Below are 288358 nucleotides of genomic sequence, written 5' to 3' on the forward strand. Positions count from 1 at the left end.
AAAACTATTGAGCTGTCAATTCTTTACAAGTCAAAATAAATATAACAAAATTATAAAGGTATTATGAAAATTTTGTGCCATTTTGTTGTGTTTTTAGAAACTTTTTGTGGGTTTAGTCAGATTTGTTGAGCCAAAATTCACAATTTCACATACAATTTTCTTGGGTTGACTTTTTATATAGTTTTTTTCTTTGCACACCATTTTAAGTAAAACTACATAGTTTTACACACAAAAACAAAAACAAAAACAAAAACTTAGGAAAAAAACACTTTTTATCCTTTATGTTTGGGGTAGTTTACAATTCCTCCTTCTTAAACTTTAAAATCAAGCAATTTTTCCATTACTATTTTGGAAAAGAGCAAATATGTCATGTTATTATTCTCTCAGTTAAACTCTAATGAAAGCTTATGATTCTTAAAATATTTTATTGTGTAATGTCTAAAATACTCCCACTAAATTTTAACATCCCAAAAATTTTCTTCCAGTATTTTGAGTTTTAGATGGTAATAATTCTTGGAAAGTGAGAATGATGATATAAGGTTTTTTATTTGTTATCTAAAGAACATTGATTTTCTAGGTTTAAATTTTTAAAACTTAAAATTTATCTAATGGAAAATTCGATAACACATGCCTTTTGTTATTTTATTATTTTTTATTTTTTAACTTCTTAGCAAAACTCAGTTGTTTATTGTTGGAAGATGATGATATTCGTTATAATTCTTTGAATTTTTTAGTGAGTGGATATATTGACTATAGCAAATAAGTACTAAAAAACTATTATAGTGAAATAGATATTTATATGTTAAATAGCTCTCCTAACTTTGTGGTTGATCAAAATTCTTATACGAATGAGATTAACTTTTTATGACATAATTATCAAAATTCTTATAATTAATGTCTCTTTTGATTAATGTAAATCTCTATATATTTTAAAAATCAAATTATTTACATCTTTATTTTGTGATACAAATAAAATCTAGAATTGATCTAAATCACTAGTTTTTTTTTTTTTTTGTTTTCCATGGATAGCACATGCCTTGCACGTGCTGTCCTAAATAGTAATCATTAAAAAAACAAAAAACAAAAAGATACCGTTCTTGGATGAATGGGCCAATGGTATATTGTAGGATTTGACTCATCTTTCATGAGTTATTACTCATTATCCATTGTGAAGAATAAAAGAGAAATTTTGATCTTCCATGGTAGGCTAGAGGAGGTATCTATATATCTATCTATATAATATTAAAAGCTGAAGCGTAACATTTAATGTTGTTACACTCATGTTAAGCCACATTAGCAGGCATGTCATTTCCATCATATTTTTTTGTATTTGTCTAACAATTTAAAAATAATTTCTATCAATTTAAAAATAATAAAAAATATAAAATAAATCCCACCCCTATCTCCACCATAAAACCCACTTCTTATCTATATCTCTCTCTCAACTCATCATCTTCCTCTTCTAAAAAAAAAAAATATATATATATATATATATATCATCTTCCCACCAAACAAATTGCTAATGTTTCTCCTATTAATGATTTCACCATTAAATCTCAATTGCCTTAAATTCAACAGTCAATTCTCTCTCTCTCTCTCTCTCTCTCTCTCTCTCTCTCTCTCTCTCTCTAACTTATCATCTCCTTATTTTATGGTTTGTGATAGATTTTTTTTTTTTTTTTTTTACAATTTTTAGTCTTTTTCCTTATATTCATGTTTACAATTTTTCTATACATAATTGCATTTTAACCATTAAAATTTTTTGTGTCTAAAAAATTGGAATGCATTTTATTGATTTAGTACATGTGAAACAATTAAGCTCTTTTTTTTTTTTTGGTTTGGTAATGTTTTGTTTTGTATTGTCTATTACTATGTTTGGATTCCATAGATAGAAAATAAAGAGTATAGTGAATGTTCAAAATGTGTGTAAAACACCATTGAATGTTTAGACCCCCAAATTACAAATTACCAATTCAAGCTTACCAACAAACAATGTACGTGCGGAAAATGTAAATAAGCTAAAATAGAATTGATAACATAATCTAAACCAAATAAATCACATCCACAGCAGAAATTAAATGGCAAAGATTAAGGGAAGAGAGATGCAAACAAAAGGACAACACAACGATGTGTTATCAAAGAGGAAACCGAAGTCTTCGGCATAAAACCTCTCCGCCGCCCTCCAAGCGGTAAATAATCCACTAGAGAGTCAAGTTGGGATACATGAACAGCAGAAGACCCTCTAAGCTTAATCTACCCAGTATACCTAAGCCCTCCAAGCTCCTACTCCAACGAGGTTGTGCCGAACTTTTGTCTTCTCTAACTTACCGGATTCCGCTATAACCCATAGCATCAACCAATATCAATTGGTCCCTTCCTAACTGCTTCCCAAGCACCAAAAAGCCTTCTCACAGATATGGGTATGGTGAGAAAATGATTTGGCTAATGAACCTCTCAAAGATGTAACAATGGAGAGGGTGAGAGTTGAGGAATTTGAAGAGTCACTATGTAAAGATTATGGATGAGTCAATCTTGTTTTTCTCTAGCGTTTCTCTCTCATAATTCTCTCTGGAAGTTCTCTACATTTCATGGGTATAAGGGGTATTTATACTTGTATGAGAATGGAATGCGAAGAGTCAGTTTTTCAAAACAGAGCTGGCTGGCGACTTGACTGAGTTGTGAGTTCAAGTTGCGAGCTAACTGAATGGCCAGTTTGGACTTTTTGTCCTGTAGTGCTACAGTTGGCATGACAGTTCAGCTTCTCTACATGCTTCACTCGTGTGCATCATTTGGCAGCTTGCCAGTCGCGAGCCAGCCGCAAAATCCAATCGCGAGTCCTTGCTTCAGTGCACATTCTTAATCATTTCTTCACACTCTCTCACACACTACCCTTACATGATTTCCACTTAAATACAGGGTTTCTAAGTGCTGAATTACAAGCAAATTGGCATGGAATAAAGCCAACAAAATGGTTGATTAAATTCAACCTTACATATAGTTTTAATGGTTCCGTTTTTTTTTTAAAATCTATGGCAAACTAACCTTTCTCCTAGCCTCCTCTACAATAAAAATCATTTAATGCATTGATGTTAATGTTATGGTATTTGTACATCAATATTAGCCCAATTGAAGGAGCTTTCTTAACGGACCAGCTATTAAAGATTTTTTTTTTTTTTTTAGAAGAATCAAATAAAGAAGTTAATAATTGATTAAGGTAAAGGAGTCATTAATTAACACATGGCAGCCATTTTAAAACAACTTTTCTCCTCATCAAAACATTCATTTGCCTCTTTTTGTATTTAAAACCCACTGATTTAAGAAAAATGTTATATAAATTTTGAATTGCTCTCTTTCCACCCCATATTTCACCAAATTACAAATAGAATTAGAAACTCCCTTTGAGTTCAGTTTTTTCTTTTCTTCCCCCTCAACTTCTTTGCTTTTCAGCTACAAATTTTATGGTTTGTGCTATAAAAAAAAAATATATATATATATATATATATATTTTTTTTTTTATGACATCGTAATACATTATTTCTTTTTTCTTTTTTCCAATTGTGAATTGTTAGTCTATTTCTTTATATTCATGTTTAAAATTTTCCTATACATAATTGCATTTTAACTATTAAAATAGTCTAAAAAATTGGAATGCATTTTATTAATTTAGTACACGATCATTTCCTCCCATTTATTTATTTTATTTTCTGAATGGCTTTGTTATTTGTTCTATTTATGTTTTCTATATAAATTCTTGCTAATTTTCTTTATTCTCATCTAAATCTATGCTAACTTCTAACTTCTTAGGATACTTTGGAAGAAGAAACAAAATCTTCTACATATTATGATCGATAGGTATGGAGCATATGGTGTTCCTCTTTTTTTTTTTTTTTTTTTTTTTTTTTTTGTATTTGTATTTGTATTTGAGATTAAAACTTAGCTTTGTATGGTTTTCTCATTAATTTTACGATGTAAATAACTTTACGGCATGTCATACATACTAGTGTATTTTTTTTTTAAGATCTAATCTCTAATTCTTACTATTTATCATCTCAAAAAAATAAATTCTTACCAATTATAATTTTTAAGGAAACAACTCTGGAACGCTTACAATGTTTAACTATTGCTTTATATTTTCCATGATAATACTAATATCCATTACTCTTACTTGAAGCATATACCTCGATGTGATCTTATTCTCACATAAAAATTTTGGGAAAAAAAATAATGAATATGGAAAGTCTCTAATTTTCCATAAACCAATATGGTAGTTCAAAAGTTCTCTATTCAGACTTGCTATTATATTACCACATTTAATTCGATGAGTTTATACACACACACACACACACACACACACAAACACCCATATATGCAACTTAGTAGTTACAAATACAATTTTTAATTACAAATACATATATCTTTTCCCCTCCCCCTACATATTTTAAATATATATATATTCTCTTTTTATCTCTTTTAAAACCAATAGCTTAGTATTTGTGATGGAAAAATTTCAATTATCAATACATGTTTGTTTTTTATATCTACTACATATCAAAGGTGCCTCTCTCTCTCTCTCTCTCTCTCTCTCTCTCTCTCTCTCTCTCTCTCTCTCTCTCTCTCATTTAGATTTATCTATAATCTTGACATTCTTTTTGTTTTAATGCTTTATGATAGGCATTTTACAAGTTCTAGAAGTTCTTGGATTAATTAGAATGGAGAAAGTTAATATATGAAGATTGATAAGTATTGACAAGATAATAACAATAGTTTTTTATGTCAGTAAAGCAATTTGAATAACATAACTTAAATGATAAATGGTTGTTAGGTTGTCTATATGCTAGTATTACTAATCAAATTCTCTTACATTATTTCACTTTTTGTATTACTAATTTTTTTTTTTTACTTTCACATAGGTCACACTTTTTAGCAAGTTTTCTTGACCATATATATATAGTTATCTACTTGGATGATTTCCTTAGCAATTCTACAATCATCACTGCATTACTCTTGCAGTATAATTATAGATTATTGCATTTTTTGTTGACACATGATAATTTATAATTCAAGATCTTTTCTTATTTTCTTGGCTAATTTGTTAAAATTTAGAAATTGTGTTTGGCTTCATCTTGCTAGGTTATTTTTTCATGATCATTGGTTTATATGCTGAGAGTTGGGCTAAAGTTAAAGACCTGGGAGAGATCAAACAAAATATAGTTGTACAACTACTACATGAATCTTTTAGAGAACATGAGTATAAAATGTATAAATTTCTCAGTAGCTTAACATAATGAGGTGATTCCATGGTATAAAAAAACAAATATGGACATGTATAAACAATTATATCATGAATACGTTTGCTTTTATCTATGCCTTTTATGTTTTTTATTGATTGACTAAAATCAACTACACATTTAGCTTCTTCTCAAAAGAAAAAAAAAAAAAATACTACACATTTAGCTTCCTTAATTTTTCAAATTTTTTAAATTGTGTGTAAAGGAAAAATATAAATCAATATATGTTTTGGGGAGAAATTTTTTTGTAATAGTTGATTCTCATATATGAGTTTAGTGATTATCGAAATATAAATTGTTATAACTTTGTTTAATAGTTCTTATGCGAAAAAATGAAAACAAAGTTTGGATAAATTGCTCATTAACATCTCCAAAAATGAAAAATAATGTTAGCTTTCATATGAAATCATCAAGATTCATTTTCATGTTCTAATAAAAATTATACATTCTCTTTTTTTTTTTTAATTTTTTTATTGTGTTGTATTTTGGTGCATATCTCACTATATTATAATGTATTACAAAATATTTTTTCATATATAATAATTAAAAATAAAACACAACATGTTTCCTTGGCAAAAAAAAAAAAAAAAAATATATATATATATATATATATATATATATATATACAAAAAATCAAGATATAGACTTCTTTAGTTATAGAATATATATTATATATTATAGTGTAATCACATTATTGTGAGTTGGGTTTGGGACTATTATTTATAAGTCTTAACCACTATTTTCATTTTTTACTTAACATAAAAGAATATGATGTCAAACTTTTCCGCGTATTGCGCGGGTCTGCAACTAGTTACTCTAAAAGCTGAAGCGTAGCATTTAATGCTACTGCTTTCACGTTGTGTCATATCAGTTGCCACGTCATTCTTTTGAAAAAAATATAATTTGTCCTACAATTTTAAAATGGTTTTTACAATTTTCAGCCCTATAAATGCAGCCAACTACTTATTTATTTACTTCCACTATCACCCTATAATAAATCCAGCCCATTACTTATTTATTTACTTTCACTATGACCCTATAATAAATCTATATAATTAATCCAAACCATCTCTTATTTATTTAGTTCCACTATCAAGCCCAACCCAAAGCCTTTTCAGTTCAGCTTAAAGGAAAAAAAAAAAAAAAAATTTAAAATGTTGAAGCCTTCAGGGTTTTGTGCGAGCCTTTTCAACTTAAAGGAAGAAAAAAGAAAAGAAAAAAACATTAAAGCCTTTAGGGTTTTGCATGACCAAATAGAAACGTGAGGAGACAGAGAGTTTGAAGATTGTAACGTGGAGGGAAGCTTAAAGGAAAAGAAAAAAAAACGTTGAAGCCTTTAGTTATTACGTGAGAAAACAGAGAGTTTGAAAGCTACCCACCTTCCTGCTCTATGGTTTCGTAGTAATGACTGCCTATCTGATTTCCTTTCTTCTTGTCTTCCTTTCCACATGGTATATAAATACTGGCAGAACTTGCTTACTTCGGTTGAGGTATCTCTACATCTCAGTTCTTTTTTGCCCCATTAATTTGCTTTATGGTTTCTGTTTCCCTTATTAAATTTTTTATAATTCTATGTGATTCCAACTACTTAGTGTGACTCTGATTTCTTAGCATATTGCTGTGGTGTTTGCTTCCACTGTCTACTTCAATATCATGATTGTATTACATGGATTGGGTTTTAGAATCAAAGCAAATTGTTTTCCTGGTGTTTCAATTTTTGTGGTAATTTTTTTGCATAATTGTGTTTATCATGGTCTTTGGTTTAGACATGATTTGATATTCATGGTTTCAATTTTAAGTCACTGCGCAAGTGTTTTATTTTGTGCTAAGATTGTGTTTTTTAGTCAAGATTTATAAGGCCTAAATCTCTCTCCCCACCTAAGATGTATCAATTTCAACTTCCCATTAAATATGTAATTAACTTGAAATACGTCTAGAAAGTTGATGCATCCCATTAAAATATGTCTTTCAAGAAGAGCAAAACATTTTAGTAAACATTTTATGCATCCTATTAATTTGGGTGGTTCTTACATGTAAGTTTCAACTGACCATTAAATATGTAATTAACTTGAAAGACATATTGTAAAATGTTTTGCTCTTATTTAGTTAATTACATACTTCAAAAAATTAGTTCTTTAGTTCAAATTAGTTAAAAAAAAAATTAGTTCTTTAGTTCAAATTAGTTAATAAAAAAAATAGAAAGTAGAGCAAATGAGTTCTTTAGTTCAAACATTATATAAATTACGTCTTTAGTTCTTTTTTGAGCAATACGTCTTCCACATATTTTCAATACGTCTTTCCCATTTAATATATGAAATTGAAAGTATGTAATTAATTTATGAAAAAATATTTTTAATTAATTTTATAGATCTATTTCATGTGAGAATGATATATTTTTAATGGCAATTTTTTAATGAAATTGAAAGGAAGACCTAAATTGCAGGCAATTTTTTATTTGTAGTATCTCAATAGGGGATATGTAACTTTTAAATTTGACAATTTTTAGACTACTATTGCATACTGTTCAATAAGAGGCATTTGTAAAAATGTACATGCCCAAGCTAGTAATAATTGAATGATTACTCTTTATGTTACTCTGGTCAAATAAGTTGCATTTACTCAAGAACTTCTCCACTATTAGATTTGGTCACATGTATTTATGGTTTTTGTTTCCCTCATTGGGTTTCCATAGTACTTTTTATATACAATTGAAAAGTTGTTTGACAACATTTCAAATGATCAAACGACAATGAAACTTGATCATAGCACAATAGTAAGCTGTCAACAATTACAAACTTACCATTATTTGCAAAATCAAACATTGTATTTTAATCCACAAACTGTGTTTTAGGAACCACCGCAAAAGGATGAAATCAAGAAAAGTCCAGAACAGACTTCTGACAACAAAACATTTGAAGTTATTGATACAAAACCATCCCCACACACAAATAATGATCCAAGTGATCCACCTACAAATAATGCTGATACCACAACAGTAAGCTTTCTACTGCTATATTTATTTGCAAATTCATTCAAAAAAAGTATCTACAATATAATTTAATAAACATACTTTGGTGTAGGAAACATGGGAGAATTATGAAATCAAGAAAAAAGTAGATCAAACTTTAGACAAAAACACATTTCAAGTTCTTGATACAAAACCATTAATGTAACGCCCCAAAATCATAAGCAAAAAAAGTCTATTTAATCTGAATAATCCATAAAAATATTAAATAAAAGAAACCAACAACCTTAAATCTCATCACAAATGTCAGAGCTCTAATTCACCAAATACAAAACATCCTCAAAATAATTCTCCAATACAATGTTTAATGCAATAAAATAATAATAAAATCCTCAGTTCCACAAAATAGTTCGTAACTGATGTTTCCCAAAAATCTCTACTCCAATAATTCCTCTAATGTATCTGTAATGTGAAATAAAGGGGGTGAAATAACTCAATAAGTGGAATTCACTAACATTGGGGTGTGGGAACAAACCTTTCAAATAAATAATACTTACAACAATTTCATAACTTGTAACTCATCAGTATTTCACATAAAAAAAAAAAAATATCTTCATATTGTGAGCCATCATAATATATATATCAATACCATCATATAAACAATTACCTAGGGTTTTCTCGTGGTTAACGTTTACGCCCTGTTGACAGGGTTGTGCTGTCCCCTTTTTGGGACTGGAACCTCATTTTCTTCCATTTTCTTAAGGATGGCTCATTTGGAACTTAAAGGTGCACTCCATTACTAAGGAGCTTCCTTTTTGGATCCTCAACAGTATACTCCCTTGCTAAGGAGCTATCAAACGTGCACTGTCCCCTTTTCTAGGACCGTCCCTTGCTAAGGACTAGCTGCAGTATGATTGTCCCTTGCTAAGGACTAGCTGCAGTATGATTGTCCCTTGCTAAGGACTAAATACAATACTGAGCTTTTAATCACGACTTGCCATAGGTTTTTAAAACATATTCAAGATGCTCACTAAAATAATCCATTCATAATTCTAAAAAATATAAGGATATATTCGCACATATAAGTTTAAGTAAATTTAGGTTGTCCCACAAGTTTTTCATAGAACTAATAGTCAATGTGCACATCAAACATTTATAAAATATCAACTTATATATAGAATATCAACATATTTCTTTGATATAAAATAGTTTAATAATCAACATTGTTTTGAGAAAACCCCAAAAATTAGTAAACACCACTTACCTCTTAGTTGCAAAAATAAAGGAAATCAACCTCCCTTGAATCACAAGAATTCAGTAGAATTAGAACCTAGCAACACCCAAAAATAGGTTCATCAATACACAATTTCCCACTTAAAAATCTATTTTCACACTTAAATGGTTTCATCCTAAACAAAACTAATATATTCGAAATTCTTCATTTATTCACTTAACTATCCAATTCACTTTCAGCTTTGATAAGATTTTTGGACTTAAAAATATTGCTGCCTAATCAACTTTTTTCATTAACGTAATTATAGGTATTCATGAAACTTCAGTATGGCTGAATGATAGATATTTGATTAATCTAATATAAATATATATATATATATATATATATATATATATATATAGTTGAAGCCAATATTATTCTCAATATATTAATCCCATGGCCAGCCCATTATTCCCTTAATACCGCCAAACTTAATGATAGAGCTGGACAAGTTTTAAACATTGGCAGACCCACGACAATACATGAGATGGAATTGGCTTGAGCATGGTCAGCCAATCCGTAAGAGACAAAACCAGCATGGTCATATGCTGAATTAGAATTACAAGCTTGTCACTATATCTTTTTGTTGGCAGAGTAATCATATTTCTATAGGTACTATATTTTATCCATCTAAATTAAAAGCTACAAAGTACCCTTCCTGACATATAGCTATTTACATCAATCCCAATCTAATATAATAACAATATAGGACATATTTTCCTTTAATGTAGGGATAGGTGGAGATTCATGAGACCAACGTCTCTTATTTCCTTTCCATGACACATGCCTATATGTACTTGCCTAGTCTAAGTATGATAACAATCATAGGAGTCCTATTTCCATGAATAGTCATAGAAACCATACTTGCAGTCTCTTCTCACAGTCACAGTGACGGAAGGCAAAGTTCAGTACTCGGCTGATGTAAAAAGGAAGCCTCCACAGTAAAATATATGTGTGACTAAAGAGGAAGAAGGCTAGGGTTTTTAAGGCCCATATATTTATTTATACCGCTTCACTTGGGCTTCATATTCCATAATATTTATATTATTTTTAATATCTTAGGCCCAAATTAATTTAATCCATTTAATTGTAGGTCTCTTTTATAATTTACGTATGATAATTAAATTGGTATCAAAATTATGGGGTGTTGCAATTAACAAACGCAAATAATGATGCAAGTGGATCAAAACAAGAAGACAATGATGATGCCATCCCATCAATGACCTTATTTCAGAGTTGTATTATTTCTTCATATTGTGTACAAAAAAAAATCAAATCAAATACTTTCCTTCGTTAATAATAAAAGCTTTTTTTGAAAATCAAATTGTTATCCAATTAAGCATTAGCACTAATAAAATCAATACCAGCCAGCAACTATAGCTACTTCTATTTCACGAAATATACTCATTTAAGTTTAATTACAAACTTCATTATTTGACAATCAAAACATCATCTTTTAATTTAACATCTAAATTAAACCACATCCTCCAAATCTATTAAAAAAAAAAATATATATATATATATATATCTTTTTTTCTCTCATCTTTTAATTTTTTATTTATTTATAAAAAACGTGTTAAAATACAAACAATGTTGTATTTTTGAAAAAAAAAATTAAATCTAATTCATTTAGGTGGATTTCATTTGATTGAGGAACCTAAATATACTACCACCAACTACCGTGCCAAAATCTTACCCATTACCACACATATACTGCTTTCAATAATTGATTCATTGGTAATATTTAATATCAAATTTTATAATTGAATGTCGTTAGAAAAATAAAAGAACCTCTTTATGTTGCTCAATAGTGCTGTAACTTAACAGCCAAAAACAATATTTTATTTTACCTTTAAACATAATTTACAAATTTTTATTGCAAAGACTCTTCAACATCCTCTGTTTTCGATTATCTAATAAATCAGTTCATGAAAGTATATTACCTTTCCATTTATTTCAAAACTTACACCATCCCAGTCCGAATCAAACATGAAGCTTTCAAATCATTTTCCTCTTACAACCAAATACTTCAATTTTTTATGACAATTTCCCATTTTTAAAAATATAATGAACCTATCATCTCTTCTCCACAATATTCTAATATTCTTACCATTAAAATCATACAAATATTTTATTGTTACCAAATAAAATTATTAAAAAAAATCTATACCACTATATAAACCATAAACCTTATCCTTCTTGAGGTACGTGAATCCTCCTTAGTTTTTGCACTCTTGAATTCTTGGAGAGTCTTCTATTACTGACTTAACCATCGGAGGGTCTTTGGTCGATACTCCATCAGTGCCCTTTGATTGGTTCTTCTCTTTTGTTCTTTAAGTGTGTCTATTGACACATGTGTAGACGATCAACTCACTGACAATTTTTGTGCATAATCAATAAAAAATTATCATATCTCTCATTAACTAAATAAAATGTAATAATTGATTGGTTTACCCAATACTTGATTTGATTAGATGGATACTTTATCTTTCGACACAATAATGAATTAGCTGTATCTCACTATGAAAGGCTTAAAAGATGAATAATTGAGGCTAGCATCAATCATCATTCACCTTTTCCACTTTTTTTTGGAAGTTTTTGCTAACACGTCACAAAAATCCAAAGCAATTTTTCTTTGGCACTCGAATTGATTTGACACAAAATTGTCAGATTATAAGATGAAGAAAACAATAATTTTTTTTTGGTTAGGTAAAGGGGAAAAATTTTCATTAAGGTAAAGAAAAGGAGAGACTTGAAGGGACAGGCTTGATATGGCATGAGTTGGGTCGGGTCAATTGAGTTATGGGATAAATGGGTTACGGGTCAAAAATGGGTTATTTTAAGCAGGTTAAAAACAAGTTCGAGTCAATCGGGTTGTAGGTCGGATCGAGTTAGGTAGACCCATATTTTTCACATGATTTTTTTTAAAAAAAATTTTTATAAAGAAAACAACATGTATCTGCCATTTGGAAAGTCATGCAATAGATTACTCGATATAAAATGCAATACTTTGAATTCACCACTTATATCAAGAATGAACTCAGTTAAACTTATTAATACTTATTTAAAAATTTTAAAATTATACAAATCCTAACATTGCTATTTAAAACAAAATAACACAAAGATAAGTAAAATAAATACACAAGTTTTATTTCTACACAATATCAACATCCTAAAATATAAAACAAAATTACAAATGACTTATTAGATAATTCAATTGACAAAGAATAAAAAACATATAAGAAATTTTGCAATCTTGAAAATTAAGTATATAATCTATTGTCAATTGTGGTTGACACTCTATTTCAATTTGAGATATACATTAAAGTTTGATTGTTTACTTATTTATACATGGTTTCTTTTATAAATAACATATCATTGTTAAGCAACACACAATCTAGGAAATATTATAATTTATTTTGAAAAACCATTTATTTTGGACATAAATTGTTAAAAAATAAGTCTAAGCATTCATAATTTATGTTAATTTGATACTTTGTCTTCACTATTTTCACACTAGTGAATGTTTCTCACACATATCTACAATTTGAAATCTATGTTTTTAATTCTACTGTAACCAAAGTATCTTGGCATGTACTTTACTATTTGATATCTAAAAATCTTTACTCATTACAGAATACTCAACCATTCATCTTTCAATTAATTTGCATGTAGTTATGTAAATGTCTTAATTGTTTCCTTAAAGGTCACAACAAACAATTAAACCAATATTGTCTTAATTTTACTCTTTTTTTTTTTACAAAAAAAAAAAAAAAAGTTTTCAAAAATGGTTCGGGTCGGGTTGACTCGGAAAAAACACGGGTCATGTCATGGGTCAACCCGTTTTTGTTTCGGGTAAAAAAAATTGGGTTTGGGTCAAGTATTTTTCGGATCAGGTCAAAAAATTCTGACCTATTTTGCCATGTCTAAACAGACCCAACTTTTATTCTCGTAGACTTATTACAATCAGTGTTAGTGTGGAAAAATGGGACACTGAACGGATGATGAATAAAAAAAAAATGAATTTAAGAGAGTGCAAATTCTTTCAGAATGTGAGAAAATTAACATTCAAAGCTCCCATTCCATTCATCTTCTTTTCAGTGAATAGAAATGACCGAGGTTGTTGTATCTGGTGTGGTGGAAAGGATTGGTGACTTGCTTGTACAAGAAGCAAAATTCTTGTTCGGGGTGAGTATCCAAGTTGAGCAGCGACCTCCCATTTAGGAAGTTAGTTAGCACTATCGCCACATGTGGCACATTAATCACATAGATTAATTAGTGAGAGCACGTGGTAAATTAATTACTAAGCCAACAAGATTGAGCTATATATGGCCAATAGGAAGAGAGATTGAGTTGTATAAATAATGTTTGTAACCATCATTTGATATACCTTGAATAATAAACAAATTCCTTGCGTAGTGCATTTTCTCTTTTTCCCTTAATATTTCTCTATGAAAGGTGATTGGCTCAAATGAATTCAATTCTCATCAATTTCCATATACTTCCGACCCATCCGCTTTAGGATCATGGACAGAGCCATTCATGGACTAGGGGGGGCAATGGTCCCCCCTAAATTTTTTTTTTTTTTTTTTTTTTTTTTTTTTTTTTTTTTTTATAAAAAATATAATTATATAACTATGTATTTAGGTATTAATTTTAGCAATTTTGTTTAATAAAATTACATTTTGTCCCCCTTAATGATCATTATAAAAGAAATGTTGTAGCTACTAACTTTTTTACAACATTTTTACAAATTATTGAGGTAGCAAATTCTTACTGGTTTGCATCTAGGTCCACCATTTACATCACTTTTTCACTTACTAATAACCACTAATCACAACAACAATTTGTAAAAAAAATTGTAGATCTTGTATTTTCTTCCTTTTAAATTCCATAATAAAATTTATAGATCTAAAATCTTAAAAAAATAAATAAATAAACAAGCCCAAAATATTAGCCCAACAACAAAAATTACTGATAGGCGATCGCAAAGCTAAAATTTTTTTTTGAGACTAATCAACTAATTTTACCAAAAACAAACAACTTAGTCCTTTAAAAAACTTTAGGCAAAATAATTTTGTCCTTACCAACAAAAGACATGCTCTACACACACATAAAAAGTAATAATAAAAGAAAACCTTTGTCGGTTAAGCAATGGAGCCAAAACCGAAGCCATCGCACGCAGCTAACAATAAAACCGCTCCCTTAACTCCAAGTCTTGGCTCCATCCCTGTTTAGGATACATCAAGTTCCTAACAAGTGGTATCAAAGTTGTCAATTTTGAGATTATCAAACCAATTGCACCACATCGAAGTTCCATGCAATTACCTTGAACAAGTTCAGGGTGGAGATCAATATATATATATATATATATATATATTACTAAAATGCAAACTAAGCCCTTAAAGTTTGGAAGCCTTTGGATTTTATACCTCAAAATTTCAAATGTTAGATTTTACTCCTTAAAGTTATATTTTATTTGCATCAAATAGCCTCTTTCTGCATATTTTCCATTAAATGCCACATAAACAAGTCACGCATTTTTATTTGATCTTAATTACTCACCGCCCCCCCCCCCCCCCCCCAAGATATTTTTCTGGCTCTGCCATAATCATGTTATGTAATTGTTGTCACTGATCCAATGGAAACAGAAGTACCTAAAGCATAGGGTTGAGTGAATTCATACAACGAGTGTAAAGTCTTGCAAAGTTTGAAGTAACATCCATAGTCCTATAAAATTCTAGGATTCCCCTCTTTGATATGATATCTATTTTCCCTATCCAAAAATATAATATCTATCTATACTATCTATAACAGAATTCCTCTCTTTGATTTGGGCTTTTTTGAAGGTCAAAAATACCTTATCTAGTAACCAAGAACTTCTCCTACAAATGTTTTAGGAATATGGTCAATAGCGTCAAAAAATTCCCCAAAAAATTCTCTATCTTGAACTAGATTTTTATGTGTTTTGAAAATACCTCTACACTCTAAGTTTAAACATGACAAAACTTGAGGACAACATAGTAAAAATAAATCTTTAACTCCATCTAAAACTTCACCTACAAAATATGACCACTTTATCAATAAGACTTACCAGTTCCTTTTATTTATTTATTTTTTTGTTTTGAATTTTTAGTTTCCTTAATCCCTAATCTCAAGTGTTTTTTTTTTTTTGCCTTAATCCCTACTCTCATGTTTTTGTCTTGTTTTTTCCCCCTTCTTAAATCTCCTTTCATTATTTTGAATTTGAAAAAAAAAAAAAAAATACCCTTCTATAAAACAATTACTACAACTTCTCATTTATATTCCTTAAATTTATGCATTGCTACATTATTTTTTTTTTCTCTAAACGGCAAGTCAGTTCCCAAGTATCCCAATCACAACTTCTAAGAGATGACTATTCGAATTAGTAGCATTTGTTCAAACATTCAAAAAAAAAAAAAAAAAAATTCATGAATCCATAATCAATTACTAGTTGCCATACTTCAGTTTTTTTTCTCACTTTTTCCACATCATTGAACCAAAAAAAAAAATCATTTCATGCCCAAATTCCACTAGAAGAACATCGATATTTTTATAGTTGGTGAATACCATTTTGTTGTTGGTGGAGGGGCCTAAAACTTATCCGTTCATGGCTTTTCATATCAATCTATTCTCCCACAAGTGTGTTAAGAATATGTATGTTTATAAATTGTATTTTTTTTATTCATTAAATTCCTTTTTTTCTTTAATGAAGAATTATGACACTAAATCCAAATTAAAAAAGAAAAAGAAAGAAAAAAAAAGTGAGGCTCATTGCACGCGTGAAACCCGTGTGATGAGGCTAGTATGTGTGTGTGTATATAATTTTTGAGGGAAAATAGTCCCTAGTAATTTTCTCTATTCCAAAAAAGAGAAGAAAAAAAAAATGTGATAGAATTATATAATTTTTACTTTTTTTTTTACAACTTGTTTGAACTGTTTTTTCACATTTGTTTTTGTTTGCCTAAATTGCAAATTACACGCTTAAAGTTTGGGGTGATTTTAATTTTTTCCCTTAAAGTTTTAAAATTTTGATCTACTCTTATAACATTAGATAGTGTTTGGTAAAAAGCTCTCCCGTTTAAATTCGTTAATTTAATATTTGTTAAATGACATTTCATGCTTAAAACATTGTTACACGTCGAAAAATAAAATATTCAATATCTTCTTTTATTTTAAATTTATTTTTCCATTTTTTAATCTATTTTTCATCTCATTTTGTGTTTTACTCCCACACATTCAATTTTTTTGTAAAACATTTGGGAAAAATATAACTCAACAACCATCTCAAACATTTAAAGCTTTGAATTAGTCTCATTGATCATTAAGTGCATTATTTTCTCATACACCAAGAGTCATGTTAACTAGTGTTTTTAAGGATATTGTTAATAAACAATTTTAGGAAAGTATTGATACCAATTTCATGAAAAATATAAAAGAAAAATATTAATTGGATGGACCCAATAGAAAAAGCCATAAAAAATTTAATTGTTTTTTTTTTTTTTTTTTGTTCCCTTAAAAATTTTCTTAAAATCTTTTCTAAACTATTGGGCCAAAATGGGGTTTTACCCCTGTAGGGACAAAGTTTGGAGCTCAAGCCCGAACTGTATGGAATCCTGGTCCAAAAAGCCCAATACAATGAATTTTGTAGAGTATGAGTCAAAGAACTAGGTTTAGATGAGTTGAGCAACGGCTTGCATGGGGTTAAGAAGCAATCAAACACGAATAGAAGCTATTATGATCAAAGGACCTTTTGTCCGAGAAGACTAGAATTTAACTTGCAAGTACAGATCATCACATTAGGGTTCTTTGACATACTACATTATTCTATCCTTCTTTTTTCTGCCCCCTCTTCATGGGGGCTTTTCCACATTATATAAGCTCTTCCTGATTATCTGGACCTTACATTTGTTGATCACCTGGATCCCCACTTGAGTACCCATCCCATCAGACACCCCTTTCAGTCCTCTGTGAGTTGCAGCAGCTAAGGCAGCACTGTTCAGGGGTTTTCTCCACATTAATGTGGCCAGAAAAGTAGCTGCAGTGCATTTAAGTTTTCTTAGATATTTTGAGTTTTCTTCCCTCTCACGTGTTCAGGGGGCGTACTTCAACTACTTGAGTATACACTTGGTCTGGGTTTGCCGTGTCCGAGAAGGAGTTCTTCCTCGGACCTTCTTCCCTTTGTCTCCCACTGATGAGGCTTGTAACGTAGATCATCTAAGTCGTGTTTCTCTCCTTGGACTTGTTAGTGTCCTCGGACAAAGCCCAAGGCCCAATACATTATTTTGGGCCCTAGCCCCCACAACCCCTTTTAGCCAAACTTTCTAGCATTTTGCCTCTTTCTTAAACTATTTAGGGATATGCCTCTGTTTTGAAACTAGATAATGTGAGGGTCGATTTTTCATTTAAAACTCGATTATCCTATAGTCAAGTTAGTATGAGCGTTGTGCCACGCTGGCAAAGCAAACATGGCTTTTTCCAATAAAAAAAATGCTCATGTATACATGCATAACTTGGTAACTAGAAAATCGAGTTTGCCTTAACAATTTGAATACCTAATGTCTCACAACGCCTATTCACTCTCTCCTTGTACACTCTCCCTCACTCTCTGCCATCACTTTCCCTTTATACTCTCCCTCGCTCTCTGTGATCACTCTTCCTCACTCTCCCCCACTTTCCATTAGTCTCATTCTCCCTATCCAGTCTACCTCACCCTCTTCAATCAGCCGCTGTTACTGGAACCCTAGTGCTTCAGTCGAACCCTCACCGTACCCGCTGCCGTTGATTACAGGTACATTACTCTGCTGTTGATTACTGTTTTGTGCTGCATTTGTTTTATGCAACCTTTGAAATGATATGGTTTTGCTTGGAATATTTAGATTCATTTTTTTAGGGTACTCCATGCATATGGTAAGAACATACAAGAGAATCAACAACTATTTGATTCTAAATGCAACTTCAGAAAGAAGAAATTTCTAATAAAATTCAAAGATAGATATTTTTTGTCGGAATTTCTCATGCATTTGTTGATTTCTCTTGATATTGTCTCACATGGTTCTAAAATCATACCATTTACTCATCATCGTTAATCTAATATATATATATATATATGTGTGTGTGTGTGTGGGGGGGGGGGGGGTTTAGCAATATAAATATTGTTGAACTGAGTTAGTTTAAACTAGAACTCACCGTCTTTTTTTATATCACTATATAAAATTATGTTTGATCTAATTAAATTAAATAGGATTTATCCCATAAATTCTCTAATTTAATTTTATTTGTCAATTGAAATATGTATCACATATAAGTATTTTTTTTCTTGAACTTTATGTTTACAGTGCATCGCATTGATTAACGACTTTGTTGGGAAATTTAGACCTTGGTTGATAGAATTAACAAGTTTTAAACCTAAGTTGTTAATTAGATTTTTTATGAATAAACCTTGTTAAACAAACAACATCAATATCATGCACAGTGGAAAATTAAATAAGACAAGATATGATGACTTTGGAAAACCAATGAAACAAACTAATTTCACAGTAAAAAACCTGAGGGGAAACTTTCCCGAAAAGTAATTCACTATAGTAAAGAGAAGTTTCAGATCTAGTACAAAACCTTTGTCCCTAGACTCCACAATCCTCATAGATGAACTTACAGTAGAAACCTTCTACCGCTTCAAAACCTCTGAACTCTTCAATATATGAATGCCACCCTTTTGTACGGATCCTAGTACGTGACTAACAAATGATGCACAGCTCCCAGTACGTGACTAACTTACCAACTTGAAGAAGATGTTGGTTGCAAAGTTCTTCACTTCATCAACAATGAAGATCAAGAAGCACTTGGTTACAAAACTCTAAGGCGCAAAGACGCAGTAGCTTCCTTTTTGAAAGAATAAGATATTGGTCATTTTTTGCATGTGTTTTCCTTATATTCTCATATGTGACGGCCTTTAAAATAAGCCTTATATATGTCTAGGGTTGTGAGAAAAGAAACCCTACACATACATGTTAGCATGGGCCAAAAATCAGATCTAAAGATTCTGATTTTGTAATTCTCGATATAGTATCTGTCAAGTAGCTGTCAAGACCTCGATAGATAGTATCTGTCGAGCAGTTGTCGAGACCTCGATAGATAGCTATCTGTCAAGAATTTGTCCAGCTTTAATGAACAACCCTTCTTCATTTGTTTCTTGGACAGATTTGTATGGCTTCAATACTAGACTTGAACACTTGTTCTTTGAAGTATTAAACACATCCTAGATCTACGTAATTACAAGTAAAGTGAGTTTTGTCAAAGGATTAGCCAATTCTATATTTGACATATGTTCCTAACATAATTTACATATGCCCTAACAAACTTGTTATTAATATATTGTGATTGTTTAGCAGTTACTTAATACTAGAAGCTTTGCCATAAGAACTTGTAAATGTTGTTTTGAAGTCAGCATTAGAGCTTTTGCAAATGTTGTTTTTGGAAACAATGTTGTAACTTGTAATATCATTACAAAGTGTGTTAGTCATTACATTGGAAAAGTGATAGTCTTAAAATCATATGTAAGGCTGATTTAGAATCTAGACTCAAGAAAATTAAACATAGTCACCCTAACATAATCTTGGGACCCCTTAACTTAAACCAAAAATAGTCTAAATAATAACAATAAAGATTACCCAAAACAACAATAATCTACCAATCGAAAAACAAATTAAAAATTTTAGCACAATTGATAATCTACCCATTAGTGAGGCAAGGATGCCTGTGTGTACCATGTAAGTAGGCATGCCACATTGTCATGTCGAAAATCGAAATGCCATGATCTCTGAAATTTTGCACCAAGCCATTTTTACTCAATTTGCTTCCAGTTCCATCTCTGAAATTTTGCATCTTTGAAACTTAAGTGATAGTTCAAGAAAGTATTAACCCCTTGTGATGAATTAACCAATTAATTAGCCAAGTTAATTAATTAATTCAATTAGCATGTAATAAGCGTGGTAGCATAAACAAATCACCAACTAAGTTAAAATGCAGCGGAAAATAAATTGACACACTGATTTGTTTACGAATGAGGAAAACCTACACGGTAAAAACCCCACCGGGTGATTTTAAGGTCACCACTCCCAGGAATTCACTATTATCACAACAAGCGGTTACAAGTAAAGAAATCCCAATACCTTATACCAACCTACAGTTGAACCCTTACTCCAATACCCAATTGGACTTGTTCTGTAGTGACAATCTCTCATTTTCAATGCACAGCTCCCAGTGCGTGACTAACCAATTCGATGCACGGATCCAGTACACCGCTTACTCACCAACTTGAGAAAGATGTTGGCTACAAAGTTCTTCACTTCATCACACGATGAAGATCACGAAGCTCCTTGGTTAAAAAACCTTGCGGTCTACAAATAGAGCAGCTTCTTGAATAGAAAGATGAACTAGGGCATATGTCTCCGGTTCACAATGTGCTTGTGAAAAACTTTTGCATTGAGTTGCATCAGCTGTGACAGCCCTTAAAACAATCCTTATATATGTTTAGGGTTGTGAGAAAAGAAAGCTCAAACATCTATTCACGGATTGAAGTGCAATTAGATCTGAAAAACTTATTTTCATAAACCTCGATAGATACCCTATTTGTTGAGCATCGGGCTGAAACAACTTTTTAAACCTCAATAGATACTAGCTGTCGAGATTTAAAATCCAGCACTTATTCACTTGATTCTTGAACAGACTTGCATGGCTTTAACACTTGAACTTGAAACCTTGTTCCTTGAAGCATTAAACACATCCTAGATCTACCCAATTACAAGTAAAGTGTGTTTTGTCAAAGGATTAACCAATTCTATATTGACATATGTTCCTAACATGATTCACATATGTCCTAACAATCTCCCCCTTTGGCAATCCGTGACAAAACCACAACAAACAAATGAACATATGAGAGAAGTCATAAATCACTCAACTCATACTTACTTGTTGAATACAATAAAATCTATCATAACACAAACTCTTGAAAAAATTTGCAAGAAGAGAGTTTATGGCAAAAAGACTTTGACAACCTGTATTTCTGAAATACTTTAAACAAAACTCATCAAGGCATCTTCGTGTGAAACGGAAATAAAAGATTGCATACAATATATAAGAAGCATGTGCATAAAGAGAGAAAAGAAACAACATATGTAAAGATAGGTGAAAGAACTGTAATAACAACCTCATCATATATATAACATCATAAGTACAAGGCTTACTATCACAAAGTAAAAACAATGTATCTCTAAAAGAAGAAAAGAAAAAAAAAATACATAAGTCCTTACTACATCCCTAAAAAAAAATACAGACACTCCCCCTAACAAAAATCTCCTATGCTAACTCTTCTCCTATGTATATGACTACTCTCATATCAAAACTACTCCTCCTTTTTGTCACGAGTGACAAAGGGTAAATAAATCAAGTAGATATCTCATCATCACTAGGTGAGCTAGCACTATCGTCCTCATCAGCATCATCACCTTCATCCTCTGAAGCTGGTGGAGATGGAGAAGTATAAGCGGTGAAACCACCCATGGCAACCTATCGTCGTGCAATACGACCAACACGGGTGTTCACCTGACACAACTCATCATTGTGTGTGTCAAGGCAAGCATCCATGTGCACAAGTTGTGCCATGATGGCCTCGAGAGTCACTCCACCCGCAAAAGACGAAGCAGCGGAAGAAGCTGGAGGAGTTGCTGTCTCTATCTGTGGCCGCTTCAGTCAAAGCTGGGCCTCACTTCGTCTGACAGTCGCCGCATCTATAACACACATGACCAAGAAATGAGGAGACGCGGGAAAAGAGACAGAAAAATGGTGAAGGATCCACTTGATAGCCAAAGGAAAAATGAGCTTATCACGGGTCGCCGTATCCCTATAGACATCTATAAGGGATAAAATGAAGTGAGAAGGGAAGTCAATAAAAATGTCCTCTAAGAGGGATAACAAAAATAGAGCACGAGGCTTTGTGATAGAGTTATAGTGAGACAATGGATGAAGAATGAATGTCATTACCATGTTAAGGAATCTCAGACCTTTTGCAAAACCCGAGCAAGGGATGTTTTGACGGTCACCCCAAGATGAAGGTGTCTCACAAAATAGAGACGAGAGTTCGTCTTTAGACACAGTCCTCAGACGATCACAGCCAAGGTAGTCAGGATGCGCTACCCTAGGAACATGTACTACCTCGGATATAAGATCCGGAGTAACTACAATGCACGTACCTCGAACGTGAGTGACAAAATGAGGTACTGAAGTATTGAATCCGTGCATGTTGGAGTAAAACTTCTGTATGATAATGACTTTTATATATGGATGACTTTTATATATATATATATATATATATATATATATATATATATATATATATATATATATAATGACAAAGCAAAGCATGATCAAGATTTGGCTTTTTGTTGATTGAAATGACACAGCATATTCTCATTCTTGAGACCAGGTAAACTTGGTTTGGCATTGTTGGTTTCTAGAATTTGTAGTAGAGTCAGCTAATTTATGCTATGGATTGCCTTGCATGTGCTGATTTCTAGGTATTTTTAGTAGTCAACTTATTGATGCTAGTATGGATTGCCGTTTTTGGTTTTCGTTGCTTGGCATTAAAATTACATTAGCACTAGTCGCGGACTTTTTTATGATTGTGTTATTATTTGAAATATTTTTTAATGTATTACTACTTAAGTTGTATTATATATGTATAAACAATATATTGTAGGATTCATGATGATAGAAGGTATTGTCTTGGAATTAAATGTGGAAAGGATACAACTATAGTTGGCCTTGTAGTCAGTGAAGAGCTGACCATCCATCTTTTCAAGTTAGTAAAATTTAATTAATTTAAAATTAGATAGAAAGAATTTTATAAATTTGAAGTTAGTGTCATGTTAGGTGAAAACTTTAGAGGACTGTAATTAAGTTGTTTCAAGTGTTTTTAAATAAATGTTAATAATAAAAAAAGATTTATTCCTTTAAAGATAGAGATTAGTATTATAAATAGGATGAGGAAATTTTATTGTATTATGCTTTTTGGAAACATAATTTCTACCAAACTCGGTTGGCTAATTTGTACATTTCCAAGTCAATTGAGCACATTTTGCATTTTACATGTAATCATCCTTCTTCTCAATCGTGCATAATAAGAAGACTCCATAGTACCTACAAACCATCAGTTACTAACTATCAATATAGTAAAAAATAATTTCAAATAAATGGTGGATAATATGAACAACCTACACTACCAAAAATAATATGACGACAATTTTAGAAAAACTCATTTTAGTTACAATTGACATTTGGACATACCTGAAAAAAAAAACTTCCAGCTTTTGAACTTGCAATTTGATAGATAATCCACAATAATTTGGTAGACAATATGAACAGCCTACACAATCAAAAAATAATATAAAAATGATTTAAGCATACCAAAACAGAATATAAAAATATTTTACCATAGCCTTTTCATTTTATTTATAATTGAGAATTGGACATACTTGACGAAACAATCCAGCTTTTGAACATTTAATAGAAAATCCATAATCAACTGCTACAAAATATGAACAACCTACACAACCAAAAGATAATATAAAAAATATTTTAGCCTTCTTTTTTGGGGTGCATTCATTTTGCTATCATCTATTTATAGTGTCTTCCTGGTTGGTAAGTAAGTTCACACATGTAACATGAAGGACATTTTTCTAAGACTATTTGGAGATTCTTGCCTTTATGCAATTGCATTCAAAATGTAAATATAAATAAAACATTAAGCATTGTGGCTGCAAAACATTAAAAAAAATTATGAGATATTTTTGCACCAGTCATGTTTTTCAATAGAAAATATCTAATCTCTGAACATATTACAATCTCATCTGACGGTTATCTCAAAATCTGAACATCATATAGTTCTAAAAAATTAGGAATTTTTACTGAATTATTTTACAATCTCATCTGACAGTTATCTCAAAATTTGAATATCATGTGGTTCTAAAGTATTTGGAACATATTTTATTTATAAAATTTCCCCATTTTCCCAAATTTTCTGGGTTTTATATTCTTTTGTATTATGGGAATGTAATTCAGTAAAATTTCATATTGAAAGATAGACACCATAGCTGCTGACCTGACTCCATAGTACCTACCAACCATCATTTACTAACCATCATTATAGTAAAAGATCATTTGAAATAACTGGTGGATAACATGAACACCTTACCAATAATATGAGGACTATTTTAGCTAAGCATTTCATTTTAGAGAAACCTGAAGAAATATTCCAGCTTGTGTGAACTTGTAATTTAATAGGTAATCCATTATGATTTGGTAGAAACTAAAAGATAATATAAAAATTATTTTAGCACACGAAAAGATAATATAATCTCAATTTTATAATAGCCTTTTCATTAATTGAGAGTTGGACATACTTTACGAAACATTCCAGCTGTTGAACTTGCGATTTAATAGATAATCCGTAATCAACTGGTACAAAATATGAACCACCTACACAACTGAAAAAAAAAAAAAAAAAAAAAATTAGCATAGCCTTTTCATTTTATAACTGTTCAACTTGCAACTTAATAGATATTCCGTAATCAATTGCTAGGAAAAATGTACAACTTACACAACCAAATAAAAAGTTAAAAAATATTTTAGCATAGCCTTTTCATTTTATTTATAATTAAAAGTTACAAATACTTGAATAAACAATCCAGCTTAAAAACGTGTAAATTAACAGGTAACTTGTGAGCAATTGGTGATTAAAATAGTAATAAGAACGATGACAGGTGTCCACATCATTCAACACCAAGACCTTTTATGTGATATTTTTGCACCATTCATGTTTTTCAATAGAAAATATCTAATCTCTAAACATATTACAATCTCGTTTGACAGTTATTTCAAAATCTGAACATCATGTGATTCTAAAGAATTTGGAATTTTTACTGAATTATTTTACAATCTCAACTGACGGTTATCTCAAAATTTGAATATCATGCGGTTCTAAAGTATTTGGAAAATTTGTTATTTATAAAATTCCCCCAACATAATCCATTATAATTTGGTACAAACCAAAAGATAATATAAAAATTAGTTTAGCACACCAAAAGATAATACAATCTCAATTCTATAATAGCCTTTTCATTAATTGAGATTTGGACATACTGTACGAAACAATCCAGTTGTTGAACTTGTAGTTTAATAGATAATTCGTAATCAACTGGTATAAAATATGAACAACCTACAGGACCAAAAGAAAATATAAAAAATATTTTAGCATAGCCTTTTCATTTTATTTATAATTAAAAATTACAAATGCTTGAAGAAACAATCCAATTTTTGAACTAAACACCCTACACAACCAAAAGATAATATAAAATTATTCAAGCATACCAAAAGATAATATAAAAATATTTTAGCATAGCCTTTTCATTTTATTTATAATTGAGTGTTAGACATACTTGAAAAAACATTCCAACTTTATTTACAATGGAATTTCCCAGCAAAGCAACTCATTCAACAATGTCCTATTTTTTTGGGTTATTTTCTTCGGTTACACAAACTATTTGGGCAACAGTGGAATTTCCCAACAAAGCAACTCATTAAACAATACATTGTAGAAAAGTAGAAGTAATATGTTCTAACTATGTGCAACTGTATCAAGCTCTGACCGCTCGCATATTTGTTTTCCAAATAGATTGCTACCTCTGCTTCCATAGTGGTAATAGCTCTAGATCTATCAATGACACTTGTGGACCAAAGGGGCACATGGCTGATGTACTTTGGTTATTTATTGTGCGTTACAAAAGAGAATCTACAAAATCATATCCCAAAAGGCATATGGGATACTATGGAAGGTGATGATGTGGCTTTTGTATCACAATTTGTGGCAAGAGGCAATGGCTTGATTGAAAGTTTACAGGTATAAATGCTGTAGTGGGAAATTTTCTCAAGCTACTACAATATTGCTTGATTTTGCACTACATGATTGTCACACTATTATAGCACTATGATACAGCACTTTGTAATATACTTGAAACAATAATATTATCCAACTGAGATCCAAGCTACCTAAATATCAAAGAAAATTCATCTCAACATGAATGCCCCCCTCCCCAACCTTTCCAAATGAAAAAAAAAAAAAAAAAAATGAAAAAAAAAAAAAGGAATTTCAACTTTAGTAGCAAAATTTGGATCTACCAAACCTAGGTGCCTAAATTTCATTTTTTTTTTCCCTGAAAAAATCAAGTCCAAAACTTGATTTAAATTAAAGTCACAAGTGTTAACTTTCATTCACTTCACTATATTGGGCTTCCATGCTCAATTTTATCTGTTTAATAAAATTTCTCCCTAATTCACCATATACTTGTATTTAGTCTAAAATACAATAGAAACTCACATACTTGACATCCAATGACTCCCTAAAATCCAGCCATACCCACTCCTAACAACCACTCAAACTCCAGTATACCACTATTGAGAAAATTCATCTCAACATGAATGCCCCCCTCCCCAACCTTTCCAAATGAAAAAAGAAAAAAGAAAAAGGAATTTCAACTTTAGTAGCAAAATTTGGATCTACCAAACCTAGGTGCCTAAAATTTCTAAAAGTCTGACCTCAAATGAAAGCAACTCACAATCTTAATTCAAAATTTATTAATATTTATGTAAGGTGATAGATTTCATTTTTTTTTCCCCTGAAAAAATCAGGTCCAAAACTTGATTTAGTAAAATTCATCTCCAAAAAAAAAAAAAAAAAGGAAGAAAATCAAGTAATCAAACTCCAAAAACTAATGAATTATAGAATTAAACTAATTTGTGGTTTTATATAACAAATGCAACTATAGAATTATAAGAGATTGCGTCACCAAACTCCAGGTAAATCAAGGCTCATTTTTTATTATTTGTGCATTGTACTTCTTAGATATTTTATAGTCCTATTACTATAGCCATTATTGGCAGAAAATTATTTTTCTTGTTTAAATGCTAATTTGTATTTTATAAAGAAAATTAAAAATTCTAAAAAAATTTTGAAAGTTCAAATAGTGTAAAAACGCCCTTGAACGTTTAGACCCCCAAATTACAAATTAACCAATTCAAGCTTTATGTCAAATAACTAGTGTGCGGAAAATGAACAAAAACAATAATATAGAATTGGAAAAACTATCTAAGCCAAATTAAAATCACAACCCACAGCAGATAATAAAAGGCAAAGATAAAAGGGAAGGAAAATGCAAACACAAAGACAACACGCGAAGTGTTATCGAAGAGGAAACTGAAGCCCTCGGCGTAAAACCTCTCCACCGCCCTCCAAGCGGTAAACAATCTACTAGAAAATGTAGTTGGGATACATGGACAGCAATAGACCCTCCAAGCCTAATCTACCCAGTGCACCTAAGCCCTCCAAGTTTCTTGCTCCAACGAGGTTGCGCCGAACCTTTTTCTTTTCTAGCTTCCCGGATTCCGCTACTTGACCATAGCATCAACCAATGTAGATTGGTTCCTTCCTAACTGCTTCCTAGAACACCAAACAGCCCTTTCACAGTAATGAATATGGTGAGAACCAGGTTTTGGTAAAATGTCTCTCAAGGGTTTGACAATGGAGAGGAAGAGAGTTAAGGAATTTGAAGAGACTCTAATGTATAGATTGTAGGTGAATCAATCTTGTTTTACTCTAGGGTTTCTCTCTCAAAATTCTCTCTGGAAGCTCTCATTCATATGTGGGTATAAGGGGTATTTATACTGGGGTGAGAAGAGAATGTGAAACGTCAGGTTTTTCAAAACAGGGGTGGCTCGCGGCTTGGCCTCGCGACTTGATTGAGTCGCGAGATCCAGTCGCGAGATAACAGTATGGCCAATTGTCCTGTTTTGTCCTGTAGTGCTCCAACTAGCATGACTGTTCACCTTCTAGCATGTTTGGCACGTGTGCTGCATCTGGCGGCTTGCAGCCGCGAGTCACCCGCGAGATCAAGCCGCGAGTCTCTGTTTTCTTGCACACTCTTGAGCAATCAACACTCTATCTCACTCACTACCCTTACAACAAAACCCACCTAAATACAGGGTTACTAAATGCTGAAATACAAGCAAATTTGACACGGAATAAAGCCAATAAGATGGTTGATTAAATTCAACCTTACAATCTTTTATTTCTTAATCTTTAATTTTAATTTTATAGCTTAAGGGCTTCCTTTTTTTTTTTTTTTTCTATTTGTTACTATTCCCTTACTTTATCTCAAGAGTACCTGAAGCACAATGTGAGTCGAGTCTTGAGCACATATCTAGTGAGTTTCTAAATTTTTGTGTTAAAACATCAATAAACTTGAAATTCATCATTACAAACAAATCTTATGAAATTGTTCAACACTAAAAATCTAACAAACTCCCCCTTGGCCACTTTGTGACAAAACATCCGAATACAGACTCATCTGGAGTAAAAAACTCTGAGAAGACTTGCTACTACTAATTAAAGGGACTCAATTAAAAAAATAATAATAATATAAAAAATATTTTTTTTTAAAAAAACTTGTAACAAATAACTTGTTGAAAGCTTGAACAAACATATTAAAAACGCCTAGACAATTTAATGGGAATAAAGACACGAGTTGTAAAATCCAGCAGCTTTACATAAAGCTTTGATAGGAAACATACTTTTCATATGAATTTAGGAATATTCAAGAGAAACACAATCTTGCTATCAAATCAAATTCGTAGAGAGCATTAATAATTATTAGATAGCATATAGCCATGTGCTCTACTCCCTATAAAGCTGAGCAAGCTTAGATCTAAGTATGCATGCATGGTCAGAAAATATACCAATATTAATGCTCTAATTAGTTGCTTCTCAGTTTGGTACCAAACAGAGTCAGCTTGGTTCTTTGTGTCTATGGCATCCCTCTTTTCTTTGTCGTTTGTTCTTTAGATTAGTTGTTGCGAAATTCTGTAAGGGGGTTAAATCAAATATAGTGAAGTGAATAAATATCTAGTGAGTTTATACTTGAAAGCAAGGCGCTAAACTTATTTCATATACACTGTTGATGCAAATTCATCACGGAAAAATAAGATAAATAAACCTCGGTGCCTCTAGTTATAAAAATCAACCACCTACTTGACCAAATGTAGCATTGAAAAAAAACGTACAATCTCCAATTTTGTTATTAACTCTTTCAAGAGGATGCCCCATAGACAACCCATTCTCTAAATCACATTGAAAATATGCACATCATACTTTGCAAAATCACAGCCAACATAGAAAACACAAATTTTCAAGGAGAAGTTCTATCAGTGAAATCTGCATCAATTTAATCATCTTTATCAGTTGTTTTTCCCAGTTGATCCATATGACATGTGTAGTACCAGAAGCAACCCAGCATCAAGTTAACTGGATTGGCTATAGATTGACAATGAGACCTAAGATATTTCCAAATAAACCAAGGTAAAATAAAATAGTTTTTTTAGCATTAAAATTATAGCACTATTGAAACGACATTCAGGCAATCTCACAAATACATCAATGGCATGCCAAGGATGCTCGTCTAATATAAACACAAACACAAACAAACGAAAAAAAAAAAAAAAGGGTCTCATAGTAATATAAACAGAGCATAAAAGTTTTGCACTCAAAAAAAAGAATTGAGATGTAGAGATACCTCAACCAAAGCAGGGAGGTTCTATCAGTATTTATAAACCGTGTGGAAAGGAATAAAGGGAGGAAGGAAATTAGATAGGCAACCGTTACTGAGAAATGGTAGAGCAAGAAGGTGGGTAGCTTTCAAACTCTCTGTTTTCTCACGCAATACCTGAAGGACTTCAACGTTTTTTTTTTTCCTCCCTTTAAGCTTCCCTCTACATTACATATTTCAAACTCTCTCTCTCTCTCTGCTCACGTTTCTATTTGGTGAAGGCTTCAACGTTTTTTTTTTTTTTTTTTTCCTCCCTTTAAGCTTCCCTCTACGTTACATATTTCAAACTCTCTCTGCTCACGTTTCTATCTGGTCACACAAAACCCTAAACGTTTCCCTTTTTTTTTTTCTTTTTTTTTTTAAACCTGCTTGAATAAGTAGTAGGCTGCATTTATGGGGCTGGGATTTATAAGGCTGAAAATTGTAAAAACCATTTAAAAATTGAAGGAAAATTTTTTTTTTTTAAAGAAAATGACGTGGCAGCTGATGTGGCGCAACGTGAGAGCAACAACATCAAATGCTACGCTTCAGCTTTTAATAATAATATAGATTAGTCAGAAATTGATAAAAAGCAGGAGCAATTTGGTTAGGATAAAGATAAATTAATTCCCAGTATTTCTCTACAAAACAAGAGGAAGTTCACAAGAAGTTACAATGAACACCCTTTCTCTATTCTAAATTCAAAATCAGGGTAATTTGTTTCTGGGTCAGTGGTGTTAAGGAGTTCTATCATCCAGCCAAGTCCTTTTCACAGCTTTCTCCTCCAGCTCACGTGCAATTGAAACTACTCAGGTTCTGAGACCATTCATCATTAGATGATCATTCCAAGTTCCATATTGGGCCTGACTATTGAGGCTCTGGAATGAAGGATGCTTCACATATGAGATTGGAACCAAAATTTCTTGCTAAACAACCAAGCAGGCTCTTGTACATATTTAGGCATTGTAGTGAAAACTGTGTTTACTGAACGTTAGTCTCCACTCTCATTTACTTAGTCGAGAAGTGAGATCAATGAAGATATCTTCCCTGCAGGGGATTGTGAGACCACCCATGGGATGATTATATCCATATTCTTCTTCAGCTTGACTTAGCAAATCTTGGAATAAAGGCTGGCTCAAGTATGATATTGGAACCACAAATCTCTTCTTTTGGGTCTCCCCAATATAGACTGCAAAATAGCCCTTTGGAACATCTATAGCCTTCAAAGCTGCTTGGCTTGCAGTAGTTGAAAACCGTTGAAGAGTTTGCATAGCATGAATTATGCCAGGCAAGCGGAAACCCATGATTTTATCTTTCTAGAGGAAGGGAACAATATCTCAAAGGAGTTGCAAGACTCGTTTTGATCGTGATTACAGAGACTTGTGTTTCTTGTCAACCAAAGGTATGTGTGTATATATAGATGAAATGGTATGCAGAAATTCCTCTCACAGGAATTGAGTGGTGAAAATTGGAGAGGCAAATACATGCACTAATGAAAGACATTAACATGAGCAATCACATGGATTTGACTTCCAACTCATCTTGATAAAGCATGTGTGATTGGCCAAAGCTGTTTACTTTTAGAGAAACATCAAGTCCTACCTCTTCTTAGTTGGCTGCCAACAGAAAACCCACTAGAAGTCTTCATTTATTTGGATAGATGAAATCTCTTCTAAAATTAAGCCTTTAAATTTAGATTAGAGACATTAAATTTAAATTTAGATCAGCATGATGATATGGACAGAATCATTAAATAGAAGATACATCTGAGTTTCAAATATATACCCCTTTTAACTTGTAAAATAAGAAGTTGTGGATGACTTGAATAAAATCTCATTTGGTAGGTATCCAAGCTCAGAATAGATATTTGAAGGGTTTGTACTCATTGTAGTTAGAATTTATTAAGCATATAAACCTAAAATGAGCATATCATATCTCTAGACTCTATGCAATGAACAAAAAGATTCTTCCCCCCCACCCTCCTTTCCAAAGTGAATGAAAGCTTTGTTGGTAGACATTTGAGATTTAAAAACCCTTTAATAAACTCAGTTCAAATGACATATACCCTACTGCCAAACTAACTTTGAAATGCCAAAATGCTGGTTTACATGATGTTGTTATAGCAAAGAAATCAACCACTTGTAGTCTTTAATATCAGTAAGTTTAACCATATCCCGGGGAAGGCACGTTACAACATAGTAAATATGCTGCAAACAATGTCAAGTGATGTTAACCAAAATGGACTCTATTAGTTTCATGGCACATTTTTATAAACCAAGTGAGAATATATAAATTAGGTACGAGGTTATTAGAACCATATATGGATGGTTTTTCGAAACTTATTTTGTAGAATGGGGTGACATAACAACTTACGTTTCAATTATCTTATAGAAATGAGTGCTGTGTACTATTATTGTTTGTTATGGATACTGTTATTGTTTGTAATGGATACTACTACATCAACTTTTCTAAAGATCATTGTTTAAATGCAAATAAGTGTGGAACCCGTCAATGATTACTCAAGAATATATGGCAATCTTAGAGAACAAAATCCGTGAGGAAGAAGAAAATTTTTTAAAGTCAGATGATCAATTTGTTGCATATTCTCAATGTTGATACCATGTAAACTTGATTTGGCATTGTTAGTTTCTAGAATTTGTAGTGGAGTGAACTCATTGATGTTATTTTGGATTGCCCTGCATTTGCTGATTTCTAGGTATTTGTAGTAGAGTCAACTTATTGATGCTAGTATGGATTTCCTTTTCTTGGTTTTGCTTGCTTGGCATTAACATTACATTGGCATCATTCAGAAATCAATGAAAATTGAAAAGCAGGAAAGTAAGAAATTTGATTAATATAATGATATATTTATTACCAGTATTTCTCTACAAAACAAAGAGGAAGTTCACAATAAGTCACTACAAACTCTATTGCACTATTCTAAAGTCAAAACTGAGTGACTTGTTTTGGATCAATGGTGTTAAGAAGATCCGTCATTCAAAAAATGCATTTTCACAACTTACTTCTCCAGCTCAAATGCAGTTGAGACCCTCATTAGATTATCAATCCATGACTATTGAGGCTCTAGAATGAAGGATGCTACATATGAGCTTCAAACCAAAAATCACTTGCTAAGAAGCTAAGCAGCTAAGCAGCCTCATGTACATATTTAGGCATTGTAGTCAAAACTGTGTTTGCTGAATGCTAGCCTCCACTCTCATTCATTTAGTTGAGAAGTGAGATCAAGGAAGATATCTTCCCTGCAGGGGATTGTGAGACCACCCATGGGATGATTATATCCATATTCTTCTTCAGCTTGACTTAGCAAGTGTTGGAATAAAGGCTTGCTCAAGTATGATATTGGAATTACAAACCTCTTCTTTTGGCTCTCCCCAACATAGACTGCCAAATAGCCCTTTGGAACATCTATAGCCTTTGAAGCTGCTTGGCTTGCAGTAGTTGAAGACCGTTTAAGAGTTTGCATAGCATGAATAATGCCAGGCAAGTGGAAACCCATGATTCTATCCCTTAGGAGGAAGAAGAGAAAAAAAGATCTCAAAGGATTTGTAGAACTTGTTTTGCTTGTGTATACAAAGACTTGTGTTGCTTGTAAACCCAATGATATGTGTATATATAGGTGAAATGGCACAGAAATTTCTCTTTCACATGATATGAGTGGTGAAAACTTAAAGAGGCGTATACATGCACCAATGAAAGACATTAACATTAGAAATCACACGGATTTGTCTTCCATCTCATGATGAGGAATGCGGCAAAATTTTCTAATTTCAGAGAAACATCATGCCCTACCACTTCTTAGATGGCACCCAATAGAGAACCCACTGGAAGTCTTAAGTTATTATCTGGATAGAAGAAATCTCTTCTAAAATTAAGCCTTTAAATTTAGATAAGGGACATGCTATAGACATTCCTTCCTTCTTATTGGGATGATGATATGGACAGGATCATTAGATAGATACATCCAAGTTTCAAATATATGCCTCTTTTAATTTGTAAAATAAACAGTTGTGGTTGTAACTTCAATGAAATCTCAATTGGTAGGTTTCCAAGCTCAAAACAAATATTTGAAGGGATTGCACTCATTGGAGTGAGAATTTATTAAGCATATAAACCTAACATGAGCATATCAAATCTCTATGCAATGAACAAGAAGGTTCCTTCCCCCCTCCCCACTATTCAAGTTGAATGAAAGCTCTGTTGGTAGGCATTTGAGCTTTAAACTCTAATTGACAAACTCAGTTCACCTGACCTATACCCTACTTCTTGTTCCCATCTCTATCAAACCAGATTTGAAATTCCAAAATGCTGGGTTACATGAGGTTATAGCAAAGAAATCAATCACTTTTTTTTTTTTTTTTTGGAGAATAAGAAATCAATCACTTGTAGTCTTCAACATCATAGAAGTTTAACTATAGGGTAATAGTTGTTGCACCTAGTGTGTTACACACTCATGTTTTTAAAACTGAAAACGGTTAAAGTCACGTTTTCAATTTATAAAAACACGTGTAACACTGTTATAAACAATGCCCTTAACAATATATACAGGGGGGGCCATGTTCCAACATTCTAGAGATGGTGTAAACGATGAACAATACCAAGTCATGTCAACCAAATGGACCTATATTTTCAAGGCACATTTTCATAAACCAATCAAGTGACGAGAACAATTAGGTAACGAGATTAAATGAACCATATATGGATGGTTTTCTGGACCTTATTTCTTAGAATGGACATAGAAACTAACATTTCAATTACCATACAGAAATATGGGGTGCTGTGAACTATAATTGTTTGTAATGGATAATTTAATACATCAAATTTTACAAAGATTATTCTTTAATGGAGAAAGTTAACGAATGCTCTAAGGACATTTCTTTAATTGCTTTGCAAATAAAGATGCAACCCATCAACAATTACTTATACATGGCTACCTTGTAGAACAAAATCCATGAAAAAGGACTCTTAACTCATGAACATTATTGAATTAAATTGACTTCACAGTTTACATGAGCCTTAAAATATAAGAACTACTACATCTAATTTTTTTTTCCCATCCAAAATTTGTATCTTGGTATATTGTGTCAGAGGGTTAGTGTTCTCAACTACGAATTATGATGTCTTGTTGACCATAGTTCATGGGAATTCAAACTACATGTGAGATCAACAAAAAAATCTTCTGTACATGGGATTGTGAAACCACCCCCATACAATGAATACCAAACTCCTTTCGGCCTAACTAATAGGTTTTGGCATGAAGGCTGCCTCAAGTCTGAAATTAGAATCACAGATGTATTCCTTTTCAATATCTCCTATGTATACAGAAAAGTGGCCTTAGGACACATTAATGGTCTCTGGAGACAAATGAATGCACTGTCGAAAGGAGTTTTAGTAGGTAGTGGATGAAAGTAAATGAATTTTTAATGAAAGAAGTAATGTAGTGTGTGGCTATCCTTGGAATGGCATTATGTATAGACAGAACAAGCGCTGTTAGGCAGTAAACTCATTGATATATTGGTGAAGAGAAAAGGGCAACTGGGTTTGTTTGAGGACATATGTCATGAGGAATCACATGGTTTTGGCTTCCAACTAATTATTAGATTTGATAGGAATCGTTCTGTTTATTTTTTCTGTTGCAATTCCTCATGTCCTACCGATCAATACAACACAAATAATTGTGGCCCATTTGAAACTATGTGGATCAAATTTCAGATATGTTATTTCAGCAAACCATTTGTCACCACACTATATGCTTGTTAAGGGATTTCATAGCATTTAGACAATGACACGCTCATTGCAACACAAACATGCAAGAAAAATTAACGGTTCACGTGGTGATGTTTTGAGAAACATACAAGTGAGGAGAGAGTTGGTGGTCATATGAACTAGGGCCTAATTTTGAAGGGTTGCTTGGTTGAATGGAAGCACCAAACCAGCAAGCAAGCAATCCGTGGTTTAAAGAAACATTTTCATGTCTGTTGGCTAATTCTCTTTTACACAACTTAAATCTTCCTTGCATTTCACAAGACTCTCCTATGCTTCTTTTTTCTTTTTCTTTTTTTGGTTGATTACATGAAAATTCTGATACAGAAATGAGACTGATATCGAACTTAAATATATGGCTCTGTTCTATAATAATAATTATAATCATACTAAAGGCTTTGTAAAACAGGAAGTTTAATTTTTGCATCAGTAAATGATTAAATGTTCTTGTGTTATAGCTTACAAGTGCCTTTATTAAGTGTAGTGTGTCTAGTAGACTGTTTTTCTCTCTCTCCTGCTGAGGGAGAGAGAAAGTTTCTTCTCTCTCCCTCAGTAGGAGTTTTTTTTGTTTTTTCTCTTGCCGTGGTACAAGACTTTCCCTCTCCCTCAATAGGAGCTTTTTTTGTTTTTTGTTTTTCCTCTTGCCGTGGTACAAACCCTCTTCCCTTATTTGGGTATTCTCTTAGTCTTTGTTGCCTTCAAGGTTCCCTCAGCAGCATGGATCATGCTACCGCTGGAGAACTCCTGCATTTTCATCTCACCACAAATGAGGATGATGAAAGCTCCACTTCAGTCATGAGATCGGACATCCTAGAGGAGCGTGTGCGAGCTTTCAAGTCCACTCCAAGATCTGTCTGGAAAATGGGTTTGGATCTAAGGTATGTAGATAAGCAAATAAAGAGCTTCCAGTTTTATTTCAGATCTTGTCTTCAAATGGAGTGGCTGCCTTCCTCTTGCTTTATTTGTGGTGTTTTGGGTTCCGGTTGGTTCCTTCGGTCTGGGTCTTATGATCTATCCGTTTGGAGAAGGGGGATTTTTGAGAAGCTCTGTGCTGCTTGGCGAGGTGGGTCGGAGGACGAAAGAAGAGAGGAAGATTCCGGCTTCCAGATTCCGGTGGCTGTCAGTCCGGTGAGCATGGGTACGGAGAAAGGCAGCTGTTCTTCTGTGCCGGCAGTTTGCTCACCCTCCTCTATTGCGCACTCACGGGTTTCCCAATGGTCCTCTGAGGCCAAAAATCGGTTTTGGGCTTTCCAATGTTTCCTGCTCTGGCCCAAGAACTTCCCAGCCCGAAAACCACAAGTAATATCTCTACTTTTAATGAGCCCATCACTAGAGCCCAAGAACAGAGACCCCAAAAATGTTAATATGCAAACTCAGAAATATTGTTGGGCTGTCGGGTTCATTGAGGGGAGTGGTGTGTAATTGTTTGTGTTTTTCTCTTTGCGTTTGTATGCTCTCTCTGCTGTAACTCTTTTCTAGTTGAATGAATATTTCATGCTTCTTATCAAAAAAAAAAAAAAAAGTGCCTTTATTACATTATAACAAAGGCAATTAAGTAAACATACATATAATTGTTTAGGAGCTCAAATGGATTGTCCCCCTTCCCCTTCTCAAAAAAAGAAAAACAAAAAAGGATTGTCCCCAAAATTTATCAATACGGCCTGTGAGGTTTGAACATCGACATATAGAGATCAAAACTAATGATATAAGAACAAAAAGCATGTATGCTATTGTATACATACATGCTATTGATGATCACAGATTCACAATATCATGTGATTAAATAAAATAATAAAAAATAAATAATAAAAAGAGAGAGAGAACAATAACATTTTTTTTTTTTTTTTTTTAATGGAAGTGCAAAACATTCTTGCTATAAACAAAAACCAAACCCAAACCAACATATCACACTGTGGCCAATAATCAAACACAGAAACATTATGCAAACTTATCGAGAGCAATAATCATAATCAGTTAAGAGAAGGGCAGAAAAAAGACAGGCGCTTAGCCAAAACCCAATTCCCAACAAAAATGAAGTCAAATGAAGAAAATATTGATGGAACAGAGGCCAACTGCGTACAAAAACTTTTTGAGAGAAATCATCACTAATATAAAACATGCCCAACTCAAATCAATTTCGAAAAAGCAATAAATATTTTCGAATAGTATGTTTTGGAACCATGAAAACTGTTAAGAGTGAAAATTCACTTTCAGTTTGGGTAGTTCGTCTAGAGATGTTGATGGAAGATGTTTTCAAAGGGGTGGCGTTAGATGATCCAACAAGCCTGCAAAAGAGAGAAGGACAATCGGAGGGGATACCAGTGTGGCACCAGCCTAGAGGTCCCCAATGCTTAAATCAAGACTCTAGAGTATATATATATATATATATCATATATATATATATATATATATATCATATATTGAGAGTTCCAAAAGCGTATGGAAAGAGTACCACTATTTGTGGAGACAGGTTGCCTTCTGTAGGTGTATCTTCCAGCTATTAGCTATCTATCTACTAATGTTGTGCATTTATTTGATTGATGTAACATTTGACCCATTTAATGTGACAAAGTTATTCATCTATTGGTCATTATTCTTCTATAAATGTTGGTCATTAAATAAATAAAAATTCAACTTTTATATATATATATATATATATATTCCTCTAATATAAATAAATCATAAAAAACATAATCATATATCTAACACTATATATAAAATTAGAGGAAGAGAGAGTCTGAATGATTTTATATTTATGAGCATTTTTTTTTTTTGTATAACTAAAAACAATTCAAATTTATAAGTCATATATATATATATATATATATATATATATATATATATTAATAGGTAAAGTTAGAGGAAATCCAATTAGATTCTACAATTGAAGTCTAATTTTGTGCCATGTATTATAAATTATTTATTTTTAGAGAGAGTTTTATTTTTTAATTTTGAAATCAAATATGGAACCATATCATAAATATCCATTTAAGTGAGTTATTCCATACAAAAATCAAAGAGTCTAAAATTAATGAATATAAAAATATTTTAAAAAATGGACAATTTCCATTTTTTACCTAATAACATTCTTACAAGACTTTTTAAAGAGTTAAAAAAAATATATAAGAATGACTATCAATAATATTTAAATTATATATGTAAGAATTATATTATGCATCTTAATGTGTATCTTTTAAGTATATCCATATATATGCATGGAATTACAAACTAGTGTTAATAAATGGGTAGCGTACTGAGTGGCAACGAAAAACAGAAATGACAATTAAACTATTCAATAACTAGAAAATTAGAGAGAGGAGTTAGCAATTAAGTTTCTTCAGAATAAAGTGAAAAAAGAAATGTAAATAGAATTCTTTCAAAAGAGCCGGTAAAAATAGAGGAGGGAATGTCAATAAGTGGAGAGAGAGAGAGAGGAAACATCAATTTAGCTTTTCAATAAGTGGGGAAAAGAGAGATGATAAGTACAGAGAATGCATTCAAAAGCTTTTAGGACCCAAACGCAAAGCCCCACGAAACCATGGTATATTCAAAAGTTTATAAATAAATAAATAAAATCTCATAAAAATACAAAATTTCTCTCCTTAATATCCAAAACACAAAATCATATCTCAAATTTTATAATGGAAGGAAAAAATAATGAAAGAAATAATTATCGACAAATATAGCGAATTTCAGCCTTGTCAATCACTTCTACCTCGGATAGGCCATTTCTAATTGGAAACACAAAAAAATAGAAATAAGGCATAGGTTTAGGTTTGGTACCAAATAAACTAAAGTATTACAAATCCTAAAATGCAAGGTTGCTCTTACTTCTATTCCATGAGAAACCAATTTCTTATGCAGTTCCTCTAGTGTAACAATTCCTTAAGTGTCAATGTTTATCGTGTTTTTCTTAAAAGGAATTCAATCTGATCAATAGTGATAAAATTAGAACCAAAAAAAAAAAGTCAACGTTGGTATTGGATGTCCAAGTGTATAACACTTACTAGACATGTCATGGATTAATATTTGAATCATTTTGCTTTCTCTTAAATTTATTTTCTTCTTCTACTTTTAGAGAAAAAATCATGCCCTACCACTTCTTAGATGGCACCCAACAGAGAACCCACTGGAAGTCTTAAGTTATTATCTGGATAGAAGAAATCTCTTCTAAAATTAAACCTTTAAATTTAGATAAAGAACATGCTATAGACATTTAATTCCTTCCTTCTTGGGATGATTATATGGACAGGATCATTAGATAGACACATCCAAGTTCCAAATATATGCCTCTTCTAACTTGTAAAATAAACAGTTGTGGATGTAACTTCAATGAAATCTCAATTGGTAGGTTTCCAAGCTCAAAACAAATATTTGAAGGGATTGCACTCATTGGAGTGAGAATTTATTAAGCATATAAACCTAGGATGTGCATATCGGATCTCTATGCAATGAACAGCAACGTTACTTCCCCCTCCCCACTATTCAAGTTGAATGAAAGCTCTGTAGGTAGACATTTGAGCTTTAAACTCCAGTCGACAAACTCAGTTCACTTAACCTATACCCTACTTCTTGTTCCCATCTCTACCAAACCAGATTTGAAATTCCAAAATGCTGGGTTACATGATGTTATAGCAAATAAATCAATCACTTGCAGTCTTCAATATCAGAGAGTTTTAGTTATAGGATAATAGTAGTTGCACATAGTGTGTTACACACGTTTTTAAAACTGAAAACGGTTAAAGTCACGTTATCAATTTATAAAAACACCTACAACAGTGCGTAATAAACAATGCCCTTAACAATATATCCAAGGGTGCAAATGGACTTATATATTCAAGGAGCATTTTCATAAACCAATCAAGTGATGAGAAAAATTGGTAACTAGGTAACGAGATTAAATAAAACATATATGGATGGTTTTCTGAACCTTATTTCTTAGAATGGTAAGACATAGCAACTTACATTTCAATTACCATACAGAAATAAGGGGTGTTGTGAACTATAATTGTTTGTAATGGATAATCTAATACATCAACTTCTACAAAGATTATTCTTTAATGGGAAAAGTTAATGAATGCCCATCAACAATTACTTATACATGGCTACCTTAGAGAACAAAATCCATAAAAAAAGAAGAAAAACTCTTAACTCATATGAACATTTTGGAATATCAATTAGCTTTATAGAATTAAATTGACTTCACAGTTTACATGAGCCTTAAAATACATATATTTTTTTCCCATCCAAAATTTGTATCTTGGTATATTGTGTTAGAGAGTTAGTGTTCTCAACTCCCAGTTATGATGTCTTGTTGACCATAGTTCATGGCCATTCAAACTACATGTGAGATCAACAAAAAAATCTTCTGTACATGGGATTATGAAACCACCCCCATACAATGAATACCAAACTCCTTTCGGCCTAACTAATAGGTTTTGGCATGAAGGCTGCTTCAAGTCTGAAATTAGAATCACAAATTTATTCTTTTCAATATCTCCTATGTATACAGCAAAGTGGCCTTAGGACACATTAATGGTCTCTGGAGACAAATGAATGCACTGTAGAATCTGCTTACAGCTCCCAAAAAAAAAAAAAAAAAAAAAAAAAAAAAAAAAAAGGAATAATGGTCAAGTGGATACAATGACTTTTAAGTTTTAGTAGGTAATGGATGAAAAGAAATGAAGTTTTAGCACTTGGGAAATGAGAGAAGTAATGGTAGTGTGTGGCTATCCTTGGAATAGCATTATGTATAGACAGAACAAGAGCTGTTAGGCAGTAAACTCGTTGATATATTGGTGAAGATAAAAGGGCAATTGGGTTTCTTTGAGGACATATGTCATGAGGAATCACATGGTTTTGCCTTCCAACTAATTATTAGATTTGATAGGAATCGTTGTCTGTATTTTCTCTGTTGCAATTCTTCATGCCCTGCCAATCAACACTACACAAGTAACACAAATAATTGTGGCCCATTTGAAACAATGTGTATCAAATTTCAGATATGTTATTTCAGCAAACCATTTGTCACTACACTATATGTTTGATAAGGGATTTCATAGCATTTAGACAATGACACGCTCATTGCAACACAAACATGCGTGAAAAATTAATGGTTCACGTGGTGATGTCTTGAGAAACATACAAGTGAGGAGAGAGTTGGTAGTCATTTGAACTAGGGCCTGATTTTGAAGGGTTGCTTGGTTGAATGGAAGCACCAAACCAACTGAGGGGATAATGTCTTATATGATGCTATAGACCCTAATTGACCCAAGCCACCAAACCAGCAAGCAATCCATGGTTTAAAGAAACATTTTCATGTCTGTTTGCTAATTCTCTTGTATTTCAATTGATAGGCCATATTTGGAAAGTCATGCTAACAAACTGCAGGAACTTTGGAGTCTAGGTACTAGGCATTAATAAAGCAACTGCACTGTGCCTTAATTGGTGATGCCAAGTGACCTCCTAAAACCATTGGTCTTCCTTACTATTTCAAAAAAACAAAAATTGCTTCTCTTTCAACACAACACCATGAACCAAGAGAATTTCTAGTCTACAATGTTTCAAAAATGTACAGGAATAGAATCTTTCACTTCTCCATCTGTGTAATTTGCAATCAAAAGGGCTCTGTTGATAACGAATTTGTCATTACCCTTCAAGAATTACCAAACATATAAAAGAATGACAATATCTTGAATTTCATAAGTATCCTCAAGCAGTACTAGGGCATTTATCTTGCAACATACAAATTGACTTCTCAATTTAATTGAATTTTAGTGATGCATACTCTTCAAAACCCGATTCCTCAATTCCTTTATATATAGGCACAAATTATGCTAAATAACTCAATCACTTAAGTCCTCATTTCCTCTAATATCACATCAATCCTCGTTGTTCAGCCATTAAGGATACCATTCTATTGTTTACTTGCTTTCTTAAGTATAATACTCAATAGGTCGAGATGGCGGCTAAGGCTAAGGTCAAGCTATGGCTGAACCCATTTGAGGGAGCACCCTTGATCACCCTATCATCACCTACGTTTAGGCATTGGCACCTTAGCAAATAGATACTTTTACAGTCACGCCCAAGTGGGGTTTTACAGGGACTGGTCGTCCTCTACCCTTTTTTTACTTAAGGAAAAAATCAAACACTCCAGGTATTTGAATTTGATTGCCATCAAGTATTGGATAATGTTTCTTGCTTGCTAGGCAGTCAAATCAATAAATAAAAAAATGCCCACATTGCTGTTAATTTATGTTGGAGAGGAACAGAAAATGAGATTCATAGTATTGATCTCGTACTTGAACCAACATTTAATGGTTCCAAGAGCTACTAAGTTGTTTTGAGGGAGAATTTGGGATCATTATGTAATGTACAGAGGTTAGGGAGTCATCATTTGTAGTAGTGAAAAAAAAAAAAAAAAAAAAAAAAAAAAAAAAAAAAAAAAAAAAAACCTAAAATATTTTTTTTTGGAGAATCAACTAAATTATATTTTTCATCCTTAAAGTTTGCAAGTTTTTGCCCCTAGGCTTAAATTTTTATTTTTGTCCTTAAATGATTGATACGTTACACTTTTGAAAGAACTTTTTCTATAGTTTTGAGATTTAAAATATATATATATATATATATATATATATATATATATATATATATATATATCTTGACAAAAATGTAATGTTTTAAATATTTCAAAATGTAGGCAAACTTTAGGAAAAAAACAATATTTTAGTTAAAAAAATACAAAACATAAATCTTCCTTATAAGATTCTCCTATGTCTCTAATTTTCCTAGTTTAGTTTCAAGATATTTCTTGTGGTTGAAATAATTTCTCTATTCACTTTTATCTTGTTAACTGCTAGAATTTTTGGTTACATGAAAATTCTGATATAGATAGAAGACTAATATCGAACTTAAATATAAGCTTTGTAAAACAGGAAGTTTAAAGTCTATATCAAAACATGATCAGACAGTTTTGTGCTATAACTTACAAGTACCTTTATTAAATTATGAGAAAGACAATTAAGTAAACATACATATAGAATTCTTGAGGAGCTCAAACAAATTGTCCCCAAAATTTATGAAAACTGCTACTTGTGTTTGGGAGATTTCAACTTCGACATCTCCTAAATAGAGATCAAAGCTAAAGGTTTTTTTTTTTTTTGATCGGTAAAGATCAAAACTAAAGGAATAAGAGAACAATAGTATGTTCTCTTCAATGAAAATGCAAAACATTCTTACTATAAAACAAAGACCAACATAGCATATCACATTGTGGTCAATAATCAAACACAATAACATTATGGAAAATATATTGACAGCAATAATCCTAATTAGTTGAGATAAGGTCAACAAAAAAGCGAAGGCTTAGCCAAACCGCAATTCTTTATAAACATGAACATCAAATGAAGCAATTCCCTACAAACATGGAGATCAAATGAAGAAAATATTGATGGCACACAAAGAAACCAATCACTACTAATACAAAACATGCACAACCCAAATAACTTTTCGAAAAAGCAAACCATGAAACTCAAACCTATTCACCATGAAAGTCCAAAATCGAATCACATTGTTTTTTCTAATAATGAGAGTTAAGCGGAGAACAAATTTAACAATGACCCATACAGAAAAGGCCAAACAGATTTTAAATTCATACTTATATAAAAATAAATAAATAAATCATACTGTGCCCAGCTATGTCAACTCTTGTGCTTTTGCTAGCTTTAGGGTCACTGACGGGTTTAAGCTAGAGGAGATGGACATGACCGAAAGATCACTCAGCAAAAGCTATGCTATTAAAAAATAAGAGAAGAATAAAATGGAAAGAGAGTGGAAACTTCTACGTTAAAAAAAAAAAAAGAAAAATTTACAAATGCCTTCCTTATTATATATTGCGTAGATTATATGGTTGTTAATATTGGAAACTTCTATATTAAAAAAAAAAAAAAAAAAAATCACCGTGATTGTGTCTCAATTTTTATCGTTGTATTTATGTTGAAAAAATATTGTTGTGTTTATGTTGACAAAAACATGGTTTGAGCAATTTTTTTAAGGAGTTTATTTTTAGAAACAAAATTTGAGAAGACATTTTTTTTTTTTTTTTTTTAATTTACTTCATAGATATAATGGAGAGATTTGACATTTGATGCCTTGTTAGAAATACTAGGAGAAATCATTTGAATTACAAGACTCTAGACATTTTTAAATTTTAGTTTTAGATAATATTTGAAAGGGTGGAGGCGGGTATAGGGAGGAGCATTATTTGAAACCTAGAATTTGTTTCTTCGATTTTACTTCATCCTCTAAAATAGAACCCACTATGTTAGAAGGAGTGAAGTTAAAGAAACGAAAATTAAATAAAATTTACCCAAAATATATAATTATTATTGTTTCTATGTTTATAAATATGTTCGATCAACTATTTCTTATATAAATATTTGGGAAAATCCTGTTCAAATTATCATTTTCCTGGAATTATGTTTAGTCAACTTTTTTTGGGAATTAGGTAGAGGTATTTTAGAAGTTTGTTTTTCCAAATGGAGTGTTCTAAGTAGATTTTTTTTTTTAATTATCGAAGATTTAGTTTGTTTTTATTTCTAATGGGTTTGGCTTAACTGTTTTATTAAAAAATTTTCCATTAGTTGTAGGGTCTATTTCTCTTTCCACACCCTTTTTTTCGACTATAGTTTTGCAATTTTTTTATTTATTAAATCTAGTTCTCTAAGTGATCAGTAATATGTATTATTTGACAATGACTCCCGTTGTAGATTGTGTAATTAAAATATTTACATTGACTTACCATAAGTTAGGCTGGTTAAGATCATTTTTACCTTAGGTACTTTCAATTCTTTAACGAATTTCTTCTACTTCAGTGTCCGTATGATCTTAAACAACGGTATACAAATTTCTTTCTATTCTATATTTTTGCAAGGACTACCTTTGATGTTGTGCGACCAATTATGACTTTGATCGTGGGAAAAACAACAATATACTTGTCCATGGGTAGATCTAGCATCATTATATTGATGTTAATCTTAGAGTATAAGTTTAATGATTTTATTAAAAATTAAAATTAAAAAAAAAATTAGTTTCAAAGCTTGCATTCGTTATAGTTACATATGTGTCTATAATTTTGTTTTAGATAGAGATTGAAAAGGAAAAAGAAAAAAAGAGTTCTATTTCAAACCTAAAATTCGTTTGTTCAACTTTACTTCATCCTTTAAAGTGGAACCCACCATGTTAAAAGGACTGAAGTTGAAGAAACAAAAATTTGAAATAACATTTACCCAAAATAATTATCTTTTATTTTATATGCTTAATTGTTATGTGATAAATATCTCTAAGATTTATATATTTAGGGTTTTTGGGCAAGATATTAGTACTATCTCAGTGATTACCTTCTCTTACTGACATAGTAAAGATTAGAATGGGCAAATTTAAAGTAAAGTCTTAATAAAATTATTATTATTGCTAATATGTTTAAGATTTGTTTGTTTATAAGTATATTTAAGATTAATATGGCTATATGTGCAATGGTTTTTTAAGAGTTATCGATAAGGTAGCTCATTTTGCTACATGGAGAACTAGAATAACCCTAATTCTTTTGAGGGGAAAATATTAAGATTCATGACATAAGGAAAGTGCAAGATCCATTTGTGCTATATCCCAAAAAGAGAAATAAAATTTAAAATAACATTTACCCAAAATAATTAATTTTTTTTATAAGTTTAATTTTTAAGTGATAAATATCTTTAAGATTTATATATTTAGGGTTTTTTGGGCAAAATCTTAGTATTATCTCACTGATTAACCTTCTCTTACTAACATAGTAAAGATTATAATGGGCAAAAGTTGAAGGAAAGTCTTAATAAAATTATTATTATTGCTAATATGTTTATAAATATGTTTAAGATTCATTTGATTTTAAGTATGTTTAAGATTAATATGGTTATATGTGTAATGGTTTTTTAAGAGTCATCGATAAGGTAGCCCATTTTGCTACTTGGAGGACTAGAATAACCCTCAGCCTTTTGAAGGAAAAACGATTAAGATCCATTTGTGCTATATCCCAAAAAGATTATTCAAGTTACAAATAGAGCTCCTCATAATAATTTATATAGACTAGTTCAATTAAATTTGTCTAATGTAGGACTCAACACATGTTCTAACAATCAAGAAGGGGAGTTTGCAGAATTTATGACATCTACATACCTAATGAAAAGATTTGACATAACATCATTGCATCATGGGTTGAAAATTGAAAATTATATAGAGTCAATCAAAAAGGCAATGAGACTTAAAGAGGATTTTAAGAATAATTCCATAAATGGGAATCCAAAAAGAAATACAAGATTGTCTGGATCTCAGTAAGGAAAGGCTAAGAAACTTGCTTTACTCCATAATGCTTGAGGCAGGACTTAAGAAGCTTTCTTTGAGTGTGGGAAGTTCCAAGGGAATAAATTGTGCTTATTGGAGATGAGGGCATGCTTTAACTGTGGGAAGATTTGTCATCTTGTCCTGAGCTGCACCTCTTCTCAGAGAAATTTAGTAGCACAACTTAATGGAAATGACCAAAGGAAGAAAGCACAATGGAGTGTTTTTCCCCCAAGGATGCTCAAGCTTCAAATTTAGTAATACAAGTATTCTTCTCTTGTTCTCTAATTTGGCTAAAGTTCTCTTTGATTCTGGGTTTATGCAGTCCTTCATCTCAAATTGGTAAGTCTAAGCTTTGTTATAAGGAACTTAAGCTCTTATACTATTATTTATTTATCACTACACTTGTTGGTGACCTTGAAGACTAACATTGTGCTTTAAGTCTTGCATTATTCAAGTCAAGGATAGGAATATGCTCCAAGATTTGATCTTGTCAGACATGCGTTCCATATTTTCTTAGGAATGGACCAACTGACACACCATGCAAATGTGGATTGTTTTGCAAAAGAGGTGGTGTTTGGACTTCCAAGGGAACCTGAATTTCGATTCATTTGCTTGAGAGTGCATTCTTTATCTTGAGTGATATAGACTATTTGAGCTAATTAGTTGTGATAGGCCACAAACTGAATGACCCCTTGTGATAGAAATTAATTAATTAATTAGTCAAGTTATTAATTAATCAATTTATCATGCAAACGTGTGGTAGCACAAACAAATCACTAATAAACTAATTATACAGCGGAAAATAAATAACACTGTGATTTGTTTACGAATGGGGAAAATCTAACGGCAAAAATCCCATTGGATGATTTTTAGGTCACCACTCCCGAAACTCCACTATTATCACAACAAGTGGTTACAAGTAAAGGAATTCCAAATACCTTACTAACTTATAGTTGAACCCTTACCCCAATACCCAATTGGACTTGTTTTATAATGACAGTTCTCTTTTCTGATACACGACTCCCAAGTACGTGACTAACCAATTGCGCAGATCCCAATACGCGACTTCAATCACCAACTAAGAAGGTTGATGGTTGCAAAATTCTTCATTTCATCCATACGATGAAGATCAAGAAGATGCTTGGTCACAAAATCCTACGGTGCACATACACAGCAATTTCTTCAAGAGAAAGAGATGAACTAGGGCAAGAACTTCTTCTCCGGTCACAATTTGCTTGAACAGAGTTTGCTCAATGCTTGTGCAACTTGTGAACTGTTTGACAGCCCTTAAAACAATCTTTTTATATGTCTAGGGTTAGGAGAAAAGAAAGCCTAAAGACATATTCATGGATCCCAAGAAAATCATATTAGAATTCTGAAATTCTTAGATCTTGATAGATAGAAGATGTCGAGCAACTATCGAGTAGGTGTTGAGCACACCAGGCTTTGAACAGCTTTCTTAAGCTCGATAGATGTAGCTGTCAAGCCAGCTGTCGAGCTTTAATGAATCTGCACTATTAGCTTGTTTTCTTGGACAGACTTGAAGGCTTCAACATTTGATTTTGAAACATGGTTTCTTGAAGTATTTAAAAACATCTTAAATCTATCCAAATACAAGTAAAGTGCGTTTTGTCAAAGAATAAGCCAATTACATAAAGTAGTGACATATGTTCCTAATAAGTGAAACACATATGTCCTAACAAGTTGTTACAAATAGGATGCCAAGTATGTCTTATAAATGTGTTGGATACAATAAAGGAATATTTTAAATTGAAAGGCATCCCCATTGTGAAGGAATTCCCTAATGCTTTCATGAAACCTACCAATGTTACTATATACGGTTAATTAGAGAGATCTAGTAATATACTAAACCTCAAGCAAGCCATTGGACAATTGCACAACATGCATAATACCTTAACTAAAGTGAATATATATAATATGAATTAATGAGTTTGGAATCTCTGAAAACTGTTTATTTCCCCCACAAATTTAAAGCTATTCAATTTATTACTTTATACTTCAATAGTTATAGAACCTTATAGCAACTACAAGAATCATGATCAGAAATTTTTACTGTCACTGTCATGTCTTAAAATGAAGAAAAAAAAATCTTAATAGTTCCTATTTTGTTCTTCTGTTTTTGAATTTGCTTTTTTTCAAAAGGACATATAAGCTTCTTGAAGCTTATGAAACAAATTGGTTAGTCCAACTCTATCAAGTTAGTCATGATTATTATAAATCAGACATCTTACACCATGAGATCTTGTTTTGGATAATTGTTGGGGATCTCAAGTCATCAGACTGACCCACCAAGGTTGGTTGGCTGGATCGCACCATGGCACCAAAAAAAGTCACTGAAAAACACAAGACTAAATTCAATGCTTATTTGAACAACCAAAATGTATCTTAAGATCCTCTCTGATCAAGAAGGATACTTGATGCCAAAAAAATGTCTAGCATCAATAAGCCAGTGCTTTATCAATTCAAAACTAAGTGGATAAACCCATATCAAATTTCACTAGTTGCACCTTTTTCTTTACTTTTCCTCTTAAAATGGTAGGGTATGATGTCTTGCAAGAGACAAGGCAAACCATGTGCACATTCAACAATAACTTCACCTGACATGTCTCTCAACATTCTCCATTCTAAAGCTCACTTTTTGTACTGTTTAAGGTTTGACCTATGCCTATATAACTTCAGGACCTAAAGATGCCATTTCAACTCATAGTCCTTAACCAAAGCTCTTCTATCATCCAAACCAACCTTGCAAGTTGCACCTTTTACCCCTTTTTTCAATTCTAAAGATGGGTATCAGATTGATGGGAATAGCTCATGCTAAACAAAAGCTTCAGAGAACTCTTTCAGCAAGAATGGGAATGGTTTCTGCTACTAGTATTGATGTACCAAAAGGCCACTTTGCAGTTTATGTCGGAGAAACACACAAGAAAAGGTTTGTGATTCCAATATCTTACTTGAACCACCCTTTATTCCAAGACTTGCTAAACAGAGCTGAGGAAGAATTTGGATTTGATCATCCTATGGGCGGTCTCACAATTCCATGCAGTGAAGAATACTTCATTACTTTAACTTCAGCTCTAAATTGTTCATAAATAAACAATGGCTATATAGCCTGATAAAAATTCTCTCTGACCCCATTGGTCTATTTTGTCAAAACAACAAAAATTGAGACAAGCCTTGCAGTCTCTGTGGTTTTGTATTGTGGGCTATTGTCAATGCCATTCTTATGGTTTCTTGTAATTGTAAATATATTGTTCATTATTAAATTTCTATCTGTTGAACAGAACTTCTAAGGTAACTTTGAGAGTATGTTTGTGTTTTAAACTAGAACTCCGATGTTTATTCAAGTAGCAATATATTCGATGAATCATTGAAATGATTCATTAAAATACATAAGCAATGCATTAAAATAACTTCAATCCCAATGTCAAATTAGTATTTATTAATAACAAGTTTAAAAGATTCACATTCTCAAAAAAAAAAAAAAAAAAAAAAAATGTTTAAAAGATTCTCAAAAAAAAGAAAGAAAAAAGTTTAAAATGTAGGTTATAGTTAAAAACTCAATCGTTAGCATCCTTACAAGATACATTGAAAAATAATATATAATAACCACCTTGCTTTAGTCAAAATCATTAGCTTCAAAATTAAAGTACTATCACAATCATTATCTAAAATCTATTTTTTCTTTTTTTCTTTTTGTTGATGAATTTATCTAAAATCATAGGTCTATACGGGATGGAATATATGTAAGACGGAAGCCATAAGTGTTTCATACGATACAAGATTTTTTTTTTTTTTTTTTTTTTTAATCTCAAAAAAAAAAAAAAAAAAAAAAAAAAAAAAAAAAAACAGAAAAAGGGTAAATAGATGTACTTACAAGTATATTAACAATTTGTTTCTCAATATATATATATATATATATATATATTAACAATTTGAACGGAAAAATGGGAACTAAAAGAACGGTTATATATGTTAAGTTATTTTATTTATTATAATTTAATTTGAATTGGGTTCAAGTTATATTTGGTGTGTAAATTTAAGCGATATTACACCACTTAATAACTTATTATTAGATGCGAATTTTGACAAATCTATTGTTGGATTACATTATATTCATATACTCTCTATGCTTGCAAAATTTCACAGTGATCAAAGATTAATAGCCATGTTATCAATTAATTGTCTAAATTCAAGTTTTTATAGTTTAAAATAATTCATAAAAGATGAGTTTATGAATTATAAGGTAAATAACATCCGATTAGCATGAAAATTGGCACGCATGAAAATTGGCACCCATGTTAAGCACATATAAAACATGTAATTCAACGGTGAGATTCTTAAAATATAAATTTGATAATAAATTATTGGGTGGTGTAACATTGCTTAGAGTTACATTAGGTGTAACCTGAACCTAACTCATTTAATTTAGTAACATATATTATCTTAATATAATCTTATAAGATGATATAAAAATCAAGTAACTCATTTAATTTAGTAACATATATTATCTTAATATAATCTTATAAGATGATATAAAAATCAAGTAAATAAGCATTTAATATATTTAGTATATTCCCTCAAAAAAAATATATTTAGTATATATTTTTTCTTCAATTTTTAGTTGTGCTCTGCTTTCAAGTAAAATAGAGATTATGTTTAATATATTCCTTTATTCATTTACTTAGCCCAAAAAAGTATTTATTGTTTCATATTATTTAAAATTCAATATATATATATATATATATATTGGCAATAAGATTTAATTATTCAAATTATAAAAAATATTAATAAATAAAAAAATATTCAAATATATATATGAAATATTTGAGGCCTATGTATAGCATGATATTTACAAGGGGTAAAAAGAGCTTTTATTCTTTGATGGAACATACATTTGTAGGGCCTGTACCATTCATTTGTTGTTGGTTTTGGTTTTTATGATGTCATTCTAAAGCAAATAATATTTTGGAATGTTGGGGCAAGCCCATTTGTCTCGCCAGTCCACAACGCAAAAGGGGAGATTAGACTGGGCCCAAAAAAAATGACAACAACCAGCTCGTTGAGCAAAGTTAGTGGGCTAATTGAGAATGTTTACCACATTGACTCACAACCCAGTTATTAAAACAGCTAGAAAGCAATACTCATGTCCTCCAAAGTCCAAACAAAAATGCTGCTAACAGAGGAACCAAACAATCCAGTTTGAGAACTTTAGGGCATTCACACCAGTACCTGAATAATAATAAAAAATGTGTCAAATTTACAGATTTATTAAGCTCAGAAGTTACCCACATCAATTAATTTAAAATTATATAAATAGTCATTGTTACTACAATAATCATGTATATTTACATAGTTATCATTCTTTTGTATTTTATATTTTATTATTTTTTCTCTCACCTTAGATATGCTCTCTCTTCCCCTAACTCTCTCTTCTTTCTCTACCTCATCTCTCCAAACACATAAATAATATTTTAATAAAATGTAGCATAAAATAGATAATTTGATATATGATGTTTTAAAAAAGTGGTGGTGTAAAATAGAAAAAGTAGTATAAAATAGATCATTTGATGTGGGCTGTTTTATAAAGTAGTTGTATAAAATAGAAAAAGTAGCTAATGTTAAATAGATAATTTGATGTAGCCCAGTTGTTTTGAAAATTAGTTGCATAAAATAAAATAAAAAAGTAAATTCTTATACTAAAATATATAGAAAATTTTGAACAAATACGAATTCTCTAAATATATCATAAATAAGTAGTGTATCTCCTTCTAAATTCTAATGCAACAATACCAAGGATTTCACTTGGTGACCATTAACCTTAAAAGTACAATTAATTCTAATATAGATAGTTAAAATTGTCCATAGATTAGGAAAATAATGTCTTTATTTTGATTTGCTGGTTTGTTTCTCATGCCAAGGATTCAAGGTGTTGATACTAGATACTGGTTTTGAGCTCTTTTTTTTCACACAAATGGTGGAAACAATATATAATAAAATTTTAATAATAAGTGAATGAACGAGATTTTTAATTTTTTATAATTTGAAGTTAGAGGAGATGAATTTAAACTGTGGACATCTCAATCTTAATTATGTTACAAGACTTTTGTAGTGAATGAATGGATTTTATTTTACACAAGGGAGAGGAAAAGTGGTTCTAACACAAATGCACACCACAACTCCACTCAAAAGCCATGGTAACATTTAAGGGAGAGTGGGGCAAGTTATACTACACACAACACACTCTCTTAAGCAATGTGGGACAATTCCCCCCCCCCCCTTTTTTTTTGAGAAACAAACACAAACACAAGGGAGAGGGAAAGGGGTGAATGGAATTTAAATCATAGTTTTCTTCTTAATAAAGGTTAGTTACAACTTACCAGACTCTTGGCATCATAAAATAAATAAATAAAGAAAAAGAAAAAAGAAACCTATAAATTTTGTTTGGCCATGACTAGATAATTCTTTAAAGCAAAGGATAGTGTGTTGTTAAGGTCAGTTACAACTTACCAGACTCTTGGCATCATAAAAAGAAACCTATAAATATTTGTTTGGCCAGGACTAGATAATTCTTTAAAGCAAAGGATAGTGTGTTGTTAAGTAACTATTGATTTTTAGAGACTGGTTTGCGTCACACTACAATTTTCAGAAGAATTTTGTAGTTACATAATTTGCCGTATATCTGGGCAATAATGTCATAGGCACATTTAGTAACAGTTGGATAGACTAACTCAATCTCTGCCCTTTTTGATTTATAGGAGTACTAAATCTAATTTCACACACACTGACACTCACATGCCTTGACAGTTGAGCAAAGCAACCCAATTTTCTCATAGTAGGGAATAAGAAAATAAAAATGTGCACGTTAGTTAGTTACAAAACATAGATTGAAACATAATATATGTTGGGTAGGAAAAAAAAAGATTGAAATACACTTTCCATTCATAAAATTCAATTCAAGTTTGAGTTTTGCTTACATATTAAAAAATATCATACTTTTTGTTTCTAAAAAAGTTTGATAGATATATATTCTCCAATTCTATCTGTCATTAGATTATTCCTTAAGCTATCTTATAAGCATTCTTTAACTATAAATAAACAAAGGGACAAAATTGATTCATTTTGAACTTTCCAAAGAAGGAAATTGTAACCTTTTAAATGTGTGGGGAAAAAAAATTCAAACTTCAACAAAATTTTATTAAAAAAAAAAATTACCTTCATAGTGTTATAGGGTCTATATACCTATAGCGTCGATATAGAAACACCAGTATAGTTTATTTATATATTTAGTGATTACTAATTACTGATTACATATTAAAAAAAATGTTCACAATTCAAAAAATTTATAACTTAACCGATATTTTTTTTTATGTTTTTATCGGTAACGTTTGTTATTCAATTCACGTTTCCAAACAAGTGAATTATCAAGGAAAAAAAAATGTGCATATTGAATTAGAGAGAAGAGTAACATGGAAGAATTCTTGGATCTAGAACAACTATCATGAGCCACTGACGTCAAGTACATGTTCCATTAGAGAAGAGAGGCCGTTTTCTATGTGGAAAACGGTGGGCAAATTAGCTATATTTTGTATCATATCATGGGGGGGACCTTAAGTACCAAGTTGGGTCTATGATTTTGATAGCATCCCAATCCTAAATTCTATCATGCAAGGACAACGTACATGTTGATAAAACCCTCACATGCTTGCAATCAAGTATCTGTATCTACCATATCTCTCTCCTATAAATGCCACAATAACAATTAGTCTTTCAACAAAAATCTAAGTAGAGTATCATATTCAAGGAAAAGAAAAAAAAGCTTTGCAATCTTGAATTTGTCTTTGTTATAGTGTGAGAGAAAATGGGTATTCATCTACCACAGATAGTTCTTCATGCCAAGCAAATTATTCATAGGAGGTCTTTTAATGTTCCGAAAGGCCATTTCGCGATATATGTAGGAGAGGAAGAGAAGAATAAGAAACGTTTTGTGGTTCCAATCTCTTATTTGAAGCATCCTTTGTTCCAAGAGATGTTGAGTGAGGCAGCAGAAGAGTTTGGTTTCGATCATCAAATGGGAGGTCTTACAATTCCATGTGCTGAAGAGGATTTTATTAATCTCACTTCTCGTTTAAATAGCTCGAGGAGCTAATGTGATTTAATTTCTTCAATTGTACTAATTTTTTCATTTTCTTTTAAAGATTTGTTAGATATATAGGTATGTAATTAATGAGTGAAGGATCTACAAGTAGCAAATGCGAAAGTCCTTGTTCCAAAGTTCTGTAAATATGATAATAAGAGCAAGAATGGTCTGTCTTCACAATTATTGGTGGATACAAGCATGAGAACATTACATGCATATAATAATCATCACACCCTTATCACCTAAAATATGATTTTTCCCATTTCCCATATGCATACTCTCTGTACTACTGCTCAGCACAACATGATTTTGTTTTTCTTATCTTTTGTTTTCAAAGTGATTTGACACCTTTTGTTGAAGTCTTGGCAGTCGTTGTTTTGGGCTTGTACCACATTTAATTTCTTTGAAAGAAACCGTTTAGTGAGCCACTGCAACTGGTCCTGCTATGTCTGCTCGGGCCAAAAGTCATGCTTCTCTGCCTGCATGGAAATCTTAGATCACACTAGTTTAATAGTCACCGTCTGACTCCAAAATCATACACTGACCGTCTTTAAAACTAAGTTACAAAACTCCGTCTTTCATAAAAAGGGATATTGTGCTTAAATTCAATAATAATGAGAAAAATGATGATGTGTTATGACAAGATATGTCGGCATGGTGATGTAGCAATTCAATTGAGGCGTCTACTAGTTTCAATCAATTAAGTCAATCCTTTCTCTATATGGAAGTGCATTCACATCCACTTATTTTTGCCAAGATATATGATACCAACCCCAATATTAGTGAATAAATACCGAAATAGGGGAGGCAAATCAAGTGGGATAGAGGGGGGCTATGATAAAGAGGTATGAGCAATTAACCCTGAAAGCTCATGTATTGACTTAAGTATCACAGGGTCCCTTATTGGCCAATCTTGGATGGATCTCTAATGTTTTTATCCCCATTTTGCATTTTTTATTGGCAAAATTGGACCATTGATTGATTAAAACCGCATCATCAAGTAAAGCTTATCTAACACCATATTATTTCAATTAATATAATATTGTATATTAGGTTTGAACTTTACATCAATAAAGCTAAGTGTTTTACAAAAATTGCAATGAATACAATTCTCTCAAGTGTTATCACTTGATTCTCAATTTCTCATTTTGGTGAGAACTTGGTTTCGAATCCTTCCATCCTCATTTGCTGTAAGACAAAAAAAAAAAAAAAATAAAAAATAAAAAATAAAAAAAAAAACCTAAAGTGTTTTGAATTGATTGTAAATTGTTAAAGCTAAGTACACGATTGAAACACAAATTGCCTATTGGACAAGCAAGGGCTTTTGTTCCAAAGGGGGCACATATGGCATCAACTTTCCATGGAATTAACTTCCCCCGCACAACATTCTATGTTCATCAACCCCCGAATGTCCAAAAATCCATTTCTCTAAATATATTTATCGACTTTTATTAATTTATTTATCGTTGAATCTATATGTTGGATATATGTACCAAACTTTGATATGCTTCTAAATTTTTTAAAATGTAATTATTTTCATAAAAAGAATTTTTTTTTTCTCACCCTACATCACTAAATTTATTTTCTATATATTCATCATCTTATATCTCAACCTTATATTTTCACCTAAAAATGTATTTACTATTTATTGGTTTTTTTTTGGATAAACACTATTTATTGCTTATTGGTCCAACCACTACAAGAGTCTGCCGCGGGGGATAATAATATTCAAGATGTCATAGATAATAATATAATATACATTAGTCTGGCGCTACAGGACTGGCTCGCATCCTCCACTGACAAAGTGACAAATACTCTCCAAAGAAGATCATATTTCTCTTTCTTGTCTAAATAAGAACACAACGTGTAGCCAAATGCATGACCTATTACGAAGATAGTCGGTACCATACCAGCCAGTACAACCAATATTTACCGTTTTGGTACGTGCACTTGTACCAAAACATAGTTATTTTGTACTGGTTTAAATACCGATTGTATTGGCCGTATACTGGCCATACTAGTCGATTTTGGGCATATCGGCCTGTACAAAAGAAAGATTTTTTTTTTTTTTTTTTTTAGTTTTGTAATTTTCAAATTTTTGTAAGAGTAGAATGGTAACTTACTTATATTATTAAGCTTTTTGTTTTTTATATATATTTTTTCTTTTAGTTGACGCTAAAAACTAAAATCATGAATAATTTGTTCTGAACTGAGGTAATGTTTTATGGTAAATTTTTATTTTTATTATATATACATATATATATATATATATATATAAAATAACAATAAACTCAAAACGGTACACCAGAATTTACCGATACTGAAATATATCGTTTCATTGGCCAAACCAGTACAGCCTCAAGTACGAGATTGACTCCTTTATCTATTACAGTACACACTTTTTTATGAATGCGAATTATATCAACCACTAATAATCAACCACTTCAATAATAATAAAATTTGTTATATAGAAAAGAAAAATTGACCTCAACATTTCTGGATCTACTAATATGAATTCTGAACTCAAAACTATCCCCAAAATCTCGAGTTGATTGCTATGGTACTATCAAGTTGGAAAAACTTGGAATATGTGTTCCCATAACAAAAATATACCAACAATTATTTATAAATAATAATAAAAATTATTTATTCATTGATGGGATAAGAAGATAGCATCGATTTGATAAAAGAAGACAAGGCCGTCATTGTTGATCGTATGACTGAAGCTCACACATTCTGCAGGTATATTCATTATTCAAATCTATCTTTGTCAGCACTGGTGATATAGGTCCTAAAAATCGGAAGGCAGTAAGATTATCTGTAACTAGACCATATCCTTGTTAGTTGCTGAAGGTTGAAAGTCCAATATATGTGCACAAAGCATATGCTCATCCATTTTGGTAGTCCACACATTACACAACGATTAGGCCACACATCATTGGCGGTACTCGTCTCCTAAGTCATAGTCCTACCAACGAGTATTGCTTAACACTTATCCTGTGAATGGTTTGGTTTATAACTAAATGGTTCAAATCCATACTACACCAAACAAACGTACAGAAGTTGTTCCAGGCGGTACCCCTTTTTTATTTATTTTAGAAAACAGTGTGTGGTAGTGGACTAATTTGGAGCTAAAACAAGATATGTGTGAGATGCATTTACTGATCTATCTTAAGTTGTAATGAGCAATGGTTACATTAGTTATTCATTTTCTCTCTAACCAAACAACAAGCACCTATTATCTTTCCTATTTTCTTTCCAAAATTTTCTATCTACCTTATTTTACCTCCAAACAAACACACTCTTAATAATGATGCAAATTTTTTTTTCATTTATATATTTTTACAATAGTTGACATAATGTAATATTATTTTTTATTTGAGTTCACTATTTTATTATGAAGAGCCATAAAAAAGTATTACTAAGTTCTTAGACTTATTGTTGCACATTTGGCCGTACTATACCTTCTTTCTTCCAATATGCCGCATGAATAGCATGTGATCACGATGTGATGCTGGACAAAAAAAGTAATCACATGGGTGTGTTGCTCTTTGCTTTCCAATGTACGGCCATCGGTTTTGAAGCATTTAAAAGCTAGGAAAAATGGTGACACCAGACTGGGTTTATGATTGGCCCATGAACTCCAGCTTCCAAGTGGGTCTGCTACACCATAATTTGATGGATAAACTGATAAATAATATGATATGAGAGAGAGAGTTGGCGCTAACTGAGCAGAGCCATGTGAGCCTTATCAAAGGTAGGCCCTCTGGGCATACCCAACAGCCAATCTCCTGACATCACTCCCACTTGACCACGCTGGAAAGTGATATCACTTTTGCTCTTGATAACTCTATAAATACCAACACCAAGAAAGCCCTCAAACTCCAAAGTTCTCAGTCACAAACTTACACAAGTGCTACAGCTTCTAATACTAGCTAGTTCTCTCTATATCAATCAAATCTCATCTAGATACATACACTCACTATTTCTCTCACACCAATTGTGTATTAGTCATGGGGGTCCGTATGCTATCCATGATTGCCAATGCCAAGCAACTTCTCAAACTTCACTCCATCCACACAAGAAATCAGTCTGATGTTCCGAAAGGCCACATTGCAGTTTATGTGGGAGAAATCCAAAGAAAGCGGTTTGTGGTTCCCATATCATACTTGAACCATCCTTCATTCCAAGACCTGCTTAAACGAGCTGAGGAAGAGTTTGGATTCAATCATCCAATGGGTGGTCTAACAATTCCATGCAAAGAGGACGCCTTCATCAATCTCACTTCTCAATTGCATGCCTCATGAAAAGAAGAACATGGAGCAATCCTCCAAAATTTTGATAATCTTTTGTAGTAGACTAGAGTAGTGGTAAACCCAATATATGATACTTTTCAACATGTAAATGAGTGGGCAAGAGAGAATTGCTCTTCCACAAAATCATTTAGAAATAAAAATTCTCTCATTTCAAATCTTATATACCTCCTCTCACCATCAGTTTCTCAAGCTTTATTGAGATGGACTTGCATTGAATTGCAGTCCCAACTTCAAGGAAATGAGAAGCCAAGAGAAGCGGTTCTTAAACTAACCATGCATATCATTAAAATTTAGGGATAAACAGTTACAATTATCACCATTTTTTGTCCCTTTTGGTATGATTTGTGATTTATTTTTTCCCTTTTAGCTCCCTGATTAGTACGGCCCATGACTGGATCATGAAGGTAGGTGGATATTATCTATTTGAGAAATTTTGCAGCCAAGTTCCTCGGAAATGTCAACAGTACCTAACGAAAATTTGCATATTCCAAATTGTATCCCAAAACAAAGTTGAGAGAGAGAGAGAGAGAGAGAGAGCAGTGCCAAACAGCCAATAAGAGTTGTAGACATATTACATTTGCTTTATAAAACTATTAACATTATAATGTAACAGCTCTTAACATTTATTAACCCTCATAATGCCTATTAAAGAGGCCAGCCATGAAGCTGCAGTCAAGTGTAATGAGGTAGTATGTAACCTTGTAATTATACATCACAAAATGGAAAAACATGCTGACAGTGCTCCATACCTGCCCCTCTTTACATGAATTGGTCTTGAAATTCAAGACCGTGACCTTATTATAACTCTTAACACATTTCAAAAATGGACAAACAAGCTCGTACAATGCTCCATCACCCTTCGCTTTGCATGAATTGACGTTGAAGTCAAAGCCTACATTCACTTTATTTTCCTCAGCTCATATCATTCCTCCTCAAAATATATAGAAGGTGCTTACAACATCTATTAACAAGTGTCAAGCTTCAAAGAATGGAGTGGCAAGTTATGCTTAGGACAGTTAAGTGGAAAAACTGTTGATAACATCAGCTTCTGCTAGGAAAATTTCCTAAGATACTGTGAAGCTCTCCTGGCAGGAATCAATATATATTGACACCTTAATCCGAAGAGAAATTTCCAGTTCGAATATCGCGCTGCTGATGGATAATTTCTTTCCCCAGTCGTGATTGGGATGAACTCCAATCTCCTGGTTTCCCACTGAAAGGAGAATCCAGCTTTGGCTGAAACCATCTTCTCAAGGTTAGCCCATTGATTCTAATTTTTCCATACGATTCATTCCCTTGGTACTGTATCCCAAGTCTTCTCAGTAATGCTGTGATTGCCTGGCTAACCCTGTAATGGTAATAATACAAAGATAATTCAATCTAGGCACATAATGGATCTAATAGCAGGTACCACAAATACAATATTTTTTTGGGGGCGGGGTGGAGAGGAGGGGGCTGCTCCCGTTTCGCTTGCCTTTAGGTGGTTGTTTAAAGTAATACAGTATATTCAAAAAGTACCAATTTGAATGCAACCCATACCCAGTATGCAGAAAGTATACAAAAAGACAGCATTAAAAGCATTAGCAAGCACATAGGCCTATAGAGAGAAGAAACTATTATTTTCACCACATGTCCAAGCAAATTAAGGTTTCAATCAAAGAAGAATGGAGGGTTGGGGCTTAGGGACATATGCTAACCAAGCAATGTTGTCTAAAAAGGGATGGAGGTTATCTACCAATACTGATTTACTTGTTGCAAGAATTTTGGAAGGCAAAATACTATCCATTAACAACCTTTATGGAAGTGGCGCAAACGGGTGGACGCTCATACATTTGGCAGAGCTTACTTGCTTCCAGAATGGTGCTTGAGAGTGGCTCCATATGGCAGGTAGGTTCAGAAGAAGAAATATGTATATATTCACACTTTTGCTTATATTCACACATTAGTGTTTTGAATGAAGATGCAGGAGTATTTAATAGATTCTTTCTAGAGGTGGCGTATTTAATCCTATCCGTACCATTACCTTGTTCACATGGAATAGATAAAAGAATGAGGGCTTTTGGAAACAATGGCCGCTTCACAGTGCATAGTGCTTATCCTTTAGCTTTCGCATTGCACCATGAAGAAATAATGTGTGAGAGCTCAAGGGGAAGAAACAGGAAAGAAGTTTCGGTGGCAGTGTGGGGTGCAAATATACCGAGAAAAGTCAAGCACTTGCCCAGATTCCTAGCCTACTAGACAGAATTCAAATGAATATTGAGATTGGAAGAGGATAGGTGTGATATGTGCAATGCAGAAACCATATCAATCATTCATGTATTGGGGAATTGGCCTGTAGCCCGGAATGTATGGTCTCTTAGTTGTCCAAGATTATGAAAGGCACCAGCCATTCAACCTGGATTTAGAGACTTACTAGCTTACTGGGATGAAAAGTTGGACATTGAGAATAGGAATAAGTTCTTCATTGTTGCGTGGAGCCTTACCATAAGCCAGCCAGATCATTTCGCGGTCCTGATATCATGCCATTGGTCACCTCCATCTGCTGGTATGTATAAGATTAATTTTGATGGTACCTTTTTTAGCTCCCTCAAAGCAAGGGGTATAGGGGTTTTTATGCACAACCACAATGGTTGTATCACGGCGGCAATAACCAAGAAAGAAACAGGAGGCGTTGGTGCAGAAATGAACAAGATATGAGCTGCAAAGAGAGTTCTTGAATTAGCCGCAGAGATGGAGGGATTGAACGAATTATATTGCAAGGTGATGCTTTAGAGGTAATCTGAGCTCTAAAAAGTAAGGAGGAGAACCTGTCACGCATAGGCCATATGATAGAAGAACTATAAGCCCAGCTTCAAGAATTTGAGTATTGGGAAACTAGGCTTGTTCATAGGGATGGAACTAGGATAGCATACAGGTTAGCAAAAGAGAGCCGTAGGTCTGCACGGGAAATGTTTGGATAGACACAGTCCCTCCCATAGTGGAGCAACTGTATTATGATGATTTATGTAAGGCTCAAATATTACAATGATTGAAACAATATTTTTTACTCTGAGGGGTTTATCAAAAAGAAATAATAAATAATTCATTCATATTTAGTCTGTAATAAAGGAAGTATGACATGGACAGGCTCCCAAAAGAGCTACTAGCTTCTTTGCAGAAAAAGGACAGCTACAATTTGTGTTCCAAGGTGATGGTAAGTGTCTACTTTATGATTTAGATTCTCTGAAATGAAACTTTCCTAATATAAATGTTGTTGACAACTCACAGTCCACAACAGCAAGTGAAAGACCCTTCCGCAAAAGTGAGTATAAGAAGCAGATGTGCATGACAGTTGGGACCATCATCGTCACAACATGTGTCATGCACAATATCATGTGATTATATCCCCGATGGGGATGGAAATTTTAAGCTAGCTTAAAACTCTGTGATCTTTAATACAAACAAGTTTGACATATATCATAAACTTTTTGTTGGGTAACATGCTCTGTTTTATTTTTAACTAAAAATATTATATAAATGTCGTTTATGCAATATCCCACCAATAATAATTTGCTCCAAAAAATAAGAATAATTATCATGCATACTTCTAGTGCTCTGAGATTTTGTCTTTTCAAACATATGTAATATATACACTTTCTCTATGAAATTTCTACAAAATGTGGACAATCTTTCATGAGTGAACAAAAAAATCAAATGAGGAACTGAAACACATCGGATCTGCATATATTTGTCCACATGTTAATAATTAAACCTAATTATTTAAATATTCAAAACATAATAGTTAATTGGTGTAGAATGCTATGATAGACATTTGTTTGGTCTTTAAAAAACAATGGCTATATCACCGTATGCAACTTTTTGGTTAAGTTATCCATAGAGCAAGTTTGTTTATATTGCCTATAAGCTCATACTTTTCTGCATGTATCAAATTTAAACAATCACACATCTAAATTTCTTAACATACACACAATATACTTGAGTTAAAATAAAATTCTTGTAATTGCACATTGTAATTACTAACAAGTTCTTCTCACCTTCCTGCTAGATTGATTGTCTTCTCCCCTTTGGGAGTCAGAAATTGTGTCTTCTCCACAGGCAGTAAAATATTTATGTTAGGTAACTTAGAACCTGCAAAGATTTTGAGAAGGCAAAAAATTTTATGGCTTAGCATGATAAGATATTATTTCTCTGTCCAAAATTATACTTGTTCATAGGATTAAAAATATTAAATATTTCAGCATTTTCCTCAATCAGAGAAATACCAAATTAACTAAAGAGAAACCTCCAAGATATCATCAGACTAAAGGGTCACTGTGGTGTAATAGTAAAACTCAATGGTTAGCTCATTTTAGCTGATTTGTCAACTTAACACACAAAGTTCCAACTCAAGTTTCAAGCATATTTGACAGTAATATTGGTGTGATTTAATGGTAGAGAAACAAATTGGAGACACCAGGTTTAACACCAATATTTCAGAATTTGATATAAAATTTAATAAAATTTTATTTATTTTTGGTCTATCATAGTTATGTTCCAGAGGGTCTGCCTTAAGGAAATGGGGAAAAAGAAAAAGGAAAGGCTAAGGGGAAAAAATTAAGAAAGAGAAGGGTGTAATCCAGATAAATGGAAGTACTTAAATTCTTTTCGTTACCTCTAATGTATATATGCAAGTTTAATTGTTCTTTACTACCTCAAAGTTCAAAATATTTATATGTAGAAACAAATGTGTTCCAATAGTATTTGAGACAATGAATAAGGTAAACTGCTTTTAGGGTAATTCACACTAGAGACATAAAGCAAAGCTGACTTTTTTTTTTCTGATAAGTAAGAGAATAGCTTATTAGAAAGAAGGTTCACTCAAATGTGAGTGCCCTTAAAGAATTATATACGGACACTCATTAGGTCCAAAAAATAAACAATGGAACTAGATACACCCCGATCGGAAGTACAATATTCAAACAAAGCTCTCAAAAAGCTATTCTTAATTAAGCTCTCAAACAATTATTATTATTATTTCTGAAGATCTTCACAAATTTATTCTATTAAATTACCTTCAGGACTTGAACTAACTCATAGGTCATATGAAAAAGGAAAATAAATAAATGAAGATAATTTTACCAGCAGCAAGGCGATGCTTGAGAGCTTTCAAAACAGTTAAGAGATAGACCTGGCAAGTTTTTAATAGGATTTCAGTAATTTCAATTCACAACTGTCAAAGTACATGTTTCTTGCTTAAAATTTATACATGAGAGAGAGAGAGAGAGAGAGAGAAAGATGCAGCAGCATAAATTGTTAAGACATTGTAGTCACCGATTCAAGCTGATTATCACATGTCATGTAATGCAAAAGGATGCCATATATAAATAAAACAAACAAAACAGACGCACATGCATATTGATGGTAATCATGAATAAAAAGAAAAACCAGAAATCATCTAAAAGGGTCTGATTGCTCAAAGTGCAAGCTACCACTGCCAAATTATAACAAATCTAAGAGCTTCAATGGTTCAGCATTGAAGTACAAACAAAGTTTCCAAAGTACTCTAGGAAAGCATATTGTTTTAATGGATACATAATTCTCTAGAAAGAATCCAGAAATTGTGTAGAAGAAATTATCACTATATGTATATTTTCTACAATGCTAGAGAGAGAAGCTCACCTGAGCAGTATGAGTCTGCAAGTTTCTTGCATCAACAACAATTGGACTTTCTTTGAATGATACACAGGGAACAATTCCAAGTGAAGCAGCTTCCTATAATTTGATAACAATATCAGATGGTCCCCTATGAGGTTTCCATAATAAGTAAAAGGCTGGTTAATTTTAGCCCCAACTGACCTCAATTAACGAAAAAGCGCGAGGGTCATATTCTCCAAACCCATCTATTAATGAACACAGGTTTGAGCATCCCGATATGTTAACATTCACTCCCAGATTCTCTATGAGTCTATTTTTCAAAGATACATCGTAGGGTAGTTGCAAGCATCCCAAAACTTGTGACAAAACTTCAATGGTAGGCATTACACCAGCTACAATTATGTCACGGTAAGCCATTAAGGCCTCTGAGGTCCTGAAGAAGGATTAGGTGAAGGATAATAGAAACTATTTAGAAACTCCGTAAGTGTTAGAAAAGCAAAAGTTTCATGAAAAATGCAAGGGTTATAGATGACTACTGCAATTACTTCTTTTTTCTTTTTTTGATAATGACTAGTGAGTAACTACTGCAATTATATGTTAGATAGAATAAAATGGAATAAACCGTAAGACATTAAAGAGGATTTTTTATTTGTTCATCCCGAGATATTCACCACAGGTGCAACCACAATATGTCGCTTTGTGATTGCCCTGCCTTGATTCAAGCACTTTCTAACATAATATTGTTGTTGTCAAAGTAAGTACCATTTATTGTCAAGCGGTGGCCATCTCGAGTCAAATGACAAAACAGGTTCACCACGTGCACAAGCCTCCTCAAATCTTCGTAAGCACATACCTTCAAAGAGCTCAAATTTAAAGGACTGTCAAATTCATTATCGACAAGACAGATTACAATTCAAAAATATAATCTTTTAAGTCTTGAAGACATCAATGGGATTGAGCCATCTGTGACCACTTTCCTTAGAGATCAAAGACAGAATCAAAGCCATGGAAAAGATGTTAGAGATTGCTATGACTTGTAGGTCATAAATATTAATAGAACTTTGACATGTTTGATCTCCCACATTCTCACAGAAATAGGGTCTTTAAACAGAGCACAAGGAAACTTATGCCTTTATTTCAGCACACATATATTTCTATAGTCATCAAGGAATCATTCTTCTCATTATCTTGGAGATCAATCAGGAAAATTATTTTAAGTTGTAATTTATGCTCCCTTTAGATCTAAACAAATATCCTGTGTAATACATATTACTTGGTGAAGCCAAATCACATTTTACATTATTCTATGCTACCCTAAGAAAAGATTAAATTGCTCTTCTAAAGGGCATCAACAGTTACCAGGAGTGAGCTATTGAGTGGATGTGATTTTATCACCACAGCACAAAATGTCACAACAGAACAGGATATCTAAACTTCACCACACAAAATTATCTTTTCAAGTTACGTTGAACACCATTTTAATTATTTGGGGAGTTTTTCACATCTGATAGGGATAACTATCATTTTTATTTTTGCATTGAACATAAAATATGTAACCACTTTAAGAAACAAATCACTAAGATTTTAAAAGGAGTCAACACAAACAATTGAAATTGACAGCAAAGCTTTTGTCTTGTTCCTAAAATACATCGCAGCAGGTATCACTTTAAATTTCATTTAAAAAAAAATATTTATATATATATATATATAAAATAAAAAAAAAAGAATCTACTATATCAAATGAGATGTAAAACACAATGGGTTTAATTGAGAGGAAATAATATAGGACCAAGAAATTAGAAAACCCTGTGAGCTTACCAATTATGCATCTACACATAACTATGTTAGGGCAAATCCCATCCTTTTTGGCTTGAGAAAGGAGCATGAGGCCTGCTTCTAGATCATCCTTTCTAAAAGAAAACAATTTCAGAGTGTCTTAGGTTTATAATGAAAAGGAAAACATAGGATTCATGATTATCATAGACATTTAAAAGAACTCTAGAACATTTACTTGTCACTTGCCACCAGAAGTATGGAATACGTGATGCTGTTGGGAGACAATCCTAGTCCCTTCATATCAGATAGAACTTCCACAGCCTTTTGCAATTGATCCCCATCACCTGCAATGAAGTTTAACTATTTGATTTCTAGAAAATCCTCACCATACTTGCAATTTGAATATCTTGAAAAACAAAACCATAGATAAAGGCTTACACAGGGCAGTGATCAGAGCATTCAATGTTGAAACAGTTTGCTTTATTTTCATAGATTTGAGATCCTCATATAGATCCAATGCTTTTTGCCAGTTTTTGGACTGAAACAAGGATCGGGCAAATTGGTCATTATCGCTTCATAAATTCTGTTGTAGAACTTACTATATGAGACATACATTGCTACAGGCTCCCATTAGAGAGCTATATGATACAATTCCAACATGTATTCCTTCGACCCTGGCCTTTTGTAAGATTTCAAATGCAGCCTCCAGCTTTCCAGCGTGGCCCGCAGCATCTATTAATGCACTGAGAAACATCTGCATGAAGGGACATAATTGAATTACCAATCTCCACATTCTGTGTGCAAAGCAGTTCTCAGAACAACAAAGAAATGTAAACTCCAAACTTAAATGACTACAGTCTCAACACAAAACCGAATTGCATAATTTACCATGTTAGATGAAAAAACTAATGCTAATAAAAGTACCTCATCAGGGACCACACCCTTGCTAGTCATGTCATCATACACACTGATGGTAAATTCCCAATCACCAGTCTGGCTGCAACAACTAACAGCAATTGTGTAAACCTCTGGAGTGCCCTTAATGTTATATTGATGAATCATCTTATATACTTCTCGTGCCCGATCAACCTATTTTCAAAAGAATTATTAAATTATAACTAGAAATGGAATGGATGATGAAAGAAACAAGTTAGAAGACACATACACTTAATTACTGCAATGAAAATGACCTAACAATTTCTGTAATAAAAAGACAAACATACCTGACCAGCATTTGCACATGCCTTCATCAGAGCACCAACAGTGATATGATCAGGGTCTATAGGCTGTGTCTCAGCTCCCATTTCTGCTAATACATCAAAAGCACGATCCACTGCTCCTGATTGACCGCATGCAGTAATAAGCGCATTGAATACAACTCGATCTGGCTTCACTTTCTACTGCATATAACATCCTTTTAGAATGAGGAATTAATTGATCTTGCAAGGCAGAGCTAAACAAGAACATTCCACCACATCCTTGCTTAAAAAATTATTAAGAAGTAGACATTTTAGGAGACTAACATAAGTAATAAAGAAATACTTTCTACAATCTTACCTTAGACCTCATTATCCCATAAGCACCAAATGCCTTAGCCACTTGCCCAGCTCTGGCACAACCATCAATAAGGGCTCCATATGTATGAACATTTGGTTCCACTCCAGCATTAACCATCTTATGAAACACCTATGTAGAGAACTTCATTGAATTTAGTGAATGTGGCAAGCAAAAATTAAGACTTTATGATAATATTAATGCTGGACATCATATGGTAATTTATTTTTGTCGCTTGTTTATATATATATATATATATATATATATATATATATATATATATATATATAATTGTTTTATTTTTTAGGATTTCAGGTTTTATTTCCTTGATTTCAAGCGTTTTTTAAGGCATTCCTAGTCAAATTAGAGGTTTAAGGACCCTTTAAAATGGGTTGCAATATATAAAATACAACTTGAAATTTATTATCAATAAAGTTTTAGTCAATCGATTTTCTCCCATCTGGTGGATTCCACATTTCTTCCTTGTGAATTCAAGTAGCAGACACCCTCTTGACAATGATCGTAGGGTGCAGGCTCTCATAGTGACGCTAACGATGAGATTAAATATAATGCTCATTGATTTTGATTTGAACAACAATTGGAATTGTGTTAACAATAGGGATGACTGTCATGGAGATAAAGCTCACACGAAACCTATTGATAAGCACATTTCGTCTCATAATATTCTTAAAGATGATGTATTTTATGGTAAATAATAATTTACTCCCCTGTGGTTTGGCAATATGAAATTTTAATACACAAACTTTCAAATGCTAAATCTGACTTCTAAAGGTTTAGACCTTAGACTGAAAAATGAATCATTTGGCCTCCTACCAAAATAAAGATTAGGGTTCATTTTAATCCAAACTTTAGTAGTGAAGGCATAATTATTGAAAAGTTTGCAGGGCTAAATTGTGATACTGCTGAACCAAAAACTGAAAAATCTGTTATTTAAACAGAAAACTAACAACTTCATTTTAGTTCAAACCTTAGGGAATTAAATGTAATACTTGAAATTTTGTGAACTAAATTGTGATAGGATCCAAACCAAAGGTTAGTGAATTAAAATTTTCCCTAGATTTTATGAGAGAATTGCAAAATTCAATTGTTGTTTTTACAAAGAAGACTTTCTTGACTGGTTACTTGATCTAGAGAATTTCTTTGAATAAATTGATATTTCTGAAGAGAAAAAGGTTAAATTTTCTTTGTGCAAGCTTAATTGGTATGCATTAGATTGGTGGGAACAAATACAATTTCATATAATTTGATTGGATAAAGGCAGATTCATTAATGGTTAAGGATGAAAAAGATGCTCGCAATTAATTTTTTTTTTGTTTGATAATAATATAATATTATCATACACAAAGTAAGATTATTGGCTTACATGTTCATACACAAGGAATTATTTTGATGCATTCGATGTTCAACCATCAAGAAAAGATAAATTTGGGATCAACAATATAGTGCCAAGTTTTGAAGAATATTTTGAAGTGTTGAAGAAGATCAAGTTTTTAAAAATAAAAAATAAAAAATGATGAACTGAAGGTTGACAAGTAAACTTTTCAAAAAACGGATGAAGAGGTCAAAGAGGAGAAGATATAAAGCAAACAAGACAGGTAGGATTGTGAGCCTAGCAGGTGATTTGCAGAATATCATGTGATAGAGATCAAGAAGACAGTTTATTGTACCAACAGACACTTTCTAAAAATGACAGCAGGTGAGGTAGGAAATCCCAGTTAAAGACCCTAAGTATTGATGGAAATCTAAAGAAAAAGAAACCAAGGAGGAAGATACCATACTTCAAACATTGCGTCAACTTTTCCACTTTTAGCACAAGTTGATACCAGGGTTGTATAAAGTTTGCAATCAACTTTCAGTCCAGCATCCTGGACAAGTTGCAGAACTTGGAAAGCTCCTAAATGAAACAAACATACATCATGAACTTGAAGCATATTGATAAAAACAACAAAAGAAAATGAGAATAAATAAACAGACAATGATACAAGAACTTACCCTCAGAATCTTGAGAACTTGCACACACTGACATAAGCATATTGAAAGTACTCAATGTTGGATTTGGAATCAGCTTGGTGTAACGAAAAGCTTCCTTAATAGCCTTTTTCCTTTTGCACGCTTCAAAAAATCTTACATGATAAACCTGAAACCAGAGAATTGGATGAATCTTAAACCTTACATTAAGTAACAATTAAAGTACTAAAAGGATACAGCTTACCTTATTCATATCCAACAAACCCCTACTTTCCATATCTTCAAGCAATTTTACACACTCAGTTAACCTAATACCCCATGTCACAAAGGATAAGCTCTTAAAGTAAACTACTTTAACAAAGAAATGCTGGTAGAGATTGAAAGTTTAATAGCAGATGTGGTAAAGATTGAAAGCTACCTCCCAACTTTTAGCAATCGATTGTAAGCACTAAGTTGTTCAGAAGGATGACTATTGTCAGTAACATGCATCCCATTTGGCTGGGGGAACACAGGCACAATTTTGTAATTTTTTTTAGGCAAATGTTTCATCTCCCTGTCTCTTGGAAACCCTTTGCCTTTTCCAGAGTCCCCTCTACTGTGGGGAAGGCCTTCTTTATAACTTGCAACCGGTACTTTTCCTTCAACATATTCTGAATCAACACACATCCTTTACATAAAGTCAGTATAATGAGGGAAGTAATATGGAAGGAAGTGAGAAGTGAGAAGTGAGACAGACGAAAAACTTAATGCTCAAAGCACAACATGAATAGAAATGAGATCAAACTTTCATATATATTATCTGATGGCATTACCTGCAGAATGAAGAGAAACCTGTGTTGATGATTCTGCTCCTTTTAGTGCAGTGTTCCTCATCAATGAAGAATATTTATTGTTAAGAGAGGCATGAGGAGAAAAAGATTTCAAAATGCTGGAATTTGCTGTAGACTTTGCCACAGAATTGTTTGTCTCATAAAACATGTAAAGCTTTTCTCTACCCGATACTCCAAGAAAGGCATTATAGCTAATGGATTTGTGCTCTTCACCAAGCTCATCATTTGGCTTATTAAATTCATTCACTTCTGCAGGTGGATCATATATGTTAACAGAAGCAGCACTATGCTTAATTTTAGACAATAGTGTAGGCAACTCTGAATCAGAAGCAATTTCCTCTTTAGATCCTTCCACTTGCAACACAGTTGTTTCTTTACCCAATGTAAGAGGATGTAGCACACCCGATTCAAAGTCGCTGGGTGAAAAAGTTTGACCACTAACTTCAGGTTCATCTGAATGCAAAGACATATTAGCACTAGATGTGAGAACATCAGAACCAGGTGGCTGTATCGGTTTAGTGACAAGAGCCTCTTCATGAATCAAAGCAGAGGTCTGAACAATCAATGGGGCCTCTTCATCCCCTGAAGCATGGCCATTCTCTCTTATTTTATCCTTTAACCCTTTGCTTTCTTCCTCCTTGTGTTGCTCTCGAAATCCCACATTCAGACCTCCAAAGACCCATTTCATAACATCTTGTCCTAGTTCAGATAACACAAAATCTGGAGGTCTTGACACCTATAATCAGCATATAGCAAGCACCAAAGTACATTAACTTTTTTATTTTTGAAGATACAAATATATTCAAACGCTCAATCAACTAAAGAGAAGTACTTAATTTATATTTAACTAAAACACAAAAAAAAAAAAAAAAAAACCCTTTTTTTTTCTTTTTTCTTTTTTAATAATTCACTTTTTTTTATAGGTAATATTAGAATTATTATTGATGAAAATTTAAAAAGAAACATACAATGTGTTCATGAGAATGAATGCAGCAAAGCACAAAACAGAAAACAATCAAGAGACTAAACTAAGAGAAGAAAAAAAATTAAACAATAGAAGAACATTCTGTAAAAACCCAGCACCGAGACCAATAAAAAAGACTTCTCTAGCACAAGCCTATTAACTCAACCAAAAACTTCTCAGAATCTTCAAAGGACTGACGATTACACTCCATCCATACAATCCACATCAAACATCTTGGAATTAAATTCCAAATATCTGAATCATGCTTCCCAAACCAATGATTCCAACAAAATAATTATTCCGCCACAGAGCTAGGCAAGACCCACTAAATACCTAAAGCCTGAAGCATAAAAACCCATAAAGAATTTGCCACATGACAGTGAATAAGGAGATGATCCACAAATTCTCCACTGCACCGGCACATACAACACCGATTTACCAAAGGGCGACCTCTAAGCATGGGGTTTTTTTTTTTTTTTTTGGGGGGGGGGGGGGGTGGGGGAATGGATTTGAATCATAATTATTCTAATAAAGGAAACCAAGCAATGCCATTGAGCTTAGATAACACTAAATTTAGAGGCTCTAGCTCCAATAATCAACATAGAAAAGAAAGATGGTTATTGCATAAAGCAAGCACAGAAGACACCCATAAATGGAAATCACAACTATATTCCCATGCTCAATCAACTAAAGAGGTGCTTATTTTATATTTAACCCAAAACACAAAGAAACCAAGTGGATAAAGGAACCTAATGAAAAAGCAGCCAAATTTTTAAACACTACAAGTGTGATCATAAATAGCTTAATCTTTTGGGACAAATAGTAATTTAAAATTTTGTCAAGTGATCTAAATTTTTACTTGAAATGGGGAGATTTTATTTTCTGAATTTGACAATGTACAAAGTGTCATATTATTTAAAATTTTAAATGTTGTGGCAATAGATACACATTTAGATTCACAATATTTAATCTAGACCTTGAAATGGATCCATTGCAAATGGAGTGGATCCTAATTTTTTCTTACTCTACTTAGTCCTTTCCAAAAGCAAAAATTCCTATGTTAAGTCCCACTTATTACGGGGAAATTTGGACCCACCAAAGGGGTAGTGTTAGAATAAAGGTAAATTGACTAAATTCAACTTTAAAAAAAAAAAATGGATAAATATGATAAGATTAAACCTATGGTGTTCACTTCGTGATGATAATTATCGACAACCCAAGATACCAATTTTAAGCTTTTTATTGTAGGCAGAATTTGAATCCATATTTCTTATTCAATAAGAAGAAACTTTACCGATTGAGTTAACTAAAGTACACTAAATTCACCATTTTTGAATTGCATAAACTTTGTCATAGAAGGTAACTTATCAACTAGCACATAATACTGTTAATAGAAATAACGCAATTAAGGTAATTTTTTTTAAAAAAAATTCAATCTTTTTACTTTTAACAACCACTGACTTACATCTTTATTAATTATTATACAAAGAGTGTTGCAAACACAAACATTTGGGAGATTCTTCAATAATTACATACATCAATTTTGTATATGATAAACTATTTAAGGCAAAGAATTCAAAGCTATATATAATTCATAGTTGACGGACCTCGCTATCGTTGTTCTTTCTTCTATAGCGATTGAGGAAGAAGACGGAGACGGCGGAGAAAGTGACTACGGCGACGACGATGAGGACGGAGCGAGAATCGAGAGAAGCTCGGATGAGAAATTTCGGGGACTGGAATTGAAGAAGGCCTAGCTTTCTTCTTCGGTAGTTAGTTCGGGAGCGAAGTGGCCTGAGAGTTTGTGTGGAACCGAGGAATTCTCTGCGGATAGAACGGAGCTTGGAGGAAGAAGAAGAGGAGAAAGGAGTACATGAGATTAGGGTTAGGGTTTGGGGATTCGAAGAGAGAGTCACGTCCATTGGAATTTCAGAGAGAGAGAGAGAGAGAGAAGTGAGGATAGAGGAAGAAGAAGAAGAAGAGGTTGTGGGAGTGAGTGAAAGACTGAGGCAGAGAAATGGACATGGTTTTTGCTCATCCAGTTGCTGCTGACGTGTCATGGCGGTTGCTTTCTAACGGTCTTTGTCAATTGTTTTTCTTTTTTTATTTATATATATATATATATATGAGAAATGATATATTTATAATATTTTCACAACATTTTTATAACAAATTCTAAGTGGTAGATTGTTATTGTTGTTACTGGTTGTTATTATTGGGGTAAAAAGGTAATATTAGTGTCAAGTTCAAATTTAAATTAATAACAACTAATTATTTATAATTTATTATAAAAATATTATAAAAATATTGTGGACGTTTAAAAAAAAAAAGAAATTTTACTAGTTTTTTTTCACGTGAATATATATCATTCGCTCCAAAATCTATTAGTTTAGCTCCACGCTACTTTTTCTCACCATTTTATTTCAAATAATATAAGTTTAAGATTTTTTAAAAATAAGTTTTTTTTTAATAGAAGAAATTCAGTTCTTTTTTGTTTTTTTTTTAGAATATTAAATATTTTTAACATACACGGGAAGAGGAGAAAAGATTTTAAAGAAATTTTACAATGATATTTATCCAAAAAGGCCTAACTCTGGGATATACAATATAGGCTTTAAACCTCTTTGACTCATACTCTTTGATACATTGCACAGGCTTTTAACCTCTTTAAACATGTTTTAATTTTTGAATTGAAATAGTGACTTTAGGTGGTCATGATTTTAGTTCAAATACTGAAATGTGTGTATGTTGTGTGTAATAGCAAGTGTATAATAGACAAAGTCCATCCTAATAAGTCATATAACTAAGTGACTTTGTGGAATTATGACGGTTTCATTATGTAATAACCGATTTAGTATGTTTGTAGTTTTTTTAAAGCGGTGTGACTTTGTTGAATTTTGACACATTTACAAAAAATTACAAATGAACTTTTAAAATTATGGAAGGACTAAGTTAATACATACTTTAGAATTAAAAAGCAACTTTTAAAATTTTAGTGACTAAAATAAAAGTGGATTCAATTTCCAAAAAAACAAAAGTTTTTTTGTTTTTTCCTTTTTAATTTTCATTCTTACACATCAATGTATTGTTTGGTAAAGTATTTTTGCTGTTTATTTATATGCTTAGTATGGGACTCAAAGTGAGTTAAGGCTTTGTTATGTTATGCAAACTAAATTGGTAGACAATGGTGAAAAGCTAAATTTAGAGTACTTAATAACTTAAAAGAAATATTTGTTTCATTGAAGGTCAGTCCATGGTCCATATTGATCTTTTATTTATATTTTGCATCAAGATTTACCTTATGATAAAATATGACATGATTAATTGAAGTCCTTCTACTCTGTATGTACAACTTTACAAGGCAAATTTTAAAGCATTTTTGGCCAGTGTATTTCACAAAGTCCTTTTGCCTTTCATCTCAAGTATTGCCACTGCAAACTGCACTGTGCAATTCTTTAAATGGCTGGATGGTCACTAAAGTTAACTGCATTTAGAATGTCTTTCAATTTAGTAACCTTTGTCAAGGAATACTCTGTTAACCATGCACACAATATCAGATTGTGAGTCTTAGAGAGTTTCACCATAAATGAATAAACCTTAAGAATTAATCTGTTGACTGTTGTGGGAGGCAGTCTTAAGTCTTTCCTCCCTTGATCTCTCCTTGTACACCAAATTAGGGAGACATCTGGGCAGAAAAAATTCTAACAAATAAATTTTGACTTATAATACAGAGGCAAAACCAAGTTTCGCATTTTGAAAGAGAGACAAAAGCAAAAACATGCGCAAACTGTCTGAGTTATACATAAAGGCCCTAAAGGGTACCATGAGAAGTATAGCAGCAAGGAGTCCTTACAGCATTTTGGTCCCTCAATAAGATAGATACAAATGAATATGGCAGACGCCATTAAGTTCACAGGACAATGACAGTAAACAAGACCTGTTTTGCAATGTCAATAATTTGACAACGTAAACTTATAATTCAGATATATTACTGGATAATATTGTTAATCTGAGATTAGAGAAAATGTATACCTGGATTACGCAAAAATATGAGATACTAATGGAAGCAGAAAAGAGATTTAAATTCTATACAACAACTGTCATGAGAATTAAAATGTAGCACTCCTATTAACATAAGGGGCATCCGAAGTTCTACATCCTTTAAATGAAGAAGCAATGCTCGTTGAAGTACAACAACTGCAGAGCTCTCCAAGTATCAAACAATGTTAAACAGTGTCTGTATGTTAAATTTTTGGAAAGAAAATTAAACTCCCCCACGGTTATTAACTTGATGCATGTTAAATTTAAGAGATAAGAGGCAGTGTGATATCTTTAGCTTTAGTAACACTCATTAATCACTGCCACTAATAATAATAAAAAAAAAAAAAAAAAAAGATGAATTATCATTTGATACCACTCACTAAATAATTTTATGTTTATGTCATTCATATGTAATGGCTAACAAGCCCCTAATAATTACAATAGTATCAGGGCCTCATCTTTGTCACATGGAATTATCTTACTTCATAACCCAATTGTATTTTCAAACTGGTCCAGTTCATCTTTGTCACAGCAACCACAAGAGCAGTATAAACAAATAATGGTTTCCAGTCAATGTGAAGCTGAAGCTAGTAATCAATCAATAGCATGTGAAGTTGAAACAATTCCAATAGAACATGATATTTTTCAGTAAATGGAAATGCAATTGTCTCAGCAGAAAACCATTCATAGGGAACCTATCTGGCGGACGCATGGCAAAGGGAAGATGTTCCATGCTACAGAAAATAATTAAAAGCACATGTCCTGCATTTATCTCAACTGTAGACACAAAATTGAAGTATAGGATTCCAGGCATAAATATGACAGCTTAAACATAGATGTGAATTGGAGTCGTATATTTTAGAATATGTTCATAGATTAATCTTTATTATCAAGGAATCCTAGATGAACAAGCTCATCTAGTTGAATTAGTTTTCTTTTGTGAATGCTTTAATTTTTAAAATATATAACTTATAATTCAGTATTATGATAAGAATATGAACACTTGGGTGCACTAGGTGTCTTCTTGTTGATAAAAGCCCCCTGTTCGGTACATTATAAGCATTGATGTAGGTATTTGGTCCAAAGTGTAAAAGAATGTTAAAATAGTCACAGTAATCTCTTTTTTTAGTTGAATAAATTCTTTAAATGTTGAATTTCAACCATTTCTCCATCTCATGTCTTCTTAAAATAGTCAAGTCTTTGGATGGATTTGGAATTTCTAACTAGCTTGGCAATCCTACTAGTCAGAGCCACCTGCCTGCCGATTTCATTATTTGGTAGTTTTAATTTAATGGAGAGCACATTCCCTAATACATACAACACTGAAGCAAACCAAATGATTCTGGCACCAAGACATAGCATAGACTTGCATTATTTGTAGGTAAAGGTTACCCACAAAGAGACCAGGCAAGAGTTTTCATCTAGACAATTTTTTTTTTGGTTTCATTTCTTTAATTTGAACTAGTCCATGATTTCCAGATTTAGTACTGTCAAGGTCATGAGTTTCAACCAATAAAGGCAAACAAGGGATAACAAGGATAAACCACCAGAGTCTCCACCATTCCACCTTATCTACCTTAGCTTTATGTTCATTTGCAGATGGCTGCACAAGAGCAGCCAGCCTGATCTAGCAGACCACCTAGCTGGCATTGAATGGTGATTAATTAGTTGGACCTTGTAGAATTGTAGGTTTCCAAACCCTTATTTTGTTCTTCAAAACAGAATCCATCTTTGCCTCAGATTTAGTTGTTGCACCATGTTTTAGTTACCAAATTGACATGGAAAAATTAGCAGTCTCCATCCATGCTAATTGATATTCCCAACCCAAAAAGATATAGTTCTACAACTTAACGCAAGGACAAACTGGACTAGCTTCACTATAAACAATATACATCTAAAATGCAATGAGATAAACATAACTTGAAGAAATATGAGGAATCCCACATCAAATGAAGAATCATTTTTCTCATCCAATGATACATTGGGTTCTTTTATTCATCAAAATACATGAACAAAGAGTGCAATCATAGCAAAGCAGCACAGCTGAACAAGAAAGCAACACTAAAACAAACACACTAATGCAAACAAACCACCCAACAAAATATCACAACGCAAAGTACCATCACCAAACAAACAATTCTTTACATCACTACACTTAGACATCAGAGAATATGTTTAATGAGTCCGTGCAATCATATCCTTCAAATTGTATAACTGACACCAACTTGTACTAATTGCAGACCATGGATGATTTCACCTGGGAAAAAACCAAAGGAGAATGATTAAGCCCAAACATCAAACATGAATAAAATGAAATATACCATAGACATGAACTCATTAAATTAAGATTTAGAACTATATTTACACCATCAACCAATATAAATATATGTTGTAGGAATGAAAAGAAAGTAGGACCCAAAAAAAAAAAAAAAAAAAAAAAGACCCCAAAATAGTGGAGAAAAAGAGAGAAGAAACTGTTAATAAAAGTAGCAAAAATTGAGACACCACTGCAAGATGAAACAGAAAAGAATTTGCTTGTAATATAGTGGAGAGGTAAGTTGTGGGTTCAGAACCTAATAAATAAGTGTATAAATTGAAATTCAATTTTTACTCCTTCTGAATGATAGAAATGAAGTTTTTTCTTCTTCTCTATTTTCTTAAAAAAAATAAAAAATTGAAATTCAATCCACTTTGAATCTTATGCCTAGTGGATTACGAAAATATGAAAAAGAAAAATGAACAAAACACAAACACACACTAGGGCCATAGAGGCAACCAATAGAAGTCTGGAAGCACGGAGTGCTGATGGGTCTTTTTGTTGCTCAATAAGACTGATGGAGAAGAGGCAATAGCTCACAAGACATTAATAGCAAACATGACTGCTCTTACAATTTCAAGATTTTGAGAATGTATATTTATAAATAAAAAATGTTATATTAAGGATGACTACATAATGCAATTAATCTTAGTTCAATATTTTTTTTGGATGAATTAGTAAAGGATATTATTAATAGAGAACATAACAAAGCTAGGCAAACGACAGAAACTAGGGACAGTAAAACCTAGGCTAAAGAATACAACAAAGGCTATTAAATCCCAAAACTCATATCTAGAGACCAGATTCTTACAAATTCACACAACTAGAAACTCAGGTAAGAACAGATAACAGAAATTTTCACACCAAAACAGAACACCTCCTAAACATCAGTAATACACACAGATATTTGGAATAACAGAAGAATTTATCACCCAATTATAGCAGAGAATATTGGTCAGAAATGATATTTGGAATTTGGTTCAGGACTCTAATCTACCTCTAACATCTTTCCAAGTTCTTCTCAACATCTTCTCTTCAAGCCACACTGACCCATCATGTATAATGGCATTTCTCCAAGACCAAACCTAATACACATTGGCCCAATGGGCAAGCTTACAAATAGATGATCTCAGGCTTCTCCCTTGGTAATACCCTAGCACATTAGATCATGCCAATTGCACTTAGCCTCTGAAACTAAGCAGTACCGAATGATAGTGAACCAGATTCTCTTGGCAAAAGAACATTCTAAAAACAAATGATCCCTGGACTAAGCCTCAGAAAATCTCCCATTAAAAAAATGTAACAATATTATTTCGGGTCGGGTCATAATCCGGATCAAACACAACTAGGCTCCACAAAGCCCAACAGTCTCCACCATCCCACCTCATTTGCCTTAGCTTTTTGTTCATTGCAGATGGCTGCACAAGAGCAGCCAGCCTGATCTAGTTGCAGACCACCTAGCTTTATCATTATTAATCTCAACCAAACACAACTAGCATTGTATGGTGATTAATTCTTTGGACCTTGCAGGTTTCCAAACCCTTATTTTGTTCTTCAAAACAGAATCCACCTTTGCCTCAGATTTAGTTGCTGCATCATGGATAATCCTAAAGTTATACTTCATGAACCATCCCCTACATCAAACTTTATGAACCTCCTAACCTCACTTCTAAGTTTTAGGACAACTCTATAGCCCCATTACAATCTTGTGGGACCTTTATAGTCCAAAATATGTGGCACAAGATTAAATCTAGCATTCCTCTCATGCCAATGGAGGCATAGAAAGTTCTACAAACCATGAGGTTAAAGTGAAACTAAGCCGAGCTTTCCAAGTTAAAAACACTAAAATGTTTGCATAGAAATAAAACTCCAATATGGTTATCAACTCAAGGCTTGTCTAAAACATTAATTATATGTATACTGAGAATTGGAAAACATAAATAATCATTTGATATTACTCTCAACAGAAACTTTTCAAAAAAAAAAAATATCCTACATATACAATGGCTATGATTCCCCACTAATCACAATAGTATAAGTGTATAACTATATAATAACCTCATCTTCTAGTTTACAATAAGCCTTTTACAGCTCATATTCACCCAACACTCTATTCAACTAGAACTATTTAAATTACTGTTAAGACTTAAGAACAACCAAATTGCTTAATAATTATTACTCTGATTATGTATGATGTTGAATTTATAGAGTTCCAATTATGGCATAAAATCTAAAAGGAATAGAATTTCCATCTAACATAATTTTTCTGCATAATTTTTTATATCTCAATTGCACATAACTAATGTCTTAGTACCTGTAAAGATTTGGAAAAAGCAGTGATTCCATCCATGCTATTTGTTTTTCCCAGCTCAATAAGATACACCACTACTATTTAACTAAAGGACAGACTGAACTATCTTCGCTATAAACAATATGTATCTAAACTGCCGCAAGATAAACATAGCTTAATGAAATATGAGAATTGCAAATTAATTGAAGAATTATTTTTCTCCTTCAATGAGGCATTGGGTTCTTTTAATCAACAGGATACATGAACAAAGAGTGCAATAATAGCAAAGCAATAATAAAACAAACAAACAATTCTTTGCAGCACTATACATAGGTATCAGAAAAGATGTTTAATGAGTCTATGCAATCAAATCCCTCAAATTGTATAACTAACACCAACCCGTACAAGTTGCAAAGTAGTGAGAATCTTTTGTTGATTTTTCATGAATTGAACCTGAGGAGAAACTTTTGCACCATGGATGATTTCACCTTTCAAAAAAAAAAAAAAAAAAAAACACAAACTAAAATGATTAAGCTCAGAAAATGAATTAAAATGAAATATGCTATAGCCTATAGACATGAACTCAATAAGTATGATTTAGAAACCAAAATAGTCATGCTGTTGAAATGAAAAGAAAAAGTAGGACCCATAAAACGAAAGTAGTTAAGACCCCAAACTGTCACAAACTCATACAGAGTTGCAAAGCAGTGAAAATATTTTGTTGATTTTTCATTAGTTGAAGCAGAGTAGAAACTTTTGCTCCATGATTAAAGCCCAAAAGATCAAAAATGAATTAAAATATGCTGTATACAAAACTCATTAAGGCAACATTTAGAACTATGTTTGTGGCGTCAACCAATATATTTAAGCTGTAGAAATTAAAAGAAAAACTGTCAAATAAAACTCATTGCTTAATTTATTGATAACAGAGGCAAAAATTAAGAGTCCACCACAAGATGAAGCAGAAAAGAATTTGCTTCTAATATAATGATTAGATAGGTTGTGGGTTCAAAACCTAATAAATAAGTGAAAAAAAATAGATAAGAGCTTCATTCTTATCAAAAGAAGAAATACCCTTGCATTACGGAAATATTTTGCTTAATATTATTGGGGAAATTTTGAATTAATCGGAGAGAGATGTAGAAGAAAAGAAGGCCCTAAAATTTATCAAATATGCAGGAATTCATTACTGTACCTGATAACCGTTACCAGTCACAGTTTTGAAATACAAGGGAAGGCACATGTTTGACTTTGTCAAAATCCAGTCCTCCTTCGTCAAGCATATCTTTGAATGACTCTCTCATGTTTGTGATCTCCAATTCCCGGAGGGTTGTGACGAACCTCAATCCATCTGGAATAGTCTTCAAACTATTGCAATAATTAATTTTCAATTGGCAAAGATTGGGCATGGCTCCTTTCTCCACCCTCCACTCCTCTAAGGAGTACAAATGATCAAGGAAAAGATACTGAAGCAAAGGAAATCCTCCTTCAGAACAATCCATATCCTTCCCTTCGAAAGAGTTCTGTAAGAGGTGGAGGATTTTTAAATTTGGCAACTTCTCTAAGGTTGGCATTGGGTCTTCTTCAAGACCAGTATATTTTAATTTCAACTCGGCAAGATTTAGGAGGAACTGGCGAGTTTCTGGAAGTTTCTTAAGGTCCTGTACATATATAACTAGCTTATATATATGTGGACAGCTTGATAGTATTTGTATTACATGGGGCGCTTCACCAGTAAACTTGTGGGCATTTTGATCTTTGATGCTAAGAATCCGAAGATAGTTGAATCGGAAACTTGTGGGCATTTTGATGGTTTTGGGCCTAACATTCAGCAATGTTTGCAAATAATAAAGATTACCCAATTCTAACTTCTCACTTACCCAATAAATGAAGGGTAGGTAAAGATGCCTCAACTGTTCCATCTTCTTTAAAATATTTGGCACTCTACATCTGCAAGCTTTAAGTCGTAAATCAAGTGTCTGCAAGCATCTCAAATTGCCAAGGGATGAAGGCACCTTATTTATATTGCTATTTTCCAAAGATAAAAATCTCAAATGGATGAAACGTCCAATATCTTTAGGTAAGTTTTTTCCATTGTAATTTTTCATATTTAAGACTCTAAGCAACTTGGATTTCTTGAAATAAAATTCTTTAGGACGTACAAAGTAGAGAAGAGACCTGAGGTAAGGATATTCACTAAATTTAATTCCTTTGAGGTAGTTATCATTTGATTCCAAAGTGATAGCAAGTCTTCTAATTTTATCAATATGCCATTGGCTTCCTTCCATGGAGTGAATATTTTTCTTGGTGATTTGGAGAAAATTTTCTTGTTGGGCTTTTGAAATGCAAAAATCTCGCATAAGATCATGGATTCGGCAAGTTTTGATCCTTCCAAGTTTGCTAATTTCCCCCACCTGAACCATGCACCTCTGGATTAGCTCTCGCAAATATTGTTCTCCCTCATACTCCATTGTATCCTCACTATCTTCTTCATGCAAAATTTGTGGTATAAAACCTTCGCCCATCCACATTTGAATCAATTCCTCTGTCGGTATCTCAAAATCCTCTGGAAAATGGCCTAAATATAGAAAGCATGGTTTCAAGTGGCAAGGTAAATCATTATAACTTAAACTTAAGACCTTATTGACTCGTAAGTCATCCTCTTTAAAAATATATGATTTAATATGTTTAAGCACATCCTCCCACTCATTTGGTGTTTGCTTTGCCACTAAAAAGCCTCCAAGTACCGTGATAGCCAACGGTAAACCTCCACAATACTCAATCATTTCCTTCCCTAATTTTTCGATATTATGCTTGTTAGCGTTGGTCACACAGTCTGCAAAGCCAACAATAAACAAAATAATATCATTTCTTCTTGAACAATGACAACCACAACAAAATCAACTACAATAATAACATCAAGCACCTATATTTAAAGACTTGAAAATCTACAAGTAACATAATATTTATTAACCCATTGATGTACATCCATTTGGAGAAATTTGTTCCATGCTTATGGAAGATACTAATACGTGACTTTTACCCAATATACAGGCTCTCAACTGGTATCAAATTAATTTTACTAAATGATTTAAAATGCAATTACAATTAATTCAAACTCTTTACTTTTAATTTTGTGCTAATATTTTTCTCAATTATTTTGGAAGAATTCACCAATTTGCTAATATATTAATAATATAAAAGTATTAGTCAAACCATTTTCTTTCGGAATTACTAACTAATACGAGTGTTAGTTTCTAGAATTATCATTGGTTGGTGTAGGGCTAGCTTAAATGTGAGATTCAAGTTTGACCATCTAGCAATTTTAACTTTGAAGTGTCAAAATTTGTTTAAAATCAAACCTCTTTTCTTTTTTACAGTAATATAGAGCTACCTTTTCCCAGGAAACTTTCCCCTTTTTTTATATCTATAATAATATTGATATATAGAATCCCCCTTCCCTCTCATTTTAAAATAGATAATAGTCTTCCAATCCAAATAAATTCCTTCTATCAATCACTTTTTTTTTTAATAAGCTTCTATCAATCACTTAATTCTTCACAGTTTAAATTGTGATGATGTCATAGATAATATAATAATTAATTGAAATAAAACAAACGACTAAACTTATAAATATTAACAAAATTGAGTGAAAATAAAATCTAAATGAATTTAAACAACTTTCAAATATATTTTCACAACTTTTGTAAGGTAAATAAAAAAATAATGAAGTATAAACAAACATAAATTAGTAATATGTTTATTAATCAAAACATTTTACTATGAAAAAAGGTATTTTCAAAATAAATATGTATTTATTGTTCATTATCTAATATATTATTTTGTATACTTTTTTATGTATATGGCCAATTAGGGATGGCAATTTTTCACTACCCGCTTTGATCTACCCTTCAAAATTGTATAACCAACATTTTAGTACACTTGGTCCAAAGTTTTGGAGAAATCTCTCTCTCTCTCTCTCTCTATATATATATATATATATTTTTTATTATTCATATTGAATTTTTTTATATTTTTGTGTCATCAAATACTAGTTAAACATACCAAAAGAAATTACTTTTTTTTTCCCGTTAAGATTACATTTGATTTAAATTTGAGGATTAAGAATCTACTATCGACGTTCACATGCAGCAAATAAAAATAAATATTACATACATAGGTGTCCAAGTACACATAGACATACACATCCATATATTTATATATTAAAATTAATTAAACCTCAATATCTTACTATTAAAAATTTATATCTAGATAAATTTATTATTTGCAAGTTATTATTTATTTTTATTTTTAAATTATTTTTATTAATAGATCGTGTTTCATTCAAATTAATTAAGAGATAAAATAAAAAGAAAATATTCTTCAAATTAATTAGCACGGGAGAAAATTAGTTGTGATACCTTTTCTCCGAAATATTGCTATCTTCTGAAGCAATTCCCAACTCCTTTCCTTATTTAGGCATTGCAATTCATAAAGAAAACCTTCGGCATCTACTTGTAAAGACACTTCTTTATTACGAGAGGTAAGCAGAATTTTACTACTAGTATTCTTTAATGGGAAGGCAGCGCGTAGACTGTTCCAAGTCTCAATATCCCAAATATCATCTATAATCACCAAACACTTTTTCTGGAGTTGAACTTCACGAAGTTTCTCAATGATCTCTGCATCTGTCAACTTTTGAATTTCATCCCTTTCCTCTTTAGTTGGAGACTGAACCTTAATCAGAATTTCTTCCCAAACACGTCTTCTTTGACATTGTTGTGAGATATATGACCAAGTGCGGCGAACAAAATGTTGCTTGATTTTCTTGTGGTTATAAACCATCTTGGCAAGAGTGGTTTTTCCCAGACCACCCATACCACATATGGAAGCAACTCTATTGCCTTCCCCTTCTTTCAGCAAAAACTCCACCAATTTATTTAGATCATCGTCAAACCCAACGACATCATGGTCAAGATGAGGAAATGTTTGCCTTTCCTCTCGCTTCCTCTCATTAAAAGAACTGGATCCGCCTCCTTTTATCATAGATTCTCTTATCCCATAGTCTCGAAAAATCGTTCTCAAACTAGAAACTTTCGCCTTGATATCTTCAATCTGTGACCCAACCTTGTGGAATGTAATTACTTCATCCAAGATGCAACTGCACCTCTTGATGAACTTTTGTATGCCTCCTCCCTTTCTGGTTCCAACTGTGAGGGCATATGTTGCAATGATATCATCTGCATCATAAGCAAGATCTCTTATTTCAGCCTCTGATTCATCCTGCCTCGCATCTGCATCTTTTAATAAGCCTTGCATCAGATTGAGCTCAGTTTTTAGCAGCTCAACTTGGTTACTCACCCCGGACAAGTATTTTCCTTCTTGTACGAGCAAGTCACCAATCCTTGTCACGACACTCGAAACAACCGCCTCAGCCATTTGGCTTCACTGAAAAGAGAAGAACGGATCGAATGGGAGCCTTGAATGTTAGTTTGCTCACATTTTGAAGGAATTTGCACTCTCTTTGTATGATTTCACTCAAACCTTCCCTTTTTGCACATACTCCACTTAAATTCGGTTTTCTTTTTTTTCGTCAACCGACACTGATTGTAGTTTTGCTTTACTTTACTTTGGGCCCCTCCTTTTCTTTACCCTAATGAAAATTTCTCACTTTAACCAAACCAACCCCACCCCCCCCCCCCCCCCCCCAAAAAAAAAAAAAAATTTGCTCTACCTTTTGGAATTTGTGTTTTCTTCATCTTGCTATCTGACAATTTTTTGTCAAATCAAATGCCACTGCCAAAGAAAAAGTGCTCTGGGTTTTTGTGACGTGTTAGCAAAAGTTTCAACAAAGTAGAAAACGTGAACGATGCTAGCCTCAATTATTCATCTTTTCAAAGTGAGATACAGCTAACTTCATTATTGTTTTTCTTTTTTTTTGGGCTAGATGCTAACTTAAATATTGTGTCGAAAGAAAAAGGTCTCCATCTAAATAATGTGCAAAGCTTCGGTTTGGTGTGCTCATTTTTTGATGACAATCATTTTATACTTCTGTTGGTTGAAATGGAAAATTCTCATATCTTTGTTTTTTCCTTCAGTTTGAAAAGGAAAAAAAAAATCAATATTTTTATTTTTATTAATGTTTAAATTTTTTGAAAATGCCATCACAAAATGCAGTTATAAACCTGTTTTTTTTTTTAATGAATATAAACCTTTTTTTTTTTTAGTAATGACTGCAGGGTCAATACTCATATCCATTTAAGGCTCATTGGGTAATGTTATTCTAAAAATGTTGTTTGTATTTTTTAGAAATATGTGTGAGTGAAAAAGTGTAAAAATATATGTAATATCATTTAAACACTGAAAACTATTATTCAAAACACTCTACCAAACAGCTGCTCAAGTGTTGTTTGATGGACTTTCTTAGGTCCAATTCATATGGCGGGAAGGGAAATTGGTGGCACATCTGTCAAGTAAGTTAATCAAGATGATAGGCCCAATACTTCTAGTACCTAATGGATATTTGGATTGCTGTACCACTATCCCATTAGCCATTACAATTTGAATGAAAGTTCTCTTTTGACTTCCCCAAAAAAAAAAAAAAAAAAAAATTGTAAAATACTTTATCATTTCATCCAAATTTCAAAATTTCTTGTTCAGATATACTTAGGCTGTGTTTGTTTCTACTGTAATTGAATTTTTGAAATTGATTTACACCATTGCTGGTGTTTGGCAACATAGGAAATTACGGTCAAACTGAAAATAGATTTCAGTTGACCGTAAAATACCCACCCCACACCCATAAATCATTTTACACATTCAATTTACCTTCAAACCATTTCCATTCTCCATAGAAAATTCCTATCCTCACTCACTAAGCTCACTCATGCCAAGCCAAAGCATAAGGAGGGGAGAGGGCTAACACACCCGAGAAGAGAGAGAGAGAGAGAGAGAGATTGAACCAAGTTTGATCGTTGCCGCCGCCTGAAGCCTGTCGCCGCCACCCTCTAGATCGCCTTGTCCTCCTCTCGATGTCGTCACCGCTGCACTCTGGGTCTAATCATCTCCTCTCGATCTCATCAACGCCGCCCTCTGGGTCAGATCGTCTCCTCTCGATCTCGTCTCCACCACTCGCCAATCTGCTTTCTCTCTCTTTCCCTCTAACCAACCAAGGCCGGATCGGACACTACATGTCACCGATCTAGTGCCTTTGTTCAAGAACCACACCCTCTCTTCCACTCTCACTCATGATACTCTCTCTTATCTCACTTTTTCTCTTTGACTCGAACCAAGCCTCCTACTTATTTTTGTGTCTAATTTTCGTTTTCTTTGATCTCTGATTTTTTTGGTGTCGTTGTGGTGGTGTGGGTGGTGGTGTTTTGGTGGTTTTTGTATTGTGTGGTGGTGGGTTTTGTGTGGGTGGTGGTGGATTTTCTGTGGGTGGTGATGGCAATAGAGTAATGGTGGCAGTTTTTTTCCTCTTCCCGATTTGGATTTTGGGTGGGTGGTGATGGGTTGTGCTTGTCCTTGGTGGTGGCGGCTGGTTTGGGCTTACATTTTCCATAGAATAGAGATTTTTTACATCCAAGAACAAACACAAGAAATAATTATCCGGTGTAATTTTCACAATACAGTCAAACAACAGAAAATGTTTTTCTTTAAGTAAAATATTTTACATATTTTCAAACAGTCTTAATGTTTTTAACCCCTCAAATGAATATTTTTAATAAGAAAAAACTGTTTGCATCTACAATCAACTTAATACATGATTATCATAACTTTTGAGTAAAATTTATAGTATGTCTTTATATTAGAACTTCTTTTCATCTTCCTTGTGTGCACAGGTGGAGCCAGAGACGGATCTACAATAGGGCAAGGGGGGCCACATATAAGTTGAAAATTTAAATTTTGGCCCTAATTGGCCCCCCCCCCCCCCCCCCAAAAAAAACTGGTATATATTCATAATTTGAAAAATTATGATTTGCCCTTTTATATATATGTGTGTGTGCGCGCGCACGCGCGTGGCTCTCCTCTTCTAAAATATTTAGATATTAATCTACAAGAAAAATAAATAAATAAAATTCATGCCCCTTTAACTACAAAATAAAAAATAAATATGGACTAAACAAAAATCATTCACAAAACAATAAATTCCTGGAAACCTAAATTACAAGTCCCAAATTTCTACCTCATTCTTCCTCCACTCAACCTCAATGCCTCCAATTCTCAAAAAAAAAAAAAAAAAAAAAAAAAAAAAAAAAAAACAAACAAACAAACAAACAAACAAACAAACCTCAACGCCTCCATCACCAGGGGCGGAGCTATAGCAAGGCTTGGCCCCCCCAAAATTTTAAAAAACTATTCTATATTATGTGTAAGTATTAAAAACTTTAAATATTTAGCTACAAAAATGAAAGTTGGCCCCCCCAAATGTTTGAGTTTGTCCAATGATGCTCTTAAAAACCAATAGAATTTGTCAATTGGTCTACTAGTTATAGAGACAAGTTAGTTTTTGTTTTCTTTAATTCGTTTTTTGTACATGTTTAATATCAAACTATACAACTTTTGTATACTCGTTGGAGTTTAAAAGATGATAAATTCCCCTAAAAAATTATCTTGCAAATATACATATGTGAAAGTTAATTTTATATACAATATATTTATAAATTATGACCTACTCTAGTATCAAAATATTAGTGTCTATATTTGTGTATGTGCATTTACACATGTGTGTGATGGTTTATTTTGACTCAAGACTAATATATTAATACCAAAATTTGGCCCCTCCAAACAAAAAATCCTAACTCCACCCCTGCTACCATGAACCGTCTCGGTCCATTGTCCACATTTAATCCCTTATAAATTTCTTCACCAATCACTTTTTACAATGAATGTGCATGGTACGTATGAGTAGGCTCAGAAAATACAACTCTCTCTAACCATCAGAGCCTCAAGCTTTATCTTTCAGAGATGATAGCAACGAGGTTGTATCACTAAAGCGCAAAGTATACCGTTTCATTTAAAATAAATGGTGTCGTATTAGGGACAATGTAAAAACGTGTTTAGCACGTGCTTAATTACCCGTGTGTTTACCACCTGGTTTTCTGTAAAAACGTGTACAACTTTGATTAGTTGTAGAGTTAATTAGTTAGATTGTTTTAGGAATTCATTAGTGTCAATATTTTCTCTTAATCCTCTTTTAAGGTCTCGGTGATTTTGTTCTTAGAATTTGTAATTATTATTTTATTTTTTTGAAATGAATTAGCATTTGTAATATAATATTGATCTTTTATCTATACTAGTTGCTAATCTGTGTAATGCACGAGATAGTTAAATAAAAGGATAATTAACCAACCTTATGTTAAAAGAAAAAACTAAAAGAAATCAATGAGAGACTGATTTGCCCACCAAGAAAAACAAAAAGGAAGAGAAGAGATTGAGAAAGAAAAAAATTTTGTTATGTTATGTTAATAGTTAAAAGAAAAAGCTAAAATAACAAGTGAGAGATTGATTAGCCCACCCAAAAAAAGAAAAACAAAAGTGTAATGTTTGAAACTAAAGCAACGTTAAAGACAATGGGGAAACTATTTGCAAAGAGGATTGCAACCTTTGTATGTGATACGATTTTGGCATCATTAGTATGTTACTTGGCTCAAAGCCAAAATTCAGATTCAATTTTGCAAAAAACAAATATATATATATATATACAATAGCCTCTCTACACAAATCCACTTTTTGCTCTAATTTATTTTGCTAATCAGACACTATCAAGAATTTCAATAAAAGAGATGCTATGTTCACAACATTTTTATAACATTTTCATAACAAATCACAGGTAGTTAGTTGTTATTAGTTCAAATTTAAATCTAACACGAAGATTATTTTTTTGCCCCAACAATAACAACTGGTAACAACCTACCACTTAAGATTTGTTGTAAAAATGTTGTAGACATATCATTTCTCTTTTAATAAACACTGTTGCCACATCTATCTCTATTTTAGGCATTTAATTTACACATAAGCCAATAGCAATAACTATCACAGTTGCTCAATGCTATGACAATCTTGATCCAAGCATTCTCCTTCTAGAATCTTATATCTTTTCTTTAAACCTGCACGTCAACAACTCTAAGTAAGAAAGTTGTCAAAAGTGATTTCAAGTAAAAATCACATTTACACATAATCTAAGCAACCTAACTCACTTAGGTCTTATAATTAAGCTGATAACATCTTATAATTTCATCTTAAGCTATAGCATCTTGCTCATTAAAAGGTCGTATTCAACGCACAAAGCTCCTCATAATACGTGTAGGTTTTGTCTTTCATATTTATGTGCTCTTACTATGTAGAAACCCAAAATAAAAAAGATCTTAGACTTTCTTGGATTTTGATATCTTATAATTTGCACATCATCAGACAACATCAACATAAAATGATGTTAATTCAATAAAGTGAACAAATCTGAAACAAAATCAATGCGTAAAACTCTAAGCATGCAAAAGAAATAAAAGCTTCAAAAGTGGAACTGAAAGCTTTTTGTCATATAAGGAAAATAAAAAATTCTCTTTTTAAATAGCCTACATTCCATACAATTTATAATAATTGAAAGAATAAAAAGAAAAGGGCTATATTAGCCTGATTCAGCAGCATGTTAGGAGGATATTCTTTGTAGTAATATAAGGCTTTATAATTCTGTCAATAGAATTCTCACACACACACACACACACACACACACACATATATATATATATATATATATATATATATATATATATATCACTTACCAATCAAAATCTTTTGAGAGTGACTTTCTTCGAGAAAAGGATGTGATATACAAGGAGAAAACTTTAGAACCCAAATGGCACTGGTTTGAAATAGAAAAAAAAAAAGAAAATGTTCCCAAAGTCAAAGCTAATCTACAAAATTTGTAAAACCCAATCAAACACATTTGATTCAAGCATCTCTTCTAAAACTTTGAAAGGAATTAAGAAACAAAGGGGAAAAAACCAAAGTTCATAGTATTGATAAACTAAAGAAAATAATAATTTGCCATTAAAAAAAGGGGGTTTAGGGGAAACAAAGTTCATAGTTAAAGAAAATAATAATCTGCCATTGAAAAAAAAAAACAAAAACAAAACAAAACAATTTCATAAGAAAACTTAAATAGCCACAATTTTCATGAATCAAATATTGTCGAAATCATAAATGGATAACAAACCAAATCCAGTTTATCAAATTGTTTGAAGCTATAGGCAATAAGATTGCAGCCTTGTAATCAATAAATTTTGGTGAGAATCAATTGATGGATAGCAAATTTTTGTCATTTGATGGTAGACCTCAACAAATCCAAACATCCAATAAGTGCTATATTGTTGTTTGGTATTCACGTCTATTGGACCAACATGTTTGTTCTAGAACAAAGATAATCAAGCAGATTGAGAGCAAGTTCAACCGGTTTCTGTGAAAAGGCACTGATTTCTCGGCTTCTGGTGCTAAGTTTTTTGGGAAGTGTCTAATTAGTTTAATTAATAATTTGACCAAGGTACATAAAAACAGATTATGTATTGACAACATATATTGAAAGAGACAAATATATTGTGGAATGGATCATCGATCTAAATGTAGAAAGAGGCATTATCAATAGTAGTACCTTCATCCGGCAATTCCTCCCACTTGAATCACCTTCGACAAACTTGAAAGCCCATCCTTCAAGACTTGAAGTTTCCCATCTTCTGAACCTTGGTTGCTTCAAGAGGATTTTTTTTTTAAACAAAGCAGTGTGAATGTTATTGACAACTATAATCAAACACATTGTAGGCAGTCCATTAATGAACAATCAAAATTGACAACTATAATCAAACACATTGTAGGCAATCCATTAATAAACAATTGAAACAATGATGTTAGAAGACTACCAGAGGCTTTCTGTGGGTATTTATACTGGGATTTTGGGGCTGTTGAACGCTGTTGGACGACTACCAGAGATAGTCAGTGGTATTTACATTGGGATTTTGGGGCTGTCAAGTCTCTGATATTTCCTACATATTTTTTTCCTGGAGCCTAAGCCACTGCGTTGGAATATTCACAATAGACAGATAACAATATTGAAATAATTTCACCCAAAAAAAAAAAAAAAAATCTTTTCAAATCAATTTTCAATAACCATGGAGACCCATCAACGCATCCTCAACTGTAAATTATTTTACAATATCCATTTAATTTTATTTACAATTGAGATTCAGAGATACCCGAAGAAGAGATGAAGGAGGGACGAGAAAGAGGTTGGCGTTAGATAGCTGAAAGTCTGAATTTTTGAAATTGTATTTGGAAGAGAAAGAAGTTGGCGGTAGAAAGCTGAAAGTCAGAAGTTTTGAAACTGTCTTTGGAGGAGATAGAGGTTGGCGTTAGAAAGCTAAAGGGCTGAAGTTTTGAAACTGTGAAAGACAAGTAGAGCAAAAGGAGGGGAGACAGAAAGCTGTTGGTGTTAAAGAGTAAATACAATTCGGCTTGGGTTGAACGTAAGATACATGTAAGTTTGGGCCTTATGGAGGACAACACTAACATAAGTTACATATAATTAAAGCTATAGAGATTGGGGTTTATGATGGAGATAGTGTTAGAAATTATTTTCTTTTTAATAGTATTTTAAAATTAAGAGAAAATTTTAGGAAAAAATATTTTGAAATTATTGGAGAAATTTAGGAAATAGAAGGGTAATGACATGACGGCTGATGTGGCTCAACAGGAGAAAAGCAACATTAAATGCTACGCATCAACTTTTAGTATTATATAGATATAGATTATGAGTCTGTTTGGCATCAGCTTCAACTTCTAACTTTTAGTTTTTATATATTCAGCAATAAAATATCAGCAAAAAATTAAATAAACTTTTCTCAAACGACGCTTTATATCAAGTTTTACGTTATGATAAAACTAAATACTAAAAAATTTAAAAGAATTTTTGGCCAGTGTAGTTCACAAAGTCCTCTTGGCTTTCATCTGTAAGTGTTGCTTCTAAACTGCACCTTTGTCCTGCCACTGGTTATGCATTGTGCAATTTATTTAAATGGCTGGATGGTCACTAAAGCTAAATTGCATTTAAAATGGCTTTCATTTTAGTATAAAGTGAATAGATTTGTCAGGAATGCATAAATTAACTTTATGTTGACCATGCACACAATGTCAGAATTCTTCTGCAGATAACATTGGACACATGGCTTCCAAATGTGTGGGTGAGACAGCATTGGACACAATCGGCTTCCAACAATTAAGGTGAGGCAAAGCCTTGTATGCAAATACTTGGCTATTTGGCAATAAGATGAAGATACAAGCAGAAAAAAGTAACATCTTTACAAGATAAAGAATGACTTGGACATTTGGGCCCGGAGGTGATAAATATTTGTAGCTAACCCTTAGTGACTGTCATATATAATTCCTTCTCTATGGAGCCCCACCATTTAGTGTCAATGAACAAACCTTATAATAATTTAAGCAAATCCAAGTTAGCGCATTCTTAAAGAGAGATAGATTTAGCAGCTAAATATGCGCAGACTGTAAAAGACGGTAATACATAAAGGCCCTAAAGGGTACCATGAGATATAAGCAAGGAATCCTAATGGCGTTTTGGTCATTCAATAAGATAGATGCAAATGAATATGGCAGACCCCAATAAATTCAGAGGACAATGATAGTAAACATGACCCGTCCTGCAATGTCAACAATTTGAGAATGTAAATTTATAATGCAGAAATATTTAAGAATGATCAGATAATGCAAAAATATGAGAAACTGTTGAAAGCAGAAAAGACATTTAAATTCTATGCAACTACTTCCTTGAGAGTAAAAATGTAGCACTCCTTTTAACATGAGAGTCATAAGAAGTTCTACAACCTTTGGATGAGGAAGCGATGCACAGGTTGAAAACTTGAAATACAACTACTGCAGAGTCTCCTAGTATCAAACACAGTTAAATAGCATGTCTGTATGTCAAATTTTTGGAAAGAAATTAAACTTACTCAGTTATTAATCCAATGCTTGCAGTAATGTCAACCATAGGTATGTCAAAAGATGAAAGGGGGAGGGGTGTGTGAAAGATATTTAGATCTAGTAGCACTCATTAATCACTTCCACTAACAGAAAAGATGAATTACCATTTGATACAATTCTCATAAGATAAATTTTGTACATTTGTCAATTCATATGTAATGGCTAACAAACCCTTACTAATTAGTAATTACAATAGTATAAGGGCCTCATTTTTTTCTCACACTTGAAATTCTCTTACTTCACATCCAAATGTATTTTCAAATTCAACCAGTTCTTCTTCATCATTTGATACTTTCTCAAATTTTTGTTTCATTTCTTTAATTTGAACTAGTCCATGGTCTTTAGATTTAACAGTGTAACGGTCAATACAGACTACCCATACTGGAGCATCTTTCTCACTGCAAACCTTAACATTTATTCATTGGTAAAGATAACAGAAGGAAGCAAGGCAGTCACCGCACACTGCCTAGTTTGTTGCATATGCATACAGTAGCGCTAGTTATTTGATTCTTTAGTGAACAAAGAGATAACAGGATTGATGAAGCAGGAGTATAAGTGAATAAATTTGGATTTAAACAAGTTATGAATTGTGGGGATAAGGGTTGGATATCTGTATGACAGTTTGAGTTCCATTTTCACTCATACTTAACACCAAAGTTACAAAATTCTAATCCAAAATGGGAAGATTGACAAATTGGAAATCATAAAATTTTACATCAAGGAAAGGGATCTGGATTTTCTCAAGTATTTGTATACCAATCACATTCTTTATAACCTCATTAATGATTCTAGGACACAAAATTTTTCAAATTTCTCTTCTGCTAAAGTATTTTTCCCTTTTCAATGGCAGATTTTTTAATAATCGAATGTTGAATTCAAGTAAGTCTTTGTTCCAAATTTATCAAGTATCTATGAGGGTACAAAATGTGTCATTGATGATAAGACTCCATGACCCGTGTGTCTTATGCTTAGCAGTTTATGGAAATGTAAAAAGGAGAAAGAAGAAAACACACAATTGTCAGGGCCATAAAGGCAACCAAGAGAAGTCTAGGAGTTGGTTGCTCAATAACATAGATGAAAAAGAAGATAGAAGACCCCAATAGTTCACAGGTCTTTAAAAGGAAGCATGACTGCTCCAACAATTTCAAGAATTTGACAATGTAAATTTATAATGCAAAATTTTATATTAAGAATGACTACATAATGTAGTTAATCTGAGGGTTTTTTTTTCCTTTGATGAGTCATTAAAGAATTTATTAGTGGAGAACAGAGAATGCAAAACAAAGCCAACTAAAGAAATAAGAAACAGTGAAGCCCAGGCTAAAGCATACAACAGAGGCTATTTAAGCCCATAACTCATCCCAAGAGACTAGAGACAAATTACAGAATCTTCTACAACAAAACAGAACACCTTCAAATGCTATTTGGAATTTATCCTCCAGTTATAGGCTTAATATAGTAGAGAATATTGTTCAGAAATGATATTTGGAATTTGGTTCAGGACCCTAATCTACCTCTAACATTCTTCTTAATTCTTCTCAAAATCTACTCTTCAGACCACAATGACCAATTATGTATAATGGCATTTCTCTAGGACTAAACATAAGACACAGTGGCCCAATGAGCAAGCTAACAAAAAGATGATCTCAGGACTTTCCCTCTTAAGTTGGTAATACCTAGCTCATTAGATCATGCCAGTTGCACTTAGCTTCTGAAACTATGCAATACCCAATGACAGTTTCCCAAATTCTCTTGGTAAAAGAACATTCTAAGAAAATATCTCAATGCAGTATCTACAAAATACACACAAGCAGCCACAAGTATAGCCCCACTGAGCTAATCTTTATCTAGCTATCAGTTTATTTTTATTTCATCCAAATTGTAAAGGTAGACAAGAAATAGCAAGGTTAAACCACAATATTCTCCACCAACCACCTCATCTACCTCAACTCTAAGAGATTTCTAATAATGTTGTTTAAGTTTTGTGGAAATATGTATGGGTGAAAAAGTGTGTGGAAATATGTGTTATGGTGTTTAAACAATAGTTTTCGTTGTTTAAACATTGTTACCAAACGGAACCTAAATCTCTCTCTCTCTCTCTCTCTCAATTTTGGGTGGCAGTTTGGGCAGCAGTTTGGATGGCTATAGAGTCTCTTCAAAACACACAGAAGCAGCCCCTAGTATAGCCCCACTGAGCTAATCTTTCTCTAGTTGTTAGTTTGTTTTTGATTCCCAACTAACCCGTAAAGGCAGCCATGGGATAGCAAGGCTAAACCACAACATTCTCCACCATTCCACCTCATCTGCCTAAGTTCATTGCCTGTGGCTGCGGAAGGGTGGCAGCCTGATCTAGTAGCAGGCCACCTAGCTTTATCTTCATCTTTAATATCAAGGCTTGTCTAAAACATCAATTATAGGTAATCTGATAAATGGAAAACCTAGATAATCAATGGATACTACACTCAACAGAAAAATTTCAAAAAATTGTCATACATATGCAATGGATATGATTCCCCACTAATCACAATAGTATAGAGACCTCATCTTTTTCACCAATGGTTAGAATTATGGTTAAATGACTAAATTCATCATTTCCTAATAACTTAAACTTTTGGAATAATAGCAGCTATTGAAATTGAAGAAATGCTTTCAGTACATGGAAATGAGAATTCCTCTCAGCAGAAAACCATCCATGAGTAAGCTATCCAGCTGACATGTGGCAAAGGAAGATATTCCAGGTAACAAGTAATCAAAAGCATATGTCTTGCCTATATCTCAACTTTAGGTGCAAAATTATATTAAGTATTTTCAGGAAAACATTATGTAGAAATAACCTGTTTTAATTAAAGTAAGTAATTAAAAGCATGTCCTATATTTTGGAAAGGTAAATACAAGTTGGTTGATGTTCAAGTTGAAGTATGAATGATAACATCAAGAATTTTAAAGAAAATTATAAATGAATTCTCAATATCAAGGAACTATAGATGAACCATGTCATTGAATTTTTTATTTTCCTCTGTGAATCTGTTAATTAACCAATAGAACTCATAATCATCTTCATTGGATGTTATAATGATACTTTCTCTCACAGTAAATGAACGTTAAAAAAGTGACAAGCAAACAATTCTTAAGCTGCATAAGTGCATCATAAGTTGAATGATGGCCATTATTTTGAATTCTCATGTCTTCTCAATTTGATGAAGATGCAGAATTCTGTGGATTTAGGATCTAGTATGTCTGACTAGCATGGGAAATCCTATATACAGAGTTCCTTGGTTGGTGATGGCTGGTAAAATTAGCTTATTGGACAACTACATGTCCTAAATCATAAAACATTGAAGCCAGTGCAGAAAGATTAAGACTAGCAATATTTCCTGGTAAAGGATACTCGTCAAATTGGCAAGTTTTTATCATCTAGATAAAAAGTTCAGTTTTTACTTTTTCTATCGTTTCTTTAATTTTAACTAGTTTGTGGTCTTAAGCTTATAGTGTAAAGGTCACTAGAAAGACTACACCTATTGAGCATCGTTGGTAAGTCCATGGTCCACGATCAAAGCCCAACATATGAGAATGAAACAGGGCTAGCTAGTACATGGTTCTTGAGTGAATAAAGATGGAACATGATTGATGAAATATTTGGCAAGTTGCACACTATAATATCCTTACTACACATCCTGCATACAAACAAATACCATATTATCACCTAACCTAGATGACCCTCAACTCTGGGCACCTAACACTCTATTCAACTAGAACTATTCAAATTATTATTACAACCAAAGTCCTTAATTACTGCTCTATTATGTATGATGTAGAATTTAAAGAACTACAGTTATGGCAAAAAGTTTAAAAGGAATAAAAGTTCCATCTAAGAGGACTCCGTGAACTACTATGGCCAACAAATGCTATAAAATTTGAGTCTTGTACATAAATAGCTGAAAGGCTTCAATTAGTCATATCACATTATATGGACTAATGTGCAATGAAACAAATATTCAGTTTCACCTTTTCTTAACAAATATAGCATCCTTAACACAACAATGCCTTAACTCCAACCTATGTAGCACGGGTGTGTTTCCAGATTCGGGTGCGGGTGCAGGTATGGATACAGGTGCAAGACTTGGCAATTTTTGAAAAAGTAGGGTGCGGGTGCGGTAATAAAAAATTATTAAAAATATTTTTATTTTTATTTTCTATATATTGCTAAGCATACTTTTTCACATTATATAAACATATATTAAATTTAAGAGTAATAGTAGATAATAACTAAAATATGATGTTCATAAATTAAATACAACCCACAAGTTTGAAAAATGATGAGAATTATCTTGTAACAACCATGTATATTCTTCTCACCGATTCCTTAGAATTTTGGTTGCATATTGATTGTTGTAGCCTTAAATGAGGTGCAAAAGGCAGTGTAGGTTCTAAGTTTCAGTAACTCTCTTAAATGAGAATATAATGAAGTTTCTGAATACCATATTTCGGCTTTATTCCCACCCCTCCTCTCCCCTGGCCCACGTTTTGCACTCTTTTTTTTTTTTTTTTTACTTGAATCAGCCTGAATCAAAGCTGGTATCGGCCTGAATCAGCCGGTTTCGGTCGGCCAATTCTATCCGATTCGACCCAAATCGGTACATATCTAGAAATGAAAAAAAAAAAAAAAAAAAAAAAATTCCAACACAGCACCGACGCGCTGGCAGCAACTCACCCACCACACCCCGCATGGGGCCGCGTCAGATGCCGGTGTGGCAATCCTATAGCCACGTCGATGCTTTCCTTACTCCAACTACTTAGGTTCAATACTAAAGCTTATAATAATAAAAATAAGAATGAGGAATCAAAATTCTTATCCCAATTTAACAATTATCATCAGAAGAATGCAAGGTAGAATGCACTAAACAAATAACTTCCGATCCCTTAAGAAGATATTACTTTTTCTTGTCAATGGATACTTTATCAGTATTAGGCTGTGATGCTGACTTAGAAGAAACATAAAGCAGAATCTTAAAAAACCTTGTTTGGCCAAAACTCACAGCCTTTTGCCAATAAAAAATTTGCAATATCGCCAGTCTTTACTTTCAACTCTGATAAGGTGTGATCAATTTCCGCTTCATTTTTTGCCACGTAAGGCCGGAAGGAGGAATTATAAACATATGATGTTCCCTGAAAACAATTAAAAATTATTATGTCAAAAAAACTATTACAAATGTATAAGTTAATTAAACAAAATAATTCTGCAAGTTCAAGATGTCAAATGCATGCCTTTTGATAGACAAAAAACGAATTGGCCCCTTGTGATAAATTAACCAATTAATTTAGCTAAGTGAATTAATTAATTTAATTATCATGCAAACGCGTGGTAGCACATACAAATCACCAATTAAATAAAGTATGCAGTGGAAAATAAATAACACGGTGATTTGTTTACGAATGGGAAAAACCTAACGGTAAAACCCCCATCGAGTGATTTTCAGGTCACCACTCCCGAAACTCCACTATTATCACAACAAGCGGTTACAAGTAAAGGAATCCTAGTACCTTATACCAACCTACAGTTGAACCCTTACCCCAATAACCCAATTGGATTTGTTCTGTAGTGACATTTCTTTCTTTTGATGCACGGCTTCCAAGTACATGACTAACCAATTGCGTAGAACCCAGTACGCGACTTCAATCACTAACTAGAGAAGGTTGTTGGCTGCAAATTTCTTCAGTTCATCCCAATGATGAAGATCAAGAATATGCTTGGTCACAAAACCCAATAGTGTACATACACACCAATTGCGTAGAACCCAGTACGCGACTTCAATCACTAACTAGAGAAGGTTGTTGGCTGCAAATTTCTTCAGTTCATCCCAATGATGAAGATCAAGAATATGCTTGGTCACAAAACCCAATAGTGTACATACACAGCAACTTCTTCACAAGAATGATGAACTAGGGTAAAACTTTGTCTTCGGTCACAATTTGCTTGAATAAACTATTCTTAAAGCCTGTGCAACTTGTGTACTCTTTGACGGCCCTTAAAATAATCATTTTATATGTCTAGGGTTAAGAGAAAAGAAGGCCCAAAGACACATTCAGGGTTTCCAAGAAAAACATAATAGAATTTCTGTTTCTTTAAACCTCGACAGATAGAAACTGTCTAGAAGCTGTCGAGTTGGTGTCGAGCACACTGGGTTGAAACAGCTTTCTTAAGCTCAATAGATGCAGCTGTCAAGCCAACTGTCCAGCTTTAATGAATTTGCACTTCTCAGCTTGTTTCTTGGACAAACTTGATGACTTTAACACTTGATCTTGAAATCTTATTTCTTGAAGTATTAAAAACATCCTAGATCTACCCAATTACAAGTAAAGTGCGTTTTGTCAGCCAATTACATAAAATATTGACATATGTTCCTAACAAGTGAATCACATATGTCCTAACAGTCTCCCCCTTTGGCAATTCGTGACAAAACCACAACAAACAAATGAACATATGAGAGAAGTCATAAATCACTCAACTCATACTCACTTATTGAATACAATAAAGTCTATCCTAACACAAACTCTTGAAAAACTTTGCAAGAAAAGAGTTTATGGCAAGTAGATTTTGACAACCTGTATTTCTGAAACACTTTAAACAAAATTCATCAGAGCATCTTAATGTGAAACGGAAATAATAGATTACATACACGTAATAAGAATCATGTACATAAAGAGAGAAAAGAAACAACACATGTAAGGGGTAGATGAAAGAAAAACATACATCAACATATAGAAAGAAGATAAGTACAATGTATGTTAAAAAAAAAATGGTCACAAGACCTAAAGTACAAGAACAATATATCCATAAAAGAAGGAAAAGAAAAGATACATAAAATCCTCACTAGATCCCTCATATCAACACTCTCCCTAACAAAATGTCTTATACTAACTCTCCCCCTAAGTATGACTACTCTCATATCAAAACTACTCCCCTTTTTTGTCACGAGTGACAAAGGGTAAGAGTGTCAAGTAGACATCTCATCCATAAAGCTAGCATCTTCATCATCATCATCCTCAAAAGCATCATCGTCATCACTATCATCATCATCAGAATCAGAATCAACAGAAGGTGGTGAAGGAGTAGCCTCCGGAGCAAATCCGCCCATGGTTGTCTACTGTCGAGCAATACAGCCAACACAGACGTTCACCTGATACATCTCTATAGAGAATGTATCTAGACGAGCATCCATGCACTGAAGCTATGCCATGATCTCTCCTAATGACACATCGCTCGTAGAAGAGGTGGGAATGGATGTGGATCGAGCAGATCAAGATGGAGTCGGACGGGTGGAAGGTGTTGAATCCGTCTGTCGCGACCTAAACTGAGACTCGCTACATTTAGCGGTAGCGTAATCTATGGCACACATGAAGGTGAAAGGGTCGAATGTTGGAAGAGGCACAGAAAAATGGCGTAAGATCGTTGCGATAGTAGAAGGAAAGATGAGCTTATCACGAGACGCCGAATCTAGATGAACATCTATGATGGAAAGAATAAAATGAGAAGGGAAATCAATCGTAAGATGCTCTAGAAGGGACAACAGAAATCGAGCACGAGGCTCGGTGATAGAGTTATAATGAGAGAGAGGATGGAGTACAAAGGTCATCACCATGTTCAAAAACTACGGGCCTTTTACAAAGGTCGAACAGTAAGTGAACTGGCTCTCACCCCACTCGGAAGGACACTCACAAAAAGCTAATTTGAGCTCATCCTTGGACACAATCTGCAGACGTTCACAACTAGGATAGTCAGGAAACTCTACCTTAGGAACCCTAAGCACATCTGCAACAAGCTGCGGTGTGACAAGAATGCGCATACCTCGAACGCGAGTAAAGAAAAGAGGTACTAAACGATCAATCCCATGCATGTTGGAGTAAAATTCCTGGATAAGCATGAGAGGACATATGATTGGGACGTCACACAGTGACTCCCATCCTCGACTATGAATGACAATGGGAAGGTCGGTGTCGGTGAAGTCCACCAGAATGACTTGGCGTTCAGAATGAATGCTGTGTCTAGAAAAGTTCTCTGAGAATGCCTTGTGGGCATTATCATCACGGAATTGAAGAGAGAGAGGAGCAAAATCAGAAGATGAAGAGGCACCGGAATGAAGAATAGAGAAGGGGAAGTCCACTTCGGTTCTGAGCCGAAGTGGACTTACGCTTAAGTGCCACAGACACAACTAATGTAAATAGAATAGAGAGGGGGAAGAAAGAAGTAATCATAAAAGCTCCAAAACAGTTCAAATATAACAAGTATATTGAAAAGTAGAGAACGAATGCATGAGAAATGCATGAACATGTGACATGCAAAAGAAATTGCATCATGGGCTCAGCCTAATCCAATCCTACCAGCACACAATCAATTGCATACATCTAAAATGAATGATAATACTGTTATTATGCTAATGTGATGGAATGCATGAGATTTTAAGATCAAATCTTTAAAACCCATCCCAAAATTTCAACAAAAATTCAACAATTTTGAAAAACCCCAAAATTTTTCAAAAACCCCAAATCCTAAGTTTTAAAACATGAAATGCATGAATATGAGAGATTAGAAGCTTACCAAGTGAAGAAAAACTTGAAAAAGCTTGAAGAAACCTTGAGGAAGAAGATTGGAGTGAGTGAGAGAGGTTTGGGAGATGAAAAGATAAAGGTATATAGAGAGAGATCGACATAAATGAGCTGCGGATCGCATGAGGAGAATATATAGGCCATCAGTAAATCTCGATAGATGAGGTGTCGAGAAGCTGTCGAGCAGGTGTCGAGCACACTGGGTTAAAATAGCTTTCTTAAGTTCGATAGATGCAGCTGTCGAGCCAACTGTCGAGCTTTAATGAATTTGCACTTCTCTGCTTGTTTCTTGGACAAACTTGATGAGTTCAACACTTGATCTTGAAACCTTATTTCTTGAAGTATGAAAAACATCTTAGATCTACCCAATTACAAGTAAAGTGCTTTTTGTCAAAGGATTAGCCAATTACAGAAAATATTGACATATGTTCCTAACAAGTGAATCACATATGTCCTAACAAGTGAACATATGTCCTAACACCTTTGTTTTAGGATGCCAAAGATATATAAAGATTGTCAACTTTGCTTCACTGTACAGTGGTAGCCTTGTCCAAAAAAAGAAAAGAAAGAAAGAAAGCCATGAATCCAAAAATAAATGCAAAAGAGTAACATGATTGTTAGGACATATGTGTTTCACTTGTTAGGATCATATGTCACTATTTTATGTTATTGGCTAATCCTTTGACAAAACACGCTTTACTTATAATTGGGTAGTTCTAGGATGTGTTCAAATACTTCACGAAACAAGGTTTCAAGATCAAGTGTTGAAGTCATCAAGTCTGTCTAAGAAACAAGCTAAGAAGTGCAAATTCATTAAGTCTCGACAGCTACATCTATCAAGGTTTAAGAAAGCTGCTCAAGCCCGTATGCTCGACAGCTTATCTGTTGAGATTTAAGAAATTCAAAATTCTGATATGATTTCTTGGAATCCGTGCTTCTGTGTTTAGGTCTTCTTTTCTCTTAATCCTAAACATATAAAATGATTATTTTAAGGGCCGTCAAGTAGTTCACAAGTTGCACAAGCATTGAGTAAACTTTGTTCAAGCAAATTGTGACCAGAGACGAAGTTCTTGCCCTAGTTCATCTCTTTCTCTTGAAGAAGTTGCTGTGTATGTGCACCGTAGGGTTTTGTAACCAAGCATCTTCTTGATCTTCATCGTGTGGATGAACTAAAGAACTTTGCAACCAACAACCTTCTTAGTTGGTGATTGAAGTCGTGTACTGGGATCCGCGCAATTGGTTAGTCACATACTTGGGAGCCGTGCATCAAAAGGGAGGACTGTCACTACAAAACGGAGAACTGTCACTACAAAACAAGTCCAATTACGTATTGGGGTAAGGGTTCAATTGTAAGTTGGTAAGGTACTTGGGATTCCTTTATTTGTAACCGCTTATTGTGATAATAGTGGAGTTTCGAGAGTGGTGACCTAAAAATCACCCGGTGGGGTTTTAGCCGTTAGGTTTTCCCCATTCGTAAACAAATCACCCTGTTATTTATTTTCCGCTGCATAATTAGTTTATTGGTGATTTTTTTTTTTGCTACCACGCGTTTGCATGTTAATTTGATTAATTAATAATTTGGCTAATTAATCAATTAATTTAATCACAAGGGGTCAATTCAGTTTTTGGCCTATCAATGACTATATGAAAAATCAACTTATTTGTGTTGTGCTCAAAAATTGCATACCATGAAATGAAAGTATCCACAACTCTTTCAAAGACTGTAAGCATAGCAACTATAATCCTACAAAATTAGAAGAAGACACATTTTAGCACTAAAATAAGTTGTATACTAAGATACTATCATACTAGCACAACATGAAAATACATACCAGTAGTGGCACCAAAAAAGAAGTTGCTCCATCTCTGGCTTATTCTTCTCAACAGTTTTAAAACACTCATAAGCCGGATAAGCATAGCCAAAAACAACCTGCAAATACAAAATTAGAATTGTTAACTTTCCTGTATACAAACAAGCAATTAACTGATGAAAATGGTGAATTCCCATATCACTTTTTGTTACATACAAAAGTGCTCTTGAAAGAAATTACCCCATCATTTTGAATCCGATAACAATTGATGCATTTATTTCTCAAACTTTCTGAAATCAATTATACCTGAAATGAGAGAAAACAAAAGTCCCTGATAAGTTTGAGGAAGTCACAACAGATATTTCCTAATTATGGACCAATATCAGAGGTTGATAACTCAGTCGACTACCAAATATACAAGCAAAATTTAACATTTGAACAATAGATGAAGTTATTAAAATATGACCCACTTGTCATTCTTTTTTTATTTATATATATATATATATTATCATATTATATATATCATATCAGAATATAGGTTTTCTATTTTATATCAGAATCAAAGAAAGTTTGCCCTTTTTAAACAACCTTTTTTTTAAGAGTAGAATAAGATTGGTTATAATCTGATTTTGCTTTCCTATAATGATTGATTCTTATATGAATTATATCTTTTTCAAAAATAAAAAATCGAATCATGTTCAAATAACACACAGATCTAATTGAATCTATTTGTATAAAGAACAACAAATTTTACAATTGCTAAGTTGATCAACTGTGAGAGTGATGGACACGACTAACATTCATGGACCCGTCATTTTTTTTCTATCCCTCACAATTGACCAACACAGTAATTGTGAAATTGGTGGTAAAAAAAAGGTTGTTTTCCTAACATTAATGAATGCCTAGAGTCTAGAGAAGTGTTAGTAAAACTTGAAATAAATGCATTAACATATAGACAAGACAAAGGAATAGAGCATACAAGTTTAGAGAGAGTCTGAGAATGTGAAAGAGTTGTATTCAATTACGAAGTGGATAAACCAAATTGACATTAGATAAAGCTGAATGTGGCACGAAACGCCGCGGATAGAGAGTGCCTTTGATTTTGAATTTCCTTTTGACAGTTTTTGTAGTTAACCGCGGGACTCCCTCTCAGTTGCCGTGGTTTAATGCCACATCGATCATATTATTCAATCGCACGGCTGAGAATTTTTGGGTAAAACCATGGGTTTAGTTATTGCTTTTGACACTGAAACCGCTGTTCATAAGGCCGACTTCTATAAGATCATCACCATTCCTTTGGCTAGTTTTTTTTTTTTTTTATTTATTTTTTTTTTAAATCTTTTTTTGATTGGCAAGCCTTTGGCTAGCTTATTTGTTTAAAGGTTAGACAAAATAGGTATTAACAAAAAAAAAAAAAAAAAAAAGTGAGACAAAATATGATTTTAAGTAAATAAATTGATTTATTTAAGTTGATTTTAAGTAAATAAGATAGCATTTTTTTTTCAATAAAAAATCTTATTTACTTAAAATCACTTTTAATCTCACTTTTTTTCAGTAAAAGAAAAGTTATTCACACACTTAAGGCACATTTGGTACATCATGTATTATTATATACATGGTGAGGCAACTTAACTCACTCTTTTATGTGAGTTCTAGTTAACTCAATTGGTAGAGTCTTTGATGATTGAATAAGAAATCTGGAGTTCAATCCCTACTTACACCAAAAACTGATTGGTGTCTTGATCTAATGATAAAGAACTATCATCAGGAGTGAATGCCATAGATTGAAACTCTCAAAAAAAAAAAAAAAAAAAAAACTCACTCTTTTATGAGAAATAAATGATAGTTGATGCAATTCCTAGTGCTTTTTGGTAGCAAATATTTTATCTTGTTTCTTGTCTATTTTCACTTTTTGTCTCATCTTTTAGTAAATAAATATATAAACTAGCTCTTTTAAAATAAGTTAACTTATTTCTTTTTGTCTCACATTTCAACAAATAAACTACCTTCCCACAGGAATTGCATCAAGAAAATTTTACTCCCCAATGCAAGCATGTGAAATTTGAATGTTTGTAGCTTACTTGGATAACATAATAATGGAGTATAATAAGTGTAAAAACAAAATAAATTTCACAACATTTTTTTACAATTTTTGAGATGGTAGTTTGTGCTTTATTTTTCACAACGATTTTAAGTAATGATATCATGTTACCAAAACACGACTTAAAAAAATAAACTCTATATCCCAAAAAACTTGAAAACAATATCAATTTAATTATTTAATTCTAAAAATATATTATTTTGTAAAATTTTGCAATTTTTTTACACACTTCAAAATATCATTAATAACATTAATCCTAAAATAAAAATAAAATAAAGGAAAAATAAATTCCTTAAAATGAGGCCACACCTCATATTCCTTAAAATAATCTCAATGTCACTATTAGAAGCAAAATGTTTACGCATAAAACTAGTTTTCCCAGTATATTTAACTTAATCTGTATTTACTTTTAGGTATTTATCATGTTCTTCAATTGTCTTCTCTTTACATCAAGGTTGTCAAAATCGGGATCCTACGTAGGATCGTTGGAGGTAGGTAAGATCGTGGATCGTAGGATCGAATCGTGGATCGTAAGATCCTACCTATTTTCAGATTTTAAGCAAAAATCCTATTGATAATGACTTTGTATGTTATATAATTACTTAAAATATGAATTCATCCATTAAAAAACAAAAATTGCATCATAAAATGTAATTTACACGCACTACATTGTTCTTATGTTATTCTAACGAAACAAAATATATTTAACTTTTGACATAATATATCTAAAAAGTTCAATACATGTTTAATTAGCAACTAAGTACCAAAATATTATCTACACATATGGAAAATGTTTTCCAAATTCTAAGTTCCAAATCCAAAATAAGTTAGGCTAGTTAGCATATAAAAACTAGCTAACTACAAATTTACAATATGTAATTCAAAAAGAGAATTCTCAATCTAAGGTAAACTAGCTAATTACAAATATAAAATCCAAAAGAGAATTCTCATTCTAAAGTTCTTCTAATCTAGTCACTATCATTATCATATCTCATTTCATCATCTATATCCTTCCTAGTATCAACATCCATGGCGTAATCATCGAAATCCCTAACTCTCTCAAATCCAGGTGGGGGCCGATCACTATCATCATCATTAGAGCCATCATCATTCTCATGAAATTCATCACTAACATCATGAACTAGCACACTTTTTCCTTTGGCAGCAACTCTTGAAACCTCATCATCACCTAACATTGATAACCAAAATATACAAATTTTTTTGATAAGTAAAGTATACAAATGTAAATTAGTGATTAGTGGTCACACATTCAAACTATACATTGATAACTTATATAAATATTAGCTATAAAGGAAGGCTTTAAAGTTATAAATTAATACCTTCATTGTCTTCATCAAAATCTGCACTATCATCTTCTGAATCTACAGAATCTGCTGCTAACCACTCATCATCAGAAGACAAATTCTCCAAACCAATTTCTTCTTTTGTACTCAATGGTTTAGCTCTTTTTTGTTTTATCTTCAAGTTGTACATAACGAAGACCAAGTCATTCATTTTTTTCTGGTGTAAGCGATTTCTCCTTTTTGAATGTACCTATAGTTGTAATAATTTTAATTGAGAATTCTCAAACACAGGGGAGGGGGGAAGAAACAAACTTTTACTAAGAAAGAAAATGGAAAACCATCTTGTCATAATATACCAAAGTCATTTGGTCTTAGTGTCTTACCATTTCAAACGCACTCCAATTTCTTTCACAACCAGATGAGCTACATGTTAAGCTCAATATTCTTATAGCAAATTTTTTCAATTCAGGACAGTCATCTCCATATGAGTCCCACCATTCAGCTGATACATATATGAATTATAATATCTTAGTCATAAGAATAAAATTTACAATTAATAAAGATGAATTTGAATGTAAAACAAAAAACAAAAAACAAAATTGTTACCTGGCTGTTTAGTATCTCTGGCTAGTATGGCAGCTTCAATACCAAAGAGTCCCTTTGCTTGTTTGAATTTTTCAAGTTGCATATCTATCTTTTTCCTATCACTAACTTCTGGAACCATTCGTTGAAGACACGTATATAGTCCTAATTTAATATCTGAACCCGGATCAAAAGAAGGATCATAATGAATAGAAGGGTTCAAATAGTATCCCGCAGCATGCAAAGGCCTATGAAGTTGCATTTCCCATCGATCATCAATAATATCCCATATCTCTTTGTAACTACAATTTAAAACAATGGATATTATATTAAAAAAAAAGAATATATATTTAATAAGCTAATGAATTAAAAACAAATGTAAATTTAAGGAAGATATAAATAAAATGGTTACCTCTTTTGAACATTATTGAAATTTTTCTGTATTTCTTCTTTTGCTTTTTCCATTTCTTGAAAAATGAATCCCATTGGAGGTGTATCAGAATCAACCAGGCGAAGCACCTTTAAAAGGGGTATTGCGGACTTCAAGCATTTGACAACAAGTCGCCAAAAGCCATTGTTATCCATAACTATGGCATGAATTCTTTTCCCTTCTTTTGTTTTTGCAAATTTACTACACCTCCATTGTTCAAAAGAAAACATTGCCATCAATTCTCCTTTGAACTCATTAAGGCATGACAATGTCAAATATGATGTTGCAAATCTAGTGGCAGCAGGTCTAATCAATTCCCTCCCTTTAGTGAAATCCCTCAACCAATTTAAAAGCATAGCTCTAGAATATATGAACGTTGTAATCTTCTTCCCCTTTGCAATTGTGTACTTATGGTCCTTAATCTTTTTTTCAAAATCCTCAAGTATCAAATCCAAGCAATGGGCAGCACATGGAGTCCAAAACAGACACTTTCTCTTCTGCATCAACATCTCTCCAGCTAGTTTGTAGTTAGCAGCATTGTCAGTCACCAATTGCACAACATTCTCCTCTCCAACCCTATCGACAACTTCATCTAACATTTGACAAACTTTTTCAGCTGTTTTAGATATGTTAGATGTGTCTATAGAGTATAGGAAAATGGTTCCTTTGGGACTATTCACCAAAAATTACAAATGGATCTCCTTTTCTTATCAGACCAGCCATCAGACATAATTGAACAACCTGTTTTTTTCCATTCAACCTTATATTCTTCAAGCATTTGTTGTGTAAAATCTACCTCTTTCTTCAAGCATGTCTCCCTAATCTCATGATAGGAAGGAGGCTTGAGGCCAATCCCAAATCTTGAAATCCTATCAATCATTTGCAGAAACTCTGGATTTTTGACACAATTAAAAGGGATGGCACTAGTGTAGAAGAATCTAGCAATTTGTTGGATCACTAGATCACGTTCTCCTTTTTTAAACACACGATTCATTGTTACTTGCTTATTTTTTGTAACAAACTTATCCATGGAGCCTATGTGTTTGCCCCTCCCTTTTGATGAATGTAGTGGTTGTACTTCAACTAATTCATCATCATTGCCATCATCCTCTTCTTCTATAGTATACCACCTTTTCTTTTTTATAGATGCTTCAAATTGGGCATACAAAAGAGTCGCAAATTTTTCCCTCACCTTTTCTGGCACACTAGGACAAGCTGAAACATTTTTCCTAGTCCCAGCTAAATGATGCTTCAGCCTATATATACCCCCACTATGAATTTCTTTGCAATAATTACATTGAACTTGCCTTGAACCTACTTCAACACCATGTTCCCATCCCAGGTCAGACCTATTTCCTGGTGCATTTTTTCGCTTAATTTTCTTTCTAGCCAAATTAGACATTGTATATTTGTACTAGAGCTGCAAAAAAAGACACCAAGATACAGAGCATGCTCAAAAAAAATCACACAGAAAATTCATCAAACAGGTTATGTGCAATTCTAAACTACTAATTGTGTTTACTAATATTTCTCAAAGAATCAAATACTAAAGACCCTGTTTCTTAATTTTTCAAATTTTACTTAATTTAGTTAACAAAATAGAAAAATAAAAACATAAACACAACACAACACAACAATCTGGAATCAAGCTATCAAAGTGAAAATAAATGATAAACTACTAACTTAATAAGTACTAACTACTAAAAAAGATTACCAGAAAGCTTAAAGGCAGCAATGGCTCACGGCAACATCATTGACAGGGCTGAGAGGTGCTGGGTTTTTGACAGAGGATTGACTCGATTGAGGAGGTGCGGGACTGAGGTGTTGGTTTTTGAATGTTTCTAAATGTTTCTAAATACTTAAGAAAGATTGAAAGCAGCAATAGCTCACCATTGAGAGGGTTGAGTGCTGGGTTTTTGACAGGGGACTGTGGAGGCGCGCGGGACAGAGCTGCTGCGTTCTGGAGCTTTTGACAGAGAATTGAGCAGGTGCGACCGTGCGGGACTGAGGTGCTGGTTTTTGAATGCTTCTAAATACTTAAGAAAGATTGAGAGCAGCAATAGTTCACCATTGAGAGGGTTGAGTGCTGGGTTTTTAACAGGGGAGTCGGACTGTGGAGGCGCGCGGGAGGGAGCAGGTGCGTCGTGCGTGTTGAGTGTTGAGTCTGTTGACTGCTGAAGCTTTTAAGTGTTTCTAAATATTTAGGTTTTGTTTGAAAACTTAACTTAAGTAGTATAGGGTTTTTTGGGATTTTATTTTGAGAGAGGGGTAATTTAGGACTTTAATTCATTGGGCTTGTGGGTATTGGACCTTTAGGTGGGCCGGGCATTATTTTACTGGACTTACCCAAATGACCCAAATGAATCCCACTTAAAAAAAAAAAAAAAAAAAAAAAAAAGCCAAAAAAGCCTAATGGTAGGATCGGTAGGATCCCATACGATCCTACGATCCTACACGATCCTACAAACGATCCTAACATTTTTGCGATCCTGCTACGATTTTAATCTTTTTGGTGAGGTGGGATCGTAAAATTGTGCGATTTTACGATCCAGATCGCGATTTTGACAACCTTGCTTTACATTGCAAATTTCATTAATTCTCTTTATCATGTTCTAAACACGTGCCTAATTTGTGCAAGGAGGCAAGTTAAAAAAAATTTCTGCACTAGATGTTTTCAATGCTTGTGGAAAAAGTGACAGATTGATGAAAAAATAACCAACAAGGGTCTTGGAGACTTGACCCCTGTGGGCTAGTTTAGTCATGAACACTAAATAAATTTCATCAAAAACATTTTTTGAAAATATATTTCGCATTTTCAAATATTAAGTAAAGTATGAAAATCTAGACAACGAAAAACTTGTTGTCTGATCATCAAAAAAACAAGGACTTAGGGTGGGGAACATTTTCCAAATTTTTGGGCATAAAATAATTTCTACTCTTAAAATTGAAGCTACTAGAGTTAATAACAGATTCTGTTTTGGCACGTTTTACCTTTTTTTTTTCTTCCTTTGGTAAATTGCATTCTAACCTTTTAGTTTAAGGAGTGTCACAAATTAAATTCTGTTAGGACATATGTGATTCACTTGTTAGAAACATATATCACTATTTTATGTAATTGGCTAATCCTTTGACAAAACGCACTTTACTTGTATTTGGGTGGATCTAGGATTTGTTTAATACTTCAAGAAACCTTGTTTCAAGTTCAAGTATTAAAGCCATGCAAGTCTGTCCAATAATCAAGTGAGAAAGTGTTGAATTTTAAAGCTTGATAGCTGCTCGACACCTTCTCGACACTTGGCTATCTGTGGAGCTTCCAAGCTTTTTCTTATCGCAATCTCGACACCTCCTCGACACTTGGTCGATTGATTGAGCAAATTTCTGTCCCCTTGACACCTGCTCAACACCTCCTATCTGTCGAGGTTTAAGAAAGAAACAGAAATTCTAATATGTTTGCTTGGAATTCGTGAATGTGCCTTAGGGACTTCTTTTCTCCTAACCCTAGACATATATAAGGCTTATTTTAGAGGCCGTCACATAAGAAAATACAAGGAGAACATATGCAAAATGTGACCGATGCCTAATTCTCTCCGAAAGAAGCTACTGCGTCTTTGCGCCTTAAGGTTTTGTAACCAAGTGCTTCTTGATCTTCATTGTTGATGAAGTGAAGAACTTTACAGCCAACATCTTCTTCGAGTTGGTGTGTTAGTCACGTACTGGGAGCCGTGCATCATTGGTTAGTCACATACTGGGATTCGTACAAAAATGGTAGTGTTCATATATTGAAGAGTTCAGAAATTTTGAAGCGGTAGAAGATTTCTGCTATGAGTTCATCTACAGGGATTGTAGAGTTTAGGGACAAATGTTTTGTACTAGATCTAAAACTTTTCTTTACTATAGTGAATTGCTTTTCGAGAAGGTTTCCCCTTAGGTTTTTTTACTGTGAAACTAGTTTGTTTCATTAATTTTCCTAGATCATCATATCTTGTCTTATTTATTTTTCCGCTGCATGATTTTGACATGATATTGATATTTGTTTGTTTTAACAAGTTTTATTCATAATAAATCTAATTAACAACTTGGGTTTAAAACTAGTTAATTCTATCAACCGGGATCTATAATTCCTAACAAATTCTAAAGTTTTAAAAAGTAACAAATTAAATCTATGTAATGAGCTTGAATTCAATATATATATATATATATAGAGGGCAAGACTTAGGTACGGTACTTAAGTACTGTTCTTTAGGTACATCTCTTAAGATTCTGTCATATGGATTTTTTTTTTCACAAGATGGAAGTGTATTTTTTAATTAAGTAGCCACATAGCTGAATCTTAAAAGGGGAACCTAAGGAACAGCACCTAAGGTACTGTACCTAAGTTTTGTTTATATATATATATATATATATATAGAGAGAGAGAGAGAGAGAGAGAGAGAGAGAGAGAGATAGTTTCAACTTATGGCGTCCACTCTTGATGATAACTCTTTATTATCAGATCATGACACCAATCAGTTTTTGGTGTAAGTGGGAATTAAAACCCAGATCTCTTATTCAACTAATAAAAACTTTACTAGTTGAGCTAGGACTCACTATTGGGCTTGAAATTGAATATGTGCTAGGTTTAATTTGTTACTTTCTAAAATCTCATGGTTTAATTTATTACCTTTGAAACTATATAATTAAATTTATAAGTCCGGTTAACGGATGCCCTTAGAGTATTTGTTTATAAACATTTAAAAAAAATTAATACTACTTTTATGAGAATTAGAAAAAACTACCAAAAAAAATAAAAAAATAAAAAATTTGGACAAAGTTTGGTTACATATGTTGAAATCGTTGGATTACATGTTCTTTATGCTCTACACATGTCAAATTTTGTGCAAATTTGATATTATTTACTATATAATTCATCAACTTATTTTTTATATATAATTTTAGACTTCAAAAACTTGCAATTAAATAATTGATTGATAACAAAGCTACTGATTTTTGATCTTTTAGAAATTTTGCAAATATGGGGAATATAAGAAAAAAAATGCAATCCAATAGTGGATTTTTCAAATTTCACATTTAATAATTAGATATTAAGTGAAGTTGTAGTTTTAGGCTACAACCAATTTATAACCAAAATTTGTCCCTTTATTTTCTATTAAAAAAAAAAAATTTCCTAGAATAGTTCACTAACAAATGCCCTTAAGATATTTATTTACAAAACCCTTAATTTATTACTTTTTTTATGGGAAAATTTATTACTATTTGAAACTTTAGAATTTAATTTGTTAATTTTGAAACAGTAAGTTTAATTTTGCTAAAATCTAGTTTCAAAAAATAAGAGTATTTTACTAGATAGTTTCAAGACGGGATATATTCCTATATAGTTTCAAAATTAAGGGTATTTACCCAAATATTGCCTGATTTTCAAGACTTTAGTGCAGGGTCGGCCCTAGACATTTTGTGGCCTTAGGTGAGAACTAAAATTGGGCCTTTTATTACCCGATTTTCAAGACTTTAGTACAGGGCCGGCCCTAGACATTTTGTGGCCTTAGGTGAGAACTAAAATTAGGCCTTTTATTGCCTGATTTTCAAGACTTTAGTGCAGGGCCGTCCTTAGACATTTTGTGGCCTTTGGCGAGAACTAAAATTAGGCCTTATATATATATATATATATATATATATATATATATATATATATATATATATATATGTATGTATTAAATTAATATTTATTTAATATTTTTATATTATAATATATTTAATTTAAAATCTATTTTTCTTACCTTTTCATATGTAAATTAACTAATTAAAATTTTGTATTCAAGTTCTTCTAAGATCTCATTTTCAATCAATAATATAGCTAATTCACTTAGTCTTTCTTGGGACATTGTTGATCTTAGCTAGATATGATTTTATAAATTTTAATTTTGAAAAACTTTTTTCTGCAGAAGCAACAGTAACAAGTATTGTTAGTAAAATTCTATAAGCAATGCATGTATTTGGAAATGAATCTAACCTTTTTATATAATTTAGTATGTCAATTGGAGTATATTCTTTTATTTGTAAAATTTCTTTTAAAACTTTTAACTTTAAAAATAAATTTAAGCCACCCATATCATAATAAACATCATGTTTGAGAAAAGATTCAAGTTTAACATAGTATTTTTGCAAATTATCATCATCTAGTGATTCCAAGTTCGTAAAGTTAAATAGAAAACCAAAAATATCTTCATATATTTAAAATTGTTCAAACCTATTCTCAATTGAACTAATTGTTTTATCTACTGTATATAAGATTTTTTTAGCAGATCGTATTGTCTCATTATGAACATTTTCATTAAACTATTTTCTTTCTATGAATTATACTTTTCTCACAAAATACAGGTTCTATTTCCATTTCAGATGCAATTTTTTAGTTGAACTCATAAAAATATGTAAATTCATTTTCTCTATATCCTTTAAAATAAGAAATGATGCCTTTTAATTGATCTACAGCCACATAAGTCCTATTGACTTATTTGATAAGACTTCACCCCAAAGTTTTGAATTCCATTTCGAATTGGCTATAGGAAAAAAATATTCCGGTACTGGTGTGTGTTGGTGCATTGTTCTGGGGTTATGCGCCAAATATATATCTATACTATTTATAAGATGATTCCCCTCTTTGAGCTGGGCTTTTATGTGGTTCAGATATACCTCTAAACCTTATGTTTAACAAGGAAACAACTTGAGGACAATCCGGTAAAAATATATCTCCAACTTTACTTAAAATACCTACAAAATAGGACACTCTCCTACTAATCCATGCCTTCAAAAAAAACTTATCCAGTTTTTTTTAAAAAGGAAAATTATGACACTAGACTAAAAAAAAAAAAGCCTTGTGTGTCTGATGAGGCTAGTGTGTGTGTGTATATTAGAGTAATTAATAAAAATTATTGTTATTACTTTTTAGTATAATAGATAAATTATATAGATTAATGAATATAACGTTTTGATTATATATAAAAAAATAGTGTTTCAAAATATTCAAAATAAGTGGTAAAATAAAACTACCTTCCTTTCAAATCATTTTTCCAAGTTCTAAGCTCCCACCCACATGGCCACCTCTACTCCTCAACTTTCCAATTGCATTTATTCTCTCATATATTTATTTATTTATTACTTTTTTATAGTTTAGCAAGTTTACAATGCTTCTTTCTTCTTAGTTCTTTAGACTCTCAACTTGTCTTCATCTTCTTTCTTCTCAATTCTTCTTTCTTTAGAGGTTAAGGATGATATTTTTGGGAAAATTGATTTTGTTTAATCCAAAGAATTTTTTGGGGTAACAATATTTATAAGGATGTTCCAGATTTTTTGTTCTTTGGTCACAAGGATGTATCAGATGTTTTGGAATTTCATCTAAAACTAAATTATTTTTTTCTATTATCCCTTCTTATCAAATTTTTAAGGCCCCCTTTTAGTTGGGGGCCTTAGGCAATGGCATAATTGGCCTGGTGAAAGGGCCGGCCCTACTTCAGTGCATTTCAAGTATGTGTATAAAATTGTGTCTAATATGGTATGTGCTAATATATTCCCATACAAATAAGTTTACAAGGGAAATTAATAAAGAAAAATGTAGCAACCAACAAAAGGTGGGGAGGGGGGGAAGAAGCTAACTAGGAATGGAGATTTGAAGAGAACCAAACATTGTATGAAGACAGAGAGGAGAGCATTAAGGTGATTAAGCAATGAGCTAGAAAAAAAGGGGGGAAATGTTAACAAATAAGAAAAAGAAAAAAAAAACAATTAATGTTTCGACAGCTTTTTCTATTTCCCATGAAAGTTGTGTCAAAACTATCTTAAATGGTTTGTTAACAATTGCTCTAAGGGTACTTGTTAACAAGACCTAAAAAAAGGGGTTAAGGTTTATTTTCCTCACGAATCAAGATGGACTAAAGGAGATGAAGTGTGTTTTTTATGTTGATCTTTTTTTTTAGAGAGACTCATTGTCTCTCTTGGCAACATTTTTTTTTTTCACATTTCAGATAAAAAACAAAATTTAGAAAAATTTTAAAATTTGATTTCATGTTCAAACTGAGACTGTTCATCTTCTATATATGTATTTGGGAGATTGAAATTTATAAAATTTTCAAAAAGAGCAATATGAATGGTTACAAAAAAGAGTTCACATTCAAAAAGGGAGGATAATTTCTAAAAATAATTACATTTATTGGGTGATATTTGGGTCTTAATTTAAATTTCTACCTTGTAAGACAAATAGATAATGTATTTTATTAGCTAATAGAGACGCCCTAATTAAAATTTTGGTGCTGTGACTATGTGAGTTAAATAATATATTTTATATTTTTATTGGCTAGAAATGACCTTCTTCCACTTGAGGCCTTAGTAGGCCATTGTTCAAATAGCTTAGTGGTTGGGCCGGCAGTTACATGAGGAATTCTTTTGGTTGGTTTGTTTGTTTGTTTTTTTTTACATATTTCTATAATAAAGATAGTAGATGATGATTGATGTGTGAAGAAAGAATTTTTTTTTAAAAAAAAATTGATATTTTAATAAAATATAGTGTAAAATATATAATCTGATATGAGATTTTTGAAGTCTAAATATGAAAAAAAGAAAAAGAAAAAAAAAGAGTTATACTAAAATAAACAAAAAATTCTATACATGCTGCCTTGAATGCTCTAATAAACTCACTTTGTGATAAACAAACTACCCAAATAGTACAATGTAAGGCACTGTGAGTCCGTGACCAACCGAACAATACCACTACGCATAAAAATTGGACCATTGGAATTTGGAGTATATGTTGGATGAGTTTTTTTTTTTTTTTTTTTTTTTTGATAAACTGAAAATATTATTCCAACCAACAAACAGGAAGCTGCACAGCAGCAAAAGAAAAAGCTTCCTCCCTTTAAAATATCAGACAAACAGGGGGGCAATCACAAAAATCAAAAGGGCCAACAAACTTGGTCTTAAAGGACCATTTTGCTAACACATGGGCTACTCTATTGGCCTCTCTTGGAACGCACCTAAAAGAGAAACTAGGAGTTGCTCTAGCCAAAACAACAATTTTTGCTAATATATTTTTAACTTTCCAGTGAAAGTTACGACCGTTATTTTGAATTGCTTGGATGCATCCTTGTGGGTTCCGTTCTATTATGCCTTATTCACAAGGGAGGGATGGAGCTAGCGACACTGCCCATTGCAAAGCTTCAGCTAGCTTCGGCATGGAGAGGAAAACTGGTGTTTACCCTATGTATAGGGACCATTATGGTCATTTTCTTTTGTAAGGGTATTATGGTCATTTTCTTTTCTAAGGGTAGTTTGGTTATATTTTAGTTTCGTGGTTATTTTAGTAATTTTCTTTTAGATTTTATGGTAATTTCAGTCATTTTTTAAGTTTCAAGATTATTTGGTCAATTTTGTTTGCTTTAAGGGTGTTTTGGTCATTTCTTAGTTTTCATGGTTATTTTAGTCATATTTTGGGTTTTTTTTGGTAAGTAGTTTTTATTATTATTATTATTATTATTATTTTTTTATTATATAAGTTTTAGGGTTATTTTGTCATTTTTTAGGTTCTAAAGGTATTTTGGTCATTTTTTAGGTTTCATCAGTATTATGGTAATTGGTGAGAAAAAAAAAAGGGAATCATTGAATGTGACAAAAGTACCACCGAATGTGAGAACAGTACGGTCAAATGTGATGGTGGTACTACCTAATGTAATAATAGAACCATCATTTGCAAGAAAAGAATAATTGAATCACCAAACGTGACAAAAGTACAGTCACATATGATTTTTGGTACTGCACAATTTGAAGATGGTACCATTAAATGTCAGAAAAAATACAAGTACAACTGAACGTGGCAAAGGTACCGTTCTGTCTATTTTGGCACACCTAATAAAATTGAGAAAAGACAGGTTTGGTTGAGGGTACCTATTCGAAATCATAATTTAAATTTATATAGATGACAAAAAGTAATATTGTATTTTAATTTTTTAATTTAATGATTTGTGGTATCTGCCAAAGGCCTTGTAACTGAATTGACACTTCCTCATGCACAAAGTGTTTGGGGATCTAGGGAGAAAAGGGTTCGAACTGCAGGTTAGAAGCATGTTGTAATTATCTCTAAAAAAAAAAAATGATTTGTGGTATATTTTTTATGTTCTTTTTTCCCTTCTTACCTGATATTAATATTTTAGTTTTTGAGTGAATTACACAATTTTAGTGTTTTGATATGTTATAATTTGAATTTGAAGACAAATTTCTAAGTCATACAAAAATTAGGAGATTACTATAACTATGATTGTCTTAAGCTTTTAAATGATTCACTTGAGCGTGAAAGCTTTTTTCTACTAACATATGAAGCTCATCTTGCATCTTGAAGTTAAGCACTAGCAGCTAAGGATTCTTTGAAAATTTATTTTAATACAAAACAAGAAAAAGGAAAGGGAGAGTTAAAACCATTGCACTATTCATAAGCTCAAGTGTGCAATCTCAGGTGGAAAATCTGCTACTGATTGTGTGAAAAAAAAAATCCACAGTACCTTATTGTAGGAATGTGAGAATAGCATATGAGAGAACAATTAGTACCTAAATATAAATAATTACTACTAAGAGAAAATTACCGTGAAACAAATCATATTTTGCTATCATTTCTAGTAATTTTTTTATATAAGTACAATCAACTTGAATTTATTAACCGAATAGAAAATTAAAAGGGATAAAGGATTCAAAACATTGTTTTTCCAGTACTAATAACACGTAAGTAGTGACGGTTTATATGGCAATTACAGCAAATATTCTGTTACATTGCAGCTCCAACTTCATCTAAAATCACTGCAGCTCCATTAGGGGCATCATCTCCATGAAGCTGAGCAGAAACATCGTTTATGGCTGAATTCAACTGAGCAATCTTCTCCGTTAATATTTTGCGGGTTCTCTGTAGTCATCACACCACCAATGCAATATCAATGCATTGCAAACATTAAAATATATATATATATATATATATATATATATATATAAGATAACTAAAACAATATCAATAATAGTTAAAAGAGGATGAAAATACAAGTAAACACAAACAATTTGTACAGTGTTTCTTTTTCTTATTTTTTTTCTTGAAGCACAATTCATAAAGCTTACTTATAGATACGAACCATTATATTTTTCTTGTTTGTCTTATGACAACCAACCATAAGTAGGCCTTTATTTGTAACCAAAAAGACTTTATTTTCAAAGCTGAACACATTAACAAACATGCATACACACAAAATGAATAATTTAAAGGATTGCAAATGCTGGAACAGCTTCTCACCTCCAAAGCTTTCTCCTCATCATATATAAATTTTGGCAACTTTCTCAGCAGATCTTTTCTGTCAGCTCCAGCAAGTGCCTTGCTTATCTGCAAAAACTAAACTAATCAGTACTTCAGCCTAAATTTTTTTTTTTTTGAAAAATTAATAAATAAACAGTGCATCTGAGCTGTTAATTGTATGAACAGTATATAAACCACATCAATAGCCCAAAAGTGAATCAATAGCCCAATACTTACTGATGCATCACATGGCTGTTTAATTAGGCCAAATAATTACATACATTTACATATTTCTTGATACTATGACTTTAAATGAAATATTTTTACTCTATAGGCTCAAAAATGTGACAAAAACACATGTATTACTCCAATTAATTAGAACCTAAGGAGACAGATGCACAACATTCTCATTACAAAGCCACTAACAAAGATACTTGCACAATTTGGTTTTCCATCAAATAAACCAGATTTTAGATCATTATTAAAGTGTCAAAACGAACACATACACCACTCTACTTAATTGATAACCTAGGGAAACACAGACACCCAAGACCAAATAAGTTGGATTTCAGTAGGTATATTTTCTCAAACATCTTCAGTGCATTTCACAACTCAAACCACAGCAGTAACATAGGGAATGAGAAAAAACTGATCCATTGTGACAAACTTCAAACTAAGAAATTATTATTAAGCTAAGAATCATAGTTCTGTTTCAGTGAAAGAAACTAAGGAATAAGAAATGGATACTCTTAGGCAAAGAAATTTGGATCAGAGGAAAAAATCATTGATTTAGTATCAACATTTACAAAATGCCAAAGCCAAGAGACCCATACACACAACAATTACAAGAAAACCCATATTCATTCAATCACAACAGATTCGGCCATATTGCAAAGCCCCAATTTTCAAACTCAAGCAAAACCATCAAGCTTTACACTCAACAAGAAAACCCATTAATCAAGCTAATAAAAAAAAAAAAATCCAATTTCCATACACATAGCATCACAGTTTTAGCATAAAAATCCAAAAAAAAAAAAGGCAGAATACAGAGAGATAAACTAAAACTCTATGAAGCACGTCAACAAACATCTTCAATGCCCACCCAAAAACCAGCTTTAAAAATGCCAATAATAACAGTTATTGCTAATGCCAGAAATCCAAACAAGAAAACCCATTCATCAAGCTAATCAAAACTGAAAAAAAAAATGTTATTCATCAAACTAATAAAAAAAGGAAACAAAATGAGTGTCAAAGGGGTTTCAGTCTTGTCTAAAAGACAAAAAAAAAAAAAAAAAATAGAAAAAAAAATAAAAGAGAATGAAAATAAAGAATAAGAGAGCTGGACTCGCGGCCACCAGTGGTTGTGACGCCGATGAGAAGCACCGCCAATGGCGATAGGTGTGAGTGTAAGCAGAAGCTTGGCCACGACTGGGCTTGAGAGAAGGAGAAAACAGAGAAACACAAATGAGAGAGAGAGAGAGAGAAATAGTGAGATGAGGAGAATGCCATAGCGGCAAGCATCACCAGTTGTGGTGAGGGATTTGGTGGCTGCTAGCTATAGCCATGGAGATTCAGCCATAGACAAAGGTTTGGTGGAAGAGAGAAATATTTTGAATTTTTTTGGATCTGATGAGAAGCTTAGGCAGGAAGCAGTGAGGAGAGAGCAAATTGAATTGGCAAAGAGCTGAGCACACGGATTGCCAGCCTGGACTGATGAGGTGTCAAGTAAATGAGTCTTTAGATTAAATGGATGGCTGGGATTTGTGGGGTATTGCAATACCTATGGGATGTGAATCCATTTTTTATTTTACGAAAGCGCAGCATGGTGGTACTACTCAATGTAAAGATAGTACCATTAAATGTGAGAGAAAATAAGACAATCAGGGAATGTGATAAAAGTGCAGTGACATGTGATGCAAGTGTTGCATAATGTGAGGATAGTACCATTAAATGTAAGAAAAAAATAAGGAAATTATTGAATGTGACAAAAGTACAGTTACATGTGATGTTGGTACTGCTCAATGTGAAGATGGTACCATAAAATGTGAGAAAAAAAATAAAGGAACCATCGAATGTGACAAAAGTACGGTCACATGTAATGTTGGTACTGCGCAATGTGAGGCTGGTATCATAAAATGTGAGAAAAAATAAGAGATCCACCGAATGTGACAAAAGTACAGTCACATATGATGTTGATATTGCGCAATGTGAGGATGGTACCATATAAAATGTGAGAAAAAAAATAAGGAAACCACCGAATGTGACAAAAGTACAATCATATGAGATATTGGTACTACGTAATGTAAGGATGGTACCATAAAATGTGAGAAAAAAAATATGGGAACCATCGAATGTGACAAAAGTACAGTTACATGTGATGTTGATACTGCGCAATGTGAGGATAGTATCATCAAATGTGAGAAAAAAAATATAGGAACTACCGAATGTGACAAAAATACAATCACATATGATCTTGGTACTACGTAATGTGAGGATGGTACCATAAAATGTGGAAAAAAAAAATAAGGGAACCATCGAATGTGACAAAAGTACAGTCACATGTAATGTTGGTACTGCGCAATGTGAGGATAGTACCATCAAATGGGAGAAAAAAATAAAGGAACCATCGAATGTGACAAAAATACAGTTACATGTGATGTTGGTACTGCATAATGTGAGGATTGTACCATCAAATGTGAGAAAAAATAAAGGAACCACCGAATGTGACAAAAATACAGTCATATGTGATGTTGGTACTGCACGATGTGAGGATGGTACCATCAAATGTGAGAAAAAAATAAGGAAACCACCGAATGTGACAAAAATACAATCACATGTGATGTTGGTACTGCACAATGTGAGGATGGTACCATCAAATGTGAGAAAGAATAAATGAACCACCAAATGTGACAAAAGTACAGTCACATGTGATGTTGGTATTGCGCAATGTGAGGAGGGTACCATCAAATGTGAGAAAAAAAAAATAAGGAAATCACAGAATGTGACAAAAGTACAATCACATGTGATGTTGGTACTACACAATGTGAGGATGGTACCATCAAATGTGAGAAAAAATAAGAGAACTACCAAATGTGACAAAAGTTCAGTTATATGTGATGTTAGTACTACACAATGTGATGATGGTACCATCAAATGTGATGTTTTGGTAACCTGGTATAGCAGGTTGCCTACTAGTGGGTACCATACCCCCCAAAAAAAAGGGGGTACGCTAGAATTACCCCACTTTGTGATAAACAAACTACCCAAATAGTACAATGTAAGGCACTGTGAGTCCGTGACCAACCGAACAATACCACAACGCATAAAAATTGGACTATTGGAATTTGTAGTATATGTTGGATGAGTTTTTTTTTTTTTTTTAATGAACTGAAAATATTATTCCAACCAACAAACAGGAAGCTGCACAGCAGCAAAAGAAAAAGCTTCCTCCCTTTAAAATATCAGACAAACAGGGGGGCAATCACAAAAATCAGAAGGGCCAACAAACTTGGTCTTAAAGGACCATTTTGCTAACACATGGGCTACTCTATTGGCCTCTCTTGGAACGCACCTAAAAGAGAAACTAGGAGTTGCTCTAGCCAAAACAACAATTTTTGCTAATATATTTTTAACTTTCCAGTGAAAGTTACGACCGTTATTTTGAATTGCTTGGATGCATCCTTGTGGGTTCCGTTCTATTATGCCTTATTCACAAGGGAGGGATGGAGCTAGCGACACTGCCCATTGCAAAGCTTCAGCTAGCTTCGGCATGGAGAGGAAAACTGGTGTTTACCCTATGTATAGGGACCATTATGGTCATTTTCTTTTGTAAGGGTATTATGGTCATTTTCTTTTCTAAGGGTAGTTTGGTTATATTTTAGTTTCGTGGTTATTTTAGTAATTTTCTTTTAGATTTTATGGTAATTTCAGTCATTTTTTAAGTTTCAAGATTATTTGGTCAATTTTGTTTGCTTTAAGGGTGTTTTGGTCATTTCTTAGTTTTCATGGTTATTTTAGTCATATTTTGGGTTTTTTTTGGTAAGTAGTTTTTATTATTATTATTATTATTATTATTTTTTTATTATATAAGTTTTAGGGTTATTTTGTCATTTTTTAGGTTCTAAAGGTATTTTGGTCATTTTTTAGGTTTCATCAGTATTATGGTAATTGGTGAGAAAAAAAAAAGGGAATCATTGAATGTGACAAAAGTACCACCGAATGTGAGAACAGTACGGTCAAATGTGATGGTGGTACTACCTAATGTAATAATAGAACCATCATTTGCAAGAAAAGAATAATTGAATCACCAAACGTGACAAAAGTACAGTCACATATGATTTTTGGTACTGCACAATTTGAAGATGGTACCATTAAATGTCAGAAAAAATACAAGTACAACTGAACGTGGCAAAGGTACCGTTCTGTCTATTTTGGCACACCTAATAAAATTGAGAAAAGACAGGTTTGGTTGAGGGTACCTATTCGAAATCATAATTTAAATTTATATAGATGACAAAAAGTAATATTGTATTTTAATTTTTTAATTTAATGATTTGTGGTATCTGCCAAAGGCCTTGTAACTGAATTGACACTTCCTCATGCACAAAGTGTTTGGGGATCTAGGGAGAAAAGGGTTCGAACTGCAGGTTAGAAGCATGTTGTAATTATCTCTAAAAAAAAAAAATGATTTGTGGTATATTTTTTATGTTCTTTTTTCCCTTCTTACCTGATATTAATATTTTAGTTTTTGAGTGAATTACACAATTTTAGTGTTTTGATATGTTATAATTTGAATTTGAAGACAAATTTCTAAGTCATACAAAAATTAGGAGATTACTATAACTATGATTGTCTTAAGCTTTTAAATGATTCACTTGAGCGTGAAAGCTTTTTTCTACTAACATATGAAGCTCATCTTGCATCTTGAAGTTAAGCACTAGCAGCTAAGGATTCTTTGAAAATTTATTTTAATACAAAACAAGAAAAAGGAAAGGGAGAGTTAAAACCATTGCACTATTCATAAGCTCAAGTGTGCAATCTCAGGTGGAAAATCTGCTACTGATTGTGTGAAAAAAAAAATCCACAGTACCTTATTGTAGGAATGTGAGAATAGCATATGAGAGAACAATTAGTACCTAAATATAAATAATTACTACTAAGAGAAAATTACCGTGAAACAAATCATATTTTGCTATCATTTCTAGTAATTTTTTTATATAAGTACAATCAACTTGAATTTATTAACCGAATAGAAAATTAAAAGGGATAAAGGATTCAAAACATTGTTTTTCCAGTACTAATAACACGTAAGTAGTGACGGTTTATATGGCAATTACAGCAAATATTCTGTTACATTGCAGCTCCAACTTCATCTAAAATCACTGCAGCTCCATTAGGGGCATCATCTCCATGAAGCTGAGCAGAAACATCGTTTATGGCTGAATTCAACTGAGCAATCTTCTCCGTTAATATTTTGCGGGTTCTCTGTAGTCATCACACCACCAATGCAATATCAATGCATTGCAAACATTAAAATATATATATATATATATATATATATATATATATATAAGATAACTAAAACAATATCAATAATAGTTAAAAGAGGATGAAAATACAAGTAAACACAAACAATTTGTACAGTGTTTCTTTTTCTTATTTTTTTTCTTGAAGCACAATTCATAAAGCTTACTTATAGATACGAACCATTATATTTTTCTTGTTTGTCTTATGACAACCAACCATAAGTAGGCCTTTATTTGTAACCAAAAAGACTTTATTTTCAAAGCTGAACACATTAACAAACATGCATACACACAAAATGAATAATTTAAAGGATTGCAAATGCTGGAACAGCTTCTCACCTCCAAAGCTTTCTCCTCATCATATATAAATTTTGGCAACTTTCTCAGCAGATCTTTTCTGTCAGCTCCAGCAAGTGCCTTGCTTATCTGCAAAAACTAAACTAATCAGTACTTCAGCCTAAATTTTTTTTTTTTTGAAAAATTAATAAATAAACAGTGCATCTGAGCTGTTAATTGTATGAACAGTATATAAACCACATCAATAGCCCAAAAGTGAATCAATAGCCCAATACTTACTGATGCATCACATGGCTGTTTAATTAGGCCAAATAATTACATACATTTACATATTTCTTGATACTATGACTTTAAATGAAATATTTTTACTCTATAGGCTCAAAAATGTGACAAAAACACATGTATTACTCCAATTAATTAGAACCTAAGGAGACAGATGCACAACATTCTCATTACAAAGCCACTAACAAAGATACTTGCACAATTTGGTTTTCCATCAAATAAACCAGATTTTAGATCATTATTAAAGTGTCAAAACGAACACATACACCACTCTACTTAATTGATAACCTAGGGAAACACAGACACCCAAGACCAAATAAGTTGGATTTCAGTAGGTATATTTTCTCAAACATCTTCAGTGCATTTCACAACTCAAACCACAGCAGTAACATAGGGAATGAGAAAAAACTGATCCATTGTGACAAACTTCAAACTAAGAAATTATTATTAAGCTAAGAATCATAGTTCTGTTTCAGTGAAAGAAACTAAGGAATAAGAAATGGATACTCTTAGGCAAAGAAATTTGGATCAGAGGAAAAAATCATTGATTTAGTATCAACATTTACAAAATGCCAAAGCCAAGAGACCCATACACACAACAATTACAAGAAAACCCATATTCATTCAATCACAACAGATTCGGCCATATTGCAAAGCCCCAATTTTCAAACTCAAGCAAAACCATCAAGCTTTACACTCAACAAGAAAACCCATTAATCAAGCTAATAAAAAAAAAAAAATCCAATTTCCATACACATAGCATCACAGTTTTAGCATAAAAATCCAAAAAAAAAAAAGGCAGAATACAGAGAGATAAACTAAAACTCTATGAAGCACGTCAACAAACATCTTCAATGCCCACCCAAAAACCAGCTTTAAAAATGCCAATAATAACAGTTATTGCTAATGCCAGAAATCCAAACAAGAAAACCCATTCATCAAGCTAATCAAAACTGAAAAAAAAAATGTTATTCATCAAACTAATAAAAAAAGGAAACAAAATGAGTGTCAAAGGGGTTTCAGTCTTGTCTAAAAGACAAAAAAAAAAAAAAAAAAATAGAAAAAAAAATAAAAGAGAATGAAAATAAAGAATAAGAGAGCTGGACTCGCGGCCACCAGTGGTTGTGACGCCGATGAGAAGCACCGCCAATGGCGATAGGTGTGAGTGTAAGCAGAAGCTTGGCCACGACTGGGCTTGAGAGAAGGAGAAAACAGAGAAACACAAATGAGAGAGAGAGAGAGAGAAATAGTGAGATGAGGAGAATGCCATAGCGGCAAGCATCACCAGTTGTGGTGAGGGATTTGGTGGCTGCTAGCTATAGCCATGGAGATTCAGCCATAGACAAAGGTTTGGTGGAAGAGAGAAATATTTTGAATTTTTTTGGATCTGATGAGAAGCTTAGGCAGGAAGCAGTGAGGAGAGAGCAAATTGAATTGGCAAAGAGCTGAGCACACGGATTGCCAGCCTGGACTGATGAGGTGTCAAGTAAATGAGTCTTTAGATTAAATGGATGGCTGGGATTTGTGGGGTATTGCAATACCTATGGGATGTGAATCCATTTTTTATTTTACGAAAGCGCAGCATGGTGGTACTACTCAATGTAAAGATAGTACCATTAAATGTGAGAGAAAATAAGACAATCAGGGAATGTGATAAAAGTGCAGTGACATGTGATGCAAGTGTTGCATAATGTGAGGATAGTACCATTAAATGTAAGAAAAAAATAAGGAAATTATTGAATGTGACAAAAGTACAGTTACATGTGATGTTGGTACTGCTCAATGTGAAGATGGTACCATAAAATGTGAGAAAAAAAATAAAGGAACCATCGAATGTGACAAAAGTACGGTCACATGTAATGTTGGTACTGCGCAATGTGAGGCTGGTATCATAAAATGTGAGAAAAAATAAGAGATCCACCGAATGTGACAAAAGTACAGTCACATATGATGTTGATATTGCGCAATGTGAGGATGGTACCATATAAAATGTGAGAAAAAAAATAAGGAAACCACCGAATGTGACAAAAGTACAATCATATGAGATATTGGTACTACGTAATGTAAGGATGGTACCATAAAATGTGAGAAAAAAAATATGGGAACCATCGAATGTGACAAAAGTACAGTTACATGTGATGTTGATACTGCGCAATGTGAGGATAGTATCATCAAATGTGAGAAAAAAAATATAGGAACTACCGAATGTGACAAAAATACAATCACATATGATCTTGGTACTACGTAATGTGAGGATGGTACCATAAAATGTGGAAAAAAAAAATAAGGGAACCATCGAATGTGACAAAAGTACAGTCACATGTAATGTTGGTACTGCGCAATGTGAGGATAGTACCATCAAATGGGAGAAAAAAATAAAGGAACCATCGAATGTGACAAAAATACAGTTACATGTGATGTTGGTACTGCATAATGTGAGGATTGTACCATCAAATGTGAGAAAAAATAAAGGAACCACCGAATGTGACAAAAATACAGTCATATGTGATGTTGGTACTGCACGATGTGAGGATGGTACCATCAAATGTGAGAAAAAAATAAGGAAACCACCGAATGTGACAAAAATACAATCACATGTGATGTTGGTACTGCACAATGTGAGGATGGTACCATCAAATGTGAGAAAGAATAAATGAACCACCAAATGTGACAAAAGTACAGTCACATGTGATGTTGGTATTGCGCAATGTGAGGAGGGTACCATCAAATGTGAGAAAAAAAAAATAAGGAAATCACAGAATGTGACAAAAGTACAATCACATGTGATGTTGGTACTACACAATGTGAGGATGGTACCATCAAATGTGAGAAAAAATAAGAGAACTACCAAATGTGACAAAAGTTCAGTTATATGTGATGTTAGTACTACACAATGTGATGATGGTACCATCAAATGTGATGTTTTGGTAACCTGGTATAGCAGGTTGCCTACTAGTGGGTACCATACCCCCCAAAAAAAAGGGGGTACGCTAGAATTACCCCACTTTGTGATAAACAAACTACCCAAATAGTACAATGTAAGGCACTGTGAGTCCGTGACCAACCGAACAATACCACAACGCATAAAAATTGGACTATTGGAATTTGTAGTATATGTTGGATGAGTTTTTTTTTTTTTTTTAATGAACTGAAAATATTATTCCAACCAACAAACAGGAAGCTGCACAGCAGCAAAAGAAAAAGCTTCCTCCCTTTAAAATATCAGACAAACAGGGGGGCAATCACAAAAATCAGAAGGGCCAACAAACTTGGTCTTAAAGGACCATTTTGCTAACACATGGGCTCCTCTATTGGCCTCTCTTGGAACGCACCTAAAAGAGAAACTAGGAATTGCTCTAGCCAAAACAACAATTTTTGCTAATATATTTTTAACTTTCCAGTGAAAGTTACGACCGTTATTTTGAATTGCTTGGATGCATCCTCGTGGGTTCCGTTCTATTATGCCTTATTCACAAGGGAGGGATGGAGCTAGCGACACTGCCCATTGCAAAGCTTCAGCTAGCTTCGGCATGGAGAGGAAAACTGGTGTTTACCCTTTTAGAACAAGCAAATACCAATCTTTCTCTCTAGTCTCTAGCCACCTATGCAACCACAGAGTTAACTGTTCCTACCGCTGCATCCACATTAATTTTAATTGTCCCTGGCGATGGCAAAGACCAAGAAATATGCCTTCTAGAATGGTAGAGGAAGTTTGGAGGAATAGCTAAGGACAAAGTACTCAGCTACTATTCTTGCCAACACTATTTTAAGGGATACAAGGTCAGGTTCTACTCCTTCAAAAATCACTTTATTCCTAACCTGCCAGATATGTTGGATAAGTTTGTGCAATGGAAATTTACCCTTTAAAAATTGAGGCAACTTTGGAGGAGACGCAGAGCAACGAAAATATTTTGGTGGTGTTCTATGAGTCCAAGAGTAGAAGAAGCCTTTGCACCATGGGTGATTTTACCTTAAAAAAAAAAGGAAAAAAAAACCCTTTTTGGTCCGTTCATTTTTGGCTGATTTTTAATTTGTTCCCTCTTTTTTCTTTTTCTATTTTGGTTCTCAAAACTGAAAAATCATTCTCAATTTAGTCTTTATAATCGTCTTACAAATATAAATTGTTTATGTGACACATGAGGTGCATTGCTAGCGGGCAATGGGCATAAAGCTACCTCACATGCCTATATACCTTAGAATTAGTGCCATATTTGTGTAGTGCTTGATACCTGAACATTAGACACAAGTTAAATAAATTAAGTGGCATAAGTTTTAGTTCGATCCACTTATGTATGGATCAAACTAGGCGCAAGTTAGAAATGTGTTAGATTCAAATAGGTTATACATATGACAATTATATGATTTTTTTTTTGAGAAGAACAATTATATGATCTTTAATTTACATAAAACAATATAAATTTACATAAAGTGTAGTTGGTATTTATGTGACTACTAAAAAATTCATTTTGTAAGCAGAATTTCAATATTAAAAAAAAAATATTATATTTTCATGTGAAAAAACTAATAATAGATAAACACAATATAGTAAATACTCTATCCTTTTCTTGTGTGTTTTCTTGCAGTAAAATATAACAAAGTATTCAAGGGCATCACTTTTCATTTCCAATATATATCCTCTCACTTGCAATGCAGTCATGAGAGGTACTGAGTATAAGTTTTTTACCGTTCTTCCTAGTTATTTGCTAAGAGTGGTAACTTTTTTTTTAAAGTCTTCCTTAAATTAGTCACCAAATGTGTACTTTATTTTAGCCAAGGCTTCCCAAACTTTTCTAAAACTTCAAGAACAAAAATTTCTCTTTTAGCCTTCCCAAGGAATTGTCAAGTGAGAGGATAGAAAAGAGGTCTTTTTTCTTTGGACATGTGTCCTACACGGCTACACCTATGACATCAACTCCTCCATTTTTTGTTTTTCTAGTGTAACTGGTCCAACTGTTGGTTGTTTCCTCCAGCTAACCAGCCACGAATCCAATCCACTTTGTCTGTTGAGGAAATATGGGCTTCACTGGGCTGGTGCTAGAATATGGGCTTGACCAACTGAATAGCCCAAAAGGCTTTCTTGAGTGAAGCTTCAACTTCTTGTAGCCCATTTGGTGTAGCTGAAGCAGTTTGGGCTTTAATAGAGTGAAGCCATGAATTTCCAAACTTGATTTTGCTTTGAACCCAATTAATGAGGCAAGAGATTATGGGTTTGTAACCGCATTTCGTGTAGAAAATGCTTCGCAAAAATTTTGCTCAAAAGCCTCAAGGCCAGTTCGTCTGGTGAGGAAGTTTGGGTATTTAAGCCTAACTTGTGAAGCAAGAAATAATGGGCCCTCAAGCCCATTCCGATTAAAAAAATGTTTAGTCCCAATTCTTTTGGAATGTGAAGATTATTGGCCCAAAAAAAAAAAAAAAAAAAACTTTTTGGGCTTTTCCTTTAGCTTTGAATGAACTGGGACATTTTTTATTTTCCATTGGTTCAAGCCTTTTGTTGACGTGGCATAATTTGCGTAATGAGACCACGTTGTGTGACGTATGAAAAGAAAAAACCCTGAACAACCTCTAACTTCATGTTCATCTCGATGCAAAGAAATATTAGCACTAGATGTGAGAAAATCAGAAACAGGTTTGCTGTAATATTGTTTTAGTGACAAGAGCCTCTTTATGAATCAAAGTAGTGGTTTGGAAAATCAACTCGTGGGCCTCTTCATCCTCAAAAGCATGGCAGTTCTCTCATGTAGCTCTCCAAATTAAGCCTACAATCTGACCTTCAAAGACCCAATTCATAACATCTTGTCCTAGTTCGGATGACACAAAATTTGGATGTCTTGACCCCTATAAACAACAAAGAGTGAGCTCATGTTAGTACATCGACTTTTTATTTTACGAGGATAAAATCCTAATTTTTATTTCTTTTTTATTTTTTTTATGACCACAATTTGTTATAGTGATTGATCATGAGGGGTGAACAATCATTTTCATATGAATCATTGTTTTATCTCCATACTAGTTAGAATTGTGATACACAAAATATGACTCTAAACCCAAATTAAATCACCGTTGTGTAAAAGAGACTACTGAAAATGTAGCCAATTTTTTTTTTTTTTTAAAACTACAAGTGTTCAAAAAAAGCCACTGAGCTAATTCAGATAACACTAAATTTAGAGACTTTAGCACCAATAATCAACATAGAAAAGAAGGATGGTTATTGCATAAAGCAACCACAGCAAGCACAGAAGACACCCATATATAGAAATCCCAATTATATTTCAATGCTGAATCAACTAAAGGAAGGCCACTTTTGGATAAAGGAACCTAATGAAAAAATAGCTATAATTGAGCCACTTTTTATTTTTTAATTGTAGATGAGATTTGAATCAATGTTCCTTATTTAATAAGAAGAAGCTTTACAAGTTTTTTTTTTCTTTAAAAAAAAAAAAAATCTTCACTATAATTGAGCTAACAAACACTCTCTAAATTCACTATTTCTTTATTTTTTCTAAATGGAAAATTCACTATTTTTTTAATAAGAAAATTCACTATTTCTTAGGGTGCGTTTGATTCGGCTTCAAACGAATTCAGGAAATCGTTTTCTGGAAAATAGGGCGTTTGGCTCTGGAGGAAAATATTATTTTCCGGAAATCGTTTTCCTGTTGACCAGAATTTGAAGCCTTGACCACGGAAATGAAATTCTGCCCTCATTTTCACTTCATTTCATTTCCGTGGCTTGCAAAATGCAGAGAGAGAGAGAGAAAAAACAGAGAACAGCAAACATAAGCGAGAGAGAAAGAACAAAAAAAAAAAAAACAATCGAACGAGAGAGAGAGATCGTGCGGAATAGATTGACGCCAACGAACGAGATCGACGCCGTCTAACGAGATCGAAGCGCGGAATAGCTCGCCGCCAACGATCGAGATCGACGCCAACGAAGTCGATCGAAGCCAACGAGAAGTGCGAGAGCGAGATCGAAGCCAACGAAGTCCGATCCGGCCAACGAGCGAAGCTTATAGCTTCAACGACAGCCAACGATCCGACCACGCCGATCGATCCAGCCACCCAGAGCTCCGATCCGGCCAACCAAACACAGAAAGCACGAGAGCCACCCTTCACGCCGAGCTCCGATCTACCTCACACCGGTCACGCCGAGCTCTGCCAGACGACCACCGCGCCAAACGCCGCAGACCCACGGTGAGAAAATGCACTGCTCAAACTCACCTCACCGATCCACTCACCTCACCGATCCACTCACATCCGATCCACACTATAAAATACTAACAGTTTATTTATATAAATATTTATATAATTTTTTACATGTTTTTATTTATTAATTTTCGTATTTTTTTTTTTTTGATGAATATTAATTTTTGTATTATACATTGTTTATAACTGTGTATTTGTTGGTAATGTATATCAAAATTTTGGGACTTTTCTGATTGCAGGTTTATTAATTTTTTCAATTATCCATTGTTGATTAAACTGTGTATTTGTGGATTATGCATATGAAATGTAATGATTGGTTTATGAAATTGTGTATTTATGGGTGATGCATATATCAATTTTGGGACTTTTCTGATTGCAGGTTTATTAATTTTTTCAATTATCCATTGTTGATTAAACTGTGTATTTGTGGATTATGCATATGAAATGTAATGATTGGTTTATGAAACTGTGTATTTATGGGTGATGCATATATCAATTTTGGGGCTTTTCTGATTGCAGGTTATTCCCAATTGCTTTGTGGTTTGAATTTTTTTGTAAGCTCTTTTGGGGCTTGACTGGTTATGCATGATTGGTTTTTGCTGTGATTTTTATTAGAATTTGGTTAGTTGGGTTCTGTGTAGAATGCAATGTGATGGTATTGTTATAGTGTAAATAGAATGCAATGTGATGGTTTGGATGTTATATGTTTGTGGCTGATTTTATTTATGGTGTAATGAATAGCATACTTGTTTACATATCTCTTAGACTACAATGTTTGTGATTTTGTTAGATGAAGAAAAAAACCAAAGCCGCAATTCTTGCATCAGTTGCATCTGTCCTCCTTGTGGGGGTTGCATTGTTAAAGAAATTACGACGTAGACGTAGAGATCTGCCTAGGGCGCCTTATGTTAACCATGCCGCCGAGAGAGAGGAATACATAAATAGTGTTTTGCATGGAAGTGAGAGACATTGTGTGAATCAACTTAGGATGAAGCCTATAGCTTTCCACCACTTATGTCACGCCCTCACTGAGGGGGAGCACGTACGTCCGACTGTTCACATGTCTGTTACGGAGCAAGTGTTCATTTTCTTGCACATTATTGGTCATAATGTGAGGTTTCGTGTAATGGGTGGTCGGATCTATAGATCAACTGAGACTGTTCATAGATACTTCAAAGTTGTCCTTAGGGGGGTCCTGAAATTATATAGAGCTCTAATAAGACTGCGTAGCGAAGATACACCTCCAGAGATAAGGAATAGCAGAAGGTTTTACCCATATTTTAAGGTAAATATTGCGACTTGTGTGTTTTTGTAAATTGTGAAGATTTATGTAATTTTAAACCATTATGTTTGTCAAAAATTAGGATTGTGTTGGAGCAATAGATGGTACACATGTTCGTGCATCTGTGCCACCTGAAATACAAGGAAGATTTCGTGGTCGCAAAGATGGAACCACGCAAAATGTGTTAGCTGCCATTAGTTTCGACTTAAAGTTCACTTATGTGTTGGCTGGATGGGAAGGCAGTGCACATGATTCACGTGTATTAAATGATGCATTTGCTAGGCCAGGGGGATTTTCAATTCCCAATGGTATTACACGATTACTTCACCCTTTTGGTTTGTTAGTTTAATAAATATTATGTGTTTTCCTAAACATAGTAGTGATTTGGTTTTTTTTTTAATATATGTAGGTAAATTTTATCTTGGTGATGCTGGGTATGGTAATAAAAATGGAATATTGTCACCGTATCGGAGTGTACGATATCACTTGAAAGAGTTTAGTGATCGTCCTCCTGAGAATGCGCAAGAATTGTTCAATCTCCGACACTCTTCATTGAGAACTACCATTGAGCGAGGGTTTGGAGTGGTGAAAAAACGTTTTCGAGTGTTGGATGCAGAACCATATTGGTCTTTCCCAACCCAAGTGAAAGTAGTGTTAGCGTGTTGTGTGGTTCATAATCACATTATGGGGGTTGAACCAAATGACCATATTATGGAAGATGCAATGAACCAAGTAGAGCTTAGTGACCACCAAGAAGAAACACAGTCTCGTCGGGAGTCCGTCGAAGATAGTAGATCATGGAATGCTAAGAGAGATGAGATATGTCAAGCCATGTGGTCTGATTATATCAGGAGTGGAGAGTAGTACTTTATTTAGATTTTTATGATTGTAATGTGTTTTTTCTTTTTGTTTTTTTTTAAAGACAATGTATGTAATATAGACTTTTGGTGATGTAATGAAAAAGTATTTTTAGCATTACATTGTTATTTGATGGTATTACATTGTCATTTCCATAGTTAGCATGTTCCGTTCTATTGTGCACATTCATAAGCGTGGTTGTATGTGTGTTTGATTTGTTATTCATGTTCCGAGTGTAATTACTGAATGCTACTCTCACTATACTATTTTCGTATGTAGTAATGTCAAAGGGTAAGGAAAAAGTTAGCGGCAGCAAGCAATTTAGGTGGCTGCCACCTATGCATGAGATGATGCTAAAGATATTAACAGAGGAGGCTGGAAAGGGCAATAAGCCCTCTAATACTTTTAGGGCCGGCTCCTTTGCTCTTGTAGCGAAGGAGATAACGGCCCATTTCGGGGTTGAGTGCCACCCTGTATTTGTGGAGAACCGGATGCGGACTTTAAGGTCCATGTGGGCAACTATTCAAGAGCTTAGAAAGAAGAGTGGATTCGGTTGGGACGAAAATCTGAAAATGATAACGTGTGACGCTAAAACCTACCAAGAAGAAGTTATGGTATGGCTTCTAACTATGTTTTCTTAATATAGATAATAATATATGTTTTTGCATGTTATATGAAATTTATAGTGTCATTGTTATTGCAAAGTCTTTTATATTGAATTTATGAGTGAAGTTATTATTGCATTATTATATACGTTCTTTTCTCCCTTATAGGCACATCGGAAGCATGCCGAGTATCTGAACAAAAAAATTGAGTTTTACGATGAATTAGCGATTGTGGTGGGGAAGGATACAGCCACAGGTGCCTTTGCTAAGTCTGGAGTGGATATCGAAAATGAGCCAGATAATGGGGATAATGGGGATAGTGCAGAGTTTGTGGCAGATAATGTGGATGAATGTGTGGTTGAAAAGGGGAAGAACGTAAATGAATCATCCACCACTGGGTCGGGAATTTCCAAGTCCCGCAAAAGAGGGCGTGCAGCTTCTACTGCTGATGATAGTGTGCTGACTGATCTGTCTGGTCAGCTGAAGGAAATAGCTGTCGCTCTAAAAGAAATTAATCGGGGCCCGGTAGATTACACAACTTTGTATAATGAGGTAATGGCTATGATGGCGGATGGATATAGCGAAGATATGCTCGCTACTGCCTTCGACCATCTTTGTGAGAATGAGAAGACGGCACGTGGATTTTTAGCAAAGAATGCTAGGTTGAGGAAGTTGTGGTTAGATGGTTATTTTTTCTCACAAATTTGATTTGCTTATTTCATGTTGACTGTGATGGTAGATTTAGGAATTAACTAGACATTGTAGTATTAATATTGACGTATCAATGTATTATATATGTACTCTTTTGTATTATTGGGACGATACAATTGCCCAAATTATGTATTTCGAATGATTATGTTTGATGTTGAACCAAATGTGCTGCAATTTTTGTATTGTTACAGATATGTATAGGGAATGCAGGTTCTTCAATTTTATCTATAAGAGCAAAATATAGCATTGATCTTCTCCAATTCCATGCATATATCATTCAAGGATGGACGATTTTTTAGGGCCAGATTCTAGATCATTTTCCGTAAAATGATCCAAATTATTTTCCGTAAAGTATTTTCCGAACCAAACATGGGAAAACGTTTTCCGTAAAGTATTTTCCGTAAATTATTTTCCGTAAAATATTTGGACGAACCAAACACCGGAATTAATTTTCCGTAAAACGATTTCCGTAAAATATTTGGACGAATCAAACACCGGAATTGATTTTCCGTAAAACGATTTCCGAGACAGCCAAACACCCGAATACATTTTCCTTTTCCGGAAATTAGCATTTCCGGAAAATATGTATTTTCCGGAAAACGTTTTCCAGCAACCAAACACACCCTTAATTGCACCAGCTTTGTCATATAGGTGGCAACTTAATCAGTTTTGTCACATAATACTGTTAATAGAAAAAACGCAACTAGGTAATTTTTATTAAATATTCTATCTTTTTACTTTTAACAATCACTGATTTACATCTTCAGTATCCAAAGTTCCAGCTCCTTCACTAAAAGTGTTGCAAACATAAACATTTGGGAGCTTCTTCAATAATTACATATATCAATTTTTTGTAGTATATGATAAATTAGTTAAGACAAAGAATTCAAAGCTATATATAATTCATAGTTGACGGACCTCGCTATCGTTGTTCTTTCTTCTATAGCGATTGAGGAAGAAGACGGAGACGGCGGAGAAAGTGACTACGGCAACCACGACGAGGACGGAGCGAGAATCGAGAGAAGCTCGTACGAGAAATTTCGGGGACTGGAATTGAAGAAGGCCTAGCTTTCTTCTTCGGTGGTTAGTTCGGGAGCGAAGTGGCCTGAGAGTTTGTGTGGAACCGAGGAATTCTCTGCGGATCGAACGGAGCTTGGAGGAAAAGGAAGAGGAGAAAGGAGTAATTGAGATTAGGGTTAGGGTTTGGGGATTCGAAGAGAGAGTCAAGTCCATTAGAATGTCAGAGAGAGAGAGAAGTGAGGATAGAGGAAGAAGAAGAAGAAGAAGAGGATGTGGGAGTGAGTGAAAGACCGAGGGAGAGAAACAGAGATGGCTTTTGCTCATTCAGTTGCTGCTGACGTGTCATTGTGATTGCTTTCTAACGGTGTTTGTCAATTGTTGTTCTTTTTTTCTTATATATATATATATATATATATATATATATATATATATATATATCGTTTTAAACTTTTTATACTAATTTTTTTTTTTTACATGAAAATATATCATTCGCTCCAAAAATGTTAAGTTCTATTTTAGTGTCTATGTCAAAACCAGCAAACTTTATGTTTAAATAATCAATTACTTTAGCTTCCATACTACTTTTTGTCTTAATTTTATTTCAAATAATACAAGCTTAAACTTTTTTATATATATGATTTTTTTTATAGAAGAAAGTCAGTTCTTATTCATTAAGGGAGGCTATTAAAATCAGCATAGAATACAGGTTCATAGTACATCTTCCATCCAGACTAATAAGAGAAGGGAGTGAATGGCTTTTAAAAATAAGCTAGTTTTTAGCTTTTTGTCTCATATTATGCAAATAAACTACTGAAAATAAGCAATTCTCAATCGAACACTTATTTGACTATTTAGGAACAGTTTATTTAGCATTTTGTTGAAAATTTTCACTTAAAGTATACTAAAGTATACTTGTACTTAAAAAAAGTAAGAAAAGTAAAGGTTTTAAAAAGCTGTACATGAGCTAAAAGTGAAAAACTGAGCTTCTAAAATTGAAAGTTTCTTTTTTATTTTGTTGAACATAACTAATTAGTCATTTCGTAGTCATATCATAATATCGTAATTATTAGTTCACACATTGTGCATACAAAAAATTTAATTTTTGAATTGAAACAGTGACTTTAGGTGGTCATAATTTTAGTTCAAAAACTAAAATGTGTATGTTGTGTGTAATAGACAATGCCCATCCTAATAAGTCATGTGACTAAGTGACTTTGTGGAATTTGACCATATAAGCAAGAATTATGACGGTTTCATTATGGAATAACTGATTTAGTATGTTTGAAGTTTTTTAAAAGTCGTGTGACTTTGTTGAATTTTGACACATAAACAAAAAATTACAAAGCTAAAATTCTGGAAGGACTAAGTTAATACATAATTTAGGTTTAGAATTCAAAATGAACTTTAAAAATTTTAGTGACTAAAATAAAAGTGGATTCAATTTCAAAAAAAAATAAAAGTACTTTTTTTTTTCCTTTTTAATTTTCATTTCTACACATCAATGTATTGTTTATTTATATGCCTTAGTACGGGACTCAAAAGTGAGTCAAGGCTTTGTTATGTTATGCAAACTAAATTGTTAGACAATGGTGAAAAGATTATGTTCAACTAAATTTAGAGTACTTAATAACTTAAAGGAGAATATCTGTTTCATTGAAGGTCAGTTCATGGTCCATATTTGATGATGCTGAAAATACCACCAGTAAGCCACACAGTCCTCGCGCGCTACGAATAGCACCTGCACAACGAAAAAGAAAGGACCTAGCAGAGAGTACCGGTGTGGTACCGGCCAAATACCCTCCGAAGGTCAAGTCAGAATTATTCTCATTGCTCTAGAGTGCTAGAGAGGGTAAATTATGCGTACCTTGGTTCGTGAGGGTGCATGGTTTTTATAGTAGTAGGGCTTCCCCCCCCCCCCTTTTTCCTTGGAGTAGAAGTCTTTTCCTTATAGGAGTCTCCTTGGGCGTATTTTGCGGGATCCTTTCCATATAGGAATCCTTCTTAAATTTCATGAAATGTGGAGAGCAAGTCATTTACTTATACACGCAAACGTGGTTATCAAGCATTCACTGACGGATGCCATCAGTCTATGTTGTGCCTTCAGGTTACGTACCATTAGCTTCAGGATGACCTTCAGCTTTATGGTACCGTCTGTATGTGGAGTTCCTTCACTTCATATCGCCATCAGTTTGTTAGATAGGCTGACGGCAAAATATGTACCGTCACCCTTGTCTTTTACTTATTTTATCCTTATCAGTTGCCCCCTACTCCATACCTCCGTCAGTCTTTATACTGACGGGTTATGGAGTTGATTATGTTATTTTCCAAAGAGGCGAGGATATTGCTCACATGGGTCTCCTCGAGCCACCGTGTATTTAATGCTTTGGACAGGTGGCTCGTTTTTATTGGCTTTGCTTTTGACGAGGCGTTGGTTCGTCTTCCGCGCCCTTTTATCCCATATATAAACAGCACCTCCCTCTCATTTTCCTCTATTTCAACCCTGCTAATCTTGGAGAGAGAGACCGTCGCCCATTTTTCGCCAGCTTTACTTCCGTCAGCTTATCCGTCGCTGTCTTTAAAGCCATCCAAAAGGCCATCATACCAGTAAGTTTTCATCTCCTCTTTCTTTTTTTATTTTATTTTTGCCTCATTAGTGAGGACGTCAGTCTAGGTACTTAGATTGAATCCGTCACTTGTAGGTAGTCAGATGTCAAGTGACGCGTCGTGTGAAGAGTCGTCAGTCCGCGAAGGAGCGGGCTACGACGAGGCCTTTGGTTCTGGAAATGAGTCAGAGGACTTTTCCCTTCCGTCAGAGAGAGAGACGTTGGCCCAATCTCCTGACGGTGATGAGAGTTTTGCTGAGGGAGATAAGGATGAGGAAGGAGGGGATGGAAACAACGGGGATGAAATAGACGTTGACGGAGACGATAGTGACGGAGATGAGGGATCCAGTGAAGGAACCTCGGAGGGTCCCAGAGATAACCGTCCCTTCATTCTCCCTGAGGATTGGGCCGTTAACAAATTTTTGCCTAGGATAAGTGATAAGGTTTTTAGGGAGTTGCGTATTCGTTACCAAATCCCAGACCATATCTCGATCCGTCTCCCTAGAGAGAATGAGAGGTGTTACTCTGGGAGGACCGCTGACGTTGGCATGTATGATGCCATGTTTGCTACGGGCCTTAGGTTGCCGTTGACGGCTCTACACCGTCAACTTACTAACTTCCTGGGCTTATCCGTCACCCAAATTGCCCCAAACGCCTGGAGGACTTTCTTAGGAGCTGAAATCCTGTGGGGCAGTCTTAGTGGAGGACACCGTCAGCTTATGTTAGGCGAATTTTTTTATTGTTATAGGCCCCACCATATTGCCTCGTCTAAGGGGACATATCACTTCAATGCCAGGGAAAAAGGTTTAAGGCTTGTGTCAGACATGCCAGATTCCAATAGGAACTGGAAGAGTAGGTATTTTTTCGTTGAAGGGACGGATTGGGTTTGCCGTCAGGAGGAGTGGGCGACGATGTCCTGCGGCTATTTTGACAACACCTGGGCCTTTGTCAGGGATTCAGGTTGATCCCGTCAACTATATTCCTTCTGTTTTTGAAGTGACGCTACTAACACTTGCTTTTGCCTTTTCAGCCTATACCCGTCCCCACATAACCGACGAACAAGAGGAGTTCATCCAACGGATTCTGGAAATCCCTTTGGAAGACCGTAAGTGTAGGGATTTGATCACCCTCGACACCATTCACTTATACTGTGGGGGTCCCGAGCCGTCAGCGGCAGCTCGAAGGTTGGAAGAGTTTGCACGTTGACGTGAGTAGATTTTTATTTACCCCGTCAGTTTTATTCCTCCGTCCCTTGCTCTAACTGTCTTTTTTGTATTGTAGAGATGGAATCCGCGAAACAAAGGATAAGGGCTGCCGCAGCTCGTCAAAAGGAAGAGAGGAGGGCTAAGGAGGCAGGGGGGAGGCCACGTCAACCCCCAAGGCCGTCACTAAGGTGACGAAGAGGAAGCCCAACGGGAGTGACAGCCGTCCCTCAAAAAAGGCTGCCGTCACTCCTGGAGACGAACCAGTGAAGGAAAAATCCCCTCCGAAGCCTAGCCATGGCACGGGAAAGGGGGTGATGACTTCTACTGGTCCCGTCAGCGAGGGTCCCTGCCACCTCCTGACCCATAAGGACTATGCAGTTGGGGAGGTTGAGTCCCTAATAAAACCGACGGACATAGAGCCTTGTGATCAGGTGGGGATGGAGGATTTAGGGGCGTCAGCCCTCTTCGATCTCACCAGGGTATGCTTATTACAGTTTTGGTTGAACTAATTTTATTTTGCTTTGGTAGACTTTGACTGACAGATATGTTCTCTTCTTAGGCCTTGGTGCGCGTCAAGGCCCTTCAAGACCGTTGTGCTGTGAAGGAGGGAGTCGTCACCCGAGTTCGTAAACACAACACAAATCTGTTGAATCAGCAAGCTCAGTATAAGGAAGCCGTCCGTACCCTGAACCAGGAGCTGAAGGAAGTTAGGGAGAAGCTGACGGAGGTCAGCCGCCAGAATGACAAGCTTCAGGAAGAGGTGACGGATCTAGGCGAAAAGTTGCAGACGGCGGGGGCTGACGCGATCAGAGACTTTAAAGCGTCGCAGTCTTTCATTGACTTATGTGCCAGGTATTATGGCACTGGGTTCGATGATTGCCTTCAGCAAGTCGTGTTGGCCTTCCCAGAGTTGGACTTGTCCGGTATTACCATGGATGATGGAGATGACGGCTCTCCTCTGCCTAATCCTACTCCGGAGCCTGACGGCAGTGTAGTCCTAGCTCAGCCTGCTGCCAACCATTCTGCTTCTGATTCTCCAACCGTGATTGTGGATATTGAAGACCAGCAAGCTGACGGCAATCTTGTTGACGTTCCTGCTTCTTAGTTTTTATTTTGCATTTTAACCTTGTATTTATTTTGCAAACAATCGTTGTATTTTAATATTTGGCAAACAATTGTTTAAGTGCCCTTTTGGTTTTCTTGGGGCTTTTGTTTATATACAGTTGTGTATGTGTTTATTTCCGTTACTTTTATATCTCTTGATCAATGATAGCCCTAAACGAAGTTTTGGAAAAAGTTCCCGTCTGTTTGGGAACCCGTCTATTTTTGAACTGTTGGAAGACGCCGTCGGTATGACTAATGTGGTCTTCTTACCTCGTCAGTTTTACGGGTTTCCTGTTGGATTTCCGGCCTTGTTCACTATTTCCCAAGGTCCGTCAGCTTAGTGACCGTCCAGTTATTGGTTCCGTCTGCCAAAGTCCGTCGGTTGTAGCTTCGCCAGTTCGTTGCACTGTTTTATGGTCGTCAGCTTCCTAATTTTTAGCTACCTTGCGGACTTAGTGTAAGTCCGTGGGTCCAATCAGTTTGGTGGGACTGTCAGTTTTTTGGTTTTTGAATTTTCACCTTTGTAGGCCCATGGGTTTTTGAATTTTGTCCATATGGTGATAGTCTCACCCCTTAAGACCGTCAGCTTTTTAGCTTTGGCCTCGATGACTGTCATCTTTGTAGGTCTGTTGGTTTGAGGACCTTGCCCATATGATGGTCACTTCATCTATGAGACCGTCAGTTTTTTAGCCTTAGCTTTGCTGACCGTAATCTTTGTAGGTCCGTTGGTTTTAGGACATCGTCCACATGATGATAGCTTCATTCATGGGACCGTCAGCTTTTTAGCCTTAGCTTTGCTGACCGTGATCTTTGTAGGTCTGTTGGTTTTAGGACATTGTCCACATGATGATAGCTTCATTCGTGGGACCGTCAACTTTTTAGCCTTAGCTTTGCTGACCGTGATCTTTGTAGGTCCGTTGGTTTTAGGACATCGTCCACATGATGATAGCTTCATTTATGGGACCGTCAGCTTTTTAGCCTTAGCTTTGCTGACCTTGTCATCTTTGTAGGTCCGTTGGTTTTAGGACATCGTCCACATGATGATAGCTTCATTCATGGGACCGTCAGCTTTTTAGCCTTAGCTTTGCTGACCTTGTCATCTTTGTAGGTCCGTTGGTTTTAGGACCTCGTCCATATGATGATAGCTTCATTCATGGGACCGTCAGCTTTTTAGTTCGTGTGTTATGGACTTGGTCGTTTTGGTTCACTTTTGTGAGCTTAGTTGCCCACTTCTGTGGACTTTAAGCCGTAGATTTCTAAAATAGATACTTCAGCAATTTTGAATAAACTCCTCTTATTGCCATGCATTTGTAAATAAAAGTAATTCTAAAACCAAATCCTGCCTTCCGGGCTTAAAAAAGTATTGTTGCAAAAAACTAAAGTAAATGATAAATCTGAGGAGTAAGACTAAAATTTGCTGGAATGTAAATAAAAATGGGTTGGTCTTCATGCTGCTGCTCCTACTGGTAATACTTTCGTAAGTGCTCGGTATTCCATGGGTGTGACAGTTTCTGTCCTTCCAACGTCTCTAGGCGGTAGGTGCCTTTCCTCTGCCACGACGCAACTCAGTAAGGTCCTTCCCAATTGGGGCCAAGTTTCCCTTGGGTAGGGTCCCTAGCGGCGCCCATGACCTTTCTAAGAACGAGGTCTCCAACTTGGAAGTCTCTGTGTCGGACCCGAGAGTTGTAGTGTTTGGCCATGCGGTCCTGGTACCTAGCGAGCCTTTGTTCTGCTGCTGCTCTGATCTCGTCCACTAGGTCGAGCTGTAGTCGCATAGCCTCGTCGTTTTTGTTCTCATCATGGTTGTGCACCCTGTAGCTTGTGAGCCCAACTTCGGCCGGGATGACCGCTTCGCTTTCGTATGTCAGTCAGAACGGTGTTTCTCCTGTGGGTGTCCTTGCCGTCATCCTGTACGCCCATAATATGCTTGGCAATTCTTCGGGCCATATACACTTCGCCCCCTCGAGCCGAGTCTTGATAATCTTGAGCAAGGATCGATTCGTTACTTCGACCTGGCTATTAGCTTGAGGGTGGGTGGGGGAGGAATAGTGGTTCTTTATTCCTAATTGTGAGCAAAAATCCCGGAAGGGGTCGTTGTCGAATTGCCTCCCGTTGTTCGAGACAAAGACTCTAGGAATGCCAAACCTGCATATGATGCACCTCCAGACAAAGCTTCGCACGTTCTTCTCTGTAATTGTGGCCAAAGTTTCAGCTTTCACCCATTTTGTGAAATAGTCAATGCCCACCACCAGGAACTTCAGCTGTCGTACCGCTGTAGGGAATGGTCCCATATTGTCTAACCCCCATTGCGCGAACGGCCATGGGGCCGTCATCGGAGTCAGCTCTTCGGTTGGTTGTCTAATGACATTGCTGAACTTTTGGCATTTGTCACAGGCCCTGACATAGGCTTCGGCGTCCTTCTGCATGGTGGGCCAATAGTACCCTGCTCGCACAAGCTTGTGTACCAATGATCTACACCCTGAATGGTTCCCGCAAATTCCTTCATGTACTTCTCTCATGACGTAGTCTACCTCTTCCGTACCTAGGCATCTCAAATATGGTCGGGAGAAGCCTCTTTTGTACAGAACGTCTTTTATTAGGACGAACCTCGCCGCCTGGACTTTAAGTTTCCTCGCGGCCTCCTTTTCGTCTGGTAAGACCCCATCTTTCAAGTACGAAACTAACGGCGCGGTCCAGCTACTGTCGGAGCATATTTCCTGCACGTTGCTAGGATCTATTAGCGGAGAACGCTGAACGAAAGAGAGTACATTACCAGGGATGACCATTTGTTCTGCTGAAGCGGCCTTTGTGAGGCGGTTGGCTCGCTCGTTTTCTCCTCTGGGAATTTGGACGACTTTGGCTTCTAGGTCATCCACTCTTGCCCTTACTTCATCAAGGTACTTCTTCATCCTTTCGCCCTTGCACTCGTAGTCTCCATTTATCTGGTTAGTGATGACCTGAGAGTCACAGTAGATGACTACCCTTGCGGCTCCTGCTGCTTTAGCGAGGTCGAGCCCTGCTATCAGTGCTTCGTACTCTGACTCATTGTTGGTAGCGGGGAAGTCGAGACGGACCATGCATTCAATGGTGTCTCCTTTGGACGATAATAGCACAATGCCGGCCCCTCCGGCTTGTCTGTTGGACGACCCATCCGTGTATATGCTCCAATGAGGGGATTTTTCTACCCCCTTGTCTTCGTCATGAGTAAATTCGGTTATGAAGTCTGCAACGATCTTTCCCTTGATGGCGGTCCGCGGGCGGTACTGAATATCAAACTCGCTCAGTTCTATAGCCCATAACGCCAATCGACCCGTAGCCTCGGGATTGCTCATTGCCCGTCGTAAGGGCTTGTCGGTCAGGACGTTCACCGTATGAGCTTGAAAGTACGGTTTGAGCTTGCGGGCTGCCGTAACTAACACAAAGGCAAGTTTTTCCATGGGCGGGTATCTTTCTTCAGCACCGCGAAGTGCTCGGCTTGCGTAGTACACGGGCTTTTGTACTTTTTCTTCTTCTCTGACTAAGGTGGCACTTACAGTTGCAGGGGAGATGGCTAGATAAAGAAAAAGCTCCTCTCCTGGCTGCGACGGGCTCAGCAGCGGTGGGGAGGAGAGGTAAGCCTTCAATTCTTCGAATGCTTGCTGGCATTCGGCAGTCCACTCGAAGGATTTCTTTAGCGTTCGGACACTTGTCCGTTGCCCTTGATACGAACCTATTCAGTGCTGCTATTTTTCCGTTGAGGATTTGCACCTCCTTCACATTTCTTAGTGGTGTCATCACCATAATGGCCCGGATCTTGTCCGGGTTTGCCTCGATTCCCCTTTGGGACACCATGAATCCTAAGAACTTCCCTGCCGTAACTCCAAAGGCACATTTTCCTGGATTGAGCTTCATGTTGTATGAGCAAAGTGTGTCGAATGTCTCTTTGAGATCTGTCAGATGATCTTCCTCCCTCCGGCTCTTTACTAGCATGTCGTCTACGTAAACCTGGACATTCCTCCCAATCTGTCGTGCGAACATTTTGTTCATGAGTCTTTGGTACGTTGCGCCTGCGTTCTTCAGGCCGAAGGGCATCACTTTGTAACAGAATAGGCCTTGGCTGGTGACAAACGACGTCTTTTCCTAATCAGCCTCGTGCATTCGGATTTGGTTGTACCCTGAGAAAGCGTCCATGAAGCTCAGCAATTGGTGTCGGGCCGTTGAGTCTACAAGGACATCGACCCTGGGGAGGGGGTAGCTATCTTTGGGGCAGGCCTTGTTAAGGTCGGTGAAGTCCACACACATCCGCCATTTCCCGCTCGCTTTTTTGACCATTACTACGTTTGCTAGCCAGTCGGGATAGTACACTTCCCTAATGAAGCTTGCTTCCTGTAGCTTTCGGACTTCTTCTGCTATGGCTAGGTCTCGTTCGGGGGCAAACACTCTCTTCTTTTGTCGGATAGGTGGAAAGGCGGGCGATACATTCAATCGGTGCACCATGACTGAAGGATCTATTCCTGTCATATCTTCATGACCCCAGGCGAATACATCTCGGTTGCCTCTGAGGAAGGTTATGAGCTCCTGACGGATCGCGGGGTGAGCGAGTGTTCCAATTTTGGTCGTTCGGCCAGGGTCGGAACTATCAAGGGGTATCTCTTCTAACTTTTCTACTGGCTCCGTTACCATCCGATGCTCTTCTATGCTTAAAGCTTGAACCTGATCTTCCATTTCCATCATGGACACGTAGCATTCGCGCGCGGCCATCTGACTTCCGCGCAGCTCCCCTACTCCGTAGTCAGTTAGGAACTTAATCATCAGGTGGTAGGTGGAAGTTACCGCCTTCCACGAATTGAGCGTGGGTCGTCCGATGATAGCGTTGTAGGCAGACGAGCAATCGACCACCAAGAATGTCACGTCCTTGATTATCTGCTGAGGGTAATCACCTACTATTACGGACAATGTGACCGCACCTAAGGGGAATACGCGGCTCCCACCAAAGCCAACGAGCGGGGCATTTGTCAGAATCAATCGCTCCCTGTCGATCCTCATCTGCTGGAACGCTGGGTAGTATAAAATATCTGCTGAACTGCCGTTGTCGACCAGCACTCGGTGCATGTTGTAGTCTTCCACCCGCAAGCTGACGACTAGCGCATCGTCATGTGGATGGTGAAGGCGTCGTGCGTCCTCTTCTGAGAACCCGATTATAGGGCCTTCTCTTCGTGCTATCTTCGGCACGACTCCCGTCAACTGAACATTTTGTACCATCCGAAGGTTGGTCTTGCGGGCCTTCTTGGACGACCCGGCGACAGTCGTTCCTCCTACGATCATCCTTATGTCCCCTATCGGGGGCCTCGGTCGCTCATTATCCCGTTGAGGGTGTTGGTTTTGTGCGGGAGGATCTGCCTTCTCTTTGCTAACGAACCTCTGCAGTTTTCCTTGTCTAATAAGGGCCTCAATCTGCTGCTTAAGGTCATAGCAATCAGCCGTATTGTGACCATGGTCGCGGTGGAAACGGCAATACTTATCCCTGGAACGTTTGTTGGGATCACTTTTTAGCTTTCCCGGGAACGTCAGAGCCTCCTCGTCCTTGATTTGCATAAGGACTTGATCTATCGGGATTGTCAACGGAGTGAAGCTCGTGAATCTTCCTCCCAGTGGCTTAGGGTGCCTCTCGTCCCTTCGGTCTCCCGTTCTTGCCTTTTTTCGGCCTTGGTCCTGTCGAGTGCCTTCTTGCTTCTCTCTTTTCCTGGGCCTCTCTTCTCGGGCTAACAGCGCGTCTTCAGCGTTCATATACTTTGTGGCACGATAAAGTACTTCTGACATGGTTTTTGGGTCGTTTTTGTATAGGGAGAACAAAAACTTACCCTTCTTCAAGCCATTCGTGAATGCCGCAACAAGTATCTTATCATCGGCTTCGTCGATCGAGAGCGCCTCCTTGTTGAATCGGGATATGTAGGCTCTTAGAGTTTCGTCCTCTCGCTGCTTCATACTCATCAAGCAAGCCGTAGACTTCTTATACCGATGGCCTCCGATGAAGTGTGCGGTAAATTGAGCACTGAGCTTTTTGAAGGTGCTGATGGAGTTCGGTGTCAGTCGGCTGAACCAAATTCTCGCTGCGCCCTTCAGCGTTGTAGGGAAGGCCCTACACATGATGACGTCTGCTACTCCTTGAAGGTGCATTAGGGTCTTGAAGGTCTCCAGGTGGTCCAGTGGGTCCTTCACCCCGTCATAACTGTCTATCTGCGGCATGCGGAACTTACTCGGTAGGGGGTAGGAGTTGACGGTGGCGGTGAATGGCGAGTCAGTCCGGTTGACAAGGTTGTCAAGATCTCTTGACACTCGCCCCTTGAGAGCGTTCATCATAACCTCCGTTTGTTCCTTCATGGCCTGCATCTCCGCGATAATAAGTGGTGGAGCGGTTTCTGCGAGGGAGGGGAGGCTCACGTTCTGTCGCTCTGGTTTGCTCGGGGCGTTGCTGGCCTGGGGCCCCTCTTGGTTTCTTCTGTCGGCGCTGGTTCCTTCTTGATCGGCTCTTTGGTTGTTTGGTGCTATGTTTTTTTGGCGTAGCTGTTCTTCCAGGTCGCGGTTTTGTCGGGTGAGTCATTCTACGGCCGCAGGGAGAGTCTTGACTTGTTTCTCGAGGGCGGTCATGGGTGGTTCTTCTTCTTGAATGTCGTTAGTAGTTGCCATTGAGCGGGTGAGCACCATGCGACTTTTTTCCGGGAAGCGGTAATATGGCTTTACATGTCAACCTTCCCACAGACGGCGCCAACTGATGATGCCGAAAATACCACCAGTAAGCCACACAGTCCTCGCGCGCTACGAATAGCACCTGCACAATGAAAAAGAAAGAACCTAGCAGAGAGTACCAGTGTGGTACCGGTCAAATACCCTCCGAAGGTCAAGTCAAAATTATTCTCACTACTCTAGAGTGCTAGAGAGGGTAAATTATGCGTACCTTGGTTCGTGAGGGTGCATGGTTTTTATAGTAGTAGGGCTTCCCCCCCCCCCCCCTCTTTTCCTTGGAGTAGAAATCTTTTCCTTATAGGAGTCTCCTTGGGCGTATTTTGCGGGATCCTTTCCATATAGGAATCCTTCTTAGATTTCATGAAACGTGAAGAGCAAGTCATTTACTTATACACGCAAACGTGGTTATCAAGCATTCACTGACGAACGCCGTCAGTGTATGTTGTGCCTTCAGGTTACGTACCGTCAGCTTCAGGATGACCTTCAGCTTTATGGTACCGTCTGTATGTGGAGTTCCTTCACTTCATATCGCCGTCAGTTTGTTAGACAGGCTGACGGCAAAATATGTACCGTCACCCTTGTCTTTTACTTATTTTATCCTTATCAATATTCATCTTTTAATTTATTTATATTTTGCTTCAAACTTTACCTTATGATGAAATATGACAAGATTAATTGAACCTACTCTGTATGTACTACTTTACAAGACAAATTTTAGAGCATTTTTGGCCAGCGTAGTTCACAAAGTCCTCTTGCCTTTCATCTCAAGTGTTGCCTCCGCAGTCTGCACCGTGCAATTCTTTAAATGGCTAGATGGTCACTAAAGTTAATTGCATTTAGAATGTCTTTCAATTTAGTAACCTTTGTCAAGGAAAGCATACACTGACTCTGTGTTAACCATGCACACAATATCAGATTGTGAGACTGAAAGAGTTTCACCATAAATGAACAAACCTTAAGAATTATTCAGTTGACTATTGTGGGAGGCAGTCTCAAGTCTTTACTCCCTTGATCTCTCCTTGTAGACCAAATTAAGGAGACATCTGGGCAGACAAAATTCTTACAAATAAACTTTGACTTATAATACATAGGCAAAACCAAGTTTTCGCATTCTAAAAGAGAAAGAAAAGCAAAACATGCGCACATTGTCTGAGTAATACATAAAGGCCCTAAAGGGTACCATGAGAAGTATATGAGCAAGGAGTCCTAACAGCATTTTGGTCCCTCAATAAGATATGTACAAATGAATATGGCAGACCCCATTAAGTTCACAAGACAATGATAGTAAACCAGACCTGTCTTGCAATGTCAATAATTTGATAATGTAAACTTATAATTCAGAAATATTACTGGATAATATTGTTAATCTGAGATTAAAGAAAATGTATACCTGGATTATGCAAAAATATGAGATACTAATGGAAGCAGAAAAGAGATTTAAATTCTATACAACTACTGTCATGAGAATAAAAATGTAGAACTTCTATTAACATAAGGGGCATCGGAAGTTCTACATCCTTTAAATGAAGAAGCAATGCTCGTTGAAGTACAACTACTACAGAGCTCTCCAAGTATCAAACACTGTTAAACAGTGTCTGTATGTTAAATTTTTGGAGAGAAAATTGAACTCCCCCACAGTTACTAACTCAAAGCATGCAGTAATGTCAACTATAGGTATATTTAGAGATAAGAGGCAGGGTTGGGGGTGTGATATCTTTAGCTCTAGTAACACTCATTAATCACTGCCACTAATAAAAGAAGATGAATTATCATTAGATACTACTCTTACTAAATAAATTTTGTGTTTCTGTCATTCATATGTAATGGCTAACAAGCCCCTAATAATTACAATAGTATCAGGGCCTCATCTTTGTCACACATGGAATTCTCTTACTTCACAACCCAAATCTATTTTCAAACTCGTCCAGTTCACCAGCTCATCTTTGTCACAGCAACCACAAGAGCTGCATAAACAAATAATGGTTTCTGGTCAATGTGAAGCTGAAGCTAGTAATCAATCAATAGCATGTGAATCTGAAGCAATTCCAATTGAACTACGATATTTTTCTGTAAATAGAAATGCAATTGTGTTTAAACAGAAAACCATTCAGAAGGGACCTATCTGGTGGACGCATGGCAAATGGAAGATGTTCCAGGCTACAACAAATAATTAAAAGCACATGTTCTGCATTTATCTCTACTGTAGACGCACAATTGAAGTATATGATTCCAAGCATAAATATGACAGCATAAACATAGATGTGAATAATAGTCATATATTTTTAGAAGAGGTTCATATATGAATCTTTATTATCAAGGAATCCTAGATGAACTATCTCATCTAGTTGAATTATTTTTCTTTTGTGAATGCTTTAATTATTTAAATATAGAACTTATAATTCATTATTGTGATAAGAATATGAACACTTGGGTGCACTAGGTGTCTTATTGTTGATAGAGTCCCCTGTAGCATTGAGGTAGGTATTTGGTCCAAAGTGTAAAAGAATGTCAAAATAGTCACAATAATCTCTTTTTTAGTTGTATAAATGCTTTAAATGTTGAATTTCAACCATTTCGCTATCTCATGTCTTCTTAAACTAGTCAAGTCTCTGCATTCGGGATTTGGAATTTCTGACTAGCTTGGCAATCTTACTAGTCAGAGCCGCCTGCCTGCTGATTTGGTAGTTTTAGTTAACTTACTGGAGTGCTACATGCCCTAATACCTAACACAAGCAAACTAAATGATTCTGGCACCAAGACACTCCACAGACTTGCATTATTTGCAGGTAAAGGTTACCCTTAATGGGACTGAGCAAGAGTTTTTCATCTAGACAAAATATTATTATTTTTCATTTGTTTCATTTCTTTAATTTGAACTACTCCATGATCTTCAGATTTAGTAGTGTCAAGGTCATTCGAGAAACTACCCATATTGGCGCTTTTTTGCTCAGTGCATACCTTAACATTTTTTATTCATTAATGAACATAACAGAAGGAAACACTGCAGTCCATGCAAACTGCCTAATTTTTTGTATATGCATACAACAGGGCCAGTTTTTTTATTCTTTAGTAAACAAAGAAAGAACATGATTGATAAAGCAGAAGCATAAGTGAATAAATTTGGATTTTAACAATATCATGAATTATAAGAATAATGGTTGGGTGTCTATGATGGAGCGAGTTCCCTTTTTTCTCATACTTGACATCACAGTTACAAAATTCTAATCCAAAAATGGGAAGATTGATTAATTAGAAATCTGATTTTCAACAAGGAACAAGATTTAGATTTTTCAGAGATATTTATACCAATTAATTTCTTAAAAACATCAATAATGAATCTAAGATGAAAAATTTTCAAATCTCTCTTTTGTTAGAATCTTTTCCCTTCTAATTTACAAATTCTTTATAGTCGAATATTGAATACAAGTACATTTTTGTTCCAAATTTTCAAATTTTTCTAGTTGTCAGTTTGTTTTTGATTTCTAACCAACCAATAAAGGCAATTAAGGGATAGCAAGGTTAAACCAGCAGAGTCACAACCATCCCACCTCATCTGCTGTAGCTTTATGTTCATTGCAGATGGCTCAACAAGAGCAGCCTGCCTGATCTTGTCATAGACCACCTAGATTTATCATCTTTAAGCTCAACCAAATACAATTGGCATTGTATGGTGATTAATTCATTGGACCTTGCAAGTTTCCAAACCCTTATTTTGTTCTTCATAACAGAATCCGTCTTTGCCTCATATTTAGTTGCTGCACCATGGATAATCTTAAAGCTATAAGTTATGAAAAGAATCCTAGTAGGATCCCAATTATCATGTCATAAGAAAACCTTCTACCATCCCCAACATCAAACTTTATGAACCTTCTAACCTCACTTCTAAGTTTTATGACAACTCTGAGGCACCATGTACAATCTTGTAGGACCTTTATAGTCCAAAAATACTTGCCATGAGGTAAAATCTAGCACTCCTCTCAGTACCAATGGAGGCATAGAAAGTTCAACAATCCTTGAGGTTGAAGTGAAACTATGCTAAGCTATTATAAATTCTAAAATGTTTGCAAAGAAATAAAACTCCCATATGGTTATCAACTCAAGGGTCACCTAAAACATTAATAATGGGTATACTAAGAATTGAAAACGTAAATAATCATTTGATACTACTCTAAATAGAAAATTTTCAAAAAAACATATCCTACATATGCAATGGCTATGATTCCCCACTAATCACAATAGTATAAGAACATCATCTTCTAATTTACAAGAAGCATTTTACAACTCATATTCACCTAACACTCCATTCAACTAGAACTACATAAATTATTATTAAGAATAACCAAATTCCTTTCTAATGATTACTTTGATTTTATATGATATTTAATTTAGTGTTCTGATTATGGCATAAAATCTAAAAGGAATAAAAGCTCCATCTAACATAATTTGTCTGCATAATTGCTGATTTCACAATTGCACATAACTAGGTTTTAGTTACCATATTGATACAGAAAAAACAAAAATTTCCATCCATGCTAATTGATATTCCCAACTCAATAAGATAAAGTTCTACAGCTTAACACAAGGACAGACTAAACTAGCATCACTAATTACAAAATACATCTAAAATGCAATGAGATAAACATAATTTGAAGAAATATGAGGAATCCCACATAAACGAAGAATTATTTTTCTCCTCCAATGATACATTGGTTTCTTTTACTCAACAGAATACACAAACAAAAAATGCAATCATAGCAGAGCAGACAAGCAGAACAAGAAAGCAGCACAAACAAATACAGTACAAATGCAAACAAACCACCTAAGAAAATATCACAACATAGAGTACAATCACCAAACAAACAATTCTTTACATCACTACCCATAGGCATTAGAGAATATGTTTAATGAGTCTGTGAAATCATATTCTTCAAATTGTATAACAGACACCAACCCGTACCAGTTGCAGACCATGGATGATTTCAACTGCAAAAAAACCGAAGGTGAATGATTAATCCTAGAAACATTAAAAAAAACGAATTAAAATGAAATATATTGTAGACATGAACTCATTAAAGTAACATTTAGAACTATATTTATACCATATAACAATATGTTTATGCTGTAGGAATGAAAAGAAAGTAGGACCCAAAAAAAAAAAAAATGAAGACCCCAAAAAATGGGAGAAAAAGAAAGAAGAAAATGTTAATAAAAGTGGCAAAAATTAAGGACCCATGTACAAATCTTGTGGGTCCTTTATAGTACAAAAATACCTATCATGAGGTAAAATCTTGCACACCTCTCATTGCCAATGGAGGCATAGAAAGTTCTACAATCCTTGAGGTTAGAGTGAAACTATGCTGAGCTATCCAAGTTGTAAACACTAAAAATGTTTGCATAGAAATAAAACTCTCATATAATTATCAACTCAAGGCTTGCCTAAAGCATTAATTATGGGTATACTGAGAAATGGAAAACATAAATAATCATTTGATACTGCTCTCAACAGAAAATTTTCAAAAAAATATCTTACATATGCAATGGCTATGATTCCCCACTAATCACAATAGTATGAGAACCTCATCTTCTAGTTTACAAGAAGCATTTTGCAGCTTATATTCACCCAACACCCTATTCAGCTAGAACGAATTAAGTTCTTGTTAAGAACAACCAAATTCCTTCTTAGTTATTACTCTAATTATGTATGATATTGAATTTATAGAGTTCCAATTATGGCATAAAAAATCTAAAAGGAATAGATGTTCCATCTAACATAATTTGTCTGCATAACTTTTTATTTCTCAGTTGCACATAACTGGTGTTTTAGTTACCATATGGATACAGAAAAAGCAACGATCTCCATCCATGCTAATTGATATTCCCAACTCAATAAGATACAGTGCTACTGCTTAACACAATGACCAACTAAACTGGCTTCACTATAAACAATATACATCTAAAATGCTGTGAGATAAACATAAGTTAAAGAAATATGAGGAATCCCACATTAAATGAAGAATTATTTTTCTCCTCCTATGATACATTAGTTTCCTTAATTCAACATAATACAAGAACAAAGGATGCAATCATAGCAAAGCCATAAAAGTGGAACAAGAAACCAACACTAAAACAAATACACTACAACGCAAAAATGCCACCCAACAAATTAGTACAACACAGAGTACTATCACCAAACAAACAAATCTTTAGAGCATTAGCATTGGGGGGTGTAAAACCCCCCAAATTGCTATTTTACAATCAAACAAGCCCAACATGAGCTTTATCCTGGTAGATATAGGTAAAAAAATTTAGCAATCATGAACAGTGAATGCTTATATATACGAATTACTGTAGCTTGAGGGTAAAGGAAAATATATTATTTTAATGAAAAATACCTCCTCTCTCCCTGTCTCTTCAGTCTCTCATCTCTCAACAAAAGCTCTCTCTCTCTCTCTCTGAATCTCTCTTCTCCCTTCTCTTTGATCTCTCTCTCTCTCTCTCTCTCTCTCTCACAATTTTGAGTGGCGTTTTGGGCAGCGGTTTGGATGGCTATAAAGTCTCTTCAAAACACACACAAGCAACCCCTAGTATAGCCCCATTGAGCTAAACTTTCTCTAGTTGTCAGTTTGTTTTTGATTCCTAACCAACCTGTAAAGGCAGCCATGGGATAGCAAGGCTAAACCACAACATTCTCCACCATTCCACCTCATCTTCCTTAGCTCTAAGTTCATTGCCAGTGGCTGCAGAAGGGTAGAAGCCTGATCTAGTAGCAGACCACCTAGCTTTATCTTCATCTTTAATCTCAGGCTTGTCTAAAACATCAATTGGCTCTAAAATGTTTGGAAAGAAATTGAACTTCCGTATGGTTATCAATTCAAGGCTTGTCTTAAACATCAATTATAGGTAATCTGAGAAATGGAAAATATAAATAATCAATTGATACTACTCTCAACAGAAAAAATTCAAAAAATTGTCATACATATGCAATGGCTATGGTTCCCCACTAATCATAATAGTATAAAGACGTTGTCTTTTTAACCAACTATTAAAATTATGGTTGAATGACTAAATTCACCATTTCCTAATAGTTTAAATTTTGGGATAATTGCAACTAGTGAAATTGAAGCAATGCTTTCAGTACATGGAAATGAGAATTCCTCTCCTCAAAAAGCCATCCATGAGTAAGCTATCCAGTATCCAGTTGACATGTGGCAAAGGAAGATATTCTAGGTAACAACAAGTAATCAAAAGCATATGTCTTGCCTTTATCTCAACTTTAGGTGCGAAATTATATCAAGCATTTTCAGGAAAACAGTATGTAGAATAACCTGTTTTAATTAGAGTAAGTAATTAAAAGCATATCCTATATTTTGGAAAGATAAATATAAGTTGTTTGATGTTCTAGTTGAAGTATGAATGATAACAATTAAGTATTTTAGAGAAAATTATAGATGAATCTTCAATATCAAGGAACTATAGATTCAATAGCAAGGAACTATAGATGAATCATGTCATTGAATTTTTTTTATTTTTCTCTGTGAATGTGTTAATTAACCAAAAGAACTTATAATCATCTTCATTGGCTGTTATAATGCTACTTGCTCTCTCAGTAAATGAATGTTAAAAAAATGACAAGCAAACAATTCTTAAGCTGCATAAGTTCATCATAAGTTGAATGTTTGCCAATTTGAACTCTCATGTCTTCTCGATTTGATGAAGATACAGAATTCTGTGGATTAAGGATCTAGTATGTCTGACTAGCTAGCATGGGAAATCCTATATACAGATTTCCTTGGTTGGTGATGGCTGGTAAAATTAGTTTATTGGACAACTACATGTCCTAAATCGTAAAACATTGAAGCAACCTAAATGATTCTGGCAGTAAGACAGTGCATAAAGATTAAGACTAGCAATATTTCCCGGTAAAGGATACTCCTCAAATTGGCAAGTTTTTATCATCTAGATAAAAAGTTCAGTTTTTACTTTTTCCATCGTTTCTTTAATTTTAACTAGTTTGTGGTCTTAAGCTTATAATGTAAAGGTCACTAGAAAGACTACACATATTGAGCATCTTTGCTCAGTACATGGTCCAAAATCAAAGCGCAACATATGAGAATGAAACAGGGCTAGCTAGTACATGTTTCTTGAGTGAAGAAAGATGGAACATGATTGATGAAATATTTGGCAAGTTGCACACTATAATATCCTTATTACATATCTTGCATACGAACTAATACTAAGCACACTATAATCACCTAGATGATCCTCAACTCTAGGCTTCTTGTTTACAAGAAGAATTTCACAATTCATATTCACCTAACACTCTACTCAACTAGAACTATTTAAATTATTATTAAGAGCAATCAAATTCCTTCTTAATGATTGCTCCATTATGATGTAGAATGTCAAGAACTCCAATTATGGCATAAAATCTAAAAGAAATAAAAGTTTCATCTAACATAATTTGTCTGCATCATTGTTTATTTCTCAATTTCACATAACTAGTGTTTTAGTACACTGATTCCATCCATTCTATTTGATTTCCCAGCTCAATGAGATACACTGCTACAGTTTAACGAAAGGACAGACTGAACTAGCTTCGTTATAAACAATATGCATCTAAACTGCCATGAGATAAACATAGCTTAATGAAATATGTGAATCCCAAATTAAATGAAGAATTATTTTTCTCCTCCAAGGAGACATTGGCTTCTTATATTCAACAGGATACATGAACAAAGGGTGCAATTATAGCAAATCAATAATAAAACAAACAAACAATTCTTTACTGCACTATACATAGGCATCAGAGAATATGTTTATGAGTTTGTGCAATCAAATTCTTCAAATTGTATAACCAATACCAACCCGTACAAGTTGCAAAGTAGTGAAAATCTTTTGTTGATTCTTCATGAATTGAACCAGAATAGAAACTCTTGCACCATGGATGATTTCACCTGCCAAAAAAAATAAATAAATAACACAAACTAAAATGAAAACCATTTAAAATGATTAAGCTCAAAAAACGAATTAAAATGAAATATGCTATAGCCTATAGACATGAACTCAATAAGTAAGATTTAGAACTATATTTAGAAAACCAATATAGTCATGCTGTTGAAATGAAAAGAAAAAGTGGGACCCAAAAAACAAAAGTAGTTAAAGACCCCAAACTGTCACAAACTCATACAGAGTTGCGAAGCAGTGAAAAATATTTTGTTGATTTTTCATTAGTTGAAGCAGAGTAGAAACTTTTGCTCCATGATTAAAGCCCAAAACATCAAAAACGAATTAAAATGAATATGCTGTATACAAAACTCATTAAAGCAACATTTAGAACTATGTTTGTGTCGTCAACCAATATATTTAAGCTGTGGAAATTAAAAGAAAACTGTCAAATAAAACTCATTGCTTAATTTATTGATAACAGAGGCAAAAATTAAGAGTCCACCACAAGATGAAGCAGAAAAGAATTTGCTTCTAATATAATGATTAGATAAGTTGTGGATTCAAAACCAAATAAATAAGTGAAAAAAAAAAAAAAAAAAGATAATAGCTTCATTCTAATCAAAAGAAGAAATACCCTTACATTACGAAAACTTATGCATAATATTATCGAGGAAATCATTATTAGAAGCCCATTCTCCGTCACAGTTTTGAAATACAAGGGAAGGCACATGTTTGACTTTGTCAAAATCCAGTCCTCCTTCGTCAAGCCTATCTTTGAATGACTTGAACATGTTTCTGATCTTCAACTGCTGGAGGGTTGTGACAAACCTCAATCCATCTGGAATAGTCTTCAACGAAGTGCAACAATTAATTGTCAAATTGCTGAGACTGGGCATGGCTCCTTCCTCCACCCTCCACTCCTCTAAGTACAAGTTAAAAAGGAAAAGATACTGAAGCAAAGGAAATCCTTGTTCAGAACAAACCATATCCTTCTTTAAGAAAGGCATATATGAGCCTAAGAGGCGGAGGATTTTTAAATTGGGCAACTTCTCTAAGGTTGGCATTGGGTCTTCTTCAAGATCATTGTATTGCAAGTTCAACTCGTCAAGATTTGGAGAGAATTGTCGAGTTTCTGGGAGTTTCATAATAGGGTAGTCTACATATAGCTGATGTATATGTGGATAGCTTGATAGTATTTGTATTACATGGGACACTTCAACAGTTCCAGTCTTCACGCCAAGAAGCGGACGATAGAGTTGACTTTTGAAGCCAAGAATTCGAAGATAGTTGAATCGGAAACTTGTGGGCATTTTGATGGTTTGGGGCCCAACATTCAGCAATGTTCGCAAATAACAAAGATTACCCAATTCTAACTTCTCACTTACCCTATATATGTAGGGTAGGTAAAGATGCCTCAAATGTTCGCAAAAACATTTGGCACTCTCACTGTTGGACCGTAGCAACTCCGTAAATCAAGTGTCTGCAAGCACCTCAAATTGCCGAGGCATGATGGCACCTTAAATATATTGCTATTTTCCAAAGATAAAAATCTCAAATGGATGAAATGTCCAATGTCTTTAGGTAAGTTTTTTCCTTTGTAATTTTTCATATTTAAGACTCTAAGCAACTTGGATTTCTTGAAATAAAATTCTTTAATAGGCACAAAGTAGAGAAGAGACCTGAGGTAAGGATATTCACTGAATTTAATTCCTGCAAGGTAATTATCATTTGATTCCAAAGTGATAGCAAGTCTTCTAATTTTACCAATACGCCCTTGGCTTTCTTCCATAGAGTTAATATTTTTCTTGGTGATTTGGAGAAAATTTTCTTGTTGGGCTTGTGAAATGCAAAAGCCTCGCATAAGATCATGGATTCGGCAAGTTTCGATCCTTCCAAGTTTGCTAATTTCCCCCACCTGAACCATGCACCTCTGCATCAGCTCCCGCAAATATTGTTCTCCCTCATACTCCATTGTATCCTCACCATCTTCTTCATGCGAAATTTGCGGTATAAAACCTTCGCCCATCCACATTTGAATCAATTCCTCTGTCGGTATCTCAAAATCCTCTGGAAAATGGCCTAAATATAGAAAGCATGGTTTCAAGTGGCAAGGTAAATCATTATAACTTAAACTTAAGACCTTATTGACTCGTAAGTCATCTTCTTTAAAAATGTATGATTTAATATGTTTAAGCACATCCTCCCACTCGTCTAGTGTCTGCTTTGTCGCTAAAAGGCCTCCAAGTACAGTGATAGCCAACGGTAAACCTCCACAATACTCAATCATTTCCTTCCCTATTTTTTCGATGTTAGGCTTATTAGTGTTGGTCACACAGTCTGCAAAGCCAACAACAAGCAAAATAATATCATTTCTTCTTGAACAACGACAACCACAACAAAATTAACTACAATAATAACATCAAACACCTATATTTAAAGACTTGAAAATCTACAAATAACATAATATTTATTAACCCATTGATGTACATTCATTTGGAGAAATTTGCTACATGCTTATGGAAGATACTAATATGTGACTTTTACCCAATATAAAGGCTCACAACTAATTAATTTTACTCAATTATTTAAAATGCAATTACAATTAATTCAAACTCTTTATTTTTAATTCTGTGCTAATATTTTTCTCAATTATTTTGGAAGAATTCACCAATTTGCTAATATATTAATTATATAAAAGTATTAGTCAAACCATTTTCTTTCCGAATAACTAACAAATACGAGTGTTAGTTTCTAGAATTATCATTGGTTGGTGTAGGGTTAGTTTAAATGTGAGATTCAAGTTTGACCATATAGCAATTGTAACTTTGGAGTGTCAAAACTTGTTTAAAATTAAACATCTTTTCTTTTTTACAGTAATATAGAGCTACCTTTTCCCACGAAACTTTCCCCTTTTTATATATCTATAATATTATTGATATATAGAATCCCCCTTCCCTCTCATTTTAAAATAGATACTAGTCTTCCAATCCAAATAAATTCCTTCTATCAATCACTTTTTAAAATTTTTTTTTTTTTAATAAGCTTCTATTACTCACTTAATTCTTCACAATTATCATAAGAAATTGAAATTCACAACTGAGAGGATATATTAATATACATAATAGATTCAAATTAAAGTTTGTAACCTAAGTTACACCTTTTGGTGTTTCCAACGGAGATGTCTAGGGTACAAATTCTCCATTTCCCATTGTTGTAGTGATTGTTTCTTTTTTTGGAGAAGAAATTGTTATAGTGATTGAATTATACACACACACATATATATAGACACTCTTCTGGACCAAATGATATTGAAAAAGATAAAATTGTATAACCAACATTTACATTCACTTGGTCCAAAACTTTAGAGTAATATTTCTATATATTTTATCATTCATATTTAATTTTTCTATTTTTGTGTCATTAAATACCAATATATTAAAATTTTAAAAATTCAAAGAACCAGGAAAAAAAAATGAAAAGAAGAAGAAGAAGATAGGTTCAAGGTTTTGAGGTCAGACCGATGCTCAACCAGAGTTTAGATTGTGATGATGTCATAAGTAATTTAATAATTAATTGAAATAAGACAAATGACTTAAAATTATAAATATTAACAAATTTAAGTGAAAATAAAATCTAAAGGAATTTAAACAACTTTCAAATATATTTTCACCACTTTTGTAAGGTAAAATAAAAAATAATGAAGTATAAACAAACATAAATTAGTAATATGTTTATTAATTCTTCAAGTACAAAACATTTTAATATGAAATACAGTATTTTCAAAATAAATTTGTATTAATTGTTCATTAACTAATATATTATTTTGAATATTTGTTTATGTTTATAGCCAACTAGAGATGTTAATTTTGTCCGCCCTGCCTTGACCCGCCCTTCCCCGCCTTACCACCTAAGTGGGGCAGGAATGGGGCATGATTTTAACCCCCACCCCGTGTTTAGACATTTTAGCCCCACCCTGTCCCACCCCATGTTGATAAGGACTATAATTGTAAATTTTTCATACCACTATTTAAAAAAAAAACAAAAAAATATTAGCTCATATTTAAATGCATGGATATTAAGAGATTTTCTTTTGTTGTGATATTGTCTTCTTAAAAACTTGGATAATATTATTCAATTCTTGTTAAAAATTAGTTTGATTTGATGGGATAAATTTAGTTGTAATTTCATCAAATATATTTATATTAATGAAACATGTTTTATTAAAAAGAATTGTAATAGTTGTAGGACAAATTAATACGAAGTAGAATTTTACAGGGTGAGGCAGGGCCTCATAGGGCCCCAAGGGTTGGAGATGGGGTATATATCTGTTGTAACTCAATTTGCACCTACAGTGTTCAGATTGCACTTATTTATCTATTGAAGCTCAATTTGCACCTCCAAGTACAATTCTCAATTCCTTTTTGTTGTAGACTTGTAGGAATAGCAATTTTGTCCCGCCCCGCCTTAACCCGCCCTTCCCTACCTTACCACCTAAGTGGGGCGGGGATGGGGCATGATTTTAAACCCCGCCACAGGGTGGGCGGGGATGGGTTTAAACATTTTAGCCCCACCCTGTCCCACCCCGTGTTGATAATTAAGGACTATAATTGTAAATTTTTCATACCCCAAATCCCTACTATTTAAACAAACAAATCAATTCTAGCTCATATTTAAATGCATGGATATTAAGAGATTTGTTTTTGTTGTGATATTGTCTTGTTGAACACTTAGACAATATTATTCAATTCTTGTTAAAAATTAGTTTGATACGATGGGATAAATTTAATTGTAACTTCATCAAATATATTTATATTAATGAAAAATGCTTTATTAAAAAGAATTGTAATAATTGTTGGGTAAATTGATATGAAGTAGAATTTTACGGGATGGAGCAGGGCCTATTAGGGCCCCAAGGGGTGGGATTGGGTAAGGAAGTTTTTCCGTTCATGTTTATATATATGTTATAACTCAATTTGCACCTCCAGTGTTCAGATTGCATTTATTTATCTATTGTAGCTCAATTTGCATCTCCAAGTACAATTCTCAGTTCCTTTTTGTTGTAGACTTGTAGTGATTGAATTATTAAATAAATAATTAAAAACTATTGTTAAAAGTACTTTTTGGACCATAATTTTGAATAAGATAAAATTTCATAACCAACATTTACCTACACTTGGTCCAAAGTTTTAGAGAATATTTCTCTATATATATTTTATTATTCATATTGAATTTATATATTTTTGTGTCATCAAATACTAGTTAACCATACCAAAGAAAATTGAGATAAGAATTTTTTTCCCTAGAGGTAACATTAGTTTAAATTTGAGGATTAAGTATCTACTATCTACATACACATGCAGCAAATAAAAATTAATATGAGATACATAGGTGCCCACGGACACATGGACATACATATGCATAAAATATTAAAATTTATTTAACCTCTAATATCTTACAATTAAAAATTTATATCTAGGTAAATTTACTATTTGCAAGTTATTATTTATTATTTAATTATTTTTATTAATAGATCATGTTTCATTCAAATTAATTAAGTAATAAATAAAAGAAAATGTTCTTCAAATTAATATCTTACAATTAAAAATTTATATCTAGCTAGACAAGCTCAAACCCTTGTCAATGATGTAATTTGGATGGAAAAAACTCCTTGCTATATTCAGCCAGCTCTTATCTAGGATATATTTAGATCTTGATATTGTTTTAATAATATTTCAGTTTGCTTATCAAAAAAAAAAAAAAAAAGGAGAAAATTAGTTGTGATACCTTTTATTCGAGAGATTGCTATCTTCTCGAGCAATTCCCAACTCCTTTCCTTATTTAGAGTTTGCAATTCATAAAGAAAACCTTCGGTGTCTGCATGTAAAGACACTTGTTTATTACGAGAGGTAAGCAGAATTTTACTACCAATATACTTCAATGGGAAAGCATCGCGTAGACTGTTCCAAGTCTCAATATCCCAAATATCATCTATAATCACCAAACACTTTTTCTGGAGTTGAACTTCACGAAGTTTCTCAACGATCTCTGCATCTGTCAACTTTTGAATTTCATCCATTTTCTCTTTAGTTGGAGAGAGAAGCTTGATCAGAATTTCTTCCCAAACACGTCTTCTTTGACATTGTTGTGAGATATATGACCAAGTGCGGAACTCAAAGTGCTTCTTGACTTCGGGGTGGTTATAAACCATCTTGGCAAGAGTGGTCTTCCCCAGACCATCCATACCACATATGGAAGCGACTCTATTGCCTTCCCCTTCTTTCAGCAAAAACTCCACCAATTTATTTAGATCATCGTCAAACCCAACGACGTCATGGTCAAGATGAGAAAATGTTTGCCTTTCCTCTCGCTTCCTCTCATTAAAAGAACTGGATCCACCTCCTTTTATCATAGATTCTCTTATCCCATAGTCTCGAAAACTTGTTTTCAAACTAGAAATTTTTGTCATGATATCTTCAATCTTTGACCCAACCTGGTGCACTGTAATTCCTTCATCAAAGATGCAACTACACCTCTTGAGGACCTTTTGTACACCTCCTCCCTTTCTGGATCCAACTGTGAGAGCATAAGTCGCAATAATATCATCTGCATCATAAGCAAGATCTCTTATTTCAGCAACCCACCGTCTTACAGTCTCTGATTCATCCTGCCTCGCATCTGCATCTTTTAATAAGCCTTGCATCAGATTGAGCTCAGTTTTTAGCAGCTCAACTTGGTTACTCACCCCGGACAAGAATTTTCCTTCTTGTACGAGCAAGTCACCTATCCTTGTCACGACACTGGAAACAACAGCCTCAGCCATTCGCTTCACCGAAAAGAAGAAGAATGGATCGAATGGGAGCCTCGAATGTTAGTTTGCTCACATTTTGAAAGAATTTGCACTCTTTTTGTATAATTTCACTCAACCCTGCCGTAGGTAGTGGCCCAAACTCGTTGATCCGACTTAGATATCTTCTGATAGAGGACTGGCTGGTCAAGAAATTAGTCGTTGGCTAATTGGATGGATGACAGCTAGCAAAGTTCACTTTAATGCAGCTGCAGCAGCTGGGAATGGACAAGTAACGGATGTCTAGTTATTATTTGCAGGAAATAATAATGGGTGTGAACACGTTGAAATTCAGACTTGTCTAGTTATTATTTGCAGGAAATAATAATGGGTGTGAACACGTTGAAATTCAGACTTGCCCACGTGATACACGGATTGGGAGTGTCTTTTCCCGAACCCAACTTCTAAACACTATCATGCGCAAACCAAGTCCAAGACATGATTTTTCTTACCCAATTCGATTTGAAGAAAGGTGAACCTAAAAGCATTTGCATTGTAATTTGTAAACTAGAAAAAGTGCTATATTTTGCACAACCAACTCCTACCATTTCTCACATTGATTTATTTTGTTTTTAGACCCCTTAAAACACAATTGGATTAACCTAGTTGACAAACCAAGTTATTATTTAATCAAAATTTCAGATCTAAGTTAACACAATCATATAATCCTATCAATGTAAAATGCAGAATATAAAGAACACAAAGATATGATGACCTAGAAAAACCAAACTGGTAAAAAACCTGGAAATGATTTAACATAACTATCTTCAAGATAAAACTGAATCCACTATGAAAGAATCGAAATTTATACAATAGCGACTTAAACCACTAACATCCTATTGCTACCTCGAGTAGGAAACTTACTACCACGACCACGTGACAGCTTCGAGTCCACAGACTACTTCTTTCTTGAATTCCCAGCAAGTACAAACACTTCCGCTTATGTATCTTTAAGCTCTTGAATCAGCAACTGAATTTATCACTAAGTTCTTGACATAAATCTTGAGATTGGAAACCTTAAGTATGTATGAAGGCGAACATCTCTAGATCTCACAAAATATTCATACATACAGCATAAAAAGCAACTTAGAGAGCTTTTGGGTACAAAACCCTAGATCTACAAAAGAGGCACAAGATGCACTCTAATCTCTCTAAAAACTTATAAAAACATTTTAGGGTTTCCTTTATATATAGGAGTGTTTTACTTGAACCCCAATATGTTTAGTAGAGTTTGAACTGAATTGGAATTCTGCAAAAAAAATAAATCTGCACGTGGTTCGATTGATCGAGTCTAATTTTCGATCAATCGAGCCTTGCAGATTTAGTCCAATAAATTCTGCAATCACTTGATTCCAATTTTACAAATAAACATACTTTGAGCAAAGTTAAACCTAGACTCTATATTTTGATCATGGTTTGCCAACACAATACAAATTGAAGTTCTAATACATTAGTTCCTAAAGTCTTAAAACCTAACAAACTCTCCCTTTGACAATTCGTGACAAAACACAAACACAATGCTCAAAGTTACAAGGAAAACAGCCCTTTACAAACAATAAAGCCCATTACAAAAAAATCCAACCTAACTACTATCCATCAGTTGTAAGTGTAGACAGCAACACAACTGAATCAACTTGTATATTTTCTGAAACACTCAACAAACGCATAAACGCATGTATGGAAAATACAAGTAAACAAAAAATAAATTTTTGATTTCACATAACACAAAATAAAGACATATATCATGAATAACTCATAAATATAAATCAATAAGCAATGTGAAACAAGAAACATATACAAAATAATGTATCTCCCCCTATCATAAATAACCCAAACAAAAATACATCAAGAGCCAAAAAAAGTAAATACACAATGAAGCACCTAGATACAATCTATAGCTCCAACATACAAAAATCTCCCCCTAACACAAAAACCCTCTATAAATGTCCAAATGTAATCCCCTTTTTTGTGACGGAATGCCAAAGGGCAATTAGAATCCATCATTAAAAGGAGGTGGCAGAGATGATCGTCTAAAATGCTCTAGATCTGCTCGCAAAGCACGGATCTCGTAAAACAAGTCCACCAAAAGCTAACCATGAGCCGCCTGAATGGTCATGACAGTCTCCAATGTACGACGAATGTCAAAATCATCCAAAGTAAATGGTGGAGGAACAGCAGCAGCAGCAGGATCAATAGACGCCTCAGCCAAAGTATCACCTATAGAAGTGGGAGGAGGGGGTACAACACTAGAAAGCTCATCCCTAAGATGTTTAGAGCCAGCTCTCATATGAGTAGCTCTCTGCCTAAGAAATGTGGCACCTATGGGAGCTACTATGTGTACGGGCTCAAAAGCGGAAAAGTCATCTAAACCTAAAAACAACAAAATCCGATGAATGAAAACCGGATGGAAAAGAGCATGAATGGTAGAAGAAATCCTATAAACCTTATTCATAGGACGAAGAAACAGATGAGGAAAACTAATAGGAGCATCAGTAACAAGAGCATACAAAAATGCACAATGCTCTAGAGGAATGGTGAGCAGATGAGAGATAGGCCAGAAAGAATGACAAGCTATCCTAAAGAAAAGATAGTGAATCTTAGTGAGCTCAGTAGTAATGATCCGAGGATCAGAACCCCACTGGATAAAAGACCTAGTGATGTACGACATAATGTCGTCAAGGGGTGGAGACTCTAAATAGGGATAGACAGGGTGCTGGAACAACGGTACCCCAAGAGTATCAGCCACGACCCTAGGAGTAATAGTGTACTCTTCATCTCGTATCCAACACTTAACTTGAGTGTTGGAATCATCAACGTGGATAGAGAGGTTTGAGTAGAACTCTCTAATCATGGCAGCTGGGGGTGGATGACCAATATCCAACAGTGGCAACCGGCCCATACGCTCAAAATTAGCCCTAATGACTGTATCAAGCTCATCTAACAAAACCTTTCTCTCAGCCCAAATTTTTCTCTTAATGTTCAGCGTCTCATACAACTCTTGGTTTTTCACACTCAGAAACTTATCACTCTCAAAAGAAGGCTCAGAAGAAATGGAGGCTTTCCTATTGGCTCTAGTCTTCCTAGTCATGATGCTAGGATAAGGACAAAGACACAAGAAAAAGAACCAAAAAGAAAAACCAAGGGTAGACTGCAAGTTAGTACCAAAAAAAAAAAAATAGAAATAACAATCTATATGATACATGAACAGTGTAATGTCATGATGCATGCTCTAATGCAGTGAGAATAAGTTCAATTTGAGTTTAGAATCACAAAACTGGCTTGAGCGTAGAGTTTATAACAAAAACCCAAAAATTTGAAAAACCATTTGTTCAATTTGTAATAAATTGACCAATTGATCATTACACAAGTTAGAAAAAAGTTTAGAATGACCAACTCAATCAACCCAACAAGCCAACTTCATCAATTAATCTCAATTTGAACAAAATCCCCAATTCGGGTATATTCAAGCCCTAGAATTTTCAATTTCTCACAAATCACCAAATATATCAAATTAAACCATCAAGAACAGTTAAATAGCATCTTAGAACAAAAACCCATTGATCAATTTGAAGAAAACAATCTTGAATCATCAAAAACCCCAAAAATTTATAGGTTCGAAATTTCCCCCAAAAAAATGCATGAAATTTGAAAATAAATGCAAAAGGAAGGGTAAAAGAGTCTTATCAACCTTAGAGGAGAAAAACCTTGCAAAAGAATTGGAGGAAAATGACAAAAAATTTGATTTGAGCCTTGACCGATCGAATAGAGAGAGAGAGTGTTTGAAAAATTTTTGAAAAGTAAGTTGAACACGTGAGAATTAGGTTTTTTAAAAAACTCTCTATACGATTTTCAATTGATCGAAAATTAGATTCGATCGATCGAAAATGCTTCAATTAATCCAGTATCAATCGAGCATCAATCGAAACAAACAGAGGCTGACCAAAGATTTTAATCGCAATTTTGATTGATCGAAAAACAGGTTCGATCGATCGAAATTCTGGAAAAACAAAATTGAAAAACAAAGCAATTTTGTGCAGAAACTCCTTAAAGTATTGAATTTTATGAATAAAATGCATGAGTATGAGATGAAAATTTTTTCAAATACACAAGTTTTGAACCCAGTTTTCCCAAAATTAAGATTTTCAATCCATTCTCCTTAAATTCTCAAACATCAAATATGTTTTGCATAAAATTCAAGGAATTTTCAAACTTGGTTGGTCAAACCAAAGACACACATAATAACATGTACAAAGTTTAGCAAAAAGTAACTTGTGTAGTGTGTGCAACTAGTAAAAACTTGAGATATATGTGAGGTGGTATGTGAATAGAAATCAAACACAAAGTCTACAAAATTCATCACATAGAATTTGAAAGAGACTATCACCTCCCACATCTTCTAGATCATAAGTTTGTACTCATGTAAGTTTCTTGATTTGCCTCATATTATACACAACAATTTTAATTGAGGAGAAACTTATTAAAATAGCCGGGATAATGTACACACCAATTTTAGCATTTAAACCGAGACTACACCTTATGTTCTTTTTGTGCATATACTATACTTTCTTAAGTACAAAATCTTACGATATGCACTAAAGTGTTCATGATTGGCTAGTGAATGGTGGTGAGATGGTTATTTATACATTTCTCAAAAAGTTCAAGTCCGATAGTCAAAGACATGTGACTTCAAGATCAAGACAAAGTGATCAAAGAATATAAACATCTTCCCACACAACATGCACTTCAAAGTTTCAACTAGTAAAGTGCAATAAATAAGCTCATCCAAGCTAAATAAGGTACAAACACATGTTATGTGAAAATAAATTGACCAACTTTGTTTTCAAAAACCAAGAAGATAATACAAAAACATAATTTGCTTCCTTTTTCCCTTTTTTTTTGATTTTTTTTTTATAATAAAAAGAAAACAAAAATAACCTAGAATGAAATGCAAGAATGTTATGTAATGCAAATCCTAGAAACAAAGAAAACAAAAACCAAAGAACAATGGTCACAAATAGTAGAACAATGAAGCACAAGGACCATAAAAGCCAAGGTTGATCAGGGACACAGAATTACACCAATTACTTAACGAAGTGTCTCAAACTTACTTCTATTAAGAGGTTTAGTGAAGATGTCAGCATTCTGACGTTCAGTAGGGATATACTCAAGAGACACAATCTTTCTTTCAACAAGATCCCTAATGAAGTGATATCTAATCTCTATATCCTTAGTCTTAGAGTGTTGAACAGGGTTCTTAGAGATATCAATAGCACTAAAATTATCACAATAAACAACCATGGTATCTTGTGATATCCCATAATCACTCAAAAGCTTTTTCATCCAAATAAGCTGTGAGCAACAACTTCCAACAACAATATATTCTGCCTCTGCAGTAGACAAAGACACAAAATTTTTCTTTTTACTCATCCAAACAACAAGATTGGCTTATACATAAAAACATCCACCAATGGTGCTTTTTCTATCATCTGCATTACCAGCCCAATCAGAGTTAGAAAATCTAGCAAGAGACAGATTAGACTCTTTGCTATAAAATAATCCATAATCACAAGTTCCACAAACATATTTTATGATTCTTTTAATAGCATTCAAATGTGAAACCTTAGGATTAGATTGAAATCTAGAACAGACACCAACACTAAAAGCAATATCAGGCCAACTTGCAGTCAAATACAAAAGACATCTAATCATAATTATATATAATGTAACATCAACAGACTCATCTGATGGATCATTAGTTAATTTTGCATTTGTAGCCATTGGTGTTCTAGCATGGGCAGCCTTGTCTAGTCCAAATCTCTTAACCAGATTTCTTGCATACTTTACTTAATTGATGTAGATTCCTGAGTCCGTTTACTTCACCTGCAATCCCAAGAAATAAGTTAGTTCACCAACCATACTCATTTCAAACATTGTCTTCATTTCATCTGCAAAAGAGTGAGAAAGAGAATCATTAGTAGTACCAAAAACAATATCATCAACATAAATTTGAGCTACAACAAAACCATTCTTATGAAGAAAGTAGTATCTGCAAATCCCCTTTTGAATCCATGCTTAGTGAGATATGCAGTCAATCTATCATACCAAGCCCTAGGAGCTTGTTTCAAACCATAGAGGGCACTCTTCAGCTTGTAGACATCATCCGGTCTGTGAGGATCAATAAAACCCTTTGGTTATTCAACATATACCTCTTCTTGTAACGTCCCATTCAAGAAAGCACTCTTGACATCCATTTGATACAACTTGAAATTCAGATGGCTTGCTATGGCCAAAAGTATCATAATGGATTCCAATCTTGCTACCGGTACAAAGGTCTCATCAAAATTAACCCCTTCCACCTATGTGTACCCTTGAGCAACAAGTCTTGATTTATTTCTAATAATTGTACCATGTTCATCTGACTTGTTTTTAAAAATCCACTTAGTTATAATCACATTCACTCCCTTAGGTCTAGGAACTAATTACCACACATCATTCCGAACAAATTAGTGAAGTTCTTCATGCATGGAATTAACCCAATCAGCATCTTGAAATGCTTCATCCACCTATTTCGGTTCAAATTGGGATAGATAGCATGAGTGAGTAATCACATTCAAGGCTTTTTATCTCAATCTCATGTTATCATTTAGACTACCCAATATATTTGTGGCAGGGTGATTCAACTTAACTCTAGAAGATGGACCTTTAACCAGAGATGTGGAGGTACCTTTTTGTTCTGATGGAGGACTGAGCTCACCTTGTGCTTGTTGAGTTTCATGAACCGGCGTGGATGGTTCTAAAGACGGTATTGAAACTGTATAATTCAATAACAGCAGCTCTTCCTCACTATGCTTCCCCACATAATCAGCAGGAAGTGAATCATCAACTTCCATATTCCTTTCTTGAAATGGAGAATTGTTTTCTGAAATGCTTTTAGAACTTAATTCATCAGTGATCATAACATTGGAAGATTCCATGACTGTTTTGGTTCTCAGATTGTGCATTCTATATGCTCTGCTAGTGGAAGAGTATCCTAGAAAGTATCCCTTGTCACTCTTTGCATCAAACTTTTCTAGATTCTCTCCATCACATAGAATGTAACAGTCACTGCCAAATATTCTAAAATATTTGACCACAGGCTTCTTTCCTCTTCAAAGTTCATAGGGAGTTTATTTGGAATCAGGTCTGAAATACACTCGATTGAGTGTATGACAAGCAGTGTTAATTGCTTCTCCCCAGAAGGATTTAGACATCTTTTTATTGTGTAGCATGACATGAGCTATCTCCTGAACAACCCTATTCTTCAGTTCCACTATCCCATTATGTTGCGGTATCTTGGGTGATGAGAACTCTTGATGCGTGCCTTGATCATTGCAGAAGGTAGCTAACTTTGAGTTTTCAAATTCTTTTCCATGATCACTTCTGATTCTGGCTATCACAGTACCTTTCTCAACTTGCAACTTCTTGCACAAATGTATCATCTTCTCAAGAGCTTCAACTTTATCTCTCAAAAGCACAACCCATGTATATCTAGTAAAATCATCCACAATAACTAGAATATACTTCTTTCCACCCGAACTCTGAACTCTGGCAGGACCCATGAGATCAATGTGCAACAACTCAAGAGATCTGGAAGTTTGAACCTCAGTTATAGACGGATGCTTAGACTTCACTTGTTTACCCATCTGACATGGTCCATATATGCACTTTTCTATCTTCTTAAACTTGGGCAAACCAATAACTGCATCACACTTGGAAATCTTCTCTAGTTACTTGTGACTTACGTGTCCCAACTGTTGATGCCATAAGTCAACTTGATTTATCTTTGCACAAAAACACTTGTTGGTTATACTTGGTGTTATACCATAACAGTTGTCAGCTATCCTTACACCAACACACATATAATCACCTCCTCCATCAAGTATCTCACACTCATACTTAGTGAAGAGAACATTCAGATTATTATCACAAATCTGACTAATGCTGAATAAATTAGCCTTCAACCCATCTACATACCAGACATTTTCAAAAACCGACAACCCTGGAATGTCCACAGTTTCAATGCCTCTTATCACAGATTTGCTTCCATCTCCAAACATGACTGTCCCAATCTTTCCTTCAAAGAGTGTCTTGAACAAATCTTTATTTCCTGTCATGTGCCTGGAACAACCACTATCCAAATACCAAAGACAAAAATCATGTACCTTTAAGGCGGTTCAAGCAGTATAACACACATAATTATCATCACATGTAATTATACTAAGATGCTCAAGGAAAGATTTAACAAAATCAACAAGTGATAGAAATAACAAGTAGACAAGATGCATATAAGCAAAAAGATCTTCTAAGTATCCATGACAACAAGGGTCAAAGATCAGCTCTTAGATCAAAAGATCTACAACAAGAAAGCAACTTGCTATGATACCACTTGTTTATTTTTAGACTCCTTAAAATACAATTGGATTAACCTAGTTAACAAGCCAAGTTATTACTTAGTCCAAATTCCAGATCTAGGTTAACACAATCATATAATCATATTAATGTAAAGTGCGGAATATAAAGAACACAAAGATAAGATGACTTAGGAAAACCAAACCGGTAAAAAACCTGGGGAGGATTTAACCTAATTATTCTTAAGATAAAACTGAATTCACTATGAAAGAATTGAAGTTTATATAATAGTGACTTAGACCACTAATATCCTATTGCTACCTCGAGTAGGAAACTTACTACCACGACCATGTGACATCTCTGAGTCCACGGATTACTTCTTTCTTGAATTCTTAGTAAGTACAAGCACTCCCACTTGTGTATCTTTAAAGCTCTTGAATCGGCAACTAAATTGATCACCAAGTTCTTGACATGAATCTTAAGATTGGAAATCCTAAGTATGTATGAAGGCAAACATCTCTAGATCTCACAAAAGATTCATACATACAGCATAAAGAGCAACTTAGAGAGTTTTTGGGTACAAAACCCTAGATCTACAAAAGAGGCACAAGATGCACTCTAATCTCTCTAAAAACTTATAAAAACGTTTTAGGGTTTCCTTTATATATAAGAGTGTTTTACTTGAACCCCAATACGTTTAGTAGAGTTTGGGCTGAATTGGAATTCTATAGAAAAAATAAATCTGCACGTGGTTTGATTAATCGAGTCTAATTTTCGATCGATTGAGCCTTGCAAATTTAGTCTAATAAATTCTGCAATCACTCGATTCCGATTTTACGAATAAACATACTTTGAGCAAGCCTAAACCTAGACTCTATGTTTTGATCATGGTTTGCCAACACAATACAAATTGAAGTTCTAATACATTAGTTCCTAAAGTCTTAGAACCTAACAATTTATATATAATTGTGCAAAATTTATTCACAATATCATTTTGCATATAGGTTTTTGTTTTTTTACATGTTTTGATGATAAAAAAAAAGTGAGTGAATGATGATTACTATGAAAAGAAAAAAAAATTAAAAATTAAGAAAATTTTATATGTAAAAAAAAAATTATTATTAAAACAATATGAGTAGGGCTGAAAAAACAAAAAGAAAAAGTATCTTCTGTATGTACTTGGCAAAAGATTGTAGCAGCATTGATGTGATTAGAGAGGAGAGCAGTGAATATCATGTGACTGGCTTGTGTGGTCTTATTCCCAAGTCTAAAATATAAAGTAAAATATTTAAGACTTATTATTGACCAAAGTCTGAGTGGGTGAGGGTAGGTTGGTTGTTTAAGGTTTGTTTGAATATTGTTTATTTTGTTGAAATTGAAAATTTATTATTAAAAATACTATAGATAAGGGTAAAAGTTAGTTGAAATAGTACAGCGGGGCCATAAATAATACCAAAAGGTCCAGTAAGGCTCATAAATAGTAGCAAAAATAAACTGAATAATGAAATAATTTATAATTTTTATTGTATTAGTTTGTAAATTTGTAGTAATTAAAAAAAATTACTTTTTATAAACTAAAAAAAAAAACTTGTTTTTATGTAATTGAGCCATGAGAGCGTAAATTTATACAATTTCTTCTTTTTTTTTTGGTAAACAATTTATTAAAAAAAAATTTATTCTTTTTCATCTCTTCACCTTTTAATCATGTCGACCAAACACATAGAAAAACTAAATTTATTAAATTTTTTCACTTTTTTATCCTCTCACTATTTTTTATCCTCTTACTAATGTATCACATAACTTATTGAATTAGTATTAATACAAAGAATAAACTTTAACCCATATTGATATACTTATATGTTATTAAAATATGAGTTTTACTAACGTATACCTTTTTTTTTTTTTTTGATAGGTCACTAAGGTATACCTTAAGGCATACATTTAGTGCCGACTTAATACTAAATGTAATTAATGCATTTGCCTAAAGCACAAAGTATATATAATAATAATAATAATAAAAAGCCTCAAATTTTGATTTAATTAAGCTCAAATATTAGCCAATAAATAAAATAATATTTTTTATCAAATGAAAAACAAGAAAAAAAGGGGTGATAGAAATGTTGCATTCATAATATTTTTCACAACACTTTTACAACAAATCTCAAGTAGCATGTTGTTACATGCTATTATTGATGGTAAAAAATAATTTCAATGATGGATTCTATTGTGAATATAGCACTTCTCAAAAATAAAAAAGAACAATACACAAAAAAATTCACAACATTTTCACAATAATTAAGTTGACAAACTTTAATTAATTTTCATCTAGATTCACCACTAATATTACTCTTTTACTTACCACTATCATTCTACCACATTAATAAGTGTGAAAAGTTTTGTTAAATTCTTTGTCTATAGACTTTCTATAAATTTTTTTTTTTACGTGATTCATGTTAATTAATAATAATTTTACATCTAAAATAAGATAATAGAATTTAAATAATATTTAACTTTTTTTTTAAGTCATATTTAAATATATAAAGCGGTCTCAATTTCTATTTTTGCTTTAGACCCCAAACCCCAAATGTATTAAGCCCCCAGCGTATATTTGTAAACAATTTTAGAAATTTTTTTCAAAACACAGTGATTTATTTTGTTGACAGATTTTTCAATTCCTTATAAAAAATTTATAAAATTAATTATTAATATATGTATATCCTAGCATACATTAATCAAAAGATATTTATTATTAAAAAAATAGGAGTAAGGCTAAAATTAAAAATTATATATATATATATATATATATATTTTCTTTATGTACCTGACAAATGATTCTAGCAGCATTGATGTGACAAGAGACGGAACCTCAAAAGAAGAGCAAGAAAGCTCACCAGCTATTGTATATCAAGTGACTGGCTTGTATTATATTATTCTCAAGTCCAAAAAAATGAAATAAATCAGCCATTTCGCTTCACCGGCGAAAAGAAGAAGAATGGATCGAATGGGAGCCTTGAGTGTTAGTTTGCTCACATTTTGAAAGAGTTTGCACTCTCTGATAGAGGACTGCCGTAGAAAATTAATTTTATAGAAAAGAGATTAATTTTGCACGTATACTCATATAGAAAAGAGATTTTGCCGTAGAAAATATGAGTTTGCACGTATACTCATATAGAAAAGAGATTAATTTTATTTATCTCTTTTTAAATTTTTTTATAAAATTAATAATTAATATATGTTCTAGCATATATTAACGGTCCCTAAAAATATTTATTATTAAAAAAAAATATGAGTAGGGCTGATAAATAAAACAGTTTCTTCTGTGTGTACTTGGCAAAAGATTGTAGCAACATTGATGTGATAAGAGAGGAAGCCTCAAAAGAAAAGCAAAAAAGCTCTCCTGCTATTGTACATCATGGACTACGTGATTGGCTTGTATTGTCTTATTCACAAGTCAAAAAATAAAGTAAAAATTTAAGACCAACCGGGCGTAGCTCAGTTGATAAGGAGAGTTCGTCTAACTTATTTAGATTCAAATCTTGCTGCTAGCAACCGTTCGTCGGTGGGCATCTATAAAGGTTGGTTACATCTAAAAAGGATAGGCTATACTACTACAGCTTATTATATACCTTAATCAAGGACAAATCCAAGATTTTAAGTTAACAGGGTATAAATATAAAGAAAAAAAAAACTTTAAATAAGCATTCATATAGTATTAAAAAATTATAAATATAAAAAAATTATTATTTCTAAATACATTAAGATGTAATCACCTAAAAAAAAAAAAAAAAAAAAAAAATATTAGGTTAATGTGGATTTTTTTTTTTTTTTTTAAGTTAGAGCATTTACAATGACGATGTTAAAAATTTTAACTTTTTTAGCACCTTAAAAAGCTACTTCATCTATTTTACTATCCCACTTTACAATATATATCCAATATCAAATGCTCTATTTTTTTGTCACTTCATTTTAAATAATATAAACAACTCATTAAAACTATAAATGAAGAAAGAAAATTTGAGTTTTTTAATTGTAAAAAGATATATAATCTTAATAGAATATTGTATTTTTATTTTTAACAATTTACTATAGGCAACTGGTATTTATACTAGTTTACTGTAGTTGCAAAAAAATTTAGAATGGGGAGAAGAAGGGTCAATGGTTTTTGAATGCGGCCCAACTACAAAAATGAAATTTAAAAAAAAAAAATTTTGGACCCAAGGGGAGCCCGGGCCCTCACCTAAGTCCATCCCTGTCCTTAACACATGCTTAAAATGCACTAAAGTCTTGATTTTCAAGGACCAAAATGGGTATTTATCTCTAATTTAAAAACTATGTAGCAATATATTATTTTTTTGAAACTATTTAGCAATTGCCCATGTTTTCAAACTCAATTTTAGCAAATTCGAGTTCTATGAAGAACTTGATATCATTATAATCAAGTTTTATATAATTTGTGCCAAAATGAAAGTCGCTGATGTGGCATTTTCATAAATAAATAAAAAAAATGTTAAAATGCAAAACTCACCCTCTAAGTTTCATAATTTTTCATTTTAGTCCTCTAAGTTTGTATTTTGTCATTTCAGTCCTCTAAGTTTCAATCTTCCTCAATTTAGTCTTCTATTAATATTCCATCCATGCCCACCGTTAACTTGTCCAAAAACGATGTCGTTTTGCCCATTATTTAATATTTCATTTTTATTTAATTATTTATTTCTTAATTAAAAAACGTTAATTAAAAAAAAAAAAAAAAAAAACCCAATCAATTCCCCATCTGAAGAACACAAAATAGAAACCCCACTACCCACTCCGCAGATCGTGAGGGAGAAAAGGTATTCCGCAAAAGCAAATTAAAGGTACCCAGTAAGGCTCTAATACCAACAGATCGTGAGGAAGAAAGTGAGCAATTGACGCACGTCTAACCCCAGTAGAAAGGCTCTTCCTCCGACCAGAAATAAACCAAGTAATCCACTGTGAAATCAGGTTAAAGAACCCCATAGACCCAGACTAAACCCAGGTACTCAACTCAGTGATGCTCAAGCACCCAAGGTTCTCTAGCCTCATGGTCCGTGATTCTAGTGGCCGAGAACACAGGTGCCACATTGAGAGACCGAGAGGGAAAGGAGGTATTTAGGCTGGAGTCAAGTACATCTAGGGCGGAGCCGCCGAGGATTGGTCTGAGCCGAGATGCCAAGTACACCAAGAGCGAAGCCGCTGGAATACCTTCTCTCCCTCTCGATCTCCCGATCTCTTTTTCTCCCTCTTGATCTCAATTATTGATGGGTTAGGTAGGAGTGGGTAGTGGGGTTTCTATTTCGTGTTCTTCAGATTGTTCATGTTCTTCAGATGAGGGATAGATTGGGTATTTTTTTTTTAATTAATGTTTTTTTAATTAAGAAATAAATAAATAAAAATGAGATATTAAACAATGGGCCAAACGACATCGTTTTTGGACAAGTTAACGGTAGGCATGGATGGAATATTAACAGAAGACTGAATTGAGGATGATTGAAATTTAGAGGATTGAAATGATAAAATGCAAACTTAGAAGACTGAAATTAAAAATTGTGAAACTTAGAGAGTGAGTTTTACATTTTAGCAAAAAAAAAAAAAAAAAAAAAAAAACCACATTAAACTTGATTTTAGTAGTAACGAGTTCTGTACAATTTTCCAAGTACTTTTTGACCAGTGTCTATAGCATTTGGTGCAATAGTCATGCAGTCTCCTTGAATATATGTCCTCTAGGTAAGATAAAAGCTAAAAAAGTAGCTGCATTAGCCTCAAAAGAACGGCAAGAAAGCTCTCCTGCTATTGTACATCACGTGACTAGCTTGTATTGTCTTCTTCACAAGTCCAAAAAATGAAGTAAAAATTTAAGGCTAACTGGGGCTTAGTTCTACTGGTAAGGTTTGGGCATTTTGTCTAACTTATTTTGGTTTGAGTTCTGCTACCAACAAGAGTTTGTTGGTGGATATTCATAAGGGTTGGTTGCATCAAAAAATGATGGACTATTCTACTACAGTTTATTATATACCTTAACTAGGGATAGATCCAAGATTTTAAGCTAACGAGGTCGGAGTATATATAAAGAAAAAAAAAAAACTCTAAATAGTCATTCATATAGTATTACCAAATTATAAAAACAAAAAATCATTATTTTAAATATATTAAGATGCAATCATCTATAAAAAAAATATATATATATATATATATATATATATATAATTTGTTTTTTTAATATTAGGCTAGCAAGGATTTTTTTTTTTTTTTTTTTGGGAAGTTAGAGTATTTATAGTGGTGGTGCTAAAAATTTTAACTTTTAACACGTCAAAAAACTACTTCATCTATTTTACCACTTCACTTTACAATATATACCCAATATCAAATGTTCTATTTTTTTGTCACTTCATTTAAAATAATATAAACAACTCATTAAAATTATAAATGAAGAAAGAAAATTTGAGTTTTTTAATGGAAAAAAAAGACATATAATCTTAATAAAATATTTTATTTTATTTTTAACAATTTGCTACAGTCAATTGGGATTTATATCAGTTTACTGTAGTTGCAAAAAATTTAAATTTAGCTTCTTCAATAACAAATGATTTTTTGGTTCTTTGGTGGTGAGATATATATATATATATATATATTTTTTTTTTTTTTGTTGCTAAAATACAATCACTATTGTGAATATTTTTATTGTTTTTGTTAAATTTTTGGGTTGGATAGTTGCTATTTGTCTATTTGGGTTAGGCTAGTTAGGCTGATGGGAAGAAGAAGGGTCAATGGTTTTTGAATGGGATTCAACTACAAAAATGAAATAATAAAAAAAAAAAATTGGACCTAAGGGGGACTTGAACCCTCACGTATGCCCGTACTTGACCTTAACACATGCTTGAAATGCACTAAAGTCTTGATTTGCAAGGACCAAATTGGGTATTTATCCCTAATTTAAAAACTATGTAGCAATATGTCCTTGTTTTGAAATTATTTAGCAATCTACCCATGTTTTCAAACTCGATTTTAGCAAATTCGAGTTCTACGAAGAACTTGATATCATTAAAATTGAGTTTCACATAATTTGTGCCAAAGTGGAAGTCTCTGATATGGCCTTTTCATTTAAAAAAAAAAAAAACTTTACTTTAGTAGTATCGAGTTCTGTACAGTTTTTCAAATACTTTTTGACTAGTGTCTGTAGGATCTGGTGCAACAGTCATGAGTGTCTTTGAATATATGTCCTCTAGGTTAGATAAAAGCTAAAAAAGTAGATGCATTAATTAAAATTAGGGGAAATTACATTTTGCCTACCTATAGTTTGTTTGAAAAACAATTTACCTACTTGTGGTTTAAAAATTGGTATTTCACCCACCTGAGGTAAGCTCTATGTGTCTCCCATTATCCATCTCTATTAAAAACATGGATAAATTTGTATTTTTGTTACCTTTTATGCTTCTCTCATTTCAAAACATAAAAAACTAAATAATTAAGAAAAAAGAAGATCTAAAAGCTAGATTTTGTAAAAATAACTTTACATTGGGTCCCTATTACAGTTTATGTATCACTTTTTTGCTATATGAATTTGTAAATGTAATGCCATCATTCTATCTCTTATGCAAGTTTTACAGTTATTGTAGTTTGTTTAATTTCTGAATCTTAACACCGAAAGCCTCTTGATATTTTCCAAGTTAGATTACTGCTAACAATTGATATGGTTGGACTTTGAACGACAATATGTTTCCTAGCATTATTCTCAAAATAATAATAATAATTGGTTGAATGCAAACTTGTGCTGCAGCGGCTGTACAATGTTTGAAGAGGAAGAGGTTGTATGAACAACAAATAGAGCAGCTTGGGAATTTCAATTGTGAATCCATGATTATTCTACATGGTATTTTTTAATAAAAAAAGTCATATCAGCAACTTCCACCAAGGCACAAAGCACATGTAACTCAATTTTAATGATATCGAGTTCGCACATAATTCGATTTTACTAAAATCGAGTTTCAAAATAAGAGCATTTTTTTAGATAGTTTCAAGACATGAGCATTTTCCTATTTCAAAATTAAGGGCATTTACCCATATATTGCTCAATTTTCAAAACTTCAGTGCACTTCAAGTATGTGTATGAAATTGTGTCTAATATGGTGTGTGCTAATATATTCTCATACTAAAAAGTTTATAAGGGAAATGAATAAATAAAAACTCAGCAACCGACAAAAAGAAGGAGGGGGGGGGGGGGAGAGAAGCTAATCAGGAATGGAGATTTGAAGAGAACTATCAAACACCAAATGAAGACGGAGAGGAGAGTAGTAAGGTGATTAAGCATTGAGCCAAAAAAAGGGGGGGAAACGTTAACAAATAAGAAAAGAAAAAAAAAATTATGTTTTGACAGCTTTTTCTATTTTCCATGAAAGTTGTGTCAAAACTATCCTAAAATGGTTTGTTAACAATTGTTCTAAGAGCAATTGTTAACTGGACATAAAAAAGAAAAGAAAAAAAGTTAAGGTTTATTTTCTTCACGAATCAAGATGGACTAAAGGAGATGAAGTGTGTTTTTTATGTTTATCTTTTTTTTTTTTGAGAGAGAGAGTCATTGTCTCTCTTGGCAACATATTTTTTTTTTCACATTTTAGGTAAAAAATAAAAATGTAGGAAAATTTAAATTTTGATTTTCATGTTCAGGCTGAGACTGTTCATCTACTATATGTGTATTTGGGAGATTGAAAATTATAAAATTTTTAAAAGGATCAGTATGAATGGTTACAAAAAAGAGTTCACATTCAAAAAGGGAGAATAATTTCTAAAAATAATTTCATTTATTGGATAATATTTGGGTCTTAATTTAACTTTCTACCGTGTAAGGCAAATAAATAATGCATTTTATTAGCTAATAGAGATGTCCTAATTAAAATTTTGGTGCTGTGATTATGTGAGTTAATAATATATTTTATATTTTTAATGGCTAGAAATGACCCTCTTCCACTTGAGGCCTTATTAGGCCATTGCTCAAATAGCTTGGTGGTTGCATTTACAAGTGGAATTCTTTTACCTTATTCAACATAATATCACTATTTATTTTTCATTTAGTTTTTTATTTTATTTATTTTTAATGTATTTCAAGAAGACAGTGGATGATGATTATTATGTGTGAAGAAAAAAAAAACAATTCTAAAAAATTTGATATTTTAATGAAATATAGTATAAAATATATAATCTAATATGAATTTTTTGAGAACTAACTATGAAAAATAGAAAAACTGAGTTTTTACGCTAAAATAAATAAAAATTTACATATGTGCCGTGAATGCTCTAATAAATTCACTTTGTGATAAACAAACTATCCAAATAGTAAAATGTAAGGCATTGTGAGTTAGGGGCGGCACCACCTTATGGTCAGGGTGGCCCCAGGACCACCCTGACCTAAAAAAAAAAAAATTATACATAATAATTTAAAATTTTATATTTATCTACCTTTAATAAAAAATTTGAGAATACACTGAATTTTTTTTATGCCAATAAAATTAAATTTTGGTCCATAATTTGAGAAACTGAACAATATATTAGGGTCTTTCAAGCAAAAAGAACAACATGCTTTTATATTTTTTTAAGTCTATACTACATCTTTACTTTTAGTTCTTGCTTTACCTGACACATTGTCATTGTATGATTACTTTTCTTCAAAAACATTATACTATATGTGGGGGTAAAATCCGTCAACCGATGTTGGGCCATAGTACATGTACCAAGCCCAACCACGACAAGAAGAAAAGGCATGGGCATAGGATATCCCATCCCAACCATGTTGGGCCGGGCCTGCTTAGGGGCGTCCGAGGAGGAGTACCTCCTCGGACTCGCCAAGTGGGTGTTCAATTCACACTCCATACATGGCGAAAAGTCACCCAATACGAAAGAATAGTGCATGACGTTCAGGAAGGGGGGCAACCACAACTGCCGCATTAAATGCCAAGGAACTACTTTTCCAGCCGCATTAATGTGGAAAGGACAGGAACGCAGAATTATCTTGGCCAGTGCAACTCACAGAAAAGAGGGAGGATGACCTATGGGACAGGCACTCAAGTAGAGGGCCAGATGGTTGACAAGTGTAGGGTCGTGATCTTAGGAAGGATGCTATATAAGAGAAGGAAATCCCCATGGCCAGGGGATCGCAAGCGGGAAGAAGAAAAAGATAGAAAAAGAGAAAGGAGTTAGAGACAAGAAGCAGAAGATACAGCCCCAGGGACTGTTATTCCAAAAGCTTGGAGGAATATCCTTACGTCCAACTGGTTGCATGGCTTGTTCATAACTACGTTTCATCTGTCAAAGACCTAGTTCTGTAACCTACTCTCTACAAATTCATTGTTGAGGGACTTTTGGGCCAGAACCACCCGCCTGTTGGGCCTGAGCCCCAAAACCGCCCCCTACACTATATATTATACAACTAATTGGTCAAAGTCACGTAAATTTAGTTTTTTTTCATTGTACAACTAATTTTCTTTTTTTATTTATCTGATAATTTTGATTAGAAAAAAATAGTAGTTTTAGTTAATTAAGTGAATAAACTTAAAAAGTTACTTAATTTTTATATAACATCAATTAATTCATTATATATATATATATATATATATATATATATATATATATAATAAACTTTTTATTTTTATGATTATAATTAAACATGTGATTGTTCATTATAAGGAAATTTGATTAAATTTACACGAAAAGTGTCACTAAATATTATGTTTTTACATTTTGCTATCATATTATTAGTAATAAACTTATTATATTTTTATTTATATAATTTAAAATTTTATTAATTTTATTATTTATGATATCACTGATTTGACCATTGGTCGGATCTCAGTTCGACCAAAAAACCAGTAACCAGACCATTTTTCAGTTCTTTTACCGTATTGGTTTATAAAACCATGGAAAAAACCCAAAAAAAAAAAATGAACAAAAATCTAGAAAAAAAATCCTCACTGCCTCAATGTCTCACGGATTCACAAGTCATTAAACAATTTAAACTAAAACTAAATCAAACCTAAAGGCTAAAAGGAAATAAGAAACTCACTTACTCCCCCCAGCCATCGCCATCCATCCCTGTTCAGCAACACTAACAACAACCACAACTGAACTTACAAGTTTATGTTGTAAACTTTATGTATTTGCGTGTTTTTTGATTGTTGTTGTTGTTGTCAATATATAAATTTTTTTTATTAGATTATGTAATTTATACTTTTTAAAGAATACCTTGAAAAAAAAATTCTTGGAATTGCTACTGCTTGAGTTGGTAACCAACCGGACCATACCACTACGCATAAAAATTGGACTATTGGAATTTGGAGTATATTATGGGTGAGTTTTTTTTTTTTTTTTTTTTTTTTTTTTTTTAAATGAACTGAAAATAATATTCCAATCGACAAACAGGAAGCTGCACAGCAGCAAAAGAAAAAGCTTCCACTCTTTAAAATATCAGACAAACGGGCGCGGGGGGGGGGGGGGGTGGGGGTGGGGGTGTGGGGTGGGGTTTGTTGTGGGTGCAATTACAAAAATCAAAAGAGCCAACAAACTTGGTCTTAAAGGACCATTTTGTTAAGACATTGGCTGCTCTGTTGGCCTCTCTTGGAACTCACCTAAAAGAGAAACTAAACACCGTTTCGGTACTGTATATTTTGTTGAAATTAAAAATTTATTGTTGAAAGTACGGAAGGTAAAAGTAAAAATTAGTTGAATTATCAATGAGACTCATAAATAATATCAAAAAGTGTAATAAGGTCTATAAATAATAATAAAAATAAATTAAATAGTAAAATAATTTTAATTTTTCATTGTTATGCAAGCAAACGCAGGAGTTGCTCCAGCCAAAACAACAATTTTTGCTAATATATTTTTAACTTTCCAGTGAAAGTTACGACCGTTATTTTGAATTGCTTGGATGCATCCTTGTGGGTTCCGTTCTATTATGCCTTATTCACAAGGGAGGGATGGAGCTAGCGACACTGCCCATTGCAAAGCTTCAGCTAGCTTCGGCATGGAGAGGAAAACTGGTGTTTACCCTTTTAGAACAAGCAAATACCAATCTTTCTCTCTATTCTCTAGCCACCTATGCAACCATAGAGTTAACTGTTCCTACCGCTGCATCCACATTAATTTTAATTGTCCCTGGCGATGGCAAAGACCAAGAAATATGCCTTCTAGAATGGTAGAGGAAATTTGGAGGAATAGCTAAGGACAAAGTGCTCAGCTACTATTCTTGCCAACACTATTTTAAGGGATTCAAGGTCAGGTTCTACTCCTTCAAAAATCACTTTATTCCTAACTTGCCAGATATGTTGGATGTGTTTGTGCAATGGAAATTTACCCTTTAAAAATTGACGCAACTTTGGAGGAGACGCAGAGCAGCGAAAATATTTTGGTGGTGTTCTATGAGTCCAAGAGTAGAAGAAGCCTTTGCACCATGGGTGATTTTACCTTAAAAAAAAAAGGAAAAAAAACCCTTTTTGGTCCGTTCATTTTTGGCTGATTTTTAATTTGTTCCCTCTTTTTTCTTTTTCTATTTTGGTTCTCAAAACTGAAAAATCATTCTCAATTTAGTCTTTATAATTGTCTTACTAGTATAAATTGTTTATGTGACACATGAGGTGCATTGCTAGCGGGCATAAAGCTAATATGGGCATTAAAATAATATTTAAAAATTTTATTTGGTGCTAAAAAAATGCACCAAATAAAATAATTACCTCACATGCCTATATACCTCAGAATTAGTGCCATATTTGTGTAGTGCTTGATACCTTTTTTATTTTTTGGGTAATGTAGTGCTTGATACCTGAACATTAGACACAAGTTAAATAAATTAAGTGGCATAAGTTTTAGTTCAATCCACTTATGTATGGATCAAACTAGGCGCAAGTTAGAAATGTGTTAGATTCAAATAGGTTATACATATGACAATTATATGATTTTTTTTTTTTTGAGAAGAACAATTATATGATCTTTAATTTACATAAAACAATATAAATTTACATAGGTAGTTGGTATTTATGTGACTACTAAAAAATTCATTTTGTAAGCAGAATTTCAATGTTAAAAAAAATATATATATATATTTTCATGTGAAAAAACTAATATTAGATAAACACAATATAGTAAATATTCTATCCTTTTCTTGTGTGTTTTCTTGCAGTAAAATATAACAAAGTATTCAAGGGCATCACTTTTCATTTCCAATATATATCCTCTCACTTGCAATGCAGTCATGAGAGGTACTGAGTATAGGTTTTTGACCGTTCTTCCTAGTTATTTGCTAAGAGTGGTAACTTTTTTTTTAAAGTCTTCCTTAAGTTAGTCATCAAATGTGTACTTAATTTTAGCCAAGGCTTCCCAAACTTTTCTAAAACTTCAAGAACGAAAATTTCTCTTTTAGCCTTCCCAAGGAATTGTCAAGTGAGAGGATAGAAAAGAGGTCTTTTTCCTTTGGACATGTGTCCTACACGGCCACACCTATGACATCAACTCCTCCATTTTTTGTTTTTCTAGTGTAACTGGTCCGACTGTTGGTTGTTTCCTCCAGCTAACCAGCCACTAATCCAATCCACTTTGTCTGTTGAGGAAATATGGGCTTCACTGGGCTGGTGCTAGAATATGGGCTTGACCAACTGAATAGCCCAAAATGCTTTCTTGAGTGAAGCTTCAACTTCTTGTAGCCCATTTGGTGTAGCTGAAGCAGTTTGGGCTTTAATAGAGTGAAGCCATGATTTTCCAAACTTGATTTTGCTTTGAACCCAATTAATGAGGCAAGAGATTATGGGTTTGTAACCGCATTTCGTGTAGAATATGCTTCGCAAAAATTTTGCTCAAAAGCCTCAAGGCCAGTTCGTCTGGTGAGGAAGTTTGGGTATTTAAGCCTAACTTGTGAAGCAAGAAATAATGGGCCCTCAAGCCCATTCCGATTAAAAATATGTTTAGTCCCAATTCTTTTGGAATGTGAAGATTATTGGCCCAAAAAAAAAAAAAAAAAAACTTTTTGGGCTTTTCCTTTAGCTTTGAATGAACTGGGACATTTTTTATTTTCCATTGGTTCAAGCCTTTTGTTGACGTGGCATAATTTGCGTAATGAGACCACGTTGTGTGACGTATGAAAAGAAAAAACCCTGAACAACCTCTAACTTCATGTTCATCTCGATGCAAAGAAATATTAGCACTAGATGTGAGAAAATCAGAAACAGGTTTGCTGTAATATTGTTTTAGTGACAAGAGCCTCTTTATGAATCAAAGTAGTGGTTTGGAAAATCAACTCGTGGGCCTCTTCATCCTCAAAAGCATGGCAGTTCTCTCATGTAGCTCTCCAAATTAAGCCTACAATCTGACCTTCAAAGACCCAATTCATAACATCTTGTCCTAGTTCGGATGACTCAAAATTTGGATGTCTTGACCCCTATAAACAACAAAGAGTGAGCTCATGTTAGTACATCGACTTTTTATTTTACGTGGATAAAATCCCTTTTCTTTTTTTTTTTTTTTTATGACCACAATTTGTTATAGTGATTGATCATGAGTGGTGAACAATCATTTTTATATGAATCATTGTTTTATCTCCATACTAGTTAGAATTGTGATACACAAAATATGACTCTAAACCCAAATTAAATCACCGTTGTGTAAAAGAGACTACTGAAAAGGTAGCCAATTTTTTTTATTTTTTAAAACTACAAGTGTTCAAAAAAAGCCACTGAGCTAATTCAGATAACACTAAATTTAGAGACTCTAGCACCAATAATCAACATAGAAAATAAGGATGGTTATTGCATAAAGCAATCACAGCAGTCACAGAAGACACCCATATATAGAAATCCCAATTATATTTCAATGCTAAATCAACTAAAGGAAGGCCACTTTTGGATAAAGGAACCTAATGAAAAAATAGCTATAATTGAGCCACTTTTAATTTTTTAATTATAGATGAGATTTGAATCAATGTTCCTTATTTAATAAGAAGAAACTTTACAAGTTTTTTTTTTCTTTTAAAAAAAAAAAAAAATCTTCACTATAATTGAGCTAACAAACACTCACTAAATTCACTATTTCTTTATTTTTTCTAAATGGAAAATTCACTATTTTTTTTTATAAGAAAATTCACTATTTCTTAATTGCACCAGCTTTGTCATATAGGTGGTAACTTAATCAGTTTTGTCACATAATACTGTTAATAGTAAAAACGCAACTAAGGTAATTTTTATTAAATATTCTATCTTTTTACTTTTAACAATCACTGATTTTTTTTTTTTTTTTTTGAGAAATAACAATCACTGATTTGATTCTCAAAAAAAAAAAAAAAAAATCACTGATTTACATCTTCAGTATCCAAAGTTCCAGCTCCTTCAATAAAAGTGTTGCAAACACAAACATTTGGGAGCTTCTTCAATAATTACATATATCAATTTTTTTTAGTATATGATAAATTATTTAAGACAAAGTATTCAAAGCTATATATAATTCATAGTTGACGGACCTCGCTATCGTTGTTCTTTCTTCTATAGCGATTGAGGAAGAAGACGGAGACGGCGGAGAAAGTGACTACGGCAACCACGACGAGGACGGAGCGAGAATCGAGAGAAGCTCGTACGAGAAATTTCGGGGACTGGAATTGAAGAAGGCCTAGCTTTGTTCTTCGGTGGTTAGTTCGGGAGCGAAGTGGCCTGAGAGTTTGTGTGGAACCGAGGAATTCTCTGCGGATGGAACGGAGCTTGGAGGAAGAGGAGGAGGAGAAAGAAGTAATTGAGATTAGGGTTAGGGTTTGGGGATTCGAAGAGAGAGTCAAGTCCATTAGAATTTCAGAGAGAGAGAGAGAAGTGAGGATAGAGGAAGAAGAAGAAGAAGAGGATGTGGGAGTGAGTGAAAGTCCGAGGGAGAGAAACAGACATGGCTTTTGCTCATCCAGTTGCTGCTGACGTGTCATTGTGGTTGCTTTCTAACGGTCTTTGTCAATTGTTGTTCTTTTTTTCTTATATATATATATATATATATATTTTTTCTTTTAAACTTTTTATACTAATTTTTTTTTTCCATGAAAATATATCATTCGCTCCAAAAATGTTAAGTTCTATTTTAGTGTCTATGTCAAAACCAGCAAACTTTATGCTTAAATAATCTTTTTTTTTTTTTTTTGGTTTGGATATGCTTAAATAATCAATTACTTTAGCTCCCATACTACTTTTTGTCTCAATTTTATTTCAAATAATACAAGCTTAAACTTTTTTAAATATAAGATTTTTTTTTTTATAGAAGAAATTCACTTCTTATTCATTAAGGAAGGCTGTTAAAATCAGCCTAGAATACAGGTTCATGGTAGATCTTCCATCTAGACTAATAAGAGAAGGGAGTGAATGGCTTTTAAAAATAAGGTAGTTTTTAGCTTTTTGTCTCATATTATGCAAATAAACTACTGAAAATAAGCAATTCTCAATCGAACACTTATTTGACTATTTAGGAACAGTTTATTTAGCATTTTGCTGAAATTTTTCACTTAAAGTATACTAAAATATACTTGTACTTAAAAAAAGTAAGAAAAGTTGAAATTTTAAAAAGCTGTACATAAGCTAAAAGTGAAAAACTGAGCTTCTAAAATTGAAAGTTTCTTTTTTATTTTGTTGAACATAACTAATTAGTCATTTCGTAGTCATATCATAATATCGTAATTATTAGTTCACACATTGTGCATACAAAAAATTTAATTTTTGAATTAAAATAGTGACTTTGGGTGGTCATAATTTTAGTTCAAAAACTAAAATGTGTATGTTGTGTGTAATAGACAATGTCCATCCTAATAAGTCATGCGACCAAGTGACTTTGTGGAATTTGACCATATAAGCAAGAATTATGACGGTTTCATTATGGAATAACTGATTTAGTATGTTTGAAGTTTTTTAAAAGTCGTGTGACTTTGTTGAATTTTGACACATAAACAAAAAATTACAAAGCTAAAATTCTGGAAGGATTAAGTTAATACATAATTTAGGTTTAGAATTCAAAATGAACTTTTAAAATTTTAGTGACTAAAATAAAAGTGGATTCAATTTCAAAAAAAATAAAAGTACTTTTTTTTTCCTTTTTAATTTTCATTTCTACACATCAATGTATTGTTTATTTATATGCCTTAGAACGGGACTCAAAAGTGAGTTAAGGCTTTGTTATGTTATGCAAACTAAATTGTTAGACAATGGTGAAAAGATTATGTTCAACTAAATTTAGAGTACTTAATAACTTAAAAGAGAATATCTGTTTCATTGAAGGTCAGTTCATGGTCCATATTCATCTTTTATTTATATTTTGCTTCAAACTTTACCTTATGATAAAATATGACAAGATTAATTGAACCTACTCTGTATGTACTACTTTACAAGACAAATTTTAGAGCATTTTTGGCCAGCGTAGTTCACAAAGTCCTCTTGCCTTTCATCTCAAGTGTTGCCTCTGCAGTCTGCACCGTGCAATTCTTTAAATAGCTGGATGGTCACTAAAGTTAATTGCATTTAGAATGTCTTTCAATTTAGTAACCTTTGTCAAGGAAAGCATACACTGACTCTGTGTTAACCATGCACACAATATCAGATTGTGAGACTGAAAGAGTTTCACCATAAATGAACAAACCTTAAGAATTAATCAGTTGACTATTGTGGGAGGCAGTCTCAAGTCTTTACTCCCTTGATCTCTCCTTGTAGACCAAATTAAGGAGACATCTGGGCAGACAAAATTCTTACAAATAAACTTTGACTTATAATACATAGGCAAAACCAAGTTTTCGCATTATTCTAAAAGAGAAACAAAAGCAAAACATGCGCACATTGTCTGAGTAATACATAAAAGCCCTGAAGGGTACCATGAGAAGTATATGAGCAAGGAGTCCTAACAGCATTTTGGTCCCTCAATAAGATATGTACAAATGAATATGGCAGACCCCATTAAGTTCACAAGACAATGATAGTAAACCAGACCTGTCTTGCAATGTCAATAATTTCATAATGTAAACTTATAATTCAGAAATATTAATGGATAATATTGTTAATCTAAGATTAAAGAAAATGCATACCTGGATTATGCAAAAATATGAGATACTAATGGAAGCAGAAAAGAGATTTAAATTCTATACAACTACTCTCATGAGAATAAAAATGTAGAACTTCTATTAACATAAGGGGCATCGGAAGTTCTACATCCTTTAAATGAAGAAGCAATGCTCGTTGAAGTACAACTACTACAGAGCTCTCCAAGTATCAAACACTGTTAAACAGTGTCTGTATGTTAAATTTTTGGAGAGAAAATTGAATTCCCCCACAGTTACTAACTCCAAGCATGCAGTAATGTCAACTATAGGTATATTTAGAGATAAGAGGCAGGGTTGGGGGTGTGATATCTTTAGCTCTAGTAACACTCATTAATCACTGCCACTAATAAAAGAAGATGAATTATCATTAGATACTACTCTTACTAAATAAATTTTGTGTTTCTGTCATTCATATGTAATGGCTAACAAGCCCCTAATAATTACAATAGTATCAGGGCCTCATCTTTGTCACACATGGAATTCTCTTACTTCACAACCCAAATCTATTTTCAAACTCGTCCAATTCACCAGCTCATCTTTGTCGCAGCAACCACAAGAGCTGCATAAACAAATAATGGTTTCTGGTCAATGTGAAGCTGAAGCTAGTAATCAATCAATAGCATGTGAATCTGAAGCAATTCCAATTTAACTATGATATTTTTCTGTAAATAGAAATGCAATTGTGTTTAAACAGAAAACCATTCAGACTGGACCTATCTGGTGGACGCATGGCAAATGGAAGATGTTCCAGGCTTCAACAAATAATTAAAAGCACATGTTCTGCATTTATCTCAACTGTAGACGCACAATTGAAGTATATGATTCCAAGCATAAATATGACAACATAAACATAGATGTGAATAATAGTCATATATTTTTAGAAGAGGTTCATATATGAATCTTTATTATCAAGGAATCCTAGATGAACTATCTCATCTAGTTGAATTATTTTTCTTTTGTGAATGCTTTAATTATTTAAATATAGAACTTATAATTCATTATTGTGATAAGAATATGAACACTTGGGTGCACTAGGTGTCTTATTGTTGATAGAGTCCCCTGTAGCATTGAGGTAGGTATTTGGTCCAAAGTGTAAAAGAATGTCAAAATAGTCACAATAATCTCTTTTTTAGTTGTATAAATGCTTTAAATGTTGAATTTCAACCATTTCGCTATCTCATGTCTTCTTAAACTAGTCAAGTCTCTGCATTCGGGATTTGGAATTTCTGACTAGCTTGGCAATCTTACTAGTCAGAGCCGCCTGCCTGCTGATTTGATAGTTTTAGTTAACTTACTGGAGTGCTACATGCCCTAATACCTAACGCAAGCAAACTAAATGATTCTGGCACCAAGACACTCCACAGACTTGCATTATTTGCAGGTAAAGGTTACCCTTAATGGGACTGAGCAAGAGTTTTTCATCTAGACAAAATATTATTATTTTTCATTTGTTTCATTTCTTTAATTTGAACTACTCCATGATCTTCAGATTTAGTAGTGTCAAGGTCATTAGAGAAACTACCCATATTGGCGCTTTTTTGCTCAGTGCATACCTTAACATTTTTTATTCATTAATGAACATAACAGAAGGAAACACTGCAGTCCATGCAAACTGCCTAATTTTTTGTATATGCATACAGTAGGGCCAGTTTTTTTATTCTTTAGTAAACAAAGAAAGAACATGATTGATAAAGCAGAAGCATAAGTGAATAAATTTGGATTTCAATAATATCATGAATTATAAGAATAATGGTTGGGTGTCTATGATGGAGCGAGTTCCCTTTTTTCTCATACATGACATCACAGTTAACAAAATTCTAATCCAAAAATGGGAAGATTGATTAATTAGAAATCTGATTTTCAACAAGGAACAATATTTAGAATTTTCAGAGATATTTATACCAATTAATTTCTTAAAAACATCAATAATGAATCTAAGATGAAAAATTATCAAATCTCTCTTTTGTTACAATCTTTTCCCTTCTAATTTACAGATTCTTTATAGTCGAATACTATATACAAGTACATTTTTGTTCCAAAATTTTCAAATTTCTCTAGTTGTCAGTTTGCTTTTGATTTCTAACCAACCAATAAAGGCTATTAGGGGATAGCAAGGTTAAACTAGCAGAGTCGCAACCATCCCACCTCATCTGCTGTAGCTTTATGTTCATTGCAGATGGCTCAACAAGAGCAGCCTGCCTGATCTTGTCATAGACCACCTAGATTTATCATCTTTAAGCTCAACCAAATACAATTCATTGGACCTTGCAGGTTTCCAAACCCTTATTTTGTTCTTCAAAACAGAATCCGTCTTTGCCTCATATTTAGTTGCTGCACCGAGGATAATCCTAAAGCTATAGGTTATGAAAAGAATCCTAGTAGGATCCCAATTATCATGTCATAAGAAAACCTTCTACCATCCCCAACATCAAACTTTATGAACCTTCTAACCTCACTTCTAAGTTTTATGACAACTCTGAGGCACCATGTACAATCTTGTAGGACCTTTAAAGTCCAAAATTACTTGCCATGAGGTAAAATCTAGCACTCCTCTCAGTACCAATGGAGGCATAGAAAGTTCAACAATCCTTGAGGTTGAAGTCAAACTATGCTAAGCTGTTATAAATTCTAAAATGTTTGCAAAGAAATAAAACTCCCATATGGTTATCAACTCAAGGGTCACCTAAAACATTAATAATGGGTATACTAAGAATTGAAACGTAAATAATCATTTGATACTACTCAAGAGAAAATTTTCAAAAAAACATATCCTACATATGCAATGGCTATGATTCCCCACTAATCACAATAGTATAAGAACATCATCTTCTAATTTACAAGAAGCATTTTACAACTCATATTCACCTAACACTCCATTCAACTAGAACTATATAAATTATTATTATTAAGAATAACCAAATTCCTTTCTAATGATTACTTTGATTTTATATGATATTTAATTTAGTGTTTTGATTATGGCATAAAATCTAAAAGGAATAAAAGCTCCATCTAACATAATTTGTCTGCATAATTGCTGATTTTCACAATTGCACATAACTAGGTTTTAGTTACCTTATTGATATAGAAAAAACAACAATTTCCATCCATGCTAATTGATATTCCCAACTCAATAAGATAAATTTCTACAGCTTAACACAAGGACAGATTGAACTAGCATCACTAGTTACAAAATACATCAAAAATGCAATGAGATAAACATAATTTGAAGAAATATGAGGAATCCCACATTAAATGAAGAATTATTTTTCTCCTCCAATGATACATTGGTTTCTTTTATTCAACAGAAGATACAAACAAAAAATGCAATCATAGCAAAGCAGAAAAGCAGAACAAGAAAGCAGCACAAACAAATACAGTACAAATGCAAACAAACCACCTAAGAAAATATCACAACATAGAGAAACATCACCAAACAAACAATTCTTTACATCACTACCCATAGGCATTTGAGAATATGTTTAATGAGTCTGTGAAATCATATTCTTCAAATTGTATAACAGACACCAACCCGTACCAGTTGCAGACCATGGATGATTTCAACTGCAAAAAAACCGAAGGTGAATGATTAATCCCAGAAACATAAAAAACGAATTAAAATGAAATATATTGTAGACATGAACTCATTAAAGTAACATTTAGAACTATATTTATACCATATAACAATATGTTTATGCTATAGGAATGAAAAGAAAGTAGGACCCAAAAAAAAAAAAAGGAAGACCCCAAAAAAGGGGAGAAAAAGAAAGAAGAAAATGTTAATAAAAGTGGCAAAAATTAAGGACCCATGTACAAATCTTGTGGGTCCTTTATAGTACAAAAATACCTATCATGAGGTAAAATCTTGCACACCTCTCATTGCCAATGGAGGCATAGAAAGTTCTACAATCCTTGAGGTTAGAGTCAAACTATGCTGAGCTATCCAAGTTGTAAACACTAAAAATGTTTGCATAGAAATAAAACTCTCATATAATTATCAACTCAAGGCTTGCCTAAAGCATTAATTATGGGTATACTAAGAAATGGAAAACTAAATAATCATTTGATACTGCTCTCAACAGAAAATTTTCAAAAAAATATCCTACATATGCAATGGCTATGATTCCCCACTAATCACAATAGTATGAGAACCTCATCTTCTAGTTTACAAGAAGCATGTTGCAGCTTATATTCACCCAACACTCTATTCAACTAGAACGAATTAAGTTCTTGTTAAGAACAACCAAATTCCTTCTTAGTTATTACTCTGATTATGTATGATACTGAATTTATAGAGTTCCAATTATGGCATAAAAAATCTAAAAGGAATAGATGTTCCATCTAACATTATTTGTCTACATAACTTTTTATTTCTTAGTTGCACATAACTGGTGTTTTAGTTACCATATGGATACAGAAAAAGCAGCGATCTCCATCCATGCTAATTGATATTCCCAACTCAATAAGATACAGTGCTACTGCTTAACACAATGACCGACTAAACTGGCTTCACTATAAACAATATACATCTAAAATGTTGTGAGATAAACATAAGTTAAAGAAATATGAGGAATCCCACATTAAATGAAGAATTATTTTTCTCCTCCTATGATACATTAGTTTCCTTAATTCAACATAATACATGAACAAAGGATGCAATCATAGCAAAGCCATAAAAGTGGAACAAGAAAGCAACATTAAAACAAATACACTACAATGCAAAAAAGCCACCCAACAAATTAGTACAACACAGAGTGCCGTCACCAAACAAACAAATCTTTAGAGCATTAGCATTGGGGGGTGTAAAACCCCCCCAAATTGCTATTTTACAATCAAACAAGCCCAACATGAGCTTTATCCTGGTAGATATAGCTAAAAAATTTTAGCAATCATGAACAATGAATGCTTATATATACGAATTACTGTAGCTTGAGGGTAAAGGAAAATATATTATTTTAATGAAAAATACCTCCTCTCTCCCTGTCTCTTCAGTCTCTCATCTCTCAACAAAAGCTCTCTCTCTCTCTCTCTCTCTCTAAATCTCTCTTCTCCCTTCTCTTTGAGCTCTCTCTCTCTAAATCTCTCTTCTCCCTTCTCTTTGAGCTCTCTCTCTCTCTCTCTCTCAATTTTGAGTGGCGGTTTGGGCAGCGGTTTGGATGGCTATAAAGCCTCTTCAAAACACACAAAAGCAACCCCTAGTATAGCCCCATTGAGCTAAACTTTCTCTAGTTGTCAGTTTGTTTTTGATTCCCAACCAACCAGTAAAGGCAGCCATGGGATAGCAAGGCTAAACCACAACATTCTCCACCATTCCACCTCATCTTCCTCAGCTCTAAGTTCATTGCCAGTGGCTGCAGAAGGGTAGAGGCCTGATCTAGTAGCAGACCACCTAGCTTTATCTTCATCTTTAATCTCAAGGCTTGTCTAAAACATCAATTAGCTCTAAAATGTTTGGAAAGAAATTGAACTTCCATATGGTTATCAATTCAAGGTTTGTCTTAAACATCAATTATAGGTAATCTGAGAAATGGAAAATATAAATAATCAATTGATACTGCTCTCAACAGAAAAAATTCAAAAAATTGTCATACATATGCAATGGCTATGGTTCCCACTAATCATAATAGTATAAAGACGTTGTCTTTTTAACCAACTGTTAAAATTATGGTTGAATGTCTAAATTCACCATTTCCTAATAGCTTAAAATTTTGGGATAATCACAACTAGTGAAATTGAAGCAATGCTTTCAGTACACGGAAATGAGAATTCCTCTCCTCAAAAAGCCATCCATGAGTAAGCTATCCAGTTGACATGTGGCAAAGGAAGATATTCTAGGTAACAACAAGTAATCAAAAGCATATGTCTTGCCCTTATCTCAACTTTAGGTGTGATATTATATCAAGTATTTTCAGGAAAACATTATGTAGATTAACCTGTTTTGATTAGAGTAAGTAATTAAAAGCATATCGTATATTTTGGAAAGATAAATATAACTTGTTTGATGTTCTAGTTGAAGTATGAATGATAACAAGCAAGTATTTTAGAGAAAATTATAGATGAATCTTCAATATCAAGGAACTATAGATTCAATAGCAAGGAACTATAGATGAATCATGTCATTGAATTTTTTTGATTTTCCTCTGTGAATGTGTTAATTAACCAAAAGAACTTATAATCATCTTCATTGGCTGTTATAATGCTACTTGCTCTCTCAGTAAATGAATGTTATAAAAAATGACAAGCAAACAATTCTTAAGCTGCATAAGTTCATCATCAGTTGAATGTTTGCCAATTTGAACTCTCATGTCTTCTTGATTTGATGAAGATGCAGAATTCTGTGGATTAAGGATCTAGTATGTCTGACTAGCTAGCATGGGAAATCCTATATACAGATTTCCTTGGTTGGTGATGGCTGATAAAATTAGCTTATTGGACAACTACATGTCCTAAATCGTAAAACATTGAAGCAACCTAAATGATTCTGGCAGTAAGACAGTGCATAAAGATTAAGACTAGCAATATTTCCCGGTAAAGGATACTCCTCAAATTGGCAAGTTTTTATCATCTACATAAAAAGTTCAGTTTTTACTTTTTCCATCGTTTCTTTAATTTTAACAGTTTGTGGTCTTAAGCTTATAATGTAAAGGTCACTAGAAAGACTACACATATTGAGCATCTTTGCTCAGTACATGGTCCACAATCAAAGCGCAATATATGAGAATGAAACAGGGCTAGCTAGTACATGTTTCTTGAGTGAAGAAAGATAGAACATGATTGATGAAATATTTGGCAAGTTGCACACTATAATATCCTTATTACACATCTTGCATACGAACTAATACTAAGCACACTATAATCAAGTAGATGACCCTCAAATCTGGGATTCTTGTTTACAAGAAGAATTTCACAATTTGTCTGTATCATTGTTTATTTCTCAATTTCACATAACTAGTGTTTTAGTACACTGATTCCATCCATTCTATTTGATTTCCCAGCTCAATAAGATACACTGCTACAGTTTAACAAAAGGACAGACTGAACTAGCTTCACTATAAACAATATGCATCTAAACTACCGTGAGATAAACATAGCTTAATGAAATATGAGAATCCCAAATTAAATGAAGAATTATTTTTCTCCTCCAATGAGACATTGGCTTCCTATATTCAATAGGATCCATGAACAAAGGGTGCAATAATAGCAAAGCAATAATAAAACAAACAAACAAACAAACAATTTGTTACAGCACTATACATAGGCATCAGAGAATATGTTTATGAGTCTGTGCAATCAAATCCATCAAATTGTACAACTGAAACCAACCCGTACAAGTTGCGAAGTAGTGAAAATATTTTGCTGATTTTCATGGGTTGAAGCAGAGTAGAAAATTTTGCACCATGGACGATTTCACCTGCAAAAAAAAAAAAACACGAACTAAAATGAAAACTCACTAAAATGATTAGGCTCAAAAAAGGAATTAAAATGAAATATGCTATAGCCTATAGACATGAACTCAATAAGAAAGATTTAGAACCATATTTAGAAAACAAATATAGTCATGCTGTTGAAATGAAAAGAAAAATTAGGACCCAAAAAACAAAAGTAGTTAAGACCCCAAACTGTCACAAACTCATACAAAGTTGTAAAGCAATGAAAATATTTTGTTGATTTTTCATTAGTTGAAGCAGAGTAGAAACTTTTGTTCCATGGATAATTTCACCTGCCAAAAAAGAGCAAAGGAGAATAGAGGAAAATAACCAACTAAAATGATTAAAGCCCCAAAACATCAAAAACGAATTAAAATGAATATATTGTATACAAAACTCATTAAAGCAACATTTAGAACTATGTTTGTGCCGTCAACCAATATATTTGAGCTGTAGAAATTAAAAGAAAAACTGTCAAATAAAACTCATTGCTTCATTTACTGATAACAGAGGCAAAAATTAAGATTCCACCACAAGATGAAGCAGAAAAGAATTTACCTGTAATATAATGAGCAGAGAGGTTGTAGGTTCAAAGAGACCTAATAAAAAAGTGGAAAGAATAGATAAGAGCTTCAATCTAATCAAAAAAAGGAAATACCCTTACATTACGGCAATATTTTGCTTGATATTATCGGGGAAATTTTGAATTAATTGGAGAGAGATATTTAGAAGAAAAGAAGCGCCCTAAAATTTATCAAATATGCAAGAATTCATTACTGTACCTGATTATCAATCTCTGTCACAGTCATCAAATACAAGGGAAGGCACATGTTGGACTTTGTCAAAATCCGGTCCTCCTTCGCCAAGCCTATCTTTGAATGACTTTCGCATGCCCCGAATCTCCAATTCTCGGAGGGTGGTGACGAACCTCATTCCATCTGGAATAGTCTTCAACTCGTAGCAATAGCTAATTGTCAAATGGCTAAGACTGGGCATGGCCCCTTCCTCCACCCTCCACTCCTCTAAGTACCTCACATTTACAAGGAGAAGATACTGAAGCAAAGGAAATCCTCCTTTAGAACAAACCATATCCTTCCTTACGAAAGAGGGAGGTAAGAGGCGGAGGATTTTTAAATTGGGCAACTTCTCTAAGGTTGGCATGGGATCTTCCTCAAGAGAAGTCTTCCATAAGGTCAACTTGGCAAGATTTGGAGAGAATTGGTGAGCTTCTGGAAGCTTCTTTATACGGTAATTTAAATTTAGCTTTTCTATAAGCGGACACCTTGATATTAGCATTTGCATTGCAACTGGGGCCCATTTATTATATTTATTCCTCACTTTAAGAACCCGAAGACGGTTGAGTTTAAACCATGTGGGAATTTGGATGGTAGTGGGCTGGACATTGACTAATGTGTGCAAATAAGAAAGATTAGCCAATTCCAACTTACCACATACCCAATATTCGTAGGGTAAATAAAGATGCTTCAACTGTTTCATATACTTGAACACATTTGGCACTCTCGTATATAAGTGCATACATGGGACAGTGAAGTAACGGATCCGCAAATCTAGTGTCTCCAAGCATCTCAAATTGCCAATAGACGATGGCACCTCATTTATATTGCTTCCTCTCAGAGATAAATATCTCAGGTGGATGAGACATCCAATGTCTTTAGGTAATTTTTTTGGGTGTTTAATAAAATATTCTAGATGTAAGACTCTAACCAACTTGAATTTTTTGAAACATGACTCATTAAAAACAGATTTATCACTCGGAGGCAGAAGGTAGAGAAGAGACCTGAGGTAAGGATATTCATTAAATTTAATTCGCTTGATGGAATTATCACCTGATTCCGATATTATAGCAAGTCTTCGAACTTTACCAACTTGTACTTCACGTTGTTTCATGGAAAGAGTATTGGTGAAATGGAGAAAATTTTCATCTTGGGCTTTTGATACGCAAAAGTCTCTCATAAGATCATGCATTCGGCAAGTTTTGATCCTTCCAAGTGAGCCCTCTTTCCCCACCAGAACCATGCACCTCTGCACTAGCTCCCTTAAATATCGATCTCCAACATCGTCCATTGTATCTTCTCTTCCTCCTCTGTGCTGAATTTGTGATATAAAACCTTCACCCATCCACATTCGAATCAATTTTTTTGTTTGTATCTCAAAATCCTCAGGGAAATGACCTAAATATAGAAAGCACGGTTTCAAGTGTGAAGGTAAATCATTATAACTTAAAGCTAACACATTGTTGACTCGTGAGTCTTCCACATGAAGGTATGATTTGGCATGTTTAAGCACGTCCTGCCATTCTCCCAAAGTTTGCTTTGTTGCTAAAAGACCTCCAAGTACAGTGATGGCCAAAGGTAAACCCCCACAATAATCAATCATTTCCTTTCCAAACTGCTTCATACAAGTTTTGGCCATAGAGTCTAAAAAGACAACAACAAACAAAATAATGTCATTTTTTTCTTGAACAACGTGAACCACAACATCAACAAATATATATATATATATATATATATATATTTTTTTTTTTTTTTTTTGATAAGTAACATCAACAAATATATATAAAACTGAAACTTTTGATTTTTGGTTGATTTCTCCACAATTTTTCATATCAGCATTTTTTATTTATATTTTTTAATTTGATTTAATTCTTTTGATTTTATAACACCAAATTGTAGAAAATTTATTAAATTTTTTTTTTAAAAAAAAAATAAATTTAGTTGTTTGGTGACATACAACCACTATACTTAAAGGGGACCTAAATAGCTTTTAAAGTATTGCTATCTCATCAGTAGCGTTATTAAAGAGTGAAGTTTTGTTTTTGTTTTTTTTTTTCAAGAAGGTATTAAAGAGTGAAGTAAAGTTGTGTAAAAACTGAAATTGTCCTATGATAGTATTTGTATATGTTAAGGAATTTAAGATACTTGACTCTGACCACCGCACACCCTTGGTGCGATGGTCACTCCACAAGTATTAGTGCTTATGAGGTGTGGGGGGTAAGAATCGGGGTTCAAGTCTCTAAGAAAGAGCTTTACACATATATATATACTTAGATTAGGCTAGAGTAGAAATTCTATCTTGTAAAAAAAAAAATATATATATATATATATATATATACTTGACTCCTTATATGAATAAACTTCTATTTTATTACAAGTACTACAAGGAATTAGTTTAATTAAAAAAGGATTTTTTTTCTTTTTCTTTTGGAAAAGTTTTTTTAAGCTTGTAGAAAAGTTACAAAGAAGAAGGAAAATTTTTAGCACAACTTTGATTTGGACAAGGGCATCAAACTTAAAAATATTTTGTTTCTTAAAAAATAAATAATAGTATAGAATTTTTTTATTTATTTAGAAAATATAGTACAGAATCTATAGACGTGTTTTTTGGGACTTTTTTGCCATTATTATGCTTTCTCAAATTTATTTGTTATATAGCTACAAACGAAACAAATTAATTATATAGTCTCATTTGGAACTTGAGCATCTAAGAGTCAAATTCTAATGTGAATAAGTCAAACTCTGAAATTTGAGTTTCACTAAAAACTTTAAAAGAAATGTTTTTCTTCATGGAATTGGAATCTCTGAAAATTTTTAGATAATCCTAACAAACTATATAATAACTCGATTAATATAAATCTATCCTTAAAAACAACATATTTCCATCAATTTGATAATTTCTATATTGATGATATTTAAAAAAAAAAAAAAAAAAATTCTATCATATTTCCTTATATCTATCAATCACGTTTTCTTGCTCTTCTTTTTTTCATTTTTTTTTATACTAACGTTGATTAGAAATTATAATTTCAATAGGATTTAAACTCTATAATTATATCAAATGAGACTAAAAAAAAAATATATATATATATATATATATATATATATCATTTTTAATTTCAATAGGATTTAAATTTTATACCAAATGGGCTCTACCAACATATTCATCCTTTTGAAAAAAATTATATAACCAAATTTAATTAGGAATCCATAGCCCTAACCAAATTTGATTAGGAACCCATAACCCTATATTATATTATAAATAGTTTTGTTTTTAGGGAGTATCTGTTACAATTTCAACTCAGCTTTTCATTCCTATATTTTATTTTAAATAGGTTTTTTTTTTTTTTTGGGATTATTCTTCCAACACCACTCCGTTGTACAATCTCTTGCATTGATTTTGGTTCTTGGAGTGCCTTCAAAACAAAAGTTATGTAAAGTTTTCTTATGTTTAATGTTAACATATATGGAAGATATTTTGGTTAATTAGAAAAATTTTGATGAAACATAAAATGAAAAAGAACTAAAAATCACACAATCTAAAAATAAATAAATAAATAGTGATTGTATTAGGTAGGCTTTCGGAGATTGTTGTTTTTATTTTTTTGAATTCTCTACGTTCATGTGTATGTATGTATTGGGTTTAATTGAATTAGAATTATCTTTGAAACTTTGGTTTTGATTGAATAATGAAAATGATAGAATAAGTATGTTCCAATATTTGGAGTATTCTATACAAGTGTTGTAGTTTAAACTTGGTATTTGAATTGTTAAATTGTTAATTAACAGTTTCATTATTAATCTATTAATCATGAATAATAATATTGCTATTTGCAACTATCATGACATGGTATCAATGATGTGATCATTCCGAATGCTTTCCTTTAAAGTTTAGATAGAGATTATTTTATGATTAAAAAAATTTACAATTAAAATACTTCTGAAATTACATTTAAACAAAAAACAAATATTGGATATGTTGGATCTTAAATGGCTTCTATTAAACACCATCTTTTATGGCATCATAAATAAATAAAAAATAAAAAAATCATATAGATAGGTATTAGGATATTACTTGGAACTATCATAATGGACTAACGTATTACACATGGTACAGATCTAACTGTAACATCCTATACTATAAAATAAAAATTGGGCGTATGGTTACCTTCTCTTTGAAAAAAATGGTTAAATTCTCATTAATTGTGAAAGTTCACTTTTTGGTAAAATAGAAACTCTGTTTACTAAGTTTTAAGGAATTTAAAATTCTATTTCAAAAAATTTCCAAAACATTAGATTTTATTTTAATTATTTTATATTGTAAAAGAATAAAATCTATACATTACATACAGTCATTACTTCAGTTACCTTCTAAATGATGAAGAATAGGAGAATGCAATTTGTAGATTTACTATCAAGATAACATAGATTAGATTGGTGGTGGATGGTAGATTTAATTGCAGTTGAGTATTGTGTAAAGTCATCACCATAGAATAACTCACACCAGGATATGTTATGTGGAACCAATGATATGAAACAAAAAGAATTTTTCTAAACCGTTATATTAAACAAAAAAATTACTTATTTTCATTCATTTTCAAGTTATACATTTTTTTTGAGTCAATTCATAGACCTTTAAACAAAATAAATACTTTTAATTTTTACTTTAATTATCCCGTACTTCGCACAGATTAGCAACCAGTATTTAAATAATTTGGAAACATTCACCAATTTTTTACTATATTAAAAACACCAAAAACAAAAGTCGACCTACAAGGTTTTTTTTTAATCTTTTATTTATTTTCATTATTTAGCCATATTTTAAATTATCTAGGTATGTCTTTCAAATTAAGACAGACTAATTTGTAGTATCTAGAATTATCATTTGGTCACCACCGCACACCTTTAATACAATGGTCACTCCACAAGTATAAGTGTTTGTGGGATGTGGGGGGCAAGGGCCAGGGTTCAAGTCTTCAGGAGGGAGCTTCACACACATATACACTTAGATTAGGTTAGAGTAGAATTTCTATCTTATATAAAAAAAAAATGCAAACTTTAGGTCTATTTCAAAGTTAGATAATGATCGTACAGTCCAATCAAAAGTACTTCTATCCATAATTGTTAAAATGTATCATGAATCAATTTTTTATTTCCGTGGATTGTGTATAGTAAGATACACACTCCTAATTAAATTTATAAAAATTATAAATATACATATATAAAAAGTATATTCATCATAAATTTGGAATATATTCAACTAATGAATTATTTAATGAACGCTTATGTAATAATCTTTAACAAAAATAACTAGATAAATCAAATTAACATACATTTATAGCACACACGTTTAAATTGATTAAACTTAAAAGTAAAAATACATTACATATGAGCCAAAATAATCATTTCTTTTCATCATATTCTAAGTCAAAGTTATCATCTTGTAAATATATTCCTTCTTTAATATTTTCTTCACCATCATCAATATTTATTATCTCTTTTTGTTATTTTATTTTAATAATTTTTCCTTCATATTTTTTCTTGGCATTGTATTTTCTTAGACTTATAATAATTATAAATAAAAAATAAAAATAATTATATCGTCACTTAATACCGTATTCATAGTATTTAATACCGTATTCATAGTATAGAAAAAAAAATTGCAAATATGAAAGTTAATGGCCAAGTGTAGAGTCCAAATTCTGTAGGGGGAAAAAATCCTCTTGGACATGTCATTTTATTTGGCTTAATTAAGTAGCTCAATAATTTTGTGTTAAAAACAAGTCTAACAATATCTTGGACAAAAAATAAAAGCACAATGTTTAACAAAAAATACTCATTTAAAACCCACATGTTTATGTATCATACAATATATACGATTTTTACGATTTTATGATACGATATAATCCATACAATACGTACCTCTATATCATACAATTCATTAACACTTCCAATATGTCCTTACCATACGAAACTTTTTTTTTACATGCTACAATACGTACATACTGATAACTGTGCTTCTATCAATCACTTAATTCTTTGTATTTATTATATGAAATTGAGAGTAACCGCTTTATTTTGTGCAATGTGTGTGTGTGTGTGAGAGTGAAAGTAGGGATTGAACCCAAAAGGCAACGACTACTAAAAAGAGTGAAATTTATTGGATATGTTGTTATACATGATATGTTCAAGTTTTTTTTTTTTAGAGAGTTTCAACTTATGATATCCACTCATGATGATATCTCTTTATCATCAGACTAAGACACCAATGCATTTTAATGTGTAACATTAATTCAATTATTGTTCAAAATAGTAGTTTTTTGGTCAAATGATTTCAAATAATTTAATAACATCCTTTTTTTCTTTTTTTTTGGGCTAATTGAGTGTCTAGAGTTCTACGATACCTAACTATTCCCCTAAACATGTATAATTTCATTGCTTCACACAAACCTAGTATTCTCAAAAAGAAAAATATTAGAAGTGGTTTCAAGATGTTAGCTAGAAATTTGAACCCAAGACCACATGAATCTCATGAGATCTTGGGAAATATTAGACCAACCCCTTGCCCTTGGGCTTATAACCTAAGTACAATTGGTCATAAAATTTAGAGAAATCTTTCTCTATATTTTATTATTTATATCGGACCTTTTTTTTTATTCTTATGTCTTCAAATACTAGTTAACCATAATTGTTCTTTACAAAAGAAGAGTATTCTTTTCGAGCTAATTTTATAATTTAATTTTGCTAAACTCTTTGTTGTGCCACATTACTAGAAAATCAATTTATTCCTTCTGAAATTTTTTGTTATTCCAATCCAAATCTTACCATTGCACTATAGCCAACCTTCCTCTTCATTTTTTTTCAACTCTTCTCCCACATAAATTCACACCCTACCGTTACTCTTACCCTAACCCTTCATTTTCCATCTTCTTTTCACATAAATTTGCTACTACTCTATGTGCTACTCTTTCTCTCTCTCATTCATCTCATGTATTAAACACAACAAAACAAAAATGTGATTACTCCCCCTATTTCTTCAATTTTATTTCTCCTTTGGTGGATTTTTAATTGTTTATGTCATCTACATGGTGGATTTCTAATTCTACAACTCTAATTTGAGCTCATGCATTTTGTTGTTTTTGGTAAATCTGTTTGGGTTTATGCATTTTTTGGGGTTTTAATTTTAGTAAAAATGTAAAGTGCACCCTCTAAGTTTGACAAAAGTTCATTTTAGTCCTCTAACTTTGCTTTAGTACAATTGAGTCTTCTTAGTTTCAATTTTATTCAACTGAGGCCTCTCCATTAACTTCCATTCATTTTTCTTTTAAAATCATGGAAAATATTTCTCACCAACTAATTGGATTTTTTTTATTAAAAAATTTGAAGAAAAATAATATAAAAATTTAGACACTTAACCGCAACATTTATCGAAATTTTAGGGAGAGATCTTAATTAAATGAACTTGAAACTTGGAGAACTCAATTGAACAAAATTAAAGTTAAAATACTAAAATAAATTTTGGTCAAACTTAGAGAGAGAAATTTACATTTTTACCTTTAATTTTTCATCATAGGTCATTTCTCCCTTATTACTTTGTTTTGCTTTCAATTTTGGATTAATATTTACTTGTTTTAAAAGTGGGAATTTGAGTTTTACACAATAGTTGACTATGTATTAATGTGCGTATAAACTGTTTGGGCAATTGCAAATTACAAACTCTATCTCTCATTTATAAAAATATTCTATTTGAGGCAAAGTTTAATAAAATGTTTATAAGTTTCATCCAATTGCTTTTTTTTTTTTTTTAATTATTTCTTATATATATATATATATATATATATGCATGGTAGGGGCGTGAATCCTACTCACCAACCTATCAAAACCGACCCTTCCAACGCCTCTAGATGATTTTTTGTGGGCTTGTAAGTTAGGTTGGGACCTTTTGTTTAACCTTGAGTTGGGTTAGATTTGAGTTGATAGTTTTTCAACCCAATTGACCCAAGTTAATCCAACGTATATAAGTTCTTTTGTTTCACTTTATATTAAAATGGGCTTAAACGGTTGATGAAAACCCCATTTTTTATAAGGCATAAAACATTTAAACCTACTCCACCAACCCTACCCGGTTCTTGACTTAGGTTGGGTTGTTTTCTATTGCAACCGCCTAAGGCCCCAAGTAAAAAAAAGGCCCCTAAATTTTAAAAAAAAGGCCCCTAAATTTTAACCAATAGGATTATTTATAATCAATAAATAAAATAAATTTTTTTATTAGATGAAAAAAAAATAAAAAAATAGAGAAAAATGCAACGTCGCCCACAATATTTTTCACAACACTTGTACAACTAATGCTAAGTAGCAAGTTATTACAGCCTATTGTTGATGGCAAAAAAATAATTATAATGATATTTTCAAATAAAAAACAAAAAACAGTTTAAAATCTAGGATTTGTTGTAAAAAATATTGTGAATGTTGCACTTCTAAAAAAAAAAGAATAATAATCAGAGTTTAATTAGAAAACTTTTACTAGTTTTCATCTAAATCTACCATTAACACCAAAGTTTTACTTACCACTATCAATCTACCACATCAACAAGTATGAAAATTTTTGTCAAATTTTTTTTGTCTTAAAAATTCAAAAAAAAAAAAAAATTCTATGTAGTTCATGTTAATTAGTAGTAATTTTGCATCTAAATAAGATGATCAATTTTCGCCTTAGGCCCCCAAATGCATCAAGCCGTCCCTGGTTGGGTTAGTTTGAAAATTCTCCAATCCAACCCATGCATGCCCATATTAATCAAACATATTTAACTATATAAAATGTAATATTAACCTGTTAAAAAAATTTAAAAAAACGTTTAACTTATTAATCAAACTAATTTAACCATATGGTTTAAAAAAACGTATTTAACTATATAAAATACAATTTGGAAAATGCTAAAGGAATTATAAATTTTGCAACATGAAGCTTATGAACAGATGTTGTAATAAATGTGATTGGTGGGTTTCAATTACCTCATGATTAAATTTTGAATTGCCTCTTTCTAATGTGTGACATATCAGTTTGTAAAATAAATATGGTGAAACTTGTAGCACTACTCATTCAATAATACAAAAGGTACACATAAGTATCCCTCTGTACAACCAATGTATAAAAGTATCCTACTTTTATTTAAATTTTGCATTATTTTTCATCGTTAAGTAAATATTTGATATTCTTGAAGATACCCCTTTAAAGGCATTTGTTACCAAATATGTAGAGTAATTCAGCTTTGCTATAGTTGAAATTAGAGAAATTAAATCTAGGCATGTTAACATTTCATCTGAAAATATCTCATGCATTGTATTAGTATGTTTTATGCTTGTAACATCTTCATCTACTCTTCTATTTCTTCAATTTATTTACCAAACAATTTTTTTTTTAAATTGATTAATTAAATAAAAAATATATTCAAATTAATTACCAAGAAAGAACAAAATTAATAAAGTAAAGTAGGATTAAATATTACATGTACCTTCTCTTCGAGATATTGCTATCTTCTCAAGCAATTCCAAACTCCTTGTTTCATCTAGATGCTGCAATTTATAAAGGAAACCTCCAGGATCTACATGTAGATGCACTTTTTCATTGCGAGAGGTAAGCAAAATTTTACTTTTAGTATCATTCCCTGAGAAGGCTCCAAGTAGATGGTTCCAAGTCTCAACGTCCCAAATATCATCTAAAATCACCAAACACTTACGCTTCTTCTGAACTTCGCAAAGTTCCTCAACAATCTCTTTAACAGTTAACTTTCGAATTCTTTTCTTTTCTTTTTCATCTGCAGAGCGAAGGCTAATCAGAATATCTTCCCAAACAAGTCTTCTTTGACATTGTTGTGAGATACATGCCCAAGCACGGTGTTCAAAGTGCAGCTTGACTTTGGGGTCGTTATAAACCATTTTGGCAAGAGTGGTCTTTCCCAGACCACCCATACCACATATTGAAGCAACTCTTTTGCCTTCCTCTTCTTTCAGCAAAAACTCCATCAATTCATTTAGATTATTGTCGAACCCAACAACTTCATGTTGAAGATGAGAAAATGTTTGCCTTTGCTCTCGTTCCCTCTCATTCAAAGAACTCGGCCCGCCTGCTTGCATTGTTGATTCTCTTATTATGCCATATTCTTGAAAACTCTGTTTCAAATTAGAAATTCTCTTCTTGATAGCATCAATCTTTGCCCCAACCTGGTGCACCGTAATTCCTTCATCCAAGATGCAAGCACACCTCTTTAGGACCTTTTGTATGCCTCTTCCCTTTCTGGATGCAACTGTGAGGGCATAAGTCGCAATGACATCTTCTGCGTCATAAGCAAGATCTTTCATTTCTGCAACGCCATTCTTTATAAACGCTGATTCATTCTGCTTCGCATCTGCATCTTTCAAAAAGAATTGCATCCGTATAAGCTCTGTTTGTAACTCATGAGCTTTGTCACTCACATCGATCAAGTATATTGCTTCTTGTAGGAGCAAGTCACCAAGGCTTGTCACCACACCGGACACAACAGACACAGCCATTCCTCTTCACCAGAAAGAAGATGAATAGGGACTTTGGATGTTAATTCAGACTATGCAAGAAATTACACTCTTTGTAAGAATTCACTCAACCCTGCCCTTTAGGCACTTCTGTTTCCATTGGATCAGTGATAACAGTTACATAACATGAATATGGTTATATACAGCTTGCTATATGCAAGTTGTTGGAGAGAGAGAGAGAGGAAAATGCTTCAAGCCTTACAGCATAATTATAAACAAGTCGTTAACATTATTTTATAATTATATTTTATATTGTTAAAATTTCATTCCACTTAAATTCGATCTTCTTTCTTTTCGTCAACGGTCAACGTTATCCAAATTTTCCGATCTGGATCCGGGTGCAATTACACCCACTCACATCAATTTTTACAATGCAATTACACCACACCTACTCACGTCAATTTTTATCATTTTCATTTTTTAATTTTATCTTTTTATATTTAATATTTGAAATTTAAAGTTTATTTTTTAAATTTTCAATTTAAAGTAGTTCTGCTTTACTTTACCTCGAGCCCCACCTTTTCTTTACCTCGGGCCCCTCCTTTTCTACTTTACCGAACCCAAAATGAAAATAGAAAAAAAAGTAGTTTTTAGAATTTGTGTTTTCTTCGTCTTTCTATCTGACAATTTTGTGTCAAATCAAATGCCAGTGCCAAAGATAAAGTGCTTTGGATTAAATTTATAAAAGATGCTAAAAAACAAGTCACAAAAAACATTTAAATAAATAAAAAAATAAAAAAAGCGTCTGAGCTACAGTAAGTTGTATCATTGAAATCTCACTGTAGCTCCGATCTTAAAAATATATATATTATTATTTTAATGTTTGTGGTAGAAAGGGTGGTGTGTGATGTTGTTTTTTATTATTTTAATAAGTAGTTTATATTTTTTTAAACGATATGATAAAACAAGAAGTTTTGATGTCAAAAATATTTTAGAGTGAGATGGTATAATAGATAACATAAATTTTTGAGATATTAAGAGCTTGTTTAGTATATATGTTTCAAAATTGAAAATTGTTATTTAAAAATTTTTGTAGAAATACGTGTGGGTGAAAAAGTGTATAAAAATATGTGAAATGCTATTTAAAAATGGAAAATTATTATTTGGAAGCACTCACCAAACACCCCCTAGGTCTCGTTTAATATATAAGTTTAAATACATGTTCTCAATTTTTAAACAATATTGTACGTATTTTCATATACTTTTTCACCTATATGTATTTTAAAAAAAAATTGAAAACTGTTGTTTCAACGTACGTACCAAATATACCCTAAATACTAAGAATCCATTTGATAAAAGAATTCAAATAGTATTGTTTGTATTTTTTTGAAATATATATAAATAAAAAAAATTGTATAAAAACACGTATAATATTACCTGCGGGCTAAAATTTTTATAGTCATTGATCCGAATGCTATTAGCAAACGTTTCAACAAAATAGAAAACGTGAACCATACGAACCACAATTATTCAGCATAATTATAAATAAGTTGTATACAAACTTACAAAGTCTTTTATTTTATTTTTGGAAACCAAAAAATTTATTTTGTTTTTATATTTCATATTGTTGTATACAGCCAGTCTTTTTTTTTTTTAATACTGTGACTGCGAGCCCTGTTTTTTTCCTACTCGTGCTGGCTAATCATACAGTATCTTCTGTATGTCCCTGGCAAAAGATTTGTGGCAGTATTGATGTGATTAGAGAGGATAGCTCTTCTCCGGCCCGGACGGAGCCGGCTTAATAACTTTTGGAATTTTAGACGAAAGTTTTAAATTAAATTTTTTTATTTAAAATCTAGTTTTGGTCAAAGGAATCTTTTTAAATTTTGAAATTTCGGTTAATGTTATTAACGGAAAGATTGCTAATTTCGGTTAATGTTATTATTCCTTCAAGGGGTTTACGTCAAGGGGACCCTCTTTTTCCTTATCTATTTTTACTTTGTGCAGAAGGCTTATCTGGTTTACTTAGACAACAGGTAGAAAGTGGAAGTATCAAAGGAGTAGCTGTTTGTCGTGGTGCTCCTCGTATTTCTCACTTGTTTTTTGCAAATGATAGCCTGATCTTTTGCCAAGCTACTTTGGAGGAGTGTGCAATTTTGCAGCAGATCCTTTCAGTTTATGAATCAGTGTCAGGGCAACAACTGAATAGGAATAAAACTGCTTTATTTTTTAGTAGAAATACTCCAAGGCCAATTCAGGAGGAAATACAAAGGAGGTTTGGGGCTCCAGTGATCCGGCAACATGAAAAATACTTGGGATTACCCTCTTTGGTGGGGTGATCTAAGAGGAATACCTTTAATGACCTCAAAGATAAGTTGAGGAATAAATTATCTGGCTGGAAAGAGAAGCTTCTATCGAGTGCAGGTAAAGAAATTCTAATTAAATCAGTGGCCCAAGCTATCCCAACCTATACTATGAGTTATTTTAAGCTCCCTGATGCTTTGTGTGATGAACTTGCTGGCATGGTGAGGCGATTTTGGTGGGGGCAGCAGGAAAACCAAAATAAATTGACGTGGCTAAGTTGGGATAAGATGTGTGCTCCAAAAGAGGGAGAAGTATGGGTTTTCGTGACTTGAAAGCTTTTAACATTGCTTTATTGGCCAAACAAGGGTGGCGGCTTCAGAATTGTCCAAACTCATTATTTTATCGAGTGTATAAAGCCAAGTATTTTCCACATGGAGATTTTTTGACTGCTTCGTTGGGGAGGCACCCATCCTACTCTTGGCGGAGTATTATGGAAGCCCAGAAGGTTGTTCAATTAGGATGTCGCTGGCAAATTGGTAATGGTAGTTCGATCAGCTTGTGGAGAGATAAGTGGCTGCCTTCCCCGTCCTCACATAAACCTGCAACTGTTCCCCATTTTTTTCTTGATGATGCCTTAGTTTCTGCACTTATTTATACGGAGACAGCAACATGGAAGTATGATATAATCCATGAGGTGTTTCTTCCTTTTGATGCTGAAGCTATCCTCTCTATTCCTCTTAGTCCATCGTTGCCTGCAGATAGGCTGATTTGGGCTTATACTCCTGCTGGCCGGTTCACTGTGAGCAGTGCTTATCGTGTTGCTCGCCAAGCTAGGAATGATACAGAGCAGGGTGAGAGCTCGACCTCACAGCACATGGTGTCCTTTTGGAGGTGTATCTGGAAGTTACCTCTGCCCAATAAAATTAAGAATTTTGCATGGCGTGCTTGTAGGAACATTTTGCCAACAAAGGCTAATTTGTTCTACCGGAAAGTAACCCAGGATGACATTTGTGATGAGTGTGGGGCAGCTGTGGAGTCTACGGCACATGTGCTTTGGCATTGTGATAAGGCTAAGGAGGAGTGGACAGCGGCGAATATCGATCTCGGTCCAGACGTGGGAGAGGTGCGTGAATTTATTGATCTGGTTTGGTATGCTCGGAATGTGAAGCAGTGGTCGGTCCAGGAGTTGGCTCGTCTATTTATTGTTGCCTGGGGTATTTGGTCCAATAGAAATGAAGTTCGAGTTGGTGGGGCTCGCAAGACGGCTTCTGGTATTGCTGGCTGGACGTTGGAGTTTTTAGAAGAGTTTCAAGTGGCAAATCATCGTATCAAGGTGAAGAATCCAGAGGTTGAGGTTGGCTGGGTTCTTCCTCAGCATTTGTGGCTCAAAGTTAATGTTGACGGAGCGGTTTTTGAGAGACAATGTGTTGTGGGCATCGGAGTCGTTATTAGGGATCACTTTGGGCTGGTGTACGCTGCGCTGAGCATGAAGATTCACGCCCCCTTGGGTCCTCTGGAAGTTGAAGCCAAGGCGATGGAGGAAGGACTGAGGTTCGCTTGGGTACATGGTATCAATTCCGCGATCTTTGAAGGTGACTCGTTGGTTGTTCATAACTCCCTCACAGGCTCTGTTACTCCTCCAACCAGTATCTACAATTTGATCTCAGGATCTTTGCTTCAAGCTACTCGTTTCAGAGATTGCTTGTTTTCTGTTGTGCCACGATGTGGTAATAAGGTAGCGCATGGGTTAGCCCAACACGCTAAGTCCTTATCGGATTCTTTCAGTTGGTTAGGAACTTGTCCTCCTTTTGTGAAGCAGTTAGTAGCTTCTGATGTAATGTTTTCTTCTTCTTAATAAAATTGTCATAATTCGCATAAAAAAAAAAAAAAAAAAAAAAAAGAAAGATTGCTAATTTTCTCAAACTTAAAAAAAGAGGAGTGTTATTTCAATTAAAGTTTGGGATGAAGTTTCATTTCTCAAAACTTTAATAGAGTTACATATAATTTATCCTTTTAAGTATGGTCAAATGATGAAAAATTAAAAAGCATTGTGATTGAGCCATAAAAAAATAAAAAATAAAAAAAAACTTCTAGGTTGACTTATCATTTTTATGGTTTTTTTTTATTAGTAACACAAAATACACAGGAGATGGAGAAAAAAGTGAGAAGGAAATACAAGACTTACAACATTGATACTTACAAAATGACATAACCTTTGAAAGTTTCCAAATTATTTAAATAAATTATTACCGCATATAAAATGAGATTACAACTTCTTATTTAAGTTTAATTGCACTATAAATAATTTAATGAAATTTGATACTAGCAGATAGCCTGTACACGGGCTAAAAGCCATATATTAGTATATTCCATATGCTTGGAGCAAGTTTCTCCAAATGCATGTACCATCAATGGTTTATTTAAATTTGAAGTTATTTGTGAGTTTTCTAAAATTTTAAAATATAATTTGATGTTAATACTTAATATTCTATTTGATGTTAAAATATAATTTGAGAAACCGACCAGCCTGTGCAGCTGTACTCCACTACGCCTAAGTCCTGTCATCCAATGCCTATGGCTAAGTTTTAAAGAAAAAACGCGTCCCACAACTATCAATTATCATCGCAGAAAAGGGTACAAAAGGGCAGAAAAGCTATCATGGCATAAAAGAAAAAACGTGTCCCATCCCATCAAATAATGGTGCAGTAAAACTGTAAAACAAACTAAAAATATATAATTTAAGTTAAATAAATAGAAGACTCTGAGTGTTCGTTTGGATGGAGTGTTCGTTTGCGCGTCTGCGAGTTTCATATTTCCTTTTTTTTCTTTTTCTTAGGTTTTATAAACAGTAACTGTAGTGTTAATACATATGAATTCACTGTAGATATAGTAATTTATAATAGGAGTAATATATAAAGTTTCAGATAAAAAATAAAAAAAAAAAGCGGGAGAAACCGATCAGTCTGTACAGCTGTAATCAGTAATCACATTATTAATGCACATGAATTCACTATAGATATAATAATTTATAATAATATATAAATATCAGATAAAAAAATAAATAAAAAAGTGGGAGAAACCGACCAGCCTATAAAGCTGTACTCCACTACTCCTAAAGTCCCCTCATCCTATGCCTATGGTTAAGTTTTAAAGAAAAAACGTGTCTTCCTCCTATCAATTATCATGGCAGAAAAGGGTATAAAGGGGCAGAAAAGCTATCATAGCAAAAAAGAAAAAAAATGTGTCCCATCCCATCAAACAATTGTACAGTAAAAATGTGAAACAAACTAAAAATATATATAACTTAAGTTGAATAAAGACGTAAACACACTTTTACACTCAATTTTGGATTTTTTTTTTCATTTTGGTTTTTATATTTTAATTTCATCATTTTTAGTCTTTAAACCTTTTTTATTTTATCATTTTTAGTCTTTAAATCAATTAACGCATGTTATTTTAGTCGTTTCCGTCGATCAATAAACGAAAATAACTAAGGTGACTAACAAAGGAATTAAAATATTATTAAAAATTCACTGTAACACTCACCTCTCATGCCACATCAAAATTTAATTTAAAATATTTATTTCTCGAATTTAACAAAAGAACAAATATGAGTTAAAAAATTTAAAAAAATAAGAACGCACCAAAACATAAAAACAATAACTGAAACCCAGATTTGGCTCAATGTAAAAAGATTTCAAAGTAAAAAATATTTTCTAGTGAATATTTTTCATAAATGAAAATGATTACAGGTGTTTGGTCGATCACAAAAAATGTTTTGGAAAATAGTTTAAGGTATTTGATTGTGTTTCTAAAAATCCTATAGAAAACACATTCTCTCATATTTTCTCAGCTTCCAAACAAATATTATGATAAGAAATTTGAATATATAAACCAAATCAACAAAAAAATGTAACAAAAAAAATTAAGTCTCCCTCAAAAATAAGCATCGATCGTGAGAGAGGGAGAGGGAGAGATAGATTGAGACAAAGAGAGAGGTAAAGAACCACAAATTGGTGGGTGGGTCTAAAAGAGGCAAGATGGGCGGGTGGGTATGACAGCAGCGAGATTGGCGGGTGGGTCTAATAGTGGCGAGATCGGTGGGTGGGTCTGAAGAAGGCGACGACGACGAGATTGGTTTGTAGATTAGAGATCGTGTTAGCTTCTCAGCTTTGGTTGGTCAGAGGGAAAGAGAGAGGAAGAGAGAAGAGAAAGCTTCCTTGACTGATAGTGTAGATCTGTGGCAAAGATGATGGCGGTCTGATGAGGCTGAGGCCTGAACCTGCAGCACGATCAAACCGGCAAAGGTTTGTTTGTCTTCTTCATTGTCCAAATATTTATTCTTTCATTTTCTTGGCAACCAAACAAAGACCGAAAAAGAACTGAGAAATGATTTTACTTGGGTTTGAGGATGAGGGCTTTGGAATTTATGATTTATTTATTTATGGTGTTTTTATGCTGAATTTTATGGGTTTGTGAATTTGGTTTCTGGGTTTATGAAGTTTATTTGCTGGAGGTTTCATTGTTGATTGAAAGATGAAAAAAATCTAGGTTTGAGTTGTGATTTTGTATATCTGGATTTTATTGATTTGAGAAAATCTAAGAAGATCTGCTGCTAGGTTTGTGTTTGTGTTGTTGTTGGAGATCGATTTGTGTTTGTGTTTGGTTGACAAGAAAGACCAAGAAAATGCAAGTAAATCTAGGCATGTGTTCTTAAGTTTAAAATCTGGGTTTGTGTTATTTGGTGTTCTTGTTGAAGATGAACATAGATCTTGATGTATTTTTGGATTTTAATTTTGTTTTTTCAATTTTAAATCTGTTAAAAACTTAAGAAGGTTAGATTTTTATTTTTTATTTTTTTATCTGATGAGTGCTACAGTAAATTTTTAATAATATTTTAATCCCTCCGTTAGTCAACTCAGTTATTTCCGACTAATGATTGACGAAAATGACTAAAATAACACGTGTTAATTGGTTTAGGAACTAAAATTACTGAAATGAAATTTTATGGACCAAAATGGAAAAAAAGCCAAAATGTAGGGACTACAAATGCATTTACGGCTTAAATAAATAGAAGACTCTGAGTGCCCATTTGGATTAGGCTTATTGCGCGTTTGCGTTTTGAGTTTCACTCTTCCGTTTTTTTTTTTTTTTTTGTTAGCGTTTATGAACAGTAACGGCACTGTTCATGCACATAGATTCACTGTGTATGAGACAAAGTGCACTATTCATTCTTTGTTCTCGCACTTTTCATGGAACGCACAATCAATTTATTAAAAAAAAAGATTGAAAATGGATCTCACGGCACTATTCACACATTTAAAAATTATTTTGCTACAATATTTTCAGTTTTCAGCAAAATAAACGTATCCAAATGGACCTTAAGTCTTCATTTTCGGAAAGACAAAGCCACAAGGAGAAAATTTTCAAGCTAGATTGACTGACTGAGTTCATGTAAAAAGATCAAGAGTTAAGATTTAAGATGAAGATGAAGAAAAGAAAGGTAAGATCGTAAGAATATAGATGGAGAAGCAGAGAGATAGAGAGATGAGAGGTTTTTCTTTTATTTTTGAAATTTATAATCTCTATTTTAGCATATTTCAAGACAATTATGTTATATTATTAATGGCTTTGTTTAGTATTAATTTTGATTTTAGCATATTTCAAGAATGAGTTAATAAGTCTGTTATCTAAAATTTAATTTTGTTAGTTGAATTTTGACTATTTTTATTTTTTCCTTGTTAAATTTTTGCATTTTAGGATACAATGGTGCATTTTTAATGCATTTTATTGACCAATAAAAGTGCTTCAAATTTTTTTAATTAAAATATATAAATAAATATATTATATATATATATATATATTTTTTTTTTTACAAGTGGGGGCCTTTTTTTATTTGGGGGTCTTAGATGATTGCATCAATTACATCTCCTATTGAGCCAGCCTTGAGCCGGATATTGTGTATATCATGTGACTGGCTTGTATAGTCTTATTTCCAAATCTAAAATATGAAGTTAAATATTTAGACTTATTAAATAAAGTCTGTTTCTCAAAAAAAAAAAAAAAAAAAAAAAAAAAAAAACGAAACAAAAGTCTGAGTGGGTGGGATAAAATGGGGAACTAACCCTAATTTTCTAACTATTTAGTTAGTAGGTTCAGTTATCAAATTTATTTATTTATTAGCATATCGAGTCTAAGAGGCTCGATTTTCGCCTATAAATCGAGTCTCATAGACTCGATTTTATGGTCTGATGTGGCATTTTTTCCACATCAGATCAGCTGGAAATCAAGTCTTTAAGTCTCGATTTATCCCCATTATATAAACTTTCTCCCATCACCCCAAAATCATATAAACAAAACCCAAATTTCTTTCAAATTTCAACTCGGAGATCTGGGAGATGTACAAGAAGGCCGAGGTCTCGTTCTGGACTGCCGAGGGGGTTGATCTCTCCGGCGACGTTCGTCTGAGCTCGTCGACCCAGCGCCGCTCGTGGTCCGAGCTTGTCGACCTAGGTCGCGTTGGCCCTGGCCGCGCGACCCAGGCCGCGTGACCTGGACCAGCGTTGCTCTGGCCTAGGTCGCGCTGGCCTGGGTCCTGCGGCCTGGGTCGACGAGCTCGGACCACGGGCGGCGCTGGCCCAGGTCGCGCTGGCTTGGGTCAGTTTGTTCTTGGGTTTTCAATTTGATTTGATTTTGTTCTTGGGTTTTTTGGCACTTTGGAAGTTTGATAAATGAGAATGGGAGAAGAACGAACCAGACACTTGAAAGTTTGATTTGATTTTGTTCTTGTGTTTTTTGGAAGTTTGAGAAATGAGAATGGGAGAAGAACGACCCAGAGAAACTTGAAATACTGTAGATGTAAATCGAGTCTTAGAGACTCGATTTACAGGTGAATGCCTCCTGACAAAAGTGCCACCTTGGATCCGATTAGGGCATGAAAATCGACCCTCAAAAACTCGATTTACAGGTCAAAATCGAGTCTCTTAGACTCAAGATGCTAATAAATAAATAAGTTTGATAATTGAGCCTACTAACTAAATAGTTAGAAAATTGGGGTTAGTTACCCATTTTATCCGAGTGGGTGACAGTAACTAGAGGACCCGATACAAGTGAAAGCTTCCGTTGGGTTGATTTGAGGAAGGATAGGAAAGGTTGATGGAAAATAGGTGAGAAAACATTTAGGTCTGTTTGGTAGGTCCTTTTAAGCAATTTTTAGAGTATTTTAAACACATTAACACATATTTTTATACATTTTTTCACCCACACATATATTAAAAACACTTAAATAATATTACTCAAACTCTACTATCAAACACCCCCTTATTTGGATTGTTTGGTTGGGGAAAAAGCAGAAAGATTTTGGTGTGACAATCATTCATGCGCTCCTTTCCCAAACCCACAAAAAAAAAAAAAAAAAAAAAAAATCGACCCCCCTATGGATAGATATATGGAAAGAAAACTAGACTGGGCAAGGATAGAGGAAAAATGACTCCAGAGCATCTACCCTGTAACATAACATGCACGGGTTGGTTATTTAATTGTGTTGTTTTGCTTTTTCCATATCAAACGGTAGTTTTATTTTATTTATTTATTTTTCTTCTGCCGGATGTTTTATTAGTTGTATTAGTTTGTAAATTTGTAGTAATTAAAAAAATTATTTTTTATAATCTATTAAAAAACTTGTTTTTTTTTTTTTTAATGTAATTGAGCTGTAAATTTATACAATTTACAATTTTTGATTCCTTCACTTTTTAATCATTCCAACCAAACACGCATAAAAGACTAAATCTATTATATTTTTTCACTTTCTCATCGTCTCATTATTTTTTATCCACTTAGTAATTTATCACATAACTTACTGAATTAGTATTTATACAAAGAATAAACTTTAACCCATACAGATATACATATATGTTATTAAAATATGAGTTTTACTATCGTATACCTTTTTTTTAAGAGTTTCAACTTATGATGTCTACTTCTAATGATAGCTTTTTATCATCATATCAAGACACCAATCGATTTTTGGTATAGGTAGAAATTGAACCTCAGATCTCTTATTCAACCATCATAAACTTTACCTATTGAGACTAACGTATACCTTAAGGCATACATTCAGTGCCGACTTAACACTAAATGTAATTGATACATTCGCCTAAGGCCAGAAGTATAAAAAAAAAGAGCCTCAAATTTTAATTTAATTAAGCCCAAATATTAGTTGTATGGACTCAATTTGTAATGATCCCAAATTCGTATTGAGTCGTACGTTAAAGACCCAAACAATAAATTTGTAGAGCGTGGATATCAAATAACTAGGTTAGCTCCAAAAGAAAAACGATTTTCCTTTACATTTATAGATGGATTAACAATAATATAACGATCACTTTCTCCTTGTGACAAGTTTCGTTTTTTTTTTTAATATGGTTTTCTCCTTAGTCCTTCTTGTTCAGAAATTCCGATCCTTTCTCTCAGTGCATTCTTTCCTGTTATATACTGCCCTCTTGATGTCATCTCCACCACATATGTGTTACTTGGGTTCGGGGGATTCCTTTCTGTCCCATCTACTACCTTCTGGAACCTCAAACTAATAGCTGTAAGGCTGCTTCATCACTGATCAGGTATCACCTCCACATTAATGCGGCCAGAGAGTTGGTTGAGAGACAATTAATGCGGAGGCAGCTATTGTTAAAGATATTTGTTTACCTTCTCTTTCCTACCCTCGGTCCCACGTCCCACCTTTAGTGGTAAGGTAGTTCTGAAATGCGTTTGTAATAATACGACGTTCAGATTGTCCTCAGATATGTCTTGCCGAAGAGGGCTTTGTCCTCAGAAGAATATTGAGCTTATCTCACGTGACATCTACTCTTCTTTTCATTCGACTACCCTTATAACCTGATATGGGCCTCCTCGGACAGTTTTACGTCCTCGGATGGGTCATAGGCCCATCTAACATAGTTTTAACATTTATTAATTAATCGGCCCCCACATTAATCAATAAATAAAATAATATTTTTTATCAAATGAAAAACAAGAAAAAAAAGGAGTGATAGAAATGTTGCGTTCATAGTATATTTTATAACATTTTTACAATAAATCATAAGTAACAGGTTATTATATTCTGTTATTGATGACAAAAAAATAATCTCATTGATTGATTCTATTGTGAATGTAGCATTTCTCAAAAATAAAAAAGAGCAATACACAAAAAGATTCACAATATTTTTCACAATAATTAAGTTGACAAATTTTTACTAGTTCTCACCTAGATCTACCACTAATATTACTCATTTACTTACTATTATCGTTCTACCACATCAGCAGGTGTGAAAAGTTTTATCAAATTTTTTATGTCTGTTGATTTTTTATAAAAAAAGTTTATACATGATTCATGTTAATTATTAATAATTTTGATAAAAATAAGATAATAGAATTTTTTGAAAGGGGGATATTCATTCATTTAAATGGATAATATATCATGATACACAGCTTCCATGGCTGGTGGGGGAGCCTCCTCCATCCAGTACAAATCCTCATCTAGAGAAACTCTAGCATGTTGAGCCAAAACATGTGCTACCCTATTCCCACTCCTCTTAATACAACAAACAGCAGCCCAATGCAATCCCCTTATCAAATGGCGAATATCATCCACAACATTACCAAGCAGCGAATTATTTTCTGCAGAAGAAGAAATAGCATGAGTAACAGTACTGTTATCACCTTCAATGATCAGCCGATAGAAACCGGCATCCACAGCGAATTCTAAAGCTCTCCGGCAAGCGAATAACTCTGCTTCTTCACTGGTTTGTACAGCCAATCCAGAAGCAGTCATAGCAGCCATTACCTCTCCCTTTTCATTTCGAATAACCGCTCCAAACCCTGTTCTGCCTATGTCCGAAAATATTGCTGCATCAAAGTTGAGTTTGTACGCTTCAACTGGTGGTGGTTGCCATACCTCTCCATTCGGTTGCTGCCTTGGCTGAACCGTGAGCTGGTTTTGAGCACTTTTAAATTCTTCAATACACTCCTCTGCTCTTTTGTTCAAACAATTTGGATTCTTCATTTTCCCTCCATGCAATAAGGAATTTCGCTGATTCCAGATCAGCCATGCTTGAGTCCAGAACAGCTCCATTTCTTCCATATTCAACCGCTCCAAAAGTTCCTCCATCAGCTGCAAAATATCGGATTGACCATGCTTGAATTTCTGTAGCTTACGGACACTTCCAGCCCAAATATCTTGAGCCGCTGCGCAGTCCCACAAAGCATGAATTGTAGATTCTGACTCTATGGTGCATATCGAACATTAAAATTAAGATAATAAAATTTAAATAGTATTTAACTTTTTAAAAATTATATTTAAATATATAAAAAACCTCCGTTTTTATTTTTTGCTTTAGACTCCAAATTTAATAAGCCGTCCGTACATATATTTGTAATCAATTGTAGAAATTTTATTAATAAAAAAGTGATTAATTTGTTGACATTTTCTTTCAATTTTTCATTAAAAAATTTTGTAAAATCAATTATTAATATATATCCTGCTTACATTAATCGGAAGATATTATTATTATTAAAAATTTGAGTAGGGCTAAAATTAAAAAATATAGATCTTGTGTATTTACTTGCCAAATGATGCTAGCAGCATTGATGTGACAAGAGACAAAACCTCAAAAGAAGAGCAAGAAAGCTCTTCAGCTATTGTATATCAAGTGACTGGTTTGTATTGTCTTATTCGCAAGTCCAAAAAATGAAGTAAATCAGCCATTTCGCTTCACCTAAAAGAAGAAGAATGGATCGAATGTTAGAGAATTTGAGCATTCACAACAGTTCGTTTAAAAGATTTCGTCTATTTTACACTAAAAATTTACTTTTTCTATTTTACACTATCACTTTTACAAAACACCCATATCAGTTCATCTATTTTATCACCCCTCTTATTTAAATAATCAATTTACTTAATTATTTTATTATTTCTCTCACCTCACCGGTTTTAATACGCGCTCTCTCTCCTTCTCCATCATATTTTCTGATTTCTCTCTCTTTCTTCTATCCTCCATACCCGGTCTCTCCCTCACGGTCTATCTCTCCATACCCGGTCACTCCTCCCTATTCCAAAAATTCCGAACTTTCGATCCTAGCAGGGAGCACGACGCCGAGAAGAACTCCGATCCACGCTCTCTGTCTCCGATCCGAGCAGGGAGCACGGCGCCGAGAAGAACTTTCGATCCACTCTCTCTGTCTCCGATCCAAGCACGGCAAGAAGAACGCCGATCCAAGCACGCCGATCCGCCACAAGCGCCGATCCACTCTCTCTGTCTCCGATCCAAGCACGGCGAGAAGAACTCCGATCCAAGCACGGCGAGAAGAACGCCGATCTGCCACAAGTTCCGATCCACTCTCTCTGTCTCCGTTGGTGTATCCGTGTGTGAGTGTGTTTGGTTTTGTGGTGTTTCTGGGTGATTTTGTTGTTGATTTTGTGGTTGATTTTTGATTGACTGTGGGAGTGTGTATAAGAGGAAGAAGCAGTTGATGATGATGGTGCTGTTGGTTGTGTAGATGGAGAAGAGAGAGAAAAAAAACGAGCGAAATTATAAATTATTATAATAATGTATAGGCGAGCTATAGTAACCGTGTATATATGCATGGTTACTGTAGCTCATGGAAATTTTTAGATGATTTTACACAGGTTTACATGAGCTGATGGGGGAGGTTTTTTTGGCCAAAATGTGTAAAATGAGGAAGTTTTTGTATTATAGAAGAGTTTCCACCCATTGATGTGGATGCTCTTAGCGTTAGCCAAATGGAAGAGATATTTGGCATTTCAATCCTTAAAATATATTGCATCAAGAAATGTTATTGTTCCCTTTCAAAAAAAAAAAAATGTCATTGTTAAGTATTGTAAATTTTTTTGTAATAGTGCTGCAATATAATTTTATTTTTAGAATTGCACTATAGCACAATTCAAAAAAAATTAATATTTTATTGGAATGGTGATTGAGAGAAAGAAAGAGATATTTGGCATTTCAATCCTTAAAATATATTGCATCAAGAAATGTTATTGTTCCCTTTCAAAAAAAAAAAAAAATGTCATTGTTAAGTATTGTAAATTTTTTTGTAATAGTGCTACAATATAATTTTATTTTTAGAATTGCACTATAGCACAATTCAAAAAAAACTAATATTTTATTGGAATGGTGATTGAGAGAAAGAAAGAATAAATGATGATAATTGAGGGAAATATTATTTAATTATATAAATATATTATTTTAATAAGTAAAATAGAAAAATAAAAGTTTGAGATGTTAGAAGTATCGTAAAATAGAATAATATAATTGATAAAATAATTTTTTAAAATAGTAAAATAAATTAGATTAAAAAAAATAGATTTGGTTTAATTCCAAATCTTTCTCCTTTCAAAAAATAAAAATAAAAAATAAAATAGATTAGTATTTTCTGATGTTAATGCTCTAAGTTTGCTCACATTTTGAAAGAGTTTGCACTCTCTGATAGTAATAGAGGACTGCCGTAGTTAGTGGCCCAAAAACTCGTTGATCCGACTTAGATCTCGTCTGATAGAGGACTGGCTGGTCAAGAAATTAGTGGTGTGCAAAGTTCAATTTAATGCAGCTGCTGCAGCTAGGAATGGACAAGTCAGAGAAGTAATTGTTTGCAGGAAATAGTAACGGGTGTTCACGCGTTGAAATTCAGACTTGCCCACGTGATGCACGGATTGGGAGTGTCTTTTCCGGAACCCAACTTTTAAACGCGATCATGCGCAAACCAAGTCCAAGATTTGATTTTTTTTATTCCCCAATTCGATTCGAAGAAAAGTGAACCTAAAATCATTTGCTTTTTAAATTAGAAAAAGCACTGTATTCTGCACAACTAACTCCCACAATCTCTTAATATTCAAAATATTCCAAAAAAAAAAAAACTCCCACAATCTCTTACGTTAGTTATTTATAATTGTGTAAAATTTATTCACAATAACATTTTACATTTAGTTTTATTTTTTTATACATTTACGTTTTAATGATAAAAAAAAGTGTGTGAATGATGATGGTTATGTAAAAAAAATAAAATTAATAAAGTTTTATACGTCAAAAAAATTATTATTAAAAACTTTTGAGTGGGGCTGAAAAAAAAAAAACAGTATCTTCTGTATGTACTTGGCAAAAGATTGTAGCAGATGTGATTACATGACTGGCTTGTGTTGTCCTATGCCCCAGTCTAAAATAAAAAGTAAAATATTAAGACTTATTGACTAAAGTCTGAGTGGGTGAGCTTTCAAAAAAAAAAAAAGTCTGAGTGGGTGACAATAACTAGAGGACCAAATACAAGTGAAAGGTTGATTTGAGGAAAGATAGGAAAGGATGGAGGAAAATAGGACAGAAAACATTTATTTGGATTGTTTGGTTGGTAAAAAAAGGGAAAGATTATGCTGTGGTTTTAAAAAACCCACAAAAAAAATCAACAATCCTATGAATAGATATATGGAAAGAAAACTAGATTGGCTCAGGATAAAGGTAAAATTACTCATCTACCCGTTGGTTGTTTAATTGTTTTGTTTTTATTTTTTCATATTAAACGGAAGTTTTATTTATTTATTTTTCCTTTGCCAAATATTTTATTAGTTGTATTAGTTTCTAAATTTGTAGTAATTAAAAAAATCACTTTATAAAGTATATAAAAAAACTTTTTTTTTTTTTTTTATGTTATAGGGTCGTAAAGGTAAATTTATACCATTTATATTTTTTATCTTCTCATTTTTTTTATAGTTTCACTTTTTAATCCTTCTAACCAAATACACATAAAAAACTAAATATATTATATTCTTCCACTTTTTTAACTTTTCACTATTTTTTATCCTCTTACTAATTTATCACATAACTTATTAAATTAGTATTAATACAAAGTATAAAATTTAACACATATAGATATACTTATATGTTATTAAAATATGAATTTTATTAACGTATACTTAGTACTTACATAGAAAAGAGATTAATTTTATATATCTCTTTTTCAATTTTTTATAAAATTGATAATTAGTATAAGCTCTACTTACATAGAAAAGAGATTAATTTTATATATCTCTTTTTCAATTTTTTATAAAATTGATAATTAGTATATGTTCTAGCATATATTAGCGAACCCTTAAAATGTATATATATATTTTTTTAAAAATATGAGTAGGGCTGATGAATAAAACAGTTTCTTCTGTGTGTACTCGGCAAAAGATTGTAGCAGCATTGATGTGATAAGAGAGGAAGCCTCAAAAGAAGAGCAAGAAAGGCCTCCTGCTATTGTACAATGTTCATCACGTGATTACGTGACTGGCTTGTATTGTCTTATTTACAAGTCCAAAAAATGAAGAAAAATTTTTAGGCCAAGCTGGTAAGGGCACTTCGTTTAACTCATTTATATTTAAATTTCGCTGCCAGTTGGAGTTGTAGGCATCTATGAGGGTTAGCTACATCCAAAAAGATGGGCTATACTATTACCATTTATTATATACCTTAATTAGGGACAGGGTTAAGATTTTAAGCTAACCGGATCAGAGTATAAAAAAATAAACTTTAAATAAATATTTATATAGCATTAAAAAATTACAAATACAAAAAATTATTATTTTTAAATACTTTAAAATGCAATCATGTATCATATTTATTAACAAAAATAAAAAAAATACAATATTTTGTTTTTTTTAATACAAGACTGACGAAATTTTTTTTTTTTAAGTTAGAACATTTATAGTAACAGTGCTAAAAATTTTAATTTTTAACACAGCAAAAAATTACTTCATCTTTTTTTTTTCGCCTAACTTACATAACATGAATAAGGTTATATATTTTATATTGTTATAATTTCATTCCACTTAAATTCGGTCTTCTTCTTTTTTCGTCAACGGTCAACCGTATCCAAATTTTCCACACCAAAACTGATTGTAGTTGTGCTTTACTTTACTTCGGGCCCCTACTTTTCTTTATCCTGATGAAAATTTTCCACTTTACCTAACCCAAAAAAAAAAAAAAAAAAAGTTGTTGTTCTCTACCTTTTGGAATTTGTGTTTTCATCATCTTTCTATCTGATAATTTTGTGTCAAATCAAATGCCAGTGCCAAAGAAAAAGTGCTTTGGATTTTTGTGACGTTAGCAAAAGTTCCAACAAAGTACAAAACGTGAACCAAGCTAGCCTCAATTATTCATCTTATCACAGTGAGATACAGCTAACTTTTTTTTTTTTTTTTTTTTGAGAATCGAGATACAGCTAACTTCATTATCGTAGTTTTGGCTGGGTGCTAAATTATTGTGTCGTCCTATAAAAAAAAAAAAAAATTATTGTGTCTAAAGAAAAAGGTCTGCATCTAATCTGATACGGGGTGAACCAATTATCAAAAATAATGTGCAAAGCTTCGATTTGGTGTGCTCATTTTTGGATGACAATCATTTTATACTTCGGTTTGTTGAAATGGAAAATTCCTATATTTTTGTTTTTTCCTTCAGTTTGAAAAGAAAAAAAAAATTCAAAATTTTAATTTTTAATTTTTTTTCCAGATTTTTGATAATATTTAAATTTTTTGAAAATGCCGTCACAAAAACACAGCTATAAACTTTTTTTTTTTTAATGAATTTTGACCTGTTTTTTTAGTAACTAGTTGGAAACTCGATGCATAAAAAAACTTTGCCTAAAATAAAGTATATTGGTTTCAAGCTTTGCATAAAAAGTATAATTAAATTATATTAATTTTAAACTTAAACAATAAATATAACATGAAGACTTTAAAAAAAAATGGTGTGTATTTAACTAAAAGTTTCTATAGTTCTCTCTAGTTTTTATTGTGGGATGCCAAAATTATTTTTGCATCATAGATTTTATGCCAAATATTTGTGGATAGAATCTTATAAATTGTTTAGATTTTCAAAAATGACAAATGGTATTAGAATCTACTAAAGGAACAAATGCTATTAGAACCTACTAAAGGGGCAAATGCTATTAGAATCAATTACCACAGTATCTCAATTGTTTTTCAATATCTAAACTTATGATCATCTTTATGCTTATTATGGACTCACCACTTTCATGCATTTGTGTAAAAAAAATAAGAAAAAAAAAAACCTGCAATTCGAAGGCACACAAACAGTTTGATCCAACTTGTTATGAATTTCTTAATTGGTTGTAAGAGCATATCAAAAGTCATTAACAAATTAGTTTTCATACCTAGTACCATAGCATCACAAACGACTCAAAATTTTAATATGAATATAATTGAATGCAATATGACTATTGGTGACTATGTAATATCGTATAGCATTTGACTTTTTTTTTTTTTAACACGGAAAATTTTTAGGTACTTTTGGAGTATAGTAAAATGGAGTTCCCTTCTTTCACATTCATGATGGATTCTATCATGAATTTAACGAGTGGACCCTACCATGAATTTAATGAGTGGACCCTCCCATAAATGTGAGATAAGGAAGCACTATTCACTGTACTCCGGAAGTACCTAAGAATTACTCTTATAACATAGCAAGAGAAGCACTCATTATCTTAGTAGACAATCCTTCCAATGTGTAGCCCATTGATAAGATTGAATATCATCTTCAATTTGGGAAATCCTAATATAGCACTGAGAGAGAGAGAGAGAGAGAGAGAGAGAGAGAGAGAGAGAGAGAGAGAGAGAGAGAGAGAGAGAGAGAGAGAGAGAGAGAGAGAGAGAGAGAGAGAGAGAGAGAGAGAGAGAGAGAGAGAGAGAGAGAGAGAGAGAGAGAGTACATATCCTTTTTATTTTTATTTTTTTGAGTGATTCTATATATTCTTTGACCATACACTCTATTTGTTTAAACAGAATGGCTGAATTAAGACTTGAAAAATGAGTAGGAACGTTGGTTTTGTCTTTGACCATACACTTTATTTGTTTAAACAGAATGGCTGAATTAAGATTTGAAAAATGAGTAGGAACGTTGGTTTTGTCAGATAGGATCAATGAATTTGAACTACAAACCGTTGTTCGTAAAGAAGTTGAAGAGTATGTGTAGTCTGAAGGGAAGCTTGTTTAAGTCTGGGCTTTCATCTACACATGGGAAGGATCATGCTTAGGTCATAATATGTAAGAGAATAAATGGGTTTGGGCTTTGCATAAGGTTTGATTTAATTTTCAACAACAACCCATCTTTAGTAAAAAGAAGTTAACGTGATTTTTTGGGTAACAGTAAAAACAACTTAATGAGAAAATGTTAAAAAAGACTAAATACAATATTAGAGCGTCATATGGTAGAAGCTCATGCACTCTCACATGAGATCTCTACTTTTATAAATATATTAGTCGTAGACCTGTGCAATGCGTAGGATAATTTTGATGTTATATTCTTTTTTGTTAAGTAAAGAATGAAATAATGGTTGAGATTTATAAGCAATAGTACCAAACTCATTTCCCAATAATCTGATTACACTGTAAAATGTATAATGTATATGGAAGTAAAAAAGTCTATATCTTGATTTTTTTTTGTGTGTGTGTGTATTTCTTTTTTTGGGCAACAAATCATGTTGCATTTTACTTTCAATTATTATATATGACAATATATCTTGTAATATGTTATAATAAAGTGAGATATACATCAAAACACAACACAATTAAAAAATGGAAAATGTATAATTTTTATTAGAACATGAAAATGAATCTTGATGGCTTCATATGAAAGCTAATATTATTTTGCATTTTTGGAGAAGTTAATAAGCAATTTATCCAAACTTTGTTTCCATTTTATCACATAAGAACTATTAAACAAAGTTTCTATTTTGATAATCACTAAACTCATATATGAGAATCAACTATTGCAAAAACTTTTCTCCCCAAAACATATAATGATTTCTATTTTTCCTTTCCATTCCATAAAATTTAAAAAATGTGAAAAACTAAGGAAGCTAAATATGTAGTTGATCTCAGTCAATCAATAAATAACATAAAAGGGGTAGGGGAAAGCAAATGTATTCATGGTATAATTGTTTATATATGTCCATATTTATTTTTTGTATATATTAATACTCTTGTTTTCTAAAATATTCATGTAGCAACGACATCTTGTTTGATCTCTCCCAGGTCTTTGGCTTTAACCCAACTTAAAGCATATAAACCAATGATCATGAAAAAAGAACCTAGCAAGATGAAGCCAAACACAATTTCTAAATTTTAACAAATAGAACATCAAGATTATAGAGAAATCGAAATGAGAGAGAGAGAGAGAGAGGTAGAGAGAGAGAGAGGTAACTTTGATAGTAGATATCAAAAACAAACATGTAGTGATAATTAAAAAAATTCATCACAAATATTATGCTTATTGGTTTTAAGAGGGATTAAAAGAGAACATATATAAATAAATAAAATATGTAGGGGAAGGGAAATATATATATATATATATATATATATGATACATAAGTGTTGAGGGAGGGGAAATGTTGGGGACGAGAAAGAGACTATGCATGTTTTGGTAATTGAAAAATGAATTTATAACTGGCAAGTTGCATAGTTAATGTGATAATGATGATGAGGATGATGGTGATGATGGGGTGTGTATATATATATATATATATATATTTAAAAAAAAAAAAAAAAAAAACTCATCAAATCCAATGTGGTAACATAATAGTAAGTCTGAATAGATGACTTTTGGGCTACCATATAGGTTTATGAAAAATTTAAAACTTTCTATATTCTTTTTTTTTTTTTTTTCAAAAACTTTTATTGGAAAAAATAATTTCCTTCATAAATGAGAATTTCATGATTTTTTTTTTCAATTAGATAGAAGAAATATATAGGTATGGAACAACTTTTTTCCCCTAATTTTATTAGAAGGGAAATTGTATGTAGAAATTAATTTTTTAACTCTTGCCTTTTAGGTATCTCCCCCCTCCCCTCCCAGAAAAAGAAAAATGACTTTTTAGTTACTAAAAAAAAGCCTCCTAGGGATAATTTAAGAGGAAAAGTATACTAATTAAGGAGGAAAAAATTGATACCGTACCTAAAAGAGCTAATAGTGAATATTTAAGTAGATATTATTTAATAATTATTATTTAATAATTATTATAATGGTGGAATTTATAGTATGCATTTAATAATTTTTTAAAGTACAATTTTAATGGGTAGAACCCAATTATGTAAAGAAAAATTGTAAACATGGACACAAAGAAATAGTTTATCAATTGAAAAATGAAAAAAAAAAAAAAAAGATGAAGAAGAAGAAATATGGATATACAATCTTAGAAATGAAAATCCAGTACAAACCTTTACATTGTAATTTGTTGAAAAATTAATGAAAATAACCATTGTAGGTACTCAAGAATTCTTGGCTTTGGCTTTGGCTTTTTGGCTTAATTGTCTTGCCTTGCCTTGCCTTGAATTATTTTTGTCCCACATTGGAAGGATGACTTCCCTCCTTCTACCTTATAAGGCATGAACCAATGAGAATTGCAGCCAAAAAGCCAAAAAGTTCAAGGGAAGAAAAAGAAAAACTAACCTCAAATAGACTTTCTAATTGTAGTTTTAATTTGGTGACTTTTGGGTTGGAAAGAAAGCAATACCAATTGTAGTTGTAATTCAGTGGGTTTTAAATCCAAAGGGAGGCAATTTTTTTTTTTTTTTTTTATAGGAAGACTGCAATTTTATTTCAAACTAGATAGAAAAAGATACATCATTGGTAAGAGCTTGCATTAAGAAGCAAGGCGTCTCTTCCATCCATGCTACAAAATCAACAATGCCTCTTGCATGTTTTGCTAATAAGTGAGCTGGTGTATTCCCCTGCCTGCGGATATGAGAAAAATCAACCTGGCGAAACAACCCACAAAACCAATTGCACCCGATATGACTGATGCTACTACGGATGGTGGGGATGAGTGACCACATAGAGCATTATAGACTATTAAAGAGTCCATTTCCATGATGAAATCAGAGATGCCGACATCCCTTGCAAACTGAAACGCCACTTCCGCTGCCTTCGCCTCAACCTCTAACGCTCCCAAAGGTGCATTGATCTTCTGGCTTAGAGCTGCTATGACTTGCCCCTGCTCATCTCGGATTAGAACACCAACCCCAGCTGTTTTTTGTGTTTTAAATACAGCTCCATCCACGTTCAGTTTGTATCTATTTGTTGGTGGGGGAGACCATCGCACCTCTTGACTTCTCGGTACCGGTTCCGGCAATGAGTTCGCACCTCTGTATTCCGCCAAGTACTGCATACTCCATTTTACTAGAGCTTCACCCGTCTTCTTTGTCCCACCATGGCGCACTTCATTGCGGTTTGTCCACATGGACCATGCTATAGTAACCACCGCAGCTAATTTATCCTCATTATGTTCCTCAAGCAACATCATGTGCCATACCAGATCAAAGAAGGAGTTTATTGCCTCTGGTTCAAATGCAAACCTGAGTTTGGTGCATTGTCAAACCTGTTTAGCTCTTTTGCAACTCCAAAACAAGTGACCCGAATGCTCCACACCTTCGTTACATTCCTCACAGGTATCATTTTCCACCACTTTCCTCCGCTTCAAGTTCACCTTCGTGGGCAAAATTTCTCGACAAGCTCTCCATGTGAAATGTCGGATTTTATGAGGTACCGGCAGCCTCCAAATGCGTTTCCAGAATCGCCGAAGTCCACTGCCATCCGAGCTAGACCCTGCATTGTCAGACCGGGTATTCTCCATTGCCATCCTGTATGCACTACGAACACTAAAAGAGCCATTATTTGTCGCAGCCCATATGGTTTTGTCTGGCGGTAACAGAGAGCTTAAGGGAATGCCTTTGATAATACTTGCCTCATGTGGGAGAAACAGGGCATCTATCACCTGCATTTTCCAGCTCATAGTTTCTTGAGAAATCAGCTCACTAACCCGCATATCAGCTGGCATAAACATTCTAGGAGACACCACCTTGAATGTAGAAGATGATGGCAGCCATTTATCCCCCCAAACACGAATAGATTCACCATTTCCCACATTCCACCGGATGCCTTGTTTCACCAATTGTTGGGCTGCCATGATACTCCTCCAAGCATAGGATGGGTGATTTCCCATTGAGGCATTAATAAAATCTGTGTGAGGAAAATATCTCACCTTGAGAAGGCGGTAAACTAATGAATCATGCATCCCTTGAAGTCTCCAACCTTGTTTAGCAAGAAGGGCAAGGTTAAATTGTTTCAATTGTCGAAACCCTATACCTCCATTTGCCTTGGGCTCACACAATTTCTCCCAACTAAGTCAAGACATTTTTCTCTCATCACCTTTTTGACCCTACCAGAAATTCCGGATCATACTAGTCAACTCATCACAAAGAGAATCAGGTATTTTAAAGCAGCACATAGTGTACGTTGGTATAGCCTGAGCTACAGCCTTGATCAACACTTCCTTGCCTGCTTTTGAAAGGAGTTTCTCTTTCCAACCTGCTAACTTCTTGCTAAGCTTGTCCTTTATATCATTGAAAGTATTCCTCTTATTTTTCCCCACCAATGATGGCAAACCCAAATACTTCTCATGCTGTTGAATCACTTGAGCCCCAAATCTGTGCTTTATTTCTTCTTTAATTTCCTCAGGAGTGTTCTTACTAAAAAACAGAGCCGTTTTTGTTCGATTCAGCTGTTGGCCCGAAGCTTGTTCATAAACCCCCAAAATTCTTTGTAGAACATTACATTCTTCGATTGTAGCCTTACAGAAAATAATACTGTCATCTGCAAAGAAGAGATGTGATAGGCTAGGAGCACCCCTACAAATTGTTACCCCCTTCATCTCACCCATATCCACTGCCTTTTTTATTAAAGCTGAAAGTCCCTCAGCACATAGTAAAAATAAATACGGGGATAAAGGGTCCCCTTGTCGAATTCCCCTAGATGGTATGATCTTGCCCCTTGGTTTCCCATTAATTTTTACTGAATAGGAAACTGAAGTAACACATTTCATAATCAAACTCCTCCACTTCTCCCCAAATCCCAGCTTCGCCATAATTTTTTCTAGGCATACCCACTCCACTCTATCATATGCCTTGCTCATATCCAGCTTCAATGCCATTTCAACCTTTTTTCCTCCTTTCCTCCCATTTATGTGATGCATGGGCTCAAAAGCAACCAGGACATTATCAGTGATCAACCTTCCATGCACAAAAGCACTTTGGGTGTCACTAATAATAGACGGCAGGATCTTCTTTAATCTGTTTGCAATCACCTTAGATGTTATCCTGAAAACCACATTACACAGACTAATAGGGCGAAAGTCAGTCACCCTTTTGGGCTCCTTGACTTTAGGGATCAGTACAATATGAGTCTCATTAAAATTGGGAGGATGTAAACCATGATTAAGAAAATCAAGAATAGTTTTAGTAACGACATCACCTACTATTGGCCAAAAATTTTGATAAAATAAAGGGGGCATATCATCAGGACCTGGGGCTTTTAATGGGTGCATCTGCTTCAAGGCCATCTGTACTTCTCTGGCTGTAAAGGCTTTCTCCAACATGTGATTCATCTGTGGGGTCACTTTTGGCTGCATGGCTTGTAAAATTTCATTAAACTCTGTTGGGTGACTTGTTGTGAATAGGGCCGTGTAATACTCCTCCACAATATCCCCCACCTTCCTTTCATCCTCCTGCCATATTTCCTGTGAATCAAGCATCCCATCAATCTGATTCTTTTTGAGCCTAGCCGATGCCTTAGCATGAAAATAGCTAGTATTTTTATCACCATCTCGAAACCAATTTATCCTTGACCGTTGGTACCACATTGCATCCTCCTTGTCATGCCATTTGTTTAACTCCACTCTTGTGTCCCTCATATCTTGAATGTTTGTTGGAGAGGCCGGTTGCATTTCCAACCACTCCAAGTGTTTTTGTAACTCATTTATTTTCCTCCCAACATGTCCAAACACGTTTTTATTCCATGCTTCCAGCTGCACCCGACATTGATCTATACATGAGACTATAGGGAAATCCAATTGAGTTAGAGCACCTTCATTCCAAGCATTCTGCACAATCTCTTCACATTGAGGCTCCTTGAGCCACATTGATTCAAATCTAAATAATCTCGTCATCTTCCTTTTACCCACCCTTCTATCCATACGCAGCAACAATGGAGAATGATCTGATGCCAAGTTAGTGAGATGATGGAGTTTAGCTCTTGGGAACAAGTTCACCCATTCCACATTTGCTAAGGCACGGTCAAGCCTTTCCCGGATCTGCCTACCTTCCCTTGTCTCATAAATCCATGTGAATCTTGGCCCCACGAAGCCAATGTCACGCAAACCGCACAAATTAATTGTTTCTACAAAGTTTGCCAATTGTTGCCTTGGTCTAGAACTCCCACCTTCCTTCTCCGACATGCTCATAATTTCATTAAAATCACCTATAACCAGCCATGGCAGCGAAGAAGTTGTACCCAAATGCTTCATTTTAGCCCATGATTCATGCCTTTTTGAAGTTTCCGGATTACCGTAAAAACCAGTCAAGTGCCACCATCCATATTCAGCCCCCCCATCCACCAGTGCATCAATGTGTGACTGTGAGAATGTTTGAACCTCAAGTTTCACCTCTTCCCTCCATAATATTGCCAAACCACCCTTTGAACCAATACTATCCACATACAAACCATGTTTTAGATTACATTTATTCTTAACCATAACCATCCAATCTCTATTCGACTTCATCTCCATAAGGAAGACAATCTTGGGCTCTTCTTTTTTTACCACCTCTGATAAGGCGTTAACTGTCCGGAGGTTCCCAAGCCCCCGGCAGTTCCAACTGAGGAGATTCATTGCCCCCGGCGGAGTTGCATAGCAACCTCCGCCGATTCAAATTCTGAAGCCATCAACATACTTAAGTTCTTCGTCTCTTCCTCCATTCTAAGTCTTTTTTCATTTTCCTGTGTCACCCCGTTTCCTTCTGTCTGATTTCTTTTCTTGCTTTTGGGCCTCTCTGTGTCAACTATTATTGGTGCATTTACATTCCTAGGCTTTGCATGTATTCTGGTCCACGTTCCAATGGGCTTATGTTCGGCAGCTTGCATGGACTTTGGCCCATCATCACGTGGTTTTAGTTTTATTTTAGTGCCACATGCCTCGCCTTTCCTTCCAGCTGTGCAAGTCACTTGCTCGTCAAGCCTAGGAGTCAACTGAATGCCCAGATTCTTCTCTCCCGTGATTTCCGCCTCATTAACTTCCATATCTATTTCCTTCTCATTCTGTTCTACCGTTACTGCCGTATCCTCCTTATTTAAATTCTGATTTTCAAAACCTGCATTAATAGCCTCATCAATTTCCTGTAGAGTAGCCGCAAATTCCGCTGCAGATTGATTTGCGACTGATTTTCCTGATTCGCCGGATACGTTACTGGACTCCACGTTTCCAACTGAATCCGGCACTGGCACCGTGTCCGTTCTGTCTACACTGATCTTCCTGCCTCTCGGTTTTGATGCCCCATTCATGTTTTCATACCCTTGGACTTCAACAATGGATTTCTTCGCTGGATTAAACTGGCTGGCCCTGATCCATGGTCCAAATTGTTGCTCCTCAACTGATAAAGTTCCTTTGCTCCGGAGCCACAAAACACATTCTTTGTCGTCATGCGTTAAGTGACCGCACTAGTAACATAGGTTAGGTAATCGTTCATACTGAAAAGAAACCCAGCCTTCATTGTCTTCATCAAAATCCACACGTCATCCTCTGCATATTGGTTCTAAAATATCTATAGTTACTCGCACCCTCATGAAATTTCCTCCTCTCATCTCCGTTAGATCTTTTGGCACATGGACCACTCCTAGTGACTCTCCAAGACGCATTGCTACTTCTGTCGTCAATAGAGAGTATGGTAAATTATGAATCTGCACCCAGAATGTTGCCTTGTCAAAAATGAGTTTCTCAATCGGAGTAGAGAAATCATATCGTTGGAAGACCACCAAGTGTCTGTCAAAAGACCATGGCTCTCCTAGCAGTACCTTTTCCACATCCTCCGCCGTTTGGAAAGCAAAAAGTAATCTATTGTCCCCTGCTTCACTCACTTCAAACGCTTTCCTAGTGCGCCATAGTGGTCTGAACATTTTTGCCACAGCCTCCACGTTCAAAGATCTACGCGTAAAAAACTTTGCTGCTAGCACAAAAGCTTAAGTTTTCTTATTCTTTGACAGGTCAAGCTTATCTCCTTCCTTCTCCGTCAATGATAATTTCTTCCAATCCTTAGTTAAGTCCTCCATACCGATCCTATTCTGTATCCCAAACCCCCTGAAAAAAACAACCCACAAGCCCTACCAGTAACTTTGTTACTAGAGGGGACTCAACGTCCTTCCCAAAAATGAGAAGGGAAACTCTATACTACGGTATGGAGATGGTGGGAAACCCTACCCTACCCTACCGAGAACTAACTCCTTTTCCTTTGGTGGTTCCAAAGGGAGGCAATTGAATGTTTTTATGGGGAGAGAAGCCGTTTGTTTGGAGAAATTATTAGGTCCACTAGGAGGACTGTGGACGTGGTCCTCCTTGACCTCTCAACCTATAAAATGCTTCTATTTATGCAAATGGGACATCACCTGATAATTTTTATTTTTTATCCTTTGTGCTAATTAGGAAGTCACTCACATATTTGTATAAATGACATTATCTCATTGGTTGGGAGGACCATATCAGTAGTCTTCCTGGTGGATCTAATAATTTCTCGTTTGTTTGATATAAAAGTCAGAGAGAGAGAGAGAGAGAGAGACAGAGAGAATAATTGATTGCTGAATTTAAGGCAATTTAGATTCAAGGAGAATGTCAGTGATAGTATAAAATAGGATTGATGGAAAGATGATGAGTTGAGAGAGAGAAAATGGGATTGATTAAAGAGAACATGTGAAGCGAAAGCCCAAAAAAAAAATTAAAAATTAAAAAAATAGAAATTTTGTGACATGGCGATGATGTGACTCAACTGACGCATAACAATAATAAATGTTACGAGATATATATATATATATATATATATATATATATATAGACGGATGACTGCAAGGTCAATATTCATATCTTGGCCACATTTAATAATCATTACAGAGAATCAAAGGAGAAAGGGCTTTTGATGGAATTTCCTAGGTCCAATTCACACAGCGGGAAGGGAAATAAGTGGCACATTTGTCGGCTAAAGAAGGCATGAGTAGCTGAGGCTACTCAAGTAAGGCTTTTTTTTTTTGGTAATCTGGAATCATGCTTGTAAGGACTCAATTTGTAGCGACCCTAGGTTAATGTGTTAGGTCCGTACGCTAAAGGCCCAAACAATAAAATTTGTAGAGAGCGGGTTGAAAGGCTAGGCCTTGGTCACCAAACGATGGTTGGTCATGGTTTTCATGATAACATTCATGAGGGAGAACTTGGGATGTCTGATCAGACCTTTTCCCGACACGGCTTGGGTGACTCCGGTCATTGAACCTCATCCAAGGAGTTTAGGGAGTTTCGTGCTCTTATTATCCTTCTCTTTTAGGACTCCATGGTTCGGGAGACGACTTGTCCTCCCCTCTCTATTGCTTCTCTTTCCTTTTTATACTAGCATTTACCATCCCTCTAGTGTCCACGTGTAAGCTCAACTTTCTGGGGTTGAGACTTGTCCTATCAGCCCATACCTAGAGTAGTTGGGGGTGATTGTAAAAGCTGAAGAGCATGGTGAAGAGCATGGACATGTCAGACGCAGAGTTCTTTATTGCAGTATTGGCAGCTTTTTACTTGGGCTGCTCTTGCACTGTGCTCGTCCTTTCCTTTAAGGGCTCTATGGGATGTCGAGCATAAGATCGTCCTCAGCCATATCTCTCCTCGGCTCAGGCCTTGGGCCTTAATATAAAGTGGGTCGGGGTCGTAAATTTTCTGACCCCATATTAGCCCCTAAAAATCCTGCTGTCTAACCTTTTGGTCGGAGAGGAGGGTTTTGGTGATGCCAGGCCTTTATCACGGTTTGCCTAACTTTGTCCTTCATTAATATCAGTGTCTCTTCATTTGCCTGGAAAATGTGCCGGATTGTGAGACATTCTTTTAGATTTACTCACGCCACGTCTTCACCGTTTCAGTGCACGAGGCGCATCTTTAATAAGTTCCCTTTACGAGGCCACTCAAATCCGACGGTTGTAGACGGCGTTGGGAGTTGAGTGGAAACTATCTCGTCTGTAGCCCTTCTTGGAAATCTGCGTAGATCAAATGCCACCAAACTTGCCCTCTATATAAGAAGCAGGGTAAGAGGTCACTCCCTTTACGTACAGACCCTTCAGTCTTTTCAAATTCCTAATCCTTCAGCTGCGCTCAAAGTTTTCATTGTCAGTGCAATTAAACCTTAGAGAGTAATATGCTTGAGGCACAAGTGGGGGTGAAGGAACCACACCCGCTCCAGAAGCACTGGGTCCTTCCGAGACTCGAGATGGCGCGGTCAGGGTAAGGGAGACAGAGACTCAAGACGGTTCTCCGCTTTCACAAGGCGGGAGTGATGCCTCCACCTCTTTCAGCCAAAATCCGAAGCAAGTGCTGGTCGTGTCAGACTTTTGGTGTGACAGCAATGGGGTTTCTCGTCACCAGTACCATCCGCTCTCTCTCGAGCGCTGCTAATATGACACCTGCGTGTTAGGAGTCAGAGCTGATGCGGGGATTAAGCATCCCTGCTTCCTCCTCTCTTCCTTCACTGGTGCCTCTTTCTGCCTCCGCTTCTTCTTCTTTCCCATCGTCGGGGCCACTCTGGTGTTTTTATTTCTTCTTCTGCTTCTTCTTCTCTTCCATCAACGGGGCCATCCTGTCATGCATAATCTCTACTAGAGCAAAGTTTTGAAGGATTTATCACTTCCTTGTATCTTTTTTTTTATTTATTTTTTGCTTTTGTAGTTAGCTTTTGGTATATGCTTACTTAAGCCCCTCATTGTACGTTGTACTATTTGTTTGTCTTAATAAAAGATGATTTTGTTTTACTCTACATATTCTTTCTTTTCTGCAGTAATTATTTTGTGAATGGATGTATTTCATATATGTATTTTTTTTTGAACGATACTTATGGCCGAAACCCTTGTTAGCAAAAAGCTATTATTTTGAACTTATTGAGACTATTAAGCATAATAATACCAACCTACAGTAGATTAAACATACGAGACTAATCGAGATAACAGCTGAATGCTCTGTGTTGCGCGTGAGGCAGTCATCCGAGAATGAGTAACCCAAAATAAACCATCCGAGAGGGTTGCCGAGTACTAGGGGGTTTGGCCGCGTTCTTGGTAACACTCATGACCTTAATTGTTTTTGGCATCCGGTCCGAGGACCGAGGTATGGCTATACCGGGCCTAAACACTCGTTTGCATTAGTTCCCTTAAAATTGAGGATCCGAGGATAGACCGGGACTTCCCTTCGGTCTAGGACTTAATCCAATTTTTAATGGATAATCTTCCCATGGGTCTGAGTCCGAGAACCATGCAATACCTTGGTTCTGTCCAAAACTTAGATTTTCCTTTAAGTAGTTGGTTTTCCCATAGGTTTGAGTCCGAGGATTATACAATACCTTGGTTCTGTCCAAAACTTAGAATAATAATCAATTAATTTTTAATTAAATTTTTTTTAAGCAGTTGGTTTCCCCATAGGTTTGAGTCCGAGGACCATACAATACCTTGGTTCTGTCCAAAACTTATAATTTTTCTTTTAAGTAGTTGGTTTCCCCATAGGTTTGAGTCCGAGGACCATACAATACCTTAGTTCTGTCCAAAACTTATAATTTTTCTTTTAAGTAGTTGGTGTCCCCATAGGTTTGAGTCCGAGGACCATACAATACCTTGGTTTTGTCCAAAACTTATAATTTTTCTTTTAAGTAGTTAGTTTTCCCATGGGTTTGAGTCCGAGGACCATACAATACCTTGGTTCTGTCCAAAACTTATAATTTTTCTTTTAAGTAGTTGGTTTCCCTATAGGTTTGAGTCCGAGAATCATACAATACCTTGGTTCTGTCCAGAACTTATAATTTTTCTTTTAAGTAGTTGGTCTCCCCATAGGTTTGAGTTCGAGGACCATACAATACCTTCGTTCTCTCCAAAACTTATAATTTTTCTTTTAAATAGTTGGTTTCCCCATAGGTTTGAGTCCGAGGACCATACAATACCTTGGTTTTGTCCAGAACTTATAATTTTTCTTTTAAGTAGTTGGTTTCCCCATAGGTTTAAGTCCGAGGACCATACAATACGTTGGTTCTGTCCAGAACTTATAATTTTTCTTTTAAGTAGTTGGTTTCCCCATAGGTTTGAGTCCGAGGACCATACAATACCTTGGTTCTGTCCAGAAGTTATAATTTTTCTTTTAAGTAGTTGGTCTCCCTATAGGTTTGAGTCCGAGGACCATACAATACCTTAATTCTGTCCAAAACTTATAATTTTTTTTAAGTAGTTGGTTTCCCCATAGGTTTGAGTCCGAGGACCATACAATACCTTGGTTTTGTCCAAAACTTATAATTTTTCTTTTAAGTAGTTGGTTTCCCTATAGGTTTGAGTCCGAGGACCATACAATACCTTGGTTCTGTCCAGAACTTATAATTTTTCTTTTAAGTAGTTGGTTTCCCTATAGGTTTGAGTCCGAGGACCATACAATACCTTAGTTTTGTCCGAAACTTATAATTTTTCTTCTAAGTACCGAGGATTATCCCCTCGGCCAAGGCACGGGGCGTCGAATTGATGGTGGAAGCCCCTAGAACTGTCCTTGTCACTAGTGCTTTGAAGCATAGCCCCTAGTGGAACTTTATACTAGGGCAACAACACCAGGCCGCTGGAAGTAATGGAGGGGCTTTCGCAGGCCTTGAGTTGACAGGAGCTCGACCCACCGTTTGTGCCAATGCACAAGCCTTCCCACAGACGGTGCCAAATGTAAGGACTCAATTTGTAGCGACCCTAGGTTAATGTGTTGGGTCCGTACGTTAAAGACCCAAACAATAAAATTTGTAGAGAACGGGTTGAAAGGCTAGACCTTGGTCACCAAACGATGGTTGGTCGTGGTTTTCATGATAACATTCATGAGGGAGAACTTGGGATGTCTGATCAGACCTTTTCTCGGCACGGCTTGGGTGACTCCGGTCATTGAACCTTATCTGAGGAGTTTATAGGGAGTTTCGTGCTCTTATTTCTTTTAGGACTCCATGGTTCGGGAGACGACTTGTCCTCCCCTCTCTATTGCTTCTCTTTCCTTTTTATACTAGCATTTACCCTCCCTCCAGTGTCCACGTGTAAGCTCAACTTTCTGGGGTTGAGACTTGTCCTATCAGCCCATACCTAGAGTGGTTGGAGGTGGTTGTAAAAGTTGAAGAGCATGGTGAAGAGCATGGACATGTTAGACGCAGAGTTCTTTATTGCAGTATTGGCAGCTTTTTACTTGGGCCGCTCTTGCACTGTGCTCGTCCTTTCCTTTAGGGGCTCTATGGGATGCCGAGCATAAGATCGTCCTCGGCCATATCTCTCCTCGGCTCATGCCTTGGGCCTTAATATAAAGTGGGCCGGGGTCGTAAATTTTCTGACCCCATAATGCTGATATGCCCAATGCTTCTGGTACCTAATGGATATTTGGAGTGCTTTTTTTTTTTATTTTTTATGAGGGATATTTGGATTGCTGTACCGCTATCCTGTTACAATTTGAATGAAAGTTTTCTTTTGACTTCCCAAAAAAAAAAAAAAAATTTGTAAAATACGTTATCGTTTCATCCAAATTTCAAAATTTCTTGTCCATGTACTTAATGTTTTTAACCCCCCAAATGAATATTTTTAATATGAAAAATCTTTTTGCATCTACAATTAACTTAATACATAATTATTATGGCTTTGGAATTGAGTTTGTAGTGTGTTTTTATGTTAGAATTTCTTTTTCTTTCCTTTGTGTGCATGGACGGAGCACTCTTGGGCAATGGGTGACAACGCTTCCCCCCTCCCCCCCAATTTTTTTTTTTTAAATTATTAGTATATATGTAGTTATTAATAACAATTTTGTTCTATAAAAGTAATAATATCTTAATTTTTTATAATATTTTTACTAACTGTATTTTCTCCTTTTTATCATAAACAGAACCTCCCTTTTAGTAGAATTGTGCAATAAGCTCTTCATGATATATTTGATTGATGCTCATTACTAAAGGCCCTCAATACATTGCACATCATTTAGGACTAGTAGACGAGAAACATCAACAGTTCCTTTGCCAAGGACATGTGATTTACCACCCTCACCAAAGGAAGCAATGTCTCCTGTACCATCATTTGATATAGTCTTGAACAAGGATTTATCACCATTCATGTGTCTAGAGTCTCCACTGTCAAGGTATCATACATAAACTTCGAAGACCTTCTGTGGACCATGTACCATAAGTGATCTTCCTTTGATTTTAATTTGTTGGATTAGGGCTTTAACTTGGTTTGTCAAACCCCTTTTCATTCAACTTAGGATAAACTAAATTATACACAGGGTTTGGAGGGACATTCATTCATAGCTAGTCTTTTGAGAACAAAACAACTGATTCAAATTTTCACTCGAGAACTTCTTTAGCAGAGATTTAGAGTTTTCAATTTTCTCACCATATTTCTTAGTTTTCTCGAATAGAGGAATTTTCTTCCTTGTCATTTCCAATCAACCTCTTTGCTTCATCCAATTCAACTAATAAGACCTCATTTTCATGCTCTATCTCATTCAAACTCTTTAAGGGAAAGCTTTGAGATTTTATTCTACCTATTACATTCCTCGAAAAGATTAATATAGGCTACCTTAAGTCCTTCCTCATCATCAACCTCCTCCTCACTAGATTATTCACAACTCTTACTTAAGGCAGTAAAAGGCTAAGTAGCTATTTGCTCTTTTTATCTTTTTTCCTAGGTTTGGAAATCTTTCTGAACTTCTTTGCAACTAGGTCTAGATCCTCATCATTCAACCTAGGGACGAACCTAGGATTTCAAGCTGGGGGGCGGGGGGGGGGGGCGGAGATAAGCGAATTTTTTTTTTCAAATACGCATCCATATAATATTAATAAACTATCAACTAAGACAAATACCCAAAAATCATTATTTCTTAATATATCAAGATCAACTTTTTGAAATTGTGTTTGAGATATATGGTTATTTTCCGGAATTGGGATATTGGCATTTTCTGGAATTGGGGAATGAATATTTCTTGGGATTGGAACATCGATATTTTTCGGAATTGGGGAATGAATATTTTCTAAAATTGGAACATCCACATTTTCTGGAATTGGAATAGCAACATTAGTTGTTGGCAATCCCACGTTGACTTTGGAAGAATTTGAATATTTTCTTTTGAAAAAATCAAACATTGTAGTTGATTTTTTCATGATCTACAAATAAAATAAGAATCATATATATTATTTCACAAATGGTTGTTGTTACTAACTAAAGACAAATACTAGAATCTAGGTAATATGCATGATGCATTTCATCTATGAAGCACAGGTGCATTTTTGAATACAGGTGCGGGACTCGGCAATTTTTTAAAAAGTAGGGTGTGGGTGTGGCGGGATGCAGCGATTAAAAAATTATAAAAAAAAATTATATTTATATTTTCTATATTTTTACAATTAAAATATTCTTAAAAAACACATTAGATTCACAAAACAAAAAAAGAAGAAGGCAAGAAACACAAAACAAAACACAAAAAAAAAAAAATGTCCTACACTCTCACCTTATCATGCCAGATCATGCATTGAGAATCTACCACGTGTACCCATCTAACCACAACTTGTCACATCAAGGTAAAATGACCAAAACAGCCACATGGCTTTGGACGCAACTAGGGGGTCCAATAGAATAAAAAGCAAAGGGTATTTTGGGGTAATCAAAGTCTTTTTTTATTGTGTGTTCAGCTAGATGTTTATGGCATATCTATTGAGTTCACTTGAAGGAAGACTTAATTAATCTCATGGAATTGCGGTCCACTCCCAAGCTAACAGAAATTCATTAGTGCTAGTATTTTTTCTCAAATCTTCTCCTCAGCAATTGTGTTGTTATGGGTTCTTGGGTAGCAAGATGGGTCTCGACGGCGGTGGCGGCAAGATGGGTCTCCGGTTTGGGTATGCGATAGCTGATGGCGGCGTGGGTATTATATAGCAAGATAGGTCTCTTTCGCGTGGGCATGGGTAGCAGTGTCATGGCGTGATGGGTCTCTCACTTTCTCTATCTCGCTTTCGCCTATTTTTTTCTTTTTTCCTTCGTTTCTGGCAATTCCGTTTGGTTTTGGAGTCTATTGTTGTGTTGGGTTTTCTTCTTCTTCTTCTTCTTCTTTTTTTTTTTTTTTTTTTTTTTTTTTTTCATATATATATATATATATATATATATATTTTTTTTAAGGTTTTCATGGGCTCTTGAAAACTCCTAGGTTGGCCGGCTGGGATAGGGATGATTGAGATGAGGGGGGCCTGAGCTAAAACCTAAGGGGGGCCCGAGCTAAAAACCAAGGGGCCCAAGCCTTTTTTTTGAAAATTTTTCATACTTCAAAAAAAAAATTCGGGTCTAGGGGGGGCTCGGGCCCCTTTAGGCCCCTACCTGGTTCCATCCCTGATTCAACCACTATTCATCTGGGGTACCATTTTCTTCTTCCTTGACTGTTTTTAAGGTAATGGACTTGTTTTTCTTAGGCTGAGGGAAGGAGAATTCATAGGTTTAATGAGCTAACTAAGTCTTCTATCTTAACAGTGTCAAGATCCTTGCTTCCTCGATGACAGCTACTTTGGGATGGAACCTTTCAGCAGGGAGAGATCTAATGACTTTCCTAGCTATATTGGACTCAGGGATTCACTCTCCTAGGTTAAAGCTTGAATTAACTACGTCACTTAGTTTGGTGTGGAACTCAGAAAAGCTTTATCCTAATCTCTTATAACCTAGATGTTAACATTTGTAATTTTGAGTTCTTCGCAGTTCTAGTTCCCTCATTAGTTGTTTCCAAGAGATCCCAAACCACTTTACTTATCTCACACTAGTAGTCAATCCTTTACTACTCCAATTGCTTTCACGTCACTCATCCTTAGACCACTCACCTAAACTACTTTAAGGTTCGGTCCAACCCTCTTCAACAAACAATCATACCTTTTCATCTATAGATTTCAGGAACTTTCTTATGTGAACCTTACAATAGGCATAAATACTACCATCAAAGTCTAGACATTGATGGGCTGTGCTTTATCCATGATAGCCAGGGCTCAAGCATCAGTGGATCACACTCATGATAGTAAAACATAACGAATCAAGTGAACATGAACTCATAAAAAATCTTATTTAGACCTAACTATAACTTAACCAATAAATATTCAATCAACTAGATATTTTTATTTTACGCATTAGTAAACAATCTATCCAGGGCCAAATCTATCACAGCAATAAACATAAAAACATGAAGATTTAGTAACAAAGTTTAAAACCAAAGAACTTCTTCAGTGAAAAATAAATAAATAAATACACCACTCCGGGATACTAAACCCCATCAGGCAATTAATTATAATGAATGATTTTACAGACTCTCACAAAACCTTTATAACTAGACCCTACTAATACAGCAGTATTGAGTTCACCACTGGAACTCCAAAAACCTCTACACTTCTACATGAATTCCAAGATATCAATGCAAGCACTAATGTTAAGCAATGAACTTTTTGGTTTAAATAAAATTTTGAACTTGAAGTTAATCAAAGGTATGCCATGAGAATGCAAAGCCCAGCACAAGATCAAGATCAAACCAGGGGAGGTTAGAACTTAGAAGCAAGGAGGCTATGCAGAGTTTTCTAGAGTGACTTGCCTACCTACTGAGTAAGATGTGCCTTGATATATTCAAGAAATTGTGCACATCTTGCTCACCAAGTCATGTTTTATAAAAACAATATCTGACCATCTCGCTTGAGCGAGACTTGAGCAAGATGCAAGCAAAACTTTTGGGTTGATCAATTGATTTACTTAAGCAAGAATGAAGTTCCCATGTGCAACGTTACTGTTTCACTTGAGCAAAAATTGGTTCCACCCCAGCGAGCTTCCCTAAATTACACATCATCTAGAAATTTCAAGATTTGGCACTCTCTTCACAAATGAACGAGGATACAAATCATATTGTAGATTACATTGTCAACAGATATTGCCAATCAAAATCTTACCACAATAGTATTTGTAACCTGGAGGACTTTGTTGTAGTTGTACTTCAACCTCAATGCATAGCTTCTTTGTCCAAATTTGTAACCAATGCCTCTCATGTATATGAAAGGATTGCTAATTTTTCACTCTCATGGAAATAGTTGTACAGAATTTAATTCCCTTTTTCCAATACTTTCTCATATTTCTGCATAATCCAGGTATACATTTCCTTAATCTCCGATTAATAGCATTATCTAGTCTTTTCTAAATATCACGTTCAGCATTAGAACTTTACATTCTCAAATTCTTGAAATTGTAAAACAGTCATGTTTACTTTTAATGTCCTGTGAACTTATTGGGGTCAGCTATATTCATTTGCATCTAACTTATCGAGTGACCAAAATCCCCTTAGGAGTTAGGACTCCTTGCTCCAAAATCTTTACTTGGTAACCTTCATATATTACTCTACTTTGTAAGTATTTTGCTTATCTCTCTCTTTCACAATTCATTAAACTTGATTTTGAAGGCCTGTAAAATATGACTTCCATAAAGTTGCTAGCATTTTTTCTCTACAAAGATTCAATCTTCAAAGAGAGATCATGATTGCCTCTCATAAAGGTTAACTAATCAATTCCTCAAGTTTCTTCCTTTACACTGAACAGTTGGACTCAAGGAAAAGGAATTATATATGACAGTCAACAAGGAAGCCACCTAGCAACAGTTACCACACGTCCAGGCCTAAATGTACAAGTCATCCTTTAACTTGTGAAAAAGTGGCTATTTTCTACCGGTGTCTTCATCTTAACGCCAAATAGCCAAATATTTTGTATATAAGGCTGTCTCACCCAAACTGTAGGAAGCCAATTCTGTTCAAGGTTCTGTCTCACCCACACAGGAAGAAGCCATGTGTTGGAATATGAGAGCACTTGAATTAGAGTAAATCCTGGGAACTAGAAAGCTTACCTGTAGAAGATCCCTGGTTGATAGTAGGACAGCAAAAACTTATATATGGAAATTCTCTAAGCCTCACAAGTCATAACCTGATATTGTGTGTATGGTCAACTTACAGATTCCTTGACAACGGTTATACACTTCTACTATATTAAAATCCATTTTTAATGCAATTAACTTTAGTCACCATTCGGCCATTTTAAGAGATTGAACAATAAACAAGCATTTGCAGGAAGCAGTAGGGCAGAACTAACACATAAGATCAAAGCCAAGAGGACTTTGTGAATTACTCTGGCCAAAAATTGCTTTATAAAATTTCAGTCTCGTACATGCATAGAGTAGAAGGCCTTCAATTCATCGTATCATATTATATTCTAATAAGGTAAAACTTAATGCAAAATATAAATAAAATATAAAAATGGGCTATGGACTGATGTGCAAGGAAACAAATATTCTGTCAGTTATTACTCTAAATTTAGTTAAATACAATCTCAGTACCTTGTCTTAACAAATAAAGTTTGCCTAACACAACAATGCCTTAACTCCAACTACTTAGGTTCAGTGCTAAACCATATAAAAGGGCCTTAAAAAAAAAAAAAAAAAAAAAAAAATACATTGTTGTATAAGGATCAATTATACACAATTTCTACATAATGAGCTTACGGCCAAAGAATGAGTAATCAACATTCTTATCCCAATTTTAACTATTACCATTAGAAGAATACAGTGTAGAATGCACTAAACAAATGACTTCTGATCCCTAGAGCAGATATTACTTTTCCTTGTCAATGGATACCTTATCAGATTTAGGCTGTGATGCTGACTGAGAAGAAACATACTGTAGAATCTCAAAAAACATTGTTTGGCCAAAACTCAGCCTTTTGCCAATACAAAATTGCAATATCCCCAGCCTTAACTCTCAACTCTAATAAGGTGTGATCAATATCCGCTTCGTGTTTAGCCACATAAGGCCGGAAGAAGGAATTATAAACATATGATGTTCCCTGGAAACAATTAAAAATTATTATGTCAAAGAAACTGTTACGAATGTATAAGTTAATTAAACAAAATAGTTCCACAAGTTCAGGATGTCAAATGCGTGCCTTTGTTTTAGGATGCCAAAGATATATAAAGATTGCCAACTTTGCTTCACTGTACAGTGGTAGCCTTGTCCAAAAAGAAAGAAAGAAAGTCAAGAATCCAAAAATAAATTCAAAAGAGAACAGGACTATATGAAAAATCAACTTATTTGTGTTGCGTTCAAAAATTGCATACCATGAAATGAAAGTATCTCCAATTCTCTCAAAGATAGTAAGCATAGAAACTATAATCCTACAAAATTAGAAAATGACACATTTTAGCACTAAAATAAGTTGTACCCTAGATACTATCATACTAGCACAACATGAAAATACATTCCAGTATTGGCACCAAAAAAGAAGTTGCTCCATCTCTGGCTTATTCTTCTCCAAAGTTTTAAAACACTCATAAGCCGGATAGGTATAGCCAAAAACAAGCCTGCAAATACAAGTTAGAGTTGTTGACTTTCCTGTATAACAAACAAGCAATTAACTGATGAAAATGGGGAATTCCCATATCACTTTTTGTTACATACAACAGTGCTCTTGAAAGAAATGACCCCATCATTTTGAGTCCCGATAACAATTGGTGCATTTATTTCTCAGCTTTATGAAATCAATTCTATCTGAAATGAGAAAAAACAAGTCCCTGATAAGTTTGAGGAAGAACCAACGAGTATTTCCTAATTATGGGCCAATATCAAAGGTTGATAACTCAGTCGACTACCAAATATACAAGCAAAATTCAACATTTGAACAATAGATGAAGTTATTAAAATAAGACCCACTTGTCATTTTTTTTTCTTTCTCTACCAATTTTATAATTGCTAAGTTGATCAACTGTGAGTGATGGACACAAATTTTTTTTTTTTTTTTGAATAAAGTGATGGACACAATTAAGTACTAACATTCAGGGAGCCGTCATTTTTTCTTTATCCCTCATAACTAACAGAATAATTGTGAAATTGGTTGTAAAGGAAAGGTTAACATTAAATGCATTAACATATAGAGAGGACAGAGGAAAAGAGCATACAGGTTTAGAGAGAGTCTGAGAATGTGAACCAAATTGAGATTTTTTTTGATGGGAACCGCATTGACATTTGATGAAGCAGAATGTGGCACGAAACGCCGCGAATAGAGAGTGCCTCTGGTTTTGAATTTCCTTTTGACAGTTTTTGTAGTTAACCGCAGGACTCCCACTCGGTTGCCGTGGTTTAATGCCACATCGATCATATTATTCAATCACACTGAAACCGCTGTTCATAAGGCCGACTTCTATAAGATCATCACCATGCCTTTGGCTATTAGTTTTTTTTTTAAATCCTTTTTTGATCGGCAAGCCTTTGGCTAGCTTATTTGTTTAAAGGCTAGAAAAAATAGGTTTTAACAAAAAAATAAAAAAAGTGAGACAAAATATGATTTTAAGTAAATAAATTTTTTTTAGAGAGAGAGAGATTTTAAGTAAATATGACAGTATTTTTATTGTAGTTTTGGCTGGGTTCTAAATTATTGTGTCGAAAGAAAAAGGTCTGCATCTAATTTGATACGGGGTGAACCAATTATCAAAAATAATGTGCAAAGCTTCGGTTTGGTGTGCTCATTTTTTGATGACAAACATTTTATACTTTGGTTTGTTGAAATGGAAAATTTCCATATCTTTGTTTTTTCCTTCAGTTTGAAAAGGAAAAAAAATTCAAATTTTTAATTTTTAATTTTTTTTCCAAAGTTTTGTAAATGTTTAACTTTTTTTGAAAATGCTGATACAAAAACGCAAGTATAAACCTTTTTTTTTTTTTTTTTTTTAATGATTATGGACTTGTGTTTTTTAGTAACTAGTCGGAAACACGTATGATGCACCGGAAAACTTTTCCTAAAAGTATGTTGGTCTCAAACTTTACATAAAAAGTATAATTAAAGTATATTGGTCTCAAACTGAAACAATAAATACAACAGGAAGAATTAAAAAAAAAAAATGGTGTGCATCTAACTTAAAGTTTCTATAGTTCTCTCTAGTTTCTACTGTGAGATACCAAAATTATTTTTGCATCTTAGATTTTATGCCAAATATTTGTAACTAGAATCCTATAAATTGTTTAGATTTTCAAAAATGACAAATGCTATTAGAATCTACTAAAAGGAAAAATGATATTAGAATCTATTACCACAATATTTCAATTGTTTGTCAATATTTGAACTTATGATCATCTTTATGCTTATGATGGACTTACCACTTTCATGCATTTGTGTTAAAAAAAAAATTAAAAAAAAAAAACCTACAATTCGAAGGCACAAACAGTTTGATCCAACTTGTTGTGAATTTCTTAATTGGTTGTAGGAGCATATCAAAAATCGTTAACAAATTGGTTTTCATACCTAGTACCATAGCATCATTGACGACTCAAAATTTAATATGAATATAATTGAATGCAATATAACTATTGGTGACTATGCCATATCACATAGCATTTGATTTTTTCTTTAACACGGAAAATTCTTAGATACTCTTGGAATATAGTAATATTCTTAGGTACTTTTTGAGTATAGTAAAATTTTTAGGCATTTGACTTCACTATGAATTTAATGAGTGAATCCTACCATAAATGTGAGATAAAGGAGCACTATTTATCGTGCTCCGAGAGTACCTAAAAGTTACTCCTATAACACAGCAAAAGAAGTACTCATTATCTTAGTAGACAATCCTTCCAATGTGTAGCCCATTGGTAAGATTAAATATTATCTTCAATTTGGGGAATCCTAATATAGCACTCAAAATGAGAGAGAGAGAGAGAGAGAGAGAGAGAGAGAGAGAGAGATATATTTTGGAAGAGGAAGAGAAAATAGAGTGGTGAGACTGCACATTTCCTTTTTATTTTTATTTTTTTGAGTGATTATATATATTCTTTGACCATACATCTCTATTTGTTTAAACAAAAGGGTTGAATTAAGACTTGAAAATTGAGTAGGAACATTAGTTTGGTCAAATAGGATCAGTGAATTTGAACTACAAACCGTTGTTTGTAAAGAAGTTGAAGAGTAAGTGTAGTCTGAAGGGAAGCTTGTTCAGGTCTGGGTTATCATCTACACATAGGAAGGATCATGCTTAGGTTATAATATGTAAAGGAATAAGTGAGCTTGGGCTTTTTCATAAGGTTTGATTTAATTTTCAACAACGGCCCATCTTTTAGATAATCATAAAAAGAAGTTAACGTGATTTTTTTAGGTAACAATAAAAACAACTTAATGAGAAGAGATTAAAAGAAAGGCTAAATACAATATTAGAGCGCCACATGGCAGGAGCTCATGCACTTCCACATGAGATCTCTACTTTTATATATAATATACTAATCGCAAACCTGCATAATGTGCGAGATAATTTTGACATCATATTCTTTTTTGTTAAGTAAAGAATGAAAATAATAGTTAAGACTTATAAGCAATAGTACCAAACTCATTTCACAATAATGTGATTACACTGTAATATGTATAATATATATGTAAGTAAAAAAGTCTATATCTTGATTTTTGTTTTTGTGTGTGTGTATATATATACATATTTTTTTTTGGCAAGAAATCATGTTGCTTTTTGCTTTCAATTATTATATATGACAAAATATTTTGTAATACATTATAATAAAGTGAGATATACATCAAAACACAACACAATTAAAAAATGGAAAATGTATAATTTTTATTAGAACATGAAAATGAATCTTGATGGTTTCATATGAAAGCTAACATTATTTTGCATTTTTGGAAAAGTTAATAAGCAATTTATCCAAACTTTGTTTCCATTTTATCACATAAGAACTATTAAACAAAGTTTCTATTTTGCTAATCACTAAACTCATATATGAGAATCAACTATTACAAAAAAATTTCTCCTCAAAACATATAATAATTTCTATTTTTCCATTCCATACAATTTAAAAAATGTGAAAAACTAAGGAAGCTAAATATGTAGTTGATCTTAGTCAATGAATAAAAAACATAAAAGGGGGTAGGGGAAAACAAACGTATTCATGGTATAATTGTTTATATATGTCCATATTTGTTTTTTGTATATATTAATACTCTTGTTTTCTAAAATATTCATATAGTAACGGTATCTTGTTTGATCTCTCCTAGGTCTTCAGCTTTAACCCAACTCTCAGCAAATAAACCAATGATCATGAAAAAAGAACCTAACAAGATGAAGCCAAACACAATTTCTAAATTTTAACAAATAAAACATCAAGATTATAGAGAAATCGAAATGAGAGAGAGAGAGAGAGAGAGAGAGAGAGGCATACCTTTGATAGTAGATATCAAAAACAAACATGTAGTGATAATTAAAAAAAAAAAAAATTCATCACAAATACTATGCTTATTGGTTTTAAGAGAGATTAAAAGAGAACACATATAAATATACATACATATATATATATATATATATATATATATATATATATATATATGTAGGGGAAGGAAAAAAAATATTTATTTATTTATATGATATATAAGTGTTGAGGGAGGGGAAATGTTGGGGATGAGGAAGAGGTTGTGTATGTTTTGGTAATTGAAAAATGTATTTATAAGTGGCAAGTTGCATAGTTAATGTGATGATGATGATGATGGGGTGTGTATATATATATTCTTTAAAAAAAAAAAAAAAAAAACTCATCAAATCCAATGTGGTAACATAATAGTAAGTTTGAATAGATGACTTTTGGACTCCCATATAGGTTTATGAAATATTTAAGACTTTATATATTCATTTTTTTTTCCAAAAATTTTTATCGGAAAAAATAATTTCCTTCATAAATGAGAATTTTATGAATTTTTTTTTTTCAATTAGATAGAAAAAATACATAGGTAGGGAACAACTTTTTTCCCCTAATTATACCAGGAGGGAAATTGTATGTAGAAATTAATTTTTTAACTCTTGGCTTTTAGGTTACTCCCCCCTCCCCTCCCAAAAAAAAAAAAAAAAATGACTTTTTAGTTACTAAAAAAAAAAAAAAATGCCTCCTAGGAATAATTTAAGAGGAAAATTATACCCATTTAGGAGAAAAAAATTGATTGCGTACCTAAAAGAGCTAATAGTGAATATTTAAGTAGATATTATTTAAGAATTATTATAATAGTGGAATTTATAGTATGCATTTAATAATTTTTTAAAGTACAATTTTAATGGGTAAAATGCAATTGTGTGAAGAAAAATTGTAAACATGCATATAAAGAAATAGACTATCAATTGAAAATTGAAAAAAAAAAAAAAAACATGGTATTTACAATCCTGGAAATGAAAATCCAGCACAAACCTTTACATCGTAATTTGTCAAAAAATTAATGAAAGTAACCATATAAACCTATCAATCATAATATTTTGTTTCGTCTTCTAAGTTAATCTAAAAGTCAAAAATTAGTATAGATTTAGATAAGACTAAAAGAAGTTACAAAGCCATTCAGAAAATAAAATAAACAAATGGGAGGCAAATGATCATGTACTAAATCAATAAAACACATTCCAATTCTTTAGACACAAAAAATTTTAATGGGTAAAACACAAATGTAAAGAAAAATTGTATACATGACTACAAAGAAATAGACTATCAATTAAAAATTGGAAAAACGAAAAAATAAACATGGAATTTACAACCCCGAAAATGAAAATCCAATACAATCCATAAAAATTGCAGCAAAAAATCCAAAACTCCAAGGGAAGAAAAAGAAAAACTGACCTTAAATCGACTTTCCAATTGTAGTTGTAATTTGGTGACTTTTGGGATGGAAAGAAAGCAATTCCAATTGTAGTTGTAATTCAATGGGTTTTAAATCCAAAGGGAGGCAATTAAATGTTTTGATGGGGAAATAAGCCATTTGCTTGGAGAAATTATTATGTCTATCAAGAGGACTACTGACGTGGTTCTCCTTAACCTCCCAACTAATAAAATGCTCTTATTTAAGTAAATGTAACATCACCTGATAATTTTTATTTTTTATTCTTTGTGCTGATTAGGAAGTTCACTCACATATTTACATAAATGACATTATCTTATTGGTTGGGAGGACCACATCAGTAGTTCTCTTGGTGGACCTAATAATTTCTTATTTGTTTGATATGGAAGAGAGAGAGAGAGAGAGAGAGAGAGAGAGAATAAGTGATTGCTGAATTTAAGGCAATTTAGATTCAATGAGAATGTCATTAATAGTATAAAATAGGATTGATGGAAAGATGACGAGTTAAGAGAGAGAAAATGGAATTGATTAAAGAGAAGAGTAAGACTTAGGAACAGTATTTAGGTGCTGTTCCTTAGATTTATTTTTTAAGATTTTGCCATGTGGATTTTTTCTCATGGGATGAAAGTGTATTTTTTAGTTAAATAACCACGTGGCTAAATCTTAAGAGGGGAACCTAAGGAACAGCACCTAAGGTACTGAACCTAAGTATTGTCCTAAAGAGAATGTGTGAAGTGAAAACCCCCCCACCCCCCCTCCCCCCCAAAAAAAAGGAAAATAAAAACTGTGATGTGACTTAATCGGAAAATAACAATAATAAATACTATGCTTCAATTTTTAAATATATATAAATATAGACGGATGACTACAATGTCAATACTCATCTTGGCCACATTTAATAATGATTACAGTAATATAGAGAATCAAAGGAGAACACGATTTTGATGGAATTTCTTAGGTCCAATTCACATGGCGGGAAGGGAAATAAGTGGCACATCTGTCGGCTAAAGAAGGCACCGGTAGCTAAGGCTATTCAAGTAAGTTAATCATGCTGATATGCCCAATGCTTCTGGTACCTAATGGATATTTGGATTGTTGCACTACTATCCCATTACAATTTGAATGAAAGTTTTCTCTTGACTTCCCAAAAAAAAAAAAAAAAAATTGCAAAATACTTAATCATTTCATCCAAATTTCAAAATTTCTTGTCCAGATGTACTTCATGTTTTTAACCCCTCAAATGAATATTTTTAATAAGAAAAATCATTTTGCATCTACAATTAACTTAATACATAATATTATGGTTGTGGAGTTGAGTTTGTAGTGTGTTTTTTAGTTAGAATTTATTTTTCTTTCCTTTATGTGCACAGACGGAGCCATCCTTAGACAGTAGTAGGCAGCGTTTCCCCCCCCCCCTCCCCCCCCCCCCCCCAAATTTTTTAATTTAAATTATTAGTATATATGTAGTTATCAATAACAATTTTGTTCTATAAAAGTAATAATATCTTAATTTTTTATAATATTTTTACCAACTGTATATTTTCCTTTTTATCATAAACAGAACCTTCCTTTTAGTAGAATTGTACAATGAGCTCTTCATAATATATTTGATTGATGCTCATTACTAAAGGCCCTCAATACATGGCACATCAGGACTAGCAGACCCAAAGCATCAACAGTTCCTTTGCCAAGGACATGTGATTTACCACCCTCACCAGAGGAAGCAGTGTCTCCTGTACCATCATTTGATACAGTCTTGAACAAGGATTTATCACCATTTATGTGTCTAGAGTCTCCACTGTCAAGGCATCATACATAAACTTCGAAGACCTTCTGTGGACCATGTACCATAAGACATAAGTGATCTTCCTTTGATTTTAATTTGTTGGGTTAGGGCTTTAATTTGGTTTGTTAAACCCCTTTTCATTCAACTTAGGATAAACTGAATTATACACAGGGTTTGAAGGGACATTCTTCCTTTAGTCCCTGAGGGGGACTGTGAGATGGATGGGATAGAGAATCCCTCACCAATGTATCCTCCTTAACCCACTTTTATCATAGCTAGTCTTCTGAGAACAAAACAACTGATTCAAATTTTCACTCGAGAACTTCTTTAGCAGAGATTTAGAGTTTTCAATTTTCTTACCATATTTCTTAGTTTTCTCAAATAGAGGCATTTTCTTCCTTGTCATTTCCAAACTACCTCTTTGCTTCATCCAATTCAACCAATAAGACCTCCTTTTCATGCTATTCAAACTCTTAAGGGACAACTATGGGATTTTATTCTATCTATTACATTCCTTGAAAAGATTATTATAGACTACCAAAAGTCCTTCCTCATCATCAACCTCCTCCTCACTAGCTTCTTTACAACTCTCACTGGAGGCAGTAAAAAGCTAAGTAGCTAGTTGCTCTTTTTAGTTTTTTTCCTGGGTTTGAAAAACTTTCTGAACTTCTTAGTTCTTAGCACATAGGTCTAGGTCCTCATCATTCAACCACTATTCATCTGAGGTATCATTTTCTTCTTCCCTGACTGTTTTTAAGGTAATGGACTTGTTTTTTTCTTAGGCTGAGGGAAGGAAGTCATAGGTTTAAAAGTGAGCTATAACTAATTCTTCTGTCTTAATAGTGTCAAGATCCTCGCTTCCTCAATGACAGCCACTTTGAGATGGAACCTCTTAGCAGGGAGAGATCTAATGACTTTCCTAGCTATATTGGACTTAGGGATTCACTCTCCTAGGTTAAAGCTTGAATTAACTATGTCGCTTAGTTTGGTGTAGAACTCACAAAATCTTCATCCTAATCTCTTCTAACCTAGATGTTAACATTTGTAATTTTGAGTTCTTCACAGTTTTAGTTCCGTCATATGTTCTTTCCAAGATATCCCAAACCTCTTTACTTTTCTCACACATAAATATCTTTTCAAACTCTTCTTGTGAGACAAACATGAAATATAGCATTCAATCCTTTACTATTCCAATTGCTTTCACGTCAATCATCCTTAGACCACTCACCTACAATGGTTTAAGGTTCTGTCAAACCCTCTTCAACAAACAATCATACCTTTCATCTATAGATTGCAGGAACGTTCTTATGTGAACCTTACATAAGCACATGTACTACCATCAAAGTAAGACTAGGCATTAAGGGGATGAGCTTTATCCATGACACTGGGGTCAAGGATTAGTGGATCACACTCAGGATAGTAAAATCCAACTAAGTGAACATGAACTCACGAAAAATCTTATTTAGACACGATTATAACTTAACCAATAAATATTCAATCAACTTGATATTTTTAGAAGCAAGGAGGCTCTGCAGAGTTTTCTAGAATGGCTTGCCTACCTACTGAGTAAGATGTGCCTTGATATATTCAAGAAGTTGCACACGTCTTGCTCACCAAGTGATGTTTTATAAAAGCAATATCTGACTATCTCGCTTGAGCAAGATGCAAGCAAACTTTCGGTATGATCAATTAGTTTGCTCAAGCAAGAATGAAGTTCTCTCGTGCAACCTTACTGTTTCACTTGAGCAAAAATGGGTTCCACTCGAGCAAGCTTCCCTAGATTAAACATATTCTAGAAATTTCAAGATTTGGCTCTCTCTTCACAAATGGCCAAGGATACAAATCATGTTGTAGATTACATTGTCAAATGCTGCCAATCAAAATCTTACCACAACAGTGTTTGTAACCTGGAGAACATTGCAGTAGTTGTACTTCAATCTCAATGCATAGCTTCTTTGTCCACATTTGTAACCCATGCCTCTCATGTATATGAAATGAGTGCTAATTTTTCACTATCATGGAAATAGTTGTACAGAATTTAATTCCCTTCTTTCAATACTTTCTCATATTTCTACATAATCCAGGTATACATTTCTTTAATCTTAAATTAACAGCATTTTCTAGTCTTTTCTAAATATCACATTCAGCATTATATCTTCACATTCTCAATTTCTTGAAATTGTAAAAACAATCATGTTTACTTTTAATGTCCTGTGAACTTATTGGGGTCAGCCATATTCATTTGCACCTAACTTATTGAGTGAACAAAATCCCCTTAGGAGTTAGGACTCCTTGCTCCAAAAACTTCTCTTGGCAGCCTTTATATATTACTCTTAACGCTTCATACGTGTTTTGCTTATCTCTCTCTTTCACAATTCAGTAAACTTGATTTTAAAGGCCTGTTAAAAATGACTTCCATAAAGTCGCAAGCATTTACACTGAACGGTGGGCGCCAAGGAAAATGAATCATATATGGCAGTCATCAAGGAAGCCACATAGCAACAATTATCACCTCCAGGCCTAAATGTCCAAGTCATTCTTTTACTCGTGAAGTTGCTTTTTTTCTCCCTGTATCTTCATCTAAACGCCAAATAGCCAAATATTTTGTATATTAGGCTGTCGCCCCCATAACTGTAGGAAGCCAATTCTGTTCAAGGCTCTGTCTCACCCACACAGGAGGAAGCCATGTGTTGGAACATGAGAGCACTTGAATTAAAGTAAATCTTGGGAACTAGTATGCTTACCTGCAGAAGATCCCTGGTTGATAGCGGGACAACAGAAACTTACATATGGAAATTCTCTAAATGATATTGTGTGTATGGTCAACTTATAGATTCCTTGACAATTTTCTATATTAAAATCCATTTTAAATGCAATTAACTTTAGTCACCATTCAGCCATTTTATGAGATTGAACAATGCACAAGCTTTTGCAGGAAGCTGTGGTGCAGAAGCAACACATAAGATCAAAGCCAAGAGGACTTTGTGAATTACTCTGGCCAAAAATTGCTTTTATAAAATTTGAGTCTTGTACATGCATAGAGTAGAAGGCCTTCAATTCTCGTATCATATTATATTCTATGATAAGGTAAAACTTGATGCAGAATATAAATAAAATATCAAAATGGGCTATGGACTGATGTGCAATGAAACAAATATTCTATCAGTTATTTCTCTAAATTTAGTTAAATACAATCTCATTACCTTGTCTTAACAAATAAAGTTTGCCTAAGACAACAATGCCTTAACTCCAACTACTTAGGTTCAGTATTAAACCATATAAAAGGGCCAAAAAAAAAAAATTTGATGTATAAGGATCAAGTATACACAGTTTCTGCATAATGAGCTTAAGGCAAAAGATCGAGTAATCAACATTCTTATCCCAATTTTAACAATTACCATCAGAATAATGCAGAGTAGAATGCACTAAACAAATGACTTCTGATCCCTAGAGCAGATATTACTTTTCCTTGTCAATGGATACCTTATCAGGTTTAGGCCGTGCTGCTGACTGAGAAGAAACATACTGCAGAATCTCAAAAAACCTTGTTTGGCCAAAATTCACAGCCTTTTGCCAATACAGAATTGCAATATCCCAAGCCTTAACTCTCAACTCCAATAAGGTGTGATCAATTTCCCCTTCATGTTTAGCCACATAAGGCTGGAAGAAAGATTTATAAACATATGATGTTCCCTGGAAACAATTAAAAATTATTGTCAAAGAAACTGTTACGAATGAATAATTAATTAAACAAAATAGTTCTGCAAGTTCAAGATGTCAAATGTGTGCCTTTGTTTTAGGATGCCAAAGATATATAAAGATTGCCAACTTTGCTTCACTGTACAGTGGTAGCCTTGTCCAAAAAAAAGAAAGAAAGTCAAGAATCCAAAAATAAATGCAAAAGAGAACAGCACTATATGAAAAATCAACTTATTTGTGTTGTGTTCAAAAATTGCATACCATGAAATGAAAGTATCCCCAACTCTTTCAAAGACTGTAAGCATAGCAACTATAATCCTACAAAATTAGAAGATGACACATTTTAGCACTAAAATAAGTTATATCCTAAGATACCATCATACTAGCACAACATGAAGATGCATACCAGTATTGGCACCAAAAGAGAAGTTGCTCAATCTGAGGCTTATTTTTCTCCACAGTTTTAAAACACTCATAAGCCGGATAAGCATAGCCAAAAACAAGCCTGCAAATACAAATTAGAATTTTAACTTTCTGTATAACAAAAAAGCAATTAACTGATGAAAATGCGAAGTTCCCATATCACTTTTTGTTACATACAGAAGTGCTCTTGAAAGAAATGACCCCATCATTTTAAGTCCCGAAAACAATTGGTGCATTTATTTGTCAACTTTATGAAATGAATTATACCTGAAATGAGAGAAATCAAAAGTCCCTGATAAGTTTGAGGAAGTCACAACGGATATTTGCTAGTTATAAGCAAAATTCAACATTTGAACAATAGATGAAGTTATTTAAATATAATAGACAGAAGAAGTAGCACATAGTGTCACTAAATAAAATTCAAGGTCATGTTTTATCATCGTCTTGCATAAGAATGAAAAACAAACCAACATATTACTATATACAATAAAGCTACATACACAACTTTTTTCATGACAAATGTTACAGTTGTTTCCGTAACATTAATGTATATGCCTATAGAGTCTAGAGAAGTGTTAGTAATGAAATAAATGCATTAACATATAGAGAGGACAAGGAAAAAGAACATACAGGTTTTGAGAGAGTCTGAGAATATGGAAGAGTTGTATTAAATGAGGAAATGGAGAAACCGATTTGACATGTGAATGATCAAGGCTGAAATCATACGTGGCGTGGAACGAAACGCTGCCAAAGCCGAAACGCCGTGAATACTTTGGTTTTGAATTTCTTTGACCGACCCGCCTTTCCGAACCAGGAAGTAGGAGTTTCGGACTCCGAAATGGTCCGGATCGGTCGTGATGCCGCACCGGTATATCGGATTGTCCTCGCATTTCGTGAACCTCATTTCGAGTAGGAGCGATGCGTCCAGTTTCGGAGGCTTGCCGAGTGAGTTGAGTATCGGCAGCCATTCACTGATGGTTTCGCCGGAGAGGATCCGGCGAGCGGAGAACATGTCGTTGTCTTTGACGTAGAATTCGACTTCGAAGGCCGAGTGTGCAAGGGGGATCTTGAAGCGTTCCACACGGGGCTTTGGGAGTTGGAGATCACGCGCGTGCGGGCCACGGTGGTGCCGGCGATATAGAGAGAAAGTTCAGATCCTCTCAGCAAGGATTAGAGAGAGATTTTGAGGTTGAAAGAGTTGATTCGAAGATGGAGAAGACCACCATAGTGGTGGTGCTGGTGATCGGAGCGATGAGTTCAAGGTACTGGGCCATGGTGTTAAGAATCAGAAAAGCTTATGAAAATAATAAGGAAATTTTGGGAGAAATCTCTCTGTTTTATGGAAGAGTAAACTGGGCTATTTTATAGTCTTACAAAGCAAAGCTCGAAAATCAAGAAAAATAACAGCCCACGTTTAATCAGATCCTAAAAATGACTAAATCAATCAAATAACTTCCCTGAACGATGGGGATTTATTGACAGAGCGGTAACAAACCACTAAAGCAACCTAATATCTAGAATAACAAATCTCAACAATTCCTCCCTTAAACTGAATGCTACAAGTACACAGTTTATATCCATCTCAGAACAAACTCCTAATAGCCTTCGCAGGTTTAAGAAAACATCCAGCTTGAGTGGTTTAGTCATCACATCAGCCAACTGTTCTTGTGTCCCACAATGCACCAGCTCCACTGTACCAACCTTTGTGAGCTCTCGAAGAAAATGGAAACGTACATCTATATGCTTACTACGACCATGCATTACTGGGTTCTTTGAAAGTTTGATTGCAGAACTACTATCACAACGAATAATAGTTGACTTGCCTTGATTCTGATCCAGCTTTCCCAACACCCTCTTCAACCATACTGCCTGGCATGCACATGAAGCTGTAGCAATAAACTCTGCCTCTATGGTAGATAGACTTACTACTGGTTGTTTTCTTGATGACTAGGATACTGCTCCTGAACTCAATAAAAAAACATAGCCTGAAGTACTCTTTCTGTCCTCTAAATCTCCAGCATAATCACTATCAGTGTACGCAACAAGTTCATCATCTCCTCCCTTCTTATAGAAAATTCCAAAACCAGTTGTCCCTTTCAAATATCTCAACACCCTTTTTGTTACTTGTAAATGAAGCTCAGTAGGATTCTCCATATATCTACTAATAAGACTCACCACAAACATCATGTCAGGTTGAGTAGTTGTCAAATACATGAGACTACCCACAATCTGTTTATAGTAAGTTTTGTCCACCTTAACTGCACCTTCATCCTTCACAAGCTTAAAGCCAGGAACAATAGGATTATGGACAGAATTACTTTTGTCCATTCCAAACCGTTGCAGCACCTCCAAAGCATTTTTTTTTTACTGATAAAAACACCATTAGATCTTTGCAAGACTTCAAGACCAAGGAAATACCTCATCTTACCAAGATCTGTCATGTCAAACTCATGCTTCATGGAATTTTTAAACTTTGTAAACATTGATTCATCATTTCCATGAAAAATAAGATCATCAACATAGAGACTTACAATTAATACTCTACCTTCTTTGCTTGTCTTGATAAACAAATTATGCTCGTAGTCACACTTCTCAAAGCCTTCTTTCATGAAATAGGCCTCTATACGGTTGTACCAAGCACGTGGTGCTTACTTAAGCCCATAAAGTGCTTCTTTAACTTGTAGACCTTCTATTCATTTCCCTTTTGCACATAACCACAAGGCTGCTCCACAAAAACCACTTCATCCAGCTTACCATGTAAAAATGCAAACTTCACATCTAACTAATAGATAGTCCATCCTCTTTGAGCTGCAAGTGCTATCACCAATCGAATTGTCTCCATGCGTGCCACAGGTGCAAATACTTCAGTATAGTCTACCCTATGTTGCTGAGTATACCCCTTCGCTACAAGCCTAGCCTTGTATTTGTCAACTTCTCCATTTTCATCAAACTTGGTCTTATAAATCCATTTCACTCCAACCTTCTTTGCTCCCTTAGGTAACTCCGTCATTACCCTCGTATCATTGTTGTTTTATTGCTTCCGTTTCTAAATCCATGGCTCTCCTCCATTTCCTACTTTTCACAACATCTTCAAAGTGAATAGGATCAGTAGTTGCAAACATGGCCAAATGAGCTTCATTTTCTTCTACAGAAATGCCTTCTCCTGTTTCATAGTCTTTCATCCAGATTGGTGGTCTCCTATTCCTCCCTTCATTTGAGCTAGGAGAGCTTTCTTCAGTCAAGGAATATGAGGAAAAATTCTCTTCAGCTGCGTCTACATTAGTTTCAAGATCAGATTCAGATTCGCTCCCCTCTTCATTGTCATCAAACATAGCTGCTTCCTCCTCAAGATCACCCCATTCCAAGTCACACACAATGGATTCTTCATATTTCTTATCCCAATCCCAATTCTTGTCTTCTTCGAATACAACATCCCTACTTATTATAATTCTTTGTGAAACTGGATCATAGAGCCTATAAGCCTTAGACTCCTCACTAACTCCCAATAGAACACAACTTAAGCTCTTATCATCCAGCTTAGTTCTTTTACTATCAGGCACATGAACATGGGAGACACATCCAAAAACTCGAAAATGCTTAACTGAAGGCTTGACTTCGCTCCAAGCTTCTTCTGGTGTCTTGTTTTTCACTGCCACTATTGGACTTCGGTTCAAGACATGCACTGTCCAATTGACTGCTTCAGGCCAAAAATTTTTTGGAAGTTGCTTTTCAGAAATCATACTGCGAACCATATTCATAATAGTTCTATTCTTCCGTTCTGTGACTCCATTCTGTTGTGGTGTGTAAGCAGTTGTCAATTGTCTTCGTATGCCATTTACATCACAAAAATTGATGAACTCTTGTGATGTAAACTCTCCTCCTCGATCAGTACATAACACTCTAATGAATGAGTTTGTCTCCTTCTAAACATGTATCTTAAAACTCATAAAAACAGCTAAGGCTTCTGATTTTTCTATCAAAAAATAAACCCATGTTTTTCTACTAAAGTCATCAGTGAAAGTAATTAAATACCTTTTCTTGCCATTTGAGATGGGCTTGATTGGTCCACAAACATCAGCATGCACCAGTTGAAGAATTTGTGAAGCTCTCCAGGTGCTTTTCCTTGGAAATGAGAACCTTTGTTGCTTCCCAACTAAACAAGCCTTACATAGCCTTGAGGGAGACTTAAACTGTGGTAAACCATTCACCATCTTCTTCTGCTGAAGAGTCTTTAAGCCCTTAAAGCTCAAGTGTCCATATCTATGATGCCAAAGTTGCACCATATCTTCCGTGATTGTGTTGAAACAAGTAGATGCTATAGGCTGAGATATAGCATGCAGTATGAACATCCGATTTGAAGCCATCTTCATCTCCATTATTAAGCCTTTCTCAAGATGAAACACTTTGCACTTTTTACCTTGAAACAGAATGTTAAGCTTAGTAAATTGTTCTTCAGCTCTGGCACATAAAATACTCCTGTGATAATCTGTGCTCTTCCATTAATCTGTAGCCTTACATTGCCCTTTCCCATTACAACCATACTTGAGTTGTTGCCCAGCTTCACAGAAACTCTGAAACTTTCATCAAAATCTGAGAAGTATTCCTTCTTTCCACACATATGATTGCTACATCCCGAGTCAAGGAACCACATATCTTCTCCATTGACCTTATTCATATCAATACAAGCCATCAGTAACATCTCTTCTTCAATCTGAACACAGTTGGCTTCCTTCTCCTTGCTTGGACATTCCCATTGAAAATGCCCAAGCTTATGACAGTAATAGCACTCCACTGTGGCCTTGTCAAAGCTTTGTCTGCCTCGTCCCCTTCCTCTTCCTCTGAAACTTCCACGTTGTCAACCCCTTCCTCCAGGTTGATCTCCATGAGTAATCTTCAAAGCGTGTTCTTCTTCCACATGAGAACTTATTCGTTGTTCATGCACAAGCAAGCTGCTTTGCAACTCATCAATGGTTAAGGTGTCTATATCCTTAGACTCCTCAATGGAACACACAACATAATCAAACTTTGGAGTCATGGATCTCAAAAATCTTTTCAACTACAGCAACATCTCCCTTGTCCTCACCATTTGCTTTCATTTTGTTGGCTATGGAAAGGGTCCGAGCAAAATACTCATTCACGGATTCTCCTGCTTTCATGTGAAGAATTTCAAACTCCTTCTGGAGAGCTTGCAAGTGAGCACACTTTACTCATGTTGTACCTTGATACTTCTGCTTCAAAGAATCCCATATGTTCTTTGCTATATCCTTGTTGAGGATTGTCTCCAGGACCGAACGATCTATTGCTTGAAATAGATAGTTCTTTGCTTTCAAATCTTTCAACTTCTGATCTTCAATGTTCTTCCTCTGAGCATCTGTGAGACCTTCTGCTGCTGCAGGAATTCCATTCTCCACCAAGCCCCAATACTCCTTAGAACGCAAGAAGTTTTCCATGAGCATCGCCCAAAGATCATAATGGCCATCAAACTTCGGAACTGCTGGCTGCACAAAAGAACTTTCTGTCATCTTACTTTAATCACTACACACGTAGAAGACTGCTGCTTCTAATTTTAACCAGGCCCTGTGATGGGGCTCTGATACCAAATGTTAAGAATCAGAAAAGCTTATGAAAATAATAAGGAAATTTTGGGAGAAATCTCTCTGTTTTATTGAAGAGTAAACTTGGCTATTTTATAGCCTTACAAAGCAAAGCTTGAAAAACAAGAAAAATAACAGCCCACGTTTAATCAGATCCTAAAAACGTGGTAAGACTAAATCAATCAAATAACTACCCCTGAACAATAGGGATTTATTGACAGAGTGGTAACAAACCACTAAAGCAACCTAACATCTAGAATAACAAATCTCAACACATGGAGGCTCGGGTGAGAGAAACAGAGAGAGAGTGATGGTGAGGATGGATGCTCAGGTGAGAGAGAGTGTGTGTGTGACTGTGTGAGTGAAAGTGAGAGACTTAGGGTTTTTTTTTTTTTTTTTTTTTTTTTTTTTTTTTTTTAACGGGTCGGGTATGGATAATTATCCATACCCTACCCGATCTATTCGAGTAATATCCATACCTTACCTGTTTAGGTTCTACCCATGAAGAACCGGGTATTATCCAAAACATTTGAATCGGGTAGGGTAGGATATCCATTACCCAATGGGTATGGCCATCCCTACCTTTGACTAGCTTATTTACTTTAAGGTGAGACAAAATATGATTATAAGTAAATAAGTTGAATTATATTTGATTAAAATGGTCTTATTCACTTAAAATCACCTTTTTTTTTTTAGAGAAACAAATCACCTTTTATCTTATCTTTAAGTTATTCACATACTTAAAGCACATTTGGTAGTATCTATTACTATATACCAAATATGTTATTAATTGTGAAGCGACTCAACTCACTCTTTATAAGAAAGAAATGATGGTTGATGCAATTCTTAGTGTTTCTTTGGTAGCAAATTTTTTTTAGCCAGTCTCGTCTATTTTCACTTTTTTGTCTCATTTTTTAGTAAATAGATATATAAACTAACTCTTTTGAAAATAAGTTAACTTGTTTCTTTTTGTCTCACTTCTCAACAAATAAACTACCTAAAAATATGGGATGCAAAATTCACTCCTAATCTTCGTGCACAAGTTGTAGAGCACAATCAAATGTCACCTTTGTTTTTTTCCATTGAGCAAATGTTTCTTCCGGGTGCAAGTATATGAAATTCGAATGTTTGTAGCTTATTTGGATAACATCATAATGGAGAATAGTGTATACAATAAATTTCATAATTTTTGAGGTGGTAGTTTCTGTCTTATCATTTGCAAGGATGATAATTTATAAGTGATGATATTGTGTTTCCAAAATATGATTTTTTTTTTAAAATGTTTATATCGATCCCAAACAACTTCGAGATAATAATATCAATTTAATCAATTAATACTAAAAAAATATTATTTTGTAAATTGTTCCAACTTTTTACTCTTCAGAATATCATTAATAACATTATTCCTAAATTAAAAATAAATAAATAAGTAAAAAAAAAAAAAGGACAAATAAAATTCCTTAAAATGAGGCCACACCTTATATTCCTTAAAATTATCATAATGTCACTATTAGGTGCATAACGTTTGCCCTTACAACTGGTTTCTCAAACGTTTGCCAAACGCAACTAAAAATTTCATTCTCAGTGTTATCCAAACTCACATCTAAGGTGTATTTGGATACCGCTTATTTTGTTGAAAACTAAAAATTTATTGCTGAAAACAATTAAAAAAAAGGGTTACTGTTCACTCCGCTAAACACTATACATTTGCCTTAATTTACTGTTCATGTCCCATGGACAGTGCAAGAGGCACTGGTAAAAAAAAAAAAAAAAAAATGCAGACGCAGGAAGAATAAACACAATCCAAATGCCACCCTAGTCAACAAAAAACTTGTAGTCTAATCATCGAAAAACAAGTTGATTTGGGGTGGGGAACATTTTCCTTTTCTTTTCTTTCTTTGTGTTGACAAAAAACACCTTTAACTTCTAAAATTAAAGCTACTAGAGTTAAAATAGTTTTTTTTTTTTTGGCATGTTGAACTTGTTTTCTTTGGTAAATTGCTTTCTAAACCTTATATAGTTTAGGGGGTATAGCAAATTAAAACCTATAATTTCAAAAGTAACAAATTAAATCCTAAAATTTAAAAAAATAAGAAATTAAATCTATGTATTGGGTCTGAATTTGAATATATGGTAAATGTTTAATTTGTTATTTTCTAAAATCTTAGTGTTTAATTTATTACTTTCGAAATTATAGGATTTTATTTGTTAATATTTAAAACTTTAAAGTTTAATTTGTTAATTTTGAAATAACAAGGGTTTAATTTATTGTCAAAGAGAAAGAAAGTGAGGAACTATATAATAATTTTTTAAGAGAGAGATGAGGATTGAGGAATGCCAATGCTGAAGTTTTGATTCGATGGCCAGCAAAGGGCAAAAAAAAAAAAAAATCATTTGGTAGAAAGTCCAGCCCAAAATTTGGTGAAAATGTGGAAGACGCCACCCCTGGTGCGACCCGTGTTAACAAGTGATTAGTAGGACGACACCTTCTACAGGCTATAATAAGTTTTGAGCCAATAAAAGTTTGACACATCCCTTAAAGTAGGAGGTCAAAGTGGTCAAATACATGTAGTCAATGGTCGGAAAGGGGTTACATATAAGATATAAATCTCTCTCGCATGATAGCCCATATGCCCCATACCAGATACCACAAGCGTAAGTCCCACGTCTCATATGAATAGGATAATTATAAAACGAATTTTTTTTTTCTTTTTTTGAGGGAAAGTTTTAATTTATGCCGTCCGCTCCTGATGATAGCATTTCATCATCAGACTAAGACACTAATTATTTTTTTGTGTAGGCAGGGATTAAACCCCAGATCTCTTATACAACCATCAGAAACTTTACCAGTTAAGCTAACTGAAACCCACTTATAAAATAAACTTGGTTTGAGTCTAGTTTTAGGTTATAATCGACTCATTAGACAAATAATACGTGTCCACTTTTAAACACATGTTATTATCATAATGAGTTTAATACAATTGAACACTAGATTCAAATTTTACCCTTATAGAATATCATCTAACAAACTATAAGTAGTGAGTATTTGTGTAGTGATGAACAACTAGTCATGATTAACTGTGTAAAATTGAGACAAAATTTGTTGTATAAAAAAATTAAACTTCTGCTTTAAATATGTTTGAAGGATTTTTTTTTTTTTTTTTTCCATTACAACTTATAAGACTATTTATTTTTATTATTTAAATAAATCACATGACTCACTAAAAAAGTCACGTACTTAAAACAATACATAGATAAGCTTTTTAATTGTTAGGATATGAAGTTCTAACAGACAAGCAAACTAAGAAGTCCACTAAAAAAACCATGCTAACTTTTGAAGAAGTATAGGATAAATTATACTAATCCAAATATGTTAAGAGCCAAATTTTTTCCTTTACCTTTCTCTTTGTTTAGCAAAAAACATAATATAGATAATCTATCTAAGATAAACCACTATGCATTAAATTATCAACTCAAAGCAATTGTTAATTTTAAAAAAAAATAAATAAAAAAATTGAAACGTTATAAAGAATGTCGTCCTAAAACCAAAAGGACAACCGAGCCAAGTCATATTCCATAATGTTGACAAAGCTTGCATATAAATGACGAAAATGAAGTAAGACATTACAGTTATATTAGAGTAATCTTTAGCTACTTTCAAAGCATAATAAATGGTGTCATTCCTCTTACATTTATGGTGGGATCTACTTATTAATTTCACAATGAACTCTACCACAAATGTGAGAGAAATGAACACTATTTCACTATATTCCAAAAATACCTAAAAAATTTTCGTTGTATTACAGTCCTTTTATGGCTATGATAAAGTAACCATTTCTAATTTTAGTTGAGTTGAGTTTATTACTAATTTTATAAACTAAAGTAGCAATTAATATGATTGATGACATCAATTATATAATAAAAATTTATGGATTTATTTTTTTTGTATTTAAAATTTGAAGCATTAATTATAAATCTTATATAATAAAATTTGTAACGTTCAATCTATAAAATTTAAAATTATAGAAATCTTACATCAATTAAGTAAGAACAATAAATTTAGAGAGAAATTTTTTCATAATATTTTTCTTTTATAACCAATGAGATTATATAGTTTATACATATAGTTAAAGTCAAAACTTAAAGAAAGTTCAATAAGATTCTAAATTTGAGTCCAAATTTGCGTCACATGTTCAATTTAATTTAAAAATTTTTGTATTAAGTGAATTTTTTTTTTTGAGGGGGTATTAAGTGAATTATTAGGTGCAAAAATTGAAAAGTCTGAATCTAATTAGATTATAAATGAAATTTCAATTGAGGATCAATTTTGCGCTACACCTCTAATCTAATTTTTACATTTTTGTTATAAATGAATTATTTGGGTCCAAAAACCAAGGATTACAAATTCGAATAAAATTCTAAATCATAAATGAGAAACTATTATATATAATAGAAATTTATGCCATAAAAAATATCTAAATTATAATTCTAACATCATGTATAATTTAAACTTATACATATATATAATTTTAATTATTTTTAAATATATTCGTACACATACACAAATTATACACGCTCTAAATAATGCGATAGTGTTCCAAATACGATTTGTCTAACAATAATTATGAAAATTTTTGTACAGTTACCACCGTTAACTTAAGTTAAAAATTTGAAACAGTAGCAACCGGTCACCCAAAAAAGTTAAGAAACTCTGAGTCTGAAGTCGACAAGACAACAATGACGGTACCTTTATTAGCGCCTAAGCCAGCCACAGGATCAGCCAACTATGTTGTCCCTACTTCATTGGGGGAGGGCCACGTAACCAAAAATACGTGCCAATTACGCACTCGAAGTCAGAATAGATTAGCCTGTCATAGCCACGTTTCGTTAACCTACGGGCCGACCAAAGTAAAAAGAATTCTAGACTCTTGTAGGCTTAGCCAAACCTTTCTTTAAAATAAATAATAAAAAAAATTATTGAGTATCCCATACCGCCCCACGTGTCCTAACCACACACACAATCATGGCCACGACTCTCAGTCTAGGCTGTGTTTGCTTCTATTTTTTCAACAACACAATAACTCATTTTCTTGTGGGGTGTGTTTTGAAAGGGACATGAAAATGTAACGTGGAAAACATGTTCATAATCAGGGCCGGCCTAGGTCACTTAGGCCATACTTAGGGCTTCTATTAGAGCAAGTTCCCTAAATTTTGGGGCATATATTGCTATATATTTTTTAAAAGATATTGGGAAATAAAATTAGTTTTATATTTTTTTTCTCCTTTTTAAGAAGTTCTAAAAAAATTGAATAATATTAGAGATAATATAACTTTAAATATATAAGTCTTATGAATATACGTACTAATCACAAGAAACAATTTTGATATAAGAATTAAGAAATTATTAGAAATATTATTAATTTATTCAAAAACCTTTACAAATTGATGTGACAATTAATATAATATATGAACGTCAACAATCTATGAAATGCATTTTTAAATTACTTTTTGTGGTTGTTGATACATGTTTGTAAACCTCATATGTTATAAAATTTATAATATCTCTAATATCATTCATTTAAATGCTTGTTTATTATCTTCTTGAAGTATCACTAATCACATTTGTTACTACATCATTTGGTAAGTTTTTTTTTTTTTTTTTGGTTGTATTTTTCAAAAAAAAAAAAAAAGCATATTACAAAATGAAAATAATGGATTTTTTAATAAAAAAATTATGATATTAAATACTAGTTAAATATTATTTAAATGATAACAAAAAGGTCCTATTTAAATAGTTCTCCTTAGGCCTCCAAATTTGTTGGGCCTCTCCTATTCATAATAAAGATATTGTGGTTGTTCTTGATTATATTATATATATGGCAAGAATTTACATTGTTTTTGACTAAACTATGTAGAGTAAATGTTTGAATTAGGGGTAAATATGAGATTGGGATGGATAACTTTTTTAGATTAATAGGAAAAAGCTTTCTTATTCCCCCCCGCCCCCCCCACCCCCCCCCTCCCCCAAAAAAAAAAAAAAAAACCTTTACTAAGATTTATTTCTATAAGCTTGGACGATTAGCTGGATTAATCCAATTGGTCTAATAATCATAGAAAAAACACTTTGTTTCTTTTTACAAATTTCAAATAAATAAATAATACAGGAGTTTGAATAATAAACCTATCTTTGTTGAGATGATTCAATCCAAGGATATGTCTCCCAATTAAGGATGAAAATGATACTCGATGTGAAGATCACTAGCAAGTCATAAGTCCATTAAATATATACAAGATATATCATGGTATTAATGTCTTAAGAACATGTGAAAGTAGTTTATAAGTTTGGAGTGAAATATTACCTTTGTAAGGTTTGCTTTTTTTTTTTGGGATAAATAGAAACCAGAAGAAGGAAAGGTGAGAATCGAATTACATACGTAGGACATCACAAAAGATGTCATTGCTACTAGACTATCATTTAAACCTTGTTTTTCTTTTAGATTGTATATTCATAACTGTAGGGACACGATTTTGGGGCTCAGGCCCAACAGGCAGGTGATTCTGGCCCAAAAGTCCCTTCACAATGAATTTGTAGAGAGTAGGTTACAGAACTAGGTCTTTGACAGAGGAAACGCAGTTACGACCATGCCATGCAACCAGTTGGACGTAAAGATATCCCTTCAAACCTTTGGAGTAATGGTCCCTGGGGCTGTTCCATATACTTCTATCCCTTTTCTCTTTCTCTATCTTTCTCTTCCTTCTTTTTCTTCTTTCTCTATCTTTTTCTTCCTTCAGCTTGCGATCCTTTTTCCATGAGGATCTCCTTCTCTTATATAACATCATTCCTAAGATCATGTCCCTACACTTGTCAACCATCTGACCCTCCACTTGAGTGCCTGTCCCATAAGTCATCCTTCTTCTTTTCTGTGAGTTGCATTGGCCAAGATGATTTTGCGTTCCTGTCCCTTCCACATTAATGCGGCTGGAAAAGTAACTCCTTGACATTTAATGCGGCAGTTGTGGTTGCCCCCCCCTTCCTGAACGTCACACACTGTTCCTTCGTATTGGGTGACCTTTCGCCAGGTATGGAGTGCGATTTGGACATTTTAATTGGCGAGTCCGAGGAGGTACTCCTCCTCGGACGCCCCTAAGCAGGCCCGGCCCATCATGGTGGGGAGGGGATATCCCACGCCCATGCCTTTTCTTCTTATCGTGGCTGGGCTTGGTACATGAACTACAGCCCAACATCAGCTGACAAATTTTACCCCCCACAATAACAATTTTTTTAGGTTACTTTTTTTTTTCTATCAAAATCTGCGTCAAATGTTTCAATTGTATTTGCAAATTTTTCATGTCTTCAATTCATTTTAGTTGTAATTGCATCAAGTCATTAAGGTTGAAGAACAAAAGAAAATTCAAGTGCTACAAAAGGAATTTCAGTCAACCGAGGTTCATGGTGTCAAGCTAGATTTTGGGTGAGATTATCAAGATTTCAATTTCAGTTACACAAAAAGGTTCATTTGAAATTTGCCCAAAACTTGGTTTTTTTTTTTTTTTTTTTTTTTGATAAACCAAAACTTGTTTGAGTGAGATTGTCTAGGGATTTCCATTTTAACTTTCCTGATTATCCCTATAGTCAACTAACCCTCAATTGTGGTTGAGTTAAGAATTAAATTTAAATCATAATTTTAGAAACGAACGAAGGGAGAGTCTATCCACACCCTAAAATAAATAAACCTTGTAGCCTCCACACATTCACCCTCCCTAAACTTACATACCTTTGATAGGATAATCCATCCAAATACCTTGTGATACCTTGAGTGCATTGGATTGGTGTTGGAAAACATAAAGGACCTAAGGAATCTTCCAGTGACTTTGAAGTGTCTAAGAGATCAAATTGTGATTACCTATTAACATTCGTGCTGAAATCTATTGATGAGAAGTTATTGGTGCTAGTAGGGTTTGAGAGCTTGGATATAAGAACTTTTACGAACTCTAGAGGTTTTGTAACTAGTTTTATATCGCAACTATTTTCATAGTGGAAACGGTTTACTAGATGTGGCCTCCAGATGTTTTTCAACATATCTTGTCTTTGTGTGTGAATTGATTAATTATTTGTTGCATTACTAATCAACCATTTAGTTATTATTATTTTTTTGTTTGAGAAACAACCATTCAGTTAAATTTAAATCTATTAAAATCAGTAATAAGTCATATTAGGGTCAAAACATGATCACTCAATTTTAATTATTTTTTAAAATCACACATTTACAAATTTACAATTTTTTTTTTTTTTGGATAAGCTCATAAATGCGGTTTGAAGAGGAAATCAAACATGCCCTTAAGAAAACTCACCCACCTCTTCTCTCTCTCTCTCTTTCTCTCTCACATATTTAAGGCCAATATTGATGATCCATTGAGTAAGCAAAGGCAGCCTCTTATCACCCACCAGACCAAAGCAACTCTCTCAATCACTTTAACTCGTGTCTAACTCACGAGACTCAGAGCCAAAAAGCGCACACACATACAAAAAAAACTCACAAGACTCACAAGAAAGCATAGCTTAATCCCACACCGAAAAAAAGAAAGCCAGTGAATGGAGACTCCAACAGGCACACCCAAGAAGAAAAGCGTAGAACATGGACAGGTTCTGGACGGTTCAGATATAATGGAGTTGGTTGAGAACGAGCAGGTGTTTAGCAATTTCGTGGACCATAAGTTCCAGGAGTTGGATAAAGATAGAGATGGTAAGCTTTCTGTGAAGGAGCTCCAGCCTGCTGTGGCTGATATTGGTGTTGCTTTGGGTTTGCCTGCTCAGGGCTCTTCTCCTGATTCTGATCACATTTATTCTGAGGTTTGTGACTCATTTCTCTTAACTTTTCCTTGCTTTTGATCCTCTGTGTTCTTCAGTGTGAGGCCAAGTGAGAAAAAAAAAGTTCAAAAATTTTAATCTTAGGACATTTTTAATCTATTTACTTAACTGACATCTCGTGTTGTTTCCAATGAAAACGTGGTGCTTAACCTTAAATTTATACTAATATTTAATCTGAATTATAAAATAGATTGATTTCATTAAGCATTCTTTCCCAACAATTAGTGCATGTTAATTGTTTCAGTTTATGTGATTTTGCTTCTTATGTTAAATGGTTTTTATCTTTTTAACACCGTTGTTTAGGTGGATTAGATAGTAGTCAAAATAAACAATAAAGATGTTTCTAGTTCTGGTAAGGATTTGACACTCTTTTGCACACATGTCACATGCAAGCCCATATAGATAAAGAGGAATATGTGGCAGACAAATATGTACATTATTTTCAATAAATTGAGTAATGGGGCATGTGGTCCTTTTCTGTTTTCTTTTCTCTTCTTGTTTTTGAGCCAAAATCGTGAAGGGATTTGTGGCCGTTTAGAATTAAGCTGATCAAAAATCAACATAGTAAGGTTTTCAACCAAGTATTAAACAAAGAAAATGAACCTATTTATCACACTCATGAACATGTTAACGGTGATATGTGGTCAATTTTTTGTGACGAAGTTCTTGTTGTCTCGAAAAAAACAAAGGGAAAACACATGTCACTCATCCATTGTTTTGCGAGCTTCAAATTAGCTTACGCAGAAGATAAGGGTGGCACGTATATGCTTTGACTAAAGAGCTCTCGATTACGTGTTGTCGGTATTCTATAAGTCCTACTAGTTCATTATCTTCAATAAATTAGAGTTATTGAATTTGTTTTCATTCTTCTATGACTCTGTTTAGTTCACATTGTTCTAGGATGTAGCAATATTCTCTGTCTCTGGACTTAATTTAATCAAGGACATCACCACTTTGCAAGTTGCACCAAAAACTATTATGAATAAACCTAATCCTTAAAAAAAAATGGTCTATAGAAGTATTTATTTATTGATATGATCCAAGTTTCAAGAGAGTGATGGTTGTACTTGCCTTCTTGAGGCCATGTATAGGAAAACCAATTTTCTCGACATTTCCATATCTAGTTAGCTCGAGAAGCATCCAACCTATGGTTCAACTTTGTCGGTTTTGTGGGACTTTTCTTTTCTTCAGTTGAGCTTTTCTTTTCCAACTTTACTTTTGTTCTTTTTCTACTCTTTTTTATGAGGAATCTAGTGACGAATGTAGTGGAAAACTATAACTTTTCTTTGGACTTTATCACACACGAATATTGATGTGCGCAAAGTCGGCACTTGGCATAATTGTCAATAATAAGTGTGCAATTGGTTTGGCTTATTTAATAAGCATTGCTATAGGGGATAGCATTTTCCACCAACTTTTTTCATAGTGGTTGACATAGCCTGTCAGATCAAGGTGAGTGATATTGCTCCAATCACTATAGACCATATAAGCAGTTGAAACATATATTATGTTCATATCATTACTCCAATTTATTTGCTTAATTGTAGAAGTGTGTAAAAGTGTTTTTGTAATTAGAAAAGGTTAGATTTGAATCATTTGATAAACTGTTCATAAACAATAAGCTAATTAAACCCCAGAAATATCTAAACCAAATACCAATTCTGCGGGGACAAGCAAAAATGTCTACAATGAAGTTGCTTTGTGGAAAAGCAATAATTATGTACTCCTACCTTTTTTCTTTTTGGAAGCAATAATCTTGTACCTAATTTGCTACAGTTGTGGCTGACCCAATGATTATTATTATTGTAAGCACGAATTCTAAAATAATGTCACCACACCAGTTAGGCGCGTGGTAAAAAAGGAAGCAATGGACCATTTCTCTCATGCTCATGAAACAGAGAGACCCGGCCCAGGTCTTGGGTCAACATAATATTATTTTACATTATTCATACTCTCTTTTAGTTTTATACCTAAGACTACCTTACCGACTTTATAAAAAAGAGAAAGTGTGTGAGTTGGAGAGTAACCTAAAAGGGCGTTTTTACTTTTTAGGCTGATAAATCTAGTGGAGATCCACCTAGGATGAAATAGAATTTGAATACTTTAAACTTATAATTCTTAATTGGTTATTATAAAGGATAGAACTTAGAAGTACTTGTTATATATATTTTTTCATACTATGGAATTTGAGCCAATAACACTCACCCCATAACGATTGCTCTTCACTCTCAGGCCAACACACCAATGAACTTCCTTTTTGGTGTAGGTAGAATTTGATGATCCTAAGTCTCTCATTCAACAATAAGAGACTTTTCTAATTAAGCTAACTGAAGCTCGCACTTATCCTGTCTTTTGATGCTACTGTCCTGTTATCTGCCAATTTATTCTGTGGTCCTGCATATGGTGTACTTTAGTCCATATGGGACACAACTAAACACCTCTAGTACTCTCTAATGTTCATATTTAAATTGTTGGTCAAGAGCTCAAACAATATTAGAATACCATTAGACTTTTTTCAACAGTGATAGTTCAAGCATATTAAGCTTATCAATTAAGTATACAAAATAGAGCCTTCTTATGTTTGCATCAACTGTGAACTAAGAGTGACCTTAAATTATACAGGTCTTGAGTGAATTCACACATGGCAAACAAGAAACAGTGAGCAAGACTGAGTTCAAAGAAGTTCTTTCAGACATTCTATTAGGCATGGCTGCTGGTTTGAAGCGAGATCCTGTTGTGATCCTCCGGATTGATGGGGAAGATCTCCTTGAATTCATCAATGGCCCAAGTTTTGAAGCTGAGATTGTGTCCATATTTTCACAGATAGAGTCACCTGACAGATCCCTCCGTGACCATTTAATCCAGGCTTTCGAAAAACTTAGTGTTGATCAAGGAATGCCTCCTTCTTCAGACCCTTGGGTAATTTATTCTTAAACTATTGAACTGAAATTCATTATTCAGTATCAACATAGTTATAATTAGAATAGGAAGATCATCAATGGAAAGTGTTACACTTCTTGTACTAGTCCATCTTCAACGTGGTGGCAACCATCATCCTACAACTCTAAAGCATTCATGCTGCCTAAATGTGGGTTTTTAGTACACAGGTTATATTAATAGCTGCACTCTTATATCGTTTTTCTTTTTCCAATTACTGGGTTTTTTTGTTCTGTAGGTTTTGGACAACATTGTGGAACCAGCATTGCAAGCCTGTGCTGGTCATGACTGGCACAAACCTGCCTCTCAAGAAGCATTCTTGGTGGAATTTAAGAAAGTAGCAGAGCGTGTAGCTCAACATCTCAAGGAGCAGCCTGTGATTGTTGCCCATAGTGAAAATACCTTTGATGGAAGTGGCATTAAGAGATTATTATCCAACAAATTTGAGTTAGACAAGGTTTATATTGTTGACACACATCTTATTTCACTCATTCCAATTCAATAGTCGATTTTTCTTTAGATAAATTTTTGGTATTTGTTGACATAAATTCCATAGTGCACACTTTACTCATGGGAAATACGCATTACAATCTATTATGCAATGCAGACCTTGAATGCAGCTTTAGAAAATGTGCCAAGAGATCGTAATGGAAAAATGTCCAAGGAGTATCTTCGTGTGGTGCTGGATGTGGTGTACCCATCAGCTGGTCTACCTCCAATTGGTGCAGTTGACCAGGTATGCTGCTCTAGTCACAGATCACTTATCTTCAGCTTCAATGTTTTAAGAGCTTCAGCTTAATTTATCTTTGCATAAATCAAAATGTCACATGTTGATTGATTTCTTGAATAAGTACTTCAAAGAATTGTAGCCTTTAAGGTGAATACACTATTATGAGTAAGATGCCACATGTATCAGATCCATCATGCTTAAGAAAGGGTAAAAAAAAGGGTTGTATGGTAGGCTGATACCTAAGGTTTGGAGTCTAAGCTCTACAATTACGTACAATCACTGCCACAAGTCTAAGTGCTTACCAGTTTCATCATTTTTTGCTTTTATAAGTAAGCCTTGTCTGCCTTAACACAATAATTAACATGTGATGAACTTGGTCTTTAATTTATGCAGATGGACAAGGTTGTTGCTGATGTCTTTCAGATGATTAATGCGGATGATGGGAAGCTGGTTAAAGAAGATGAGTTCAAGAAATTATTGACTGAAATCCTGGGGAGTATCATGTTGCAATTAGAGGGAAATACGATTTCAGTTTCTACAAATTCAGTGGTGCACGAGCCCCTTGCCTCTTCTTCCTCACTTTTGCAGCCATCTTCCCAGTAATATACATTGCAGCGTTGTGTTCAATATATCAAGGGTAACAGGAAAAAAAAAAAAATAATAAATAACAATAAAATTTTGATTAGTGTAATGATTACTAGCATAAGTTATGTATTGTGCAGTTAAAGTGTGTGCGCTAATGGTATATATGCTTTAGACATGCAAACATAGAAGGCTGTGGAGCCAAGAATTATCATGGTCATCCACCCCTTCTTTCTTTGTGCTAATCAGTTGATCACAACCTTATAAAAGATAGATGATCTTAGATGTTATTTGAATTTTGGGGAAAATGGAAGAGCATTTTTGATTTTATCTTTTAATTGATAAAGTAAACGTCTGCTAAACAAGAAGTCCTTTCATTAACAGGACCAGCCTTGAGCCAATAGAAAAGAAAGTTTTATATGAACCAAATTTGAAGTCTTAAATAAATGCCTTATTAAAAGCGTTGTATGGGATTTTATTTTTTGAGAGAGATATACATTTCATTAAAAAGGGTATAGGGCAAGTACATCCTTGTCAACAGTTTCAGGGATACAGGGAGGCTTTTCCTCAGCCTTTACAGTTGCAGATTTGTATTTGTTAGAGCCAGTTGCTCCAATACAAGCCCTTGCAACCTTTATAATCTCATACTTTCCATCATTGACCAAACCCTCCTTAGGTAGGGTCTTAGAGAAAATATGATAAACAATGCAAGCTAGAAAGGGCCCCAACCAGAATACCCATTGTCCATGCCACAATGGACCTCCAAAAAGCAATGCTGAGGCAAAGCACCTTGCAGGGTTCAGTCCAGCACCAGCATAGCCAATCTTCCCAGTTACCACACTGGACACATAAATTGCTAAGGCCAATGATGCTGCTATCTGAATACAAACCATAGTCGCCCCAAGTTCTTTGCTCCTTTTCTTGTCAAATCCCACTGTAACAGCAACCAAGAGGATAATAAAGGTACACACAAACTCTAACATCAGTGCAGTTCCCAGGCTAATACCAGAGCCATTATCATTGATAGTACAACCACCTAACATGTACTTCTCTACTGCATCATGGCTCATCGCACACTTCAATAAGTAGATGGCCATTATAGAGGCAAGGCATTGCCCCAAGAAAATAACACAGGCACGTACAAGACATATGGCACCCTTGAGGGTTGCAATGAATGTGAGCAATGGATTCAAAAAGGCCCCGGTTAGAGGAAACATGGTAAAGAGGAAGAAGAAAGCAACGATGAACACCGCAAACGGGACGAGCAGCTTGGGGTCAGTGACATTAGATTCATAGCATGAGAGAAGGCATGTCGTGAGTGTGAATAAAAAGAAGGTGGTTGCCACTGTCTCTGCAAGGGCTGCCCTCCACATCTGTAAGAAGAAGCCAAGAGGGAAAAGTCAATCCCACACTTTCTTAAACAAGTTGAGACATAAAACATACAAAGAGTAATTATAAACCTCACGAACAAATGTGCCAACTTTTGTATGCGTAGCAAAAAAATAATTCAGAAATTTGTTTACGGGTAATTATACTTGCACATTGTATTAACAATGTAAATTTTATATTGCTAGTACCATGTAAACTAAGAATTTTCCTTTATTATATTAATGATATGTTACCAATCACATTCAAGTTTGGTTTAAGAGGCTTGATTGGAGATTTTTAATTAATTTATACGATTTTAGAAGTTCAAGATTTGATTTGAAACTAACAAATTAAAACCTTTTGGATTTAATTTGAAACAACCTTCAACTTTAGGATTTAATTTAAAATTACTGCTAAAAGTATAATGTTCAACCTTTATCTTGGCATTTTCAATCAAAAGAAAAAACTCAACAACAAACCAATTTGATCTAAAATCTTGGGGGAAAAGAGCAAGCTTAACAAAAAAATTTAGCAATTTGTTGATCTTAAATTTCAGAAAAAGACAATTAAGTGAGTAGTATAGTGTAAACATTAAAAGAAAATTAAGTTTGAGGTAATGGAAGTGGGCACGGGAAGTGAATACATTTTTTATTCTATTTTTTATTATTATTGTATTGTACTGAATTCTTAATAGAGTAATGGAAAAGGCATGACAAAAATTCTTCTTAATGAATTACAAAAGCTAATAAATTGTCAAAGTTGAGTTAAACTGTTAATTAAAAGAATTGAAAAGAATAAAGAAAAAAACTAATAAATAATAAATTAAAGTATTCTAAGAAATAACTATTAAAGTTCACTTAGCAACAATAATTAATTTTAATAACTTTGTTATAGTATGAGATAATAAATAATTTTCAAGATCCAATTTTAGCAACAATAATTAATATCTTCATTATACTAAAAAACAATATGTCTAATGAACTTATATATACTTTATCATTTATTTTCTTGCTAGTATTATATATGAATAAATTTTTTATAAGGAAGTCATGTGTAGTGCAAAATTCATCTCCTACCTAAAATTCATCTTCTAAGAGAACTCGAGTTGACTTGAAAAATCTTCCTTCGTATCAAAAGTTATAAGAAAAGATCTCATCTTATCATCCTAATGAACAATATGAAGTAAGAAAATATTATTTACAAAGAGATTCATTGTTAACATCTTCAATACAAATTTAAAATCTCATTAGAAAATATTCCTAGAAACAACACTGTATGTATGAGTGTGTATAATATACATAAGCAGTAGGATAATTAAATCCCGCATGATTCTCCAAAGATAATAATAGAAAATTTAAATCTCAAATGGACCGAAAAAATATCCTATTGACTTGAGCTCTTGGGAGGGGGTTCTGAGACTATGGATGTGTATAATAAGAATCAAAGCCTATTGACCATACTTGGGCATCCTATAGACACATTGATAAGTCAAGCTTACCTCGGATGAGAAAATTTCATGGGCACCAATTGAGTCAAGGAAAGTTGTCTTTAGGGATTTTCTTTCTATTTTCTCAAATGGTTGTGAGAAACTTTCATCATTTCCAATGGCTACAACGATATCCATAGCTCCAGTCCTACACAAGGAAAATGTAAGACAGCTTTCATACTGGGAAAGATATTTGAAAAAAGTGTACAAAAGAGAAGGGCCTGTGCCTTGTACAAATTTTAAGATTTTTATGGTGACATATTATTTAACATTTTAAATGATATACTCCCTCCATCCCACTTTGTTTGTCCTCTATTCCATTTTGGAATGTCCCAAAATATTGTCCTATTTCTAAAAATAAAAGTCATTAATTTACTAATGTTCCTATTATACCCCTATTAATTTACTAATTCAATTTTTTGATAAATTTATTTAAGTGTAGTTTTGGAAACTTATACATTTTTAAAAGGTAGACAAAATAATAAATGATATTTCCTTAAAAAGTTTAACTTTTCAAACAGGACAAACAAAGTGGGACGGAGGGAGTAATATTTTGTACACTATTAAATACAATAAATAAAATCTCAATATTAAAATTAATAAAATTGTCAATGATTGTAATTAATTATTCAATAAAATTCATTCTACATAGACAATAAAACAAGAATGCTTAGATATGAATGAACAGTGATTACTTAGGGCATGTTTGGTAGACTGTAATAAGTGCTGTAATGTAATAGTTATTCCTATGGTTTAGTTATTCTTTAGTTTGGTTATGTTTTTATTACAAGGAATAATCATTCTTTATGAATAACTATTCTTCAAAATGAGGAATAACTATTCCTCTTGCAGTCTTAAGAGTTAAGACACTTGCAGTCTGCACGGGCAACTAGCTATAAATGTACAATAATAATATAGCGTCCCGATAATATATTGATATATTTTTTTTGCTCTCATTAATATATTGATATTGTATTATCCTAAAGTCAAGAATTTAATATAGTTTAAAAAGTTCTATATATAAAACAAGAATGCTTAGATATGTTTTCCTCAAAAAAAAAAAAAAAAAAGAAAAAAAAAGAAAAAAGAAAAAAAAGAAAGAATGCTTAGATATGAATGGACATGCAGTCTACACCGGTAGCTAGCTATAAATCTACAATAATAATAATATAGTGTCTCAATATATATTGGTTTTTTTTTTTTTTTTTGCTCTCATTAATATATTGATATTGTATTATCATACAATCTGAAATTTAACATTATTTTAAAAGTTAATATAAAATAAGAATACTTAAATATGAATGAACAATGATCACTTAACACCTGCAATCTGCACTGGTAGTTAACTATAAATGTTAATAACATAGTATCTCAATAATAAATTGATATTGTATTATCAATTTACCATATTGTCCGGATTTTAATATGGTTTAAAAGTTCTATATACTATGTTTTTTGGGAATATAGAATCCACTATGGCTATAAATATGTATTTCAAAAGTTTTGATTTCCACATTTTCTTCATGAATATAAACAAAATATAAAAATATTAGCATTAACAAAAGATGATATATATAACCACGTGCCCATAATTCCTAAAGTTATTGGCTAATATTGGATTGTGCCTGTCGGGGCAACTCTATGCATTTTGGGGTCTAAGCCAAATATTTAAAATAAAAAATGCAAAATTTTCTAGCAATATTTACAAAAAAAAAAAAAAAAAAGAGGTTTGAGCCTTTTTTTTTAATAAGGATTTTTATGTATTATTTTTATTTGTTCTGTTTTATTGAGAGAGAAAGAGAGAGGGAGAGACTTAAGCTTCTATGTCACAAACTTCTTTCTTAATTCCCCCCCCCCTCCTTTTTCCTATTTTTTGGCTATATAATTTATTATTCTCCTTTCTCAAATTTTCTTTTTCTTTTAGCCAATTTTTTCCTTTATTTTTTTGCTATATTTTGGGTATAATTTATCAACCTCCTTTCCCAAATTTTTTTTCCTCATAAACGGTTTTTTCCTTATTTTTTAGCCATAATTTAGGGTTTAATTTATTCATTATACAGAATTAACATTCTTATTTTATTTTTTTAATCAAATAACTTACCTAATTGGATAAAATTTGGGGGCCTTCCACAATTTGGAGGTCTTGCATAATTTGGGGCCTTAGATGGTCACCTAACTTTGAGAAGCACATGTATTCTCATTTAATAATAATATGTTTTTTTTTTCTACCTTTTAGGTTTTTACTGCAAAAGATAAAATATGGTTTGTTAATCTATTTGTTCCCTTTCCCATATTAAACTTTGGTTTTATACATATATATACTTAGATTAGACTATAGTAAAATTTATATCTTATATATATATATATATATATATATAAATATTTTTAAAAAAATCACTTAAACTTCACATTAATAAAATCTTATTAATTAAATTAGTTTCAAGCACTTGCGTGCATATATGTGTATGTGTCCATCGATTATAAACTCCCCCCCCCCCACCCCCCCAAAATTTTTTTTTTTTTTCAAATTCAGCACTCTTATCAACTTAATTTCAATCCAAAAAAAAAAAAAAAAAAAAAAAAAAAAAAAAAAAGAACCCAACCAATCAATCAACTCTTATCAACTTTTTTCCTTTTTGTTTCCACACCTTATCGGCTTATACGTTTTTGGATGATCAAAGACCTTATCATCAAATTACGTTTCTTTACTCTTCCCTTTCCCCCTCCTCAATCTTATAACGTATAGGAAAGAAATTAGGAAATTGTGGTGTGGCTTACCTCGACATCTTGATATTGGCCATGAAACAATATATACCAGAGTTAATATTGTTTTTTGGCTACATAAATATAGAGAGAGAAACGAAAATGATGCATTAGATGAAGTGGGTTACATAAATTTGCTTCAATGATGCGCACACATAATTAAACAGACAAACAAATTAAATAGATAGAAACGAAAATGGAAATGTAAAAGGCTTACAGTGTAACAAATGGCAGTTCCAATAAACCTATATGGATGCACTGAGCAACAACTTATGGGGTTACATATATAGGCAATAAAAAATACTTATTTTCTAAATTAGAAGTATCAATCTCTTTCTCATTGAATATTTTTCCTTTTTTTTTCCCCAATGTTTTAGTGACCTTTGATTTATTAATTGACTGTTAGGTTCTCAAAATAAATAAATAAAATATAAAAAAATTTAGTTGACTGTTAGGGATCATGTGATTACGTATCTTAATTAGTAATAATATATAAGTAGTCATTATCAATGGCTATTAATTAATGTGTGTAAAAGGGTATCAAAGATTTGATTCTCAAAAAAAAAAAAAAAAAGTATCTAAGAATTGAAAAGGGCTACTAATTATCAAGGCGTAAAAAATGCTACACTTCAAGGCGTGAAAAGTACCAATCATGTATCGAATGCAAATCTCCGCCTACACTAAGAATTGATTGGTGCCTTGGTCTAATGATAAAGAACTATTATCAGAAACAGACGCCATAGGTTGAAACTTTCTCTTAAAAAAAAAAAGTATTAAATGCAAAATGCAATGCCACCAAACTTTATCAAAGAGTCACCATATATTTTTATGGATTTAGATCTTCTAAATTTCTTAGGGTACTCTACTAATAAATTTTTTTAAATTCTAACCACTCTTATATGATTTAAGGGTCTAAATTCTACCATATCAGCATTCCACTAACAATACTCTTAAAATGATAAAATAATATTGCAAACAAAATAATTAATATTATTGTTAATGAAATGTTGATATGACAAAATCTAGACTATTAAATCATTAAAGAATGGTTAAGATTTAAGAAATCTATTTAGTAGAGTACCCTAAGAAATCTAGAGGCTCTGAATC

General features: G+C 33.7%; 11 protein-coding genes, 3 long non-coding RNA genes and 2 pseudogenes across 48 annotated transcripts; 5 read left to right on the plus strand and 11 right to left on the minus strand.

Moving 5' to 3' along the window:
- The first annotated feature begins 50129 nt into the window (after window positions 1–50129).
- Window positions 50130–50721, plus strand: LOC126706903 (auxin-induced protein 15A-like). The gene has a single exon (XM_050406483.1). The coding sequence runs from the start codon at window positions 50199–50201 to the stop codon at window positions 50502–50504; it is 306 nt and encodes a 101-aa protein (XP_050262440.1). The 5' UTR covers window positions 50130–50198; the 3' UTR covers window positions 50505–50721.
- A 4413-nt stretch (window positions 50722–55134) lies between these two features.
- Window positions 55135–55696, plus strand: LOC126706905 (auxin-responsive protein SAUR15-like). The gene has a single exon (XM_050406485.1). It carries the CDS (start codon window positions 55274–55276, stop codon window positions 55559–55561), a length of 288 nt encoding a protein of 95 aa, XP_050262442.1. The 5' UTR covers window positions 55135–55273; the 3' UTR covers window positions 55562–55696.
- A 3686-nt stretch (window positions 55697–59382) lies between these two features.
- On the plus strand, window positions 59383–60028 carry LOC126706904 (auxin-responsive protein SAUR23-like). The gene has a single exon (XM_050406484.1). The coding sequence runs from the start codon at window positions 59566–59568 to the stop codon at window positions 59857–59859; it is 294 nt and encodes a 97-aa protein (XP_050262441.1). The 5' UTR covers window positions 59383–59565; the 3' UTR covers window positions 59860–60028.
- A 394-nt stretch (window positions 60029–60422) lies between these two features.
- LOC126706894 (pentatricopeptide repeat-containing protein MRL1, chloroplastic) lies at window positions 60423–139460 on the minus strand. Of its 2 annotated transcripts, none has more exons than XM_050406468.1 (19): window positions 139131–139460; window positions 71634–72387; window positions 71240–71471; window positions 71066–71129; window positions 70846–70990; window positions 70632–70747; window positions 68836–68964; window positions 68502–68675; window positions 68203–68367; window positions 67892–68032; window positions 67717–67816; window positions 67514–67622; window positions 67321–67412; window positions 66265–66355; window positions 65704–65935; window positions 65527–65619; window positions 64987–65035; window positions 63903–63996; window positions 60423–61216 (listed from the first exon to the last, which is right to left on the minus strand). In XM_050406468.1, exons 1-19 carry the CDS (start codon window positions 139443–139445, stop codon window positions 60982–60984), a joined length of 3330 nt encoding a protein of 1109 aa, XP_050262425.1. In that variant the 5' UTR covers window positions 139446–139460; the 3' UTR covers window positions 60423–60981. The 2 variants fall into 2 exon arrangements, with proteins under 2 accessions (XP_050262425.1, XP_050262426.1); XM_050406469.1 differs by lacking the exon at window positions 139131–139460 and adding an exon at window positions 74223–74611.
- Window positions 78577–166886, minus strand: LOC126706898 (putative disease resistance protein At1g50180). Of its 5 annotated transcripts, none has more exons than XM_050406478.1 (5): window positions 165598–166886; window positions 161729–162150; window positions 82459–83677; window positions 81669–81751; window positions 78577–78913 (listed from the first exon to the last, which is right to left on the minus strand). In XM_050406478.1, the coding sequence occupies exons 1-3, from the start codon at window positions 166631–166633 to the stop codon at window positions 82469–82471; spliced, it is 2667 nt and encodes an 888-aa protein (XP_050262435.1). In that variant the 5' UTR covers window positions 166634–166886; the 3' UTR covers window positions 78577–78913; window positions 81669–81751; window positions 82459–82468. The 5 variants fall into 5 exon arrangements, with proteins under 5 accessions (XP_050262435.1, XP_050262434.1, XP_050262432.1 ...); XM_050406477.1 differs by lacking the exon at window positions 161729–162150 and adding an exon at window positions 85685–86296 and having other exon boundaries at window positions 82459–84099; window positions 166210–166883; XM_050406475.1 differs by lacking the exon at window positions 161729–162150 and adding an exon at window positions 85685–86534 and having other exon boundaries at window positions 82459–84099; window positions 166448–166881.
- Window positions 91016–93793, minus strand: LOC126706909 (uncharacterized). The gene is made up of 3 exons (XR_007648757.1): window positions 92914–93793; window positions 92048–92127; window positions 91016–91375 (listed from the first exon to the last, which is right to left on the minus strand). It is a non-coding gene; the product is annotated as an uncharacterized LOC126706909 (long non-coding RNA).
- Window positions 100143–105972, minus strand: LOC126706902 (putative HVA22-like protein g; annotated as a pseudogene).
- LOC126706908 (uncharacterized) lies at window positions 120762–121565 on the minus strand. Its single transcript, XR_007648756.1, has 2 exons — window positions 121453–121565; window positions 120762–121074 (listed from the first exon to the last, which is right to left on the minus strand). It is a non-coding gene; the product is annotated as an uncharacterized LOC126706908 (long non-coding RNA).
- Window positions 126624–127433, minus strand: LOC126706906 (uncharacterized). Its single transcript, XR_007648755.1, has 2 exons — window positions 127317–127433; window positions 126624–126936 (listed from the first exon to the last, which is right to left on the minus strand). It is a non-coding gene; the product is annotated as an uncharacterized LOC126706906 (long non-coding RNA).
- On the plus strand, window positions 134465–138434 carry LOC126706899 (uncharacterized). 3 transcript variants are annotated; one of them, XR_007648753.1, is made up of 4 exons: window positions 135016–136041; window positions 136121–136346; window positions 136448–137510; window positions 137670–138434. XR_007648753.1 is itself a non-coding variant. In XM_050406480.1 (3 exons), the coding sequence occupies exons 2-3, from the start codon at window positions 137178–137180 to the stop codon at window positions 138207–138209; spliced, it is 873 nt and encodes a 290-aa protein (XP_050262437.1). In that variant the 5' UTR covers window positions 134465–134744; window positions 137176–137177; the 3' UTR covers window positions 138210–138434. The 3 variants fall into 3 exon arrangements, 2 of the variants coding, with proteins under 2 accessions (XP_050262437.1, XP_050262438.1); XM_050406480.1 differs by lacking the exons at window positions 135016–136041; window positions 136121–136346 and adding an exon at window positions 134465–134744 and having other exon boundaries at window positions 137176–137510; XM_050406481.1 differs by lacking the exons at window positions 135016–136041; window positions 136121–136346 and having other exon boundaries at window positions 136900–137510.
- On the minus strand, window positions 152634–212147 carry LOC126706895 (putative disease resistance protein At1g50180). 21 transcript variants are annotated; one of them, XR_007648747.1, is made up of 6 exons: window positions 210873–212147; window positions 201349–203004; window positions 201125–201165; window positions 200776–200859; window positions 200469–200550; window positions 155662–155850 (listed from the first exon to the last, which is right to left on the minus strand). XR_007648747.1 is itself a non-coding variant. In XM_050406470.1 (4 exons), exons 1-3 carry the CDS (start codon window positions 211909–211911, stop codon window positions 160455–160457), a joined length of 2736 nt encoding a protein of 911 aa, XP_050262427.1. In that variant the 5' UTR covers window positions 211912–212147; the 3' UTR covers window positions 159773–159821; window position 160454. The 21 variants fall into 21 exon arrangements, 3 of the variants coding, with proteins under 3 accessions (XP_050262430.1, XP_050262427.1, XP_050262429.1); XR_007648748.1 differs by lacking the exon at window positions 155662–155850 and adding an exon at window positions 193504–193701; XR_007648745.1 differs by lacking the exon at window positions 155662–155850 and adding an exon at window positions 196391–196703.
- LOC126706901 (pentatricopeptide repeat-containing protein MRL1, chloroplastic-like) lies at window positions 189219–190999 on the minus strand. The gene is made up of 2 exons (XM_050406482.1): window positions 190551–190999; window positions 189219–189476 (listed from the first exon to the last, which is right to left on the minus strand). The coding sequence occupies exons 1-2, from the start codon at window positions 190995–190997 to the stop codon at window positions 189375–189377; spliced, it is 549 nt and encodes a 182-aa protein (XP_050262439.1). The 5' UTR covers window positions 190998–190999; the 3' UTR covers window positions 189219–189374.
- A 38512-nt stretch (window positions 212148–250659) lies between the features above and the next one.
- Window positions 250660–264280, minus strand: LOC126705824 (HVA22-like protein i). Of its 6 annotated transcripts, none has more exons than XR_007648436.1 (6): window positions 263553–264280; window positions 262906–263004; window positions 262761–262817; window positions 262590–262653; window positions 262004–262493; window positions 250660–250715 (listed from the first exon to the last, which is right to left on the minus strand). XR_007648436.1 is itself a non-coding variant. In XM_050405044.1 (6 exons), the coding sequence occupies exons 2-6, from the start codon at window positions 263156–263158 to the stop codon at window positions 262260–262262; spliced, it is 513 nt and encodes a 170-aa protein (XP_050261001.1). In that variant the 5' UTR covers window positions 263159–263189; window positions 263649–263796; the 3' UTR covers window positions 261942–262259. The 6 variants fall into 6 exon arrangements, 5 of the variants coding, with proteins under 5 accessions (XP_050261001.1, XP_050260999.1, XP_050261000.1 ...); XM_050405044.1 differs by lacking the exon at window positions 250660–250715 and adding an exon at window positions 263100–263189 and having other exon boundaries at window positions 261942–262493; window positions 263649–263796; XM_050405042.1 differs by lacking the exon at window positions 250660–250715 and adding an exon at window positions 263100–263189 and having other exon boundaries at window positions 261942–262493; window positions 263553–263698.
- LOC126705825 (putative HVA22-like protein g) lies at window positions 250822–252692 on the minus strand (annotated as a pseudogene).
- A 12595-nt stretch (window positions 264281–276875) lies between the features above and the next one.
- LOC126707715 (uncharacterized) lies at window positions 276876–281930 on the plus strand. The gene is made up of 5 exons (XM_050407576.1): window positions 276876–277367; window positions 280008–280304; window positions 280561–280779; window positions 280930–281058; window positions 281446–281930. The coding sequence occupies exons 1-5, from the start codon at window positions 277110–277112 to the stop codon at window positions 281653–281655; spliced, it is 1113 nt and encodes a 370-aa protein (XP_050263533.1). The 5' UTR covers window positions 276876–277109; the 3' UTR covers window positions 281656–281930.
- A 96-nt stretch (window positions 281931–282026) lies between these two features.
- On the minus strand, window positions 282027–287551 carry LOC126707716 (probable aquaporin PIP2-6). 3 transcript variants are annotated; one of them, XM_050407577.1, is made up of 4 exons: window positions 287469–287539; window positions 287267–287325; window positions 284501–284636; window positions 282027–283007 (listed from the first exon to the last, which is right to left on the minus strand). In XM_050407577.1, the coding sequence occupies exons 2-4, from the start codon at window positions 287287–287289 to the stop codon at window positions 282138–282140; spliced, it is 1029 nt and encodes a 342-aa protein (XP_050263534.1). In that variant the 5' UTR covers window positions 287290–287325; window positions 287469–287539; the 3' UTR covers window positions 282027–282137. The 3 variants fall into 3 exon arrangements, with proteins under 3 accessions (XP_050263534.1, XP_050263535.1, XP_050263536.1); XM_050407578.1 differs by lacking the exon at window positions 287267–287325 and having other exon boundaries at window positions 287469–287551; XM_050407579.1 differs by lacking the exons at window positions 284501–284636; window positions 287267–287325; window positions 287469–287539 and adding an exon at window positions 284079–284181.
- Between the last annotated feature and the right edge of the window lie 807 nt (window positions 287552–288358).

Source organism: Quercus robur, chromosome 11, assembly GCF_932294415.1.
Source record: "Quercus robur chromosome 11, dhQueRobu3.1, whole genome shotgun sequence".
Lineage (NCBI taxonomy): Eukaryota > Viridiplantae > Streptophyta > Magnoliopsida > Fagales > Fagaceae > Quercus > Quercus robur.

Excerpts from the sequence above, each read along its gene's own strand:
- LOC126706904 (XM_050406484.1), top strand. The coding sequence starts at position 59,566 with ATGGGGGTCCGTATGCTATCCATGATTGCCAATGCCAAGCAACTTCTC.
- LOC126706901 (XM_050406482.1), bottom strand. The coding sequence starts at position 190,997 with ATGACACGTCAGCAGCAACTGGATGAGCAAAAGCCATGTCTGTTTCTC. Across the intron at positions 189,477-190,550 it reads GAAAGAACAACGATAGCGAG|GGGTCAAGACATCCAAATTT; the intron begins GTCCGTCAACTA and ends TGTTGTTTATAG.
- LOC126705824 (XM_050405040.1), bottom strand. The coding sequence starts at position 263,890 with ATGGCTGCCGATACTCAACTCACTCGGCAAGCCTCCGAAACTGGACGC. Across the intron at positions 263,005-263,552 it reads CTCAGACTCTCTCAAAACCT|GCTTGTTTTTGGCTATGCTT; the intron begins GTATGTTCTTTT and ends TTGTATTTGCAG. Across the intron at positions 262,654-262,760 it reads GGGGATACTTTCATTTCATG|GCTACCACTGTACAGTGAAG; the intron begins GTATGCAATTTT and ends TTTTTGGACAAG.
- LOC126706903 (XM_050406483.1), top strand. The coding sequence starts at position 50,199 with ATGGGTATCAGATTGATGGGAATAGCTCATGCTAAACAAAAGCTTCAG.
- LOC126706905 (XM_050406485.1), top strand. The coding sequence starts at position 55,274 with ATGGGTATTCATCTACCACAGATAGTTCTTCATGCCAAGCAAATTATT.
- LOC126706899 (XM_050406480.1), top strand. The coding sequence starts at position 137,178 with ATGTCAAAGGGTAAGGAAAAAGTTAGCGGCAGCAAGCAATTTAGGTGG. Across the intron at positions 137,511-137,669 it reads CCTACCAAGAAGAAGTTATG|GCACATCGGAAGCATGCCGA; the intron begins GTATGGCTTCTA and ends TCTCCCTTATAG.
- LOC126706895 (XM_050406470.1), bottom strand. The coding sequence starts at position 211,911 with ATGGCTGTGTCTGTTGTGTCCGGTGTGGTGACAAGCCTTGGTGACTTG. Across the intron at positions 203,005-210,872 it reads AGCAATATCTCGAAGAGAAG|ACTCTATGGCCAAAACTTGT; the intron begins GTACATGTAATA and ends TTGTCTTTTTAG. Across the intron at positions 160,538-201,390 it reads TGACAAAGTCCAACATGTGC|CTTCCCTTGTATTTCAAAAC; the intron begins CTTCCCTTGTAT and ends TCAAACATGTGC.
- LOC126707716 (XM_050407577.1), bottom strand. The coding sequence starts at position 287,289 with ATGGCCAATATCAAGATGTCGAG. Across the intron at positions 284,637-287,266 it reads GCCAATATCAAGATGTCGAG|GACTGGAGCTATGGATATCG; the intron begins GTAAGCCACACC and ends TTCCTTGTGTAG. Across the intron at positions 283,008-284,500 it reads ATGAAATTTTCTCATCCGAG|ATGTGGAGGGCAGCCCTTGC; the intron begins GTAAGCTTGACT and ends TTCTTCTTACAG.
- LOC126706898 (XM_050406478.1), bottom strand. The coding sequence starts at position 166,633 with ATGGCTGAGGCTGTTGTTTCCAGTGTCGTGACAAGGATAGGTGACTTG. Across the intron at positions 162,151-165,597 it reads AGCAATCTCTCGAATAAAAG|ACTGTGTGACCAACACTAAT; the intron begins GTATCACAACTA and ends TTGGCTTTGCAG. Across the intron at positions 83,678-161,728 it reads TGCAGAGGTGCATGGTTCAG|GTGGGGGAAATTAGCAAACT; the intron begins GTGGGGGAAATT and ends TGCATGGTTCAG.
- LOC126706894 (XM_050406468.1), bottom strand. The coding sequence starts at position 139,445 with ATGGACTTGACTCTCTCTTCGAATCCCCAAACCCTAACCCTAATCTCA. Across the intron at positions 68,676-68,835 it reads ATGGGATAATGAGGTCTAAG|AAAGTGAAGCCAGATCGAGT; the intron begins GTAAGATTGTAG and ends TATATGCAGTAG. Across the intron at positions 65,936-66,264 it reads CCACCGCTTGACAATAAATG|GACCTCAGAGGCCTTAATGG; the intron begins GTACTTACTTTG and ends ATCCTTCTTCAG.
- LOC126707715 (XM_050407576.1), top strand. The coding sequence starts at position 277,110 with ATGGAGACTCCAACAGGCACACCCAAGAAGAAAAGCGTAGAACATGGA. Across the intron at positions 280,780-280,929 it reads ACAAATTTGAGTTAGACAAG|ACCTTGAATGCAGCTTTAGA; the intron begins GTTTATATTGTT and ends TATGCAATGCAG. Across the intron at positions 281,059-281,445 it reads CAATTGGTGCAGTTGACCAG|ATGGACAAGGTTGTTGCTGA; the intron begins GTATGCTGCTCT and ends TAATTTATGCAG.